At 49.4% G+C, this 219,353-nt stretch overlaps 3 protein-coding genes across 8 annotated transcripts; 1 reads left to right on the top strand and 2 right to left on the bottom strand.

The window, feature by feature from the left end:
- Nucleotides 1-13,005: 13,005 nt before the first annotated feature.
- ISCA2 (iron-sulfur cluster assembly 2) lies at nt 13,006-22,318 on the bottom strand. Of its 5 annotated transcripts, none has more exons than XM_038407799.2 (4): nt 22,082-22,318; nt 16,218-16,392; nt 15,571-15,686; nt 13,006-15,340 (listed from the first exon to the last, which is right to left on the bottom strand). In XM_038407799.2, the coding sequence occupies exons 1-4, from the start codon at nt 22,087-22,089 to the stop codon at nt 15,166-15,168; spliced, it is 474 nt and encodes a 157-aa protein (XP_038263727.1). In that variant the 5' UTR covers nt 22,090-22,318; the 3' UTR covers nt 13,006-15,165. The 5 variants fall into 5 exon arrangements, with proteins under 5 accessions (XP_038263727.1, XP_038263728.1, XP_038263725.1 ...); XM_038407800.2 differs by having other exon boundaries at nt 16,218-16,389; nt 22,082-22,301; XM_038407797.2 differs by lacking the exon at nt 22,082-22,318 and adding an exon at nt 17,307-17,451.
- A 3,928-nt stretch (nt 22,319-26,246) lies between these two features.
- Nucleotides 26,247-37,798, top strand: NPC2 (NPC intracellular cholesterol transporter 2). Its single transcript, XM_038405721.2, has 4 exons — nt 26,247-27,805; nt 35,649-35,756; nt 36,077-36,249; nt 36,979-37,798. The coding sequence occupies exons 1-4, from the start codon at nt 27,727-27,729 to the stop codon at nt 37,063-37,065; spliced, it is 447 nt and encodes a 148-aa protein (XP_038261649.1). The 5' UTR covers nt 26,247-27,726; the 3' UTR covers nt 37,066-37,798.
- A 485-nt stretch (nt 37,799-38,283) lies between these two features.
- LTBP2 (latent transforming growth factor beta binding protein 2) lies at nt 38,284-176,248 on the bottom strand. Of its 2 annotated transcripts, XM_038405718.2 has the most exons (36): nt 175,305-176,248; nt 158,099-158,169; nt 144,078-144,321; nt 112,070-112,248; nt 110,366-110,536; nt 108,499-108,699; nt 106,926-107,191; nt 105,098-105,200; nt 82,235-82,309; nt 73,878-74,000; nt 72,779-72,943; nt 71,479-71,673; nt 70,730-70,749; nt 68,457-68,496; nt 67,680-67,769; nt 65,945-66,070; nt 65,317-65,445; nt 64,346-64,465; nt 63,529-63,648; nt 63,126-63,248; nt 62,701-62,826; nt 61,943-62,068; nt 55,496-55,618; nt 55,064-55,189; nt 54,520-54,642; nt 53,996-54,127; nt 52,243-52,368; nt 51,349-51,492; nt 50,708-50,899; nt 50,490-50,573; nt 44,616-44,744; nt 43,080-43,220; nt 42,451-42,618; nt 41,284-41,571; nt 40,863-41,012; nt 38,284-39,360 (listed from the first exon to the last, which is right to left on the bottom strand). In XM_038405718.2, exons 1-36 carry the CDS (start codon nt 175,826-175,828, stop codon nt 39,194-39,196), a joined length of 5,430 nt encoding a protein of 1,809 aa, XP_038261646.1. In that variant the 5' UTR covers nt 175,829-176,248; the 3' UTR covers nt 38,284-39,193. The 2 variants fall into 2 exon arrangements, with proteins under 2 accessions (XP_038261646.1, XP_043372110.1); XM_043516175.1 differs by lacking the exon at nt 62,701-62,826.
- Between the last annotated feature and the right edge of the window lie 43,105 nt (nt 176,249-219,353).

Genomic DNA, 219,353 nt, shown 5'->3' on the forward strand with positions numbered 1-219,353 from the left:
GGAGAAATGTTTACCCAGTATGGTGCTATGGGGAGGGGTTTCCCTGCACACAGGCAGCTCCAGCAGCCAGGACTTACTAATTCACCTCTCTGATGAGGGAACCCAGCTGACACGAAGGGGGAGTGGGCACTCAAGAGGCCAGGCTTCCTATTAGCAAGTCCCTCCTGCCGGATGCACGTGCAGGCTGAAGTGGAGGCGTTGTGAAGTGCTCATCTCTCATGCAGATGGGGAGCAAGTGCTCCTGTGCCTGCAATAGGCTCCCTGAGCACAGCTGCACTCCAGGCATTAGGTGATTTATCCTCATCTTGCCTCATATTAGCTGAAATGCCAAGTGTCTCTTGGGAAGCTTTAAACGGCCCTTACAGCTACTGGACAGGATCAACAGGCAGCCAACTCCTTGCCAGGGAAACCTGGAGGAAATGTGGAGTCAAAGATGTGTTTGGGCCCAACTAATCCAGAAGCCCCCAGTACTGGTGCAAGCTCCTGCCCATCTGGGCACTGCCTGTCATTCCAAGACTTAGATCTTCCAACGAGGAGGCAGGGGTTGAGCTGGAGAGTGGGTGTGTGTGTGTGTGTAACCCAGTAAGTGTTTTTCCTTGTGTGGGGAAGGGTCTAAGTCCCGTGAGGTCTCAGCAAGGTGGGACTTTGAACCTCCTAATGCTCTGATGGGTTTAGGGGAGTTCTACTGGCCTGGGCCTTTTAAAGACACAGTAAAATAATACTTAAAACCCATTGTTTCATGTTCTCTGTGTGTGTATACAAATCTCCCCACTGTATTTTCCACCGAATGCATCCGATGAAGTGAGCTGTAGCTCACAAAAGCTTATGCTCAAATAAATTTGTTAGTCTCCAAGGTGCCACAAGTACTCCTTTTCTTTTTGCGAATACAGACTAACACGGCTGTTACTCTGAAACCAGTAAATAATAGCCTCTCTGCAAACCATTTGCATCATTATCCCACTCTAACTGAGGGAGCCTCTAGGATGTGCTGAAGAGACAAACTAATCCCTGACCTCCCAACCCTTTCTGATACACACTCCCTCGAAGCTCAGGTTTGTCATCTCTTCACCTAAAATTGGCACATTTTTCAAGGAACAAATTTTGAAATCAGCCAAGGCACTGGGCGCAAGCAGATTGCCACCTGGGTACCGCTCCCAGCCAGCCACACTGCCCTGGGCCACAGAGCCACCTGGGTACCGCTCCCAGCTAGCCACGCTGCCCTTGGACACAGAACCACTCTGGGTACCGTTCCGAGCCAGACATGCTGCCCTGGGCCAAACCACTGTGGGTACCGCTCCCAGCCAGACACAATCCCATGTGCCAAACCACTGTGGTACCACTCACAGAGCGCTGCAGGCATTGTTCAGCCACACCAGTGCATGCTCACCTGTGCCACAGAGGCCTCCCAGATGGCACTAAGCCACGCTTTTCTCCTTTTTGGATGATCAAAGCGTTCCCTACAGAAGTTAGGAATCGTATTGGTGATGCTTTCCATCCAACAGTATCAGGGTGTCAGGGGATGGTAGTCAGGATGTCAGCCACGCTGAGCAACAACCTATCAATTTCTCACTCTCTCTCCTCCAGTGCCCAGGGTTCTGTTGATGATATTCATGGTCATTTCTCCTTAGTTTTTCATCCCAGGGTAAGAGGCTGGCTCTTTCCGCACACACATTCTAGCCTCCACCAGGGGCTATTTATGACAATTGTGCATACCTGGTAGGCGTGTGCAGCAGGAGCATGTCCCACATGTGAAGAAGGCAGAGTAGTAGGACTGGAGTCTTCTGGCGAATGCCATGCGATGAACCAGAAATAAGGAAGATGTAATTTGTCTGTCTCCACCTGTCCTACCCTGAGCAGAGTTTGAGGCCCTGGGGGGTGAATGCTCGAAGGCTGAGAGCTTGGTACCAGTTACTGGCTAGAAGTGGTCCCAGGCCCTTTTCCTTCTAAGTTGCCTGTGACAGGGACTTTGGGAAGCAAAAGGGCTTCCTCTTCCTGTGAGCCAAGCCCCTTCAGAGAATCACCTTCTGCCAGACCTCAGATCCTCCGTCTCTTTCCCCACTTTGTGATGTGCATCAGTTTCTCTTGTGCAAGCATCTCTGAGCAGAAGCTGAGCCGGCAGCTCAAAGGCTTTTCTATGTCACTTTCTTGTCTGAGAATTATCAAAGGCTCCTGCAGATTGTGTGTGTCTAGCAGCTTTAAAGCTGGGCCCAAACATAGGTGAGGAGTTCTCCTCAGATCCCGAGTCTGCCTCTTCCTGTAAGAGCAGTGGAAATCAAAGGACGCTCCCTTAATTGGAGACCTGGTGCCCTCTCTTTGTCTCTGGCTGCCAAGTCCCTGAGGAGCCTTGGCAGAAAGCAGGGGCCTCCTCCATTCCAGGCACTGAATCCAGTTAGTGATGATAGCACAGACCTTCTCTCTGCACATGCTCCTCCCTGCAATTCCAGGAAGCCTGAAGAGAACGTGTCAACCTTTCAATAGCAAAGGCAACAAATCCTAGAGATGCCACATACTAGCTCTATCTTAGGAATTTATGTGGTCCCCACCACCATACGGTCTGAGCACTTCACAATCTATAATGTATTTTTCCTCACAGCACCCCTGTGAGGTGGGGAAACACTATTATCCCAGTTTACAGGTGGGGATCACAGGCCTAGAAAGATTAAGTGACTTGCCCAATGTAACACAGGAAGTCTGTGGTAGAGCAGGGAAGGGAACCCAGGTCTCGAGAGTCCCAGGCTGAGAAGCAGGATGGGGATGAACTAGTGAGTAAACAAATTCCTCTACTCTTTTAACCCCCTTTCCACTTGGGATAGATCCATGCAGAGAAGAGAAGACACTCTGGGAATGTTATCCCTACCCTGATAACAAGTGTTGAATCGCTTGGAACTGAACCCTGGCTCAGAGATCACTCTATTTAAAAAGAGACAGGAAGACAGGCGTTCTGAGCAATGCAGAAACAGCTGGTAAGTCCTGCTAAGATTTGATCCCTGGAGAGGAAAGAGAAAAAAAAAATTTGCTCAATCATTGCTAGCTCAGATATAATTTGAAATGCTAGGACTGCAATAGCTGAGACAAGAGTGCTGAACCGCCGCTCTGTCTGCACAGTCAGAGGCAGAGATGGATGGGCACAAGCGCTGCATCTGGTCTTTGCTAGAAGAGAGGCCTGACCCAGGTTAGTCCAGATTGGGGGAGAAGGCAGGAGCCAGAAAGGGCACAATTTACTGGCTGGGGAGGGAGAAGAAGGAGGAGAGGTTTATCCATGTGTGATGCATGTGTGTGCGCGCATGTAAATAAGGCAGATGTACTTTTGACTCTTAGGATCATACTATGGTGATGGTCACAAATATAAGAACCTGAACAGAAAAGAATGAGAATGGGGAAAAGGGTTAGAAAGCACTTCTTGGGCTGATGGCTCAGCCATGATTTAGCTAGTCTCTTATAATTAACAACTCCAGCTCCGCTAGGAGAGATTCCAGCTGCTTTGTAGCCTGCTCTATCAATTATTCCTTACACAGCTGACACACTCTGAAACCCATTCATGTGGGAAACAGGAATGTATATGCATTAATCAAATGCATCTGAAAAAGGAGGGTCAGGAAGAGTGCAAGCTCCAAGGAACTCAGGGAAAATCCACCAAGCCTGGGGATCATCCTAATTCAGCATTCTCCTCTCTGCCCAAGGAGCCCTGCAGATTCCTCAGGGCAGGAAGGGACTGTTAGCATGGTATGATATTTAATCTACCTTTGTGTCCTGTGCATTGGGTCAGGTGTTCTGCTAGGGTAACTAGTCCTTGCCCTGTACCAAGGCAGGATGTACTTCAGTATGCCTAAATTATCCAGACAGTGCCTAGTCTTACCATGCAGGTCTCCTTTGGCCAGGGGTGGCCAACCTGTGGGTCCGGAGCCACATGCGGCTCTTCAGAAGTTGATATGTGGCTCCTTGTATAGGCACAAACTCCAGGGCTGGAGCTACAGCCCTGTGTACTGTAAAAGTGGCCTCTCCTCACACCAGAAGTGAGTTGCTGGGTACTGTAGGCTCCAAACAGGCTGTTTGTCTTTTTACATATTCTGGAAACTGCAATGTCCACTTATGCTGCTATACAAGTAATAGATCAACCCATGTCCTCTTGGTAATCTCTCTTTCTAGAGCTGCTGTTCCTGGCTCCCCTCACTCTTTCCTCCAGCCCCGCAGGCCTACCTCTGCCCTAAGAAGGAAGGTTATTTTCCAGACATTTTGCTCTACTCTGAACTTTCCCCCTTTGTTTTTCTGTAAACTAGGAGCCCATCCCTGTCCAAGGCAAAGAAAAGCAAGCTGCTTACCTCACGTGTTTCCTATCTGACATTCCTATTACTAGATCTTAATATGGCATTTGTGATAGCATTGTATTGTTGGCTCATTCAATTTACCCTTCATTCTCTCACCTTGAGTCTCCTCTGAGGTCTAGTTTCCCAGCCACTATCTTCTATTTGATTATTTCTTCTTAAATGAATCGCTTGTCTTGTCTTTATTGAAACTAGTCTTTTCTTGTAGCGACACCTGCAATAAGCAGGAATCCTATCTATCTAGGCATTTATACAATTCATCTCCACGGTACCCAAGCATCTCTGTCTGTAACCTCAACATTTGCATCATTACTGTCTCCGACTACTATGAAGAGTGATGCTGCAGGGTAGGAGGGGCTCAACATACACCCTCCTAGATCCTCCGTCCCTTACACCTCTGGGATTTTCTTGCTTTTGGGGGTTTATATCCCTGACTGGTAACCCAGGCCCTGAACGCTTACTGAAGTTCAAACCATCTCTGGCCTTCCCACTGTCTTTTTTTCCTTTGGTAGAACCTCTCTAGACCAGCGGTTCTCAAACTTTAGCAATCAGAGGACCCCCATTTTGATTTAATTTTTTTTTCGCAGACCCCAAGCCCTGCCCCCACTCCACCCCTTCCTGCCCCTGCTCCACCTCTGGCCAACCTCTCTCACCCCCTCTCCTTCCCAGTGCCTCCTGCACGTTGCTGAACAGCTGTTCCTGAGGGTGCAGGAGGCACTGGCAGGGAGGGGGAGGAGTTGATCAGCAGGGCCAGCAGACCCCTGGAGTACCCTTGCAGAACCCCATGGGTCTGCAGAGCCCAGTTTGAGAAAAGCTGCTCTAGACCATTCCATATCCCCTAAGTTCCACTACTGCCCTGGGAAGCATCCATCTGACTGGTTTATACCATATCTTAAGTCACTTTGGGTCTTTGGACTCTTCAGCTCCCACATTCTCATTGTAAGTCATCAAAGGCCTAGCCAGCCAGGTCTCCTTTCAAAGCAACATGGTTCTCTGGAACCAGTCCCTTTTCTTCCCCTACCCAGCCCTTATTTCTCTTCATTTCCCAGCAATGGAGGAGCTCCCTTCAATTTGTAGGTCCACTTTTCTCTCATGTAAGTCTTCTCTGCCCTGTGAATTGGCTTTTCACTGATACTTTCCTGCTCAATTTGGAGAGGATTAGGAAACTTCTTTCACTCTATCAGTCCTATTTCTGGCCTCTGCCTGTTATCTGGGAATATAGGACAGCGGCAGTGGAGGAAGAGTTTTCTTAACAGGCAGAGGAATCTGCTAGGAAGCAGTGGGGCCGCATGTCTCCCTACCATATTGTCACAGGTGCAAGCAGATAAAATTTCTACTAACAATTAGGGCTGTCAATTAATTGCAGTTAACTCATGCGATTAACTCAAAAAAATTAATCACAATTAAAAATATGAATCGAGATTAATTGCACTGTTAAACGATAGAATACCAATTGAAATTTAATATTTTTAGTTTTCTACATTTTCAAATAAATCTATTTCAATTACAACACAGAATATAAAGCGTACAGTGCTCACTTTGTATTTATTACAAATATTTGCACTGCTAAAATGATACACAAAAGAAATAGCAATTGAAATCAATATATTTGAAAATGTAGAAAACACTGAAAAATATTTAAATAAATGGTATTCTATTAACAGCGCGATTAATTTTTTTATTGCTTGACAGCCCTACTAACAATGTCTCCTTGTTACTTCTCCATTTGTCACCAGACAGCTACAGAATTTTCTTTTCCAAATATTATTATTTCTTCCTTGCTTTTCAGCAGGAACTTTCTACACTGAACATAAATCTGCTGGGTTTGACATTTTCAGCAAGTGTGCACGCAACAAGAGGGAGGGAAGTCTACATCTGACCCTTCTAAGCATGAAGAGCAGAGCCACGCACCCCCAGCTACAGCACTGGAAGGCAGTCAGGGCAGTTCATCCCTGCACTGACTCAAAGGCCCTGGCCTAAGAAGCCCTCTACAAGAGCTAGCTATATAACCCACACACACAGGGGACCTGGTGCAAGCACTGCTCTGGACAGGACAGGAGTGGGGGTATGCGGGGAGTTTCCAGGGTTGTCCTGTGCCCCAACAATTCTGCCCCCCTGCAATAGTCTATCAGGCTACAGCAGGGTATAAATCAGGACAGTCCTCAAGTCTGCTCCAGCCTGCAGCAGTGGCCAAACCAGTCCCCGGCAGTCCCTGAACAGGGGAGGCACAAAATTTCTCTCCCTGCCTCGTTCCAGTGCAGTTACTGAAGCAGGTGTGAAAGTGGTCCATTGGCTCACTCGGGCATGTTGTTCCAAGAGCTCTGGAGGACAGTTACTGCTTCACCCTTTGAGAGGAAAAAGCAGGCACTCCTTTTGCACCAAGGCAGCTCGAGACACAAAGGGAAACACACCTCATCTAGACAAGGTAGCAAGGATAGTCAGTGTGTCTGACCTCAGAGCCAAAGAGGAGGCGGCTCCTCAGACCCACATAAGGCTATATAAAATCTTTCCCCAGATGTGTAGCGAAGCCCTTTCTAAGAATCGGACAGGGTGTACCAGGCCTTTGTGGCCCCTTGCTGGAGGTCCCATTGCTCTGCTGCACACTGCCTCGGGAAACAATTCTCTGAGAGGAAAAGAGCAGTGAGTATTAACCTTGCAGGCTTGCCTATAGAAACATCCAGGGAGCAGCGATTTTGGGAACCACTGAGATCTGGTCCTCCAGCAACTAGAAGGGCTGGGAATCAGCAACAGCCAATCTAGGCTCACGAGGCTGAAAAAAGGAGCTGCCTGCTGCTAGCTCTTGGCAAGAGAATTTCTGGCTGGAACCCGTGGAGTAAAGCAGGCTGCTCCCTAGCCCACAGCCAAATGAACCTGGTTGAGCCAGGACCAATTGCTGGCCACAACGGGTGACAGAAGTTCAGGAGGAACTCTGCAAATTTAATTCTGGAGAAGGATTTAAGCCCGAGAAGGGTAATGAACCATTTGATTTACAATTGGTCCTAAAGGGCAAGGAACTTCTTGCAGGGTCAAACAAAGTCAAAATAGAAGGGGTTTGGACTGTGATTCTCACCTGGAGGCCTGAGCCACAGAAGACCTGCAAAGGGGGTGCTGGGCACAGAAGAGAGAAGGGATGCTCACAGAGGTGAATGCAACCTACCACACGCAGCAGCAGAGCACAATCTACCTCAGCCACTGTGCACCCACACAACTAGATGGTTACCCTACTGAAACTCTGAGACTTTCCAAGTCTCATTGCAGTACGTCTGGAAGCCTAGATGGGCAGCATTTTTTATTCTACTGCAAAGTTAGCTCAGAAGTGCACTGAACTTGATGTACGTGTGCTCTTCCTGGTGACATGTCACGTGTCCACACTGATTTTGAAACCAGTGACCTAGAAGTGTCATTGGCACCTTTGCAGATCCTGCTAAGGACAGAGAGCTGCATTTTAGTAGCTTTGTCCTCTTCTCTCTGACAGGACCCAGAAGATAGCAGGGGACAACTGTGCAGTACAACAGTTCTGTTGTCACCCTACTGTTCAACATGTGTGCAAGACCATGAGGGGAGAGGAGTGACTCTCAGCTCTGTCTCTCTATTGCATCAGACTAGGACAGCACAAGGCATAGGATTTATCCCTGAATAACCAAGATTAGGCTTTAGACGAGAAGGAATTGGCTGAAGCTCAAGCTAGATAAGAGTGACAATATGCATACACTAAGGGAACAAAAGGAGGGAGTCTAAGGGTAGAGCAACTTCCTTGAGCTTTTTGTTTCTCAGGTTCATAGACTGGAAAACTTTTGGAACTTGGGCTGCTGCTGAAGGCAGAGACATTAGAAGCAGCTAAGAATGCGTCCCGCCCCCTGCTCCCCTCCCAATTCAGTCTTGGCTAGGAGGTAGGAACCTCTCTTCCACAGAAAGCACACTACACACCTGTTCTCTGTGATCAGCACTGGCTTCCTATTAATTTCTGTGCATAGTTCAGAGCATTGTTTTGGACCTACACAGCTTCAAAGGGTATAAACTCTACTCACCTTAGAGCCTGCCTCTCTCATAGTGTTGTACCTGGCTGTTAGCAAAGGGATGCTCAAGTGTACAGTTCAATCTGCATTCACCCAGAGGGAATGGATTCTCAGGGAGTGCCTTAGACTTCGGAATCTACTCTTTTGTCTCTGACCATTGGTCCAAAAGAGCCTGAATTTATTGACCTGGGGGAGTGGCATGAGATGGAGAGGAGAAGTTTGGAAAGTGTCAGTGCCAACATTGGATCATTCTGAATGTGTCTGTATTTTTGGAAATGGGGAGAAGGAGAAGAAAGGAGTTGGAGATGATACTGTGGTTGCAAGTCTGGCCAAAGGGGTGGTGGCAGCAGCAGTCACAGGTCTCTTGTCGACTGCACTTCTCAAGCACTGAACCAACGTTGATAGCAGAGGAGGGTTCATTTTTTAAAACAGTGGAAGATCAATATCAGCACCCCACCCCCAAGTTCAGAAAATGAGACCCACCGATAAAGCTGAAGATCATGGCAGATTGCCATGGTAATATGCATTTAGTCTGTTTCCATGGCAACTGACAGATATACCATTCTGTTCCTCCGAAGGATGCCAAAGATAAATGAGCACTGATTAAAAACATGGGCAGAAAGACCGAGGCCAGAAACTCGATCACTCCAGAAGGAAATACTAAAAACAAACAAAAACCCCAGATAATTCATGTGTGTGAAGGCCTGAGACTGGAGGCACTGCACACAGACTGCCTCCCTTGACTGAGGAATAACAGCACCACATACTGATCCAGAAGGCTGCTGTGCCTACTCCCAGATGGGCTTGAGGAAGCTACCTTAACACAGCGCTTGCCTCCATGGCTGCACATCTCCCACTGGGATACTCATACCAGCTGTGAACCATTTCTGATAGACTTCATTTACACCTACGATCCCAAACCAAATGCAAACCTGAGCTCAAGTCTATCATCTGCTCAGACCTGATCTCCAAACAAAACTCCACACCACTCCCCTATCCTCAACTTGTCACAAACCCAGACTTGGTCTAATCCTAATTCCAAACACCAACCAAAGTAGATGCTTCCACTTCAGGCCAAAACTCAATCCTACGTCTGATACTACATCTAGTGACTCAGGCCCAGATTTAGGCACCTAACTCCCATTAACTTCAATAGCAGTTAGGCACCTAAACACCTTGAACTGAGACCCAGATCCTCAAATCAAACTAGACTCCCCTTTTTGTATTAACATGTTTTGTGTGAGAAAAAACAGAGGGAGACTTAGGTCATATAAAGGTATTTTCCATTTAGCTCTAAAGAGGTTAGGTCCATGGTCACTTACTTCCTGCAGAGATGAGTTCCACAGTCCATTGCTATGAAAGTTCTGTCTTCTGAACTCATGAGTCTCCACCTTTTGGCTGACAATTACATTGATCCAGTGTAATGAGAGTTTATAGTTGCAGATAGAGCAGCTCTCTCAAGCAGCTAAGGCCAACTTCACAGATATATCTATCAGGACACAGGACCTTATATTGACATTGTACATAAAAAAAACAGCAAGGGAAGAGAGCAGAGCATTGGACAAATGTGTGCACATAACCTGTGTTGCCACGCAGACTGGCTGCTGTGTTTTGCCAATCGAGCCTTCTCAGGGTGCATGGCTTTATTCCTAGATATGAATTGTATAATTGTGCCTGAAGATCAAGAATGAATGGCTCACTATGGCCAGGTCTGCAACTTCTGGCCAGTTGCTCATGATGACTCACTGGGTTGGATCTCAGAGGAAGGACCTGAGCCATTTTAGGGCATGTCCATTTACCCCTGCAGCTCTTTGGAAGTAGGAGAGGAACACTTGGCAATCAGTGGCATCAAACACTGCAGAGAGGTCCAGCAGGATGGTGTGATGCACTTCCTAATCTATGGGAAGGGAAAGGAAAGTGCTTCCACAAGAGCAACAAATGCTATCTGTGCATCATTCCCTGGCCTGAGCCCTGACAGAGAGATCTAGCCTAGTGGCAGTGACTGATTGACGGTCTTAAACAGAGCAATAGCAGAGATGGGAATCTGAGTTACCCAGGAAAGAATTTTCTATATTATCTGGCTGGTGAATCTTGCCCATATGCTCAGGGTTTAGCTGATCGCCATATCTGGGGTCAAGAAGGAATTTTCCTCCAGGGCAGATTGGAAGAGGCCCTGGAGGTTTTTCGCCTTCCTCTGTAGCATGGGGCACAGGTCACTTGAGGGAGGATTCTCTGCTCCTTGAAGTCTTTAAACCACGATTTGAGGACTTCAATAGCTCAGACATAGGTGAGGTTTTTCGTAGGAGTGGGTGGGTGACATTCTGTGGCCTGCGTTGTGCAGGAGGTCGGACTAGATGATCAGAATGGTCCCTTCTGACCTTAGTATCTATGAATTTATGCAGGCATAGGATTTATCTACCATGTCCATTACATTTGCCCTTTCTTGAAATTTTACCTCAGCTTGGCTTCCATAATTACCCTTTTTTTGGTTCTCTTCTCTGGTCATTCCTTCTTTGTCTCTTGAGAGAGTGGGTGGAGTAAGGTGTTCCTCCTAGGTGTGGGAGGCAAAGAAACATGTTCTTCCTCCAATCACTCATTCTCCATGAGCCCCCATGAAGGTCTGTCCTGGTCCCACTTTTCCCTATACACCCTTTCATTAGGTGATCTTAGCTCAGTGCTTCAATCATCATCTTTATGCCAATGACTCCGATCTGCTTTCCCATTCCTGACCTGTCTCACTCCATCCAATCTTCTCCTGGTTATATTATGTTAACAAATGCAACATGGACAAAACTGAACTCCTGAACTAGCCTTTCCACTCTCACCATTCTCCAGAACTGTGAACTGAATCATCTGCCCTGTCCCCAAGGCCAGCAACCCGGGTGTCACCTTTGCCCCAAAGATTCAGATGGTGTCCAAACCTTGCCACTACTTGCTCCAGAGGCTCTAAAACCAAGCTTTTTCTCTATATATACTCAAGACTCACACAGTCAATCCTCATCTCATTTCCATTAATGCAACTTCCTCCTATCTGGCTTTCCAGACACCCGTACTATCCACTTCCTGTCCATTCAAACAACAGTTGCTAGGAACATTTTCCTGGCTTGTCCTCATTGTGTCATCCTCAATCTTTAAAACCCTTTCACCATCTCCCCCTTTTCCATCAGATGGAGTTAAAACTTGATGCCATAACCTTGAAGGCACTTCCCAGCTCTCTCCCTCCCTACTTATGCACTTACACACTCAACCCTGCTCTTTCCACTATGCCACTGGTGCTCACTTCAGACCCATCCCCTTCTCCAAGCAGCATTTGTACATTTTCTTCCATACCCCTACCGCTCTCCACCAATGCCAGCTCCCTCTTTATCCTGGTCCTTCCTCACATTGTGGCACCCAGAGCTTAACAGTTTCATTTAGGCATTCTGACTGTAAGACCTAGCATACACAGCTAAGACTCCAAAGTACTTAGCATACTACCTTCATAATACTATATGAATCAGTGTCATAACAGGTTCTTATTCTAATATTATACTTTAAACTAATAAGTATACCACCCAATGACTGCTCAAGTACCACAATTTGAGAACCGCCAGTTTAGTTATTTAGGTGATGGGCTCCATGGAAGTTCATTGGCCTGATATTTAAAGTGCTGGAGTCAATGGGAGCTGCAGGTCCTCAGCACTTCAGAAAGTCAGGCCCCAAGTGCCCAACTTTCCTCTCTTCTCCTCTTTCCTCCTCTCCATAAGATCAAGAGCTGAGAAGTTCTTAAAGTGTGCTCTTTAAAAGCACTAATGCATTAGACCAAGGCAAATCTCTGGTGCATTTAGTTTTCTTTGCAGGAGGAGGATTCTGGAGGGGACCTGATTCTCCATTTCCATATGGCCTGTTTGCAACAAACCATTGGTGCAAAGCCAACAGATTTAGCCAGCATGGGGAATTTCTCTTTGGTGGGTTAAAGCTATGGTAATAGCTCTATGCCACTCTCCCTTGCAGCTTCCAGCACAGACTGTGTGGCTGAATCATCTCTGAACTCCAGAACAGCCTCGACGCACCACCGACAACCAGACTGTTCTAACTTACACTGGTTTCAAAGTAGCAGCCTTGTTAGTCTGTATCCGCAAAAAGAAAAGGAGTACTTGTGGCACCTTAGAGACTAACAAATGTATTTGAGCATAAGCTTTCGTGGTATGCATCCAATGAAGTGAGCTGTAGCTCACAAAAGCTTATGCTCAAATAAATTTGTTAGTCTCTAAGGTGCCACGAGTACTCCTTACCTTACACTGGGAGCTGAACTAGTCCCCAGCCATCCCTGGAACTGGGAAGCTGCAAAGCCATTTTTGCCCCTTTCCTAGGACCTGAGACAGGCACAGCTCAGCCAGAACCAAAATTCAGGCCCAAAATCTCTGTATGCTGTTGTTCAACATCATGACTCCCAAAGAGTAAGAGTGCCATCTAGTGTAGTTACTGAGATATTGCCAACATTACAGGTGAAGAAAGCTGCATATGTGGGTTTTCCCCAGGATTGTGCAGAAGTGACTAAAGGTAGTACTTAAAGTGTTCTTTAAGTCGCTCAGGAGGCAGCTTCTGCAAAAGGGGGAAAATGGTCTGCGTATAGGGAGTGTTTCCTTACGCAACAGCACTGAACAGAAAATGAGCAAAGACACAGATTTTGAGGAGTGGAACAGAACAGGTACATTCAGTTTAAATTCCATACAACAAACTCATTGATAGAATGTTAAAGTTGTATTGTTAAAGGGACAACTTAAAATCAAGTCCATTTAGAAAAAAAGTTAAGTAATTTCATGCTCTACAGTGTCCCAGAGCCCCCTGCCATTCTTGTATTCTTACAATCACTCATACCTATTTTTCTGTATCGATTAAATGAGGCACAGAAAAGGAATTACCCAAGTTCAAACAGTACTAGAACCTGTTTCTTGGATCAGAGAACAGTGCCTGTGGCTTAGTTACCCTACCTAAAAATCAGGGTTAATAATGATCGGCATCTACACAAGGCTTTAGAGCTTACCTTCTAAGTGCATAAGATTGGAAACACTTTGTCTGAGAAGCACTGTGGTTTGGTAGATAAAACAAGACTCTAGCACAGAGATAAACATACTCTTCCCAGCTGTGTTGCAAGCTTAACCACGGGAGTTTAGGAAAGTCTGTTCTCTGTACCTTCAGCAACCCCATCTACCAAATGGGTTAATGTTAGCCCCACACCTAGGAAGGGCAAATAAGAGACATAACAAAAGAAGGTGTGTCCATTTCAGAAAATTATTAAAGCCACTCAGGGAAGAGGTTGGAGCAGAACTCAGGACCTTCTGGACGTTCCCCTGAAGCCAAAGTTGCAGCAGATCCAGATTCAAAATATTGGGGGCAGGGGGAAAAATCACAGCCATTTAGGAGCAACCACTACAGAGATCAGTAAACACGGGTAACTCAGCAGTGCACACATGCAAAAACCCTTTTTAGATAAGCATTTAACACACTTAATAAAAAAAAACTTACTGCTTGGTATTCAATTTTCAACGGATTAAAATCTGCCCAAATCGCAAGCTGATTCCTTGGGATGCTCCCCATTCCATGGGAAACTGACTCTTTTAAATCCCACAATTTGGCTGTGAGACTATTATAGTAGGTTCTTTTGTAATAATGGGAAAAGCACACAAGTTCTCTATCCCTCTTGTCACCTGAAAACATTTTGGCTCAAATTTACCAAACATTCACCTTCAGGCAGAGACTAAGCATGGAAAACTTCAGCTATAAGAAGGGAGTTCCACAAAGTGATGAGTAACTGAAAATGAAGTTGCATTGGAAGCCCCTAGGCCACACTTCCTACAGCACAGTTGTATCTGGGCACTACCCTACAAAGGGAATGAGAGATGTGTTTCTCTCCTAAAAACAGACACAAAGCTAAAGAGAGATTAGACTAAGAATCAAAATTAGGAAAATGCTTTAGATTATTAAATCAAAGTGATGTGCAGGACAGAGTACAAGGGCTCCTAGATGTGACCACAGGCTCGCCAATCCACCATGCAATTTATACCCTGCTGGCAAAAGTAGAGAGAGTTTGAAAAGCCATTTGCTGATTTGTACCATTTTTTAAAATTGAATCAGGAGGGAAACAAACCAAATTGCTTGCTTTTTTTTTTTTTGGAGCCCTAACCCTAAAGCTTTAATCCTCCCCCCTACACCCACCTCTCTGCTTCACCTACATGTACGAGGTAGACCAGTCTTTCCCCAGCTGCTGGCTGCTCCCTGTAGGCAGGTAGGTCGTCAAGAATAAGGAGATTAGTAGAACAAATTGTCTGGGAAGACCCACAGCCAGCTGTAAAGGGCAGGCATCCCAGGAATCCCACATCCAGTTTAAGGACAAGGGGGAAACAACCATCTCCCTAGAGAGCTGCATTCTAACCACACGTTGAAAAGCATGAAAAATATAAATAAACAATGGAAACTGATATTAAAAAAATAGTCAATACACATGTATAGGCAGCTCCTGAAAGGCAGTTCCATGTGCTGTGTGGCTCAGGGAGATCAGGGTGGCTCATTATATTCAGCAATTCCTGGAGCTTCATAGAGGACAGAAGATGCTTTTGTGTGGGATTTAAAGCCTATTTCAAACCCTTGGAGGGAGAGTCCAATAGGTCTTGGCTGCAGACTCAGTTCAGATAGGCAAATGGGGACATTTGTAGTAATCGTATAACAGATTGAGGAGGAGGATTGGGGAAGCTGAGAAAATACCAAAATGAGAAACCCTTGGAGAGGATGCTGAGGACAGTCTCTGGCTCAATGTCCACCCAAGCAACACCCAAGGAGGAGTCCACTCAGAGTTTGACAGAAAAGGATGTCCCACATGAGCAGCCCTGCTCAGCCTGTGGATTGCTCACCACCTGGAACGAGTTGCGGATCAGCTCCTGGCTGAAATCCACCATTGCACCTTTCACAAAGGCCAGGCTGTCCACATCCACAACAACACGAGCACCACTTTGTTCAAACACCCTAGGAAAGAAGCATATGTGGCTTGTTATAATCCCACAGACATAAAAGGGAAAAGCACACTTCCAGAAGTATAAAGGAATACACTGTGATCACTTCCCTCCCCTTACTGAGCTGTGATCACCCACCTCCTCCCTTCAACATATATTATCACACATACCCTTCTCACCACTTTAGTCCACAGAAGTTTCCCCCGCATCATACACCCACACCCCTTTATCCTCTGTCCTTGCCTGTCATCAGGATTGATAACTGTGTCCAAAGAAAACTTGTACTGGAATCCAGAGCAGCCACCTCCCTCCACTTGCAGCCTGAGAAACTCAGACCCTTCTATAATCTCCAGCAGCCTCTGCAAAGCAGAAAGGGAGGAGCATTAAAAGATCTGCAATATTCACGTGCAAGCAGACAGCATCTGCTTCCAATCCCATATCAAGCCTACAAGATGCCTCAACAGGACAAGGGCCAGAATCAGAGCAATATGGAAGGGGCACCTGTATGACCTTGGGGAGGTACCTCATAAGCAGCCAGGTCTGCAGCATACACTTGTCCACCACAGCCATGTGTGGGGAATCCCTCATGCAGCTCATGTGAGAGATGAGGGGGAAATCACCGATTTCCCAAGACTCAGCTACCATGAAGTCTGCAGTTACCTCAAAGGGGACTGCATGTCTGAAAGGGGTGTGGGGGGGTCATTAGTGAACCCTACAGATGATTACCAAATGCTTTGGAAACCTTTAGGTCAAGTAGCTATAAGTAGCATGATGTTACAGGTATGTCAATAGTAGAGAATTTCATGCTCAGAGTGTGCCAGGCACTGCAACAACCTTTTCAATGACATGCACACAATGACACACCATGAGTGCCTTCTAAAGAATTGTACCTTCACACAGCTGTTGGTGAGGTAGATCTGTCCCTCGCTAGAGTCAGACACTGGTTGCCCTGGCTTAGAAGAGGATGATGCCCACTGCACCCTGATGCTTGGTACATGGTGGACTCCATTCTGAGAAGAACAGGGTGGTGTTCTTACTAGGTGCAGCAAAGTAGGAGAAAGGCTGCTGTGAAAAGATGGGGATGGAAATAAGTCAGCAAGGCAGGTGAAAAGCACAAAGGTTACTAGAGCAGAGCTCCAGAAAGGAGATTTTGGGAATGCGGGGGGGAGGGAGGGGGAAATTCTCATGAGAGAGTAGAAACAACCTAGGACGGATGGGGAGCGTCGAGGAGGAGAAATGCCTAATGGACACTGCTTCAATGTACATACAGCTAGTGAGAGCACAGAGAGATTATAAAAACAGGCTGGTTCACAGCAATGGTCAGGTTAGTCTGGTATCGGGTATGTGACAGCAGCCACTACCAGATGCTTCGGAGGCAGGAGCGAAGAACGCCCCAGACCACCATGCTGGGCGAACCTGCCCACAGAGGGAGTCCCTGGGGAGATGCTTGTGCCCTGAACCAGGAGTGTCCGTGTCCATCACCCCTCCGACACCCTGTCTATTACAGGTACCTTAGCTACAGGCGAGACTATTTTGCTAGCTGCTGCCAACTCTTGGCGGGCACCGGGCACTAGCGAGTCCCTGGAGCACCTGCGCATTGTTCCAAGACGGTTTTCTCCGGCAGGGTCACACCGCGCGGCCTGCGGGTCGGAGCTAACCGCGCCCTCGCCCCGCGGTTCGGAGTGGCCCCGTGTCCCTCTCCAGGGGCGCCACCGGCCCGCACCACATCCCCCGCCCCCCGGGGGAACGGCCGGGTCAGGAGCCGAGCGGGGCCTGGCGCTGCCGCCCGCTCGCGGCACGGCAGGGTCCGGGTGCTCGCGGCGAGGCTGCCCAAGGGCCAGGAGAGGGAGCTGCAGGCGCTCAGCGCCCGGCCGTGCAGCGCCAGCGCGGTGCCCCCCCACACGCGCCAGGGACGGAGCGGGGACCCCGGGCTAATGTCCTGGCTCCGCTCGAGGCCGACGAGAGGGCCGCAGCGCTACCTGCACCGAGCGCCGGGACGCAGAGTCCTCAGACAGCTCAACAGCACCCCTAACGCCGCCATCTTGCACGGGGGGGGGGGCTCTTAGAATGCCCCGCCCCCCTGCAACATCGCTATTGGCGCAGAGCCCGTGGAGCCCCGCCTCTTCCTACGGGCCCGGTGACGTGCGGCCTGTCATGACCGCTGCCGAGGCGGACACGCCAGGAAGGAGGTGCGCAGGCGCGGTAGCGAAGTGGTTTAGGAACGTAGCGTCCTGAGTTTGGTCGCTAAGCAACAGACTGGCTGATGGGGCCGGCTCCGCCGCGTCGCAGCCTCCAAGCACCCAGAGCGTCGGCGCCGTGGAGCAGAATGATTGCTGCTGGGCCTGCAGCCAGGGATGGGGTTGGGAATCCCGTCTTCCCTTTAACTGCTGCGCCGCCTTCAGCGCTCTCTTGCCGACAGGGTGTTCGGGTTGCACTCTGTGTACCGGCTTACCCTGCTGCATGACACATAGGTAGGTGTCTGGCAAACTTCGTTTCTGCAGGACACTTGGCAGGATTGGGGCCTGATTGCCGATACAGAGAAAACTGAAACTGACTCACAGAGGGAGTAAAAACAGGAGGGGAAATCTCATCTCTTTTAGTGTTAGTGATTTTAGATGTTTTTAGGACAGGTTTCAGAGTAGCAGCCGTGTTAGGCTGTATTCGCAAAAAGAAAAGGAGGACTTGTGGCACCTTAGAGACTAACAAATTTATTAGAGCATAAGCTTTCGTGAGCTACAGCTCACTTCATCGGATGCATCCGATGAAGTGAGCTGTAGCTCACGAAAGCTTATGCTCTAATAAATTTGTTAGTCTCTAAGGTGCCACAAGTCCTCCTTTTCTTTTTAGATGTTTTTAGTAACAGTAGTCCTAAAAACGTGACAACATGACTTCTGTTTTTCTGTGTTGCCCAGATTGTAGCTCCCCTGGCAACCAGATGATAAGGTTAATATAGGCTGTGACAGGTTCAGTCACAAAAACCCCCTTGAGGCTGTCTGTCACCTGATGTGGTGGAATTTCCTCCCAGCCCATTTTCCACTGCCAGCTTGGGACTCCAGAACCCTGTCTTTTTGAGTCAGACCTGCTAGTCTGCTGCAACACAGACCTAGGTCTGGTCCACGCCCCCAAAGCTGCAGACTTTAACCCGAAACTCCTCAGCAAGTCACCTATCTCCAGCTCCCAATGGGATCCAACCCCAAATAAATCCATTTTACACTGTATAAAGCTTATATAGGGTAAACTCATAAATTGTTCACCTTCTATAACACTGATAGAGAGAGATGCACAGCTCTTTGCTCTGCCAGGTATTAATCACTTTTTTGTTAATTAATTAAGTATAAAAAGTAGGATTTAAATGGTTTCAAGTAATAACCGACAGAACAAAGTAAGTTACCAAGCAAAACAAAACAAAAAACACACAAGTCTAAGCCTAATACATTTAAGAAACTGAATACAGGTAAATTTCCCCCTCAGAGATGTTCCAATAAGCTTCTTTCACAGACTAGACTCCCTTCTAGTCTGGGCCCAATCCTTTTTCCCTGGTACAGTTCTTGTTAGTTCCAGCTCAGGTGGTAAGTAGGGGTTTTGTCATGATGGCCAGCCTCCTTTGTTCTGTTCCACCCCCTTTTATAGCTTTTGCACAAGGCGGGAATGTTTTGTCTCTCTGGGTCCCCACCCCTGCTTAAACCTGGTGCTTTTCCATTTAGAAGATGGATTCCAGTACCAGGTGACATGATCACATCACTAAGACCTCATTCTCCATTCTTTCAAGGTTGGCCTGCAAGTACCCATGAAGATTTGCAAGTAAACAGAGCCATTCACAACCAATTGTCCTAGTTAATGGGAGCCATCAAGATTTCAAGCTACTATTAATAGCCCACACTTTGCATAATTACAATGACCCCAGAGTTACATTTCATATTCCCAGTTTCAGATACAAGAATGATACATTCATACAAATAGGATGAACACACTCAGTAGATAAGCTTTGTAATGATGCCTTACAAGAGACCTTTTGCATGAAGCATATTCCAGTTACATGATATTTACACTCATTAGCATATTTCCATAAAACATATGAAGTGCAACGTCACTTAGGCCTAGAAAGAAGCAAGGCTGAGCCAGCTGGGCTCATTTTCAACTAATGTCATTAATACTTTGTTAGCAAGACAAACTAGACAGATGTCATTTGAATGTGAACATAGTACTAGCATGGATTCCAGCACATTTTGGCATGCCTGGCAGTGAAATGGCAGAGAAGGAAGCAAAAAAATGCTTTAAAAATGCAGCAATTGATATAAAAAAGAATAAGAAGGAATTTGAAAATTTAGTTAAAAAGGATTTTAAAAGGTAAGCCAGGAATTGTGGACTAAGGAGAAAAGAGGATGAGGATTCTATGAATTATACCCCAAAATAGAGGATAATGTGCTACTGTACACCTTACATACCTTTGGAGAAGTACTCATAGTTAGGCCATTAACTGTTACCGTGGTTTGAATAATAATAATTTATATTTATTGAATAGACATAAAGATGGATTATGTAACATATGGAAGATTAAAGAAATGGTTGCTCACCTGATACGGGACTGCAGGGAGCGTTCCCCAGGAAAGAAAGCCTCTTTATGAAAAATTTATGTTTTTGGGAGACAGAATATACAGTGAGGGTTTAGTGAGAACCTCAGGAAAGTAGGGCAATAGTAAAAAATATCTACTGTGGTTTTTAAGGATATCAAACAGCATAAGAGAGTGTAGTAGCATCAATGTACAAGGAATATATGAAGTGGCAGTTATAGACTCAGTAGGTAAGTGTGCGTTGCCATAAAACATAATGTAACCCCTGTTTGTATTTTTTTCTGGGGAGCCTTGGAATTTCAGGGTCTTGGGTTACTCCTTCCCCAAAGCCTTGTTGGCGTTTCCCTGAAGCTCCCTAATGGCTTGCCGCAATCTCTAAGATACCCTTGCATGATCTGTCTTGTTTTGGCAGTCCAAGGCATAGTGACCATCTCTCCCACAGTTGTAACAGAAACCTTCTCGCCGGCTATCACCCCTCCTGATACTCTTGAGGATGGAAAAGTATGGCCACTTCTCGGGTCAAATCTCTCAGTGCCACTGCCACTGATGGGGCCTCTTCCATCTCTCCAAGCACCGTGGTGGTTTGACTCCCTGCCTTCTTCGGCTGCACTACTGCGTCCATTTGCAACAATCACTCCTCCTCTTCACGTATCTCTTGAATGAGCTTGTAGAATGGGGGTAGGTTTTGGGCCCACTCTCTCAGCTGCAGTCGCCATCGCATCAACCCATCTTGTTGGGTGCCCTGAAGGATCTGGTCCAACCTAGTGGAATCAATGTGCTTGGTGGGGATGCCTTCCTTCCACACTACCTGCCGTAGCAAATCCTCTAGTCTCCTGAGGAAATCCGACAATCATTCATGGGACTCCTGATAGGTGTGGCTGAAACGATAATACAGGTCTTCACTGCTATCAGTAGCACCGTAGACACTCTCAAGAGCAGTTAAATAGTCTTGCACTGTGGCAGCTAGTTGGGAGTCTTTCAGGGCTCAGACAATTTGCATGGCAGATCCCCTCAGACTGTCAAGCACACATTTCTGCTTCTCATATGCCGGCTTCAATGCATCTTTGAGAGCATTTCCCAGCACTTTGGCTCATCCAACCAGGCTGGGTGCTGCGGGTGTTGGAGCCCCTCCTAATGCCAGAATTATTTCCTCTCTTATCCGCTTCTCATCCACCATCAGAGCTTGCAATTTCTGTACTAAAGAATCCACCTCAAGTGACACGGGCACAGTAGTAGGGGACTGCTCTGACCCCAGAATTGTCCAGGGGATACCGCCTCCTTGCACCTCTTTGGGTACTTTATCAAGATCTGCTTCCTTGGAATGAGTACATGGTGCTACCATGCCCTTCACTTTGCCGTTGTAAATACGAGGGTGGACCTTCACTCTCCCCAGTATTTCAGCTGCATCTAGACCCTCCTCAATTTCATTTGGTTCCATCTCTTCTGGGAACCTCGCCACCAGCACAGTTTTGGTTACTGGGATTCGTGCCCCTCGGCACAGGTCTTCTAGTAATCCCTTCTCCATTTTATTTTAGTTATTTTTTAACTAAGTCACTCAGGAGTTTCTTTATGAAGGAGAGTCCAAAGGTGCACAACATAGGTGTGTGCATGTGTGTACTGCAAAATCCTTATATGGGCCACCAGGTGTAACTTTAGCACCCTCATGGCCAAGATGGAGTCTGCTCTGCAGGCAGCTCTGGGCAAGAGAAGGCGCACGCAGGAATGCAACAGGAAAAATCCCTTCCACCCCAGAGGCATCTGTTCCAAACCCCACAGAGTGAACCCACCAGAAAAGTACAATGGATATAAGAAAGGGAAATATTTATTTACAGAGGGATGAGAGGAGAAAAACAACAAGGGGAAATATAGGGGGAGCAGTAAAACATAGGGTTGCATCCAAATCAAGGCTTCACAGGCCTAGTGGTAGCACAGTCTGAAAGGGCAGACCCTAAGCAATGTGTCTGCACACAGAGTTCAGGAGGCCTGAGCAAACTTCCAATCTGGCAGTGAGTCTTGGGTGCTCCTGGTCGTCTTCAATGCCAGTAAACTTTCCCCAACAAACCCCTCCGGTGCCCTCTTCTGCCGCTCTCTGCAAAGCCACACAGAGCGACCATCTCCCCACTTAACTAATTAGCTGCCTCCCTCCTTATTCCCAATGCAGAGTCACAGGCCCCAGTACTCACAGCGCCATGCAGCTCTGGGCAGCAGTGAAACTGGGTCCAGGTCTGGCTTGTCCTTCTTGGGCGATTCCTCCCTGGCACAGTGCTCCTCCTGGCTCCTGTCCTAAGGTGTCCCCGATTGGCCACCCTGTCCTTCCGAGGCTTCAGGCAGGTTTACTTTGCGAGGGCCTACTTGCTGCAGCCCTTCTCTCTCTGGAGCTCTAGAGCCATACCCTACAGTTTCCCTCCTTTCTCTCACTGCTCCCCCTTGCTCCTTAGCAAAATGATTTAAAGGGGCCATGCTCTCTAAACTCCAAAGGGGTTACAATAAGAAGGTGTTGTCATGTATAAGAAATAGACCCCTCAGATATCTGCTAGAAGTAAGTATGACCAGAGTATGCATCCGCCAAAGTGGGTATTCACCCACAAAAGCTTATGCTCCAATACGTCTGTTAGTCTATAACGTGCCACAGGACTCTTTGCCACTTTTACAGATCCAGACTAATACGGCTACCCCTCTGATACTATGACCAGAGATGGGTTCATGCTGTATTTGGGTCTCCTAGTTTATTAGTAGCCATTCCTAAACTAGTCATTAAGCAGTGTACTGCTGTCTCTCTCATCTAGGGTCATGCACAGGATTTTCCCTTCATGGCTTTTCTTTTAATTTTATTTTTTAAAAGTCTTTTATGATTCCTGGTAATGATGATATCTCTTTTCTGCACTCCCTTGTATTTCAGACACTAGAGAGAGAGTGTCTCTGTTCCCTACTCTTCTTTATCACCTTGATTGCTTGCTTAGTTCTATTTTCTGGGGTTGGCCTGTGCTTTGTGTTTCCTTCCCTAGTCTGGTTGTTGGTTCCTTATTGGGTGAACATGTGCTTTAGCTCAGCTCAGTTTCTGCAGTGAGGTCATCTGCTAGTATGAGCTCTGTGGGGACTTGTGGTAGTCTAGCTGTTTTAATTGGTTAATAAAGCACTTTGAGCACATTTCGGCTTTGGGTGGGGTTTGCTCTAATGATTTGGAAGCTGGTTGTAATAAGGTGTAAGGAATGAATACCTATATAATGAGAGGCTCAAACTTTCATTTGAATTTGAGTTTTGATTGTCTAGTGCTTTGTGGTGGAGGGCACATTTATTTGCTGTCCTGGTTAATGTAGCGTGAGAACTTAATTTTTCTTTTTTGGCTGGTGATTAGGATGAGGGAAGTGATCCAGTTCTGCTCTGTGGTGGACTGTTGCTGTGTACATGAAGTGTTTGTCTGTTGGACTGCAAATGTAAGGTTGCTATAGGGATTTTATAGGTATAACTGGCTGTTAAACTAGAGGCCTGGACTTTACTCTCAGTTGGTTGGGTTATATTACTGAACAGCTCTAGCAGTCGTCTTAATGATGGATAGTGTGTCTACCTAGTGACTTCCTCATTCCAAGGGTCTTTATTCAGTGGTTTTGTAAACAGTCTTTTGTTCCCATCTGTGTTTATGATGAGACCATCTGGGTATGCATAAACTAGGGTGTGTTCATTCTCCATGTGTGTAATACAACATTAGTCTGTGTTATCTTGAGGTACTCTAAAATGTCTGTCTGAAGCACTTTTTCTGAGTTGACCAGTAGGCCCTTGTGTTGCAATAACTGTCAGAAGGTGTGAACTATTTTTTGAAATTTTATTCTGTACTTGATGCCTTTATAACAATTCATTTTGTAGCATTTCTAAGAGCCAGTCCTGGTACCAGATTAAACAAATCTTTTATCTCACAATCTATGAAATAAAACAAGAGAAAATGTGCCTTTACTATTACCATGTTTGAGCATCTGATGAAGTAAAGATGTGGTTGGTGGGCAGCTCATCAGGGAGGAGTCCCATTTAATTCTCATGGAGTATGTTGCTGAAGATGACCTATTATCTTGCTTTATTGAGAATGCTACAGAATAGTTTGGGGATATTGCTATTTGAGTTGAGAGTAACTCTGCTCAAAACTCCCGTATATGTGCTGCTAGAGCACAAAGACTGGAGATGGAGAGAAGGAAATTATTTGAGGGCCCTGAGGAAAGAACTCAAGATACACAAATCAAATAAGTTTTTCCAAGCAGCTGGACCAGAAGAGATACTTGACTGGGTTAAAATCTCTGGACATGTGCTTTGAGGGGACAAGCCACTCCCTTAACACTTACTTTGGAAAGGATTATAGTAGGCACTAAGGGATCTTTGTTTACTTGAGACTCTGTAGAGTGAACCATTGATGAACCTCCCAGGAAAATTCCCCCTGACAATGTAAAAAACAAACAAACAAACGTTTCCTGGAGTGATGGAACTTTTTGAAAAAAGGTGGCTGCTGGAGAGTCTTCCACAGTTGTACTAATTCTCTTGCAGTCTTTTCATCAAGAGATTCTTGTCTGGGGGACAGATACTCAGATCAGACGCTGAGTGTGGAGATCACTGACAGGTCTGAAAAGGGAAGGATTGAGGCTGCCTCATCCCTCTCATGCCACATTCCTGCCTCAAGACATGTGTTGGTGTCTTGGCTCTTGTTAGGTCATGCCAATAGCAGATCAAACTATTTCCTACAGCACCAAATTAGTGCAGAGTGACTTTAGTTTAGGGTGCCAGATTAAACCCCTTTTAAAATATTATTGGGAAGCAAGTGAAAATGTATTTGTTGGCATTTTTTTTTTGTAGCCACCTGTTTCTAGTATCCATGGAGTAAATTTGGAGCCCATCATTGAGTGTTACTGGAGGATTATGAAGCAGAACTGACTCATGGTATAGCTGGTGCAGGTCAAAGAGTGCAGCTGCCTTCTCAAAATAACACTTAGCATGTGCCTTGCATGCTGAAATCTTTTACAAAAGTCTGACTAATGAATGAGGCTACAGGTCAGCCTGCTGACATGCTCACTCACTGTTGCTTGAAGGAAAAACATTTCCATTTGCTTTTGTAGGAACTCCTTCTACTGCTCTAGCTAGGATCTGCTCACTTGGGCTGCTCCTCATCTGTTGCATGTGGATGCCCTCATCAACTGTTCCTATCCACTCGCTTAGAAACTGAATTTACCAATCTAGAATTTAGGAATGGGTGGTTTTCCAGTAGAGGCTTTGGGGAGAGGGCCTGGGAGAGGAAGCCCAAGTATAACTGTCCTAGTTCTCTCACTATGGTTCTGCTTCCACTGGATATGCTGTGCAGGTCACCAGCTTCTCTCCCTCTCAAACCAGCTCTTTCCTTGTTGATCTTAGACTTCATCTCCTCTAGGGTGCAGCCTTGCTCACACCTCCACCTGATCTCATTCCATAGGCTCAAATTGGATGTGAGAGATGGAAAAGGACTATAGGCCACTTCTCCTTTGGACCCTCTCTCCAGTCCAGAGGAGTCTAGTTTAAATGTCCCAGGGGATGGGGTTACCACCACTTCTCATGGGAGACCACTCTGCAGCTTAATCCAGCTTGCTGTTGGGATATCCAGCCTGCATTTTCCTTTCCTTTAATTTAATCACATTAGTCCTATGGATCCCTCCATCACTGGATCATCTTCAGAAACTGCTCCAATTTTCCTGTTTTACACCCTTTCAATGCTACAATTGCATAACTTCTTCTCTCCTTAGTCAGCATTTAACCAGGAGTACTTATTCCCAAATAGCAAACTAATTACCTCATTGTCAAGTTTGCTAAATCTAGTGTAAAACACTGCATCCCGGTGAACAACGAAGGTTCTGTAACCTTCCTCTGGCACCCAACACACCACTAGCCAGACAAAAAGGCAGTCAGGTTCTGCCCTGAGGAGTTTCCATTCCAAAGGAGACTGCAGAGGGGATGGGATGACATTAAAAGGGGTGCTCCAGGAAGAGCAAAGGCTGTGGCAGTACAATAACAAGCTGTACATAAGAATGCCATATGGGGAGCAGCTGTAGGTAGATGGGGAAGACACATACCAATCTCTCTCCTCTTCCTGAGCAGTGGGTGGAAGTGCCAGGAGCCTATTTCTCTCTACTGCCCTGATGCAGGTGGAAAAGGATAGCTCCACATGCACACTATGTGGGGAAGAGCGAGGGGAGGAGTTTGGGGCTCAGACTGACAGTATCGCTGACAGTCACTGAGAAAAGCTGCCTGCTGAGCACCTGCCACAGCAGCTCCAACATGGAGGAGACTCTGCAAGGGGGCTGCTTGTGTCTCTCTACAGGCTCGTTATATGTGTGACGGGGTAAGAGGGCAGCAGGAATGAATCCGATACGTGGCCTGATGCTGATCAGTTACAGGAAGGGAGCGTCCCTGACCACTCAGTTAAACTGGCTTCCTGAGTATGCTGGCCAGGGTGATTGTGTAGGGTACCCAGGAACCATGTGGGGAGTCTTTGGGATGGGGTGGGCAGGGCTGGAGGTTCTATCTTAATCTCCATAAACTAGACCAGCAGTTCTCAAAGTGTGGGTTGGGACCCCATTTTAATGGAGTTGCTAGGGCTGGCATTAGACTTACTGGGGCCCGGGGATGAAGCCGAAGCCCTCTGGCTTTGGCTCTGGGCAGCAGGCTTTGGCCCTGGGTGGCTTGGCTCAGGTTACAGGCCCCCCTGCCCAGGGCTGAAGCCCATGGGCTTGGGCTTTGGCCTTCTTGCTCAGGCTAGCGGGGCTTGGGTGGGTTCAGGCTTTGGTCCCCCCTCCTGGGGTCGTGTCATAATTTTTGTTGTCAGAGGATGCAATGAAGTTTGAGAATCCCTGAGCTAGACTGAGTGTGCAAAATTACTGGCTGCTTTACACCCCAGCTGTTCCTTGCCACTTCTGCTCTGGGGTTAGATCTCAGTGAAAGATGGCTCCTGGGTCAGTGCTTTTCAGAAGTGTTAGTCACAAGCTCTGGCATGTCTTCTACAGGGGACAAGTTGGTCCAGCAGCAGAGACCAGCAGTGCTACTGGCTCTTGTGACTTTTAAAATCATGAATCTTGTGATAATGTCTTTCTTAAGCTCCACTCCTGATAGCAAGAGATCACACAAGAACCTCCGCTTCCCATTTTGTAACCAGGGGCAGGGTGGGGGAAGGAGGCGTCTAGCCCTTGGCTTTGTGGGGGGAAGATGGAGAGCCTGAGCCGAGCACCCCTGCCAGGGCAGTCCCTAGGCATACGCAGAATATGCAGCTCCATAGGGCACCAAGAAATTTGGGGCACCAAATAGCCCCAAATTTTATGGTGCCCTAGGCAGCTGCGTGCTGCATACCCAGTAGCACCAGCTCTGGCAACCAGCCCTATCCCGTGGGGGGGGGGGCTGTGTAGGGCACCCCAATGGCAAGGGACGGCCCTGGCCCTTGCAGTCCCAAACCAGCAAGGGACTAAACACTCCCGCATGTAGGTAAAGAAATCCCTTCTCCGGTCTCCGGCGGCCTGACGTGGGGCGTTTGAACGCTTGGGGTTGGCAACGCCCTCTGGCCGGCTCGGCCGGGCCCGGATCTCTGGCCCTGCTGGGCCCACGAAGGTCTGGCCGGGTCACGCTAAAAGCTTCTTGTCGGTGATGTGGCTGGGCCCGGGGGCACCCCCAGACCCCCTTGGCCCGGCCCCGCCTCCCGTGGGGCGGCTCCCTCGCAGTCAGCTGAGCGCAGGGGCGGGGCCAGGGCCGCAGGCTCTCAGGTGACCTGCGGGCGGCTCCGGCTGCGCAGCGCTTCCTGGAGCCTCCTTTCCCCGCTTAGAGGCCGGCCGGGACCATGCTCGCGCTGACCGTGACTCTGCTCCTGGCCCTGGGCCCCGTGGCGCGCGCCGAGCCCCTCAGATTCGTGGACTGCGGTGAGTGGCTCCTGCGGCCCCGGGCCGCGTGCGAGCTGGGTCGGGTGCCGCACAACACCTCCCCCCGCCAGGCTGGGGCGGCTCATCCTCGCGCCTCAGGAGCCCGCGAACCCGGGGAGGGGTGAAAGGGGCGGGGAAGTCTTGGAGAGGGTATTTTCCCTTCCGGCTGGCTCGGTCCTGGAGGGTTTCCTAGCGCCCTCCCCGCCCGCCCGCCCGCCCGGGAGTTGCTGTCAAGGCTCCTCCACCTTTCCCCTACTAAGCATCCGCTGGCCCCCATGGGGAGCACTTAATGTGTCTGTAACCCTCTCCTGCGGTACCTAGCGGAGTCCTTAGCTACGCAGAAAGAACAGGAGGACTTGTGGCACCTTAGAGACTAACACATTTATTAGAGCATAAGCTTTCGTGAGCTACAGCTCACTTCATCGGATGCATTAGCTACGCAGGTTAACCTTGTTGCTCCCTGACAACACTTGTAAGACGCTGCACGCTCCCTCCGTGTTCCTCTTTTAGGTCCTAGGCTACAGACTGGTGGCTGCTATGTCGATGAGAAACCAAGGAGAGACTTTCCCTAGCAGCGGTTCTGTGCTTGTTGAGCTAAGGGTGAATTTAGGGACTGGGCTCCTACAGTGAGGAGATCCATAAAGCACCTGCATTTCTTGCTTCAAGCTTCACTGGCTCTCCAAACCGTTTTGCTGCATGTTAATTGTTTAGGTAGCATTCAGTGAGTGTCCAGATTTGTGCCAGGTGTCATGCAGAGCCAGTCTCTTCTCTGTTAGGCTTGCACTAAATGCAGATAGCAGCCTCTGAATCTCTCTCTTTCCGTGGAGAGCAGCCATGGAAAATTCATGCACATCCCATTGAATAAGTAACTCCTGCAGTTTCCAGCTTAGTTTCCCAGTGCCCCTTTGAGAGCAATGGGAAAACCTCTCTTATTCAGCCTCATGTGCATCCAACTCTCTCCCCATCTAGCCAGCTTTTGTTAGAATTTCAAAATGAATAGCTTAGTGGAGGGCCAGAGATATAATCTCTGTCTGCATTCAACAGTGTTTCCCAATCTTCCTGAAACATTAACTTAAAAGTGGTTTGGAGCTGACACTGTCATGGGACTGAAACCTTCCTGCCACAACACTTGCAAGAAATCAGCAAACACTTACCAAAGTAGGCTGAAGGAGGCAGTTCAAGAAAATCTACACTTACCAATGAGGGAAGTGTGTGTATGTGTATATATATATTATATAAAAACCTATAGCAACTCTCTGGCTGCCATCCTAGAACTGAAAGCTTGTCCGAGTAGGGACCCTAGGCTAGATTCACAAAGTTGATTTAGGAGTTAAGCATTGCAATGCTTAGGTGCCCTGCCACCCAGTTGAATAATTTGCAGCCTCACCTCAGGGGAGATTTAAGGATCTATGTAAGGGATTCTTAGAAGCCAGCGAGCTGAGTGGGGAGTGCTACCTAAGCTAGCCAGGAGTGAAATGCAAGGGAAAGGGGTGGGGATTAAGGCCCAGATCCACAAAGATATTTATTTAAGCAACTAACCCTCATTGATCTGAGCCCTAAGCACCTGACTGACAGGCCAGAGGCTTCTCTCTGTTTGGAATTCTCAGCTATGAACCTTCTCCTGGTATTGGGTGCCTAAACCAGGTCAGCCGGGAGTGTGCCCCACCCCATCACAGCTAATAGCCCAGTGCCTGGGGCCCTCGCTGGGGATGTGGGAAGCCTGAGTTCAAGTCCCTGCTCTGCCTGACTTGGAGCAAGAACTTGAACCAAGGTCTCCTGTGTTCCAGAGGAGTGCCCTAACCGCCAGGCTATGTGGGAAGCTGTTCTGCTTTGTATAGATATTCATTAGGCTGGAGAGGGAGATTGACTCTATAGCAGAGGTGGGCAAACTACAGCCCACATCCGGCCCATGGGACCCTGCTGCCTGGCTCTTGAGCTCCTGGCTGGGGAGGCTAGCCCCCGGCCACTCCCCTGCTGTCCCTCCTCCCCCACAGCTACGCTGCTGTGTGGGTAGCACAGCTTGCGCCCGCCCACCTCCCAGACTTTCCAATAAGCCAGTCCTGCTGCTCTGAGCAGCATGGTAAGGAGACGGGGAGCAGGGCCGTTGGATAGGGGCAGGAGATCTTGGGGGGCAGTCAGGGGACAAGGAGCGGTTGAATGGGGTGGAGGTTCTGGGGGGAGCCGGTCCGGGGATGGAGAAATGGGGACGGGGGGAGGTTGGATAGGCGTAGGAATCCCAGGGGGCCTGTCAGGGGGTGGGGGTGTGGATAGGGGTCGGGGCAGTCAGGGGACAGGGAGCGGGGGGGGTTGGATAGGGGGTCAGGGTCCTGGGGGGCAGTTAGGGGCAGGGTGTGGATAGGAGTCAGGGGACAGGGAGCAGGGGGGTTGGATAGGGAGTGGGGTCCCAGGGCGGGGTGTTAGGAGCAGGGGGTCCTGGGAGCGGGTGATCAGGGGACAAGGAGCAGGGGGTTGGATGGGTCAGGGATTCTGAGGGAGGCAATCAAAGGGTGGGGAGGGAGCCAGGCTGTTTGGGGAAGCACAGTCTTCCCTACCCAGCCCTCCATACCATTTTGCAACCCCGATGTGGCAGTCAGGCCAAAAAGTTTGCCCATCCCTGTTCTATAGCGTGGTGGTCAGTGCGCTCAGCTGGGCTGTGGGAGAATCCAATTCAATTCTCAGCTCCAAATTAGGCAGCATGGGGATTCCAACCCAAGTGTCTCACATCCCAGATGAGTACTGTAACCACAGGGCTAATGGGTATCTGGGACCCATGCCTGCCACCCCCCAAGCTGTCCTTTGTATGAGTTATGTGTAATGTGAGCCTGCCTAATGCATTGGGCCCCATAAGAGGGAGAAGAGAATCCCACTGGGGCTTAGGTATGAGCAAGGGCTCTAAGCACCTTGTTAGTTGTGAGGTGGCATTAGGACTGAGATGGTTTTGTGCATGCCCACTGGCAGAAATATAGGAGTTTAAATCCCTAAAGGTGCCTACAGAGTTAGGCAGCAGCTGAGCAGGGGTTTTGTTAGTGCCAGTGGCACCTAAATGTTGGGCCTAAAGGGCCAGTTAGGCACCTAAGGAGCTAAATTCAGAAAGGGACGTGTCTTGTTTGTTCTGCACCTTGTACTTTATGGCCCTGCTTCTGGTAGAGAGGCTGCTGTAGTGATAACCGCCTCTGAACAATGGGTAATGATAAATGGCAAGATACCAAGTTAGGGGCTGGTATCCACTGGGATTCTGTAAGCTACATTGATCCAGGCACGGCCATCTTGTGGAACAATCTCACTGATCTGAAAGAGGTGCATAAAGAGCATATCAGCAAAGTTGAGCAATAACACTACATTGGGTAGTGTTCAGAGACCAGTCAGGGCAGAGAAATAACACAGAGGCCTACGGAGAATAAAGGCAGGAAGGGGGTGGTTTTTAATGGTATTTAGATGCCTAAAGATTCAGATAGGTTCCTAATGTGAATTCTCCCCTCACCCCCTCCCAGGGTGGAGGAGGGAGAAACCAGTGACCAGTCATGCTGAGAAAGACCTAGGAATCCTAATGGATGATGGCAGAGCTGTTGATAAGCCAACACAAACATTATGTATCGGCTTTTATATGAACCATTGCTCAATATGTAGCTTCTGAGGGGAGGTCACAATGACACAGTGTTTGTTAAAATAAAGACAAGGATGATATGGAGAATAAAGGGATGAAGTGACCTTCCCTCCCTCCAGTCTAACTCACCTCTGGCCTCCATAAACAAGATACGGTGGCCATTGTAAAATGACAGATTGCTTTTTCTCAAAGGCCGAGAAGAGACTGGAAAGCAGGACTTTTTTGGCTAATTAGAAAGATATCTCCAAGGCTGCTTTGTGTTGGTCACATTGAGTTTAGTAATAAACCTTCTTAACTGATATCCCAATAACTAAGTGAAAGCTAAATTTCTCCCCCAATGCAGTGAAGCCAGAGAACTCTAAAGCTTTGTCATAGCATTGTACTCTGCAAGAGACTCGGACTTCCCTGGTATTAATAAATACTCAATGCTGTCTTTGTCTTCCACCGCCTGTCTTTAGGGCCTGCTTAGTGCATGCCCACCCACTGAAAGCACTACAGTTGCTGATGAGGGCCTTTGGGCAGCGGGAAGGTTTAATTGATCTTGTGCTGCACTCCCATGCTCCCAGGTGAAACACTATTTGAAAAATATTACTAAACTTGCCTTGTCCCATTCAGTCTTACAAACAGCAGCAGAGTCTGTCTGTCTGTGTATACCCGGAAGTGGCTGCAGAGAGAGGCCCAGCATGTAGTCTGTTCCCTCCCCTGAAGGACATTTCAGGCATGCGTTGGTATAGACAAGACAAAACTCTTCATAGTCACTAGAACTCAGAGTGAGGACACTTGGCCATTTAAATAGTCCCCCTTCTTCCTCTGTGGACACTACTGTCATGTCTGTCACCAAGCAGAGCCTGGCCTCCTTTCTATCCTACCAAGGCCAGGGTTGACTTATAACTCCCTTCTCTGCTACCAGTGTCCTTTCCTCTCCCCACTGCTCATCCGCTAGTTCGTCCTCTGCTGTTTTCCTGTTGTGACAGTTGCAGATTCCTCCCTCTCCCCTCCATTTCATCCCACGTGATCTTCCTTTCTGGCTATTCTTACCATGTTTCCTCCTCCTTGAATCTCTGCACTGACTTTCCCACTAAACCCCAGCTTCCCCTTCTTGTCTCTGCCCTGCTTACCTAAAGAAGCTGATATTTCCACCTTCCCCTGCAGTCCCTGCACCTCACCCAGTATTTTCTTCTGCCCACTGCCTTGTCCTCAGCTCCATCGCTGGAGGCCAGTGCGCTAGAAGAAGTGGGGAACAATCCTGTGCTAGTACCAGGGAGCTGGATTAGATGGTCCTAATAGTGTCTCTTCCAATCCTAAGTGTTAATTAATCTCCTTCACCAGGCCCATGCTGCCCCCGTGGCTGGCATTGTCTCCCCATGAATGTAGTTAGAGAAAAGGCTTGGAGAGGTACATTGTGCTGCCATCTCCTGAAATCCCACCTGTTACACCCCAGCAGGTCATTCTGCTGCCCTGGCTGCTTCATGCTGCCCTGCACTTGTAACCCACAAACCTCGTGGGTGTGGTGTTCTGTCCCATCTAGTGGCACTCGGACCACTTAGGGATTAATGAGTTTGCTCTACAGCCTTAGCTAATGGCCATATGGCTTTTAGCTCGTGGTAGAGGCTCATGCACTGAGCTCCAGAGGTCCCAGGTTCAATCCCGCCCGCCGACACCCAGGGTCTGTCGCTGTTACACACCCACTCGGATTCCCTCTGTTCCAGAGCAGGGTTTTGCTTTTCTCTATGGACCATTGAAAAGCATCATTTATAGCCCAGTACAAACTGTGGTGCCAATTGGGGAGGGTGGGGGGGAATGGGACATGTCATGTTCCCTCCTCCCCCTCCATCCCCCTCCCCTGTTTTTTGCACTTTGCTGCAGGAGCGGTCCAGAGCATTGCAATGCCACTGAAATTTGACCCAGCCATCCCTCTGTACAGACAGAGACACAGCCGGGCCAAATTTCAGTGAGTGGCATTGTGACCTGATGCATAGGGTTACAATGCCACTCAAACTTGGCCCAGACGTTTCTCTGTCCAGATGGAGGGCTGCCAGGCCAAATGGTTTTGCAACCTGGTGCACAGGGACTGCCAAGAACTCACTTCCAGATAGCGTCGACTCATGCAATGGTGACTTGATTATAGTCTAAAAGTACCTAAGTGGGGAACCAACATTTGATAATGAGCTCTTCAGTCTAGGAGAGAAAATATAACACAGTCCAGTGGCTGGAATTTGAAGCTAGACATATTCAGACTGGAAATAAAGCGTAAATATTACCTCACGCACCTTGACACACTAAATTTTTAACAGTGTAAGTAATTAACCATTGGAACAACCTACCAAGGGCTGTGGTGGGTTCTCACTCTGGCAATTTCTAAAATATATGCTCCAGGCATTATTTTGGCAAAGGTCTATGGCCTGTGTGACAGAAAAGGTCAGACTAGATCAGTGCTTCTCAAACTTTTATACTGGTGACCCCTTTCACATAGCAAGCCTCTGAGTGCGACACGCCTTATAAATGAAAAACACTTTTTAAAAATATGTAACACCATTATAAATGCTGGCAAAGCAGGGTTTGGGGTGGAGGCTGACAGCTCGTGACCCCTCATGTAATAACCTCCTGACCCCCAGTTTGAGAACCCCTGGACTAAATGATCCCAGTGATCCCTTCTGGATTGGTATCTATGAAAAAGAGAGAGGGTCCCTGAAGAGGGTGGGTGGGTGTGAGAGAGAGAGACAGGGGAGTAGAATGGGGTCCCTGATGGAGGAGGGGTGGGGACTGGAATTTGTTTACCCCTCCCAAAAGTTTGACTTGGTGCCACTGAATACAAATAATGCAAAACTCAGAGCTAGAGCTGCTAAAACCCAATTTGCCAGTATGGATCTTGCCCTGGCAAGGTTTATAGTTGTCCCACCTAATAGGACTCCCACTCCTTCCCTAGGGAAACTTTCAAACCTAAGCAATCCACATCTTTGCTTCCCCCTTCCTCTTCACCCCCCAATTTGTCCTACTTCAACCTAATCACAAAGCATCTTCTTTGTGCAGAGAGGGTGAGTCTCCTCATTGTGCAAAGTTCCCAACATCTCTGGGCCATGTAAATTAGAGAGGTCATTTAGTCCATCATCATCCCCATCCCCACTCTCTCTGCTGAGGCAGGGCCAAGTAAACCTAGAGCATCCATAACAGGGGTTTTTGTCCAACCTGTCTTAACCCTCCACAGATGAGGATTCCATTGCCTCCCTAGTTAACCTCTTCCATTGTTTAACTACCCTCATCATTAAGGCTAAGATTTTGTTACGGATATTTTTAGTAAACGTGAGGGACAGGTCACAGGCAATAAAGAAAAGTACACTGAAGCAGTGACCTGTACCTCATGTTTACTAAAAATATGTGACAAAATGGGGATCTGCAGGTCCCCACATGGCCTGCAGTGGGGCTAGAAGCTGAGGGGGCCCCCCACTGTGGGTTGGGTGTGGGGGCCCGCTGCCTGCAGCTGTGGGGTCACCCCACCACCCACAGTGGCCAGGAGCTCCAAAGTACCTCTGCCACCTGCAGCTTGGGCCCACGATGGCCAGGAGCTGTGGGGTACCCTGCCATGTCTGGGAGCTCTGGGGTACCCCCACTGTCTGCAATGGCTTGGAACTCCACGGGACCACCAGAGGCAGTGGGGGTACCCTGCAACTCCCTGCTCCTGCAGAAGGCAGGGAACTCTGCAGCTCCCGACCGCCACAAGCTGAAGTCATGGTTTCTGTGACTTCCAGCGACCTCCGTGACTAAATCGTAGCCTTACTCATGATTAATAAGCTTGTGTCTAATCTAGATCTCCCTTGCTGCAGACTAGGCTGATGACTTCTTGTCCTACATTCAGTGGACATGGAGAACAATTGATCACTGTCCTATTATAATAACCTTTTACATATTTGAAGTTTTATCCGGTCCCTGCTCAGCCTTCTCCTCTTTCGACTAAACAGGAGGAAGGGTTGAAAGAATTGGCCATTGGTCATATTTCTTAAACTTCTCATTTTGGTTGAACTCCTCTGGACTCTCTCCAGTTTGTTCACAAAGTAACTCTAGCTGGAGCCTCATTAGTCTCCAAGACTCTTTGCTTTGAGGGGCGTGTATGTCTTATGCCATGTCTGGCATTGCTGGTATGCTCATGTCATGTACACTAGGACTGGGTGTTACGCTGCTTGGAGGCCTCTGACTATGAGTAACAGGGCCCTCAAATGACCAAGTTCTTGTTTGTTCTTGCAGGCTCCAAAGATGGGAGCATCACAGAAGTGAATGTGAGCCCCTGCCCCACACAGCCCTGCCAGCTCCAGAAAGGGATGTCCTACAGCGTCAATGTCACCTTCTCCAGCAGTAAGAGCAGAACATGCTACTTTAGGGGTTGAGCTTCTGTGGGGGTGGTGGCTTCTCTGCAGCGGTGGGTGGAGATGGGAGGGCAGAAGGGGAGGTAACCACTTTTCATCCCTGGGACTTTCCTGCAGCAGTTGGAGATGTGGGGAAGGATGGCTGGGAAGTGTCTTCACAGCAGGAAAGAAATGAAGAGCATCTATTGGTGACCTCATCCTACATTGCATCCCTATGAGCTGCATGGGGTGGAAATGGTGCCCTGCCCTAATAGCTCCGTAGCTGTGGGCAGCTGCTCATCTCCCTCTCATCCCTTTCCCTGTCTGCAGAGATCGAGAGCCAGGGCAGCAAAGCGAAGGTGTATGGGGAGATGCTCCATGTGGACATACCGTTTCCCATCCCTGAGCCTGATGGATGCAAGTGTGGGATCCAGTGCCCCATTGAGAAAGGCCATTCCTACAGCTACCTGAACAAGCTGCCTGTGAAAAGCGAGTACCCCAGTGTAAGTACCCACAAGCCAGCTCCAGGTCTCAGAGCTACCCAGCCTGGTCAGGGCTCAGCCCCACAGCATGCCTTTCAGCAAGGAGGCCCTTTTACCATTGGGAATAAGGGGTGCATGGGAGGTCACCTGTCAGTCACCTCTGCGCCATGCACCATTCTCTCCAAGACCCATCTCCAATTCCTGATACCATGCCAGGCCAGGCCTGTCAGGGGGAGCAGCTAGGTTGTGACTGCAGGGGTTGGGGAAGGTGTGTACAATGTTTGCAGGCTGCTTTCTGGGCAGTGCTTCCAGATAAGCTCCTTCCAGAGCCTGTGACTCAGTCATGGCCCTGCTCCAGCTCTTCCCTCCTGGCCCTAGTGCCTCATGGTGGTGGGGGAGCTTAATGAAAATTTCAGCTCAAAGGGCCGGGACTTTTCTTAACAGACCCAGTTCAAGGCCCTCCATCACCACAGTAAGGTCAGTATTGACTTGGAGGGTGGAGTCCTAGTCCTTAGATCTCCCAGCCAACCCTGCTTAGCATGCAAGATGTTCCTGGTGTACAGCGTAGCTGGAATTAGCCTGCTGCAGCTCACCTGGCTCCCAGTCTGCTTCCAGAGGTGCAGTTCCTCCCATAATTGGGGGCAGAGGGGTGGGTTTTCTCCTTCCCCACCTCACAAAGAAACTTAGACTGCCTCCATGCCTGAGGACCAGGGCAACTCCCTGCACACTCACATCCTTTGTCTCTTCCAGATTAAACTGATCGTCAAGTGGGAGCTGCTTGATGACCAAAATGAGATGTTATTCTGCTGGAAGATACCTGTCCAGATCACCAGCTAAGGAGCCCTGCTTGCCCTGTTGGTGGCTTTGGGGGAGGGGAGAGTAGAAGTGAAAACATAGGTCAGACTCTTCTTACATAATGAGCATTTCCTGGCATCTGCTTCAAAATTCTGCAGCCTCTAAGCAGCCGGCTCTGTGTTGTCCCAAATCTGAGATACAGTTGCTGCAGGGGCATCAATAGGCAGAGGGCTCAAATCCCTGCAGCTTAAGAGGGGGCAGAGTCTGGCAGCCATTGGTGGCAGTGGATGAGCAGCATGTTGCTGGAGCTCTGTGCGGGTTTCTGTCCCTTGAAATGAGCATCACCAAGGGATCTCTCTCTCTCATACAATGGGGCTGGTGTCAGCTGCTGCCTGTTAACCCTTGAGTGCCTGTCCTGATAGAATGCTGCTGCATCCCTCTGCTTTTCTCCTACTCAGTCATGACCAGAGTGTTCCTGCAACCTGCATCTGCCATCCAGAGCCAATGGAGGCTGAAGAGGGGGGACTGGCCCTGCCACTTGTCTTCCATGAGCATTGGTGTCTCCTTGGCCCAGCGGTGGCCAGCAACTCTACAGCTGGGAGAATGCTTCCTCGGTGCAGGCACAAACCCAAACCGCATGCAGCATCACTGCAGGGATGACTCTTGCTAACCAGTGATTTGCACTGTCTACTAATTCACATGGAGCTGCTGCTGGGGGCTCTTCACCCCAACCTCTTTTTATAACTTTCCTTTTAATAAAGGCTCAATAAAAACTTCCACCTGCCTGTTTTGCCTTGTGTGATGGGGTGGCCAGTGTAAGGTAGTATCTTCAAGCTGGGGCCAGAGGCGCCTCTATCATTATGCGAGAGGAGTGGATGATGGTCCAGCTGAGGATGCAGCCAGCCCCTGCAAGGTGCTGCTATGAGGAAGCAGCTTGAGTCCAGCCTGGCAGTGGGCTGTGACAATATGATCTTCCCCTCAGTTATATGAAAGGAAAAACATAGTAGGAGTTAAGGCTACTCACCAGCTAGTAGTAAAATGTCCCATCTGGGCTGTATACCCTAAATTTAAAAGAGCCACCTCCCCCTAAAGAGAGAGTCTGGGCAAACATTGCCTGAAGACAGTGGCCCTCCACTGGGGAATTAAAGGAAGGTGCTCCTGCTGCACTGTGTGCATCACCATGTATAGACTCTTCTTCCCAGTGGTCGGGCTAGGCAGAGATGAGGCAGGGATAGTCCTGACCAACCCCAGTGTCTGAGCCACAGGGTCCAAAATAAACATTTTATTTAACAATGACAGATGTTCCCTAGCAGATTCCATTAGGAAAAGCCACCAACAGCTTTACAAAGCTGGAACCCCATCCCCCTGCTAGGCGATCGTACAAAGTGCAGGGGTGAAGTCTTGTGCCCAGGGAGAGCAAGGTCCCGAGGCCTTTCAAACCTGCTAGGCTCAACATCCAAGCCACCTCCAGAGGACAGTTGGCATCTGTACAAAGCTGGAGCTGGCCCTCCTCACACTCAAGCTCCCAGGCCTAGGGGTTCATGCACCAGGCTGTGCCTTGGGGCAGGGCAAAGACACCAACAAAAGCAATGAGGGGTAACACTGGAATTATGAAGGCTCAGGACTATAGCTGGGAGTGGGGTGAAGTGTCCTGTGAGCATGATGAATTGCTAACAACCCCTCTGCCAGGCACTGGGGAAGGACTGAGGCTTCTCACCACTCTCCGCTATTTACACCGGTTACTGAAGAGCTGGGGGAAGGTGCTGCCCTTCTGCAGCTTCAGCTGCTAGAGTTCCTTTTTAAGGCCTGTTTAGCCATTTCAATAATGGTGAGCCTCACAGGTCTGCAGTGCAGGGAGTAGGGGGGCCCTGTGGGGTGGTCAGGGAGAGGAGTGGGGGGCCCTGTCGGTCCATGTTGTGGCAGAAGCAGGAGGTTGGTGGTGAGCAGACCAGGCAGGGAGGTGGCTGCAGATGCTTGGCGCTCTCTACCCTGGACTGTGTCCCTATGGGCTCAGCCAGGCGAGGTATGGCAAGAAGGTTGTGCGCTTTGGGGGATGAGCAAAGGGCATCAAAGCTATTGCAGTCCCAGGGGGCCTCTCTCCAGCCGATGGATCCCAGGTACCAGCAGAGTGTCTGAGGGGGGCCACCCTTGCCCCATCAGTCCCCTAAAGCTATGCTGCCTCCGGGCTCTGGGTGGGCGCAGGAGCACAGCGGTGGGGCTCAGCCTGCACCACAAAGCCAGGCGAGCAGTTGCAGCGGTAGGAGCCCTCTGTATTTTCACAGGTGCCGGCCTCACACAGGGGCCCAGGGCCACTCACCTCCTCACACTCATTAATGTCTGAAAGGAGAGGGATGGGGAAAAAAGCTTGAAAGCCATGTTCTGCAGCAAAGCATACCTCCATGCCCCCACACCTAACACCCCCCACTGCAAGGAGCCCTCCAAACCTGCCACACCCAACTCCCCATGCCCAGCAGCCCCAAACCCAGTACCCCCACATTGCAAAGCAACCCCGTGACCCCATGCTGTAGTGCTCCCTCATGCCCAGCAACCTCACAGTGCATAGGGCTCCCCCACACTGAAGAAAACATCCCATGATATAAACTGCCCCCCATACAGATCATCCCAAGAAGAATGCTTTGTGCTCTCTCTCAAGAATGAGATGAGCTAAACAACAAGATTTGGGGGAAAGGGTGATTTTGGTGTTGCAAAATTCCTCTAGCTGATTTGGCAAGGTTGCCGGGAAACAGAGACGAGGGCATCTCTAAGGTAGCCCTGAAAGGGGCCAATTATCACCTCAGGGACAAAAACACAGGCAAGGAACCTTGCACTGAGCAAACAAATTAGCATTTTATTAACCTTACAGCTGTTCCAGAGTGCTGATGGAGGCCTTTTGTCTAGACCAGCTTTTCTGGGGCAGGAGTGCTAGTGTAGTGGAGGCCCAAGAGCCACTGGCTTTTAAACACCATGTTGATTGAGAGCACTGCTATGTGACAGGTGGCCAAAGCACCTGTACCAGGTCTGCACTAGTGCTTAGTGTGCTAGCACCACAGGGAGCCTGCCCAGACTGACTAGAGCGCACACACCTCCAACCCGTTCTGCCCTCACTTTGTTTCCTAGATCCTTTCTCCTTCTCCACTTTTCATTTTCCTGAACTTTTAATTTTCCTATGTTTCTCCCCACAGCTCCCACACACACGCACACAGAGTGAGCAGGGTTCCCCCTCATTCCCCACAGCACCCCCACCTCCAGGACTGAGCAGGCAGGGTTCTCCCTCATTACCCACATCTGCCCCCCATACTGAGTGAGTGTGGCTCCCCCTTGTTCCCCACAATGCTCCCCCAGACTGAGTGAGCGGCGGTCCCCCTTCCCATGACAGACCCAGGGCTTGTGTGAATCTCCCCTCAGCCTCAGTCAGGCTGTATAACCCAGCCGGATGTGCCAGGAAAGTGGCTGATGCCCTGATTACAGTGACAGCCCTGGGTGCTGAGGAAAGGGGTCCCTCCTGGCCGGACCCTGGTTCTCTTCCCTGCAGTTCTGTGATGGGAACACAGTCGGAGTTGGGGTGGGGAGTGGTTTCACAAGCCCTGCTCCTACGGAGCTCCAGAGACAACTGCCATTCCCAGGCAGTGACCCTAGGGGGCAGCAGCAGGTCAGGAATGGCTGAGGGCTGCATGTCCTGAGCTCCACAGCTGAAGTGACTGGGAGCTGCAGAGCCCAGCCAGCACTCCTCAAAACCAGTATCTTAGCACCTATGGGAGCCCAGCTGTGAGGGTGGAGGGCAGCTAGCCCACCCCCTACCCTCTGTGGGGCCATTTCTCTCACTGTTTGGGGCCACTCACCTACACAGGCCATGTGGGTCATGTCCAGCTGGAAGCCGTCAAAGCAGTCGCAGGTGTAGCCCTCCCGCACGCGCACGCAGCGCCCGTTCTCGCAGCCGTTCAGAATGCCACACTCCTCTGCCTGGAGTCCCTCAAAGCTGTCAAAATGCCCTGTGGATACAGAGGGGCCATCAGCCTGCAGGGAACACGCGGCGGGAGGGGAAGGGGAGGTTGTCTGCCCACAGGGGAACAGAAGACCATCAGCCTGGCAGGTGGGTCACATAAAGGGGCCAGAGGCAGCAGATATGGATATTGGTCTGGATAACACAGATGGGGCCCCATCCAGGCTGGCTTTAGGAGAATGGGGAGGCTTTACTTTCTGGGCACAGCCTGAACCTAGAGGAAGCCGCCAGGACACCTCTTGGTCTTCTTCAGTACTCACCAGTTTGGCTGGGCAGGTAGCGGGGCTGGGACTGCTCTGGATGGAGCTGAGGAGTGCGTAGGAATGTGCTGCCACCAACCTCGCTGCTCGGTTCTCTCTGGGCGAAGCTGGCATCAGGGGCTCCATACTCAGAACTCAGGTAATTGTAATAGGGCCCTAAGTCTGGGCTATAGATTCCATAATGAGAGTCTTCTAGGCCTGGTCCATACTCGTATCCAGGCCTTTCTTGGAGTCCAGCCTCCCTTTCAGTCTCTCCCCAGGCCACGTTACACAGGTGAGCAAAGTCCTCTGGAGGTGGAGAGAGAGGGAAGGGGCAGCCTAGCACCATGGCACGAAGGAGGATAAGCCCCTGACTGTCCAAGGATGAGCTAAGTGGAGGTTGCATCAGGGATGGACTCAGGTGGGCCAAAAAAAGGCCAAGCCCAGGAGGAGCAAAGGCCAGGCAGAGCTAGGACACCTGTAAGCAATGGGAAAAGGCTCTGAAGCTGTACTTCTGTGTCCAGCTCTTGTAGGAGGAGGCTTCCCCCTTGGGTCCCAGGGTCCTTATGGGATTTGCAAGGTATGTGGAACCCACGCTCCAAGCCATGACTAAGGGGGCTGGATATCTGCCAGAAAGAGCCCCCTGGGCTGGGTCTGTGTCAGATCTTACCAGCTAAACAGGATTTGGCCTTGTACACTCTTGGAGGGGAACCCCTCCTGCTCCGGAACACCTAGCTGCTGCTGCGAGCAATGAGGGTGACCAAATAGTGGAGACTCCCCTCGGAGTCGGTACTAACTCCAATGCCTCAGTGCAGTACTAGGGGTGCTGTGCCATTAAGTGCCATCATTCAGATACCATCAGCAAAGGACTCACATGCCACCTCTGCCAGTGCACCTCAGCCAGAGGGAACTCCCCTAGGTGTGACAGGAGAATTCATTCCCTGTGGCCCATTCAGTCCTGGGCTGCTAATAAGGGGGCATTTGATAACACATTGCGGGGCTGGTTTATGGGATGTGGACACCTGCTCACTGGGATCTGCTGGGAGAGCCCTCTCTCCATTCACCCACAGCCCACAACGACCTTTCACTCACTGCTGACCATTGCAGGTTTGACTAGCAGGAGCCTAGAGGCCAAAGGCTCCACAGCCCTGTCCTCCTCCCCCAGTTCCTGTGACACTGCATTCTCACCAGAGGCCCTGTGGGGGCAGAGTGCACAGTCCTGGCTCCAGGCCTCGCCATAGCGGCAGCAGCACTCGGTGTACGTGGTCCGTCGCCCCTGCAGTGGCTGGTTGCAGATGTAGTTGGAGACTTTCTGCCAACAGATGTCCAGGTGGATTTCATGTTCATCCAGGTCTTCTGTTAGTGAGATGGGCAAAGAATGCCATGGGGACATCCCTTAGGTCTCCTGGGATCCCTTAAGAAAGCGCCGTGCCCAGTGCCCTGCTCCCAGACTGTGCCCCGCACTCACACCCCGGGCATTGAATTTCAGACCCAGCCAGCACACTGCCCCTCCCACAACATGCCTCATGTACAGCGATCCTCTGGTTCAGCACAGATCCCTGCATGCAACATTCCCCCTTGAGTCTGGCCCTGTACCCCACAGCCCCTGCTCCCCCCAGCTGCAGCAGCACCTTGCCTATGGATACTCCACCACTCTGCACCTTATGTCAATGCTTCCTACTCCAAGGAGGCATGCATGGAGGTCCTGGGGCACAGCCTGCACTACAGGCCCAGGCCAAGATGGTGCAGATCATAGGAGCAAACCCATCTCCCAAGACCCTGCAGCAGCACCCAACCTGCTGGCTGGCCCCACTCACCAGCCCTGTTGGAGACGTTGATGCAGCGGTTGCGAGTCACATCCAGCACCAGGGGGAGGCTGCAGAAGCAGTGGAAGGAGCCTGCTGTGTTCAGACACTCGCCATTCACACAGGACATTTCGTTCTCACACTCGTCTTGATCTGCAGCCACAGGAAGGCAGAGATACCCTTACACTGGCAAACGAGGGCACCACCCCAACCCTTGTCCCAGGGAGTGCCTCTGCCACCCTCTTCCCCCACCTAGGGTTGCCAACTTTGTAAGGTTTAAAAACCGGACACTCCAGCAGGGGTACCAGAACCTCCCCTTCTCCCTGAGGGCCTATCTCTGCCCTGCCTCTTCTGTCGAGGCCCCGCTCCTGCTCTGCCCCTTCCCCCTGAGGCTCCACCCCGGTTCGTTCCTCTTTCCCCCTCCCTCTGTCGCTCACTCCTTTTCCCCCTCCCACCTCCCTGTGTGGGTCAGGAGGGACTCGTCTGCAGAGCCTGAGAGCTGCAGCCACCCAATGCAAGTAGAGGGCGACCCCAGCAGAGTAGGGTCAGGCGCGAGTGATGACTCGGCGCCTCCCTGCCTCCCCCATCACAGTAACAGGACTTTGGGTGTCCGCTCAGTAGATCTGACCAGTAGGGTTGCCAGGCATCCAGTTTTTGACCAGAACGCCCAGTCGAAAAGGGACCCTGTTGGCTTCGGTCAACACCACTGACCAGGCCATTAAAAGTCTGGTTGGCTGCCTGCAGCAGGGCAGGTAGGTGCCTTCTCAGCTCCTGGGAAGCTGCCAGCATCTCCTTCTGGCTCTGGGAACATGGCCAATGGGAGCTACAGGAACGGAGCCTGCAAGCAGGTGCAGCACGCAGAGCCGCATTGCCATGCCTCCACCTATGAGCCAGAGGGAGATGCCAGTAGCTTCCAGGAGCCGCTTGAGGTAAGCGCCACCTGGAGCCCACACTCCTCATGCCCTCCTGTGCCCCAACCTCCTGCCCCCGCCCAGAGCCCCCCTCTGCGCCCCAGCCCCAACATGGTGAAAATGAGTAAGTGAGGGTAGGGGAGAGCGAGCAACAGAGGGAGGGGGAAATGGAGTGAGTGGAGGCAGGGCCTCGGAGAAGGGGGAGGGCAGGGCAAGGGTGTTCGGTTTTCTGCAAATAGAAAGTTGGCTACCCTACTGACCTAAAACTGTCAGGTCCTCTTTTCAACTTTCCAGTTGAAAACCAGACACCTGGTCACCCTACCCCCACCTCACACACACACTGTGCAAGGGCCCCAAGGAGCGCCTCTGCCACCCCCAAACTCCCCCCCCATCCCACACACACACTGTGTAAAGGCCCTGAGGAACGCTTCTGCCAATTCCTACCCAAACGAGGGTCTGGAGGACACTGCTCCATACACTGCTAACCTCACATAACATGGGCATCAGCACTGGCACCACCCACACAGTAAGGGCACTGGTGCCACATAAGGACAGAATGGGCCTGCCTCCCCCAGTGAGGAGCAGAGGCCCAGACAGAGGGAGGGAGGAGCCATCCAGAGGGGAAGGGCCATCTCACCCACACACTCGAGCCGGCTGGAGTCGTAGAGATAGCCAGAGCGGCAGAAGCACTTGTACCCAGGCACCGTGTTCACACAATGCCCGTTCCGGCAGATCTCGGAGCCGAACATCTCACACTCGTCTGCATCTGCCAAGAGAGGGGGCAGCAGAAGCTGCGTTAGTCACAGAGACCATGTGACTTGCGGCCAGCAGCAGGAAGGGAACCTGCTCCTTCCATCCCTGAGGTCAACATGAGCAAAGGCTGGGGAAAACCAGCTCAGCATCTAGGTCCTGAACTCAGACAGAGGGAGAATCACCTGTAGGTAGAACAGGGGCAGGGAATCACCATGGGCAAAGTGGGAATAGGGGGAAGTCATGGGCCCAGAGCTCATTACGGACACTGCACATGCAATTCCCTGAGTCGTGCACACAAACAAGTTGCACAATTATATTTTTAACTGGTTTGAAAATCCATTCCATGAAGCTAAAGGGCCAGAGCCATGGCCAAGTCCACATTCCAAACCCACAAGTTTGGAATCCAGCTTGGCAACCAAGAGGAGAAAGAGCTAAATCTTACAAACGAAGTCTGGTTTATAAACACGCAGAACTCAAAAACGGCTGCATGAATTCTGCTGAAACTTCCCAAAAAGCTTTGCCTCTTGGCTGGAATCAAACCTGAGAAATATCAGCCCAGAAAGAATTAGTTTGCCAGAGTTACTGGCAATGGGAAGAGGGGGCTTCTCATGGAAAGGGCATTTCAGTCTTAATGCTGGGAGTCACTCACACTCCTGCTATATTTGAACAGTCAAAAAAGCCACGTTTGTCAATATTGTCTCAGAACCTCCCACCACTGACTCAGCCGGATTTAGGGTCAGAGAGGACCATCCCAAAGGTGTCCTGGGGAGTTACTCCTCAGTGCAATGCTGTAGAGGAGTGCACTCAGTGCTAGAGCACTTCCTCATGGGTAGGGGTGGCATAGCAAGCTGCTTCCCCATCAGGCACCCCCTGCTGACAGCTGCTCTGGCCCTGTGGTGATAGCTCTTCCTGTAACTTGACCCTCCAGCCAAGTATTGGTTTCAGTCCACTCCTTCCTGGGGAAGGAAATCCCACAAATGACAGTCCAGTAGTTTCATTTGTACTGTAAATGGCATTTCACTAGAAGCGATCTATAGCATGCTTATAGGTATTGTAATGAATGCACTGTAAGTAATTCGTAGTGCCTGGGCTTGTATTAAATCAAATTTTTTAGATTCTGATTTTGATGCTGACCCAAAAGCTTAGCAGCCATAGTCAATAACTGTTCTGATTAAGGCTCTGTATACCATGAGGAGCTTTTTCTTATCCATCCCCCAATTAGTCCCAGCAAGACTTTTAAGCAGATTAATTTTTCCTTTACTACAGTTTATAACACTGGTTCACAAACATATTTGATTGCGCCCCCCTTCTTTGTGTCTGTAGTCATTTACACCTTACTCCCCTCCAGGTACATATACCACCACCCAGCTCTGAAGGCAGAGTGGAGAGCAGCAGCTGCTGCTGGGCGCCCAGCTCTGAAGGCAGAGTGGAGAGCAGCACAGAAGTAAAGGTGGCAATGTGAAAAGTGGTATTTGTCAATATCACTTTTCACAGCAAACTTAGCGCTCCATTGCCACCCTTCTGTGCTGCTGCTGCTGCCACCCCAGGGCTGACAGCTGGAGCCCCGCCGCCTCCAGGTGAGGGATTTGCTGGGAGAGGAGAGCCTGAGCCTGAGCCGCCGCCTGGTGAGGAATTGGGAGGGGTGAGAAGACCCTAAGTCCGGGCTGCCTCCCAGTGGGGGATGGAGGGGCAGGAGGGGCATCCAAGTAGCAGGCTCCAGCTGTCCTCTTTATCCCTGCCTCCCGGGTATGCACGGCCCTTCTGCATGAGCCCCAGCCACCTGGGGCTGGCAGCCGGAGCTCTTTTTTAAAAAGGCACACAGCTCACGCCTCCCTTTCTTGCGCCTCTCTTGGGAGCCCCATCATTTGAGAACGGCTGGTTTATAAGATCTTTCCAAAGTAATTTAGTATCAAAAGTTACCACTAAGAATTTCAACCTTTTAATTCTATGTATTTGTTCTTCATACATATACAGTTTACATTCCTTTGTAACTTTCCTTTTCGTAAAAACCAATGGAAAGCATGAAATCCGTGCTTTTCCCCAGTCAGAGGTCTCTCGTAACTCTTTGCTGATTCCCTTTTCTGCCACCTCAATATGCCTACTTCTAACCCACTGACTACAGTCATCTGTGAATACAGAGTGATGTCTACCTCGGCACTTATCATCCCAATCTTATTTAACAAATAACACTTCCCTGTGGTGTGCCATTTTTAATGTTGTATATATTCAACATAACTTTCCCAACTCTGACCTGCATGGTCCTTTTACTCAAAAATTCTCTAACTCATCCATACATTCTTCCCCTTTTTCCTAGTGCACCTACTTTGTACAACTAGCTGTCCCTCCACAGTATGTCATATGACTTCTCAATATCTAGAAAGGCAGCTATCATAAAACCTTTCTCCCTCGGACTTTTTCATATTTCAGTTCCTAATATAACAATGTAATCAATGGTGCATCTTCCTCTCCTAAAACCACTTTGCACCTTACCTATGATGCCATTGTTTTCCAAATAGGCAACCAATCTTTCATTCACCATTTTCCCCATAATTTTATCCAGACAGGATGTAAAGGCAATCAGTCTACAGATATCCACTTTTGTGAATAGTTTGCCTGGTTTTTGTATTGGAATTACTACTTCATGTTTTCACTCTACCAGAGTAACACCTTTTCCCCCATCTAGTGTTAGATAATTCCAAGAGAACCCACAAACTGCTTTCAGAGAGATATTTAAACATTATGTTAAATACATTAAATTTACCTGGGGAGGTATTTTTGCTGATATCAATAGCTTCCTCAGGTTCCCATACAAAACCATTCATTCAGTACAGTATCTTCATGTTTATCTCAACTACATAATAGATCATGGCTCTCTTCAATGAATTGTCTTTTAATCTGGTGGAAAATTTCACTTTGATTTCCATCATTACTCATCCCTTGGAAAGTTTCTGCTAAAACTTCTGCTTTCTCATGATCAGAGCTTGATTATCTTGTCAGTCCAAATGAGACCTGGGATGTGGCTACTCTTAGGCTATGTCTATACTACAGACCTTGCAGCGGCACAGCTATAAGGTCTCCTGTGTAGCCACTCTATGCCGGCAGGAGAGAGCTCTCCCTCCGGCACAATTAAACCACCCTCAACAAGAGGCAGTAGCTATGTCAGCTGGAGACACTCTCCCACTAACAAAGCACTGTGCACACAGGCTCTTTTGTCTGTGAAACTTATGTCAGTCGGGGGGTGGGGGGATGTTTTTTCACACCCCCAGCCAACAAAAGTTTTGCCGACAAAAGTACTAGTGTAGACAGAGCTTTAGTCTGAATTCCATTCATTCTTCTAATTTGCCTCTGTATTTCTGATGTCTTGGCATCTTTCTTTATCCACCCACAGTACTTCCTTCAACTCTTTCTTTGATTTTATTTTTTATAATTCCTTGTGCTTTTGTCTTACTTCTTTTATATTTCATTCAATCGTCACTAGTCACTGTCGTTTTCAGTTTTTTATAGGCTTTGTTCCTTTCTTTACCTGCCATTTTGCACTCCTCATTCTACCATACAACTGAGTTTTGAGGGTACTTCAATATCTGAAGCATGGCTACAGTAGCTGCTGCTATTAATCCCATTATTATTATTGACATTCTCTGTCATCTCTCACACAATGAAAATTCACAAATTCAGTCCATTTACTTGTAAACAGCTTCCAGTTAGCTTTCTTAAGATTCCAGGTGGGTAATTTTCCATTATCTTCAACCTTACCTTGCCCTTGAAAAATAATAAGTATAGGGAAATGATCACTCCCCATTCCTTCTTCCTTATATATTTCCCAGTTGCATTTAATTGCAATATCTACTGTTATAATTTCCACATCTAAATAGGAAAAACTACCATCTGCTGCATTAAATCTATTTGAGATGTCATCGTTTAAAACCATTACATTGTTTTCATCCATGAACTTTCCTAAGTATGCACCCTTTTTATCAGTTGTCTTACTTCCCCACAATTTATCATCACTATTTAGGCCACCATATATAATATATGGTCATTTAGCATTCTTCACTATTTCTTGTAGCTCCAAACTTTCTAATTTCCCATAAGGGTTGTAGACTTTATAAATCCTTACAGAAATATTTCTCTTCTGCATGAGGATCTCAACAACATTATATTCTAGGCTTACTTCCACATTCTCTACTGCTATGTAGCTTAATCCTTCCCTTATGAAAATACAAACACCTTGTCCTCTTCCTAGTTTTCAGTCTTGCCTAAAGGCACTATACCCTGGAATTTTAAAAGCAAACTTTCCAAGCACCCATGTTCCCTGGATAGATATGAGATCTGGTTTAGTTTTCATTTCCAGGATATTTTCGTTTAGTTCTTGACCATGTACAATCGGACTGTTCAGATTCCAGCAAAAGACTGAGATCTCCATATTAGTCACGCTTCACCATTAACCTCATTCAGAATTGCATGAATATGGTCCACTGCAAATTGCTAACTTATAAGTATTTTTCCTACTGCCCTTGCTACAATATTCATTTTTTTCTGATTTTCCCCCCTGTTGTGATGTACAGTTCATCATTCTTTTTTTCACAACAAGTATATCGTCACCCTATTCCTTCTGCAGTGTTTATCATAGTCTTTATCGAATAAGGCTGTGTCCACAATTCCATTTTTCCTGGGCTGATTGTCTCTTCCTAATACTTTGAGAGTCTCCTTACTGCTACCACATAAGGGATGTTATTAAAAATTTTTGTCTTTTGTCTCTCAGTAGCTTGTCTTGATGCAATACATCCTCTATATGCTGGACTGTGATTACCACTGCAGTTACTACATTTGATTTCTGTCCCCTCATAGGAATGCTCTCCTCCACAGTTACTGCATTTTGTTTTCCCTTGACAAATATTTGTGACATGCCTATGCCACTGGCACTTATAACACCTTAGAGAAGGGGGATATATGACTTTGTTCTGAATATCTGAAATCCTAGAGTTACTTTCTCAGGTAGAGCCATCCCTCAACACTACAGCTGTTGATGGCTTTGCTTTCTCCTCCTGGTTTACTGATTAGTTCCCTACTTACTAACATTTTACCTTCTCCTGTGCTTTTGGTTTTCTCATCACTGGTCAGCTCTAATGGCATGCCGTACATTACCTTCTCGTAACTTATTTTAACTTCCCCTAGCATTTTAGTTTTTATAACAGCTTGTTCTTTGTTTTTACATTCAATTAAAAGATCTCCATCTCACAGCCTCTTGGCTCTTACAATATCCTCTATGCTTTTTTTTAATCCAGTCAGCTACTTTCAAAGGGTTAATGTTACCAAATCTTGTTCTTTGACTAGTGATCTTATAATTGTAGCATTTTGGTTTATTTCCTTCCTCAGCTTTGCTTTTTTTGTTGATATCATCCCCTGCTTCTGCTTCTATTCTTTTCTTTTCCCCCCTCCCACATTGTGTCCATTTTCTCTCTCTCTCTCTCTCTAATAGACTCTTCTTCAGTGACCAGAGGGACTTCATTTGGTGTCAGAAAATCCTCCCTCGCTCCAGCCCAGTTCTCTTCTGTGTCAGATTTCCTGCCTTTATAGCAACCACCAACAGCTTCTTCCAGCTGGGACACCCCTTTAAGTGAGCCTGGCCTACCCTCCAGGTGCAGCCAGTTAACATAATTGGTCTCTCAGACCCACATGAACCCATTCAGAGCCTGTGTGGGGTACCGACGAACATTCTAGTAGCCCAGGCCCCGCAGAGAAGAAAAGGTGCTGGTACCTGTGTATGACGTCTGTCCAAAGAGCAGAGTCCCTTCCACGGGGATATAGCCCTTCCCACTCGGGCAGATTTCGCTGTATTCCACTGGCACACAGGAAGGGAAGGGGACAGAGAAAAAAAAAACCCAGGAATTTGTATTATGATTAGGTTGGGACACAGCGAGCATGCTATTTGCTCTGATCTGCATGAGGAGAGGCGTTCTGGGGCTGGTGTCCTACCTGTGTCCAGGATAGGGCAGGGGTGGGTCTCACAGTTGTCCCCCCAAGCAGCCCCCTCGGTGCAGCAGCACTCCTCCTTGGTGGTGTTTTTGGCCAGGACGCTGTCACATAACTGGACGTCGCTGATGTGATAGTAACACTCCTTCCGCTCCAAGCCAGAGGGACGTGGTGCTATGGGCCGCTCAGGGTCCCCTGAGAGACAACAGAATATAAGAGATGTGCAACGGAAGGGCTCCATGACATGCTGGGCTCTCAGCCCGAGCTCTGGGGCGCTAGGGAAGGTCACCCCACATCCAGAATCTCCCAGGATGAAAACAGGACTGGCAATGTGGCCTCCCTGGCACGACTCTTCAGCCTTCAGAACAGATCCCCACAGGTGAGATCTCACCCACACCCACTCATGGTCAACAATGCCCAGGCAGCACCTGGCTTCCGACCCAGCAAGATCTCACCCATGCCAACTCCTGGCCAGCACTACCCCGAGTACCCAGCTGCTGCCCAGTGAGATCTCACCCATGCTAGCTCGTGGCCGGCACTGCCCTATTAGCACCCAACTCCCGCCCCAGTGAGATTTCACCCATGCCAGCTCGTGGCCAGCACTGCCCTGTTAGCACCCATCTCCCGCCCCAGTGAGATCTCACCCATGCCAGCTCGTGGCCGGCACTCTCCGGTCTCCGTGTTGTACTCCTCATGGTCACTGAGGCACAGGCACAGAAATGATCCCTCCACGTTCTCACAGAGCGCAGTCCCACACACGGCCACCATCAGCTCACACTCGTTCACGTCTGTCACACAAGGCAAAGGAAACGGCTTTAGGGTTCCGCAGTGGGACAGTGCATCCACCTAAGTCCTCAGAGTCACGGATGCTTTTCGCCCCAGAGGGGCGGGTCTCAGTGTGTGTCCGTGGTAGGAGGGAACAAGCCTGTGGACGGGCTGCACAGTGTTGAACACCAAGAGGACTCCCTATCCATGAAATGCAGGAAGCACCTTCACCAGGAGCATTTAAACTTCTGGACACAGCGCTGGGAACAGATCCTGCCCTGGCCCTCTGGAATGGACTAGGTGGGATCTGACAGGGCATTTCCTCTTCCAACTGCTGCGATTCAGGCACACTCCAACGTAAACACCCAATAATTGATCCCTTCACCATTCACCTGCAACCCCCTCCCTGGTGGAAGGTGTTGGCCTTGCCCATTTTTGATCCCGCAAGTGAACTTCTCTGACCTCCAGGGGCCCCTATGTCCATCTGCTTGAAAAGGGCCCATGTCCTGGAGACTCACCTGGTAGCCACTTTCCTCTCTTGCCCTTGCTCATAGCCCCACCCACCTATGAACATCTTCCATTACTAGGGATCCTGAGGGAGCCACAGGGAAAGGATTTTTCCTATCCCCTGCCAGGAAAGGACACCCCCAATGAGATGTGGACAGACTGATCTGTGCAGCACAAAGGGTGCAGGGACCCATGTGCTGGAGAGACAGGCACAGGCACAGAGGCAGCGTGAAGGCGTCGGGCCAGAAGCACTGAGTGACTCTTACCCACGCAATCCTGGCCTGGGGGCAAGTTCTCATAGCCACTGTCACAAAGGCAGCGGAATGAGCCATCCGTGTTGTCACAGAAGGCATGGCTCCCACACAGCGTCTCGTTGGCACATTCGTCTATGTCTGCAGGAAAGAGGAGGGCCCAGGTCATTGCAGAACCTCCCTTCCCCAGGCCATCCCCATCACACTCCCAGAGCCCTCCCACCTGGATCAGCCCCAGAGCGAAAGCTCTCAACACCTGCTGCCGCAGGATCACAGGGCCAGGCCTGCCCAGCTCCCCTCCCTAATTTGCAAGAAGGAAGGGGAACAACTTAGCACAGGGGAAGAGTCACCATAAGGGCAACCTCCAATATAATTCAGTGCTCCAACTGGGTAGAGATGCGATGAAAAATATACAGGGAACATGGGCAGGGCTGGGAAATTAGGGGGAAGGGTAATATGGATGGATAAAGGGAGGTATAGGGGATGAATATGAGAAAGTATAGGAGACGGGGGAGTGCAAATGGGTATGGGGCCATGGGCAGGTATGGAGGTTATTGACAAGGATAGGGGAGTTTGGGTTGATACAGGATAGAATAAGCTGAATATGAGGTGTTTTGGGCTGGTATATAGGGGCCTAGGGGACAATGTGGGAGCATATAGGGGCCATGAACACAGATAGGGACTGTGCTTTCCTGCTCCTGACCTCCTTGCTGATCAGTGGCAGACTTGCACTTTTTCTCCTTCCTCAGTTCCACACCCTAACCCATGGAGAGCTCTGCCTGCAGCTGTGCAGAGCCTGCTCCTCACACACATAGACCCCACAAGCACCCAAACCTTGGCTTTATGGCCTCTCGAGCATAATCGGGGGCTTGCTGGGACCCCTCACCTGTCCATAACTACACCCGCAGATATCTAGGGTGCCCCAAAGCTGGAAGGAGTCAGGATTGCAGGGGTTGGTTCGCCTGGCAGAGGGTGTACCTTTGCAGGAGAAGGCTGCAGGGCTGTACAGTGCACCCTGATACCCCTCCCACTGCTGCATGGGGTGTGAGATTTCCTCACAACAGCCGAGGAAGCTGCATGTTTGAAGCTTGGCATTGTCTGGACATTAAGGAGTGGAAGCTGAGCTCAGATGGCATTAACCTATAATGTTAGCAGCAACACTGGGCCCCAGCTGGCGACAGCTCCCCCTCACAATCTTATGAGAGTTTGGGGGATTCTTTAATGCCACAGTAACCCCTTTGTAGTGTCACCTTTCAATGCTGCCCTTGGCTGGGAACTCTAAATCCAACCCCGGAGCTCTGCAGGGGGGATCTCCATGCATCAACCCCAGAGCCAAGATACCAGCCTCTGTCAGAGCACAGCTCATCCAGCAGCTCCAGGGAGGGAGGCAGGCAGGCAGCTAGACATAGCCAGGAACCCCAGCAGGCAGCTGCCTCTTGGGGGACTCTGTGCTGCAATACAATCCTGGCCCTGGAATGGACTGTAACCTCCCCAGGAATCTCCCTGAGACGAAAAGCTGCACAATGCAGCGTCTGTTACCAAATGCCAAGAAGAGAGAAGTCTAGACACAAACAGCCAGGAAAACAAGCACTCAGCATTATCTACATCGACGCTGGCCAAGCACTTCCTCCTCCTCATTGCTAACCAGGGACAGGACCACATGCACCTCCCTGCTTCTGGCTTGGGCAGCAAGCTTTACCCTCAGGATGCCAGCTGAGCCAGCCATCCCACCCCCATGAGAGAGCACAGATCACGCAGCGGTACCCACCAATGCAGTCACCCAGCGGGGTCTGGTGGAAGCCAGGCTGGCAGCCCATAACGCAGCGGTATGAACCCACGGTGTTCTGGCATCTCCATGTGCCGCACACAGTGTCCCCAAAATCTGCACACTCGTCCACATCTGTCACCCGGTGACAACAGACACAGAAGGAGAAGGGCAAAGAGATGGGACAGTCAACTGGGAACCCCACAACCCCACTGGAGAGCCTTCGTGCAACTAGAGCCCAACCACACTGGGGTCCTGTGGCAACTGCTCCCACAAACCCACGAATGACCTGATACTAGGCCTCCCAACCCACAAACCCACTCTGGGCCCCGGGGCCCTCTGTCATGGCACAGCTAGTGGGAGAACCAATGAAGGGGCAGAGGCCTCATGGCTCTTGAGCAAGAGTGAAGTGATGAGTGTCACTGGTACTTGAAGTAGAGGTGTTCCCTCTGCGTGGGGAAGGAGACCCTCATACATACACCAGCGATCTGGGGAGAGCCCTGTGTTCCCCCAAAACCAGTGCTTACCTACACAGTCATCAGTCTCCTGTGAGTGCCTGAAGCCATTTTCACACAAACATCTGTAGGAGCCCTCCGTATTGAAACACTGGCCTTGCAAACACCGAGATTTGTCTGCACATTCGTCCACGTCTGGAAGAGACGACACGATGAGAATCAGCACAGAGGCTGTCTGACTGGTGTACACTGGTCCCTGCACAATAAATACTATCCACAGTGGACAGGGATCACGGCAGAGGGGACAAGGGAGCACAGCCAGGGAAAGGAGAGAGCATAGTCAAGGGCAGGGGAGAGCCCAGGGAGGTGGGCATGGGGAAAGCCAGGGGGCAGGGGAGAGCCCGGGGGGATAGCTAGGGGACAGAGTCAGGCAGGTAGAGAGCCAGGGGGATGGGCAAGGGGAGAGCCAGGGGGCAGGGGAAAGCCCAGGGGGATAGCTAGGGGGCAGAGTCAGGCAGGGGGAGAGCCAGAGGGTAGTCAGGGGCAAAGGAGAGCCCAGGGCGATAGCCAGGGTCCAAGGCACATTTAGCTACTGCCATTTCTCCCAGTCCCTCACCTTGGCAGCTGACTCCCCCAGCCGCATTTGAGAAGCCAGGAGCACAGATACAGAAATAGGATCCATGGCTGTTCAGACACTCGCCATTGGGGCTGCAGATCTCACTGCCCAGGCACTCGTTCACGTCTGCAGGGGAAATGTGAGTTAGCTCCACACAATCGGCTGTCAGAAGATGGCAGGAGGGCCCCTCCCCTTGTCCGCACAGGGCAGGCCCCGGGAGGGTTTAGGGCCCCATCGCAGGCACAGGGAGTGCATCAGTGGTGACCTCATGTTTGGTTAATGCTCTGGGGCAGCACTCCACAGGCTGATTGTCCCAGGCTGCACTACAATCCCCCCTGCATGGGTAGAAATGGGAATTCCCAGCAGATGCCCCAGACTCCCTGGTGGAGTCCAAAGGGGAACGGAATGGACAGGCCCTGGAGGTGCTTGTACCTTCACACATAGTGCCGTTGAGCAGTTCAAATCCAGGGCGGCAGTGACAGCTGTAGGAGCCCGGTGTGTTCAGGCACTCTCCCCCGACGCAGCTAACAGTGGGGTCTTCACACTCATCAATATCTGCTCAGGCAGAGAGGCACAGAATTAAGAGTCAGGGCCAGTATGAGTGTGCAATGAGCAACTGCTACAAACAAACAGAGGCCAAGGGCAGCAGCCATTCAGGCCTCTGACAGCAGCAGGCAGGTCAGTATTCAGAGACCTTCCTGCCTGCTGAGCGCAGAGCCCCTGGCTGTCAGCCCACAGTGTGATCCTGGGGATACCTACAAAGAGGGATCCCGTCTAGGGGTGCTGAGAGGAGAGGCTCTATACAGCTCTCGAATGCTGCGATTAGAGGAGCTACAGCAGCACCTTTTCCAACACTCCCTCAGACTCTGGTGCCTTTTTATCCAGGGATCCCAGATCTGAGCTAGTCCTGCCTTGGCAAACCAGGACCAACCAAGGAGGTTTAGCTAAACCAAACCCAGGCCCCAGTCTCCTGGGCCCGTCCCCAAGTTAGTTCAGAACTGGGCACCTCAGTGCCACAAACTGGAGGGAAACCAGAGAAGAGCCATGACAAGGGTCAAGCTAACGGCACAAGAGTGTATGTCAGTGAAGTGCCCCAACACCCCCTAAACACCCCATCTGACCCCACTCTCTTGGCTGCCTAACCCTTCCCTGACAGGTGCCCCTCATTCTCTCCCGGTTGTGGAAACTCCCGACCCTCATCCTCCCCAGCCATCCCTTAATCTGTCCTGGCCCGCCCCCAGCAGTCATAAGAGTTTCACTAATAATGAAAGGTTGAAGGAATTAAATCTGTTCCTTTGGGCTAAGACATGGCTGGGGGACAGGCCAACAACCTGCTATTACCTGCAGGGTGTAAGCTCTAAGGAGGGAGGAGAACTCTTCGGGGTGATGGTACGGGGGTGGGGATGTAAGGAGGAGGGATGGGATGACACTAATGTAAGGTTTGAGGCCTTTTTCTGCAGCCACATTAAGACAGCAGCAGCCATGAGCTAAAAAGCAGAAAGTGACATCCTCACATTCTATCTAAATTACATTAAACCAATGAAATATCGGGCTGTTAAGAAGGCGATCCTGTCCTAATAGTACCCACCACTACCAGATAAAGAAACGGATCTTAAGATGTTTAAAGAAAACTTTGTTTGATAGCATTCTGTCTGGCAAGGAATCACTTTTCAACAGTTGTGATTGTGAAAGCTATACTTTATTGTTTTGCCTTTATGGTCCCTATTTCTCTATTGTTTATCTGCATGGTTTCTGTCTGGTTCTTTGATGGTTTCTGTCTGGTCCATAACTAATTTTGCAAGATTTAAATCAACTAAGGTGGTGGGGTATGATTGGCTAAATAATTGTTTCACAATATGTTAGGATTGGTCAAAGAATTATTTTGTAGTTCTTTAGTTTAAAATGATTGTTTAAGACAGTGGTTCTCAACCAGGGGTACATGTATCCCTGGGCGTACTCAGAGGTCTTTCAGGGGGTACTCAACTCATCTAAATCAGTGTTTCTCAATCTGGGGGTTGTAGCCCCCAGGAGGGTCATGGGACGGGTTTAGGGTTTAATGCAAGTGCAGGGGCAGCATTAGGGGGTGGCAAGCAGGGCAATTGCCCAGGGCCCATGCCACAGGGGGCCATACAATGCTAAGTGACATGCTTCAGCCCTGGGTGGTGGGGCTCGGGCTTCAGACCAGGCTCACAAGTGAAAAACAGGCTCAAGTATCACACTGAAATGTAAGTACAATATTTATATTCCAATTGATTTATTTTATCATTATATGGCCAAAATAAGAAAGTAAGCTATTTTTCAGTAAGCGTGCTGAGACATCTTTGTATTTTTATGTCTGATTTTGTAAGCAAGTAGTTTTTCAGTGAGGTGAAACTTGGGGTAAGCTAGACAAATCAGACTCCTGAAAGGGATACAGTAGTCTGGAAAGATTGAGAACCATTGGGTTAAGGTACAGCTAAGGAGGACTCAAGTTTAAGTATATAAACTGGGGTCCAAAAGGAAGTTCTTTGGAACATAACTAGGAACCTAGGACACAGCCCAAGATCAGAGCTGCCAGACCTCAACACCCTGCAATCACACTGTGCAGAAGCTGGAGGAGCCCCGGATGACCTGATCCTGACTGGCCACCAGGAAAAGTTTGTCTGCCTTATTGGAAGCATTGTATGCTTAGCATGTGTATTCTGTTTTGGTAACTGTTAATAAACAGAGGTTAAGAATATTACTGTGTAAGGTTCTTTCACTGGTAAATGGCGCCGCAAGCCCGCAGAAAATTACGCTCTGAGCTGTAGGAGCTGTGTAAAGGAAGTTACCTTTCACCCGGAGCCCTAGAACCTGGGAAAGGGTGGGGGTGCCTAAATTAACTAGGTTACGCCATGAGCCCACGGAAGAGTAAAGGTGGGGTGCCCTAGAGTGTGCAGGTAACACTAAGGGAAATGGGCTTCCATATCCCAGTATGACCATGTCCACTGTAGAAAGCCAGACATAGCCTCGGCCTCACCTGGCTCTGTCACTCTGGACTGTCCCATTCACCTGCCTCTTTTGGAACACAATTCAGTTCAGCTAATGCATGCTGAGGGCAAGGGCAGGAGGCAGCTCTCCACCCTCCCACAGGGCAGTGAAAGCTCCTTACTCCCACCCTTCCACGGGTCCATCCAAGGGAGGTGTGATGCTCCAGGCCGTCAGAAGGAAACAACATTTCTGCTACATTTTCAGTCCCCCCAGCCTACCAGGCAGGGCCCAGTGCCTCCGAGTGCAGCTTTTTTGACTGCGAAAAAGCACATGAGTCTAAGAGGACTGATTCCCTGTCAGTACCAACCTGTGGGCTGCAGAGGGCACCAACAACATTCCCCATCTCCCTTGCTCTGCCTGTTCCCATCACAGAAGTTAGAGATGGAAACATTGAGCCTAAAGCTCCTCAGGGCAGAGCAGGGACCTTGCCTCTGCTAAATGCCAAGCACACGGTATACACAACAGGGCACCATTCATTTATGCCTTGGGGCAAGATTACTCCTACCACACTCAGTTCTAAAACATCCCTAGCTTCCACCAGTTCCCTAGCAGATGATCTATGCCCTAGTTCATTTGTTGTAAGCCATCATAAAACCCTTATTGTTTTTTTTATACACAAAACCCCAAATCCAGAGCCATGGACACCAATCCAGCAAGGGAAAACTGGAACAGTTTCTCCTGGGGTCACTCACCAAACATTTGATAATGTTCCGTCAGTGCTCTCTCCCCGAGTTGCTCTAGCGGTGAGCATGGGGAAGTGACATGCCGGAAAAGACCCATCTAGGGAGGGAGTCACATGACTAGCTCGCATATGGAACAAAATGTGCAATCCTTCCATCCCATCAGGAGCATGGAAACTTTACCTCATTTTCCTGTGTGTGCCTCAGACCCAGCTGTAAACCGAAAGGAAGAAGAAAAGTGGCCAAGACGCCTTCTCCCTCTCTAGGAGGGATCACCAGATGCAGTGTGCCTCTGCCCATGAGTTTTACCCCAAACAAACAGCCTGTTAGTGGGTTTATTTACCATCTGTGTGCTGGTGGTTCCCAAGTGCTCCACTGCCAAGCCATGAGAGAAGCTACAGTTTTCCCTCACTAGCTTTTCATGCCATGCTCATCACCAGGGGGTCTTTATCAAGCACCTTGGACTACATCTGCACTCAGCCCACTGATACATCTCTGAAGGGCCCTTCTCCACCATTCCAGCCATCTGAACTGCTTCACATAACAAACAAAACCTGCCACAAAAATGTTTCCTTCTTTGCCCGCAAATGTGGGATTTCTCTCCAAAAATATCCCTGCCGAAGACCCATGAGAGGCATTAGGCCAGAGACAGATTTAAGGTCCAATATCTCTGATCCGAAAGGTGACCCTGATACCAGCAGAAAGGTGCTGGGGGAGGGTATCCCCAATGGAATGCAGCACACAGTTATGACCATAGCAGGCTGCAGGATATCAGGCATTAGGAGATACAGAAATTCCATTTGAGGTCATTTTCAGGGGGTGGTCTAAACAATATTAGTTCTATTTTTTCTTTTCCTCCGAGGCCTGTACAGGTGGGTGAATAGGAGAAAGGGGAGAAACAAATAACCTTAAACTCTCTCAGTCACACTCCGAAGGCAGTTTTCCTGCAGAATATGTAGCTGATCCAGAACCTATGCTGGTGTAGCTGGGTATAGAGGACCGGCTGGCAGGACTCTCTGCACACCTTACCTGTGGCTCTGCCACTCCTGAGTAACTTAGCAACATAAACTCATGTTCTACACCACAATTTCAGGTACTCGCGACAGAGCACAGCCTTAGAGCTACACTTGAAAAAAAAACCCACACAAGTTACAACAGGGCCTAGGGAACAGAACAATTAACAACCACAAGTTTAGCAGTTACTAGGGAAGGCTGGAGTTCTCTTCCGCAAGGTCTGCTGCAGTCAGACAGATCTCACTGTCTGGGAGTTTCTGCCCAGCATTTGCTTTCTCTTCCCCAATTTCATCCCAGTCCTCCTGCTTCATAGAACCACAAGGCTAGAAGGGACTGCAAGGGTCATCTAGTCTAACCCCCTTATTACTTTTATTATTAATATTGCCCATGACACTGCAAACACTTATCCACATGCTTACCTATCCCTATTTAGCAAAGCGCTCTCAGGGCAGGCCTGCACCTAAAGCTTAAGTAGACCACCAAGCAATGCTGCTCAGGGTGTACTGCTACTGCCCAGCTATTAAAGCAACAGAAACCCACCCGTGCTGCTGTAGCACTTGCAGCATGGATGTACCTTAAGACAGAGAGCGGTGCTGGTGACTTCAATACCACCACTTGCATGCTTTAAGTTAAGTCTGTGCTTCACTGCTTTGTTGAACTGGGGCCTTTATTACTTCATCACCCTTTTGCCAGCTTTCCCTCTTTCATTGGCTTGCCCGTGTCTTTGTTAACCCTCTGCCTATTTTTGTTTTGTTTTGTTTTTAACCCTTGCACCATAGGCCTAGATAATTCCTCTCTGCCTTGGAGTTTATACCCCGCAGACATTTATAAACTCCTCCCAGGTCCCCCGACCCTCAGAGTTGAGGCTTAGCCAAACTAGACAGGTTTTACTCATTTCACACTTCACTACAGCTAACGCTACCATTTTGTCATGGATGTTTTTAGTAAAAGTCATGGACAGGTCATGGGAAAAAAACAAAAATTCACGAAACTGTGACCTGTCCCTGACTTTTACTTAAAGTATCCCTGACAAAATGGGGAGGGGGGAGGGTCCAGCACCCTGTCCCACTGCAGAGGCTGGGAGCTGTGGCTCCCAATCCTTGCCCCGTGGCTGGGAGCTGGGTGGGATCCCCCAGGGCCCTGCAGGGCTGGGAGCTGAGGGTGGGGCCCACCACCCGCGGGGCCTGGGAACTGGGAGGGATCCTTCACAACCGCTGGCAGTTGGGAAGCTGCCAGGGTCCCTCCACCAGTGGCAGCTGGGGAGCTGCAGGGGAATCCCTGTCGCCTGCGGGGGCACGGAGCTGGGGAGGATCCCCTGCCGCCTGCTGGGGATCCTCTTCCACCCGCGGGGGCAGAGAGCTGAGCTGGCTACTGCAGGAAGGCCCCCCGTTGCTGGCGGTGGCTGGGCTGCTATGGTGCCCCAATGCCACAGAGGTTTCTGGAAGTCATGGATTCCGTGACTTCCATGACCTCTGTGACATAATCGTAGCCTTACCTATAGCTTAGCCCTCTGATCACCTTGGTTGGTCTTCTCTGAACTCCCTCTGATTTGCCAATATCTTTCTGATAAAAAGGTGACCACAACAAAATGCACCAGCGCTACACAAAGTAGGACCTGGCTATTCCCCCTGTTCAGATACACAATAGCTCTGCCTGCAGTCTAAATGGGCCCTGTTTGCTTCCACATTGCATCAGAAATTCCTAATTTACTGTCCCATGCCTTTCTGAGACACTCCGGATTCCAAGCCTTCCCCCTCCCACTGACTACCTAGGCTTGGGGTTGTTTTCTCCAGACCTATTAGCCATGTTGTTCTGAACAGAATCCCATTCTGCTATTCCCTGCCTGTGGTTCTGCTCTCTCGAGGCCTCTTTGTATTACGCTGTCCTCGCTGGGGCTTGCAGTTCCCCCTAAATTAGTGTCAGCTGAGAATCTAATTAATGAGCTCTGTACCTGTACCCCTTCCCAGATCTGATCATTTCCCTTCAGATACCCACTGCCCCTCCAAACACGATGTGCTGCCAATGTGCAGAGCTAAGCTGACCTGAGCAGGGGCGTGACCGACTGGGGGTGTGACCCAATGGGCGCAAGACCCCTAGCTTCTTAGTCTGACATTTATTACTGCCTGACTTGCAGCCACAGCTCCCACAGAGGCAGAGAGCAGTCCGGGTGATTTACCTTCACAGGTGAGTCTGTTGGAGGAGAGAATGTAGCCAGCATCGCAGGCTCGGCAGGCAAAGGAACCATCCATGTTGGTGCAGATTCCCAAGGGGCAGGCAGCGGGTGAGCTGCACTCATCGATATCTGGTGAGAGCACAGACTGGAACTCCAGATGGGATAAAGGACAGGGCGTCTACTCTGCTCCCCCGCCCGCCAGGTACTCAAAGCCAGCTGGGGGATTAGCTCTGTGACTCACAGACCCCTTTCCAAAGCTGCAGTGGTCCATCTCTGAACACCTGTCACTCCCAGTGACCTCCCCTCGAAACCCCCTCTAGCTCTCTATTGCACCGCAAAAGCTAAGCTGCTGAAGCAGGTTTCCTAGGCAGGCCCTTTGCTCTCCAAGTGGGTCTCGCTGGGGTTCAGGGGGCTGTTCCCCAGAACCTCTCCTGAGTGCAGGGAGCTCAGCTGGAGCTGCTGCAGGAAGAGTGGCTCAGCTCAGGTCACCAGTGATGCAGATCCAAGGCCAGAGACTCAGCCTTAGGGACACTGATTACAACTGCGGCCTGCAAATGCTGTGCCACAAGCTGGCAGCTTTGCCTCAGCTGGGCTGGGGGATGCCCAGTGACCCGAGTGCCATGCACATTGTGAGATTCTGCAGCCACTGCTGGAAAGCCAGTCCTGGACACCACCAGTGGCCTGCTCCTAACTGCAAGCACGTCCTCCCATGGAATCCAGTCTCCCTGGCACCCACACATCTCACCATCCACAGGAGATACCTTCACACATGCTGCCATCTCTGGACACGGTGTATCCAGCACCACAGGCTGTACAGGAGAAGGAGCCCTCGGTATTTATACAGAGTCCCATGGGGCAGGTGCTGTGGGTTGCACACTCATCGATATCTAAATAAACCCACAAACCAGAGTGAGAGCTGGACAGGGAGGAGGGGCCACGTCTGAGGCCAGGGAGTGGGGGCTTCCTCTCAGATCCAGGTGCGTTGTGGGGAATAGATAAATAATAGATAAGGAGGGAGAGGGGCTAGCCCCACAGGATCTCAGGACCTAGCTATCCTGGTTGGGGCATGGAGGTACAGGCAGCCAGGCCATGCATTCAGGAATGCCCCAGGTTCAATGGAAACAATGCCTCAGACTTCACTAGGAGTTGGACTGGGTCCAAAAGCATCTGGTAGAGGATATGATACCTTGGCAGCTCTTCTCATCTGCTGTCACCTCATAGCCATGGTAGCAGGAACACCTGAAGGAGCCGGCCATGTTGATGCACAGTCCATGAGCACAGGTTCCCACGGCGAAGCACTCGTCGTCATCTGCAAGACACAGCAAAGGGGCCCATCAAACCAGGAACAGGGATGCTCTGAAATCCCCAGGGATCTTCCCACAACCCAATCCTGCAGGGCATGGTACTCAGGATACACAAACTAGCCTCTTCTGCCTGCCATTTCCCACAGCCAGTGTCTGCCCACAAGGCTTGTGTGGCACATTATAGTCCCAGGAGGGATTGGCTAGGACTGGAATTGCTGCCATGCAAGAGGGAGTTTCCACAAGGTGGGGAGGGGCCGGGGGGGGGAACAGTTCTTGCCTCCTTACCAACACATCTTCCATTCATTGGCTGGTAACCGGCTGCACAGCTGAGACACTCATAGGAGCCCAGCGCATTGACACATCTCCCTCTGGGACAGGTGCTGGGGTCAGCACACTCATCAACATCTGCAAAGAGACCCCCTGCTTTCAGACTCCAGGAAAAGAGAGAGATAGACCGAGTCCCATCCAGAACATCCTCGCAGCTGGGACCACAGTCATCTGCATCTCATCTTCTCAGCCAGCTCCGGCCAAAGAAAGAGTGACTGTGACTCCAAGCAGATGGGCTTGATGGTGCATTGAGTTTGGGGCTCAGAAGGACGTTCTCATGAGTCCCACTTGTCATTCATAGTCTCTGTGGCCTGTTCTCCCACCTAGTAGGATGCCCATTTTGATTTTCAATCACTGTGACATGCTGTGTACATGCAGCTGGCTGTAGACGTCATACCTTCAATGTACTTGGCAGCCCAGGGCTCAAACAGGGGCAAGCAATGACAGATGCCAAACCTCCAAAGATAAGCACCAGCCCAAGAACAAAACACATTCCCTTTCCAATCCAGAAGAAGGGGCTCAGGATGGGTCCCACTGGGCCTGAGGGGTGAGTCAGAGCCTGAAGGGGAATGAACTTGGGGAGAGAGCTCCCCTCTCCCGCAGCGGGATGGGGATTCCCCCAGGCAAGCGGGGGCAGACCTGTGTCAGGGGACTGAAGTGACAAAGTGAGAAGGTGCAGGTACCTCAGTGCAGATCTGGAGGGAGGGGATGAGGAGAGCTGAGGTTTGCACAAAATGGCTGGAGATGCTCATGTAGGGGAGGTTAGCAAACTCACCTTCGCACTGTCCTCTGCGGCCCATGATGTAGCCCCTGGCACACTCACAGTGATATGATCCAGGTGTGTTGGTGCACTGCCCCCCCAGGCACATGCTGGGCTGCTCACACTCATTCAGATCTGTTAGTACCCAAGGATAGGTCCCATCAGGGAACTGGGCTCAGCTAAGGGCGCGAGAGGTAGCTCTGCCTGTGTGCAGGACCCTCCCTGTCCCTTTGTCCCAAACCCACGCTGAATGGCCACTCCCCTCCCCTCATTCAAATCCCTCCTGAGAGCCAACCTCTGCCCTCATGCCAATGAGGAGGAAAGGCAGTGCCATGCTGTACTCAGGGCTAGAGTCCCCATGGGCCTCACTCTGCCATGCTTCAGTCCCTCCTTGCTGCTGCTGGTCACCCCCACATGCCAAAGCAGGCTGGAGGCAGTTTGGGCTAGGGACAGGACTTCCTGTTTGCTTGGCAGAGGGCCCAGCTAATGAGCCCAGACCAGCAGCGGAGCAAGGAAAAGGGCTGCTTGCCAGCTACCAGTGGGTGACATTCTGCCGAGCTGCCTCCTGCCTTCTCCAGATGCTCGGAGACGGTGCTTGGGACACAGGACAGGGGATGCAGGGCTAGTTGGGCTCCATGCCACTGGCCTCTGGGTCAGACAGGCCCCAAGCTGAGGGGTTTTCTGGAGGAAAAGCCTTTGCTGACTGACTCTTTTCTGCAGAGTCTTCCCCAGTCTGCACAGTGCACTGCCCCGCCTCAGCAAGAGGCTAGGAGAATGAGCAAGGAGAATGCAATCTCCCCTGCCCCATCATGAGGGGTCCTTCTAGGGAAGGCTTGGGCAGTAGTGGCGGGGGGAAGAGCCCATATAAAGGAGGAGGCTGGAACCTCCATTACCAAGGAAACATGTAGCTGAGGGAGGTCACAGGAACTTTGTGGGCAAGGTGCTCCCTGGGGCTGTAGGCGTGTGCCAGATGGAGTGTCACTTACCCTGACAGGTCTGTGCATCCTGGGAGGCGAGCAGGGTATACCCCGGGTAGCAGAGGCAGGAGTAGGAGCCCACGCTGTTGATGCAGTGACCCCTCCCAGCGCAGGGATCTCTCACACACTCATCATCATCTGGGTCCGGAGCAGAGGAACAGGGTCACTCGGGAAATACCATTAACCCTCCCATTTCCTACAGACACTGCTGGAGATGGGATGAGCAAGGGCCTGAGGGGACCCATCTCCCCAACTCAGTATTTCCCTCCCCAGGGAGCCTGCTAGATGACACATGAGGGCCACCCCCCGTTTATCTGCCATCGACCGCTGGAGGGCAGCATTGCATTCCCACACATGATGGGAGCGGGAGGGTTCTGCCCTACAAATTTCCCCTGGCTACTAAAACTGGGGAAGCAGGACAGAGAGAATGATCCCAAGCCACAGAGTTGTTCTGCTTAGGAAGGCAGCGGGGCTGGTGCCCTGCAAGGGGTCTGGCTCGGCCAGGCTTTGTGCTCAGGAGCCAGCCTCTCTCCACGTGCCCCGTCTCCTGACGTGGGAGTCTCCCCACTGTCCCCTTTAGAAACAGCAGGGAGTCTCCCCACTGTCCCCTTTAGAAACAGCAGAGCTAGGGACATACCAATGCATCGGGGGAGGCCAGGATGTAGCCGATAGCCAGGGCCACACATGCAGCTGTATCTGCCGGGCAGGTTCACACAAGTGCCTGGGCCACACGGATTGGGTACAGAGGAGCATCTATCGATTTCTGAGGGAGACAGACAGGGAGAAGTCACAGGCCTCTGCTCCCCTGTCCCCCAGCACATAGTACAGGGCTTTCCCTATTCCACAGCCTCCCGCCCAGTTAGTAGCACCACCCCCACATCACAGATAGAATGGGAGACGGCTCCGAGTCCCCTGCACCTCAGACAGCTGCCAGAGCTGGGCCTCAGCAGCCTCCAGCCACCACGACAGCGATGGACCCCCAGTGCCCAAGAATGGAGAGGGAGCACTAATGGTCAGCACCTGTGGGTTGGTCTGGGTCAGTGCACCTAGCAGGGTGGAAATGGCTTCCCAGGGCTCCAGAGCCCTGCAGCTAGGCACCGTCTATCATCTCTACTTGTTTCTAGCTGGGCTGAGTGAAAGCAGGAGGCTGGGACACCTTGGCCCAACCCCTGCGCTGGAAAGCGGGGAAAGCCCATGGAGAGCTCAGAAGAAAACAGCAAACCAGCTCTATCTGGCCTGGGCAGGCAAGTGGCTCCCCAGGAGCCAGTGCAGCCCTGTAACTGGCCACTGGGAGCAGGGAGGCAGGGCAGGCACCATCCCCAGGGCTTTAGTGCCAGCTCAGTGTGGGCCATTCACATGCTGCTTCCCTTCCTGCTGCCTCCAGCCTGGTCTCACTAATCCCATGGCAGCCAGAGGAAGCAGCTTAGCAGCATTGAATGCAGGAAGGGCAAGGAGAGGCCAGCAGAGATCCACATACGCCCCAACAGTGAAACAATCCCATCACCAAACCAACACACAAACGCACACAAACAAAAGGCTATTGTGGGAGGCGCATTCCACAGCAAGGTGCCTGTGCCAGGGTTTCTTCTGAGGGTGCTTTTGGCCCCAAGCAGGGGCAGCACTCCCAGACACTTAGACAACCCTAGAATAACAGAACTGCTATTATTCACGCAGTAAACAAGCCTCCCCTGGGAGCCACACACTTCCCGCTCCACCACAATTTCCAGATGACTCAACTCTGACTGCAGCAGGGCTTGGGCCAAAGCCACCAGTAAGAACCTGCCAGTCGCTTTCCTTGGGAGTCACTGCCACCCCCTCTGTGATTTCCCTTCCCCGGGGAGCCCTTCCCTTTCCCCTCTGCTCAGAGACCCTGCTGTTCACAGTGCAGAGATCCAGCTAGCCTCACGTATTCTGCGGACCGCCTCCGTCCCCGTAGCCCTGGGCAAGCACAGCAGACGCAGTGCGCACCAGGAGGAGCTGTATGTCAGGGAAATAACACTGACCTATGCTAAACACATGAATCAAAGTGAGGGCTCTCTTGGGTGACAAGTCTCTGAGCTTGGCTGGGCAGCAATGAAGGGCTGTGTTCATTCATGGCATGAATCCTAAGCTTCCCTTCCACGTGATCCAGACAAGGTCGTGCGTTATACAAATTACACAGTGAAGGGCACTGAAAGCCAAAGCATCTGCTCTTGTACCCATTGGGATCTGCCTGGATCCCTCAGCACACACCCAGGCCTGGTGGGATCTACCAGGGTTTGGCATACCAGGGATCCTTGGGTGGGGAGGGCCCTATGTTCTGACTGGATCACATTTCTCTTTAGGGCCTGCCAGGTGTGGCAGGTAAACCCCATTTAGAGCTGCTGACGAACCTGTGATCTGTGCTGCAGCAGTGCCTTCCCCTGCAGCCTCTGGGCCTGGCTGGGCGGGAGGATGAGGGAATGTCTCCTCCACTACATCCCCTGCAGATGAGAGAGATGTGAGCACCAGCCTGAGATCACAGTCGGACACAGGAGCAAGTGTCAGCCTAAGCCCTGCTCATGAGCCCCCAACCTCAACTTCCCCGCACCTCACAATACTGAGGGATCAGCTGCGGAGCAGCAGGTGTGGGTGCCAAGCCCCAATTCTGAGCCTAGCATCTAGGTTGCTGCATATGTTATACCACATGACATCTTGAGACCAGTTGTCACCTGATCCAGCCTCATTCGTGTTACAGCTGAGAAATTTCACAGCTAGCAACCTTGCTGCTGTATGTTGGGGGTGCAGACCCCTGCAACCTGACCCCACCCCCACCCCGTGGTGCCCATTACAGAGCCCAGCATGCAGAAATCATGAATGTGGGCAGACAATAACAGAGCCCCATCCCTGGGCTGGAGGAACAGCTCTTCCAATACATGAAATGGAGTGTGGCCCTCCCTGCCCTGCATCTCATGGGGCTGCCCTGTTCCTGCAGCGCCTCCAGGTTCTGTGCAGCACAGCGCATTTGGAGCGACACAGAAGGAGATTAGGAGGTGCCTATGAAATAAAGCTGCCTTTCCCTGACCCTAAGGTTATCAGCACAGCCTGAAGCTGCCAGCTGGGCCAACCCTGGTCCTCCTTTCTCTTCTCTATTTGTAGCTTATTCACAAGCCAATTGAGCATTTACGCACCTGGGTGTGTGGCAGGTTCTTGGGTGGCATCAGCAGTGCCCTGTGGGTGAGAAACACAAACACAAAGTTTGGCTCTGCCTAGACCGCCCAGGGATGTATTTAGCCAAGGGGCAAGAGAGAGGTGAGCTTCCTCCTGCCCCATCCTGGCTGCTGGTTCACACTAAGGGTACTGTAATGGCAGGTGAAGCTACTAGCGTGTGGAACGTCTGGAGCCTCCATATGCTGGACCCTATTCAAAGCATTATGCCTAGCCTTTTAGATTTCTGCATTCAGTTCCCTCCAAGTCTCCTTCACAGGCCGACTGCATAGCTACAAACCTCAGGGTCAGGTATCTGCATTACCTAATGCCCCAAATGGGAGCCTGGCTAATCTTGTGAGGCGCTCCAGAACCTGAACTAGGCAGGCAACCCTTTGGCAAAGATTTTCCCAAGGACGATCTCCAAAGTGTCAGTTTTCAGAGTAGCAGCCGTGTTAGTCTGTATTCGCAAAAAGAAAAGGAGTACTTGTGGCACCTTAGAGACTAACAAATTTATTAGAGCATAAGCTTTCGTGAGCTACAGCTCACTTCATCGGATGCATTTGGTGGAAAAAACAGAGGAGAGATTTATATACACACACACAGAGAACATGAAACAATGGGTTTATCATACACACTGTAAGGAGAGTGATCACTTAAGATAAGCCATCACCAACAGCAGGGGGGGGAAGGAGGAAAACCTTTCATGGTGACAAGCAGGTAGGCTAATTCCAGCAGTTAACAAGAATATCAGAGGAACAGTGGGGGGTGGGGTGGGAGGGAGAAATACCCATCACCAACAGCAGGGGGGGGAAGGAGGAAAACCTTTCATGGTGACAAGCAGGTAGGCTAATTCCAGCAGTTAACAAGAATATCAGAGGAACAGTGGGGGGTGGGGTGGGAGGGAGAAATACCCTGGTATTTCTCCCTCCCACCCCACCCCCCACTGTTCCTCTGATATTCTTGTTAACTGCTGGAATTAGCCTACCTGCTTGTCACCATGAAAGGTTTTCCTCCTTCCCCCCCCTGCTGTTGGTGATGGCTTATCTTAAGTGATCACTCTCCTTACAGTGTGTATGATAAACCCATTGTTTCATGTTCTCTGTGTGTGTGTATATAAATCTCTCCTCTGTTTTTTCCACCAAATGCATCCGATGAAGTGAGCTGTAGCTCACGAAAGCTTATGCTCTAATAAATTTGTTAGTCTCTAAGGTGCCACAAGTACTCCTTTTCTTTTTGCAAAGTGTCAGTGTGGTTTCTCCTGGTTTTGCTGGAGAACCTCTGGGAAATCCTGGGGATGCCTGTTGAGAGCTCTGAATCCTCATCTCAAAGGGCAAGAGTACTGACTCTTTTGCAAAAGACTCCTTTATTCAGGATGTTAATTAGTCATTGGCATTAACCAGGCATTAAACACAAACCAAAGCAGTTTCCTATAGTTTGGCTAAACTCCTTCCCCCTCAATAGCTCAACTTTCACTCTTTCTGACTGTCATCATTTCACTAATTCTCCAGTCATCAGAGACTCTTCCTAGCTAGAGAGGAAGGATGACCAGGGGTCTGGGGGCTAGCTCAGGACTGGGGAAACCTGAGTTCAAGTCCCAGCACTACCCCAGAGCCGCTGCATGACCTTGGCCTAGTCACTTCATCTCTCCATTGGTGGGGAATCAGTAAAATGGGACTAACAGCTGTTCCCGATCCCCCCGCAGTGTTGTGAGGCTGAATATATTAAAGATTGTGAGGTGCTCAGATACTATGGCAATGCAAACCATAGGAGTGCACCGGGGAGACAGACTGGACATGAACGTCTGCTGTCAAACTGAAACAACCAAACCAAACCATCCCAAAGAAGCCAACACAACAAAGTCACAAGCCCCTCATTTTTTCCCTTCACTGCTTACTGTTAAGCTTTATTCCTAAAGGTTTAGGGCACAAGGAGGCAAACCCCAAAATCCTATCACAGAGGTAGGGGGGAAGACACCATTCTCTCCCAACCCTCAACAAAGGGGTGTCAGCTGCTCCCAAGCCCAAAGCATCAGCTGGGGCTTGAATGTTGCAGCTGATCTGCAGTAAGTGAAAATGCCTGGCTGTCTGGGTGTTTTCTAACCTCCTCCAGCACCACTTCCCCTCATTACTCCAACTCCAACACATTCAGTGTTTCCCTCTGATTACTTTTTTTAAACGATCCCTTTACCACTAGTGAAGTACAACACAAACATATCCCCACCCCATCATCTGCCAACAGCATGGGCTTGACTCACCTCACTATCTGGAGAGTGACCTGGAAAATTAAACAGCACATGGTGAATTTCAGAACAAGAAGCGTCAGCACCCCACATACCTCAGAGAGCCCAGGCTGCACTAACCTCACTTGCTTCCCTGATGCTGGCTAGGAGTCCCCCATTTCTCCCAGCACAAGATGGGAACTTGTCCTTCCAAACCTAGCACACTGAGTTGCCCCAGTCCTGGCTCCTTCCCCAGCGTCCGCAGGAAACTCACATTCTAATAGACCCTGGTTCCAGTGACAACTGTCACTCCCCTCTCTGGATTTAGATTCCCAGCCTGAGTGCATTGGGATAACCACCCAGGGATACTAGTGCCAGAATTCACACTGAGCCCTAAACTCAGCTGGACCCACAGCCCCACTCAGCAGGGCACATCTGAATCAGACTGCAGCTTCCAAGTATGGAGGCAGCATGCTCATCTGGCAGTAGCGGCACCTGTTAGCACATGAGGATCTGAGGCTGGAATTCAAAGGTTGCCCAGGAGGGCCAGGGAGCTCTGAAAAGGTCATACCCTATGCCATTGGGATACAGGGGCAAGAGAGCCTTGCATAGCTTTGGAGCTGACCCGAGTCCACTTCAGCTGGAACCACAGTCCCTGGGATAGGGACAGCCTGAGGATGAAAGAGGGAATTCATCCAGGGCACTTGTGTGCATAGCCACTACTAATGTTGCATCACATCCCAATCTACCTTGTGCTGCTGAGGTTCCAGCACAGAGGAGCATACCTGTGACTCCACCACTCAGGGCTTCCTGCAGCTGCGGCCTTTTTGCTGCCCAGTTGGGCGTCCGGTCGCTGCTCTCCCCCTGCTCTTCTGAGCTGAATGGCAGCTCTTCTGCCTCCGCCTTTCTCATGGACAGACGGATATCTGAGCTGGAATAGGTGTAGCCATGTCCTGCTGGGCAAATCTCCTTAAAGGCTTCTGCAAGGGAGACACAGGGCAAGGCTGACATGTGGAGGAAAGGGGCAGAAACCAGTTGTGAGCACACGAGGCTGTCCTTCTGGCAAGATCCAATGGAGGAACTGAAGATGCTGTCTTCTGCTACACAGATGAGAATGGCCAGGTGTGTGTTTGTGTGTGGGTACATCCTCCATCCATCAGTCACTGTACGTTAGAGCATGGTGTGAAGGGTGGATGTTTCCAGCAGAGAGAATCTGCTCCCAGCACTGGGTGTGTCTGTAACTGATACCAGTTAGCATTCACAGCTACTGGAGACTGAATCTCTCCGTTGGCTCAAAGCTCCCTGGGGGAGCACCAAGGAAAGCTATCACTTCATCAACAGGAGAGAACCGTATAATGGGCAGAGGGGGCTGCACAGCCTGCCAAGGCTGGATAAGGGACCAGATAAATGGCTACAATGCTGCAAGCCCTGGGGACCTTCTAGTACTTTGGCCCTTTGATGCACATGTCCAAAGATGCCTTCCACCCAGTCCAAAGAGATGTATAGGAATTCCCAGCCCTGTGGGGTTTTGTTTGTGGTCTCTCTAGTACTTAACACACGGGTAAAAGCCTAACCCATCCTTGCTTGGTGCGTTGGGGCACTTGAAGGCTGACACTTTAGGAGAGGAGGAAACTTTAACCTTACGGGAGGCAGAGTGAGATGAAAGGGACTGTCAGGCTAACCCAGGCATGGGAAAGGCTGTGGTCTCCCTCTGGGGCAGTGCTGCATGATGGCTGCCTGGTGAGGAACTTCCCCACCTTCATGCTCAGATGCACTCACTTGTGCTGCAGATCCCACAGGTTTGGAATCTGCTCTGCTTCACTCCAGCCTCCAGAGCGGCAGACCACTCTCAGCTAGTGCACTCTGCCTTCTAGCAAGCAGCCATGCAGACCACAGTCTCTGTGCTGGCCTGTGCCCTTTGCACTCAGTCCCCCATAGACTGTTCACACCCACTTCCCAACACATCAGCAGTGGAAAGGAGCCTGAGCTGGTTCTGGGCCAAGGAGTCGGGAGAAGGTGTAAGGTGAAGGCCAGGCTCCAGGCTTAGAACACTGGGCACAGCTAGGCAGCGAGCACAGCTCTCACCTGACCCGAGCACAGGACACTTCTCACAATTCCTCCCCCATCCTTTGCCAACACGGCTGCAGCAGCAGATCTGTTTGGTGATGCTTTGGGTGAGTGGTAGGGCACAGACACCTCCCGCTGCTGAGCGATAGCACAGCCCCTGCTCCATGGACACAGCCTTATCCGCTGAAACACAAGCCCAGGGTTAGTGTTGGAGGCCAAGCTGTCACCTCTGCCGGGCACAGAGTGTCAAGGAAAAGTGCTGCCTGTCATCGCCTTCAAGGTCCTTCCCAGCTCTGCCTCTCTGTCACCAGCCCCAAGGCCTTATCGCATCCCTCCTCTGCTGCGATACAGCCGCCATCACCCCACTGGTCCACTTCTGCCCCAACAGTCTCCATGCTGTCCCTACAAGTTAGCACCCCCCAATCACAGCACGCGACCTTTGCCCCGGCTGATGAGGACTTTGGTGAAGAGCTGCAGGCCCCTCTCCCGGAAGCTGCGGTTTCCATAGTATATCTCTCCCCAGCCTAAACCTGCTTGGGCATTCAGCCCTAGGACTTCAGTGGAGTGGGCAGATCCAACAGAAGTGGCATGGAAGAGATGGGCTTCCATTTCGATTCCAGATACTCTAGTGCAGGTGCTCTCAATCCCCTTCCCCAGAACTGCACCCCTGGGGAGAGGTCACTGCTTTCACAGCAGCCTCTGCAGAAGCTGGGTGCAGGCTTTCTATCTCCTGCATTCTCTGCCATAGCACTACCGTCATGTCAGCTCAGTTACACACTCAACAACCCAATGTGAACAAGGGAGGGAAGTGAATGAGAATCCCATGGGAGCTGAGCCCAGTGGACCTGTACGAGGGGAGTGCTGGGACACATGGGTACATATCCATCCACACACATCATGCAAGGGCATGAATGCACGCACACAGGATCTGACATCACCCACCCATACACTCTCTCAGGGCATTGGGACACACTGACACGTGATATCTTGTTTCCATCTGGCTCATGATCTGCTGGTTCCTGCTCACAGTTCCAGGGAAGCTTTGGGGGACGTCACTGGGTACCTTGAGCAGCTGCTTCCAAGCGACTATGCAGGGCTTGGTCTCCAGAGCACTTACAGACACAGCGACTGCGGGACGGGTCCAGCATGGTCCCAGGTTTGCAGGTACAGAGGAAGCTACCGCGGGTGTTCACACATTCGGCATCTTTACACAGGCCAAGCATCAGGCATTCGTTGATATCTGCAGGGTGAAAGCAGAGAACAGAATCAGCCACAATGCCCTGGGTCTGCCCATTAACTGGAGTCAGCGACAGCAGCACGTGGCAGGGGGAACTGCGGCAGGCAAGGGAAGGGGCTGCAATTCAACAGGGCAGGGGCTTGTAACGTCCCCTATTGCTATGTAGCAAATCGCTGGCGCTCCCTTCCCATAGCCTGGTTGGTGTAAGCAAAGAGAAGGGCATGGAACAGCCCACTGAACAGCAAATTGACAAATCAAACCATGTGTCCAACAGCCACATGAGCAGCACTTTCTCTCTGAGGCCCTTCCCAGCCCCCCACCCCACAGGCTGATACTGACCCCCATGCAACCAGCTAACTGCAGAAGTCTTTACCTTCTTGCAACACAGCTGGTCTCTCCAACACTGAACCAGTCGAGAGGTGACAGCAGGAGTCACCAGAGTAAATTCCCATGGGGTTTCCCCACATACAGAGCTGGGGAAGGTCTCATGTGAGGGGCTGCTAGGGGTGGGTTGCAGAGTCACTGAGATCAGTGTCTGCCTAGAGTGCCCTGGCTGGAGACCTGCTGTCTCTCACACTGGGAGAAAATAAGATTTAGCAAAAGCCCAGAAACCTAGCAGCATGGGAGAGCTGGGGAGTCTCTCTCTGTAGCTAGACAGGGTAGGAGAATTTTGCAGGTAGCATTTGGCTACCCATGTTCTCACCTAACATTTCTGTCCCTCTGATAATGGAGGTAACATCTGGGTCAGCCACCCACCCCCTGCCATTCCCTGGGGGAGTGCTGCATAAGAGTGAAGGCTGAAAGGGGGATAGGGTCGAATGTGCTCAGCCTTCAGGAGCCTCAGGCAGAAGGGGTGAGGGCAGGGCACTGTTGTGCTACCTGGCCCCCTCCAGAAATTCCTGAGACACTCTGTCCCCTCCTGGATACTGTCAGCTAAGAATGTCCCCTCAGTCCCCTGGCACAGTATTCCACTCCAGGGCCAGCACAGTCCTGCCAGGCTCTCTCATATACTTTCCCATCAACAAGCATTAGGCTTTTAGGGGTGGGGACCCCACATCAGAGTGAGGCCAGGGTCTTGCAGGTCCCCTCAAGGCACTGATTGTGTGGACGGTGCCCTCTGAGATTTTGAATTGTTCCATTTCTGAAACAGTATGAAACAATCTCGACTCTGGCCTGGCTCTTTCTTCAGTCACAGCTTGGAACAGTCAGCTCCAGGCCTGAGGGGCTCATACCTGCCATTGATGACACTGATGCCCAGCTAGTCTATTGGTAGGGACAGTGGCAGTGTCCTGTATTGCAAGGTCACATGACTCCACAAAGTGCTGCTCTCTCAAGCTGATGCTCTCTCTAGGGGCCTGACCTGGCTGGCAGGGACCTCAGCAGGCCATCTAGTCCCCCTCCCACACTGAGGCAGGGTTAAGTACACCTTGTCCCATGGGCCGTGTTAACCTGCAAAAGGGGTGTCAAGAGCAAACAGCCAACCCAAAATGTCTCATTAGCCTCGCCTCTCTTCTTCCCTGCTGCTGATGCTCCAGATTCATCCAGCTGGGTCCAGTCACCATGTGTCATTCAGATGTGGAAGCTGTACAGCATGCCATGGGTTAGGGAGGAATTTGGGAGCCTGCCTTTGCTAGCTGAGCCCCTGGTGGGTACAATAATGTGCCAGGAGATTCCAGACTTTTCAAAAACCTCCTCCCCTCTGTCCCAGAGTCTTGTCTTGCCTGTCTCTTAGCTAGGTTCACCTGCAGTCTGCTTCCTGCCTCCTGTCCTGGCTATGTACCCTTTGTTCCTCTCTGCAGCTGCCTTCAGATTCAATTGCTCTTCAGCTTATTTTGGGGATTTTCGCTAGTGGAAAGGAATGACTGGGAAAGTTACTGGCCCCTCTTCCTGCTCTATCAGATCAGGTTACTGGTACTGTTAGTCTGGCATCTTACTTGCTCAATTGTATCAGGCCTCTAAATCCCTCAAGTCCCATACCCCACCTTTGTCATACAGCATCAGCATACTAGTCTCAGCTAGTCCAGTGTCCCATAGGACACTAGCATTGCATTGCAAACTGCTTCACAGGAACCTTTGTAATGACTGCAATCCCACATCCGCTGTGCACGGCCTGTTAGGTGCAGCTGCATAGATGGCTCAAATGATTGCTCTACTCTGGGATCCTCGTGGACACCAGATGTTGTATCTCACAGGGCTATCCGTGTGAAGTAATTTTTAAAGCTGCCATATTGAAGCTTGGCAGGACTTGATTTATAGCAAGTCTCCTCCTTTCAATCAAATCCCCTGTGTGGCCAGACTGGGGCACTGTCTGCAAAGGATGCATCATCAGGAATCAAAGAGTGCATCAGTGGATGAGTGGTAGGCATGTCTCCAGCTTGTCACTGGTGCTGCTGATTCTGGGGATACACAAGTGAGAGCTAGCAGCTCCCAAGTCCAAGCCATGGCTCTGCCACTGATGTAGTGTGTGATTTCAAGCAAATTCCCTCTCCCCTCTGGGCCATCCATAAGATACTGATGGGGCTGGGAAGGTCAGACAATGATTTAAAACCAACTGGAAGCTCTCAGGAATGCTGGCTAAGTACTTGTTATCACCACCACCTGCGCAGCAGGACGGACAAGTATCATTTCCTTGCTGTTCCCACAGCTCCTCACAGTTCCCATCCAATAGGAACCTAATAACTGAGTAACCTCCCAGGTGGTCACATGGCGCACAGCAGTCAAGAGCAGATTCCCCTGCTGCAGAGAGTCCCCGCTGCAGCCTTCAGACAGACCCAGCATCGCCTTCGCAGCACGGAAGATGCCAGCCAGTGCTTTTCACCCTTTGAACATGGCACACTGAAGCAGAGCCCAGGATTAGCTACGTTGGGCATTATAGTGAAATGGAATAAACCTGGGCTCCAGTGTATGGTACCCGAGTGGACGTGTCTGCAGCAGCAGTTTGCCTCCCCATCTTTGCCACGTGTAATAATTTCTAAATGGGAAAATTCCCCAGGAGTCCCTGTTCAGCCATGTTCAGGGAGGAGGGGGTCACAGGCCAGGGTGTGGGACATTTCACATGGGGTAACTGGAGCACATGCAGCTCTCGTGACTGGAGATACAAGGCATGGATGTACCCATCTGGTGCACGCATCTTAATCAGCACCCTGGATCCTGCATTCCAGCAGAGGATGGAGATGAGGAGTAGCTTTCCCAGGGCTAGATACGACAGTGAGAGTCAAATCTCTGGAGAAAATCCTACAGATCACAAACCACCCTGGCTAGATAGGTGGAGGTACCAAGCAGATTCCTCTCACTGGTGCACCTCACCACAGCAGCGTGCAAAGCACAGCAGGCCCTCTTCCAATGGAAAGCCAGGGCCCTCAGAATAGAAACTAGAACCTCAGAGAGGAACAACCAAGCATGCCGTGGGACAGGAGAGATCCAACCCAAGAGACATTTCCTACTCCTCTGTCCTCAAGTGATCAGAAATGACTTCCCATCCCAGGATGATGGAAAACCTGTGCATATTGCCAGGCACCTGACCCACTGTGCCCATCCTCCCTCTGCCACTCCTGTCCTTCTGCTGGTGAGAGAGATGGCAAGGATAGAGCCCTGCTAAGTAGCACCCTGTTACTGAGTCAGGAACAGAGATTTGTGACATATAGGACCAGAGGCCCGGACTGCAAGCAAGCTGGGAATCCCTGTCCAGGGCAGATGTTTGATGCAGTGGGGACCAAACCCCATCCAGGGCAGAGCTTGGTGTATCTATCCCTTACAAAGGCTACAGGGCTCATCTCTGACATACGCCAGCAGCACATATCTAACTTGTCATCCTGAGGCACTGAATGGATCTGACTTGTCTGGAGTCTGAATGAGCAGAGGGATACAAGGGATTATAGTAACAAGCAGCACAAGTTACATATTCATAAATGATCTGGAAAAAGGGGTAAACAGTGAGGTGGCAAAATTTGCAGATGATAGAAAACTACTCAAGATAGTTAAGGCCAAAGCAGACTGCAAAGAGCTACAAAAGGATCTCACAAATCTGGGTGACTGGGCAACAAAATGGCAGATGAAATTCAATGTTGATAAATGCAAAGAAATGCATGTTGGAAAACATAACCCCAACTATACATGTAAAATGATGGGGTCTAAATTAGCTGTTACCACTCAAGAAAGAGATCTTGGCGTCATTGTGGATAGTTCTCTGAAAACGTCCACTCAATGTGCAGCGGCAGTCAAAAAAGCTAACAGAATGATGGGAATCATTAAGAAAGGGATAGAGAATAAGACAGAAAATATCATATTGCCTCTATATAAATCCATGGAATGCCCACATCTTGAATACTGCAGCCATGTTAGTCTGTATCTGCAAAAAGAAAAGAAGTACTTGTGGCACCTTAGAGACTAACAAATTTATTTGAGCATAAGCTTTCGTGAGTGATGAAGTGATCTGTAGCTCACGAAAGCTTATGCTCAAATAAATTTATTAATCTTGAATACTGTGTGCACATGTGGTCGCCCTATCTCAAAAAAGATATATTGGAATTGGAAAATGTTCAGAAAAGGGCAACAAAAATTATTAGGGGTATGGAACGGCTTCCGTATGAGGAGAGATTAACAAGATTGGGACTTTTCATCTTGGAAAAGCAATAACTTTAAGGGGGGATATGATAGAGGTCTATAAAATCATGGCTGGTGTGGAGAAAGTAAATAAGGAAGTGTTATTTACTCCTTCTCATACCACAAGAACTAGGGGTCACCAGATGAAATTAATAGGCAGCAGGTTTAAAACAAACAAAAGGAAGTATTTCTTCACACAACGCACAGTCAACCTGTGGAACTGTTTTCCTGAGGATGTTGTGAAGGCCAAGATTATAACAGGGTTTAAAAAAGAACTAGAAAAATTTATGGAGGATAGGTCCATCAATGGCTATTAGCCAGGATGGGCAGGGATGGTGTCCCTAGCCACTGTTTGCCAGAGGCTGGGAATGGGCAACAGGGGATGGATCACTTGATGATTATCTGGTCTGTTCATTCCCTCTGGGGCACTTGGCACTGGCCACTGGTCGAGATGGACCACCTTTGGTCTGACTCAGTATGGCTGTTCTTATGTTCTTACTGGCAGTGGGGACTGAGCTTTGTGCATCTAATTTAAACCAGAGGGCTAGATCCCATCCCCTGCTCCAGCCCCCTCATGTTTCTCTGTCAGTGCAGTAAAGTTACCCGAAGTGGGCAGCTGAGGACTCCCACCACATGGGTATCCCCAAGTGACACAGAAGCAGCATTGCCAGCTGTACGCTACCCGTCCTTGCCCACCCCCAGTCAGGGATGAGGCAGGACCCAGGACACAGTGCCTTGGGGGAAGGGGAGCCCACAAACCCAAAACCACAAGCAGCCCAGCCATTTCTTCCATTCTGCACATAGCTGGTTCTTATGCCTATTGGTACTTCTCAGTAATAACCTCAGGTGCACAGGGAAGGTGGAGCACATAGTACAAAGGTACATGAGTTTACCGAGGGGCCAACATGGTCAGTGTCTGAAGAGGAAACCAGACCCGAGTTGCAGATGCTGTGTTCCATGACTCATGCATGTTACAAGGGTGACCAGACATCCCAAGATTAGGGGTTTTGTCTTATATAGGACCCGATTACCTCCCCACCCCCGATTTTTCACATTTGCTGTCTGGTCACCCTACATGTCACACACATTGTCCTCAGTGTATTCTGAAGCAAGATCCTGGCTTTGGCACTGGCACTGACACCTTCACCAGGCTGCTTGGGGTTTCTGAGTCCTAGTGATTACATGTTGCCCAGTCCCCCTGTCCATTTCCAGTTGGCAGCCGCAGGATGCAGCCCAGCTGTGGGAGGGATCCCCATCTTCTTCCCCTACCCAGCATCAGCCACCAGTTTCCATGACAATCTCTGCACCATGCTCAGCAGCTGGCTGCCACTGTCCCTGTTGTTGAATGGCTGGGTGCCGGGAGCATCAGGAGGTGGCCTCTCCAGAACCTGTGCTGTTCTCATTAACAGAAGTGGACCTGAGGCCCCTGGTTTGTCATTCATCAGTGGCAATCAGCAAATCCACTGGAGATGCTGTGGCTCCCAGCTATTAGCTCTGGAAGATTTGTGCTGCATAGCCAAACTCAATTCCAGAGGCACAGCATTTCCTGGGATCGGCTGGATTGCCAGAGTTCATGCCAGTTAGTACTTGAACTTCCAGCCACTCTCAATCTGGCCTCCGTAACAGTGCTGATGTTGCAATGCTGTTCTCTGGTATTTAGTAAGCAAAGGCAAGGAGGCGTCCTTGCAAAGGGAGCCAGGTGGTTTGCTTCTCTGCAGTGGGGGTGCACAAGAGTGACCCATGCTGGCCTACTGGCCAGACAGACAGAGCAGTTGCAGGAGAGCTCCCTGAGGTTCCCGGAACTTCTGCTTGGGCCCTGCTGCCATCTCTCATCAATGCTTTAACAAAATCCGAAGCTCAGTGGATCACTCAGCCTGTTGGCTCCCTCTCAGCTGGGCTCCACTCCTATAGACAAAGGCCTGGAGAACATCCAGGGGCTCTCATCCATCATCCCACTCCCTCTTCCATCTCTGCTGGGAAGGACCCCATGTCACCCATGGGATCCTTCTCCAATGTTCTATTAACCAAATTGCTCTCTTTGCCTTTGAATTCAGGTCCTGGACTAGAACTGGGGTCTGAGACACATGTCCTATGGCCACAGCAAGGACATGGGAATGTAAGTATATGGCACCTCAAGGCACCAAGGCACGTGCAGGACAGTGCATCTCCTGCCAGGCTCAGAAAGGTCCCTGGGGTGGCAGAGCACTTATGGCCACTTCTCTCTCTCTCCCAACATGTCCCCATGCCAGGAGCCACACAGGGGCCCAGCACAAAGCCCTGACACTAGCCCCACACTGATTGTCACAGGGAATTGAGGCCACTGTTCTGGTGACCATTCTCCTCTAGGACACTGTGGGGAAGCTCTCAGGTGACTCATTACTTAACTCAGTGAGATGGAAAGTCCCTGCTAGAGGAGATGAGTCACTGGACTGCATGCCATGAGCTTGCCCAGGCAGGCCCAGACAGCATCCTCTACGGGACACCTCATGGCTTATCAGGAATCATGACAATGTGACCAAGAATTCTAGCTCCCAATCACTGCATGGAAAACTTTACAGTTGGAAAAATGTCAGCTATTCCTCTAACAAGGAACAGGGTAAAAGCCGCCCTCCTGAGGTGGAACAGATGAATGGGACAGACAGGCACCCCTTGCCCTGCCGCCCTGTGTGGGGACTCCTGGGGTGATTGCCCCACACAGACACCCCCCAATGTGGGGCAGAGGAAACTCCAGGGTGAATCGCCCACATAAGATACTCCCCAATGGGGGCAGAGGGGACCCTGGGTTGAATGGCGCAAACACACACCCATTCACCCAATGGAGGCAGAGGGGACTCTGGGTTGAATGCCCCAGACACACACACACACACACACCCAATGTGGGGCAGAAGGGACCCCTTGGGTGAATGCTCCCCCCACCACACCACACCCCAATGTGGGGGCAGAGGGGACCCTGGGGGTGAATGGCCCAGACACACCCTCTACTCCCAATGTGGGGCAGAGGAGACCCCTGGATGAATGGTCCAAACACAGCCACCCCCTGATGTGGGGCAGAGGACACTCTGGGGTTGAAAGGTGCATAGACGGGCCCCACCCTGGAGCAAGGCAGACTCTGAGGAGCCTGGCAGAGTATAAAGTTTATGTACTTGGTGCAGACAGATTTTCAAGCCAACTCACTTTCACCACTCCTCTCGAAAAACCCAAACAAACTCTTCCCCCTTTCCGCCCCGCCACAATCACTGGTAACTTGCAGTTAAAGTTGCTTCAGGCTACAGGAAATATACAGATCTCCTGTTTTTAACACCACTAAGTACATGCTGAATTTAGAGATGTAAATCACTAATGCATGCATATGCTGGGAGAATAGAGGTGGGTCTTGTGGGTTAGAGATAAGGTTGTTATCGGGAAATTTGACTGGTTTTGCTGTGAAACAGCCTGAGCTGTCAAGGACATGCAATTTTTCTATACAGTTAGTGGAATGTAGCTAGTTACTTTCACACTTTAAGGCCCAGGGTTCTTTAACTGTAACATTCCCAGTAGGTTGGTCCCAGGACAGGATGTGAACTCATTTTACACAGGAATGATTGTTACTCTACCTGATAAGGAGTCTGAGAAAGGAATCAGAGTGGCATCCTTACCTTGACAATGGCTCCAATTCAGCCTTTTGTATCCCTGAGGACACTCCACCTGTCTGTTTTCAATCACTGGATGAGCTAGAAGACAGCAAACAGTTTGGAAGCTTAGGGACCAGGGCTAAACTCCACAATCCCATCTTCTCTTTCTCTCTCCTTGACCCCAGTCTCTCCTTTACACCCACCAGCCTGTGATCTTGGTGTACTCCTGTCCCTGCCTTTTCTTCTTCTCCCACCTCTGTCAATAAGTCCCCTGTCACTACCTCCACACCACTGGCTATGGCACCAGGAACTCAGCTCACACTCATGCTACCGAATTGCTCAGCAGTGGTCCCACAATGAAGCAGGAGATGCTCCTGACACACCTCAGAGCCCTCTCTTACACAGCCTCTGTTACTCCACTGGCCTTATCTCCATCCCTACACTCAGTCTCTGCTGCTGGTGCGAGAGCCTTCACCTCTGCAGCTGCTGCCATCTGGAATTGCCTCCTGCACCATCAACTCCACCCTTTTTCAAATCTCTCTTTCAGATGTTTCTATCCCTCGCTTACTACTTTATTTTTTCCTCCCCCACCATTACTGGCTTCGCAACCAGATGTTTCAATTTATTCACTATACGCTGGACTGGATCCTGCAAGCCCTCTGAGCATGTACTGCCAATGACATTAACAGCAATTCTGCAAGTGAAGGGCCTGTAGAATGGTGCCCAGTGCCCTTATTGTCTTTCACTGATGGTATAGTGCTTGGTGTTAAATCTATAAAGCAGTGTAGGCGACACAGTCTATATTAAAGGCACCTATAGCTCACGGTGATCAATGCATCAGGAATACAACACACAGATCAGGACAGATTTTCAAGAGACCTCATGGCCGGACTTCCCACTGCTCAGCACAGAGAATTAGGGCCAGATTTTCATAACAATCTCAGCACCTCCTATTTGTGAGATTTATGATTAGATTTTCCAAAGAATTCAACACGCAATATACTGGGCTCTTTTAAAGATCTGGTGATTTATTTTTGGCCTAAATGGAGACTGCACACTTCCGAAAGCCTGGCCCAAAGAGTCCATAAAACATACCGCACAGGATCAAGTTGGATTGTACCACACTAACCCACCACAGCCAGCCTCCTGGGGTAGGATGGGGAGCAGGATGGAGAATGGAAGTGGCCCAAGAGCAGCAGTTTCAGACACCCACCTTCACCATGTAGTGTTTCCAAGCATTAGCTGATCCCTTCATAAGTTTGTCCTCTAATTGACTGGTTAAACAATTCACATTTAACACCGGCATGCCATGGGCAGAGTTAGGAGTAAGGCTGCAGGTGACAAAAGTCATGGCTTTGAAGTGGTTTTCACAACAAGCCCACAGGTAACATTTTCAAAAGTGCCCGAAGTGGCTTAGGAGCCCAAATCCCATAGACTTTCAATGAAACATAGGTTCCTCAATGCCCAACTCTCCTTTTGAAAATGGGACTTGGACGCTTTTGAAAACATTGCTTCGGTCTTTGTCACCCCAGCCAGTCTGCTGACAATCCAGACCCCCCCAGAAACTTTCCCAAACCAGGCTCTATGTGCAGCATGCTGGAGTCTGGATGGATTTTTACATGGTTTTAAATTATTATGAAATATTATCAGAATTATTTTACAATGTTTATTGTAAAATAAAGAGCAGTCAGTTGACGTTTCTCATACTTTCCCCATGATAAACAGCTTTAACAGTAATTCATATATTCTGGGCCATGCCTTTCCTTTTCAAAAGAAATCCTAACATAAGGACGTTGCCCTTTTCTTATCTCAACAACCAACCAGCCTTAGTTCTGACCTACGCCCTCAGTGTGACATGAGTTTTGCATGGTCTGAGGTAGCTACCTACCTCCATGGTGTCTGGGTATCCCTGTGACCTTGGTCTCAGCCTATCTGGCTATACCTCAGACTTCTATCAATTGGTTTCCAAACCCAAGCAACTGTAAGGGTACCAGGATGCAAATCGGCTCAACTCGCAGGCATGTGCTGGTGCTTTGAGATCCTCAAGGAGGGAGGACGGCAATCTCCCCACTTTGGGGGGAGCATGAATGGTAATTTGATGCTGAGTCCCAAAGGGAAGAGCCCAATCTCTTCACACAGTCACCCCTCTGGTCATCACCCACAAAAAAACACCCCCATCAACATCCCTTCCCTGAAGCAGGACCTGGTTATCACTAATGTCACATGCAAGGCTCTGACTCCTGCTGCTCCCCTAATACCTTCAGAGAGGCACAGGATCCTGTATGAAGAGTCATACATGCCAGGCTCATCCAGAGGGGGCACAAACCAGAGCTATGAACCTGAGCCTGTTGACAACACCTTCCAGTAAAATATGTCAACAATGTCACTCATGTTGGGCAACCACAAGTGAGTGAAAACTGCAAGTCAGAGATTAGACTGGCTAAGAAAATTAACAGAGTGCATACAACTCAATGATTACTCTTCCATCATGCTTTTCGGGGGCTAAGGTCAGAAGAAGGAAGACCCCTACACACTGAGAAGCCTTGTCATCTACTGGGTAGAGCAGTGGGGACTGGGCATCAGGAGTCCACTTCTCTTCCCAGCTGTGTCCCTGAATCACTGTGTGACTTTGCAAAGGTTACTCTCCTTCTCTGATTCAGTTTCCCCATCAGTAACATGGAGATACCGGTAAAGCTATACTGTCAAGTTCTTTGACATCCTTTGATGGAACGCATTATTGGAGTGCAAAGCATCACTGTTCTTATTATAAGGTTCAGGATGCAAGAGACCAGGAAGGAAAAGTCACCGACAGTATCTAGTATCTTCCCTGGACCTCGCAGAGTAAGAAGTGTAAAGAGAGGCACAACACAGACCATGCTGGAGATTAGTGAGGGGCTTAGACCAGTCAGACTCAGGAGACATGCAAAGAACTCTTTTCACTCCTAGGAGCATTCAAGCAGCAGGTTCAGCCATATATGTGCCATCTCCTACAGAGTTGGTCTCCATACAAAGCTGGCCTTTTAAAGTATAGGAGCAGTAGATGCATTTGGGCACCCAGTGTGAATTTCATACGACATGATGAGGGATTACTCCATCCGTCCTGGACACAAACATGCTGCTGATCTCCCAATGATAAACAAATGTTTTTTTCCTTATGAAATAAGTTACTATTGGATCTCAAAGGTCTCAAGTGCGGAGGTGTAAGCTACAGTCCCACCATCATTCACTCCCAATGAATCATAACCTTGGAGCCAGTGATTCATCATGTAAGTATACGGCCTGAGTAGAAACAGGAGGGTGGACAGCCCATCAGGCCTAGGGTTCCCCACACATTTCTATTCTCATGCACATGCCTCTTGCTCCTTATTGGGAAATTTACCTTGAAAACAGCCTCAGTATCCCAAGCAAATGGGTAGCACAATTAACAGGCAGCTCCTAGATACACCAACAACTCTAGTTAAGGAGCCTGCAACTCAGACCTGAGAAGGTGCCTCCAAACTGGCTGTGCTACAGGTCTGAAGATTCTCAGGGCAGAAAAATAGCAAAGAGCACCCAGACCAGGCAGAGAGTGCCTGGATGATGGCCTGGCTGGGCAGATGAATTGCAACATTTTCCAGTTGGTTGCTTCTGCCGTAGACAAGTGCCAGCAAAGCAGCACAGTTACAACTCCTGCAATCAGTCATCTCTCCAACTCTGTGATGTCTCGGGTCCTCTGCTTGGACTGTCCACTGGCACATGACAAGGGAAATGGAAGGAATGACATAAGCCCCAACGAGATGCTGAAATAACAGCTGAGGGGACATTTATTACCTTTTCCCCCTTTTTACAAGGAGTTCTCTGCTCTGGCTGCACATGATTTCCTGACTCACTCACTCTCACTACACAGAATTTTAAATAGTGTCTTAAAATAGTTTTGTGGGTTTAAAAGTGGTCCATAACCTACATAATTAAATCTCTCAAACTTTTTATAGGCGAGTACAATCCAGCCAATAAATTCCAAAGAGGCCCAATTCAGGTACCGTGTTTTGGAGTGAATGAAAGTTAACTTCAGGGAGTGGGAGGAGCTGGGGAGGGAGCCAGGCTGGGGTGGGGAGTGGTTAAAGGGGCACTTTGTCCTGGAAAGAGATCTTTGTGGGGTGACAGGTTTCAGAGTAGCAGCCGTGTTAGTCTGTATTCGCAAAAAGAAAAGGAGTACTTGTGGCACCTTAGAGACTAACAAATTTATTAGAGCATAAGCTTTCGTGAGCTACAGCTCACTTCATCGGATGCATCCGATGAAGTGAGCTGTAGCTCACGAAAGCTTATGCTCTAATAAATTTGTTAGTCTCTAAGGTGCCACAAGTACTCCTTTTCTTTTTGTGGGGTGAGGGATTTTTCCCCACATATTGTGGAATATGTTTTGGAACACGACGTGCGCGCAAGAACTAAATAACCCTATGGCTGTATCCTGACACCCCTCATCTGCCCCGCTTCCTATTCCCCCATCTAGCACTTGTAGCTCTTCCTTGTCGTATCAGGTCTGCAAGTTCTTCATGGCAGGGAACATGTCTGTCCATAGCGCCTGGGAGGCACCTAGCACATCGTGAATGCCAAGAATAAATAAGGGACAAATCTGAGACAACCCATAAGGCAGTGGAGTGGGAAAATGGCCATAAAAGGACCCTACCGTGGGTTAAAAAAAAAAAAAAAAAAAAAAAAAAAAAAAAAAAACACAACAGCAAGTGCTATTCAGGGCTTGGGCAGATGATCATCCTGGGTCCTACCTAACACTCTCTGAGGAAAGCCCTCAACCACCCAGTTAAGGCAGCTTTAAATTATCCCAGGAGACTTATTGCAGGGCAGGACTAAGCCTTTAGGAGGTTGATCCCCACTCCCCTCACTGAAGAGGAATTAGGGAAACTAATGGCAAGAGAACACGAAGCTAATTCACCAGTGGTAGTGACCCAAGTAGTGGAAGACACAATGAAGATGACTGGATGCGGAAGCTGCGGTATGTACATGATCCTGGAGGGGGTACCTGGAAAGCGCTTCGTCTGCTTGAAGTGCAGTCTGATAGAGCTGATGGAAGAAAAGATCAGAGGATTGGAGATGCAGGTGGAAAGTCTGGTTGAGTTTAGAAGGGGATTCGAGCGGATTATGGAGCAAAGACATGAGGTGGCTGAAGGGAAAAGCTCAGACTTGCAGATGGAAGCAGGACCAAAGAACTCTGAGGGGAGACTGCTAGGTGAAGAAAATGGACAGTGGAAGCATGTGACTAAGAGAACCAGGCAGAGGAAAAGATGGGCTAGTGAAGGAGAAATAGAGCTCAAGAACAGGTTTGCAGAGTTGGAAAATGAAGAAGGGGATCAGCAGGTGCTCACTGAAGGTGGAAGGGCAAGGAAGAAAAGAAGAGCGGCTAGTCCTATAGGAAAAGGGGAAGAGTCAATGGAGACTACACCAAATATGAGCCCCAGGAGGATACAGGATGGGTTGAAGAGGATTGCAAGGGAGAATAGGAATGGAAAGAACTTGCAGCCAGAGGGAACAGGGGATAGAGCAGAGAATCATACTGTCACCAGGAAAAGGCAGGTCTACGTGATCGGGGACTCCTTACTGAGAAGAATGGACAGGCCTGTAACTAGAGTTGATCCAGAGAATAGAAGAGAGTGCTGTCTTCCAGGTGCTAAGATACGGGATTTGGACCTGAGGTTGAAGAGGATCCTAACAGATGCAGGAAAGAATCCACTCATCGTCCTTCATGTGGGAACAAATGATATCGGTAGATTTTCTCTGGAACATATCAAGGGAGACTATGCCAGGCTGGGGAAGACGCTTAAGGAAATCGAGGCTCAGGTGTTCTTCAGTGAGATTCTGCCTGTTCCTAGAGAAGGGCAACAAAGGTGTGACAAGATTAGGACTATCAACAGATGGCTCAGGCAGTGGTGCTATAAGGAGGGCTTTGGGATGTATGGCCACTGGGAGGCATTCATGGATAGAGGACAGTTCTGTCGGAATGGACTTCATCTGAGTAGGGAAGGAAATAGACTTCTAGGATGGAGGCTGGCACAACTGATTAAGAAAGCTTTAAACTAGGAATTTGGGGGAGATGGTTGGGAGATGTCCAGGTAATCTCCACCCCGGATTTTAACACTGAGAGGAAGAAAACAAAGTAAGAAAGGATACAGCCGTGGGTAGGAGAATGGACATAAGGAGGAAGGGCAGTATGGATACCAGTCTAACAGTCATACTGGTTGTAGAATGTCCGTGCCTAATTGGGTAAAGAATGTGAGCGAGTCCAAACAGCAAAAATTAAGAGGTTTGTACACCAATGCAAGGAGCCTAGGTAACAAAATGGAGGAACTAGAGCTACTGGTGCAGGAAGTGAAACTAGATATTATAGGGATAACAGAAACATTGTGGAATAGTAGTCATGACTGGACTATAGGTATTGAAGGGTCTGTGCTGTTTAGGAAAGACAGAAATAAAGGTAAAGATGGTGGAGTAGCATTGTATATCAATGATGAGGTAGAATGTAAAGAAATAAGAAGCACTGGAATGGATAAGACAGAGTCCCTCTGGGAAAAAATCATATTGGGGAAGAAAACTACTAGAGCCTCCCCTGTGATAGTGCTTGGGGTGTGCTATAGACCGTCGGGATCTAATTTGGATATGGATAGAGCCCTCTTTAATGTTTTTAATGAAGTAAATACTAATGGAAACTGCGTGATCATGGGAGACTTTAACTTCCCAGAAATAGACTGGAGGACAAGTGCTAGTAATAATAATAGGGCTCAGATTTTCCTAGATGCGATAGCTGATGGATTCCTTCATCAAGTAGTTGCTGAACCGACAAGAGGGATGCCATTTTAGATTTAATTTTGGTGAGTAGTGAGGACCTCAGAGAAGAAATGGTTGTAGGGGACAACCTTGGTTCAAGTGATCATGAGCTAATTCAGTTCAAACTGAATGGAAGGATAAACAAAAATAAATCTGTGACTAGGGTTTTTGATTTCAAAGGGCTGACTTTCAAAAATTAAGGAAATTAGTTAGGGAAGTGGATTGGACTGAAGAATTTATGGATCTAAAGGCAGAGGAAGTCTGGGATTACTTCAAGTCAAAGTTGCAGAAACTATCGGAAGCCTGTATCCCAAGAAAGGGGAAAAAAATCATAGGCAGGAGTTGTAGACCAAGCTGGATGAGCAAGCATCTCAGAAAGAAAAAGTAGAAAGCATACAGGGAGTGGAAGATGGGAGGGATCAGCAAGGAAAGCTACCTTATTGAGGTCAGAACATGTAGAGATAAAGTGAGAAAGGCTAAAAGTCAAGTAGAGTTGGACCTTGCAAAGGGAATTAAAACCAATAGTAAAAGGTTCTTTAGCCATATAAATAAGAAGAAAACAAAGAAAGAAGAAGTGGGACCACTAAACACTGAGGATGGAGGGGAGGTTAAGGATAACTTAGGCATGGCCCAATATCTAAACAAATACTTTGCCTCAGTCTTTTATGAGGCTAATGAGGATCTTAGGGATAATGGTAGCATGACAAATGGGAATGAGGATATGGAGGGGGATATTACCATATCTGAGGTAGAAGCGAAACTCCAACAGCTTCATGGGACTAAATTGGGGGTCCCATATAATCTTCATCCAAGAATATTAAAGGAATTGGCACCTGAAATTGCAAGCCCATTAGCAAGAATTTTTAATGAATCTGTAAACTCAGGGGTTGTACCGTATGACTGGAGAATTGCTAACATAGTTCCTATTTTTAAGAAAGGAAAAAAAAGTGATCTGGGTAACTACAGGCCTGTTAATTTGACATCTGTAGTATGCAAGGTCTCGGAAAAAATTTTGAAGGAGAAAGTAATTAAGGACATTGAGGTCAAAGGTAAATGGGACAAAATACAACATGGTTTTACAAAAGGTAGATCATGCCAAACCAACCTGATCTCCTTCTTTGAGAAAGTAACAGATTGTTTAGACAAAGGAAATGCAGTGGATCTAATTTACCTAAATTTCAGTAAGGCATTTGATACGGTGCCACATGGGGAATTATTAGTGAAATTGGAAAAGATGGGGATCAATATGAAATTGAAAGGTGGATAAGGAATTGCTTAAAGGGGAGACTACAGCAGGTCATACTGAAAGGTGAACTGTCAGGCTGGAGGGAGGTTACCAGTGGAGTTCCTCAGGGATCAGTTTTGGTACCAATCTTATTTAATCTTTTTATTACTGACCTCGGCACAAAAAGTGGTGTGGGGCTAATAAAGTTTGCGGATGATACAAAGCTGGGAGGTATTGCCAATTTAGAGAGAGACTGGGATATCATACAGGAAGATTTGGATGACCTTGTAAACTGGAGTAATAGTAATAGGATGAAATTTAATAGTGAGAAGTGTAAGGTCATGCATTTAGGGATTAACAACAAGAATTTTAGTTATAAGCTGGGGACGCATCAATTAGAAGTAACGGAGGAGGAGAAGGACCTTGGAGTATTGGTTGATCATAGGATGACTATGAGCCGCTAATGTGATATGGCCGTGAAAAAAGCTAATGCGGTCTTGGGATGCATCAGGTGAGGTATTTCCAGCAGAGATAAGGAGGTATTAGTACCGTTATACAAGGCACTGGTGAGACATCATCTGGAATAGTGTGTGCAGTTCTGGTCTCCCATGTTCAAGAAGGATGAATTCAAACTGGAACAGGTAAAGAGAAGTGCTACTAGGATGATCCGAGTAATGGAAAACCTATCTTATGAAAGGAGACTCAAGGAGCTTGGCTTGTTTAGCCTAACCAAAAGAAGGCTAAGGGAAGATATGATTGCTCTCTATAAATATATCAGAGGGATAAATACCGGAGAGGGAGAGGAATTATTTAAGATCAGTATTAATGTGGACACAAGAATGAATGGATATAAACTGGTTATCGGGAAGTTTAGACTTGAAATTAGACAAAGGTTTCTAACCATCAGAGGAGTGAAGTTCTGGAACTGCCTTCCAAGGGAAGCAGTGGGAGCAAAAGACCTATCTGGCTTCAAGATTAAACTCAATAAGTTTATGGAGGAGATGGTATGATGGGATAACGTGAATTTGGCAATTAATTGATCTTTAACTATTCATGGTAAATAGGCCCAATGGCCTGTGATGGGATGTTAGATGGGGTGGGATCTGAGTTACTACAGAGAATTCTTTGCTGGGTGTCTGGCAGGTGAATCGTGCTCAAATGCTCAGGGTTCAGATCGCCATATTTGGGGTAGGGAGGGAATTTTCCTCCAGGGCAGATTGGAAGAGACCCTGGCGGTTTTTCACCTTCCTCTGCAGCATGGGGCATGGGTCACTTGCTGGAGGATTCTCAGCACCTTGAAGTCTTTAAACCATGATTTGAGGACTTCAATAGCTCAGTCATAGGTGAGAGGTTTATTGCAGGAGTGGGTGGGTGAGATTCTGTGGCCTGCATTGTGCAGGAGGTCAGACTAGATGATCAGAATGGTCCCTTCTGACCTTAGTATCTATGAGCCTGTGACAGACACAGGGGAGACAGTAACCTACCTCCCCAGCCACGTGACACAACTGGTAAGGCCAGGGACACCCTTTGGGAGGCAGAGATGCACTCTATGCCAGCAAGTCTGGGCTGCAGCCAGAACTAAAGACTAAGTAGACACTCATCCACCTCCCCACCAGTTCAGCACTAAAAAGTAACCAGAGATGCTCAAAGAATATAAGTGTTAGTGATGCTGGAGGTGTGGCCACTGCAGGATGCTGAGGCTGGGGGTGTGGCATTGAAAGTGTGAGGGTGGGGGCATGGCCATTGAGGTTGAAGTTACAACACTTTAAAAAAATCACTCTCTGCCCCACCCGACCCACTGGGATTGGAATCGTTAAAGAGATTCCAGGCCAGTCCCACTGCCTAGTCCATATGCTGGGGGCTGACTGCAGGACACAATAGTGCCTGGAGAGACATCTGTCAGCCCTGGCACAATTGTGATAGCAAACACACAAATGTCACAGCATTGTAACACGGAAGCACTCCAACAGGGAGCAAGGTGTTCCTGCAATCAGACGATGATGGAACATGAATAGAGAGTGAGGCTCAACTTCTTCTCCAAAAGGCCTTTACAGAGACATAGATCACACCCAGCATCCATCAGCCAGACACGCTGGGGAGAAAGACTTCATTCTGAAGACAATAAATAGGCTAAAAGATATTGAAAGTCATGGAGTCTTGTACTCTCTCAGCACCAGTGTGACTCTTATCTGCAGTTGGCAGATTGCTGTTGTTTGTTAATGAAGCAAGTTAATGGTCAGACTGTAGACCAGTGGTTCCCAAACTTTAACAACCTGTGAACCCCTTTCACTAAAATGTCAAGTCTCACGAATACCCTCCTAAAAATGAATATTTCCAGGGATTTTCTCCTTTCATCACAGAATCATAGAATATCAGGGTTGGAAGAGACCTCAAGAGGTCATCTAGTCCAACCCCATGCTCAAAGCAGAACCAATCCCCAACTAAATAATCCCAGCCAGAGCTTTGTCAAGCCTGACCATAAAAACCACTAAGGAAGAAGATTCCACCATCTTCCTATGTAACCCATTCCAGTGTTTCACCACTCTCCTAGTGAAAAAGTTTTTCCTCATATCCAATCTAAACCTCCCCCACTGCAACTTGAGACCATTACTCCTTGTTCTGTCATCTGCTACCACCGAGAACAGTCTAGATCTATCCTCTTTGGAATCCCCTTTCAGGTAGTTGAAAGCAGCTATCAAATCCCTCCTCATTCTTCTCTTCTGCAGACTAAACAATCCCAGTTCCCTCAGGCTCTCCTCATAAGTCATATGCTTCAGCTCCCTAATCATTTTTGTTGCCCTCCGCTGGACTCTTTCCAATTTTTTCCACATCCTTCTTGTAGTGTGGGGCCCAAAACTGGACACACTACTCCAGATGAGGCCTCACCAATGCCGAATAGAAGGGAATGATCACACCCCTCAATCTGTTGGCAATGCTCCTACTTATACAGCCCGAAGTGCTGTTAGCCTTTTTGGCAACAAGGGCACACTGTTGACTCATATCCAGCTTTTCATCCACTGTAATTCCTAGGTCCTTTTCTGCAGAACTGCTGCCTAGCCATTTGGTCCCTAGTCTGTAGCAGTGCATGGGATTCTTCCGTCCTAAGTGCAGGACTCTGCACTTGTCCTTGTTGAACCTCATCAGATTTCTTTTGGCCCAATCCTCTAATTTGTCTAGGTCCCTCTGTATCCTATCCCTACCCTTCAGCATATCTACCCTCCTCCCAGTTTAGTGTCATCTGCAAACTTGCTGAGGGTGCAGTCCACGCCATCCTCCAGATCGTTAATGAAGATATTGAACAAAACTGGCCCCAGGACCGACCCTTGGGGCACTCTGCTTGATACCGGCTGCCAACTAGACATGGAGCCATTGATCACTTTACCTGAGTATAAATTATAAAAGCAGTGATCTTGGAAATATAATTTTTATGACATGCTTATTACACACTATTTATTATTAATTATTTATCATTAATTATTTATCATTTATCAAGCCAACTCTAAGAGTTCCTCCTACACAAGCATTCAGGTCTTGAACAGCCCAGGCAACCAATGCATGTTACAACAAAGCTTAAACCTGTTCTTCATAATAATTTAAAAACAATACTAGCTGCCTATTTAATTTTAAAAACAGCAACAAATATCCACCTCCCTTTCCATTTCTTATAAAGAGTCTTGAAGTTTAATCTCCTTGGCGTGGTAGATATGCTTGCTTTGATCTGCTTAGCTCTTGAAGTCCAGGGGCTCCAGGCTGCTGGCCCTGTGCTGCCCTGGGTCCCTAGGGACAGTTCTGTCCGCCATTAGGAATTTTTTCCCAAGAACCCCCTGTAACATTTCGCGAAACCCCAGGGGTTCACGAAGCCCAGTTTGGGAACCACTGCTGTAGACTAACAGATTAATTTTGCAAAGTAACCCATGTTCATTGAAAGAGCAACTGTCATGTAACATGAGCAGATCTCTGCACCAAGGGGAATCAAGACACAATGTCTGAAATATTGAGTATGGAGGTGGCTCTCTTTCTGTCAGGATATGGTCATAAAGCAATGAGACCCTATGGCTGCAGGAGGATGTCAACTAACTGCCAGCTTGGACTTGGTTACGGAAGCAGAGGATAATTTCCTTCCTTGAAATATGATGTGAACCAAGACAAGGAAATCAACAAAAGGCCAATCTGGAAAGCCAGCAAAGTAAAGGAGAACTGCATCTAAACTTAACCATCCACTTTTAACCTCCCAGCTCTTGGCAATGGGAGACAGGCCTGGTAGGTTAGTGTTCTGGAATTTAATAGTGGGTAGTGACTGGAAGAAAATAGATCTGGTGCTCAGATTGAACAAAGGCAGTGCTAGGGTCAGCAAAGGCTGCCAGAAGGTCCTGGGCTCCTCTGTGTCTGTGTCTGATTCTTTTCCAGAAGATCAGAGTGAGGCTTAGCCCTGGTCTACGCTTACAATTTACACTGATGTAGCTATGGCGCTCAGCGCTGTGAAAAATTCACACCCCTGAGCAAGGAAGTTAAGCTACCTAGCCCCCAGTGTAGACAGAAGCATTCTTCCTTCAACCTAGTTACCGCTGCTCGGTACACTGACAGAAGCAGCCCTGCCTACAGTGACAGAAGAAGCCCTGCCATCGATGCAGGAAGCGTCTACATGGCAGTGCTGCAGCTGTGCCATTATAGTGCCCATAGTGTAGACATACCCTAGGGACCAGCTGAGCAGCACCTGTTGGGCAGGGAGATTTCAGGCTTGTTTGAAGGCATTGTGGTCTGGCTCCAGATTAAAATGCTCTGCCTGCTGAGCCCTGCCTCCCTGCCAGTTCTGCAGGTAGCAGGCTCTGCATTTAAGAAGCAAGTGCTCTCCAGGTGGCTGTGCAACAGGACTCCTTCTAGACAGGACAGAGAAGAGCCCTTTCCAAAGAGCTCTTCCCCAGCCCCCTGCCAACCAGGCTCACAACTCTGAGCAAGCCTAGTCTCTGTTATAGCTGCAAATGTAGCAGCGTCCCAAGCAAGGCCTGCCTTCCACATCGGCAAAGGGGTACATGCTTTCTCGGTGATCTCATTGGGAGGCAGGTGCCATTAGCTCACAGCCTCCGACAGAGGGAAGTGAGCAGGCTCCACTAACAGCCTTGGATTCCCAGGGCTCACGCAACCGCTTATCTCCTCGGCTGTTAAAATAATCAAGCTTGTCAGCATGAAAAAGGAAACCATCAGCGAGAAGATCGGTCACAAGGGATTTTCAGTCAAACAAGTTGACCTTTAAGCAGCCAGAAAGACTCGAGATACTATTTTCTCTCATCTGCCACCCAATTACAACCATCCCAGGAGAGAAGAATCTAGCACAGGGCCCTGGCTTTCACTGCCTCCCTCCCCTGCGTGTGGCCCTGGGCTCCTGCTGCCCTGTACATCAGGTTAATGATAGAGCTGCTCCCAGCCCAGTGCCAGATACATTATACCACACGGCCCCCTGGGGTACTGACACAGCACATGGGCAATGCTGCCCCAGGCAGGATGGAGAGGGTCCCCAGACTGGCGGTGAATCAAAAATGAGCTGGATTCCTTGGTCACCTTCAGGACACAAAGCCACTTAATGTCAGCCCTTCTGGAGACACTGCACTGGACGGAAACACCATTGGCAAGGTCTCTGCATACTTTGATGAATGTATTTTTGGTTACATCTCTTGTCTAGTGCTCTAGGCACCTTCCAAGACAGCAATGGCAGCTGTGTGTGGAAGGGGAATGAGTTAGTCCCAAGGGTTTACAGAAGCCAGAAGAGACTGAGAGTGATGAATGGCTGGACACCCCGATTTGGTGCAGGCACTGGATGGAGGGTGGGAGTGGGGGGCGGGGTGTTTAACAGAGATTGTTAGGAAGCTCTGTAGGGGAAGGGAGAGCCACTGGGGGAGGGGGTCTTATGAGTCACTGCTGATTATGAGGTGATGGAGCAGAGCCAGGTATAACCATCAGCACACAATGAACCAAGAGTGCAGCAATCAGGAGGCCTCCTGAGAAAAAATGAGGCAGGAGGAGAGTATAGCTCTCATAGGGGCATCAGCAGAGACAGGAAAGGAACCAAGGCTGTGCAATGAGAATGTGCAGCACGGGCCCAAGAAAGCTAGGGATGGCATCAGCATGACAGGCAGTCAATGACTAGTGGGAGCCCAGTGTTCTGCCACCAAGAGACCCTATCTCTAGCATTCAGCCTAGTTTGAGTTTTAGTCAATTGGCCCTCAGTAAACATCCCAGAGATGGAGCCAGCCAGGGAGAAACAGGCTGGAGTGTGCGTGGTTAATCGAAACCAGACTGCAAAATCCTTTCTCCTTGGACTGAGTAAGGCTCCAAGCATGTCACTGAAACCTCAGCCTGTTTAACACACACAGCAGAAAGACCTGCTCCCCAAGTGGAGAAACTCTGACCCAGCTGCTGATACCACTGCCAGCAGAAAAGCAGACAGCTGAGTCTCAGCAATGGACTCCAGAGGGAAAGCACACAAAATGACTGCATCCCTAGGAGCAGGCAGACTGCTAGATACGGGGCGAGGGAATGAGTCCATTTCTTGGAGCCAGAGGACAACGGCAAGGCCCAAGAGACTCTGGGACAGTTGAGAATAGGAATCTCTAAAGCTGTCCAAAGAGTGTTGGGCTAAAGAGTCCTGCTCTCCGGATGTGTTGCTTCCAGATGATCTGTGACAGACAGCTTCCCCATGAGTCACAACGTTCCCCAAGGCCCCAGCAAGGGGTGCTGCGTTGCTGGAGGTGACCAAGATCCCGCCTTGGATTGTTAGCCCTGGTGGCTGGGGTAACTTTCAGCTCAGGTAACTCCACTCTACCTTACTAGCTGTTCCAACTGGATACAAGATTCTTCTGCGTTTAATGTGCTAACCCATTGTGTTGTGTTGCTGTGCACTGTGAACCAGCTGCTGCAGCCCACTCAGCCACCCCTGAGTGATGGGCAAAGGGAGACCTCCAGAGAGCAAGTCAGGAATGTGTCTCAAACCTGTTGGGATCCCTCTGGCCGAGAAGCACTATGAACTGTAATCATGTGTAAGCCTCAGCTCCTTCCCCACTTCCAGCCATGCCCATGTGCACGGTGAGACCGGTGTCCATGGCAGACTGTGCCACTCCAGTAGAACTATGTCCTTCTGGAGGCTTCATCAAATCTTTTAAATCTCTTTTCTCTGCATCATCCCTGGTCTGACTGGGGTGAGGCCAGCCAGAGTTTGATTTCCAAGAGGGTTCCAATTGCTTTTACAATGCCTAAGGGTGCAGCAGGGAGAATGGCATGTGGCTTGCAATACCATTCCATAGATCTAATGACTGTGGCTCCAGCTGGGGGAGCTGCCAGCCATTTGCCAGCTATGCCTAACATGGTGGGAGGTCCATATGGGGAACACTGCAGACGCCAAGCCAGACACTACAGAATCCAACTTTCCAGTACATTCAGATTCTTCTCTAGGACAAAACCTTGAAAAATGTGGGAGAAATACAAATAAAATGATGGCCTTCAAAGAACGGTATCTTAATGAAGTTAAAACCTCCAGCCGGGTGGGGTCAGGGGGGAGAAAGAGAGCAGAAGGAGTGAACCCTACTGGGCAGGGAGTTTGCAGGACTGCCGGATCTGGGCCCATTGCTAGGCTGACCCCTGGCTATCCTGTGGGAGAAGGGAAGGGGCAGAGTCTGAAAGGGGCTGCTTTACTAGTTTACTGCTCCAGCCAGAAACTCTTGAAAGCTTGTTTGGGAGGGGTAGAAGGGAAGTGGTTTCTCCCAGCCATTTAGTCAGTGCAAAAGACAGTACACAACACCTGGACAAATCCAGCAGCACCCCATCCTCGCAGGGATGCTCACTCCCACAGAGCTAACCAGGCTCTGAGGAAAAGTGATGGGTGCTATTTCTATCTTGCTAAGCTTCCCACTCTGTGGCCCCATCCTAGAGAAGGCGAAGCAGTGTTCTGAGCCTCTGCTGGTGGGGACAATGCCTGAAACAGGCAGCACCAAGGGCATTAGGGCAGGGTTTCTGCCAGACTGAGAACGGCCCTGGGAGGCAAAACCCACAGGAAATGCAGTGGAGCTGGGAAAAGAGGTGTGTGTGTGTGCGGGGGGGGGGGGGGGAGTCCATCTGCTTGGAGAAGCTTTCGGGACTTTAATTTCTGTTCTCTTGGAATTTCTATCACCAAGCACTTTGGAGAATTGGCCTCTGTGTTAGTTTCTGCTGTGTCTTATGGTGTAGCAAACACCTTAGCTGTAGGGAAAACCTCTCAATTTCTGTCCTCCTTTATCCCACGGCTTCTGAAGTGGGCAAGGGACACTGCTCTGAGGCCACAGTGGGTTAGTGGCCAAACTCATGCCCTGCCTGGGTTTGCCTCTGTTGGTACTTTAAGAGTAAGATATAACCCTCAACTAAAGCCATCTCCTTCGCCTTGCTTTCTCCTCTTTGCACTCCCTGGTCCTTGTGCCCCACAGAGGCACTCCAACCCCAAGCTGGAAGCTAACCAGGACTCATCTAGACTGGTGAGTCAGCAGAAATAATACTGCATTGCTGTGAATGGTCCTAACACTCCACCTCCTGTCACTGGCCTCTTGACCTCATGCTTGGATGCTGACAACATCACTGTAACTCAGCTTCTTCTCCAACACGACACAAACATCAGCCTGGCTTTCACCCTCTGCACACCTTTCCCCACAGGCGTTGACCTCTTCCCAGCCAAATCCCAGGTCCTCCAATCTAACATCCTCCTCCTCAGCCTCTCAGCTACTTCTGACCCTGCCAGTCACACATCCTGCAGTCTTGCCCTCCCTTGGCTTCCGTGCCTCAGTTCACTCCAGCCTCTCTGGTCATTCCTTCAGCAACTGTTCCAGGGGATCCTCCTTCCCGCCTCCCACTCTGCAAGTGGCTCCCACTGGGCTCCATGCTTGGCCCCATCCTCTGATCCCTTCACACCCTCTCTCTAGATTATCTCATCCACTCACACAGCTTTAATTACCCTCCATACACCAGTGACTCACAGATCTACCTCACCCCTCCTGACATATCTCCCGACCCCGACCCAATCCCATGTTTCAGCCTGTCTCCAACTTCTCTTCCTGGATGTCTTACCACCAACTTAACGTGGGCAAAAGCCGCTCCTTGAACACTCTGCCACACCTCAGCCCTCCTCTTCCAAATCCCTTCTCAAACACACCTGTTCCAGAAGGCATAGAAATCCATGTCTCCCCAACAGAGAGTGGACAAACCTGGCAACTGAAAATCACACATGCAAATGAAAGCTGTGAGGCTAATCCCTGCCTGGAGTAAAATACACCCCACCTGGACACATCCCAGCCCCAGCCTCCACTGATGTAGATGTGGCGTATGAAGTGCCCCTACCACTGCTGGTGCTAGGTGAATGAAGAACAGCAGCAGGGGCTGGTCAGGGCAGGACGGGCGTGGCGGGCGAGTTCAGAGAGCTGTCGGCCTTGGTTCCATCCGATTCTTTGATGTTTCCCACACACTAATGTGTACCTAATATAAAAGCTGCAAGTCAGCAGAGACGTCCGGCTGTCTCCAGACTCAACTAATAATCCAGTGTCTCAGGCAGCAAGTCAATCCAAACAAGTTCTTCATTTGTCTAGCTCTCGCCTGGCTGCCCTGCCATACATTTGTAAGTGTTTACGCTGAGCTAATTTCTGCCATTTCCGTCTCTGGTTGCTGGAATGCTTGAAATTCCAAGAGCTGTCGAGACTGGGTTCTGGTGCACAGCTCCCCAGCACAGGAGGGCTCAGAGGGGAGCTTTCTTGGAAATCCCCAGTGCCAGAGGAAAGCAGTATGTGAGCAGGATGCACCGTTGCTGCGCAAGTGGTTGACCAGGTCAATGAGCTATAGTCCAACAACATGAACAATGTGCAGGGCCCAGATCTGAGTCTGAAAGAAACAGCTGGGCCCTGAACATGGGATGTGGGGTCTCTGCTGGTGGGCACAATGCAGAGCTATATACCCCAAGCATCAGGTTGAAGGCCTCTTTATACCAGCACCTTGGGTGGAGAAAGGAGCATCCATAGATGCTGAGGAGAGGAGGAGCAAAGCTGGGGGTGAAGAGAGGTAATAGCACTTGGTGCCTCCAGGAGAGAGATGAGAATGTGGAAGAGGAACCTGTGCCCCTGACCCATTTCTGTCTGAGCTCTGGCATCAGATACTGAGATCACGTTCCAGGGAAAAGCACATCAGCAATTCAATGGCACTACCCTCATTCAGAGCAGTGCAACCTTCCCTCTGCACCAGCCCCAGCACATGGCAGCTGTCTGGCTGTTCTCACACCGTGTGGTCTCCACCACATAGGGCCATTTAAGGAGCAGCAAAGCAAAAGATGGAATCAACAGAGATAGAGCCTTGCACAGAATTAGAGAGAAAAATGGAAGCTCTGGACTTCCCCAGCTAACCTGAATTTCTGCCAATGTACACAAGGGCCAGTTGGCCTCCAAGGGGAGACTGTAGCCTGCAGCCAGGGACTGAGGCCGGGATTTCCTGGTGGCATGGGAAGGAAGAACATGGAGGATACATTCTTTGCTGTCAACTTTCACGTCCACATGGAATTCATCTGATGAAAGCCAGATAGGCATCCATCTGTCTGAGCTCAATCAACAGACAAACAGCCATCTGAACCAATGTCATGCTCCTCCGAGCCCCAGCTGCTACAGGGATATAGTGTGACAAGCCATGGAATTGGGAGCCACTAGGAGTTAATGGTTATTTCTAACAAGCTAGTGCCCTCCCCAGCTATCTGCTAAGAGACCAGGTGGAGATTTCGTGTTTGCAGGGATGAAGCCTGCTTCCTATGGGATGTCTGTCTGGTCCCTGCTGCCACTGATGGCCAAGATTTCCCATGCAGGGATCTGGGACACTCTGTGCCCTCCTGAGTGAAAAACTCAACACACATTAGTAACCTGGGATTCTCTCACTGACATTCACCTGCCATGCACAGTTGAAGGGCAGCACCCAATCCAGCCGTGAGGGTCCCTTGAAAGTCTATGGAATTTGTGTCCCCCTATCCCATGCAGTTCTCTGAGATCCAGGGGTGTAAATTGGGGGGTGGGGGAGCTGCTGGGTCTCATGCTTGTAGAATTCATTGGTATGGGATTCCCAGTGCCTGGAGAGGGGCAGGGAGGTGGGAAATTCTCACAGCCTTCGGTAGCCCAATGAAGATGCCACGTGCAGCCCTGCTCTCAATAAAGGGAGCAGAGAGAAAGGGGAAATAGAGGATGTGCACAGAGAACATGGGGATGGGAAGTATGTGAAGACAGCAATTATGGAGTGTGACAGGGTCAGGACAGATGGCTACAGAAGAGTGATAGAAGGCAGATATATTAGCCCCAGGTTAAGTAGGTCCCTTTTCCTTGGGTAAGGTAACAGGGAAGGTTCCAGAACAATCAGGAACTTTCTGGAAACAATTAAGGCAGACAGGCTGATTAGAACACCACCAGCCAATCAAGAAGCTTCTAGAGTCAATTAAGACAGGCACGCTAATCAGAGCACCTGCATTTAAAAAGGAGTTCACTTCAATTTGTGGTGCGCGTGCGAGGAGCTGGGAGCAAGAGTTGCAAGAAGCTAAGAGTGAGAAGGCGTACTACTGGAAGACTGAGAAGTACAAGCATTATCAGACATCAGGAGGAAGGTCCTGTTGTGAGAATAAAGAAGGTGTTGGGAGGAGGCCATGGGGAAGTAGCCTAGGGAGTTGTAGCTGTCACGCAGCTGTTACAGGAGCCACTGTAGACAGCTGCAATCCACAGGGCCCCAGGCTGGAACCCAGAGTAGAGGGCGGGCCTGGGTTCCCTCCATCCCCCCAACTCCCTACTTGATACCAGAGAAGTTGACTTGGACTGTGGGTTCCACCAGAAGGGAAGGTCTCTGGCCTGTTCCCCGATCCACTAGGTGGATTAGCAGAGACTGTGCGGATTGTTCTTCTTCCTTTTCCCCATGCTGGCCAGTGATGACACTAACTGAGTGAACGGCAGATTTGGGCCACAAAAGTGGCCAAACTGAGGGCTGCCGTGAACCTCTGAGGTGAGCAAATCTGCCAATAAGCGCAGGACCCACCAAGGCAGAGGAGGAACTTTGTCACAGGAGATAAAAGGTCAGAGGATCACTAGAAACCAAATACAGGGGCTGGGGAGGGGAGAAAGTTTGTGCATAGAATGCCTTTATGGTGTATTTCTTTGTTTGTAGTGAACCCATCAACCATGCGATCCCTCGCATAGTCACGTGCTCATGCTCATCCCTTGGAGCAGACCGGGGGCAGCAGAGAGAAACAGGCAGCAAGAAGCGGGGCCACAGCAGAATCGCACAGGGCAAGGGGGTCACAGCAACTCTGAGCACCTCTTTTTAACATTGGTGCCAAGATGCTGAGGCCCTAGTCCACATTTCAGGGAACACGGCTCCAGCTAGCATGGCCCATGACTGAGGAGAAACCAGTCCAGCATCTCAGACAAATGTCATCCCAGCAACAAGCGGCACAGGGAAGACAAAGATCTAAATGACTACGTACATGCATGCAAGCAGGAGGTGGGCCTGACTCAAGGCACTACCTGAAGGTGCCAATAATCCTGTTCCATGTAACTGTTCCCCTTTACTCCTGTTGTCCAGCTCTCAGGGCTCTATTTCTGCTAGTCCCCATGGTGGAGGAAGGATGGAGCGGAGGTGTAGGTGCTCTGATACTACAGTGCCAAGCATGGACAGACAGACCAGGTGAAGAGAAGGGAGGCAGGCAAGAGCCCCATGTCTGGCTGAGGCGAGCAGGCGTGAGCTCAGAGGCGCCGTGCCCACTGCACTCCGCAGTGGAGCGGGCATAGGACAGAATACCCCGCACTCAAAGGACTATCCCACAGCCAACTCCCCTTTCTCACCAAATACCAGAGAACATCCTTTTCTCCCAGCTCCCCACACTAGGTACCCCAGGGCCGTTCTAGTCTGGCTTCAGCCCTGCCAATAAGCCCACCCCCTCAGCACACCCTCTCTGACCTCAGTTCCACAGCACTCAGGACCGCTCACACCACACTGGCCTGGCCATCTCCACCACCAGGCTTCCATTCCTTTCTCTGTCTGTAGGGCTGATGGTGCCTAGGGGCTGCCTGCTGCAGATCACTGTGATGGGGGGAATGAAGTCTGTCCTGCCCAGAAGCGGGGGGGATCTCTTATGGGGGCTCTGAACAGAGGCTGATCTAATCCTAATAAGGAATCCTAGAGCACAGGCTCCCTGCTCTCGTAAAACCACACTGGGAGAGCTGCAGCCTGACGCATGACATGCTAAGAGCAGGGACTTAGCACCTGTGACTCCAATGCTGGCATTGCACTTCACTGAGCCTGGAGAGAGGATGTCCGTTCCATCCAGCAAGGCTCATGCAGGGCATAGGTGGAGAGGGCTGTAGAGACCCCAGCAGGCCCAGACGATCTCCCCTGGCAAGCTCTCTATCTAACCATGGCTGGGATGGAAGGAGCCTGGGAGGCAGGGGCAGACCCGGCTGGCTGCGCACAGGTTTGAGTGGTTACTGGCAGCAGCTATTTGGTCACATGAGACTCTCCTTTCCAATGCAATAATCCCCTCCCCAGACTGCACGCCGGCTTATGCGTTCACCCTACTATGGGACTGAAAGCTGACCTCCACTCAGGGAGTGCCAGGACCATCTTACTGGCCCTGTACCTACCAAGGGGGATGATACCGGATCCTGTCCTGCCAGTGGGTGGGGAGCACTGGGCCCCATGATGCCAAAAGAGGAGAGGCAAGCCCCAGGCCCTGTCCCACTAAAGATGGGGGTGGGGGACAAACACCAGGCCCCATCCACCATCCTATAAGCAGCATGGGGGCACAACACTAAGCCCGTCTTGCCAAGCTGCGAAGACTACCTGCTGGTAACTCCATGTTCCCACAGAGAGGGGGCTGAAGAGCTCAGCATTTCCTCCAGGGCTAGAAACTATTTCACCCTTACTGGCATCACTCCTCCCATCCGGGAGCACATCCCACCCCACTGGCCTTATCGGGGGCTCATCTTCCTGCCCCATCTCAGACTGGAGCCCACAGATGTGTCTGCCCACAAGGAGGGAAGCAGGGCAGCAGTCCTGAACAGTGCAGGAGTCACCTAGTCCATGGGAAACTCCCTCTCCCTCCCCAGGGTGGGGGGTCCTTCCCAGAAACCATAGCACCCCAAGGAATGAGCCCCACAGTGAGGGCCCAAGGTCCTAGCCAAGTAGCTGAGGATTCCCCTATAGCTGTGCTGGGTCAGTCTGCTCAGTTCTTGGGAGCAGAAAAACCTGAGCTGGATTCTTGTGTCCCTGGAACGGACTCCAAGCACACTCTTGCCAATTGTTTGATGTAGTGTTATTTCCATAGCCCCTGCCAAGCCCGCGCTGGACCTAGAGCAGGCCCGTAACTCTATCAGCTGAGTCTGCAGCCTCCTCGGCTAATCTAGGGCTGCACCTCCTAAAACCTCGGCCTTTGTTTTCCTTTTTCGCCCTCCTAATGCATCTGGCACGCAGCAAGCCACTGGCTGCATTGAACTTTTACAGAGGCGGTTTGTGGGGAAAGTGCTGGGCTCCAAGCCAGCGCTCAAACCAAACTGCTCCTCCCGGCGCATGGGCTGAGGCTGGAGAGGGCAAGCATCACCCAAGACACCACGTTAGATGCACCCTCCTTCCCAGAGGCCTTCAGCAAAGTACACCTACATTCCAAGAGGCCTGAAATGAGAGGAGTCTTGTGCTTCCTCAGCTGATTGGAGCAGCCCTCTGTTCTCTCTGGATCCCCCTACCTTCTGTAGTGTGTGTGGAGAAAGCTCAGCTCTGAGGACTGAGAAGCCATGGACTGTCCCCATTAAAGTTTCCCTTACAGCAGCACTTACCTGGTCTCGGGGGGCATGGGATGCACTGGTTCACCCCCCAGAAGAGCCCTACACTGCCACAGCAATCCTCGAACTTGGCCAGGCCCGCCAGTGGGTTAGCACACTGAAAGGGAGGAGGAGAGGAGGCATCAGGATTCTCAGAGTGGGACTATGCCATACACCATTTCCAGCCCCTCCACCCTTCCAGGGCAGGGGTGTCCAAGGGAGGGAAGTGTGGGAGGCAGTGTAGGATGAGGGGGGCAATGAGGAGGAATAAAGCCCTGGCTCACTGCAGAGGAGCAGAACAAGCACAGGGGATGACTGCCTTGTGCTAGACACTAATACAGCCATCACAGCAAAGCTCCCTGCAGGGACAGAGCAGGGCCAGGGACACAGTTTAAGACAGTAAACAGATTAGCAGACAGAAAAACACGAGCCTCCCTGGGACTGCCCCCTTGGAGGAGCTGGGGGTGCTAGACAGACCAGAGCATGACCCAGAGATGATCACCCAGCAAAGCCCGGGATAAGGCCAGTGCCTGCTCTGAGCCACCCAGGGATTACCCATCGAGATGGGTGCACAGCTCCAGCCCACGTGGGGAGTTTGTGGTAAAATGCTTTTGTTTGCTTAATGATTCTCTTTCCCCCTCTGGATTACAGGCTTCCCCACTAGAGCTGAGATGTCATGGCCCACAGGCCAAATCCGGCCCCCATCCATCTGACACATGGCCACGTGCCCAGCGCTCACATTCCAATCACCTCTGTTTCAGACCCAGACAGAAGAGACAAATGCTTCCTGACTGGGCTCCTTGCCGTCACCCAGGCTGCTCAGCCACAGCTCCAGTTAAACAAGGCATGTTCCCAGCAAGCGTGGCCCCTCTTCCCACTGCAGAGCTCCCCTCCGCAGATTTATGGGTTGCAGGAGAGCACCATCATATCTCTAACGGGTCCTCCTTTAACTTGGCCCCTTGGAGGGAGAGTCCCCTGGGACTGAGGTTGGGTTTAGAGAACTCTCCATCTTCACACAGCTGAATGGGGCTTTTCCAGCCCCGTATTCACATGTCAAATGTTTGGGGCCTGATCTCATTTATTTTTGCTTTAGGAAATTGCTGAGAATTAAATCCAGCTAAAAATGTCTTGGATGGAAAAGAGCAAATGATGGGAAAGGTCTCAGGAATAGATTGAGAGTAAGGGCTGTATTCATAGTGTTGGGGGAGAAGGAAGAGTTCTGGTCCATCAGACGATAGGACTCGCTCAGAGCTCGCCCCTGGAAATTCACAGGTGTTAGACTGGGGGCCAGAAACCTCCAACGGGGAAAGGTAAAATAGTAAAATCCAGGCAGTGCAGGGGAAGGGCTAGGCACTCGCAGGGGCATTTGCTTCCCTAGGTCTGACCAAGATGCACAGGAAGGTACCTGTCCATGAAAATCAGGCTTTCACTTACGGTGTGAGATTGAGGGGAACTTTCCTACATTTCCTACCCAGTAATCAGAATCTTGCTGTAAATGTTTCTGTAAATAGGGCACCTATTCAAAGGAGACTGTATGTGAGAGGTGTCAGGGTTGAGCAACAGAGGCACAGGGCATGACAGGGTCCAGCGGCGACCCCAGGTCCCACTGGCATGCCCTCTTTCTCTGTCTTTGGGTCACATGCATCCACTACATAACTGCAGCTGCACACGCAGCACACGGATGCAGCACATGCACCACTCAAAGGCACTGCACTCTGCACGCACAGCCTGTATACCAGCACGCCGCATATGCACTGTGCCACATGGACTGCTCTCATGTTCACACACACACTCACTGCTCCACACACCCCCTCCCCCAAAGCAGGACAGGTGCAGCCCTTACCTGTCCATGCAGTGTCTCCCGGAAACACCTCCCCATAAGCTCCGGGGGCTGCTGCTGCTGGCCGCTCTCTCTGGTGATGCTGTTGCTGTTCCCATTGCTGTAGCTGTACTGTGGCCCAGTGGGTAGCTGAGACATGAGTACAGCCTCCACACTGTTCTCCTCCGATTGGCCCGAGTCGCCTCTCACCCTGGCCACCTGGTGGATCTGCACAATGGCCTCTGGCGGGTGGTTGATGTGGACGTTCACCAGGGAAGGGTTTAAGGAAGCTGGAAGATAAGTTTAGACCAACACTGACAATTCAGCTACACTTGTCCAGGTCACCTACTTGGCACTGGGAGCAGCTCCTTGTTTGCCAGTGTGTCACTGTGGAGGGGACACTGACTGCTGGGGTCACTCTAGGACGACCACAGGGGGAAATCCAGAGAAAACCTGTGTCATGAAGGAAAACGTCTGCCTAGTCTCCCAGGTGGGCAAACCCCGAAGAGCATTCCTGCACAACCTGAGACAAGCTCGTCAAGAACCCACAGGATGGTGCTTAAGTGCAACACTCTGGGTTAATGCCACGCTACAGTGGGGGTGGGGGTTAAATGCACAAGCCAGGAGAGTCCAGTGTTCCCATGGCAGCCTTCGCGCAGACCACACTTAGAGGCACATGCCCAGCTCCCATTGGCTTCAGCCTTGTGGCTACGCCCATGGCACCATGGGCACCTGAACTCTGATATTCCCTGACAGCCATGCATTGAAATTCCTACCCTGAGCATTGCCTCAACAGAGCAGTGGCGTTTAATTCCTGTGGGTGCTTCTCACAGCGTGGAAAAGGCACAACACTCAGGTCCTGCTGCCTCTGGGTGGCTGAGGCCTTGTACACGTGGGACTTGTTCATCTGCACGCTCTCTCACACAGCCTTGACACCATGTGCTTGCAACAAGCTCCCACACACACATTCGAGTGCTTGCACCCCTTCCCGGGCCCTCCCAAAGAGCCCACGTTCTAATAACTGACTGGTCCGGAGAGAAGAGGGTGAAGCCATTGGAATACCAAGATACCTGGACCTGCTCAGAGGTGTGTTCTTACTCGTGGGCGAGAGAGAGACCTGGAGGGTTTGGCAGCAAGGTGGGGAGGTCATGGGCTTCCTGGGAGGAAACTGGCACCAGGCTTGAGGGAAGGGCAGGCACAATATTTTAATCTAATAACAATCACTCCATCCCATACTTCACATGTGGAATGTGGGGTGAGTATGAGGGAGGGGGCTGTCCAAAATGCACAGAGTGTGTCAGGGTTAAGGGATCCACTGTCACTTGGACCAACCCCTTACCTCCTTCCTCCACTGACTCCAGAGCTAGCCCCACTGCTTCCCCCCCTATTATCTCCCAGACCAGAGCCCTCCCTCCCCCATGAATTCCACACACCCCTGTCCAGAAATGTTCTAGTCTCCAGGGCACAAGCAACCTGGCACTAGCTTTGCAAGCCCATGCTCTGGAGGATAATTGGGCCCAGATACCCAGCCAGGGCTGCTCTCTAAACCACACATGCAGGCAGCCCGAAAGGGTGGGTGGCCCAGGCCTGCACTCACCGAGCTGGTTGGACAGAGGCAGTGTGTACATGGACTGCTTCATGGAGCCACTGGCCAGGGTCTTCAGGACTCTCCCCACTTGTTTTTTTTCCAGCTTTGGAACTGGCAGGTGGCAAAACTTCCCTGTGGAGTTAGATGGGCACCAGCACTCATCCCTGCCTACGCAGCGCCCTCCATTCAGGCAGGGGATCTGGCAGAAATCTGTAAGGCAAAGAGAGACCGGCTTAACAAAGGAGCCTAGCTACTCCCTCTGGTTAGGGAGTGGCCCAGCATCAGCCCTGGGATCCCAGATGAGTGGCCTGGCCTGGCAGCAGCCTTGCAATAACCAAGCAGCAGGTCCAGCACAGCAGCAGGCTCCTCATTTCTTGAAAACAGCCTGGTGGCAGCCTGGGGTTCACCACTGAGGGTCACTCTAAGCAGCAGAGAGCAAGAGGAGAAACCACAGACCCTCCCTTAGCTCAGAATGGAGGAAGTCTCTTTCAGTTAGAGGCTGAGGAAGATCTGCTCTCCCTTGGGCTTTGTCATTGTGGCTGGTGATGGGGGGAGAGAGAGAGAGAGAGAGACACACACACACACCCTTCTGCAAAGCCCCACAGAGCCAGGGTGATACAGTGGAGTCGGAGAGGAGTTAGCATGACCCCTGCCCTCAGCATCAGAGTTTCCAAGAAATCTGGTTTGGTGGGGGTTACTATTCACAAGCCAAGGGGCAGGGAAGCTCAATGGGCATGGAACAGGCAGAGGATTCCGAATTTGAAGCCTCTCTCTGTGCCTGTCCTGTGTCTGCAGAAGCTGATACAGTACTGGGATGGGATGGAGGAATCAGAAGGGAAGCAGGAGCCGTTTGCCTGCACAGCTTCAGGGAAGCATCCGCAAATGATACCCCAAGTGACTCCTTTCAGTCCTCATCACAGGGCAGGATTGAAGCAGATGACCCAGGGTCTATCCTAATAAGAGTTAGGTGCCCCTCAACTCTCTCTCCTGTCTCGATGAGACATTCCTGCCTCAGGTCCCCTGGTGGCCTGTTAAACTTGGGGGTGAAGCTGTGTGCCTCGCAGATGGGCACCCACCATTCTCCAAGAACACCACTTAGAAATCACTCACAAGTCAGGAGATTTTGGGACTACTCAGTCAGCCTTCGGGAGGAGATACCCAGCTGTGTTGGGGCGTTGGGGTAATTCACACAAACCGCCTGCTTGGCTCAGTCCCCACCTCTGCCAGGGCTTCTCTCAAACTCCCCTGGTTTTGGAGGGACTCTTGGGCTTCTGAAACAGCTCATCTCACCATCATGGGATTGCCAAGGCTAGCAAATGAAAAGCCCTATTCCACCACCCAGGGGGCCAGAGCCTGAGTGGATCCCTGGTGTGAAGGGCAGACAGCCTGCCCAACAGACTAGATGGCACAGAAAATTCCAGGGCAGTCCCAGCATCCAGGAAACGAGAGGAAAGATTTCAGCAGCCCTGGTCACTGAAACAACTCACAACCTGAAGCCAGCTCTCCTGGCTACCACATAAGTGAAAGGAGAGGGTGGGATGAAATTAGGTGATGAAAGACAGCCCCAAGACTGGATGCCAATGAAAGCAGCAAGCTGGCCCTGACGGGGAGCGAGACTGTGAGGCCTGTCTGCGGCTCTGACTGAAACCCGTTCTTCCCCCACCCAGAATGGGAGGAGTAGGGTGGAGATGAGGTTCCCCCCTCCCAAGGGAGGAAGTGTGTGGGAGGGTGAGGTCGGCCCCCAGAGAAGCTGAAATAGCTCCTGATTGGGAGTGTGAGACATTCTTCTGAGCACAGGGAGAAGCCATGGCGTGAGTCTGTTGAGACACGAGGAGGAGTCCAGGCAGGGAGGAGGCTGAAGCCCTGGGATACTCACAGATGCGGAAGCCAGACTTAGGGTCATGGTTCTGGCCCCCCTGGCTGTACAGGGTGGTGGTGTCCCCTTTCTCACAGCTGTTGTAGCAGCGGCCGCTCCGGCACGTCTGTTTGCAGATCGTGGGGGTGAAGACAATCTTTATCTTTCGGATTTTCTCTGTCAGGTTGGCCCCTGTGAAGAAAAAAGCCAGTGCAGAATGGAAGCAGCACAGCCAAGCCCCAGGAGCATCTGCATCCTAACTGCAGGACTTGTACATGGCAGGCCAGGCACCAGGGCAGCTGTGGTTGTGCACTGCTGCACACTCTCTCTGATTGGACCATTGCTCTGCTAGAACTGTGGGGAGACGGAATCATTCTCTCCCCAGGTGTCTAAATTTTCTGTGATTCTGGCCATTGCTTCTTGGCCTTTTTCAGATTTAGCTAATGTCACTTTAGAAGCAGTATAAGCTAAACTGGGAAAAGGCCACTCATAATGAAATAAGAGTGTCCCCACAGGAGATCATACCAGTACAGATATAATTATACCAGTAAATTTCCCCATGTAGATAAGCCCTAACTGTGGCATTTCCTGACTTCCAGAGGTTTCACCATGCGCCCTTCTCGTTTTCTTAACAGCATTTCTGTGAAGAATGTCCTAGGTGTTTGTTTTTAAAGATGGAACAAAATAGTTAAACTATTCAAACCAGAAAAAGGAGCAGGCTCTCTCTCCGAGCCTGCCAGGCTCTGCTGGCTGGCAACAAATGGGCAACAGGGCACAGCCAGCCCGCAATCTGAAGCTATTTGGCTAGACGCCACCTGAATACTCTGTACCCCACACCTCTGGAGGCCCACAGGAGAGAGCCCCCATTTAGGAGGTGCAGAGGGCACTTTGAACCCTCCCTAGGTGTGTCAGGTTGGGGTTCTCTCCCGGCAATCTCATACAAGCTGTCTCTAGCAGCTTTGCCCCTCTGCACCTTACAAAGCCTATGGGGGCCAGCCAGAGAAATAACCACCTGTAGGTTACACAAATCAGACATCCACAGCCAAATCAGGGGGCAGAGAATTGCTGCATCCCTGCTCTCTGATTATACTGAGAGAGAATTGACTCAGCCAATGTCCTGAGTGTGAAATTCCCATCCCAAGTTACTATCTCTGGAAGCATTTATCATGTCCCCCAAGCCTTCTCTCTTCCCTACCATCTGCATTTTGCTCCCTTAGTCCATCCCTGTGCAATGGGGCTTCTCCAATCCCTACAGCATTCATACTTTCTTTCTCAAGCTTTCCCTCTCTCTTTAGAGCTGCAACACCATCCCAGGGCGCTGCTGGCTCCAGAGCAGTGTGAGTAGCATTATGCCTTCTCTCAGTTCACACATATGCATGCACCCGTTATTGGTTTTTGTGCTCCTAGGAGCATAGGTTCCATTTGCTGATATCCTGTCACCCAAGCCATCTCCTGCACTTGCTGTTCACCGCAGACTCCTCCTCCACCCCTAGGTTTCTCTCTTACTGCTTACTTCCCTCTCCTTGGGGTTGGACTTTCCACTCACTCACTAGAGCTGAATCCCAGTGTATTGCCTGCAGCCCCTCCACTCTGTGAGGTGCTAGGCAGATAGTCTGTGCCTCCTGTGTATTTGCTACCCCTCTGATTATCATTTTGATGTCATCAGCAAATGCAGCCCCTCTCAAGGAGGCCCTTGAGAGATACTGGCAGCCCAGCAGGTCTTACCCCAGAGAGACAGCATATGCTCTTGATAGGCTGCGTGTGGTCCAGAGCTGCTCTGTTCATGCCCATTCCCATTGGGTAGAGCGTTGGATGTTAGCTGAGTATTACCAGCTGGGTAGCGCCGGACAGTGCGTGAAGACCCAGTGTGCTGGGAGACGGGGGAGCCGATTCTTCCTTGAGTTCTATGGAAAAGAATATTTACTACAGATGACCATGCCACGCTCCTGCAGCTGCGCCCTGTGTGTTCTATACGAACCCGCACTGCTATGCTCGAAATCCCAGCCTCCTGTCTGCCAGTCAGGGTGAGCAGCGCCCGCTCTTCATCCCCTCCAGACCATTGCCCACCTGCCATTTCACCGCAATGTTAGCGACTTCCTGGCACCTCTCCTGATGCATCTCCCACAGGGCTTCCTGGCTCAAATCTCTGCATGTTGTAGCAGCCTATCACCGTCCAGAATAATACAGAGTCCAGTTCTGTCACTAAACAAATGTTTGGATGCTAATTGGACAGGCTGCACTCATCTTCCCTGGGAAATATCTCAGTATAAAGGCACCGAACCCAGGGGGCACAATGGCTTCTTTCCGCACTTCACATGCAGCCCACGGCATGCACTGGGAAAATAGTCTTACGCTCTGAAGAAAGCATGCAGCTGCTGTGAGTACCAGGGGGCTGCAGAGTCCCTGCAGGCCCTGGGCAGGGGTAGCATGGCCCCAGGAGATGAGCAAACGGCAGCGGCACGAGGAAGGCTGCAGCATGGACTGTAGTAGGGCTGAGGTTGCAGACTGAACTGAGCCTGATGGGCTGCAACAGTCACAGAAACCGCCTGCCTGGCCACACAAGCACCCGGGCAATCACACAAAGTCTGTTGCCCACATGGCCATGCTCAGAAGTAACCTCCTTCCCCTCCTGGTGCACTCAGCTTGAATGCCATGAACACAGGGGACACCTGAAGTAGAGATGATGCTGGAACCATTCACCATGCCCCAACATGGTACAGCCAGGTGATGAACCTGCTCAGAGAAATCAAGAAAGCCAGTCTGGGAAACATGCAAGGAGAGGCAACAGCTGTTCCCAGCCTCTTATTCACTTTCCTCTCTGCCTGCAGTGCCAGCCCTATGCAGCTCCTTCTGTCTGCCTGCCTGCCTGTCTGTCCAACGCCCAGCAGAGGAATGGAAGACCATACTACAGCAATCAGATGGGCACCAAACATGAGACCCAGTTCTTCTCATCCCACGTCCTCCAGACAAACAGTTCTCTGGACCTAAGACCTGTGTGCCGGAGCATCTGTGCAGAGGCACAAACAGAGCAGCACTAACTGCTCACTCACAGTAGCAGAGCAAATAAGAAGCAGTCCTGCCTCAGTAGGACTGTTGCAGGGAACAGATTCAGTGCTGTGGGATAATATGGGGTGTACTAGAGTTTAATCCAGCAGCCCAGAAGTTAGTTATCTTTGAATCAGTCACACTTGCACATGCCAGCTCCTACAAACAGACAAAAATGGCACAGTGTTACAACTGATGTTCTAGCTTGCGCCTGTTTTAAATTAATTGCTCTGGAGACAGCTATGCAGAAGAGCAGCCTAAAATCTGCTAGGAAGAAGGGAGCTGCCTCTGGAACTGGTCAGTCTGCTGCTTAGGCCAGCCTGATCTCTCTTCTGTCTTGTAAAAAAGGGAAGCATTCCAATAAGGAACCCAAGTTGGGGCTAATACACAAATGCCTGCATCCACTGGATGAATGGTACAGAGTCAGATGAGGTGGCATCCTGAGGTGTCTGCAGCCTGATCCTTGGAGGGGGTTTGCAGTCATACATACCATTTGTGCAGCCTAGCTGGGTTCATAGAATACCAGGGTTGGAAGGGACCTCAAGAGGTCATCTAGTCTAACCCCCTGCTCAAAGCAGGACCAATGCCCAATTTTTGCCCCAGATCCCAAATGGCCCCCTTAAGGATTGAACTCACAACCCTGGGTTTAGCAGGCTAATGCTCAAACCACTGAGAAATCCCTCCCCGTTATCCCAGTATAAGTCACTCACCCTCTGATAAATCATTCATGTAATAAAGAAATTCTCTCCTAGCATAAGGAAAGCCTTGAGCCTCTGGGAACCAGCTCCATCACTACGGTGGGGGACGCCTATATCAGATGGGACCATGCTGATGGAGGAAAATCCTATAGCTCCTCTTATCTACCCTTTTCACTCCAGACACAAGTGCTCTATGTAAGTTCCTCTCACTATGGGAGCTTTCTTGGGGAACGAGTCCTCAACCCTACCTGAGTCCTGGGCACTGACGAGACCAGAGACTTGGCCTGGGAGGAGCTGGGCCAAGGAAATAAACAAAACACACAGCCCATAAAAGTCATGAATGAGGGAAACTTTACAGGGAACAAACTCCCACTGGTGCATTTACAGCTTTGGGGGGGTTCATGGGTTTAGGCATTTTGCAGAAGCCAAGCAGGGAGAGTACAAAGCTGCTCCCAACTTCCAAGGCCATGCTCCTTACTGCCCATCGCAGAGGCATTCTGGTCCCCAGCACAGAGCTTCTTGCATCCAGCAACTCTTGGGTTAACATCTCCCACTGCTCCTGTCACAACCCTTTGCTGTCATGCTCACTCCTGGCTCCGTTTTGCTGACCAACAGCACCAACCCACCAGGAGCGCGCTGCCTTTGTCAGCATATGACTTTATTACAGCATAGAAGTACCTTCATGGGGAGAAGACTCCAGGTACCAAAGTGTACTTACATTTATTGGAGAGAAGCATAACAAGAACCAATGGCTGGAAGCTGAAGCCAGACAAAGTTAGGAATAATAAGGCACAACATTTTAAACAGTGAGCAAACTGTTGTAAAGAAACTACCAAGGAAGTGGCAGATCCTCCATATTCTGTGATTTCAGATCAAGACTGAATGCCTTTCTGGAAGACATGTTTAGTCCAACATAATTTATTTGGCTCAATATAGGAATATCTTGGTGAAATTTGATGGCCTGTGATGTACAAAAGTCAGACTAGATGATCTAATGGTCCATTATCGACTTAACCTCTATGAATCTATGAAGAAACAGATTTATTATAAAGCCAGAAGTCTGCAGGCCCAGATGGCATTCACCCAAGAGGGTTTTGGGTTTTTTTTTTTTTGCAGGAACTGGAGAATGAAATGACTGAGTTGCTAATGAAAATATGCATTCTTTTGTTAAAATCAGCTTCTATACTGGGAGAGCTGAAGCATAGCAAATGCTGTACAGATGCTTCCCAACTTACGCAATCGTTCCGTTCTGGAACGCTTTGCGTAACTCAATTTTGTGTAAGTCGGAAACGTATACCCGACCATAATGCAAAAAAAACCCAACAACAAAAAAACCCTCCTATTTCTAGCTTATGGAATTTTTTCCATAAGTGCAGATTTGCATAAGTCGGGTCTTGCATAACCCGGGGAGCGTCTCTACTGATCTTTATAAAAATACCACTAGGAGTGATCCAAGGAATTACAAACCAGTGAGCTTTACTTCAGTACTTTGTAAACTGGCTGAGTCGGTAATTAAAAATAGATTTGTAAATTGCAGAGGTGGACATGATAGGGAAAAACGGCAGGGCCTCTATAAAGAAAAAGCATGCCTCTCTAAGCTGCTAGAATCCCATGAGCATGACAGCAAAAGAGTGGCTAACGGAGAGCTGGTTAACACAGGTTATCTGGACTTTCAAAAAGACTTTGACAAAGTTCCTCACAAGAGGCCATTAAACTGAGTAGTCACAAAGTGAGAGGTTAAGTTCTAGCACAGACCAGAAACTGGCTAAGTGACAGAAAACAAAGTCAGAATAATTGGTCAATTTTCAGCATGGCAAAGGCTTAACAGTGGAGTGCCCCGAGGTTCTATACTGGAACTGTTGTTTAAATGTATTTATCATTGATCTGAGAAAGGAAATTAACAAAGAGGCAGCAGCACTTGTAGTTAACTCAGAATTACTTAGGTTACGCAAGACTACAGACGATGGTGAGAAACTCCTCAGAGACCTCATAAAGGTAGGTGAATGGGCAGCACCAGGGCAGATGGGATTCAGTGTTGAGTAATGCAAATTAATGCAGATCTGAAGTAGTCATTTTAATTATTCACACACATTGCTGGGTTCTGAGTTAACTGTAACCACTCAGGAAGGAGACCAGGGCATCGCTATAGCCAAGTCAATGAAAACCTCTGCTCAAAGCGTAGCTGTGGTCAAAAAGGCACTGGGGTACTTTAGGTCACTACCTGTGTAATGGAACCAGCTCCCTCTGGGCTGGTAAAGGCCAGCAGTGAGACAGTGGGCCCTTTGTTCAAGGAGAATGTCAGTGCCAGATGGCCTCTAGGAGGCTCTGGTGAGACCTTAACACAAGAAACCAACTCTTGATGCTAATGATCTTGCCTGCTATTGACAGGTATCTAATCTCCAAAGAAAGATTCTTGAGGATTCTTGTAGCAATATCTGCAATCTTCAGGTTCCCCTGAGATGGTCTGTCTGTGCTTAGATCTGGGTAAGGAACAGAAACAGCACTAGTAGTGTTGGTTGATGATCTCCTCCTGGCTATGGATGAAGGCAGCATGTCTGTGCTTATGCTATGAAGCCTGTGGCTGTGGTTGACAATGAGGTGGTTTTACCAAGGCTGTGGTCCTTAGCAAGAATAGATGGACTTGCTTTGAAGTTGGACCCAAAGCATGATTAGCATTTCAGAAGGACCCAGAGCATGATAAGGAGCAAATGCTCTCTTATTTCTGTGCAAGAGACCACTAGGAGGGTTCAGAAGGAGACATGGGTGACAGCATTCACAATATGAGGAAATATCTAGCTGGGCGTCTCCATTTCAGCCCAATCCCTTGGGGGAAACAGATGACCAAAGCTTTGTCTACTCTAGGTTCCCCTCCCCTTGTGTTAGTAATTTTGGGAACCTCAGTGTTTTAAAAGCACAACATAGTTGACACTGTGGTAAAATGCCAACAGCCCTGAGAGTCTTGTCTACGCTACAGCTGCCAACATTGCTACCACTGGTGGAACTCACCAGAAGTGTCAATAGTGGGAAATTTTAGGGAAAAAGACTAGAAAGAGACAAGGCCATTGCATCTTTCAGGACAGACAAAACCTTTAATGAATTTCTAAGGTAAAAATAAAAAAAATATTTTAACAACACATTTTAGGCCTTTTTCATGAAGCAGCACAAAGGCCCACATCCAGTTTTTATTTCCCTTTAAGTAGTTTAATGTGATTTTTTCAGATCCATGAGGGGCTCCCAGCACTTGGGCTGAGCACTAGGATCTGGTTTTCATAAATCTATGTAAACAAATACAATTTGTTCTTTCCATGAGCGCTGGGTGATAAAATATAAAGCCAAGTTGGGGTCCCACAACATCCAGTCCCAGGATCCAACATCACAGTCAGCACGTCCCTTAACATCCAGTCTAGGCTCGGCTTCTTGCCTCCATCTCATTTCATATGGAGAGCAACAGTGAAGTTGGGAGCCCTATGTGACAGTACAGCGCTCAAGAGAGCTGCAGCCAGCTAGACTCTCCCATAGTGAGGAGCAGCCAGTTGCATACAGACAGTAGAAGACCAGCCAGGACCGAGTCTATATCAAGACACCAACACGCTGGCCCTTCCAAGCAGCGTTTGTTCTTGAAATCTTTCCCTCGGCTTTTTTTTTTTTTTACACATCTGCATAAATATGCATTTTTGCTATTCTTCTAGTGCTCCCCATCAGTCTCTCCAAGCATCTCCCATGAGAAATTCATACAGTCCTACCCAGCCCTGACCTCCCACAGAAGTCATGGCATGGCTAGCCTGCAGATCTCAGACGTTCTGCACACAGCTATGAATGCCACCAATTTGCTAACACAGCCCTTTTAGGAAAAGCCCATCCAATGTTCCCACAGCTCTCATAGGTGTCATTGAGATGAGGCCATGTGTTTCCAATAAGGCCATCTGGGTGACAAGGGAACAGCTGGAAGCCATATAATGGACATAACTTCCTGGGAGCCTCACACACAATGGCAAGTGCCTGGAGGTCTAACAACAGACATCTGCACCTTATTATCACTAAATGTCCTGCTGTGGCCATGTGTGGCCAGAACTCTAAAAGCTTCTGCTGTATATATGGGAGCATCCCAAAAGAAGGGGCGCTCTGAGATCTCACGAAGCAAGCATGATGACACCCACTGCTTTGGTAATAAGTTCATTGTAGAGCAATTTCAGCCCTGGGCAGCAGGGGCTCTCTGGGTAGCAGCACAGAGGAGTAGGCCAGTGATATGAGCTAATAGAAACTACAGCTCCTGTACTTCAAAACATACTGAGCACCTATCATCCTTGAGGGAGGAAGCACATGTGCCACAAGTAGGGGGTGGCCATGCTCTTTCCTCTGTCTGGCATATGACCTCTTCTTTTTGAAGGACAACTCCAGGGATTTTCAGAAACACCAATTTGTGTACGTAAGCAGAGTTAGGATGAGCTCTACCCTGACATCTGGTGGTGAGTTGTGGAAAAGAACTTCAGGAGCTGATCTCATTTGCATAGGCACACACCCCCAGCCTAGATGGTCACTTTGGCTGCTGTGGAATCCCCAGTTTCTCTGTTATTGGGGCAGGAAGTATAAAGTATTATTATCCTGATTATGTGAATCAAGGACAGTGGAACTGTACTTGGCTTTTTGCTATGATGGAGGGACTCACCACCAACTAAGGAGCACTTGCTAGGCAAGGGACATGGGTTCCAAAACGCAACAAAGGGAAAAGGCTGGGGATGGGTATTTGTACTTTGTGCCCCTTCTGAGGGTTTTAAATGGCAATTGTACCTTCTTGTTTCTCTACCGTGTAACAGCAGAGCTAATTTTGATTCTACTAGGAGTCTGGTTACAGATTGCAGAGCTGAATTCATTTTTGGACTAATGGTGTACCAGCACTGGGGCTCCCCTACTATGAGCTGAAATCACTGAGTACTGTGTTAAGTAGTAGAGGGCCTGAAGGTATATTGGTGAGCGGTGGCTACTGGAGGGGGGCGGCTGCTGGTGATGAAGGCTGCAGCAGAAACCCATGGAGAGGAGAGGCAGAAACTGTCAGAGCACGTAGGTAACCCTTTACTCCACTCCCCCCCTGATTTCCACACAGGCTGGGGGGGGGGGTTAAAACTCTGCAGATGAACTTTTGAACTCTGGACTCAACAAGGACAGAGACAGAGACTTTGGGGTTGCTGGACTTTTGGGACTTTGGGTGACTTTTGGGTTGCTGGACTCAAGAACCAAAGGGAAAGGATACAGCCCGATTTGCTTGGGGTGGATTTTTGCTCATGATTTGCGTTATGAATCCTGTTGGTGGTGTTTCCCCAACATAATGCCACATTGTTTCCATCCCACCATCAACCTCAGCCTGGACCAGTCCACACAAGACATCCACTTCCTGGACACTACGGTGCTAATAAGCGATGGTCACAAACACCACCCTATATCGGAAACCTACTGACCGCTATTCCTACCTACATGCCTCTAGCTTTCATCCAGATCATACCACTCGATCCATTGTCTACAGCCAAGCGCTACGATATAACCGCATTTGCTCCAACCCCTCAGACAGAGACAAACACCTACAAGATCTCTATCATGCATTCCTACAACTACAATACCCACCTGCTGAAGTGAAGAAACAGATTGACAGAGCCAGAAGAGTACCCAGAAGTCACCTACTACAGGACAGGCCCAACAAAGAAAACAACAGAACGCCACTAGCCATCACCTTCAGCCCCCAACTAAAACCTCTCCAACGCATCATCAAGGATCTACAACCTATCCTGAAGGACGACCCATCACTCTCACAGATCTTGGGAGACAGACCAGTCCTTGCTTACAAACAGCCCCCCAATCTGAAGCAAATACTCACCAGCAACCACACACCACACAACAGAACCACTAACCCAGGAACCTATCCTTGCAACAAAGCCCGTTGCCAACTCTGTCCACATATCTATTCAGGGGATACCATCATAGGGCCTAATCACATCAGCCACACTATCAGAGGCTCGTTCACCTGCGCATCTACCAATGTGATATATGCCATCATGTGCCAGCAATGCCCCTCTGCCATGTACATTGGCCAAACTGGACAGTCTCTACGTAAAAGAATGAATGGACACAAATCAGACGTCAAGAATTATAACATTCAAAAACCAGTTGGAGAACACTTCAATCTCTCTGGTCACTCGATCACAGACCTAAGAGTGGCTATACTTCAACAAAAAAGCTTCAAAAACAGACTCCAACGAGAGACTGCTGAATTGGAATTAATTTGCAAACTGGATACAATTAACTTAGGCTTGAATAGAGACTGGGAATGGATGAGTCATTACACAAAGTAAAACTATTTCCCCATGGTATTTCTCCCCCCCACCCCACCCCCCACTGTTCCTCTGATATTCTTAAAAAAGAAAAGGAGTACTTGTGGCACCTTAGAGACTAACAAATTTATTAGAGCATAAGCTTTCGTGAGCTACAGCTCACTTCATCGGATACAAGTACTCCTTTTCTTTTTGCGAATACAGACTAACACGGCTGCTACTCTGAAACCTCTGATATTCTTGTTAACTGCTGGAATTAGCCTACCTTGCTTGTCACCATGAAAGGTTTTCCTCCTTCCCCCCCCCCCCCCCCCCCGCTGCTGGTGATGGCTTATCTTAAATGATCACTCTCCTTACAGTGTGTATGATAAACCCATTGTTTCATGTTCTCTGTGTGTGTGTATATAAATCTCTCCTCTGTTTTTTCCACCAAATGCATCCGATGAAGTGAGCTGTAGCTCACGAAAGCTTATGCTCTAATAAATTTGTTAGTCTCTAAGGTGCCACAAGTACTCCTTTTCTTATTGTTTCTCTCTGTTATTAAAAGGCTTTTGCTACACTCATTTTCTGTGCTTGTGAGAGGGGAAGTATTGCCTCTTAGAGGCGCCCAGGAGGTGGGGGTGGTATATGTTTGTTCCAGGTCACTGGGTGGGGGCTCAAGCTGGTTTTTGCATTGTGTTATTGGAATGGAACCCCTAGATACTGAACCCAGCCCTTGTTGCTGCCAACTCTGATGGGCAGAAGGATTACATTAAGTTAAAACATCCATATGAATGGACTTTTCAAAAAAGAGATGAATGTTGCTGTTAGGAATAAAAGTTAGTGAGATGTGCTCATCACATGGGGCCAGCACCTATCCTGCAAAAGGCAAATAAAAATTGAACAAGACAGCCTGCATGAAAAGCGACGGGGAAAAGGCAGCCAGCTAGGATCCTGTTTACAGAGAAGGATCTGTGTCTGTGCATGGCAGGGGGGATGTTGATTTGCTTTGAATTAACTTGTTTATTTGATTCCATTATAGGCAGATGTGTTCCAGGATTTGTACATTAAGCTAGGTAACACGTCCGTCCGCTGCGGGAGTCACAGAAAGCAACTCGCAGGGAGTCTCTTTCCAGCTCTGTTTGCCAGTTCAAATCCAGCCCCGTCAGGCTTACTGGCTGGTTCAGGTTCAAGGTCAGGGAACAGAAAAGAGCTTTTCACCTTTAGAGCTCCAGCTACAATCTAGCCCCAGGTCAGGGGGCTGACTGGCTCAGAGAGGTTGGGGAATGGAACCTTTCATCTGGAGTTCATCTGTTTAAATGCAGCCTGAGTCAGTAGTAGCTAGAAATCATCACCCTCTTGCAGCCACTTGGTGTCCCTGGATACGTGACAGGAGTTGAGTCTCAGACCAGTTCCCAGCGGTCCAAATCGCAAAAACCACATTCCCCCTCGTCCCTTGCTGAATGTCCCAGCAGTGAGACAAAGGGCTGAAAATAGTGACATACCCTCTCACTGCTAGCTGGGGCTGCTTTGGGCCAGAGTAGGGGTTGAGAGGCAATTGCGGAGCTTGTGCAATCACTGTCCGTGCCCACACCTGTTCAAAGGACAGGCCCAGAAGCTTATGAGGATAGGACAGCCCCAGGGATTATGCAGTGAGACAGTGAAAGGCCCAGGGCTTTAGCCTCAGGCAATCCTTCAGAATCCCTCAGCACTCTTGTTCATTTCCACACTTCCAGCCAGGCACATGGCCAGCACAGCTCTTTGCAGCTTGGAGCCTTTGCCTATAGACAATGGTCTCTTCCTTTACAAAATGGGATTGGCTGCCAAGCAGCTGGTTTCCCTGTTCTTCATCTGTCAGGGCTGCTGACAGCACTCTCCATTCAGGCCCAGCACATGTGACAGAAACAGCACATGGGACAGCCTCCTGGGACAGCCTCCCTCCTTCTGAGTTGTTTTAGGGAACCCACCACAGTAATATCTGAGCACCTGGCTAATGTTTGCAGTGTTATTATGGGAAGGCTGGGTCAAAGTGGCAATAGCATTCTGCTCTGAAGGTGCTGATGTTTGTGCTCATCCTGATCTCTCCTGGGATCCAGATCCAATGGCGACTTGCTGACAAAGCTGTGTCTCCTGAACACAGGAGTTTCACTCCTAAGGGTGATGGCTCCACTGCACCACTGGAACGTGACTGCCACTGCAGGAAATAAAAACATAGGGAGAGCTGGTCTCTCAAGTATTCTATAGAGGTTATTCTATCATATCACTGTAGCCTCTGAGCACCTTCCCAGATGAACTGCATTAAGTGAGGTGGCTAACATCTATATGATTGGTGCCCTCTCCCAAAAGGGGAATTGTATATGCTGAAGTGTTTTGTTTTGGTAGGGTTGTGCTGGCGGTCATTTTCCCCCCTTAGGTACATACTGCTCTGTGTTTATGTTAGAGAAAGCAGGTCAAAGAAATGTGCCTTACACTTGGAGAGGAAAGAGGTGAGGTTTGTGATGGTCCTTGGTTCCTGGGGAGTTTGTTCCAGTCTTGCACCAGCCCTGAGAAAGCTCTGTCTCCTGCATAGACAAGGCAACTTGGATCCATCCCATGAAAAACTTTAAGGTTGAGGACTGAACCCCTGAATTTGACCCTGCATTCTGCGGTGAGCTAGAACAGAGAGCGGAGTACGCGGTTGATAGGCTCCTGGAGGCTGGTGCTGCTGAGCAGTCAGGCTGCTGCTTTCTGAACTAATTACAGCTTTTTTAAAGGTCAGCAATTTTATTGCGAGATATAGGGAATTACAAGACCAAGCCTGGACCACAAAGGCTGAGTCTGCATCTGACAGAAGGTGGACTAGTCTTCTCAACAGCTGGAGATAGAAGAGGGCATTTTTCATGACCACAGCTATTTGGGTATCCAGAAGCTGTGAGGAATCCAGGCAGACACCAGGCTGTGGCTTACCTTAATGGTCTGAGGGTAGATGCCATCAGTAGGGTGATGTCGTAGAGGTGGAAAATTCCTCCAAGTGCTTCCCCTCTCCCCACCACATCAGTGTGACACAGGCGTACACAGGTGTCCAACCAGCTTCTTCAATATTTCACCGGCAGGGGTCATGTGCAGCCTCTGCTGAAAGCTAAGAACTAGTTGATTGTCCTGGGTATTGCAAGATATTTGCACAGGAAATAACTATAGAGTTACATAACATGTGGGATATTGGGGTTCAAAACTGTTGAAGCAAAACTTGTCTCCTGAGAGAAGCAGGTCTCAGGGCTAATTCAATCAATGTTGAGAGCGGTGAACATCTGTGGAGACAGCACTTTGTTTTCAGTTTGGGCCTGGTGGAGGCTTGAGGATTTACAGAGACAAAAGAACCCCAAGAAAAGTCTCTGATATAGGGCACCCCCTGGGGCAAGAGACTATATTCTGTAACTATGTAAGAGATGAAGAAAGAGCACAAGTTATTAGCCACTACAGAAGAGAGACTCTGCCAGGGGGTTGCCTCATGAAAGGTGGACTCCAGCTTTTCAAACTGGACAAGCGCTGTAAGAACTAACCACGGGAGAGAAATACCTTATCAGACAGGGAAGTAATTTGTTAACAAGCATAGGCTACAGATTGCATTTTGTTTTTCTTTTACTTGTATTCTTATGTTTTTAAACCCTTATTCTTGTTTTTGTTTGAATCCCTGTCTCAAGCCCTGTTAAGTAAATGTCCAGTTGGTTTTACTATAGACACCTCTAAGAGCCTTGGGGTAAGTAGAGTGTTGAGCTGAGGTGAAACCAGGGAACTGGGGCTCACTGCTTCCCTGGAGGCAGTAGAATGGTGACCATTGCAGATATCCAGAAGATAAGGGACTGGGCACTCAAGTGTAACAAAGTTGGGTGTGTAATTTGCTAGCCTGCATTGGGAAAGAGCGGGGTTTATGGAGCCCAGAATAGAGCACTTGTGTTGCCAGCAGCCAGTAAGTGGAGAGAGCTTCCCTGGGGACATAGACAAGGCTCTCTCACACTGTAAGCAGGTGGCAGTGACTCATCCAAGGCACTGTGGGTAAATGTATCACAATCACCTCCGTCTTTCCTGGATTCAGCTTCCATCCAGCTCTTCATCCACTTGCTGATCTAGGCCAGGCCTTTGGAGAGCTCGTGTGAAGGTTTGTAGAGCCAAGTACCACATAGGTATTGCTGGCATTTTAGTCCATGTTGCCTCACCATCTGCCTAATCAATGCCTAACCAAGAGCAGCTGGCAGAACCAGAAGGAGGTACTGAGCGTGGAGAGAGGTTACTGGACAGCACGGGGAGAAGATATTAACCACACATGGGACCAGCACTGTGCAGTCAGTATGACAATGAGCACTCAACTGGCTCCTTCAGTTCAGATAGATCTGTCGAGGCCAAGGGTCACAGACCCCCACACAAGACCACTGCCTGTGGATGAGCCATGTGGCCTTCCCCACACAGGGCCCCAAAGTAAGGGCTTTCTAATGACACTCTCCACTAATGTGCTGGTAATTCCATCCTGGCTTCTTCAGGTCAGAGTCTGTGCAAACAGCTCCAAGAGAAGAGCTCTGAGCCAGGACAGCAGCTGAGTCACACTCAGCTCCTGACAATCTGCCAGAACAACAGGCAGATTCACCTCTGTCTTATAACACCAACATCCTCCTCAGTATCAGCCCTGTCCATCTGCCCATCCCTTCAGCCAGACACACTCCCAGCTCCACTCTGCACAGGGTGAGCCAGGGAATCACTTACCTCTCTGTAATGCTTCGCATTCTCTGATTTTCCACTAAAGCACCAGAGCAGTACGGACAGCTCGCATCACACCAACGTCCATGTGTACAAGGACCAAAGGCTGCTACGCTTAGAAAGCCTCAAGTGCCCAGAAACTTCCCCTTTGTCAGACTTTGAATCGATCTGGATGCAACAGCAAAAATGAGGCCAGACACTCCTCAGCCTCCCCCCCGGACTCGGCTCGCTCTGAGGGTGCAGAAAGATGGGTAGGGACCTCAGCCTACAAGGTCTCACCCTATCCCATGGGCTCTAGGCTCATTACCAAAATCCCAGGTCTTTTACCTCTGGAAACTGCAGCGTATGGTTTTTCTCAGTATTGGAGCAAACTGGTACCTTGTTAAGATGCTGCCATTACCATGTATGAACAGTGGATCCAGCTGCTGGCCCCAGAGTTCTATTAAGACTTTTACTGACTTTACGGGGCACAAGCGTTCATCTGCACATTCCTTCAATATCACTTAAGCCTCCCTTCTCTTCTCTTCAAGACTCTTAAGTACAGGCACACTGCTCCTGTAGATAGATTCATAGAAATGTAGGGCTGAAAGGGACCTCAAGAAGTCATCAAAACCAACCCCTGCACTGTGGCAGGACCGACTAATCCTAGACCGTCCCTGGTAGGGGTTTGTTCAGCCTGTTTTCAAAAACCTCTGAATCCCCATCACTGGATTCCAAAACCTCCCTTGGAAGTCTATTCCAGAGTTTAAGTACACTTATAAATAGAACGTTTTTTCCTATATCTAACCTAAATGTCCCTTGTTTGTTGTTAGTTTGTTGTTACAAATTAAGTCCGTTACTTCTTGTCCTACCACCAGTAGACATGGAGAACAATGGATCACCATCCTCTTTATAACAGCCCTTAACATATTTGAAGACTTATCAGGTCTTTCCATCAGTCTTCTTTTCTCAAAGCTAAACATGCTCAGTTGTTTGTTTGTTTTTTTAACCTTTCCTCATAGGTCAAGTTTCTAAATCTCTTATTTTGTTGCTCTCCTCTGGACTCTCTCCTATTTGTGTACATCTTTCCTAAAGTGTGGCACCCAGAACTGAACACTGTATTCCAGCTGAGGCCTCACCAGTGCCAAGGAGAGCAAAACAATTACCTCCCACATACAACACTCCTGTTAATGCACCCAGAATGATATTAGTCTTTTTTTCACAACTGCATTATATTGTTGACTCATATTCAATTTGTGATCCACTGTAACCCCCAGATCCCTTTAAGCAGTATGACCACCTAGCTAGTTATTTCCCATTTTTGTAGCTTTGATTTTTCCTTCCTAAGTGAAGTACTTTGCACTTGTCTTTATTGAATTTAATCTTATTGAATTCAGACCAATTCTCCAATTTATCAAGATCATTTTGAATTCTAATCCTGCCCTCTAAAGTGGTTGCAACTCCTCTCAGCTTGGTGTCATTTGCAAATTTCATAAGCACACTCTCCACTCCATCATCCAAGTCATTAATAAATATATGAAATAGACCCAATACTGACCTCTCCCCACCAGACACACCCCACAAGTCTGACAGCAAATCATTGATAACTACTCTTTGAATATAGTCTTTCAACCAGTTGTGCTCCCACCTTATTGTAATTTCATCTGGACCACATTTCCCAAGTTTGCTTATAAGAATGTCATGTGGGACTGTGTCAAAAGTATTATTGAAATCAAGATATATCACATCTACAGCTTCCCTCTCATCCACTAGGGTAGGAACATTGACAAAGAAGTAAATTAGGTTGGTTTGGCATGATTTGTTTTTGACAAATCCATGTTGGCTATTGCTTATCACTGTGTTATCCTCCAGGTGCTTACAACTTGATTGTTTAATAATTTGTTCCAGTATCTTTCCAGGTATCAATGTTAGGCTGACTGATCTATAATTCCCCAGGTCCTCTCTGTTCCTCTTTTTAAAGATCGGTACTATGTTTCCCCTTCTCTAGTCTTCTGGGACCACACCTGTCCTCCAGAAGTTCTCAGAGATAGTTGCTAATGGTTTGAGATTGCTTCAGCTAGTTCCTTAAACACCCTCATATGAATTTCATCAGGCCATGCTGATTTGAATACTTCTAACTTATCTAAATCATCTTTAATGTGTTCCTTCCTGATTTTGGTTTGCTTTCCTTTCCCCTTGTTGTTAATATTAATTGCATTTAGTATCTGGCACCATTAACCTTCTTAGTGAAGACTGAAGCAAAATAGGCATTAAACACCTCAGCATAGCTGTACCGTTATGTTCCATGCCCACTGGTACCCGTCCATGGCTGACAACGGCACCAGCTCACTCACTCTAAAAGCACCAAAGAAGGCAACAACAAATGTCTCCCTAAATAAAATGGCCTCCCTCTCACAGCTGCAGGCCCATGACAAAGTGAGAGAAATGCTGTGTGAGAATGTATTGGGTTTGATGGAAGGCTATTTACTTTGTATATTTTGACATGTGGTGTTGATATTTTGTGTTTTAATGGTTACAAAGCTTTTACTTTTGAAATCAATATCTATTGTCATTAAATAATTATTGTGTGACCTGCTTTGTTGTCTGACCCCACCCCATAATTTCCTGCAACTGTGAAAATTTAAATAGATAAAATAGAAAAAAAAATAGAAATAAACATCCATATTATCTGTTGAAATTATTTTAAAAAAAATCAAATTCTGTCAAGCCTAAAAATAAACAAGCAAACAAAAATCTGCTAATCTACTTATTTCTTCCACAGGCTGAGAAGGAAGAAAGAGAGCCTGTGACTAAGGGTATGTCTACACTGCACAGTTGTCGCCAAAACTTTGGTTTTTCAGGGGTACTTTAAAAAGCCCCCCCCGCAAAAGAAAAAAGTTTTGCTAACGCAAGCGGCAGTGTGAATGCGGCTTTGTCGGTAGGAGCACTCTCCTGCCAACAAAGCTTATGCTGCTCGTGGGGCTGGAAGTACTTTGTTGGCAAAAGTGCTGACAAAAATACCACAAAAGAGCATTCACACATGCTGACTTTTAATGACAAGGCTGTGTCGACACAGCCTTGTCTCTAAAAGCCGCGTAGTGTAGACAAGCCCTAAGTTTCCTTTGTTCTCTGGCTGGCTGGCTGCTCCAGTAGTGAGCAAAAGAGCTGACCCCATAGCAGAAACCCAGCTTCCTCAGTAGGGGAGCAACACTTGCATGGCATGAAGGTGGCACAGGAAGGGGATTCAAGAACATGGCACACAGCTGTTGCTGGCAGGAGGAAGGATTTGCCTTTGTTTCTAACTGGTTCTACTGGATATTGGGGCTGATCCACAAGACTCCCTGAAGACAAAACACAAGGACATCTGAAATCTGCTCGACCCAACAGGCAAAGTGCAGTCCAAATGCTGCTGATGGGTTCACAACACAGTCCTCAGCCATCCTCAGCTCCAGTACAGAGATGGAGCTGGAAGAGACATCAGGCCAGGCTGTTCAGTTACAGGTGAGGAATTGCATGCTGGAACCTGTTGTCCCCATAGGCTGCAGCATTCATTAATAATGAGTTGCTCCAGTTGGCTTCATTTCATGCATATTATGAGCTTATCTACACACACAAGCTGTACTGCTTTAGCAACACCGGCATAGTTAAAGCAGTACAGCCCCCTAGTGTGGACAGTTATACTGATACAAAGGTGTTTTATACCAGTATAGCTATCCCTGTAGGGGAAGGGGAATAATTTATACTGGCATAAGGCACCTTTATACCAATATAACAGCATCCACACAGGAGGTTATGCCCATATAACTACTCTGATAAAAATAAATCACCCCATCTGAAATAGTTATTCTGGTACAAAAACTGTGTAAGCCAGGTCTAAGAGTGGCCCTTGGTTCATGCTTCGATGCCAGCGCAGCTCTTGGATAGGCAAAGCTTGAGCTCCCCTGATATTCCATAAAGATCACTAGGACTAAGCCAAATATGGGCTGCTAGTGCAGCCAGCACTTTAAATTCCCCAAGCCTAGGCATGGCTCTTGACTACGGTTCTGAGCAAGCACGTGCCCTAATGAGAAACTTCACAGTGCAGCACGCAGGAGGGGCCCAACCTGGGAGGCACTGGAGAAAGGAAACAGATTGAGTACAAAGACATGACGGAAGCAAAGCCCGCCTGAACCCAGTGCGCGCAGGCCCTCTGCAGACAAACACAGCAGGCTGAGCATCCCATTCCAGAAACCCCGGCTGCCAGAGTGGGATCAGATGACAGTGGGCTGGGGACCCAATCCCGCTCTGCTGAAAACATACTGCATAGGCAAAGCCTTAACCAGAGGAAATGCTCCTGTTGGGTTCACGGGAGAGGGTCACTCATCTCCATGTCACACAGAGACAAAACAAGCACATTTAGTCACATTTGCATCTTGTTCACTAGTAACACCCATCCCCTCTATTGGGCTCCCCAGCTTCAAAGCACTGAACAAACAGATCAACCAATTCATCTTCACACCCACACACCCCCTCGGGAGGCAGGGAAATAAGTAACATCCTCCCCCATTTACGCTGGGCACAGCTGGGACCGAGAGGGTCTCTCTATTTGCAAACTGCAGGAGGGGCAGAGAGAGGCTGCTGCTCCACAAACACAGGGGTGTGTGTGGGGGAAGTGGCCTCTTTTCTGCCCTGAATCTAGGAAAGTAGAAATCTAGAAAGTAGAAATGCTGGGAAATCTCCCGATCTTCCTAAAAATGCTGCAGATTGAAGAGGACTTTGGGTGTTTTAATTTAAAATGACATTCTTCAATAGAGTTTCATTTGCAGCTTGAAACTCAGAGGGAACCTGGCTTTGGATCTATGAGCTCTGCTTTAATTAGGTTTCCTCTTACTCCCCCTGATGTGCTGTTGCCCCATCCTTGGTTTATGGGCCATTACGGCCATGCTGGGGAATTACACTATGTTCTTCTCAGATCTCCAAGTCTCGGCATTGCTGGGATTCAGGGAACAAGCCTCCTGGGGATTCTGCTCTGTTATCAACACCAGCTCCATCCTTCCAGTCGCTCATTAGTGGAGGGATTAGAGCCAGAGTCCGGGCCAAGAATACGTCCTATCTCTGTTTGCATTCTATCTGATAGCCCCTTGGCTGAAGGAATGGGCAGTTTCTCCAAGGAGAGGATTCCGCATCACAAAGTTGCACTTGCTCCTTTCCCCGCCAGGCCCTCAATATTTATCTCAGGGAGCGCAAGGCTGGGACCAGCATCACCCAGGGTGAAGGGAGCTGAGCCAAGCACTAGGATTGCATCTGTGCTGGCAAAAGTTGGGCATGAAATTTCCCTGCAGTGCAGCTCCAGCAGTGCTAGCTCCAGGGTAGACAGTCTCAGGTGTTTTTATCACCATGCCTTCACACCCTGCTCAGAGCCACCAGAAAGAGTAGTAAAAGTCCCTTCACAATTGGACAATAAGTATGCATCCCTGCCAGGACTAAGGCAATCTAGTGCTCAGTGGTTACTCCCCTCAGCTATTTACAAATGCTTAGTATGTCCCCCCATGCCCTATGGCCATCCCTTAACTCAGCTACACAGTTTTTACGCTATTGATGTTTCCCCATAACTCCCTCCAGCCCCTTGTTCATTTTATTACTCTCTGAATTCCTCCCAAATTGTCAGTATCTTTCTGGTAAGAAGGCACCCAAAACTCAACACAATATTCCATACGCATAGACAGAGGGGTTCTAGGACATTATGTCTCTGACTACAAAGCCCAAAGCTGCTTGGCATTTTATACAGCCACATGACACTGTCATTGCCTGTTCAATTTGCTGACTGCTACCATCCCTCCATCTCCCTCAGGTCTTCCTCCTTCCCAGGTTTCTCCCTCCCACTGAGACTCAGGCTATGGGATTTTTTTTTTTCTCCAGACATAATAGATAACATTTTTCCAGGTTGAATCTCATTCTCTTATTTCCTGCCTATGTTTCTAATCCCTCCGGGTCCCTCATGCACGCTCTACACACAAGCTTGCACCGAAATAACTAAATTGGTTTTAATTCACACTGTTTGTTATTTCAGTGCAAGTCTGCGTGTGGAATAACAAAAGTCGCCCATTTTGATTTGGCTTAAGCAGTTTTTTTATTAAACAAGTTTTTAACCAAAAAGTAGGATATGTAATTAAAGACTGTAGCTAGAGATGTGAGAGTCCTGGGGAAAAAAACTGGAAACTTCCAGGGAAAAAAAAGAAACCTTTGTATTTTCTGTTCTCCCTCACTTGACCCCCACAGCTCAGTAGGGAAAAATTGAAAAGAAATTTTATGTGAAATATTGTCTCTCAGAATGAACTGTGAATGAATCCAGTTTTTCTTCCCTCTTTCTACTTTCCCTCTCTACTCTACCTCTGCTCACCACTTCCCAGTCCCTTCTCTTCCCTTCTGCTTTGACTGTTCCTTACCAAAGCTTACTCAAAGAGGTTTGTGAGCCATACACACGAGAAGGCTGAATTAAGAAAGCACAGACAACCTTCATTCCGCATTTCCTAACTTTTCACTGCTTGACCTTGTGGCCTTAATGTTTTTTTAATATAAGTGTTTTGTCTGTAATTACTATTGAAACTGTGTTGTTATAGATTATGTGTCAAATATTCTATATATAGAATATGCTGTGAACCAGATTTGTTAATACAGCCTCACATAGTATACCCATGCTGCATTTCCAGTGTCACCCTGCTCTGCAATACAGAGTCTAAAATGACAATCTGATAGTTTTTCTTTCAGTTAGAAAAACGAGAATGAAAAAGTGGATTAGGGCTCGTCTACACAGGGACATCCAGGAAAGATAATCCAAATTAATTAAAAGGCATGAATTTGAAGTGGGTTAGTTAAATCCCATTCAATCCCTGTGTGGATGGTGTTAATCAGAATTAAAGTGGTCTTAATTCAGTTTAGTTTAATTCACAAGTGCTGACAGCTTTAAAATGTTAGAAAGCCAAACAATTGTCTATAGTGCCGAAATGGAGTTACATGCCATGTGATTTTAAAACAGTATTTTTATGTAAGAAAAATGACATTTACACTTCTCTTGGGCAGCTCTAGTTTTTCTTATAGGCTTCCCAGCCTGCTTGCCAAAGGCTTTCAACTGTGTCAAAACCAGAGAGGCGCTGAGATCTGAGACTCAAAGTTCTCTTTGCTCCAAGCAGAACTGCTTTTTTCACATAATTACATTTAGACTGGCATTGGCTTTTTAGTTTCATGTTTTTAACAAGGTTTCAAATATCCACTTGCAGATGGCTCTGGATTAAGAAATTTAAATGCTTAGCTGCCTCAGGAAAATTGTTGCTAAAGGAAAGTGCCCTAAAAAGTTGTGAATAAGGGCCAGTTTGCATTAAGGAAATGTCCACTGTAGCTACATTTGTGTTGTGTAAGCCTGTGCATAAGCATGCCACACAGGTGTAAAGTGGGGCTTGGACCCCTATGACTTACCCTTAAATATTACCCTTAATGTTCTGAATATTCTGCTTTGGTTTTGAACCCAGCAATGTGTGAAATCTTCAGTAGAACATGCATGTGAAAAGCATTTGCGTATTGTGGCTTTTTGGCCAAGTTAAGGTCCCATTTTTAGAAGCTAGTTTGGTGTTACTAAACAGTATTTCTCATTAACTTAAACTGAGTGACAGCCTTAAGTTAACAGAACAGCATGAGGCGTGTAGAATATGTACACCATTTGTAAGGCTAAATAAGAAATTCCAGTTGGCACTGTGTGTACTGTATTATTTAACAAATAGTTATGGACACTCAGCAGTGGCAACACCATAGTTAAGGTTGTAAGAAAGCATCCATTCTAATCCTGAATGTGTAAATTCAGGGTTAACTGGACAAAAGCTTTTAGAGATGTTATTTTGAAAAAAATTAGGATTTTACTTTTTCAGAAGGTCTAATTTTCTTTTGGGGTGGCATCTTCTAAAGCCAGCTGGGTCTCAAAACTTGACAGCCATCTTATCTGCTAGTCCTGGACCAGTTGACTCTTTTTAAAAAGGTGGGATTCTAAATTTCTGGTTATTAGAGGCTGCCTTTGAGCCACGGTCTGTAATTTCCATGAGAAATCTGAAGATTGTTGCAGGCTCCCCTCTACCTAATCTAAGTTTTCTTTTCAAATAAGTGTTCTAGCCCTTTGTTCGCCTTCAGAATTGGAACCCATCTCTAGGTTTGTTGTGTTGTTATGGTGAAATTTAACAATTACAGATTATTTCAATTAATTTTTAGAGGGAGAAAAATACACATTCCGCAACCACCAACCCCAGCTGCACTCGCCCTTCTCCCCTCATTTGAGATCCTACCATAAATTTTGCTCCCTGCAGCTGGTATTCCTAACCCAACACAGAGAGCACAAGTAGAGACAGAATGTTCACTTTCCCCTCAGATGTCTTGTGACTGCTGAGGAGAAGGCAGTGCCAAGAAGAGGTGCCACTGAAGTGAGAGTGTTGTGAATAAGTCCTCCTCCAACCTCTAGGTCTGAAACACCAAGCATGCTCCTAACAACCACCTTGTCGAAACAAAGTCCTTCCAGAGGCAGCTCTCTAGTATCCACAGTTCAGCTCCAGCAAGATGTCCATGCAGTGTCTAAGCACCTTAAAACAGAGCTCTTTCCTATTCCCATGCCTGGGCTGCTGGGAAACTGATCTGCAGGTCCCAGTAGCCCTTCCTTGCTTGCTATACAGCCACAGTCCAGCACATAGAAAAGGAGTACTTGTGGCACCTTAGAGACTAACAAATTTATTAGAGCATAAGCTTTCGTGAGCTACAGCTCACTTCATTGGATGCATTTGGTGGAAAAAAAATTTTTTTCCACCAAATGCATCCGATGAAGTGAGCTGTAGCTCACGAAAGCTTATGCTCTAATAAATTTGTTAGTCTCTAAGGTGCCACAAGTACTCCTTTTTTTTTTGCAAATACAGACTAACACGGCTGCTACTCTGAAACCTGTCAGTCCAGCACGTGTCATTTGGGCAGCAGGAGCCCACCAGATAGATTCTGGATACAGATTTATGCACCGCGTTCCCACAGAAGCAACTTCCTGTGGTCCCAGCAATGGGGGCCTCCTCCTCACACACTGGCCTGGAATTAACATGCAGGTGGTTGCAGGGCAGCAGGCCATTCCTGGGGGAGGGGCAGGGGTTATATTCCCTGCAGCTCCTTCTTATCCAAAGAATTCCTGTTTGTTTACTTCAAATGTAGAAAAACTGAACTGTTTCTATTTAGTTTGCCTTCTGAGCCAAAGTGCAGCTCCGCCTGCCCGGTGGATTGTCAGGACCTCCCTTCTCTCTGGGCAGGGATTCAGACTAGTGGGGCGCTGATGATCTGTGGCTAGGCCAGGCCAGAAGGGCAACGCTTCCCAGTCACTGACAAACCCAGAAAACTCCTCTCTAGCACTCAACATGCCAAAGGCTGCCACTCCGATGCCTCCCAGCTCTCACACTGTACAGGACGAGCTCCCTGTGGCTGCCTCCAGCCCACTACCAGCTTTGAACCTCTGCCAAACGTGGCATGTAATAAAGGGGCATGGAAAGTGCCGACTCTTACCCAGTCTGAATTTGGGGAACGGGGGCTCTGGTCCCATCAATCCTGAAAACAGCACAGGAATTCAAAACCCACCTCCTTCTCCCAGAAGCATGTGTCTTCAACTATGGGAACACCAGACATGCAGAAACATGGATGGGATTCTATCCTCCCCTAGCCTCCAGGGGAAGGGAGTACAGTAATAAGCAGTGTGGGGAAGCCAAGGATTCAGTGAAAGCCGTGGAAGATTGTCCTGACAGGGCATGGGATGGGTTCCATTAGGGAACACAGGAGGACACTCAAGGTTGAGGCCAATATGCAACTTCTCCTCTGCAGCAGATGTGGGTAAATGTGATTACCCCGATGTGGACACAATTTTGTCACAGGGATGGGAATTAGGAGATGATTTTACAATTTAACTCCAAACACACTTGATGCCAGTGAGTGTGAAGAGGAGAAAGGCCTTTATCCTAGAGAACATTGCTGTCTCCAGTTCACAACAGGTGGCTTTTGGGAACAACCCCACCTCGGAAGTGTCTGTATGTAAAATAAATTCACTGTTAAAGTCCGGAGCCTTGAGTACGGGGTCATTACAGAGGGCCGTCCGAAGGTCTGTAAATGCCCCCTCTGCTGCATCGGTCCACTTTACCATGTCTGGACCTCGGGCCTTCACCAGGTCCGTTAGGGGACTTGCCCTAATGGCGAAGTGGGGAATAAAACGTCAGTAGTAGCCGACCACGCCTATGAATGCACGGACCTGCTTCTTTCGGGTCGGCTGGGGCCAGTTTTGAATTGCCTCTAGCTTATTCATTTGGGGCTTCACTATGCCCCTTCCCACAATACATCCCAGATACCTAGCCCCTGCTAGCCCTATGGTACATTTAGCGGGGTTAGCAGTGAGGCCAGCTTGCCTTAAGGTGCGCAGTACTGCCTCAACTTTCTCCAAGTGGGTTCCCCAGTCTGGCGTATGGATGATGACATCATCTAGGTATGCAGCTGCATAACTAGTATGGGGGCCCAGCAGCTTATCCATGAGGCACTGGAACGCGGCTGGGGCCCCATGTAGCCCAAAAGGGAGGATGGTGTACTGGAATAGCTCTGATTTCCAGCGGCCTGCCTGCCGCACTTTATAGTTCACCTCTCCCATGGCTTCGATTATTTCGTAGGGTCCCTGCCACTGGGCCAACAGTTTACTTTCTGCTGCGGGCACCAGTACCATCACCCGATCCCCTGGTTGGAACTGTCGAAGCTTCGCTTGGTGGTTATAATGAGTTCGTTGGGTCTCCTGTGCTCTTTCCAAGTGTTCCCGTACAATGGGCATAACTCAGGCTATCCGATCTCTCATCTGCAGTACATGCTCAACTATGTTCCTTCCGGGATTTGGCTCCTTTTCCCAGGCTTCTCTGGCTATATCCAATATGCCCCGAGAGTGGTGCCCATATAGTAGTTCGAATGGAGAGAAACCCGTGGAGGCTTGTGGAACCTCCCGGATGGCGAACATGAGGTAAGGCAATAGGATATCTCAATCTTTCCCAACCTGGCTCACCACTTTCCTGATCATGGCCTTGAGGATCCTATTGAACCTTTCCACAAGGTCATACGTTTCCAGATGGTATACAGAGGTCTGTAGGGTTTGTACATGGAGCAATGAACAGAGATCTTTCATCAACTTGGACATGAAAGGTGTCCCTTGATCAGTCAATATCTCCTTGGGTAGCCCAACCCGGGCAAAGATCTGTACTAGTTCCTTAGCTATTGTCTTGGAAGCTGTGTTGCGCAGGGGAACAGCTTCCGGGTACCGGGTTGCATAGTCCAGTACAACAAGCACATGTTGGTGGCCCCGAGCTGTCTTCTCTAGGGGCCCTACCAGATCCATGGCTATCCGTTCCAAAGGAACCTCTATTATTATTGGAAGAGGTATCAAAGGAGCCCGCAAGTGCAGGCGAGGGCTATGTAACTGACACTCCAGACAAGAGGTGCAGTATCACTGGACATCTTCATGTATTCCTGGCAAGAAGAACCTCCGCAGGATCCGTGCCTGGGTTTTCTCTATCCCTAGGTGTCCTCCAAACAGGTGACCATGGGCGAGACTCAATATGGCTTTTTGATGTTTTTGTGGCAGAATTTGTTGCATCTCTTGCTCCTGCATTTGCACCATGTGGTACAGGAGATCTTTCTTCACTATAAAGTAAGGTCCGGGACCCCGGACCTTCCCATCCACTGGTATCCCATCGATCTCGGCCACCTCTTTCCTGGTGTTATCATATCTGGGGTCCTCCGCCTAGTCCCGCCCAAAAGTCTCTCTCCCGGGACAAACCTGCCCAAGCTCCCAGGGGCCAGCTTCTGCTTCTTCCAACGGCTCGCTGCCGTCATGGCTGGGGACAGCTTCTGGCTCACCTTCTGTGGTGGAAGTTTCTCTGTTGGTTGCTTGCATCCATCTTCCTACTAGGGAGGTCTTCTGGCCATGGGTCAGGATCCGGGTTCCCAAGGCCTTCGTGGCCTTCCTCTCTTTTTTTGTCTTCTGGGTCTTTTGGGGGACTGAGAACAGATCCTGAGCCGTCAGGAACAGTATCCCCGATAATGTCACGGCTAACCTGGTGGCTGAACTTTGTGACTTTGTCCTCACCCATAACTATTTCACATTTGGGGACAATGTATACCTTCAATCAGCGGCACTGCGATGGGTATCCACATGGCCCCACAGTATGCTAACATTTTTATGGCTGACTTAGAACAACGCTTCCTCAGCTCTTGTACCCTAATGCCCCTACTCTACTTGCACTACATTGATGATCTCTTCATCATCTGGACCCATGGAAAAGAAGCCCTTGAGGAATTCCACCATGATTTCAACAATTTCCATCCCACCATCAACCTCAGCCTGGACCAGTCCACACAAGAGATCCACTTCCTGGACACTACAGTGCTAATATGGGATGGTCACATAAACACCACCCTATATCGGAAACCTACTGACCACTACTCCTACCTACATGCCTCTAGCTTTCATCCAGATCATACCACACAATCCATTGTCTACAGCCAAGCTCTACAATATAACCACATTTGCTCCAACCCCTCAGAAAGAGACAAACACCTACAAGATCTCTATCATGCATTCTTACAACTACAATACCCACCTGCTGAAGTGAAGAAACAGATTGACAGAGCCAGAAGAGTACCCAGAAGTCACCTACTACAGGACAGGCCCAACAAAGAAAATAACAGAACGCCACTAGCCATCACCTTCAGCCCCCAACTAAAACCTCTCCAACGCATCATCAAGGATCGACAACCTATTCTGAAGGACGAGCCATCACTCTCACAGATCTTGGGAGACAGGCCAGTCCTTGCTTACAGACAGCCCCTCAACCTGAAGCAAATACTCACCAGCAACCACACACCAGAACCACTAACCCAGGAACCTATCCTTGCAACAAAGCCCGTTGCCAACTCTGTCCACATATCTATTCAGGGGACACCATCATAGGGCCTAATCACATCAGCCACACTATCAGAGGCTCGTTCACCTGCGCATCTACCAATGGATATATGCCATCATGTGCCAGCAATGCCCCTCTGCCATGTACATTGGTCAAACTGGACAGTCTCTACGTAAAAGAATGAATGGACACAAATCAGACGTCAAGAATTATAACATTCAAAAACCAGTCAGAGAACATTTCAATCTCGCCGGTCACTCGATTACAGACCTGAGGGTGGCTATCCTTCAACAAAAAAACTTCAAAAACAGACTCCAACGAGAGACTGCTGAATTGGAATTAATTTGCAAACTGGATACAATTAACTTAGGCTTGAATAAAGACTGGGAGTGGATGAGTCATTACACAAAGTAAAACTATTTCCCCATGTTATTTCTCCCCTCCACCCCACCCCACCCCCCACTGTTCCTCAGATGTTCTTGTTAACTGATGGAAATAGCCTACCTTGCTTGTCACCATGAAAGGTTTTCCTCCCCCCCCGCTAGTGATGGCTCATCTTAAGTGATCATTCTCCTTATAGCGTGTATGATAAAACCCATTGTTTCATGTTCTCCGTGTGTGTATATAAATCTCCCCACTGTATTTTCCACCAAATGCATCCGATGAAGTGAGCTGTAGCTCACGAAAGCTTATGCTCAAATAAATTTGTTAGTCTCTAAGGTGCCACAAGTACTCCTTTTCTTTTTGCGAATACAGACTAACACGGCTGCTAATCTGAAACCTGAGAAATCTCAGCGAACATTGGGAGTTGACATTCCCCCACTGATGAGTCGCTGTCCTCAGGGTCCCCACCTCCCTCCAGCCTCTCCATGGGGGAGTAAATTATCAAACCCTGGATAGTCCCTCCCAATGACTACAGGATATGGAAGTTTAGGAACTACATCACCTCAGTGGGATTTCCCTGAACCTCTATCTCCACTGGGATGGTGGGGTAATGGCTCACGGCCCCATGCACGCACGTCACTGCTACGCATTTGGCTTGTAGCAGCTGACTATTTTTTACCAGCTTACCCGATATGAGGGTGATAGCACTCCCAGAGTCCACAAGCGCTGTAGTCTCTGCTCCATTTATCCTCACTGGCCTGCTGTAATTATGCGGGGCTAATGCGACCCCCACGAGGTGGATAAGGGAGCATGGGACATCCCAATCCCCCAAGTTACATTGCATAGGCTTCTCGGTGCTGGGACACTGTGCTGCTATGTGTCCCCACTCCCCACATGCATAACATCTATAATTGCTTTTAATCATTTCCCTATCCCGGGGCTAGGGGGTTTAGTCCCCGGGTTCCCCTCACTCAGGCCAATCCCTTCCTTCTGGGGTCCCCACTGGTTTTCGGCCCCCCCCTTCTTTCACCTCAGACTCCCCAGGGGTTTGGCTGCCCAACCTTCCAGGGTTGGGGTCAGGTGCTTGCTTCGAAAGAGGCCTTCCTTGGGTACTCGGATCAGTTCCCTGGCTGTCATCCGTCTTTCTACCAGTGTGATCATCTCGTCATACATGGACAGATCGTTCTGACCTACCCATTTGCGGAGATCTGGCGACAGTCCCCGCATGTAATGGTCTATGACCAGGGTTTCCAAAATCTCCTCTGGCCTGCAAACCTCGGGCTGTAACCACTTCCACGCGAGGTGTATGAGGTCAAATAGCTGGGACCTCGGGGGTTTGTTCTCCTGGTATTTCCACTCATGGAACCTCTGGGCTCTTACCGCTGCCATTACCCCAATTGTGCTAGGATCTCTGCCTTCAGATGGGTATAGTCAGTGGTATCTGTGGCAGGCAAGTCAAAGTAGGCCTTCTAGGCCTCTCCACCCAAAAAAGGGGTGAGAATGCTGGCCCACTGCTCCTGGGGCCATGCCTCTCGCTGAGCAGTCCTTTCAAATGAGAGGAGATATGCCTCTACGTTATCTCCTGACGTCATCTTTGGCAGACAACCAGTGGCCCTCAGGGTTCGCATCCTGTCGGACCCCCGGGCCTGGGTGGTGAGGATCTTCAGTTGGTCCACCACCTCTCTCAAGAGGGCACAATCTTGGGTCGCCTGGCTCATCAATAATTGATTGGTTTCCTGCTGTAGCCGTACAGACTCCTGTTGTGCCATTGCCTGAACCCAGGTGGCCTCCTGCTGGTCTGCCGTGGCTTGTACCAGAGCTCTGACCACCTCCTCCATTGTGGTACAAAGCAAACAAACAAACCAAAACAAAAAAAAATCCAAAACCCCAGTGCAATTTTTTTTGTTTAAACCCTCTTTCTCCCACCACGCTGTGAACGAAGTCCCACTCCTGACACCAGTTGTGACAAAGCTCTGTCCTTGCCTCCATGGGTCCCGCGTTTCCTGGTGGATTTTGCTAGCCTGAGAGGCTCACTGTGACCCTCCACGTAACCCTTCTCTCTCTCTAGAGACAAGGGTCCCACTCTACTGAGCCATTTTCATCATAAGCCAGCGAGGGAGGTGAGGAAAAGTTATCCTTCCTTGCACAGTCTCTGTTGTCTCCCAGCCTCAGTGATTAATCAGGGGGCAAAGGGGGGGCAGGCCCCCCTCTACTCTGGGCTCCAGCCCAGGGACCCTAATAGTATCAGCTATGGTAGCTGACCTTTTAGAAACATGATACGTACAATTCCCTGGGCTACTTCCCCCACAGCAGCCCTCACTTCCTCAAGCTCCACTTCACCCTTACCTCAGGCCTCCTTCCTTGTACCTGATATGGTGTGTACTACTCAGCCTCTCCAACAGCACAACTTCCTCCCTGGCTTCTGGAAAGTTCTTAATTGGCTCCAGGTGTCTTAATTGACCTGGAGCAGCTGCCATTTCTCTTATCCTGGTACCAGGGATTTGTTTAGCCGGGATCTAATATATCCATCTCCCACTACTTTTCTCTAGCCATCTGGCCTTGCCCCGTCACAGTTTGTACAGCACCTAACACACTGGGGTCCTGGTCCATGACTGGGGTTCCCAGGCACTACGGTAATACCACTACTAGATACCAATAATCCACCTTAGAGTAGTGGAAACCCTGCAGTGAAAATCGGTCTGAAGATTGGTTTCGTGTCCTGGCATTTCCTGTAGTGAGGATTGGACTTCAAAGTTTACAAACCCCTGCTTTTGCTTGAGCTCCCCTCATTACCAATAACCTTGTGCTGGAAGTTTTGGGGCTGACCGTGTGTTTTGAATCTCAGAGCTGCCTCACAATATCTATGACATGGAACCAGCAGTGACTCCTCACTCCTGACCCTCCTAAGATGTTCTTCCATATCTTCTCTCTGAACCAAGGGTGCTGGCAAGCCAGTTGCTAAGGGATCTGGCTCAACTCACTGGACATGATCAACACCCCACAAGCAGAATTTGGCTTTGCTAAACAAACAACAGTTGATTTATTTGCTTCAGCTTCTCTGGGGTTACAGGCCCAGCCTGGGAAGCTCCACACAGTATTAGAGTCAGTTTTACAGCCTTGGGAAGATGCATCACCATAACAAGCTTTACAGTCACCTGCAATCAGTCATTTACTAGACTTCTGTGAAAGACCCTAGGTTGAAGGACTGAACATCAGTACAGACCATGGCACATGCAAGGACCACATGCCTGTCTGTAGGTAGGCCTGCAGTAGCCTCAACACCTATCTGGCAGAACACAGCTACCAGTACCATTCATATTGCCTAACAGGGAGATGCATTAGGTGGTGGAATAATCTCTCAGGGAAATGGTGGGCGCCTCATCCTGGAGAAAGAACTAGCTGCAGGTAGCAGTCAGCATTGGCCATAGGTGAATCTCCAGCTATTGCAATTGTATAAGATGCATGTATATGAAAGCAATAATAGTGACAAGAATGAAATGCTCTCCTCAAAGTGCTGGGGAAAGGATCATGCTGCAGCCTCCACAGAAACAAACCACTGGAGAGGACACAGGTAGGATGCAGGCATGCTTTCTGGAGCTGGACACAAAGCCAAGCACTTTGCTCAGACGTCCATGAACACTTACAAAAGAACACTGATATGGATCCTGCAAAACCCTCACCCATTATGTTACTCGAGGAGGTATCCCACTCTGCAAATGTACAAAACAACAAAGATACTTTTTTGGAATATTCCCAGTAGTAGCTGGGAAGTGTAACACCACCCTTAGGCTTACAAGAGAAAAAGCCTACACTTACAGTGGGACTTACAAAATATAAGATATGGGATAGATTACGGCTTGGCTTAGAGGGAACTGGGCTGTAGCCAATGAGCTACTTTTAACACACAAGAAACAAAGAAACAACAACCACCTTGAGCCCCTACCACACAGTACTCAATCTAGAAGGGGGTTAGTCTCTCTTAGGCACAGTACCAAATAAACAAAAGCTGCAGAGTTACCTAAGCATAATAATCCTGCACCAGATGCCCATGCACCTACTATATTACACTACTATATATAAGAACTGTATATAGTAGTGTAATATAAGTGTGTAACAGTTACACCAACCATTTGCTCCTAGGAGCTATGATGATAGGCACCTTGGAAACGCAGGCGTACATTTGTGTACTATCCCGAGTACCTGTGCTCTTCTCTGCATATAATAATAGCACAACTCTAACCAATATTCTTACCTGGGGATGTTGCTTGGACACACAAAAAGCCACCAGCCTGTCTTTCTGGCTGAGACCATTAAAGATGCTACTGAACCGGACAAAGGACAACTATTAAACTATACACTATTAAACCTTGGGGAGGCTCTGTCCTGGGATACATTCACCACGAGACCGCCTCCTCCTGGCTGCCCTGAAGATTAGTTCCTTCCAGGTCCAACGCTCCCTTCTGTTGCTCGCTCATACACCCTGCCACCTCTTTCTCTCTCTCTGACTCAGGTAGGGTGACCAGATGTCCCGATAAAATTGGGACTGCCCCAATTTTTAGGTTTTTGTCCCGTGTCCTGACTGATGCACGGTCGGGACACCATTTGTCCCGATATCGCGGCTTTGGCCGCTCCGGCGTGTGTTTTTGCTTTGGAAAGTCCGGCCGCTTTTTTTTTTTTTTGCTTCCCCCACGTGTCCCGAGATTTTGTCCGTTTTATCTGGTCACCTAGACTCAGGGTGCTCTCTCTTCATGGCTTGGCCATCTGGCCGAGTCACTTTGTGCTTTCCCCTCATGGGGGTATCAAAGTCCTACAGGATGAACAGTCGCAGGCAGGCTGCAAATCCACTGCCCTGACTGTGCCACTTCCCCAGTGGCTGGTAGAGGAATCCGGGCCCAGCTTCCAGCTCAGGGACCCTCTAATCAGCAGCCAAGGTCTGCAATGTCCCACCTTGCTGCCACTTCCCTGAGCCTTTTCCTACTCCACCACCCTTCTGGATAAACCCCTTCTTCAGGGCCTCAATCTCCTGAGGTTTCTGCTCTCCCCCCGGCTTGCTTTCCTTCCTTCCCTCCCTCATTAACAACCAGAGTGGCTGGAGGCTCCCTCACTGCAGCCCTTTTTCTGCTGCCAATTTCCTGCTTTATACTAGCCCCACCTGTTCCTTCTCACTGGGCTCCTTCCTCAGTCTGTGACTACTTAGGCTACCCAGTTCCTCTCAGGTGTGGCCTATGTGCTTATCTGGCTCCTTCTCAGTCTCATTAACCCTTCCTAGGCCAGTGTGGGGTGAACACTCCATCACAGGCTCTTCCCCAACAGTCGCACCTGTTCCCAGGAACCAGGAGACGGTGATGGAGACAAACCTAGTTCTGCTTTAGAGTGGATTCAGGGCAATCGCCCCTTTACCAGTACTCTGCAGCTCTAATAGCCCCAAGGAAGAGCCTGTGACTTGGAAAGGAAGCTTGATCTTCTGCATCACAAAGCAGAGCACTATTCCCTAGGGCACTGGCTGGGCCTGGGGAATGAGACCTTGGAGCCTGGAATGGAAGCAGGGCCTGGCTCAGCACAACACAAACCCTGGGGTTAATATTCATTTGTCAAGGGAATCTGGTTCCTGTTGGTAACTGGGGTGACTTACCCAGCTAGTGGTTGCTGCAGGATAGGTGTCTGGGCCCCTCTGGGTGAGCCTTCTCTCTCTGCACTGCCAGCCCTCTTCGGAAGGGAGCCTGCTGGGGGCTGGAGGGCTGCCACAGAGCCAGGAGGATGGTATGCTCGTTCTGGAACGATCTCTTCACATTGGGCACCCTGGAAACCTGAGCGGCAGATGCAGAGTTGGGGTCGGCTGCAGGATCCCTTGTTCTGGCATGGAGGGTCACAGACGGCTGGAGGGACATGGAAAGGAGTGAACAGAGATACATAGCTCCCAGTGCAACAGGCCCATATTGCCCTCTCCATACAGTTGCAGTTTAAGAAGTGGGATAACACAACCTGTCCCACCCCTGACACAAACAATTAAAGGAGGCTTCCCTTCCCCACCACCCCTTGGCTAAATCCCAGCTTCAGGAGAGACCCTTCCCTTCCCTCAGTCAACTCCTAAGGGCAGGTGAACTGCTAAGACTGGGGTGAAGAGGAAGATCAGACTGACATTTCACACAGGTCACATCTTTTTGGGTTGCTACTGCTCTGGGCTAAACTAGAACCAGCACCCTGGAGGTGAAAGTCTCAGTACTGTGATTACCATGGATCACTAATATGATCTACAAGAGAGAGAGCTGAGAGCTGCTACTCATCCCTCCATTGAACAAAAAGGGGCTACTCCTGAATTACTTTGATACAAGTGAGAGCAGAAATGGGCTCAGAAAAGCTTACAATCCAGTGCCTTGATCCCCACATGGAGCTCATTGCAAGAAGAAGGTCTCAATTAAGCTGAGAACAAGAGCTGCAATAGCACAAGGAGGGATTGGAGAAGGGAAGCATGAAGCGGAGGACAATATGGCTCTGGGATCCCTTAGGAGTTGTTGTATTAGGTTTCATTTTATCATATTGCTTTATTATTCTATTTCATGGTTATATTTTATGGATCCCCTCCCCGATCCCTCTGAGCTCTCTTGTCCTCTCTGGAACATTCCTACCCTTCCCCTGCCAGCTAATTCTGAAGTCACCATGCCCAAATTCCTCAGCAGTTACAGGGACTTACAGTTCATTAACTTCATGCCCAAATCATTCTCACAGGCTGTGTGTGTTCCTAATTACAGCACATCAGCTTCAGCTCTGACTCTGGGAGGAAAGTGCCATTAATTACATGCTGGAGGCCCTAATGCTTCCCAAATTAACAGGAGCCAAATTGGGCTTATAATCCAGTCAGTAATAGTCAGGAATCACAGTTCACTTCAGCAGGACCAAGTTAGTCATTCTCCACTGGACAACAGCTACATGGCTCGTGGCTAAAGGAGACCAAATGGAAGCATCTCCTTTAACAGAAAGGAAGCCCCAACCAACAGAAGCCCCTCCGAAGGGTTTGGATTCTAGGTCGAGGGGAACCTGTTTGGATAATGCAAGAACAATTCAACCTTCACCTGCGGCTCAACCAGAGCCGAAAAGGACCCTTTCTGTGGGGGCTGAAATGTGCAGTGAACATTTCTATCACGGTTATTTTAGATAGTGTGGTTCCTCCATGAGCCAAGCAGAAGGGACGGGTGTCTAAGGCATTCATACCAGCCATGTTCTCAAATAGCTACATAGATTTTTAATGCACCTCCCTTTGGTTCAGGTTCCCATGCAACACTCATCACTGGTATCCAAGCGCCTGTTCATCACTAAAGGCACATGGACAAAGAAAACGTTTACAAACCTGACCACACATGCCACCTACTCACCCAGCTTGACTCACTCCCAAATACCTCCTTCCCCAGAATCCAGAACAGAAAGGCCCTACAGTCTTATCAGAGCAGTGGGGATGGGTCCTGTCTGAAAATGACCTGCCACCAGCCCCTTCCCAGGGAGATCACGGGCATGTTGGCTTGGTTACTTAAGTTGACCTCGACTGCTGTGTTACTGTACTGGGAGAGAGGCAGGTCTCAGGAACGGGCAGAACACAAACTACTTAGGGTTGCATAGGCTAAAGCCAACAACTGGAATTACACCCCCTCTGTGAAGTGAATTCGTCATCAGTGCAGATCCCAGAGCACAACAAGGGTCCCAGTCAGGCAAGAATTCCGCCATGTCAGTGAAGTCTGACACTCCGGGGTTCGATGTCATTTAGAATTAAAGGATCATGCACCCTGTGCTTGCAAAGTTCATGACAAGAGTGCAGAGCTGTGCAGGCTCCATGCTTCTGTCAGAGAGGGTGGATAGAGGAAGGACATGCGAGTTTGTGGGGATTTTGAAAAAAAGGTGTGAAATATTATGGGATGCAGAACACTGCATTATGGGAAGTTGACTCCATGCTCCCAGTCACCCCTGCATGACTAGTTTTGGCCCCAATAGGCATCGCAAAAATGTCCCAAAACACCCTGTGCTGGATGGTGGTGAGTTGCACAGTGGGATACCTACCCACAGTGCACTGCATTCTGCATCGATACAAGCACTTCTGGTGAGGATGCACACTGCCAACACAAGGAGGGTAGCGATGGAATAACTGCAACAGTTGTATGCCGATGTAACTTAGGTCAACATAATTTTGTAGGGCAGACCTGGCCACAAACTTTTGAGCCACACAGAGCTCTTTTTAGGTCTGGGAAAAGTACTCCGAGCATCATAGCTAAACACAAGGTGGAACAGATTGTTTAGCATAAGTAGTTAGCACGCATTCTAAGGGACCATTCAAGATAGAGTGGCCCATTAATATCTCTGCAGTCATAGTATAAAAAGGGGGGTTAAGTGCATGGACTGAACGAGACACTGGATTTATGGCTTATTACAACAATCTGTAACCCATTAACCCTCTCTTTTTGTCCTATGTCTGCAGAGGTGTTAACAGGCCACTCTGCCTTGAATGGTCCCTTAAAATGTGTGCTAACTACTTATGCTAAACAATCTGTTCCACCTTGTATTTAGGGGTGATGCTCAGGGTACCTTTCCCAGATCTGAAGAAGAGCTCTTTGTGGCTTGAAAGTTTGTCTCTCTCACCAACAGAAGTTGGGCCAATAAAAGATGTTACCTCACCCATCTTGTCCTCTAATATCCTGGGATGAACACAGCTACAATTACACCACATATAGTATATTCACGTCAGCTTTAAACTCTGGTACTTTATCAGGAGCCCAGCTATCAGAGACTAGCCATTCTACATTTCAGAGTAGCAGCCGTGTTAGTCTGTATCCGCAAAAAGAAAAGGAGTACTTGTGGCACCTTAGAGACTAACAAATTTATTTGAGCATAAGCTTTTGTGAGCTACAGCTCACTTCATCGGATGAATGAATCAGATGAAGTGAGCTGTAGCTCATGAAAGCTTATGCTCAAATAAATTTGTTAGTCTCTAAGATGCCACAAATACTCCTTTTCTTTTAGCCATTCTAGGAATCCCTGAGCTGCTGAGATAAAGCAAGTGAAGGAGGGGAGTGGGGTCATACCCGTTGTCTCTTCAGGCAGTAGGGAAACTGCCATAGCTGAAATATTCCAGCCTTTGGATCTATCCCCTGCCAAGCTGTCCCAGCAGGCTTAGAAAAGAACTTAAAAACCCTCTGAAAACTGTTTTTCACCCACTCCAGATGCACAACAGAGGAAAGAGTGCTGATCATCTGACAGCAGCAGCATTGCCAACCCCCAGAATTTAAAAATCATGAGTCTGGCCCTGAAAAATCACAAGCTTCTCAAAAAAATTATAAATATTGGATTCTTTTTATTTGCCTTCCAGCTCTTAAGTTACACCCAGGTCATGTTTCAAGCTTTTCTCTGCACCATTAGGGCTAGAAACGTACTCTTTTAAAATGAAAACTGAGATTTTCCAGTAATCACTTGTCTCCAGGAGTGGGGCTTTAAGGAAAAACAACAAATATTGCATGACTCACAATAAAATCATGAGAGTTGACAACACTGCAACATAAGCAAAATAATAGTAGGTCTAGCACAGGGGTGGGCAAACTACAGCCCGGGGGCTGCATCTGGTCCTCCAGGCATTTTAATCTGGCTCTTGAGCTCCCACTGAGGAGCAGGGTCTGGGGCTTGCCCCACTCCAGCACTCCAGCTGGGGACTGGGATCAGAGGCTTGCCCCACTCCACGTGGCTCCCAGAAGCAGCGGCATGCCCCCCCCCGGCTCCTATGCATAGGGGTAGCAAGGGGGCCCTGCAGGCTGTCCCCACCCTAAGCGCCACCCCTGCAGTCAATGGGAGCTGCAGGGGTGGCACCTGCGAACAGGGCAGCAGGCAGAGCCACCTGGCCGTGCCTCGGCGTAGGAGCCAGAGGGGGGGATATGCCACTGTTCCTGGGAGCTGCTTGAGGTGCCATCCAGAGCGTGCCCCCCGGCCCTCTCCTGCACCCCAACCCCCTGCCCCAGCCCTGATCCCCCCCTCCTGCCCTCCAAACCCCTCGGCCCCAGCCCGAAGCACCCTCCTGCACCCCCAACACCTCAGCTCACGATGCCCCATGTAATAACCTGGTGACCCCCTGAGGGGTCCTGCCCCCCAGTTTGAGAACCCCTGCCTAATGCGAGCAGCCACACTCCAAAGCCCTGCTTGAGTTACTGGGGCTGCACTTACCCATGTGTATCACTAGGGCTTTTGGGGGCATATCCCATGGTTCTTTGCACGGGAATAAGATGAGCTGCTCTATGATTCTTTTCCAATGAGCTGTGGGAGAACTTCTAGGCCCACAAGGGAAATTGTGGGAAGGCACTGAAGGACTATCAGCATTTGAGTAATTTAGCCTGAGTCCTCATGGCACTGTGGGCAGGTTACCAGCATGAGTGAATGTGGCACCTGCCACGCTCCCAGCCACGCTAGCTGTCCCGGGTTCAAAGGACCACTAACCTTGGGGCAGAGGCATGTGTGCCAGGATGGGATGGGGCAGAGGCGCAAGAAATGAGTCAGAGCCCAGGCTAATTCTGCAGTGAACAAATACCCCTAGTGAGAGAGAGTCCCTGCCCCAAAGAGCACACAGTCTGAGTAGCCAAGGAGTACTTTCTCCCACCGCCCCTTGCATGTCTCCATTTTACAAAGGAAAAACTGAGGCACACAGAGATTAAATCACTTGCCCCAGTTCACACAGAGAGTCTGTGGAAGAACCAGAACCAATCCCAGATCCTCTGAGACTCAGCCCAAGTGCCTCAACCCTAAGCCCAGTCTCACAACATTGCAACCTATAGTTGTTTATTAACCCCCGGAGGCTCAAATTTAAAGTGTGTTTTAGAAATGTAAAAGGCTAAGTTCAGAAGGGAGTCCCTGTCACCCACCCTGTACCTGACCAGCTAGTGTTGTCACCCCATGGAGCGGCAGGGACTTGTTCCTTAAGGTGGAGACAAGGCAGACAATCCCACTTTTTTTCTGTCTTCCTATCGAACTGCCTCCCTCAGTTCCACATCTACATTTGCTGAACACCCTCTCCCCTACTTTGGGCAAGTAGCCCAATTCCCAAAGCTGTTCTGGGGGCTGGTACTGGGGCAGAGGGCACTTCTTGGGAGAGTTCCACAGCTACACTACAGAGAGTCTGTGACAAGGTGGTTGTGGGACAGCGTAACAATTGAGATTGGGTAAAGGTGCCCGTCAGGGGTGGCAAAAGGATTACTCAGCTAGGAATGAGTGGAGGGGAGTGGGGCCATGAGGAGGAAGGAGTCAGAGTGGGTGCTGGGATTGAGCACTGTACAAAGAACTATCCTCATCTTCATTCCCTTGCTGCACTTCACTGAGGACAAGCCCTTAACAGTCCGGTAGCTTAGGATACTCGGCATATAGCTTGGTTTGCTGATCTATCTGGGTAGGAACTAAGGAACATTCCAAGTGGTTGGAAACTTCGTCCCATAACTTAAAACTCGCTCACCCACTATTCCCAATTCTCAGTTTAGCAGGAAGCGTCAAGGTGTTCCAGAATTAGATACTTGCATGTTTCTGCATCTTCCCAGCCTTTGAGTCTCAGGAAATTCCATTTTTTCCCCATTGTATTTCAACCCCCAAGACTGGAAAAAGCCACATGGCCAGAGAATTTTGCCCAAGATCTGGATTCAGTCATATACACTTCACTTTAATGAAGAACGAAAATCCGTGGAAAACTGTGAGCTGGAGAAGGGAGAAAATCACTGTGCTTGGTATAAAGAAAAGGAACCTTGCAACAAAGCCCGTTGCCAACTGTGTCCACATATTCAGGGGACACTGTCATAGGGCCTAATCACATCAGCCAAACTATCAGAGGCTCGTTCACCTGCACATCTACCAGTGTGATATATGCCATCATGTGCCAGCAATGCCCCTCTGCCATGAACATTGGCCAAACTGGACAGTCTCTACGTAAAAGAATAAATCAGACATCAAGAATTATAACATTCAAAAACCAGTCGGAGAACACTTCAATCTCTTTGGTCACTCGATTACAAATCTAAAAGCGACAATTCTTCAACAAAAAAACTTCAAAAACAGACTCCAACGAGAGACTTATGAATTGGAATTAATTTGCAAACTGGATACAATTAACTTAGGCTTGAATAAAGACTGGGAGTGGATGTGTCATTACACAAAGTAAAACTATTTCCCCATGTTTATTCCCTCCCTCCCCCCCCACACACACACTGTTCCTCAGACATTCTTGTTAACTGCTGGAAATGGCCCACCGTGATTATCACTACGAAAGGTTCCCCCCACTCGCTCTCCTGCTGGTAATAGCTCACCTTACCTGATCACTCTGGTTACAGTGTGTATGGTAACACCCATTGTTTCATGTTATCTGTGTATATAAAATCTCCCCACTGTATTTTCCACTGCATGCGTCCGATGAAGTGGGCTGTAGCCCACGAAAGCTTATGCTCAAATAAATTTGTTAGTCTCTAAGGTGCCACAAGTACTCCTTTTCTTTTTGCGAATACAGACTAACACGGCTGCTACTCTGAAACCTGTGCTTGGTATGTTACAGGCATTAGATCCTCAAAGAACAGGGGCAACATTCTGGCCATACCCTCTCTCCTGTCTCAATGCTGAGACCCAACCTATGGCTTTTAGACATAAACAGAAGCTCCTCCCCCCTCCTTTCTCACACGGACATATTGTCTCTGGTTGCATTTCCATCTGGATAGAGCCCCCGATTTGCTCCATGTACAAGATCAGGAGATCAAAAATTAAACAAAAACACATTATGGCTGGGAAATTAATGGGAACAGGATGCCAGAGTCCCCTAGGCAGCTTTAAAAATATCAGCCTGAGTGTCCCCAGCAACCCAGACTCCAGCAGAACAGCATTGGGGAGGGAGGCTGCTGGGGACCAAGCAATGTTTACACAGCAGAACCATTAGTTTAGCTTCAAGAAGAGAAAGGTTTTGCTCTAAGGCCTGCCTGAGATTTACCATCCCGTCAGGCCTCCCCATGTTGACAGTGTCCTTATAATTAATCTTTGCCGACAATGGCCGGGCACTTGAGCAGTCACAGGCAGCCCACATGGGCAGGAGCCCAGCTCCCAGATAGCATTTGTGCTGCTCACAGAAAAGTTCCTAATGAGAGAAAGATGCTGGCCCTCCACTTTGTTTACAGATACTGTCTGGCAGCCCAACGTGCTCTCTACTGTTTGGCTGCTGGTGGGGTGGGGAAGGGAGGCGAGTCAGCCTTTGGCCCCTTGTTCCAGAACAGAAATTATTTGGCTTCTCTGGAATAATTACATTAACGCTCGCAAGATCCCTGCAGTGAACAAAGTGGGGCCTCATTCTCTCACTGTCGACCTGGGCAGGTCCTGTTACCTAGGTGAAGTTACTGGGGTTCTGGGATACTCTGGGCAGATTTCATAGGCTGAACTTTTATTCACAAAGGCTTCCCCTGATGCCCGAGTTTGTTCTAACCGCCTCTGGACACTGACCTGCAATGGAGCGGACCCAACTTGACACAGGATAAAAACATTGGGGCAGGTGCGCTGAGGTGCCCTCTTGCAGCCAGATGGACAGAACAGGTGGGGAGGGGGGTGCCGGGACGGATGGGGAAAGCCACACAGGCAGCACTTAATGCTGGTTACTGGGCTGTCTTGCCTGAAACCTCTTGGGGCCAGCGATGATGCTTAAGCTCCTCTGGTCTGTTTGCTGTTGGCACACTCATGAATTCTAACTGCTACTCAAATGCTTCTGGGAGCCTGAAATGTTCTAAAATAGATACATTAACCTGCTCATCCATAAATCTGAACAGCTACACAAACATGACCAAGCAGCGCGGATTCCTTCCCAGTCCCCCCCCCTCGCCCCGCATGCCTCAGAGCCGCCTAGTACAGCCCCCATCGCCAGTTCCTTCCAATCAGGAAGATTCAGGCACAGCTGTAGCACCTACTCTCCCAGGCCATTGCTCTGACTCCTGCAAATGGCTTTTGCAGAGCAGACGCAGTCTCCGTCTCCATCACACGTCCTGGCACGTTCGGCACAACAGCAGGAACACTTCACGAGCGGAAGGCTTTAATCAGCCAGCACGATGGGAACTCCGAGCTGGGAAGTGACAGCACAGCAAGAGGGCTATAAAAAGACGAGGAGAGGAAGAATCGTACTTCACCACGAGAGGAAGGAGGAGAGATTTCAGAGGCCAGGAGCACCGCTGGCCCAGGGAAACTCAACCCCGAACAGGAAAGAACTCAAGAGTCCTGCATTTTTATGCTAAAGAAAGGAACGTACATGTGTTTACAATGGAAAGAGAACTCTGCTTAGCTGGAGGTGGCTTTGGAACGTGGAGTCAGATGGTGCCAACCCAGAGGGGAGGTTTTCTGGGAACTCTGGTGCACGCTGGCTTCAGACTCACCTACTACAACAGCCTCATGCAGCAAGGGCACAGACAGCTCCTGGACTCAGGCTCCATCGCAATCCACACATCATTTTGTGCCCTGCACACCCCCCTCTGGCAGCAGCAGATACTTTCACTCTGAACTATGCGGAGGGGGTCACTAGAACCAGAGTCAGGCAGGAACAAAGAAGCTGGAAACAGGGGGCCTGGATATTCAGGGATGGGCATGTTAGTAATACCGTTGGTTGTGCTGAGGAGTTCCTGATCTCCTCCAACTCACCCCCCACCTGCACGTTCCACAGGCCCCAAACTAGCTCCCACCTCTGCCCAATCCCCACTTTGTTACAGCTCCTACCACTGCACACACAGCACCCTGCCCCTCCCCCAGGCTCTGTGGCACTAGTGGGGAGCCCACCCAGAGCAAGACAAAATCAAACCCTATTTCTTTCCAGGGCCCCATTCTTGCAGTGGGGACTAGTGTCCAGCAGCAGAACAAGAATGTTTCTTGAAGCCCATGACAAGTGGCTCCCATGTGCATGACAAGCAGCAGATCCCCTCCAGCATCACCACCCAGGGGCTGAGAATGTACTTTGCCATGGAAACAGCTCAAGTCCAGCCCAGCAAGAGACTGAAAGAGGGGGAGCACTTGATACATCAATGTTCAGAGGGCAAATGTCCCTTTGGAAGAGATCCCAGGGGCTGCTCAGACAAGAGCAGAGCTTGTGGAAGGCTGGGTCCGTCTCCTCTCTTCACTTCAGCCAGGCCCAAGATTCACTCTCACTGAAAGGGGGTTGTCACCTGAGAGGGATGCTGGGCCCCAGGGTGGATGGAGGAACCATCTCACTGCACATTTAAGCAAGTTCCCTTTGCCACTATTGAAAATGTCTCTAGTGAGGAGGCTCCCCCCATCCCCACCATTTGCATCCCCCAGCAGAAATGGTTGCCCAAGGTGTGGCTGTGATGTCCCTGTATGGACATGTGTCTTCCTGTCAGGCTCATCTAAAAGGAGACGCGGGGGGGGGGGGGAGGGGGAGATCAGGTCCAGATTTGGCACAAACAGTTTTTGCGAGCAGTGACTTCAGCAGGAACAGGTGGGAAAATTAATGGCAGTTACCCATAGTTCTAACCAGTCTCCCAGTCACAGTGCGCCAGTGCCTCACCCCCTTCACCTGCTGGGTAAGAGCAGGGGAGATTCTCAGCCAGGAATCAAGGACATCAGAGGGTGCTGAGGACGTGGGAAGCACAGTGTGGCAGTGAGAATAACAGAGGGCACGGTACTGCAGTGCCACTGAGCACCTCTTCTTTCTGAAGTGGGGGGCTTCTGCAGGCCTCTCCGCTTTCGACAGGCCTGGTCTCAATTTTCTTTGATTTAAGAATCCGTCAGTTGCAGTTCAGAAAATTGTTTCCAATCTGCATGTTTCATTAGCAGCAAAACAGCAGCAAGATGATGCCAAGAGCTAAATTTAATTAGCACAGATCAACCCAACGTGCAAATGAGCCAGAAGGGGGCAAAGCACTCACATGTGTGACACTCTGCAGGTGAGGAGCCCAAGAAGGACACTAGAGCCTGACCTCAGTGGTTTGGGGAGGAGAGGCACAGACAAACAGAAGAAAGAAACACAGGCACAGAGAGAGAGCTAGAGATGGAGTGTGGGTAGGAAGAGGATTCTGGCCCATCCCTGACTTCCAGGGAGTTCCCCCAAGGGCAGGGCACTTATTCCATCTTTGAGCTGGGGAGAGGATCAAACCCTTGAATGGGCTGAAGGAAACATGCTAAATTCAAGTGGGTTTGCAAGATCCTGAAAGGGGTAAGGAGCCTGGAGGGGGGGACAGGGAAGTAACCCTATTTGGGGCTGTGTGTCCAGCCTCCTTTCAAGCAAGAATAAGGTTAAGCAAGAATTGCTGGGGCAGGAGATGGGAATAGAAAACTTGAAGCTCCTTATTGCAAAGGCCCCAGGGTTAGGACATAGCTGCCTGCAAATGTTAAAGAGGACAACCAAAGCAACAATCAAGGTCCTGGCTGAGCTCTCACTGGCTCAGAGGAAGCCTTGCTCTGAAGATTGGGGAGAGTTGGCCTGTAGTGTGACTCAAGCCGTGGCATCCTCCTAGCCCGGCCAGAAACCAAAGGCCAGTCACCAGATCACGGCTGACAGTGGTTCCTTGTGGACAGAGCACTGGACTGGAACTCAGGTTCTATTCCCAGCTCAGGTCAGATATTGACCTCATTTGTAAAGCGCTTTGAGACCTATCATAACGGCTAGGTACTCCCCCTTCTCTTCTGGGGGCAGTCATCAGCCTCCAGTCCAAGAGATGTGCACAATAGAGAGCTCTTCAAGGCAGGCCACGTTTCTGGGTTTGGGACCTGCAGTCTCCATGGGCTGCCTCTCCATATGAAGTCACAGAATCCAGAGAAGGACAAGATCTAGGTTCTCCATCTAGCTGTCTTGTCCTCTCAGTCAGTCTAATGTTAAACAGGGCTCCCATCCCTTCCCTTGGGAGAAGGTTCCACAGCCTGACCATTTCACCATCAGGCAGTATCTTCCTGATAGTTTGCCTACACTTCCTCAGTCCTTTGCCATTACTCCTCATGACACTCCGGTATAACACATTTCACTAATCTCTCTCCCGACAGATCTTGGCCAGTGTGGGCCTACAGTTGTCACTCATGGCTTGTGTGCACCAGGCTGTCCTGTTGTGTTTAAACAGGGCTCTGAGGAGACCAGACAAGTTTGCGGACACAATGCTGACCCTGAGTGCCTGGGGAGTCTCTCGGGGAAACAAGGAAAACAATCAAGGAAAACAAGGAAAACAAGGAAACAATCAATAAGGATAAGTGCAGGGTCCTGCACTTAGGATGGAAGAATCCAATGCACCGCTACAGACTAGGGACCGAATGGCTCGGCAGCAGTTCTGCGGAAAAGGACCTAGGGGTGACAGTGGACGAGAAGCTGGATATGAGTCAGCAGTGTGCCCTTGTTGCCAAGAAGGCCAATGGCATTTTGGGATGTATAAGTAGGGGCATAGCGAGCAGATCGAGGGACGTGATCGTTCCCCTCTATTCGACACTGGTGAGGCCTCATCTGGAGTACTGTGTCCAGTTTTGGGCCCCACACTACAGGAAGGATGTGGATAAATTGGAAAGAGTACAACGAAGGGCAACGAAAATGATTAGGGGTCTAGAGCACATGACTTATGAGGAGAGGCTGAGGGAGCTGGGATTGTTTAGTCTGCAGAAGAGAAGAATGAGGGGGGATTTGATAGCTGCTTTCAACTACCTGAAAGGGGGTTTCAAAGAGGATGGCTCTAGACTGTTCTCAATGGTAGCAGATGACAGAACGAGGAGTAATGGTCTCAAGTTGCAATGGGGGAGGTTTAGATTGGATATTAGGAAAAACTTTTTCACTAAGAGGGTGGTGAAACACTGGAATGCGTTACCTAGGGAGGTGGTAGAATCTCCTTCCTTAGAGGTTTTTAAGGTCAGGCTTGACAAAGCCCTGGCTGGGATGATTTAACTGGGACTTGGTCCTGCTTTGAGCAGGGGGTTGGACTAGATGACCTTCTGGGGTCCCTTCCAACCCTGATATTCTATGATTCTATGATTCTAAGGACAACTAGCCACTCCTCCGCTTCCCTGTAATGCTACTTATTGCTCAGGAGTCCAGTCTCCTCCAGACTTTCCTTACTCTTACTATTGCTCTCCTTACTTGCTTGTGACAGAGGTTTGATTTACAGGGCTCACAAGAAGAGCAGCTGCAATCTACTCCACTTTATAAACCCCAGATTCAGACCCCGGCTCCACTACAGCATCACAGATGGGTGAAGCAGAATTCCCAGGTGGCCAACTCCAGAAGTTAGGCCCACTGATGACAGGCATGGAAAGGAGAGGGACTGCTGCTTGGATTTACAAATGTTCTCTTCACAGAGTCTCTCTGGGATTATCTGGGCAGCAGGTCAGAGGGGAACAGGCAGATTTCTGCGGGTGGTCCACGAAGTATGGCAGCAGCAAATGCTGGAGCTGAGACCTTTGCAGAATAAACCCCGCTCTTCATTCATTCTGTGGTTTTAGAGGATTTATGTGTTTGGAAACTTGCAAGTCGTGCTGGATCCACAGGTTAAGAAAACTAACCAGCAGCCAGTGAGCTGCCCTGATTTACAATGTAATTAATTGCATCACTGGGGTTCCAGCTCATGTGGTTAATGATGTCACCAAAGCCCCCTCCATGGGACTGTTTCCCTGTAAATCACTGCACTCTGTTTTAGTCCTATGAATGTGTCAAGCAGAGCTGCCCTGCAGGAGGCCCCAGCCCAGAGGGCCCTGCATTTACAGGCAAGAGAGGAGTTCTGAAGTAACAGCCAAGGAGAGGAAGAGGGTTCCCCACACAGAGGGCCCCCTGGGTGCTGTGTCAGAACTGAGGGATGGGGAGAAGGTGTTTGTACTCACACAGCTCCAGTAATTTCTACTTTGGGAAAGCATGAAGAGACACAGCCTCCTTGGGAGAGCAGCTCCCCAGTAATGAGCTGGTCAGGGATTGATTGAGTGTTCAAGCCATTTTCTGTTGTCTCCCTAGTGTGCATACCCCTTTAGAGCAGGCTTCCACACCCAGCCCCTCCCAGGGCAGCCCCTTCGCCAGCCTAGTTAGTTGCTTTTGTAAAAAAACGTTCAGATAATTTGGAACCATGAATTTGGGGGGCAGCAGCTGCCATGTGACCGTATCTCCACTACCCTCCCTCACCACCCCTCCTGCAATTTATCAATCACTTGGGTCTTGTTTCAAATTTATCAGCTCTTAGAAACAGGCCCATGTCTCTAAACGTGCAGTACCCAGCCTAGTGGGGCCCCGATCCTGGTTAATAACAAATTAACAAGGGGAAGGGGGCTGGACTCTGATGCAGTCGATGTTAGCATGGACTATTGACATGGCCAGAAGTGCTGCACCAACAGGGGAAATGCAGCTCATCTCTGGGAACCATATATGTAACAGCACCCATAGTGGCGCTCCATTATCTCTGCCATGGGAAGCACACCATGCCCATAACAGGGGGTGGGGTGAGTCAGACAGAGAAGGGAATTCTCTCCTAGTTTATGTCTCAACCAAACAGTGGAGAAATTCAAAGACATCAGTATAATGACTAAGGGGACTTCAGGGCCAAAGGACTCGGAAGGGGCATTCTCTGGCCCTCCTGCCACACCCATCACTGGGACAGCTGAGTGTCTGCCAGCGATGCATTAAGTGCCATGACTGACATCTCTAATCGATGGTTCTTTCGTACTCACGTTTGATGCATCGGTTTGTGCCAGGAGCAGTTGTCCACCCTGAGCAGCACTGTCCCCCGCAGACGTTCGGCCTAAGCAGTCACAAACAGCAGGATTAGGAAAAGAGAGGCGGTGAGGTCTCCCCATAGCCAGCACCTCCGGAGACACCAACAGAACCACTTCCTACAACATCTGAGCTTTCCTTGCACCCAGACCACTGCAGCCTGAGCTCTCAAGCCAACCCAGGCTGGGCTTGTTAAATGCTTGGAGGGGAAATCCCCTAGGAAGGAACATCCAGGTGCTACGGGAATGGTGAAGGTGACTCAGTAGGGGGTGCTCTCCCTCCTGAATCAGTACTAACCTCAATGCCCTAGCATGGTTGCTAGGGGGTGCTGTGCTGCCAGAGGTGCCATTTTGCTCATGAGTATGTTGGTAAATGCAAAGTAATGCACATTGGAAAACATAATCCCAGCTATACATGTAAAATGATGGGGTCTAAATTAGCTGTGACTACTCAAGAAAGATCTTGGAGTCATTGTGAATAGTTTTCTGAAAACATCCACTCAATGTGCAGCAGCAAACAAAAAAGCGAACAGAATGTTGGGAATCATTAAGAAAGGGATAGAGAATAAGACAGAAAATATCATATTGCCTCTATACAAATCCATGGTATGCCCCCATCTTGAATACTGTATGCAGATGTGGTCGCTCCATCTCAACAAAGATATATTGGACTTGGAAAAGGTTCAGAAAAGGGCAACAAAAATTATTAGGAGTATGGAACTGCTGCCATATGAGGAGAGATTAATAAGACTAGGACTTTTCAGCTTGGAAAAGAGATGACTAAGGGGGGATATGACAGAAGTCTATAAAATCATGACTGGTGTGGAGAAAGTAAATAAGGAGGTGTTATTTACTCCTTCTCATAACACACAAACTAGGGATCACCCAATGAAATTAATAGGCAACAGGTTTAAAATAAACAAAAGGAAATATTTCTTCACACAACCCACAGTCAACCTGTGGAACTTCTTGCCAGAGGATGTTGTGAAGTCCAAAACTATAACAGGGTTCAAAAAAGAACTAGATAAATTCATGGAGAATAGGTCCATCAATGGCTATTAGCCAGGATGCGCAGGGACAGTGTCCCTAGCCTCTATTTGCCAGAAGCTGGGAATGGGCGACAGGGGATGGATCACTTGATGATTACCTGTTCTGTTCATTCCCTCTGGCACTGGCCACTGTTGGAAGACAGGATACTGGGCTACATGGATCTTTGGTCTGACCCAGTATGTCTGTTCTTATGAGTAACTTGAGATCCCGACAATCAGAGGCCATTAAAGATCTCACAGCACGGTTTTCTAGGATTGGGTCTAATCCAGCATTGATAATTATATTTTGCTCCCATAAATCTCCCATGCTGCTTCAAACGGATACAATACTATTCTTCATTTCCTGCTTCAAACTGTTGCGGAGTGTTGTTTCTACATAGCTCACCACAGAACGGGCTGCATTTCACTGTGTGCGCATAGAGGCAGAAAGCGTGATTTCTGTAGCTGAGTAACTTGTTGTAAAGCACTTACCGATCCTTCAGGATCAAGCTCTTATTAATATTCATAGATTTTAAGGCATGCAAGATCGATTATGTCATCTTAGCTAACTTCCTGCATAACACAGGCCATAGAAGGAAATCCTGCATCAAGCCCATATCTAGTCTGCTTACACTTCACCTAGTGTTGGGAACTTTCTAATCGCACAAAACCGAATACCCTTGCCCCTCCTCCTCCTGAGCCCCGCCCCTTCTCTGAGGCCCCACCCCACTCGCTCCATATCTCCTCCTTCTGTCGCTCGCTCTCCCTCACCCTCATTCACTCGCTCGCTCATTTTCACAGGGCTGGGGCAAGGAGTTAGGGTGCAGGAAGGGGTGAGGGCCCTGGTTTGAGGTGCAGGCTCTGGGGTGGGGCCAGAAATGAGGGGTTCAGGGTGCAGGAGTGGGCTCTGGGCTGGGGCAGGGGTGGGCCAGGGATGAGGGGTTTGGGATGCAGGAGGGGGCTCAAGAGGAGGTGCAGGGTGCAGGCTCCAGGAAAGGAGTTTGGGTGTGGGACTGGAGCAGGGGGTTGGGGTGCAGGAAGAGGTGAGGAGTGCAAGCTCTGGACAGCACTTACCTCGGGGGGCTCCCCAAAAGTGGCGACATGTCCCTCAGCTCCTAGGTGGAGGCATGGCCAGGTGGCTCCATGCTGCCTGCGCCTGCAGGCGCCACCCCTGCAGCTCCCATTGGCCATGGTTCCCAGCCAATGGGAGCTATGGAGACAGCACTCAGGGCAGGGGCAACACATGGAGCATCCCTGGCTGCACCTCCGCCTAGGAGCCGAGGGACATGTCGCTGCTTCCAGGGAACCATGCGGGGCCAGGCAGGGAGCCTGCCAGCCCTGCCAACCAAAGTTTTAACAGCTCGGTCAGCAGTGCTGACTGGAGCCGCCAGGGTCCCTTTTCAACTGGGCGTTCCAGTCGAAAACTGGACACCTGGCAACCCTAGCTGCACCCTATCTTTAGATGTCTAAAAACATCCAATCATTATATTGTTGCAGGCCTCCCATTCAATTATTGACCAGACCCAACTCCGCTTTGTTTGTGAGGTGGGACATCACCACAGCTCCCCCCTCCTCCCTAAGGTGGCCTAGATGCACTTTGCAAATCACATTCAGCAGGTTTGTGAAGGAGCATAAACATTTCCTGTTCTTGCCTCAAATTACTGGCACAATCAGAAGGTGGTTTCTGCAGGCAGGAGCAGGCGCCGCCCTCAGAGAAGCTGCTTTGGCCTCAGATCAAGCCAACAATTCCTCATGGAATGAAGTCCAGAATCTTTGTCTAGATCTTGCTCGCTCGCTCACACACACACGCACACACACAGAGAGAACGCCTCTCTGTTGAGAGTTGATCTCTTCCCAGACCATAGGGTGGGTAATACGTTCTGGGGTGCAGAGTGCAAGACTGGAATAGAGAAGGTGGCCCAGTACCTAGCAGGCCCTCCCACTCTCTGAGGGCACCGCATCAACATGCCTGGTTCTTGTGAGCTATCAGGGGGACAGCTGCACCCAAGCACCCTGGGGGCTGATCTGACTCTCCCTTGGAAGGCTGCTGCTGCCAGGCCTGCAGGAGCAGCCAGAGGCCGTGTGGATGAAGCAGAAGCACAAAGAACAAGCACAGAAAGGAGTGAAAGGCCAGGGCTGACTCACTAGGAGTCATGGTTATCTTGGCAGCAGAATCACGTCTGAGGAGCACATGTGAAGCAGTGCATGCAAAAGGGTATGATCACTAGGTGCTTTGTGTCACTCCCCCAGGCCCATCTCCCTCTGGGCTCCTCCTGTTGCTGTTGATCTTCTCAGTGCCTGCCCTAAGGCTCCTCTATACTGCACCTGGTGCTGCCTGTAATGACAGACTCACTGTCACAGCCTTGCTGTGTCCTTCAGGCTCATGGACAATCCTAATCCTTAGCACTTTCTAGACACTATCTCATATCCTCTAAACCCCGAGAGGCAGGTCAGCATCATAAGTACTACATTGCATATGGGGAAACTGAGGCTGGGAAAGGGACTTGCCAAGATCACACAGTGAGTCAGTGACAGAGCTAGGAAAATCTCAACTCCCAAAGTGGTGCCAAACTCACCAGGCCCCAGTGTCGCTCTAGGGTAGTGAGGGTTGATTAGCTAAATATTTGTGAAGCTCTTGGAAGCAGTAAAATGCTAGCGAGGTGCTAAGAGTTATTCTTATCCCAGACTGCATGGGCCGCACTGCGGGGGTCACGTGGGGAATGGAGCAAACTTTTCTCTCACCTCCTGATGAGACGGTGTTAATGGACAGCCAGGTGTGCTGGAGCCTTGGGAGACTGGGAGAAAAGGATGGCTGGGGGCTACGGAGCTGGGCAAAGTGGTCTTTGTTTTTCACTGAGCAGAAACCAGCCCTGGGAGCATCTGGTTACATTTAAAGCATTTACTTGACATTTTCATGGCTTGAATACCATGTGTTTTTTGTTGTCTTATGAAGAATTGCAAATAAACCCCTGCAGGTTTAAGGAGCACGGCGTGTTTACAGCTCAGAGGGATGGTGCTCCAGGGAGTGGCTGGCTTCCTGCAGCTTGGCAGAATAGCAGCCCCCAGGTGCGCGCAGCTCGCTGCACCCCCATGGCCAATGCCTCCCAGCAACCACACAACTCAGAGAGGAGCCTTCTGGTTGCTGACTTCTCCTCTGGCATTTTCCAGCCAAGAGCATTCACATGGAGCAGGAGCTGGGATTCCCTCACCCCCAGCATTGAAGCCCTGAGTTGGGAGCTCACAACTCAGTGCTATGGGAGCAAAGGTCTAGGGTAGGTTGCTCCGGGGCTGCCCCACAACGAGAGGTTCTGTATGTGTTGTGACAAAGCTCTGTCCTTGCCTCCATGGGTCCCATGTTTCTTGGCAGATTTCGCTAGCCTCAGAGGCTCACTGTGACCCTCCACGTAACCCTTCTTTCTCTAGAGACAAGGGTCACAGTCTACGGAGCCATTTTCATCATAAGCCAGTGAGGGAGGTGAGGAGAAGTTATCCTTCCTTGCACAGTCTCTGTTGTCTCCCAGTCTCAGTGATTAATCAGGGGGCAAAGGTGGGGGGGAAGCCCGGGCCCACCCTCTACTCCGGGCTCCAGCCCAGGGACCCTAATAGTGTCAGCTATGGTAGCTGACCTTTTAGAAACATGATATGTACAATTCCCTGGGCTACTTCCCCCACAGCAGCCCTCACTTCCTCAAACACCACTTCACCCTTACCTTAGGAGTGTGTACTACTCAGCCTCTCCAACAGCACAACTTCCTCCCACAGCTCCCGACATGCACCCTCACCTGACTGACTGGGAGGCTTTTAACTAGTTTCAGCCAGCCCCTGATTGGCTTCAGGTGTCCCAATCAACCTAGCCTTCTCCCTGCCTTCTGGAAAGTTCTTAATTGGCCCCAGGTGTCTTAATTGACCTGGAGCAGCTGCCATTTCACTTAACCTGGTACCAGGGATTTGTTTACCCGGGAGCTAATATATCTATCTCCCACTACTCTTCCATAGCCATCTGGCCTTGCCCCGTCACATATCCCCCACATCTGCTCAACACCATAGAGTTGGGCAACTTGGGACGCCAGGCAGTATGCTCCTGATAGACCATCAGTGTTGCCATGGTGACATCCAGCCCTGTGCTGTATGCAGAACTGGAATGATTGGAGGGATAAGAACCACATGGTGACCCTTGCATTCTTTTCCTTATTCCGCTGCATCCACTGGAGGGGTGCATGGTCCGTCACAAGAGTAAATCGCTGGCCTAAGAGGTAATAACGCAGTGTCTCCATAGCCCATTTGACAGCAAGGCATTCTCTCTTGACTACTGCGTATATCTGTTCTCTTGGGAGGAAGCTTTCTGCTTAGGTAGAGGATCGGGCGTTCCTCTTCTCCCACCATTTGCGACAGAACTGCCCCCAACCCCACCTCGGAAGCGTCTGTATGTAAAATAAATTCACTGTTAAAGTCCGGAGCTATGAGTACGGGGTCATTACAGAGGGCCGTCCGAAGGTCTGTAAATGCCCCCTCTGCTGCGTCGGTCCATTTTACTATGTCTGGACCTCGGGCCTTCACCAGGTCCATTAGGGGACTTGCCCTAGTGGCCAAGTGGGGAATAAACCGTCAGTAGTAGCCTACCACGTCTAGAAACACATGGACCTGCTTCTTTCGGGTCGGCTGGGGCCAGTTTTGAATTGCCTCTAGCTTATTCATTTGGGGCTTCACTATGCCCCTTCCCACAATATATCCCAGGTACCTAGCCTCTGCTAGGCCTATGGCGCATTTAGCGGGATTAGCAGTGAGGCCAGCCCATCTTAAGGTGCGCAGTACTGCCTCAACTTTCTCCAAGTGCGTTCCCCAGTCTGGCACGTGGATGATGACATCATCTAGGTATGCAGCTGCATAACTAGTATGGGGACACAGCAGCTTATCCATGAGGCGCTGGAATGTGGCTGGGGCCCCATGTAGCCCAAAAGGGAGGATGGTGTACTGGAATAGGCCATCCGGGGTGGAGAATGCTGTCTTTTCTTTAGCTTCTTTGGTCAGAGGGATCTGCCAGCACCCTTTTGTCAGATCCAGTGTAGTCAAGAATCGGGCACTACCCAGTCGGTCAACCAGTTCGTCAATGCGTGGTATGGGGTACGCATCAAATTGGGATATTTCATTCAGTCAGCGAAAGTCATTACAGAATCTCATGGTACCATCAGGTTTAGGCACTAGAACAATTGGACTGGACCACTGACTGTCAGATTCTTCAATAACCCCTAATTCTAACATTTTCTTTACTTCGGCCTTGATTTCCACTCTTTTGGCTGCTGGGATTCGGTAGGGTCTCAATGTTACCTTGGCTCCGGAGATCGTGTGGATATGGTGATAGGTCTCAGTCGTCCGTCCTGGTTTTGTGGAGAACACATCGCTGTTGCGATTAATCTTGTCGGCTGCCTCGATCTTTTGGATCGGCATCAAGTCGGATGATATCCTCACTTGCTCGTATAAGTTATCCTCCTGGGGAAGGGTCTCCTGCATGACTAAGCATGCCTCTTGATCATGCCAAGGTTTTAGAAGATTGATGTGGTAAATTTGCTCCGATTTCCGGCGGCCTGGCTGCCGCACCTTATAGTTCACCACTCCCACGGCTTCGATTATTTCGTAGGGTCCCTGCCACTGGGCCAACAGTTTACTTTCTGCTGCGGGCACCAGTACCATCACCTGATCCCCTGGTTGGAACCGTCAAAGCTTCGCTTGGTGGTTATAATGGGTTCGTTGGGTCTCCTGTGCTCTCTCCAAGTGTTCCCGTACAATGGGCGTAACTCGGGCTACCCAATCTCTCATCTGCAGTACATGCTCAACTATGTTCCTTCCGGGATTTGGCTCCTCTGGCTATATCCAATATGCCCTGAGGATGGTGCCCATATAGTAGTTTGAATGGAGAGAAACCCGTGGAGGCTTGCGGAACCTCCTGGATGCCAAACATGAGGTAAGGCAATAGGATATCCCAATCTTTCCCATCCTGGTTCACCTCTTTCCTGATCATGGCCTTGAGGGTCCTACTGAACCTTTCCACAAGTCTATCTGTTTGCGGGTGGTATACAGAGGTCTGTAGGGCTTGTACATGGAGCAATGAACAGAGATCTTTCATCAACTCGGACATGAAAGGTATCCCTTGATCAGTCAATATCTCCTTCGGTAGCCCAACCCGAGCAAAGATCTGTACTAGTTCCTTAGCTATTGTCTTGGAAGCTGTGTTGTGCAGGGGAACAGCTTCCGGGTACCGGGTTGCATAGTCCAGTACAACAAGCACATGTTGGTGACCCCGAGCTGTCTTCTCTAGGGGCCCTACCAGATCCACGGCTATCCATTCAAAAGGAACCTCTATTATTGGAAGAGGTATCAAAGGAGCCCGCAAGTGCGGGCGAGGGCTATGTAACTGACACTCCGGATAAGAGCTGCAGTATCGCCGGACATCTTCACGTACTCCTGGCCAGAAGAACCTCTGCAGGATCGGTGCCTGGGTTTTCTCTACCCCTAGGTGTCCCCCAAACAGGTGACTGTGCACGAGACTCAATATGGCTTTTTGATGTTTTTGTGGCACCAGAAGTTGTTACCTGGTCCCGCCCAAAAGTCTCTCTCCCGGGACTAACCTGCCCAAGCTCCCAGGGGCCAGCTTCTGCTTTTTCCAACGGCTCGCCGCCGTCATGGCTGGGGGCAGCTTCTGGCTCACCTTCTGTGGTGGAAGTTTCTCTGTTGGCTGCTTGCGTCCATCTGCCTACTAGGGAGGTCTTCTGGCCATGGGTCAGGATCCGGGTTCCCAAGGCCTTCGCAGCCTTCCTCTCCTTTTTTGTCTTCCAGGTCTTTCGGGGGGCTGAGAACAGATCCTGAGAAATCTCAGCGAACATCAGGGGTTGACATTCTCCCAGTGACAAGTCGCTGTCCTCAGGGTCCCCACCTCCCTCCAGCCTCTCCGGGGGGAGTAAATTATCAAACCCTGGATAGTCCCTCCCAATGACTACAGGATATGGGAGTTTAGGAACTACGCCCACGGTCACCTCAATGGGGTTTCTCTGAACCTCTATCTCCACTGGGATGGTGGGGTAATGGCTCACGGCCCCATGCACGCACGTCACTGCTACGCATTTGGTTTATAGCAGCTGACTACTTTTTACCAGCTTACCCGATATGAGGGTGATAGCACTCCCAGAGTCCACAAGCGCTGTAGTCTCTGCTCCATTTATCCTCACTGGCCTGGTGTAATTATGCGGGGCTAATGCAACCCCCACGAGGTGGATAAGGGAGCATGGGACATCCCAACCCCCCAAGTTACATTGCATAGGCTCCTCGGTGCTGGGACACTGTGCTGCTATGTGTCCCCACTCCCCACATGCATAACATCTATAATTGCTTTTAATCATTTCCCTATCCCGGGGACTAGGGGGTTTAGTCCCAGGGTTCCCCCCACTCAGGCCAATCCCTTCCTTCTGGGGTCCCCACTGGTTTTCGGCCCCCCCCTTCTTTCACCTCAGACTCCCCAGGGGTTTGGCTGCCCAACCTTCCAGGGTTGGGGTCAGGTGCTTGCTTCGAAAGAGGCCTTCCTTGGGTAGTCAGATCAGTTCTCTGGCTGTCATCCGTCTTTCTACCAGTGTGATCATCTCGTCATACATGGACAGATCGTTCTGACCTACCCATTTGCGGAGATCTGGCGACAGTCCCCGCATGCAATCGTCTATGACCAGGGTTTCCAAAATCTCCTCCGGCCTGCACACCTCAGTCTGTAACCACTTCCGTGGGAGGTGTATGAGGTCGAATAGCTGGGACCTCGGGGGTTTGTTCTCCTGGTATTTCCACTCATGGAACCTCTGGGCCCTTACCGCTGCCGTTACCCCTGCTTGTGCTAGGATCTCTGCCTTCAGATGGGTATAGTCAGTGGCATCCGTGGCAGGCAAGTCAAAGTAGGCCTTCTGGGCCTCTCCACACAAAAAAGGGGCAAGGATGGTGGCCCACTGCTCCTGGGGCCATGCCTCACGCTGAGCAGTCCTTTCAAATGAGAGGAGATATGCCTCTACGTCATCTCTTGACGTCATCTTTGGCAGACAACCAGTGGTCCTCAGGGTTTGCATCCCGTCAGACCCCCGGGCCTGGGTGGTGAGGATCTTCAGCTGCTCCACCACCTCTCTCAAGAGAGCACAATCTTGGGTCGCCTGGCTCATCAGTAATTGATTGGTTTCCTGCTATAGCCGCATAGACTCCTGTTGTGCCATTGCCTGAACCCAGGTGGCCTCCTGCTGGTCTGCCGTGGCTTGTACCAGAGCTCTTACCACCTCCTCCATTGTGGTACAAAGCAGACAAACAAACAAAAATCCAAACCCCAGTGCACTTTTTTTTAAACTCTCTTTCTTCCGCCATGCTGTGAATGAAATCCCATACCTGACACCAGTTGTGACAAAGCTCTTTCCTTGCCTCCGTCGGTCCCGCGTTTCCTGGCGGATTTCGCTAGCCTCAGAGGTTCACTGTGACCCTCCACATAGTCCTTCTTTCTCTAGAGACAAGGGTCACAATCTACTGAGCCATTTTCATCATAAGCCAGTGAGGGAGGTGAGGAGAAGTTATCCTTCCTTGTACAGTTTCTGTTGTCTCCCAGTCTCACTGATTAATCAGGGGGCAAAGATAGGGGGGGAGCCCTAGCCCACCCTCTACTCCGGGCTCCAGCCCAGGGACCCTAATAATATCAGCTATGGTAGCTGACCTTTTAGAAACATGACATGTACAATTCCCTGGGCTACTTCCCCCACAGCAGCCCTCACTTCCTCAAGCTCCACTTCAGCCTTACCTCAGGGCCTCTTTCCTTGTGCCTGTTACGGTGTGTACTACTCAGCCTCTCCAACAGCGCAACTTCTTCCCACAGCTCCTGACATACACACCCACCTGACTGACTGGGAGGCTTTTAACTAGTTTCAGCCAGCCCCTGATTGGCTTCAGGTGTCCCAATCAACCTAGCCTTCTCCCTGCCTTCTGGAAAGTTCTTAATTGGTCCCAGGTGTCTTAATTGACCTGGAGCAGCTGCCATTTCATTTATCCTGGTACCAGGGATTTGTTTAGCCTGAAGCTAATATATCTATCTCCCACTACTCTTCCATAGCCATCTGGCCTTGCCCCGTCACAGTGTGAAAAGTTAACCGCTATGCAGGTGATGGGGCCTCTGAACTGAGGCAAAGGCAGCAGGTCAGAAGTGGCTGCATGGAGTGACATGGGTCCATGCTGGGCTCTGTGCAGCACTGAGCCCCCCAGTACTCTGTGAAAAACACCAGCCAGAGCTAAACACACAGCCTGCATGACAGGCACCCACCCACCCTGCAATCTCAAATATGGTGTCCTGCCAGGCTGCCCAGTGCTTCCCGCCCAGAAACCTGAGGGCACAGGCAAGAGTGCCCAGCCATGGGGCCAGCCCAGGCCACCACACATCAGCCAATCCCCAGAGCCTGGATGGGGACTAGCTCTGTGTCATTAGCCCTCTGAACCCTATAGCCTAGACACAGTGCCTTTCTGGGACTGCCCTGAGCCACCTGCCTTTGAACCCATGAGTCCTGTTGGAAGACTGCCCCATGCCACTGTCCTCTGTACTGCAAGTCACCACGCATGTATGGCCCACTATGGCAGCATGGGCACAGTGGGTTGGCCACGTGTAATCCATGCTCCCTGTGCCCTGCTGAAGGGAAGCAAACTAGAATGGCATTTCCAGCTGTGTGCACAATATTAAGCAGAGACCAGGAGTCCCATGCTCTGCACTGAGCAGCAGGGAGGGAATTAAGTCCTGGAGAAAGGCAGTGACTGGTGCCCATTCTGTTGCATGCAGGTCTAGCGGGGGTGAGAGGCGCACAGATAATATAACACAGATGGCAGGTACACAGCCTGGCCATTCTGTAGCAGGAATACTCAGCAGTTCCCAGTATCACCACCAGGTGGTACCAAGCTCAACACAGCCCAAAAGGCCCAGAGTAAAAGACATTTCCACAAGCAGGTCTCCCTGCCCAAGCCCTATCAGGTCAGCCACAGCAGGTACTTGTGCGAATGGCAGAAATGCGCATGGGGTTGGGCCTCAGGAGGGCCCATGCTCTAATCCTGGCTCTGCCACTGAGTGCCAAGGGGGTCTTTGCTAAGTCACCTCATTTCAGTCTCCATTTCCCCACCAGTAACACAGAGCTGCAATACTTATGTACCTGCAGGGCTGTGGGGAATGGGGATGAGTTTGTTAGGGTACAGCTCTCACCTGAGGTGCTAGATGTGCTCTGTGATCTCCGTACTCTGTGATCTCCAAACACAGTCTGGAGATAGCAGCCCCAAATTGCACTCAAACTGAGCACAAGAGAAGCTGCCCCTTCCTCACTCAACAGGGTTGCCAGGTGCTCTAAGAAACAAGTAGCATCTGGGGCAATAAGGGGGAAGATAGTTCCCTTTTTCGTGACAGAGCCATTCCTGCCCTGATCTTGCCGAGAGATCTCTAGGGCTCTGCGCAGAGGCAGAGGTCCACCCATGTGGTTCTCTTTCCAGGCTCAGGGCCTTAGTCATTGTCTTTCCTCCAGATGCCATTTCCCTGGTCCACAAGTGTTGGGAGACAGAAAGACAGAAGCCGTGTCTTGTTTCTCCGGAGTTCCTGTGACAGCCTCATCTCCAAAGTTAGCGGGTAACTTCCTAAGTGTCCACAGTGAAAACAAACCTTCAAGAATGCACAGTCTGCATGGCAAAGCCCCCTCTGCCCCCGACATCAGGAAATGCCACAGCCACGGCTGAATGTGCAACATTAACTCTGCCCTCTTAGCTTATTACAATACAGTCTTCCTTATTAATTATTAGTACTGCAGGAGCACATAGTGGCCTCAGTCAGGATCAGGGCCTCACTGCACCGTGTGCTCCACACACACTTAAGACAACACAAGCCTTGAAGACTCTGTAGTCTTATTGGACACCAGATTCAAGCAAGTGTAACAAACACTAGGGGGGAGGAGGACAAGAGAAGCAGCAATAAGATCACGGAGTTGCACACATTAATGGTGTGCATAGCTCCCCTATGTGATCACATGCTTTCCCAAATATTACAATAGTATACATTTTTTTACAACCTTCTAGGCATCATCCTGTAGTACAGGGCACTGCGCAATGTATTACTAATACATAGGCTCCATTAAAGTCATTCATAGATTTAAAGCCAGAAGGGACCATTAAATCATCAGGGTTTGACCTCCTGTATAGCACAGGCCAGAGAATTTCATCCAACTTTATATGAGAAGTTCACCATAAACCCTTCTTACACAACACAGAGTGAGAGTGAAAAACTGCTGGCATAGACAAGTCTCTGAAAATATGCATCCGAGTTAGCATCATTAACTGCCTGAGCTCCTGAGCAGCCTTTGCATGTTAACTACATTATTAAGGAACACATGCTGGAGAGAGAACACACCATATACGCTGTCTGAATAAACAGATTCTGTAGACTAAAGAACAAAGACATCAATGTGAACAAAAAAGATTAAGCAGCAGTTTCTTGTATATTGAAAGTGGCCTAAGATTGTAGGGGCACTGTATGACATGGTATTGTATTATTCCGAAAAAGGCACATGACTATGTGACTGAAGATCGTATTGGAATGAGGCAGCCATGTTAGGGGTAGAGTTAAGGCTGCCCGTGTAAGCCTAACTGGGGTGTTTCCCAACTTCTGAAAGCTTTGCCCTGCAAACCTTCATGTCTCTGTTCCTGTCTTTTCTATGTCACATTTGCTAGAGGAGGAGGGAGCCATGGTGGGGGTGACAGGGGAGAGATGGGCATAAACTGCATCAACCAAAGCATGGTACAGGGTGAGTCCTATGGCGTTGATAGGGGAGGCAGGAGCAACATGCGTCAGGGCAGGAGCATCCAAGCACTGTTGAGGGATACATGCAATGTGCCAGTCTCATGCCTGTGCATGCATGTATGCAAGGATTGCTAACTTCCACTCTTCATGTCCTAACCAATCTCCACTAACCTACTGCTCCCACTGCCAGGAGTGGGGGGAAGGAGGGGCTCACAGTACAACAGCCCCGGGGGAGGCTCATGAAGATGCTGTTCTCCATTTGGAAAGCACTGAGCACCCCGCGGGCACTAATAATAGGAGCTGTGTGATTAGGTTTGAACTCAGGAGCCAGCTGGCTGTTGGGAGGGGGGAGCTGAGAGAGTAGGGAGCACAGGCTCCGCAGTTTTAGAGCCGACACTCTCAGCAGCTTGTGCAATGGGAAAGCACCCAGCTACACTGTAACACATCTGCCTTGAGTTGGGAGCTGGCCAGCTTTTGCTCACAATACACCCAGCTCTGTGGCATATTTACACCTTGGGTGCATCTGAGACATTTCAATGGCTCAGAGGCTCCCAACTCTGGGACATTAAGGCCCAGGGTGGGAACCTACCAAAAGCCCAAGGACTACAACAAAAGATGTACAAACATTTTAAAATCAAAGTGAACACACCCAACCTGAACATGGGCTGATCCTTGGCAGTAGGCAGGAATGCTGTGTGTATGGATACCAGTCAGGAAGGGTCGGTTCTAAGCAAAGCTCCACAAAGCAACTGCAGCTTTCAGGATAATTCTGTTTCCCTTATTCTAATAAAGCTCCTTGTTCAGGGTTAGAAAAAAGCAGCTTCTGTGATTCTTTGCTACCGACGCAGGACATGGTGTCAGAAGTTGACTCATTCCAAGCCAGCAAAACACAATACCAAAATTCAGCTCTCCCTAAGACTCAGTTGGCTTCGCTCAATTGCCTGGGTGGAAGGAGCCCTTCCCCAGCTTTCACACTGCAGCCACAGTGATCACAAAGCATGGTCTAGGCCCCAGGATATGTCACGGCATTCACTTTTACCACAGGGAGTGAAGCTAAACACACATCTGGATCATCGTTGTCCCAGAGGAAAGATGAAACAGCTATGCCATCCTTCCGAGGAAGTATGAGGGTGAGCATTTTATTGCAGAAAGGAATGGGGCGTTTCTGACAAAGGGTGCAGAGTCACAGCACGAGGGCACGTCTACACTGGAGCTAGAGATGTCATTCCCAGGTTGGGCAGATGTATCCATGCTAGCTCTGATCAAGCTAGCACACAAAATATAGCAGTGTAGCTCTGGCAGCGCAAGCGGCGGGATGGGCAAGCCACCCCAGGTTCCACCCATCTGAAACCCTTGGCACCTAGCTGGGGCGGTTAGACCTTCACGACGTTCACACTGCTGCAATTACACTTCTATAGTTAGTGCTGATAGAGCTAGCTCAGGTATGTCTGCCCAAGCTGGAAATTAAACCTCAGGGTATGTCTCCACTGGAGCCAAAGTGTGGTGGGCCTGTATTAGGGCCCTATATGGAGAATCAGAGCACTGAAACTCAACAATAAGAAAAAACAAATAAGACACTATCTAGAAATTGGGGTTTTAAACAAGGAACTTTCAGAATTATAATAATTAGTGTCTGAGCTACTGTGGAATGGCTGGTTCATCTTGCCTGATCATCTGAATGAGTGAAAATGAAAGGCACTCTGCAGGAAAGGGGTGCAAGTGTGATGCAGGTAGAAAACACCATAAAATAGAGCCTCTTCAAATCACAGAGTTTCCTGGGCAGAAACACGATGGATTTAACAAAGGTAAAAATCAGATAGATGAGATGGAATCATGAGAGTCTTGTAGAATGACCAGAAAGCCAAAACTCAAAGACACTTTCCTACCCAGAACATTATATCCAATAGGCTTCGGAAAAGAATATCACTAGGCTTGTGTTAGGAAAACAAACATATTGGTAGCCACTGACTATTCTAGTTAGGCAAAAATTCTCCACCTCACTAGATACCTGTCCCTACCCCCAAAGTGAGCAGGTCAGAGAAAAGTTAACAAAGGCAACTCATTTTGTCCTGGCATCTGGGCAAAATAAATAGTCGCTGACAATGATCCACGATATGCCAGCTCCATGTTCCAAGCTTTTTGAATGCAGTGTGATTTCAAGGATTTTACTTCCAGCCCTCATCACCCGTAAGTGAATAGACTGGTGGAGGGAGCAGTTCAGATTGCTAAGAGAATGCTACAACAAAAATTTACCTATTAGCTCTTCTGAGCTATACGGCTTCCCCACATCAGTCATGAGAGTAAACTAAACTCAGCTGCCTGTGGGACAACACTGCCAACCTCACAGGAAAATCTTCATCCTAAGTGATCCTGTTCAAAGAATGAGAGCTGCTACCTCTAAGAGGTCTCAGGTTTTATTCTTTAGTCATCCGACTGCAGCCTGACCCACCACCTAACCTTAAAGCAAGCCACCCACTCCTGATAAAACTGGACATCAGCTGTTGTCCCTAAGTAGCTGCAGCCCAAGAACATGATTGAGCCTGATCTGGGTACTCATTACAGAGTAAGCAAGCAGCATCTCCAGCTGATTCCCCAAGCCCAGCTGAATTGCCATGTGATCCCAAGAGCAATGATGCTTACACCACAACCTTAGTGGAGGGTGAATCATTCTGCTAAGAAGTGTCCTGAACTGACTGAATGGGATTTGATAATCCAAGTGAATCCACTGGACAAGCCCCTCCTCAGGGCCACAAGGTGAGCAGAGCTGGATGAATGAGGAAGCCATAGGCTCGTCCAGAGCTATAGTTTGTTCTTAACTATTGTTAAACATGTTTATAGAGTAATGGGGGTGTTGGGGGAGGGGAAGAGATGTAGGCTGTGCCTGCTGCTACTTTAAGTCTGTTGCAGGAAGCCGGTAGGATGGGGCAGAGGAAAGCTCTAGGCAGAAACTCTGCAGTGAGGCTGGGAGAGGGAAGCTTTAGGAATAGTGCTGCTTTTCTTACTCTAGTCAAGTTTCTTGTTCAGTGTTGGAAGAAAGCGTTTCTGTGAGTCTGCACTAAGCTCACGTCAGAGGGCACTTGAGCAATCAGCCCACAGGCAGCCCTCTCTGCTATTATCCTGTGACTATGCTGACAGGATGGCTATGGGTGGCAATTTGGGTGTTCCTAACTGATTAGAGAGGGTGGCTTCATAATCACCACTACATCAGTAGAGCAGGCTGAGAGGTGCACCCTGGGCAGGGGAGCATGGAGGGGAATGGCAGGAGAGGGAGGAAGCACAGGGCCAAGGGCTCTTCTGCAGAGTCTCTAGGCACGCCACATGTCCCCTTCCCCCGCCTCCACATTACCATGCCAGGGACTGGAACTGGAGGCAGCTCTGCCGGGCAAGTTAGAGGAAGCCTCCTCCAGCTGAGCCAGCAGGAGCTGTGCGAAGGTGGAAGCTACTGCACGCAGAACTTACAAGGGGCCCATTCCAGGTGTAATGCACCAAGAGGCCAGTACCTACAGTCAGTGGCCATGGCAACCCGGCTACATTCCCCAAAGCCAAGCAAGGGCCACAACAGCCCACCCCACTGCACTGCCCCATGGACACACACTGCACAGCAACTCAACAACCTTCTGAACTCCCTGCAAGGCTACACACAAAACACCCATACGAGCAGAGCAACAAAAGCCACAGCCTGCAATGCAACTCAGTTGTGTGACCCACAGCAACCCTGCTGTGCCGCAAACCACGCAAGAAGGGCATCACAACCAGCACGTTCCAAGGTAACACACCCAGGTGAAATGACGCAGACAACACATCAAGCGCATGCTCTCACACACGCTCTCTGTGCTGAGACGGAGCACAAACTCCTCCTGCACGTGGGGGACATACACACATTGTTACAGCAAGTAACTGAGCTGACTCCTAAGCTGCTTTGGGGCCTGGGCTGCGTGCCAGGGGCAGGCGAGGGTCAGCACAGCTGAAGCTGAGCACAGACTGGCCCTTATTACTGCACATCGGACAGAAAGTGGGTAAGTGACCTAGGGGGAAAGAAACAAGTGGAGCTCTGCCTCCTAGGAATTGCATAGGTGCAGTGGCAGTGGGCACAAATGGTTTGGTTAGTGAGCAAATAGCGGGTGGATATGGGACCCACACCAGAGGTCCCTCCTGTGGCTGGAGCTTTGGGGCTGGAGTCTCCACCTACTGAGGTCCCCTGAAGATGGAACCTTTCTGTCCCTTTTGCTCCCAGCTCAGACCTCTTAGTCGGTGCAAAAGAAGGAGTCACGTTATGCACCTAGTCCTGCAGTGAGACCCCTTTGGCTGCACTTACCCCGTGAGTCGGCCTCTGGCATTCTGCACCTTTGCCCTGGGAACTGTCCGAGCTTTGAGCCCATTTCTTTGCCGCTGGCGTGAGGAGTCAGTCTTCTGCCTCTGCACAGGGGTCTGAAGGAGGGTCCCATCTGGAGAGTCTGCAGCTGCCCTCAGGTTGCTGGCTTGGCCTCGGGCGCTCTGGGGAGCAGGTAGTTTGTGATCTGGAGGAATAGACAGCTGCTCCTTGTTGTCCCCTCCTGTCAAGCTCCTCATCCAGGTTGGGCGATCCACTGGAGAGGCTGCTGGGAGGTGCTCCGAGGCAGAAGGAGGGCTGTGCACCTGGAACAGGCTGTACACCTTGCCCGTGGGTCCCAAGTTACTGCCCGGGTTCCGCAGCCTTAGCCGACTTGTGCCCCTACTCCCAGCTTCGGTTCGGAATGAAGAACTTGAATCAAATCTTCCAGCAAAGTCTCTCTGAGAATCCCCAAGCCCCAGGAAAAGAGCTAAAGTGAGAGGGAGAAAACTGCACCAGGAGCCCCTCATGGTGCCTGCCTGAGAGGAAAGGCCAGTCTTGAAGGGAACAGAGAGCACTCAGCGTGTGGCTGATAGCCCCATGAAGCCAAGTATCCAACAGGAGTTTGTGGGAAGGAGTCTAGGCAAAGTTCCTTGAGCAAGTCCCCTGAAATAGCCTTCCAAGTCCTTCACTTTGCCATGTGCTGAGGCGTGGAGGTGCGGGGGGCACTTAATCAGTACCTGCTGCCTGCAGGAGCAGGAGAGCCTGGGGCGAAGGTAACACAGCAAACCCAACAGCGTGGGCTGCACAGAGCGGCTGCAGCCGTCCCTCCTACCACTGAAAGGAGAACTCCCAATCCCTCCTCTCCCCTGGCTGTCAGAGCCTGCGCTCTCTGCAGACAGCTCCAAGCACCTTCTCGCCTGCCTCTGGCACTGGCAGAGTCTGGAGGGGATGGAGGGTTTTATTTTTGGAAACCTCCCCCTTTTGTGTCTTTTTGATGCTGACATCGCCCCTCTGCAGAGGACACAGCTCGGCCCCCTCCTTACCAGAGGAGACATTCCAGCAACACCCACTTTGGCAAAGGGAAACAAACTACAACAGAGAAACATTAACCCATGAGCGACCGGGGAGGGCGGCCCCTTCCACCGCCTGCTCAGAGAGTTTGTGTTCAGCCTCCCTGCTGCTGAACAAGCCTGTGGCTCAGCTTCCCCAGCTCACAGCAAGTGTTAGAATTTCACAACAGCTGTAAGCGTTCAGCGAAGGTGGGCAGGGAGGGGTACCTGGGGAAGCCCCGGAGACAGAATATACCCCAGGCCACGGCCCTTCACCCCTATGTCACAGGGGCTAGGATCTTCTGAATGAACTCCAACACATTTAGCCTGCACACCCGGAGAAGGCAGGAGGGCTGTTAGTCCCATTTCCCAGCAGGCGAACCTGAAGCCCAGAGAGGGGAAGTTTGCCTTGCTGAAGGTCACACAGTGGACCAGCCTCTTAGCTAGATCTCCCAAGTCCCAGCTCCGTGTTTCATGGTATTCATCTCTTCACATCCATTGTGCCAGGCCAAAAAAAGACTAGCCAAAGCTCTAGGTCCTTCAGCTACGAGACCAGCCTTTTTACCAGGAGATAAGGCCAGGGAAAGTACCAAGCAAGATGGAGAAGAGAAGCACTAGCCTCCTCCTCATCTGCCTCCAACGTGAGCAGCTGGTGTTTTCAGTTAGGCAGTGATTGAAAAGACCACCTCTAGTGCCAAGAGATGGAACTGATCTAGCGGGAAAACAGAACCAAGGGTCCTGATCTCAGCTCTACCAACTGACCGCGTCCACGCCAGGTCGCCTCCCCACTCTTCTGCTCACTGTGGTCATCTCTCAACTGAGACAAGGACAGACTTTCCTCCCAGGAGGGTCTGAAGCTGAACTCAGTTCCCTGGTGATCCAGTGGTGGAGGGGGCTCCGGCGGCACACAGTATTAGCGGTGGTGTGACTTCTCTCCTCACTTACGGGCACAAGCTTGATAAATGCATACTGGGATCTCGTAGTATCTCAGCGCACAAGGAGGACAGGCAGGAGAGTGGCATGTGCCCATGAGGAGAGGGGCGTTGTTTGGTACGTGCTGCTGGGAGGGACCTGCTGAGGGTGTTTGCCAGTTAGAATATCTGGGGCAGACCCCACTGCAGCTCCAGGGTGGTCAGTATCTCAACAAATCCCAGCAGGTCACCTGACCACCTGTATATCCACTTTGTTCCTACATGACTCACCAGTGAGAAAAACTACCCCACTGGACCCCAGGACTAGATCCTGCCAGCCCATGCCAGAGTCTGACTCACCCTGCCCTGAATGGATCACCTGCTTCTGATGGCCCGGCAGGTCTGTGACCTCTGCACTACTGGCAGATCCAGGGGAGCTGCATCCAGACCCTTCCCCTTTCCATCACCAGCCTTACCAACACAAGGCCCTCTCCCCATACAACAGCTCACCTCAACTGGCCCCTCTCATTCGCCCACTCCTGTCCTCTCTGCACCCTCCTTCCCTCAGTGTTTCAGCAACAGGGGGCTGCCTCTCACCTCACCCAGATCCAACTGCTTCCAGACAGACTAGAAGCAGGGGCTCTGCTCCATACAGGTGAGCAGGGAACCTCTCCTCCCACCCGCTCCCCATGCTGCCTGGACCCTCCAGAATGCTGGGGCAGCTCTCAGTACCACCACTCTCCTGGGTAACTCCTGATGGAAGCTGAGGTCCCAGCTGTCTCCTTCCCTGCTTCCGATGTAAGTGCTCTGTTCTCCCTGCCAGTGGTTGTCTCAACGCTGGCACTAAGGGCCACCTGCAGGCAGGGCTTAGGTGAGCCTAGTCTGAAGTAGTAGCAAATCCAACAAGTGACATTTCTACAACTGAGCCTGGTCTCTGCAGGGCCACATTTCAGCCCTGCCCAGGTGCCCATAGCTCAGGGCAGTTGTGCTCCTCCCTCCCCCTAGAGTGAGCAACAGGGATGGATCCTCTGCTCCTCCTCTCTCCCTCCTGCAGAACCCAACTTTGCTGCAGCCCTCAGGGGTAGTGGAAAGGGGTGTGAAAAATCCCTGGAGCTGCACCAGGAGCAGAGGTAGGGCTGGGGGAACAGATGTGGGGACTGGAGGAGGCAGAGGGACAGGCACATGGGATGTCACTTTCATTGCTGTAGAGAATAATGGACCCCCCCACACACACACTCCACTTTAAGCATTGCCCTCCCCTGCTCTTTACTCTCTCAGAACTCCTCAGTCAGGGCCAGAACTTTGCCCCTAAGGCCAGAAGCTTCAAGTCATCCTAGTCCTTGAACATCCATCTCCTCCTATGCAGACAAAGCTAATTACTAGCTCCCTCAAGCCAGGAAGTGGGGCCAGGTTACCGCCCCACACAGCCCCTGCAGACCCTCCATCAACCACTGTTGCCGCCCACCCAGCTCTACAGCCAATTCTAATGCAGGCTCCTCATTTTCAGAACTCTCCTGACTCCACTTTACCTTTCTGCTCTTAAACCTACCTCCACCACTGCCTTCCTAGCCACCTGTTCTGCTGCCAGCTCTCACCACTTTCCTGCGCTTAGTGTCCTTCCTGCCCCTTCCCTGCCTCTCTCTATGGTGTGGGCAAGGGAGGATGAACCAGACAAAGAAGGGAGGAAAACCGCTTGCTCACTTGTGCTGCTCTCTGTAACTGGTGCTCTCTTTCTACTCACCTACCCACTCCCTACAGGCCCTTGAGTCACATCCTCTCTTCAAATCTTATCTTAAAGCTAGGCCAGAGAAAACCAGAGTGCTCTGTGCAGGATGTTATCTAGTCATCCAGCCACTACAGGGTTAATGAGCTGGCCGTGAAAACACATGGGCTAAGCTGGAGTCCATAGGAGCTTCTCTTTTCTTTTTGGCCCAAACTACCAGGGAGAGAAACTAAGTGATGTGCTATTACAGCTGATGTTACAGCACTTACCTGTGTCTACCCAAGTCTGTGAGGAGCAAAGGGAGCTGGCTGGACTGGCATTTGACCCTGCTGGCAGTTGTTGGTTTATCAGTGAAGCCATTTGTTGACGAAATCCAAGGGGTGCTTTGGGATTTTCCAATGCGCAATCAACCCCTCCCTCTCTGTAGCTGAGGCTGAGTCTCTGCCCAGGAAGCAGTTTGCGATAGCATGTATGTAGCTATTGGATCCAGAGAGCACAGCCTGATAAAAGCCATTGCTGGTTTCTTTGTTCTAAGGGAGAACCTCCTCTCCATCTTCACCTAATTACTTTCTTATGCAGCAGTGGAAAAAATGCTTAGTGTCTAAACCTGACACTAAAGAATTATCAGTGCCATAAACAAGGCTTAGAAAACAAAGAGCTGGAGCTCAAGGCTTTGCTCAAAACTAGATTCTGCTGAAACAACTGCAGACATTCTTCTAGCTCCTGCCATGTTGGGGCATGAGCACAGGAGGTGCTGTCACTGCTGCTCCCATTTGTATCAAAGAATAAATTTGCTCTTTACCCAACTGATTAAACCTCTCTGGGTCCAGCACCAGCCCAGAGCCACCAATGGGCCAGGGAGAGTTAAGGGGGGTGAGGGGATCAGTTTCCTTTCTGAGAAGGTGAAGGAGAGAGAAGTATAAAACAAGCAAAGCAATTAATGGTCCCATCCCTCCAACATCTCATACAGGCTGCTTTGCCTCCTGTGGAGCCAGGCCCAGGGAGCTTGCATAATTTTTAAAATCATTTTTACTCCCTATTTACAATAATTCCTCAACAGTTGGACATTAAACTCTTTCCATTGTTAAATGTGTAAACACTAGCTTGTTATTGTAGGGATGCTCTGTAGCCACGCACCCCCATTTCTGATTTAGAGTTGCTCATGAGTGTGGGACATGAAGCTCTTTGTTCCTGCTTTGTTATTGCGGGTTGCTTTTGGGCACCCTGGGCTAGCGGCGGGGGTGCTTGGGAGCATGAGGCTGAGCCCCCTGGCTTGTTATTGCCATTTTGCTTAGGCAAGCTGTTCCTCTCTACACATCTCCAGCACAGGTGCTATGCAAACACCTGAAGCCTTGATTACAGCCATAGCGGTTGGTAGGTGTGGGTCGAGAGGCAGTGTTGTTTCAGCCCATGCTGCAGGCTAACATTCAGCGCAGGGCTCCTCTGTCCTCTGGGCATTGGCACTTCTCTGGCTGCAGTGACTCATTTCATACTCATCCTGTCTGTCAGAAATGGGGAAGCACAGAGTCCGTGGGGAATTGCAACAGGAGTTGGATTTCAATGTGCTGTTCAGCAGACAAACATGAAATAGCTTGGTTCTCAGGAACTCCCCGGACAGCAGAGCTTGGACAGTTCAGGGCAATGCACCTACAAGATCAAACCCTTGCCAAGATTTGCTTTCTCATCATCGCTCCACTGTTAGATAACAACCCTGAATTTGACAGATGATCTCTGGTGACTGGGCCATCTGGCCATTTGCTGCTGGGAACAGAGGGCTTTTCTAGGAAGTTAAGGCAGATTAAGTAAAGATGTGAATTTTGTGTGTTAGATAAAACACATTAAACCCCTGTGTGGATGCTCTCATACAGATGTAAAGCAGCCTTAGTTCATTTCAGCTTAATTCACTTTTTCACTTTAAATTCACACCTTTAGTTATTTGTTTTAATTTTCCATGTAGTCAAACACTTAGGTAGTAGTGCTTGGCATCAGCTCAGCTTAGCTGCAAAGATCAACAGCTCCTAGACCCAGAAAGGCAGTGTCTAAAGAAAGAACAAGCTCAGAGGCTGACCTAAATGGTTACCCTCCTCCCCCCCCCCATCACATGCTTTCCAAGTCCCAGCTGATGTGCTGCCAAGAAACAGATGACAAGACTGACCATGGAGACACCACTGGATGAGTGCATTCTTCAGAGCAGCATAGGGGACAGATGAAGCAGAGTGTAGCTGAGCTGGTGCTGCGATTCTCCTTTTCCTACAGGTGAGGAGGTTGCTCAAGGGGCAGAGTTAAGGCCACTGCTAGAACAGAGTGATGTAGGTGCATGAAGTGTTAGGGAACTCAAGACAGGAAGAACATGGAGGCTGGATTCACCTCCCAGCTGAGGAGGGCAAGATCCAATCCTGAACTTCAATTTTCCCTAGAGGGATTAGCATGAAGAATCAATTCTCTTTTAGCTCTCAGGCCTGTGGGAGGGAGGCCCTTCAGGGCAGAGATGGTGGAGGCCAGGGTCCATTTAGCCCTGGATTCAGACATACAGAGTTTATATGTTTCAGTGCCACTGCATTCTTGTCCTTTGTGACTCCATCACCCCTGTAATTTGACTGTAAAGCTATATAGCACCTGGGATTCCCACTCCCAGGGACAGTTGGATCCCAGATGTGGCTCCTAGTGCCACATTCTTTAGATTAATTAGCTCCTTTTCATTCTCTGCAGAAAGGTTCAGAACCCACATGTGCTTATTCCTCCACTGCTGAGCACATCCATAACACGCTGCAGATGGGATGCATTCCACAGATTCGGGAGCTGGCTGCTGAGAGGAAAAGGGGAATGTTTTACTATGTACAGGGCTGGACAAAGGGTATGGGGGCCCTGAGTCACAGCCTGCACTCCATCTGGTGGAACCCCCCCACGCTGGCACTGTTGGTAGGGAGTGGAATCAGCCTTTTGACACATCTCACGAGGTTTTATCCCTCTGCAAATGGAGACGCTCAAACCTTCTTTAGGATGCGGTAGGTAACACACCATTAGAAAAAAGAACAAGGAGTACTTGTGGCACCTTAGAGACTAACACATTTATTTGAGCATAAGCTCTCATGGGCTAAAATCCACTTCATCGGATACATGCAGTGGAAAATACAGTAGGAAGAGATATACATATATACACAGAGAACATGAAAAAATGGGTGTTGCCATGCAAGCTATAATGAGAGCGATCAATTAAGATGAGCTATTATCAGCAGGAGAAAAAAACCTTTTGTAGTGATAATCAGGATGGCCCATTTCCAACAGCTGACAAGAAGGTGAGCTTGTATCCTACTGATAACAGCTCACCTTAATTGATCAGTCTCATTAGAGCGTGCATGGCAAGACCCATTTTTTCATGTTCTCTGTGTGTATATATCTTCCTACTGTATTTTCCACTGCATGCATCTGATGAAGCGGGTTTTAGCCCACAAAAACTTATGCTCAAATAAACGTGTTAGTCTTCAAAGTGCCACAAGGACTCCTCGTTCTTTTTGCTGATACAGACTAACACGGCTACCACTCTGAAACCATACACCATTAGAGGCATTCAAGATGTTATGGGACCATTCAGAGAACAGATGTCTCACACAGAGACAGGAGATGCAACCTCAGGGGAGCTGGCCAGGGCCATGGCCATGGCAATCAGACAAAAGTACAAAATGAAGAAAGCCCAAGAGCCAGTTGGACAGGACCCTGCAGAGAGGACATCACCAAGCAGCAGAGACAGCTTCAGGACTCAATAAAGCATCCAGAAAAGCCTCCAAGAATAGAACTCCAGCCCCTTGACTTTGCCATGAAACACATAGCTCAGCGTGTTTGGATTACGGGACACTGTTCCACTAGAAACACGACATTCCCACTAGGCAGGTGGGCTACTGAGCAATAGGGGAATAGCTCCACACAGAGAGAGTGCAGCCATATCCGCCAGCTCTCTGAGAGCCCCAGAGCACACTCCAGCCTGGGGAAGAGCTCAGCAGACAGACTAGCCATGTGTGTCAGTGATGGGCTGCTGTCAGGAAACAGAGGAGAGAAGCTGTCCAGCAGCTACTAGTCATGAGCTGGGTTTGTTGGCTTTAGCGTTCCTTCTGCTTTCACTTAAACAGAACCAGCCCCAAGAGGGAGGAAGGAATGAGGCATAGGCCAACCATTTGGGTGTCCCATGGCCAGGCACTTTGGGGATACTGTTGTCTAAACATGTGTGTTCACATTAATACTGGCTCAGACCACACACAGTGAAGGAGGTTAGAACACAAGAAAATATACATAAACATGTCTATACAAAGGAGGGAGAAACCTGGGCAGCAGGAATAGATGAGACACCCCTAGGGACAAGAGTGAAGAGCAAGTCAGATAGGAGCTTGCCATGTGATATGGCTAGAGAAAGACACTGGTGAGGCTGCTCTTTGAAATCCAGTGGGCTCCTTGTTTAATGATCACATTGATGTTTATTTCGAGCCTCTTTGCTCCATCACTGACTATTCCCACCAGCAGCTGGAATGTGACTCGAATATAACCAATGCAGTATAGAGAGAACATGCCTGAAACAATAGCTCCAAGAGAGGGGTGTGCTCCCCATTTTCTAGCAGGGTATGTATATAGAGAGGTCAAAGAATGGACAGCAGCACATCTCTGTCTCTGCACTGCCTGTAAGAGGACCATGAAAAGGACAGAAAGAATTTGTTTTTTCTGCATCTCGGTAGGGTGCTAACTCTGATGGCTGCCTCAAGAGGACAGTTGAAGCATCAATATTCATTGCACAGGTGGAGGGAAGAGAGGGGGAAATGAGCCTTAACTCTCAAGAGGCCTGAGAACAGGAGACCAACTTTAGGATATGCAGTGACCCAGACAGCCTGTGTTAGTGGAAGCCTGGCCCCTTTGATCTTCCCCATCTGTTTTTTGAGGAGCAGCTCTCCAAGGCAACAAGAACACAGCAGAAGAGAACAGACCTAAGGACTTCAAGCAAGATGGACAAATATCAGTGACAGAGAAGAAACGGGAGGAAAGTCAGGGCTCAGGTGGAAAGTCTTCTTCTGTTTCACTATATTAAACTTTTCTAAAAAAAAACATTGAATTTCTTCAGTACCATCTTAAGTATTATTAAAAACAAGAACAAAACCACCATTCACCACATTTTGAACTCGTGCTTCAGATTAAAGCTGTTTCATTCCTTTTCTCTTTTACCAAACAAGGAGTGACGGCTTTCCAGTTCCCTTAAAGTAAAACACTCAGCTTGGCTCTCCACCAGTTTTGGTTTAGTTTGGGAATCTCGTAAGTCACCACCATGGAAGTTCAGGTTAAAAGAAAAGCTGGTTGTTGACAAGGTGGATTTTCAGCAGGTTGATTCTAACCACAGTTTTTTTAGTTTGTTTGTGCACTCTGCCAGCCTGGGACTATCAGTCACCCCCACTGCAGAATCCTAACTGATCTGCCGATTTGGGAGCTGAACCAGCAGAATGAAAGGTCAGTATCTCAGCTGACAATTAATGGCAGAGTGATTTGAGTCACTACTAAGAGCTCATTAATAAATTAATACTGGGGATGAGCAAACAACAACATTGCTATTGGCTGGTGGATTTGTGACGTCAGAGGTAAGGAAGTCAGTTGTCATGCAATTAGGGAATTTGTAGTTCATTTGCATATTACAATCCCATTGGATAAAAGGTGGAGGCACCAGGCTGGGTTTCCAGTTTCCCAGCTGTGACTTCACAGGCTGGGGATCCAGCTCCCCAGCGACATCACACTAATGCAAAAGGACTCTCTTCCTAGCAACCAAAGGGTTCTGCTGTTGCCCTTTGTATATCCGTGTGTGTGTGGCACACACCTGCAGGGCCTGAAATAAGGTCCAGTGACTGTTATGGTTTATCCATGGATTAATCTTCATGCACAGTTAATTGGACTTAGCATGAAAGATCCAGAAATGGGAAGTTACATGGCAAACATGGGCAGCTGCCATGTGAGCTGCAAAGCCGCTTTGCACTTCTGCACAGGGTCTGGTCACCAGACACTGCAAAGGACTAGAAGCTGCAGAGAGGCAGCACCCATTTCCCATGTAGATGGGAGCCGCCTCCCCACCCCTCACCCTGGCTCAGATGACTGAATAACTGGACAACAGGGATATGAGGTGGAATCAGGGATATTCATACCACAGCTCTGAATTGCACCTAGTGGCCTAGAATGTTTTCTGGTCATTACGCCAGCCTTCTCCTGGGCTCGGACACTTTCAGCCCATCCATTTCACAGTTTTCTTTCCTTTCCTCCTCCCTCTTCCCACTCTCTTTCAGTCCAGCTGACTAGGCAGTTTTCCACAGCCAAGTGCACACAAGCAATACTAATAGCCCAGGTGACTGTGTGAAATCCCGAGAGACTGGCAAGCCCAGCACAGTAGGGAATGGTGCCAGAACTAGGGCTAGCAGTCAAGAGGGCAGCACAAGCCGGGAGGATAGGGGACATTCCCTCCCCACCTTCCTTGTAACACCCCTCCCCACAACATACCCAACTCTAAGGCCCTGGATTGCATAGTGGAGCAAACCCCAGAGGTAGCAGAGCACAGGGAGGTGGGGGGAGCTATCAGGACACAACTGGGGACATCCCTGTTAATGCACATCAATGCAAAGCCAGAGCACTGGACTCCAATGCAGCCTGAACTAGGTTAATCCCCAGACAGCTATTGCTACACTTGAATGAGTGGGGCAGCTTCTGTCCTGTATCAGCCTGGGGGAAGGGCACTCACAGAAGCCAGGGACACAGCCTGGGGAGATCAAAGCACTCACCCCATGGAATGGCACCAAAAGGCAGCTTGTCTTGGGTTGATCAGAAGGAATGAGAGCAGCACCTCAAAGCCCCAACTGTGCGGAGGTCACATCTAGGGGCTTCCAGTGGGTGGGGGTACAGTGCTGTCACTTTGGCTCAGTCCCTTCCCAGCCCCAATTTAATGTCCCTTTCATCTCCTCCGTGGGCAGGACTAGAGGCATTGACATGACTCTACATTTCTTAATTCCTCCACATCTGCTTTCCTAAATGTTAATGGTGTAGTGCACTCCTCGAGACTTACCATGCAGCATCTAAGGGCTCCAGGGGCACAGCTGCAAATCGCCCTATTATTCTCAGTCAGTCCTCGCCTCCCACCACTAACTCAGCTCTCTCCTTTCTGGATATGGAGGTGGCTGTGGAATGTATGAGCATCACTGCCAGTGCCTGGCTGGCTACATTTGTCACCCAATGGTGTATCGGGAGTTAAAATCCACCCAAGAGTGCAGGATCTTGGGGCATTGTGGGAGATGGTCTGGGAAGCATGCTTTCTCCTCTCCAGTCCTCTGGGGCTGCAGCTTTTTGTTGTTTTGTTCCTTGCATCCTAGCTCATATGTGTCAAACAGGAGCTGGTTAGCAACACAAGCACTTCCCACCTGTCACTTGATCACACTGCAGCATGGCTGTCATTCCTTCCAACAGAGGGCAGTAATACTTATACACCCACCATTGCCTTCCCAGGAGCTCATCTGCCAATCCATATTCTACATCTCACTCTCTCCCTGGGACTGGACTCTGCTCCTCCCCAGAACAGTGCAGACCTTAGGGATCCAGACCCAGCAGGAGAGCATGCCAAGTCAAGGAATCTGATGGAGGTCCACTTCATTCAGCATCTGAGTTCCAACTGATCAGCATTGTGTAACACGAGACTGTGCATAACAATAAAACGGGTTCCAACTAGCCCTTGCCCAAGCCTCTTAAAGGTACAGTTCCTCACAGAGGACCCAAGCTCAGGCATTTCCCTCCTCCACATCCCAGTTCCCAGATTTCCAGGACAGGGCATGCCAGGGTTGGGGACATTGGAATAAATTGACTCACTTTAGCATACATCTTCTTGCAGCAGCAGAGTTGGAGTTGATGGTGATTCAGAGCTGGTGAGAAACAACAGGGAGCAGATCTGAGACATAGGATCTCTTCCCAAACCCCACAGCCACTGGAGGTATCAGAATCACACCCATATAGAATACCACTTACCACCAAGGATGCTGGCCAAATCTAGCTCTGTGCTCCATCCATGAGAGTGATAGGGCCCTCCTAACCAAATGTACCCAGGGACATCACTGTGCTGCCCTAGCAACCAGAGCAAAGAGCCTTCAGGGGGCGCTCTGACCCCAAATTAGAGCAAGGTGCTTTGGAGCTATGGATTTTTCTGTCCTGCGTATTCCAGTCCTCAATCTTCCTACAAACCAAATCTGTGTTGATCTTAACTGTTATTGGCATGCAAACACCTAACATGCTTTACACTCCCAGCAAATCTCTCCTACGCTGCATGGTTGGGAAGGCACCAGGCCCTGAGCTCCTATGTGGTTTGATGACCCCGCTGGCTTTGGAGCTGCTGCTAGAGTTATTACTGAACACCTGTTCTTCAGAAGAGAATTCACAGACAGGGCTCACACATCTGGTTTGTAAAACAGATGTTTGGAAGTTTATCACAATGTTTTCAAACAGTCTGGACATGGCAGTGAATTAGTCTCAGTTCTGCAGTGGAGGAAGCAGCAGGGCTGGAAGGATGGTCAGTGCCTTTCTTACACCCCAGCAAGCTGGGCTGGGCTTCACATACAGGGAACCCCCAGAGATAAGATGGCCTGTTCAAGTCACTTCCTGACACCAATCCCACTGCAACCCATCAGTTAGGCTTTTTCAGCAAAGTGGGGTCTCCCAGGCCCCCAGCTCCAACAGCATTCACTGATAGGAGAAGCCACATCCAGAAGAGCTGATTCAGCAGCACCACTCATAGCAAAACAACTGTGGGAAATGAAATGGGTGAGGATTGTAAACAAATCAGCCGTGCGGGGTGTGTTTGGGGAGATGGGCCTGGTCTGCCTGATCATTTACATGCAGCATTCAACCTCCAAAGAGCCATGGTCTGGGCTCTGACTCACAGTAACCTATTACCAGAGACAGTGTCAAACTGGAGCTAAGGGCTGTTGGCTCTGACAGGAATTGCATCTAATTATTCTCGTTACTGCAGGATTGCAAGGCACACCTGCTCCAGTTTCCTTCTCAAACACAAAACTTTAATTCAGTGTTGAAACTTCAATGAGATTTGAGAGCAAGACACAGTATGGCATCCTGGAGCTCTCCCCAGCAGCACAGCCCCTCCCCTTTCAGTAGCATCTCAGAAGTCACAACATGTGCAGTCACACTCACGCTAATCAGACACAGGTGCAAGCTAGAACACTAGTTGTAACACTTTTGGATTTCCTCCCTTTCCAGGCATTTCTAGCTATAGAAACAGCTGATAGCTGATGTTTTAATTATCATACACATGACAAACTCAAAGACCCACTAGTTGCTGAAGTAAAATATAGCCAGGACCCACAACATACTGTGTATCTACAGGCTACTGATTTGTACCCTTCCCCTAGTGCCTTCGGCTAGACCCAAGGTGTGCACCAGCAGCATACTCATTCACCCTCCCCATACACGGGGTAACTAGAAGCACAGTGCCACTGTAACAGGGCACACATGACCTTCATACCAGGTCTGAGAACATGGCAAGTGCAGTGAGGATGGAGACTCTGGAAGTCCAGCTCTTCATTCCCAGCTATAGCAATGCCAGCCTGGCTCCTATCTACTCCCTGCCAGAACCAGCTACCGCACACATTAGAAGTCATTCCTTATCCATCCCCCACCCCACCTCACCTCACTTCATCCTGACTGGATGGAGGCAATTTCTCCTCTCACCCTCTCCCTTCTCTGCTCACTCAGGAGGTGAAGATAATGTCTGTAGACTGAAGCACTGTGCACGCCAGGCTGCCATTCCAGGGGATTAGCCTTGGAAATAATCTGGAATTGCCTCCCCATTTCTCTATAACCCATCAGACTATAAATGGGTCCCACCATATTTACTTTGAGACGCTCCAGAGATGCATATTTGGCCTTGTTTTTAAGTGCATCTTGTGGAGATCTGGGCTCTAGCTTCAGCTCTGCCATCGGCACTGTGCAATACTAAGTACATCACTGGCCACCTCTGGGCTTCAGCTTGCCAATAATTCCAAACTACCTCACTGGAGAGTTGAGAGGATTAACTTGTTTGTAAAGTGCTTTGAGATCCTCTAAAGGAAGGTGTTGGAGAAGCTGAGACCTGAAGGTCATGGGCCGTATAAAAGCTTCAACAAGCCCAGCACTCAGCAACATGCAGCAACAGAAAAAGGTGCATGCACATCACTCCGGTGCCCTGTGGCTGACACCAGTTCCTCATTCCTTACTGGATCTGCTTTAGGGTCCTGGTGCTAATCTTTAAAGCTCCCCATGGGTTGACCCCAGCTCTCACAGAGCTGCCTCACTGTGTGAGACTTATCTTGAGTGCTGTGATCACTGAAGGAAGCTGACAGAACTCAGGGGAAACACACACAGGAGCAGGGGTGAGGAAATTGTTCCTCATCTGAGTCTAGTGATGAGAACTCATGCACTGGCGATCTGGTGAGCCTGCCTCCCAGGACATGGTGGACATTCACCTCTTTGCACAGGTCTCCCCACAATACAGACAAGCAGGGTTCTAGGCCACCCTCTCTCTCATACAAACCCTTTCCAGAAACTCACTTCTGCCACCATTCCTACAAGAAAAAAGCTTTACATGTTAATGAAACAAATAATGAAAAATAAGCCTGAGTCACTCCACGCTGTAGGTCTCCCAGTGGGTCCCATCTTCTAGGTCTCTCCTTTAGGTTCAGACAGCTTCCAGGCAGGAACTGGCTTCTACGTTATGTATGCTGTGTAGTACTAAGCACTGTCAACACAACACAAATAAGCACAGAATGGACTGTGGCGGGGCTTCCCTGCAGAAACTAATGAGAAAGAGGAGCTCCACTTAAGGGAATGCCAAAGTCAGAGGTGCAACAAAGAGCCTGGGCCAAGCCAAGCTGCTACTTTCTAAATAGCACCTCTGGCACCTAGATCCCATGGAGATGGAGGGTGGCCCCATGGTAAGGCACTGGACACGCCTCCTCTCTGTGCCTCAGGGCCCCGTTTACAGAATGGCAATAACATCACTTCTTTTCTCCTCCCCAGTGTCTGCACAATGGGGCCTTGGGATCTTCGCTGGCACCTCTAGGCACTACCATAACACAACCTATAGTAAAGGAGAGGTGTGTTACAGAGGAGGACAATTGTGCTACTGCGCACATAGGTCCCACATGCCTTGCTGCTAGTTGCTTAGGAGAAATGAAGATGTTGAGCTGCACGTTACACTGGGCCAGTATGTGTTTGCTTAATGGATATGGTTGGGCCAAGTTTGCTAGAGGTGCAGTGAACTGGACTAGACATAGCACAGGAGCTTCCACGGGGCCTGGAGAATCTGTGGAGAAGTTAGTATTGGTTCAGACAGAGTGGCTGGAACAGGAGACAACCCTAAAAAAGGGAACTGGGTTTCAGATACAGAGGAAAGAAGGGACCTTCAAAGCATCATTCTGATCTGCTCCTATCCAGCAAGTTTGCTTCTCCTTTGGACAGAGGCACAATCTGACTGATCCTAGGCAGCTTATTCTTGCTAATGGGGGAGGGGAGGTGGCTTTGTGCTATTTTATAAATTGAGTTGGGTCCTCTTTGCTTGCTGGTCACTGGGCCTTTTGTCTCTTCACTGTCACTGAGGGTGAAGCTGACCCACCCTCCCATCCATCATTCTCTGAGGCAGGGTCAGGCCCCCTGCTCCCTACAGGCAGAACTTTGTTTAAGGGCTGAATCAAAACTTCCTACCCAGGGAAAGCATATCTTGGAGGGGACAAAGGTCAAGTGTGTCCTTCCCAAAGCTGAGGACTCATGCACTGTACCACTTAACAGGGCAGAGATTTCTGAGCCTCTCCTGGGGTTGGGAATGCAGGAAAGGCACTTCCCTTACAGAGATAGAGCTGCCACAACGGGCTACAGGAAAGAAATGGGGAGTGGGGTCAGGGGAGAGAGACAGACAGCATTAGCCTTACCCTGAAGCAGGGGCAAGGCAAGAGAGAAGGGAAACGCTTCCAAAGGTGAGAATGATTAGACAGTGGAACAACTCTCCCCACCACCAGGTTGTAAGGTTCCAGCCGTGGAGACAGCCACAATTTAAAAAACAAAACAAAAAAAAAAAAAAAACACCTACACAAGGGATATTGTCTAAAACCAACAAATTCAGCTCCACCACCACTTTACCTAAGGGCCTAACTCCATTAAGGCTATTTGCAGCACTGTAGCTTTAAGACTTCCTTTGAGCAGGTCTGATTAATGCAGAGTTCCAGCTGGCTTAGAACAGCACTCCAATGCTCCCAAGGGTGCTCACACTCACACCAGCATCAACTCTGGCCATTGATATGAGAGAGCACTCACATGGGGAGTGTGAGATTAGGAAGTCCCTGACAGCCTTTCTATCAGATTCGTTTCATGACACCCCCTTTCATTCTTCCAACCCAAGCCAGGTGAGATGCATTAGTTAGACCACAAAGCAAATACCACCATGACATAACTGCCCCCACATATCTCATGAAGCCACCATCATCACAGCCACTGGGGCACCAACTTCAGGAGCAAAATGCTCAGGGTCTCCAAGAACAGTGTTCTTACCAGGTAGGGAAGAGGGTTCCTAGGGGTCTCTTCAAAGGGTCCTCAAATCATTGACTTCAATGGAACTCAGAGGCTTCAAATTAGACATGTGCTTGTTTGCAGGATTAAGGCCAAAGACTGTAATTTTTCTGGAGCTAGGAGCATTTTTTCCTAAGTGTCTGTACAGCCCCCCAACAGGTTGGCCAGTTCAATATTTATATACGGCAATTAGTAATAATCAGGCAATGTAGAAGTTCCCAGAATCCAGTCAGAGACCCAGTCCTGGTCCCAAAGAACTAACAGTCCCGCTCAGACAATTCCTGGGAACACAGATCAGATGCAAAATTAGCAACAAGTTACCCACTGTCAATAACAATATTTTCCCGAGGCGTCATGCAGTTAACTTTACTAGACACATCCCTGGGCCAGGGCTGGAATGTGGCAGCTCTTTGAAGGGGCAAATTTTACCCCCACCAATGTCCACAGCACAAAGGGTCCTGCCTGCCTGCCTGGAAACCCATGCAGCTTCCTGAGAGGAGGCCAGAACCCTTTGCAGGGATAGATATGCCCTCTGAGTCCTGGAGCCCAGGGATGCGGGTGCTGGCGTTGTGTATTGGAGCAGGGCAGGGCTGGTGGATCCCTGACTGCACAGTTCCACTGGCCTTTCCCCACAGAGGTGGAGAGGCACAACCAGAGCAAAGCTATCACACCTGTATGCTCCCCTCGCAGTCTCCCTTTCCCCCAGGCTTTACCTTGATCCTATGCTCCGTCCAGACTGCAGACATGAGACCATGCCAGGCAGTGGGGACTGTGCAGTGATATTCTCCCCTCCCCCCACAAGTCACATTCCATTCAGGGAGCTGTCCACACTCACCAAACCCTTTTGTGCAGAGCTGGGACTCACCCCGGAGACCCCTGCTCCAGCTGCCAGCCCTCCTCCATTTGATCCTTTGACTTTCATTAGCTCCCTCTGTGTCTGAGTCCATCTGCAGCAGCCGGGATTGTTCCAGCTGCAGGATGGGGAGCAGGGAGGGCAGCGACTGGACAGTGAGCTCCAGGGAGTTGGAGCCAGACACTCCAGGTCCTTTCATGCCTCTCTCCTTCTAGAGACAAGGCCAAAGGGCAGGGCAGTCCCTGCAGCTGAAGTGGAGGTTGTTCCATCTCCTATTGTCCTTTCCTGGGGCCAGTGTCAGAGGACAAGCTGCTCAAATAAAGCCTGGTGAGCCTGCAGTCAGGAAGGCTGGATACAGCCATCAGTCCTTCCAAGTCAGACAAGTTTCATTCCCACATGCCTACCCTCTGCCAGGAGATTTCTGACACCCTACAAACTGCTTAATGCTCATGGAGCAGGCTACCCCCACTCACAGACTTCAGGAAGAAGTGGGGGGCAGGCCCCCCACTGCAACAGGCTCCTGCACTCCAATAGACCTGAGAGCAGGCAGGGAGCTGAATGCAGTAATGGTTGAAAGTGTCTGGAGAGCCTCAGAAGGAAGACGCTAGAAACTCAGTCCCTATTGTGACTCCAGAATTAACTCCTTTCCAAGGAGAAAAATATAGGCCAGAGAATCCTTATTGGGCCAAGCTCAGCCCTGCTGTAAATGGATGCATCTCTACTGGACTTCATTGGGAGTTGTGGACCTTATGTTGGGGCTAGATCTGATTCAATTTGACCTAGGAGGTCTGAGCTGAGTCCTGAGTGTGCCTCTGGTGCCATTAGTGACCTGTCTGGAATGACAGCATGGTGACATCACACTTCATTAGACCAGGGGACAGCCACGAGATGGGGCTGGTGTCCAATGAGTGTCACTACAGGCCTGGGGGAACCACTGAGGGAAGTGATGCCACCATTTAGATTTTGTCAATAAAGAAAGGGCTTCCCATTGGCTCCAGCCTCTGCTTTCCCCAGCAGGTGGCCAGTATGAACCTTGCCCCTTGTGCTTATGGTGCGAAGAATTTTGGGATGAGAGTGCCTCATTGTGGCTCCTCTCAGTGCCCACTCTAGCTGAGTGCGGCTCCCTTTCAGTTGTTGAATTTGCATTTTTACCAGGTCTACATTTGGTCCAAGGAACACAGAGTCCAAAGGAACATACTATATGAATCCCATACATTACTACTGAGTTGGGTAGCAGTGAACTACAAGATAAAGAACAAATAATAAAGGCAGTGGGCAAAGCCCCAGCACTACAGGGGGAGAGAGAGAGCAATTCCTGCACCATCTATAGAGGAGTGCAAGGATATTACAGACAAGAGGGACTTTAACTACTCAGGCATCTGCTGGGAAACGCACAAATAAACAGACTGTCAAGGTGGTCCCTCAGTTATGCAGAGGGCAAATCCATGATCCGGTGGCGAGACATGACCTAATGCACAATTCTGGGCACCCAGAAAGGTCAGCAAAACAATTAGCAAATGGGTTAGATTTATTTAGGAGAATGGTTGAAGAATGCTCTCAGTATGCCCTGGTTAAGCAATGCCTCAGGGAGCAGCCTACTAACCCTTGGATGGTGTGAACACCCAGGGGGGAGGGATGTGATTGGATCCAACAGCAAATGAAGAGGGTAAATACCAGAAAACTCTGCTGGTGAAAGCTATTATATTTTGGAATCATCTCCTCCCTTGAGCCATTTAAAAGCACAAGTACATGTACTGCAGGGCACCATCTTGCCCTGTCCCCTGGGAATGGACTAACGACCTAAATGGTCTTGTCCATCTCATTGCCTTTGATTTACACGCAGCATGGGCTCTTCCACCAGCCTGTCACTGTTTGAGCTAGAAATGCCCATTTTCAGATTTTTGCAGTCCTGCTCCCTGGGAGGAGGGGCCTCAAGGCATTCTGTCCTTGAGGCATGGAGAGGAATACAGAAGTGGATGGGGGAGCACCAACAAGACAATGGAAAGAGTAGGGGGACAGGTCCCTTCTCTGTGGACAGAGCAGTTTTAACCTCTTGGAAACTCATTGTATTGGGAAGCTGCCTGTCTACCAGGGACGTTGCTGGAAACAATCCACCCCTGAGAGGCTGGCAGAGGAATGCAGGGATCCCAGGCTGGGAGCTTTTGTGAGGATTCTTTTCTACACACAATTCTCTGGGTGGCCCTGGGAGCAGCTCCTCTCTCAGCTCCCAGAGAGGCCCTGTCTCATGCTGCAGCTGAGAAAGGGGAGGCCATGTTCAGTACAATAGAATCCAGCACAATGTGCACGCACCAAAGCTCCCTTTCATGCGCACACACACCACAACTTGACCCTAACAACAAGCAGCAGCAACCTGGGAAACCAACATCTCAAGCCACTCAGTCAGGAACCCTCATGCAAAGATATTCTGGTCTGCAAGGAACTGGAGCCACATTTAGGAATTTAACTCTTCGCATTCCAGGCTCACTCCAGCCTCAGCAGGGCTTTTACTAGGACTCCCCTGTAATTTAGAATTGTGATGCCCAGAGCATGGAAACCTGGTGACATTAAACACACACACACAAAAAGGAGTTCTTGTGGCACCTTAGAGACCAACAAATTTATTTGAGCATAAGCTTTTGTGAGCTACAGCTCACTTCATTGGATGCTTATGCTCAAATAAATTTGTTAGTTTCTAAGGTGCCACAAGTACTCCTTTTCTTTTTGCAAATACAGACTAACACGGCTGCTACTCTGAAAACTAAACACACAGAGTCAGATGAAGAGATGGAGGGAGAAAAGGAGTTTGCTTGTCTTGAGGCTCAGGGACTAAACTGCACTGCTGCATTTCTGGCAGGAGCTGAGCATGCTACTCCTCACAGCCCTACCACACCAGTGCCTCTCAATCCTGACCGGCCATGCCCTGACCTATTCCAGGCCTGTGCGCACCACCTCTGCTGAATCTCCTCGGTTCCACCCTTTAGAGTCCATTCCTCAGTCCCCACAGCACGCAGACCTGCTAACTCACCTTAGTCTTACCCAAAAGCCAGTTACTCCAGGCCTGAGCACCCCCACTCCTGTGCTCGACTAAAACACCCCAGTCGCATCTACAGTGAATGCTACCACTAATGTCCAGGTATGGTGCTTTACCTATGCAGATGAACTGAGGCCAGGGGCCAGGTCCAGAGTCGGAGGAGTCTCCCACACCTGCTTGGCTGAGCATAGGAATGGAGCAATTGGACCCTTAGTGGTTTTTATTGTTTCCTGATGTAAGGAGCCAAAGGTCCATGTGGAGGGAGGGGCCTTCACTGGGCATGAGGACATTATTCCTTTAGGCTCAGCTGCCTCTGAGATTCAACAGAAGCAATCCTCCCAATCCCCTCAAAAACCAAACACCCCAGTCTCGCATGAACACTTTGGACCCCCACTGTCCCCAATGGCAGCTCAGAGACATTGCACTCTCCCAGGCAGGCCCAGAGTTTCTCTGTGCCATTTCACTTCCTGACGTTTCTCTGGTTCTAATTATCTCTGAAGAGCCGATGACACAGACATATCATCTCCCTGGTGATTCCTTCCCAGATCAGGTTCTGGCATTTTAAATCTGATTTATGAGATGCAGCCATGGATGTGCTAAGCACCTGCATTTGTCTCTCACCTGTTAACACTCTGTCAGTCTGAAAACCTGGGATGTCCCATTCCCTTGAGCTTGTGAAAACCCACGGGGAGCCCAAGCAAGCAGGACACTCACAACAGCCAGGGCCACTGCCCCTCCTCCCAGATGTGGGAGCATTTGCAGGGCATCTCCATTGCTGGTAACATTATTTCCTGGTCATTAATCACTGCAGCTCCTTTCAAAAGCAGAACTTTCCCAGCTAATCTAAACCTGCCACAGTGCCGAGCACAGTAGGGTTCTGGACCTTGACTAAGGCTTTTAGGCACTATGGTAATACAAATAATGATAAAGGATGGGTCCAGGGCCAGATGCTGAACAAGAACGAACTCTATGAGTGATCAACAGGAAACGCTAACAAGAATCCTAATGGTCACTAGCCCATTCCACCCAACGAGCAAAAAGGGCTTCAAAAACCCAGCTTCCTGGCTCAAGCTTAGTGGCATTGTCAGGGTTCCCTCCCCACTCTGAACTTTAGGGTACAGATGTGGGGATCCGCATGGAAGACCCCCTAAGCTTATTTCTACTAGCTTAGGTTAAAACTTCCCCAAGGCACAAATTCTCCCTTGTACCTTGGATTAGGTAAATGCTGCCACCAAGTGATTTAACAAAGAATCAGGGAAAGGACCACTTGGAGTTCTAATCCCACAAAATATCCCCCCAAGCCCTACACCCCCCTTTTCTGGAGAGGCTTGAGAATAAACAAGATGAGCACAGACCAGCCTTGGGTTTTTTAGGACATTAAAAAATCCAACCAGATTCTTAAAAAAAAAAAAAAAAAAAACAGAACTTTATTAGAAAGAAAAAAGATAAAAGCACCTCTGTGAAATTAGAATGGGAGATAATCTCACAGGGCAATTAGATTCAAAACACAGAGAATTTCCCTCTAGGCAAAACCTTAAAGTTACATAAAGAAAAACCAGGAACATACCTTCCTCTCAGCACAGAGAAAAATCACAAGCCAAAACAAAACAATAATGCATTTCCTTGCTAAATACTTACTAAGAAGTTGGAGTGTTTGCTTTCTTGTTCCGTTACCGGCAAAAGCCACATGGAACAGACAAAGCCTCCCCCAGATTTGATACATCCAAAGATCATCTTGTCCCCTTATTGGTCCTTTTGGTCAGGTGCCAGCCAGGTTACTTGAGCTTCTTAACCCTTTACAGGTAAGAGGTTTTTGTGCCTCTGGCCAGGAGGGATTTTATAGTACTGTAAACAGACAGGTGGTTACCCTTCCCTTTATTTTTATGACACGCCCCCCCAAATCACAGATAGTGCTGGACAGCCGGTTCCACACTGGCTGTGATTTCTTCCTGGAGCTTTAGGAGAAAACAGAGTTAATAAGACACACGTACCTTTAGATATACTACTGACTATATAAAAACTAACAATACTTCCCACATTTCAAGGATGATTTTAACCAGTTGATTTTGGGAAACTTTCACGGGAGAGTGCCTCAGCCACTTTGTTAGAAGCTCCCAAAATGTGTTTTATTTCAAAAACAAAATCTTGGAGAGCTAAACTCCACCAAAGAAGTTTTTTGTTTTTGTCCTTGACGGTGTGAAGCCACTTCAGCGCAGCATGGTCAGTTTGTAGTTGGAAACGCCGTCCCCAAACATATGGGCATAGCTTTTCCAGCGCATACACAATGGCGTAGCATTCCTTTTCACTGATTGACCAATGACTTTCCCTCACAGACAGTTTCTTGCTGAGAAACATGACAGGATGGAATTCTTGATCCGATCCTTCCTGCATTAAAACTGCTCCACGCTCGGACGCATCTGTGGTTACTAGGAACAGTTTGCCAAAGTCTGGGGCCCTTAGCACAGGGTCAGACATGAGAGTCACTTTAAGCTGGTTAAAGGCCTTTTGACACTTTTTAGTCCACTGAACTGCATTTGGCTGGGTTTTTTTGGTTAGGTCTATCAGTGGGGTGACGATTTTGCTGTAGTGCGGTACAACCACCTGTAATATCCGGCCAAGCCTAAGAAGGATTGGACCCGTTTCCTTGACTTTGGGGGACAGGCCACTTTTGGATAGCATCCACTTTGGCCTGTAGGGCGTTGATAGTTCCTTGACCCATCTGGTGCCCAAGGTAAGTCACTCTGTTTAGGCCTATTTGACACTTCTTAGCCTTAACAGTTAGTCCTGCCTCCCTGATGCGCTTAAAGACTTTTTGTAGATGCTCCAGGTGTTCTGCCCATGAATCAGAAAAAATGGCCACATCGTCAAGGTAGGCGACTGCATATTTTCCCAATCCTGCTAGGAGACCATGTACAAGTTTTTGGAAGGTGGCGGGTACATTTCGCAGCCCATAAGGGAGCACATTAAATTCATACAGCCCTATATGGGTGTTGAAGGCTGACCTTTCCTGGGCAGATTCATCCAGCGGTACTTGCCAGTACACCTTAGTTAAGTCTAAGGTAGGGATGAACTGGGCATGTCCCAGTTTCTCCAATAGTTCATCTCTGCGTGGCACTGGATAGTTGTCTGGGCGAGTTACAACATTTAGCTTACAGTAGTCCACGCAAAAACGTAACTCCCAATCTGTTTTGGGAACTAGAACCACTGGAGATGCCCATGCACTGCCAGAGGGGCAGATTACATCCATCTGTAGCATATCCTGCATCTCCCATTCTATAGCAGTTTTTGCTTGAGGAGACACCCATTGAGGTTGGGCTCTAATTGGGTGAGCATTACCTGTGTCAATGGAGTGGTATGCCCGTTCGGTTCATCTTGGGGTGGCTGAGAACATCGGCACAAAGCTGGTGCACAGCTCCTGGATCTGCTGTCGCTGCATACATCCAAAGATCATGAAGAGGTTCACCTCTTCCAAGCCACCGTCACTTTTTCCTTCATAGTAGACACCTTCAGGCCACTCAGCGTCATCTCCTCCCTGGGCTGTAAAGTGACAAACCTTTAATTCTCTGGAATAAAAGGGCTTTAGGTTTGAGGTGAGGGATGCTTTGAGATAGTTAACAGCTCCCAGGCGCTCTTAGATTGTGAATGGCCCTTCCCATGATGCTTCCATCTTATGGGCCTGAAGCACCTTCAAGACCATGACCTGGTCCCCTACTTTGAAGGAACGCTCTCTGGCATGTTTATCATACCAGGCTTTTTGCTCTTTTTGAGCATCTTTTAGGTTTTCTCTAGCAAGTGCTAAAGTGGTTCAGAGGGTGTTTTGTAGGTTGGTTACAAAGTCCAGAATATTAGTTCCTGAGAAGGCGTAAACCCCTCACATGGCTGCTTCACCAACTGTAATGGCCCCTTAACCTTGCGGCCATACACAAGTTCAAATGGTGAAAACCCTAAACTGGGATGTGGTACAGCTCTGTAGGCAAAGAGCAACTGCTGCAACACTAGGTCCCAATCACTGGAGTGCTCATTTACGTATCATGGCCCCCAAAATTCTATTAAATTTCTCCACCAAGCCATTCGTTTGATGGTGGTAAGGGGTTGCAACCAAGTGATTCACACCATGAGCTTCCCAAAGGCTTTCCATGGTTCCTGCCAGGAAATTAAGTTCCCGAATCTGTCAGGAAGTCAGAGGGCCATCCTACCCTGGCAAAAATATCTGTTAATGCCTGGCACACACTTTTAGCCCTGGTGTTGCTTAGAGCTACTGCTTCTGGCCATTGGGTGGCAAAATCAATGAAAGTCAGTATGTACTGCTTTCCTCTGGGTGTCTTTTTCGGAAAAGGACCCAGAATATCCACAGCTACTTGCTGAAATGGAATGTCAATTATGGGGAGTAGCTGGAGAGGGGCTTTGACCTGGTCTTGGGTTTTCCCGCTCTTTGGCACACCTCACAAGACCAGACATAGGTAGAAACATCCTTGCCCATTCCCTCCCAGTGGAAGGACTTCCCCAAATGGTCTTTGGTTCTGTTCACCCCAGCATGGCCACTAGGATGATTGTGGGCTAAGCTCAAGAGCTTTTCCCGGTACTTAGTTGGAACTACCAACTGTCTCTGATGATGCCAGTCTTCCTAGTGCCCACCAGAAAGAGTTTCCTTATATAAAAGTCCTCTTTCTACAACAAACCGGGATTGATTAGAAGACTTGTGAGGCGGTGGGTTGCTCCATGCTGCTGTCCAAGCTCCCTGGAGGCTTTCATCTGCTTCCTGCTCGGCCTGGAATGTTCCCTTGATGCTGGAGACATCAGTTCCTCACTGGATCGTGGACTTGGGCTTGGTCCCTCTGGAAGCGATACAGGTGATGGGGTTGTTTCCATGGACTGTGAACCGCTCTCCACTGGTGCACTATGTTGGGGTTCAGGCTCCGGCTGAGCCTCTTGCGTAGGTTTAGCGGCTGCAGCCAGGGCAGGCTCAGTGGTGCCCTATGGTGTTGGGGTTGCAAGCGCTAGATTCAGTGCTGGCAATGGTTCTGGTGCTGGTTGCTCCACCAGTTCCGGGACTGGCTCTGGCAGGGTCTCTGTGACTGGATCCACTACGACTGTTGCAGACATTGGCATGGGGTCTGGTTCCATCACCTCCATCTGGGTTTCTGGTAACACAGACAGGGCCCTGGTAGAAGTTTCCAGAACAGAGCTAGGTGTGACAGCTTGCTTAGCCTGGCTGCGGGTGACCATTTCCATCCTCTTGGCTAGCTTCACATGGTGGGCCAAGTCTTCCCCCAGCAGCATGGGAATGGGGTAATCATCATGGACTGCAAAAGTCCACATTCTTGACCAGCCCTTGTACTGGATGGGCAACTTGGCTGTAGGCAAGTCAAAAGAGTTTGACTTGAAGGGTTGAATCATCACTTGGACCTCTGGGTTGATTAAGTTGAGGTCCACTAAGGATTGGTGGATAGCCGACACTTGTGCTCCAGTGTCCCTCCACACTGTAACCTTCTTCCCACCCACATTCACAGTTTCCCTTCGCTCTGAGGGTATCTGGGAGGCATCTGGGCCTGAGGACCTTTAGTGTGACTCCGGTGCAATGAACTGTAATCTGTTGGGGTTCTTGGGGCAGTTGGCCTGTACATGTCCCAGCTCGTTACATTTAAAACATCGTCCAGCTGACTGGTCACTGGGGCAAGGTGGGTTGCTGGAGAATTGTGTGGTGGGACAATAAGGTGTCTGGGGTTTTCCTTGGGATGTAGGTGGGGCCTTGGGTTGCCCCCCGGGATAGGGTTTTGTTTCGGGTTGCCCCTTCTGATATTCGCTCCAACTGCTACTAGTTTTTTTCTTTTCTGCCTCCTCCACCCATTTGGCTCCAATCTCCCCTGCCTCAATTACAGTTTGGGACTTCCCATCTAGGATGTTCCTTTCTATTTCCTCAGGAACACCCTCTAAGAACTGCCCCATTTGCATTAGGAAGGGCAACTCTTCCGGAGATTTAACACTTGCTCCTGATATCCAGGTATCCCAATGTTTCACAATGTAGTAGGCGTGTCGGGTAAATGACACGTCTGTTTTCCACCTTAGGGCTCTGAACTGCCGACAGCCCTTCTTGGGTGTTAGCCTCATTTAAATTCTGGCCTTGTTTTTAAGAAGTTTGTAGCTATTCATGTATTCCTTAGGCATTTCAGCCGCCACCTCTGCTAAGGGTCCACTGAGCTGCGGCCTCAGCTCTACCACGTACTGGTCTGTAGAGATGCTGTACACTGAATGCATCCGATTAAGTGAGCTGTAGCTCACGAAAGCTTATGCTTAAATAAATTTGTTAGTCTCTAAGGTGCCACAAGTACTCCTTTTCTTTTTGTACCAAGGCAGGCCCTTTTGAAATTTTCTAAGAAGGCCTCAGTATCATCGCCTGCCTTGTAGTTGGGGAACTTTCTGGGATGGGAAGCGGTACCTAGAGAAGGATTGCTAGGGTTGTCTGGTATATTCTGCTTATCCCTTGCCATCTCTAACTCCAGTGCATGCATGCTTCCTCATTCTTTTTCCTCCATCTCTTTTTCATTCTCCTCCACAGCTCTCTTGTGGTCAGCTTCCTCTGCCTCCACCCTGGCTTTTTCTGCCTCCATCTCCAAGTGTTCTAAGGCTATCTGTCATATTCTTTTTGTTTCTCTTCAGCTTCAAATCTGGCTAATTCTAGTTTCTGTTGCACATTGCTTTTTGTCATCCTAGCTCCTGCTTGCTTAGTTTACCCAAGAGCTAGAAAGTGGGGGGGGGGGGAAACTGCTTGTAATTTCCTGGCTGTAACTTAACACCTCTGCCTCCAGAAAAAGAGAAAAACTCCTCAGGTCTGTGCTTTTGGTTCAAAATGATCTCTGGTTCAAAATGATCCCACCCCTCTGCCACCATGTCAAGGTTCCCTCCCCACTCTGAGCTTTAGGATACAGATGTGGGGACCCACATGGAAGACCCCCTAAGCTTATTTCTACTAGCTTAGGTTAAAACTTCCCCAAGGCACAAATTCTCCCCTGTACCTTGGATTAGGTAAACACTGCCACCACCAAGTGATTTAACAAAGAATCAGGGAAAGGACCATTTGGAGTCCTATTCCCCCAAAATATCCCCCCAAGCCCTACAGGCTTGTATTAGCAGAGTTGGGGTTTACTCAGCCATGTTGCTGCTAGAAGACAATGCTCCTGGGTTACCCTGCTCCAATCCTGCTCTCTCTAGAAACTGGCTCAAAAATGTGCTGGGTGTGGGGTTTGAGTAGCACCTCATGCTTATCGCTCACTGTCACTGCCAGTAAATCCACATACCTTGGGGCATGAAACACACTTCACTTACAAACACACACACACACATCTGAATGCAAACACCTTCCTGGGGGGATTAAGACACAACAATTACAATAATACTCAGAACATCACAACTGCTTCCCCTACCTCCAAGCCAGACAAATGAGACAAAGTCCTTCAAAGGGTGGGCCAACTCACTACATGATACTAGAGGTTTGAACTGCGGGCAGCATTTAACATCTAGGGGCTCTGCTCTGAAGTGGCCAATGGGCATGCCTGTAGGACAGTCTTTCCCTATCTATATCCTACCATCCAACTAAAGGACTAAGACCCCAATTACTTGTGTCAGGAAGCTCTAGCACCCTAGAACTCTGGGTTCAGTTCCTGGCTCTTCTACAGATCGGATGTGTGTCCTTGGATAAATCACTTAATCTCACTGTGCCTCAGCTCCCCATCCGTAAAATGGGGATGAAACAAACAGGGAAGGTAAGAAAGTATATTTAGACTGTAAGCTCTTTGGGGCAGGGAGTGTCTCTTGCTACACATTTGTATAGCACTTAGCTCAATGGGGCCCTGATCTGAGTTGGGCCAAACTGCTGCTATGTTACATTATTGTATTGCACCAGCATGCAGGGACATGTCCATCTCACATCTAAATTATACCACTGCCCTTAAATGGTGATGAACTGAGTCCATTATGACTGCCATATCTGGATATCCAGAGTTCCCTCTTAGAGGCCTTCTCACTGTTCACATTCAGGCAGGCCTGCAGAGGACAAGGTTTGAACAAGGTCAACTGGATCGGCGCCTTGCATTCTAGTCAGGCCTTTGTGTCCCGGCCACAGCATCCATATCTGAAACGGCTAACAAATGAGGTGAAGGAAAAGTCTGGAATTCTAACCCAGTCTCCTCGTGGTTTGAGTTCTGATTCCAAAGCAGCTGATGAGGCCTGGTGGGTGATATACAGCCCAGCTGTCCAACCCACCCCCCACCCCAAACACCCTCACTGAGCTGAAACTTCTTCACCAGCAAGCCAAACTCCTGTCTTCCCACAGCCCCCAGAATTGCTTCAGAACATATCCGAAGTAAAGAGATGATGACCCTTCCCAGCGACAGCCATTCTGAGCATGGCACCTGATGGGAGCCAAACCCTGCAGTTGTTCTAACAGGTCATTGAAAGACCTTTCCTGGTGGTGGAGAGCATCTGCCCCAGGCTCTTAGGCTACAGGGCCCTGTTGCTGTTACTGGGAACACAAGTGCTGTGCTCCTCTCTTCATTGGGGGGCCTCCTTGCAGTGCTGATGCCCTTTTCTTACTTAGGCTGCATAGCTGGGGCAGGCTCTCCTCCAGCTGGATTCCTTCCAAAGTTTCAGCCCAAGCTCAGGATAGAGGAATAAATAGTACTTGGAGAGGGGGAGGAAGGGATGTGTGGGGATGAGAGCCCCACAGGAAAAGACATAGTGGATAGATGGTACCACAAGGACCACACTTCTGTAGGTGTCAGAGCCAGAGGCACTACTGGGTCAGGATCTCTCTTTACTACAAATTCAATCACTTCTTTCTCAAACAGCCTTCCCCACCCACAGCTGGGGTGACTGCCACAGCAAGGGGGCTGCAGGTCTCCCTCAGGCCAAGACCAATCAGTTGCATGGAGCCCGCTCAGATCACCGCAGCAGTTGTGACCACTCTAAACACCAGGTGGCAGATGGAGAGAACCTGCCATAAAGCACTTTAATGGAGATGGGAAAGGAAGCTGTGCCTGTCCTGTTAAGCTCTGCCTAAATCAGAAGGGTCTCCAGACCATGCGACTCCCTTCTGAACTGTGCAGTGCACCCAGAGAGCACAGAGGTAGCTGGGGCCGGCCCCTAACTATCTGCACTGGCCTGGAGGTTTATTCTGAGTGACTAACACTCTGCAGCTGGACAAGAGAGTGAATTAACATGGTGTTTAAGCCCTCCATCCAGGTTCTGAATAAACAGAGGCAGCTAGGGGTGACTCTCTCCCCTCATGGGGCCTGGTCCTTCTGGTTTGAAGACAGTTCCTCAAGGAACTTCCCAACATGGACCATGAAGGACCAGCAGCTCCTTTGCCTGTCACATAGCCAAAAATATGCTCCTTCCTCAGCTCACCTGGACCAGCTCTAGTCTTTTCAGCCCTGTAGAGCTCCAAATTGGCCTGTTGGGTACTTACTTAGCTGCCTCTTCATTTATGGTCTTCTGTTACTAAATCCAGTACTGTAATTGGTGCAAGGAGCTTCAGCTGGTGGGGAGGGCTCTCACAGAGCTGAACACAGCAGCAACTCAGGCATGGGACAGGACTGAATGGACATCTATCCTCCTAAATCTTTATTCCCCGTGGGCACATGGAAATGCACTGAATACTCCCCCGTGTCTGTCAGTGAGGCCAGTGCTTCATGTTCAGACAGGCGGTGCCCTTACTCCTGCTCCCAAAAATTTCAAAAAGAAAAGGAGTACTTGTGGCACCTTAGAGACTAACAAATTTATTAGAGCATAAGCTTTCGTGAGCTACAGCTCACTTCATTGGATGCATTTGGTGGAAAAAATAGAGGAGAGATTTATATACACACACACAGAGAACATGAAACAATGGGTTTATCATACACACTGTAAGGAGAGTGATCACTTAAGATAAGCCATCACCAACAGCAGGAGGGGGAAAGGAGGAAAACCTTCCATGGTGACAAGCAGGTAGGCTAATTCCAGCAGTTAACAAGAATATCAGAGGAACAGTGGGGGGTGGGGTGGGGGGGAGAAATGCCATGGGGAAGTAGTTTTACTTTGTGTAATGACTCATCCATTCCCAGTCTCTATTCAAGCCTAAGTTAATTGTATCCAGTTTGCAAATTAATTCCAATTCAGCAGTCTCTCGTTGGAGTCTGTTTTTGAAGCTTTTTTGTTGAAGTATAGCCACTCTTAGGTCTGTGATCGAGTGACCAGAGAGATTGAAGTGTTCTCCAACTGGTTTTTGAACGTTATAATTCTTGACGTCTGATTTGTGTCCATTCATTCTTTTATGTAGAGACTGTCCAGTTTGGCCAATGTACATGGCAGAGGGGCATTGCTGGCACATGATGGCAGCAATAATAATTTTAATTTAATTAATAATAAATTTAATTTCTAATAAATTTGTTAGTCTCTAAGGTGCCACAAGTACTCCTTTTCTTTTTGCGAATACAGACTAACACGGCTGCTACTCTGAAACCTGTGATTATGCAAGGCACTGAATTTAGCCGTATAGAGTGGAAATCTGTCAACTTCATGAAAAAACTCGCACAGATACAGACAGACATCATCTTCCTCTCCAAATGCAAACAGATGGACATCATACCGAAAGGACTGAAGGTAAAAAATCCATTACAATCTACATACCACACAGATTATGCTGACAGCTTGTGCCACACACTCTCAAGGAAACTGCGGAACCACCTGATCAACATCCTCTACAGCAAACAGGGAAAGATTAAGAATGAGCTCTCAAAACTGGATACTCTCATAAAGAACCAACCTTCCACACAAACTTCCTCGTGGCTGGACTTTACAAAAACTAGACAAGCCATTTACAAAACACACTTTGATTCTCTACAAAAGAAAAAGGACACTAAGCTATCTAAACTACTATATGCCACAAGGGGCCACAACAATGGTTCCCGTAACCCACCCAGCAATATTGTTAATCTATCCAACTATACTCTTAGCCCAGCGGAAGAATCTGTCCTATCTCGAGGCCTCTCCTTTTGCCCCTCCACCCCCACGAACATGATACAGTTCTGTGGTGACCTAGAATCCTATTTTCGACGTCTCAGACTCAAGGAATATTTCCAACACACCTCTGACCAACATATTAACCCACAGAGACCTTCCTGCCAACACTACAAAAAGAAGGATTCTGGGTGGACTCCTCCTGAAGGTCGAAACAGCAGCCTGGATTTCTACATAGACTGCTTCCGCCGACGTGCACGAGCTGAAATTGTGGAAAAGCAGCATCGCTTACCCCATAACCTCAGCCATGCAGAACACAGTGCCATCCACAGCCTCAGAAACAACTCTGACATCATAATCAAAAAGGCTGACAAAGGAGGTGCTGTCGTCATCATGAATAGTTCGGAGTATGAACAAGAGGCTACTAGGCAGCTCTCCAACACCACTTTCTACAAGCCATTACCCTCTGATCCCACTGAGAGTTACCAAAAGAAACTACAGCATTTGCTCAAGAAACTCCCTGAAAAAGCACAAGAACAAATCCGCACAGACACACCCCTGGAGCCCCGACCTGGGGTATTCTATCTGCTACCCAAGATCCATAAACCTGGAAATCCTGGACGCCCCATCATCTCAGGCATTGGCACCCTGACAGCAGGATTGTCTGGCTATGTAGACTCCCTCCTCAGGCCCTTCGTTACCAGCACTCCCAGCTATCTTCGAGACACCACCGATTTCCTGAGGAAACTACAGTCCATTGGTGATCTTCCTAAAAACACCATCCTAGCCACTATGGATGTAGAAGCCCTCTACACCAACATTCCACACAAAGATGGACTACAAGCCGTCAGGAACAGTATCCCCGATACTGTCACGGCTAACCTGGTGGCAGAACTTTGTGACTTTGTCCTGACCCATAACTATTTCACATTTGGTGACAATGTATACCTTCAAATCAGCGGCACTGCGATGGGTACCCGCATGGCCCCACAGTATGCCAACATTTTTATGGCTGACTTAGAACAACGCTTCCTCAGCTCTCGTCCCCTAATGCCCCTACTCTACTTGCGCTACATTGATGACATCTTCATCATCTGGACCCATGGAAAAGAAGCTCTTGAGGAATTCCACCATGATTTCAACAATTTCCATCCCACCATCAACCTCAGCCTGGACCAGTCCACACAAGAGATCCACTTCCTGGACACTACGGTGCTAATAAGCGATGGTCACAAACACCACCCTATATCGGAAACCTACTGACCGCTATTCCTACCTACATGCCTCTAGCTTTCATCCAGATCATACCACTCGATCCATTGTCTACAGCCAAGCGCTACGATATAACCGCATTTGCTCCAACCCCTCAGACAGAGACAAACACCTACAAGATCTCTATCATGCATTCCTACAACTACAATACCCACCTGCTGAAGTGAAGAAACAGATTGACAGAGCCAGAAGAGTACCCAGAAGTCACCTACTACAGGACAGGCCCAACAAAGAAAACAACAGAACGCCACTAGCCATCACCTTCAGCCCCCAACTAAAACCTCTCCAACGCATCATCAAGGATCTACAACCTATCCTGAAGGACGACCCATCACTCTCACAGATCTTGGGAGACAGACCAGTCCTTGCTTACAGACAGCCCCCCAATCTGAAGCAAATACTCACCAGCAACCACACACCACACAACAGAACCACTAACCCAGGAACCTATCCTTGCAACAAAGCCCGTTGCCAACTCTGTCCACATATCTATTCAGGGGATACCATCATAGGGCCTAATCACATCAGCCACACTATCAGAGGCTCGTACACCTGCGCATCTACCAATGTGATATATGCCATCATGTGCCAGCAATGCCCCTCTGCCATGTACATTGGCCAAACTGGACAGTCTCTACGTAAAAGAATGAATGGACACAAATCAGACGTCAAGAATTATAACATTCAAAAACCAGTTGGAGAACACTTCAATCTCTCTGGTCACTCGATCACAGACCTAAGAGTGGCTATCCTTCAACAAAAAAGCTTCAAAAACAGACTCCAACGAGAGACTGCTGAATTGGAATTAATTTGCAAACTGGATACAATTAACTTAGGCTTGAATAGAGACTGGGAATGGATGAGTCATTACACAAAGTAAAACTATTTCCCCATGGTATTTCGCCCCCCCACCCCCCACTGTTCCTCTGATATTCTTGTTAACTGCTGGAATTAGCCTACCTGCTTGTCACCATGGAAGGTTTTCCTCCTTTCCCCCCCCTGCTGTAGGTGATGGCTTATCTTAAGTGATCACTCTCCTTACAGTAAAAAGAAAAGGAGTACTTGTGGCACCTTAGAGACTAACAAATTTATTAGAGCATAAGCTTTCGTGAGCTACAGCTCTGTGCTCACGAAAGCTTATGCTCTAATAAATTTGTTAGTCTCTAAGGTGCCACAAGTACTCCTTTTCTTTTTGCGAATACAGACTAACACGGCTGCTACTCTGAAACCTCTCCTTACAGTGTGTATGATAAACCCGTTGTTTCATGTTCTGTGTGTGTGTGTATATAAATCTCTCCTCTGTTTTTTCCACCAAATGCATCCGATGAAGTGAGCTGTAGCTCACGAAAGCTTATGCTCTAATAAATTTGTTAGTCTCTAAGGTGCCACAAGTCCTCCTTTTCTTTTTGCGAATACAGACTAACACGGCTGCTACTCTGAAACCAAAAATTTCAGAGTCAGATGAAGTAGCAGAGACTCACTTCACACTCAGCCTGCAGCTGGACAAAGACAGGTCCTAGTATGCAGCCTCCTCGGCTTTCAGCAAGCTCCAGCTTCATCCTCCCAGCCAGCAGAAAGAGACCAGTCTCCTCAGTCCTGCAGCCCAGCTCTGGGGAGCAGCTTGTTAGGGCATGTCCCCTCTAGTCTCTATCACGCATGTTATTTTGTTTTATGTGATGGATTATTTCACTACCCGATCTCCCTCCTGTTTGCACTGGAGGCTTCTGGAAATCAATCTGCCTTTCATGCTGCTTGCTACTCCCCACTCCTTCCCTGACTGGGGCTCCTACTGAGATATCACAAGTATCACTTGCTGTACAGAAACATATAGAAGCCTCCTGATCAATGAGCATGCAAGCAGATTGGTGCCCTGGCCTAGGGATGTGGTCAGGTGGGCACACTGCACCTTGGCCACTCTCACACCAACTGTGTGAGATTCAGGTTTATGCACAGCCAGAGAGGTCACGGGAAATAAGGCTCCAGTATTTTCACACTCCTCGTCATCCACATCCTGCCTCCTCCCTGGCTAGAATGGAGGCAGTAGAGTGCTGTAGAGACCTTTCATGGGGAGGTGGGGGGTGAGAAGGGTGAGGCAGAACCATTCCAGAGCTCCTGGGACTAACACAATCTGTTCCTCAGCCTTTGGAAATCTGGCCCCCTGGCTTTTCCAGGTTGGGGGAGGGGTCCCTACGAATCTGTCTGTGCTGTTCCTCCTAATGGGTGTTGTGTAACACAGAGGGAAGTGACTGCAATAGGGACCCCGGCTGAGAACAGAGACTTTAATCCTGTGGCCCAGAGGGAATTTGGAAAAAATACCTACATCTGTTGTATTGAATTAGGCTCATGGCTCTGAGGCTGACAGCTGACCCTGGCTGTTCGTGATGCCAAGACAGAGTCCCTGCCAAACAGTGCCAGGGTGAATTACCATGAGTGATTGGAGAGGGGAAAGGCAGCCAGGAAGAGCTGGAGAAGGAGCACACTCTGCCAAGCACCCTGGAGAATAGAGAAAGTCAAACCTTAGACAATCTCAGAGCAGCCACGGTTAGCGCTTTGCACTCTGCCATGTCAGACCCAGCTCCATCCCCACCACAGCCAAACATAAAGAACTCTGACCTCTGTGCAGCCATGCTGGCAGGAGAGAGAAAGGTGAAGAAAAAGTGAGGACACTAGTTGAAGGGATGGGGATGCAGGTGAATAGCGTGGGAGAGGAAAGGAGAGGGAGCAGGTGTTTTGGGCAGCAGTAACCAGTGAGCTGTGAACCCATGCTCCAGGGGCCCCCTTGAAAAAAAATCACTGTGGAGTATGGGACACAGACAACAAAGAAAGTGAAAATGGTGAAGAGACAGAGAAGAAAGTGATAAGAGGGGCTCCCCACCGGGTATACCATAGAGGAAATTTAGAGGGGGGGGCTCCTTACCTTTCCAAGCCTATGAGACACATTTCTACACTGCACATCCTGCAGGTCAATGGGGGATGATGTCTGCTGACCCTAACTGCAGCAACCCCTCCCCAGAGGGGGACACAGATGGCAAGGCACTTTTAGAATGATAAACTCTTACCCTTCCATGTGCCTTTCATCCCGAAGGATTGCAAAGCACTTTACAAACCATACATACAGGGATTATTCACTCACCACTGAAATACAGCCTCTTCTGGGGTGTGGTGTGGCAGCTGTTTCACAGCACATAGCAACACTACACAAAAGGCAGGTTGTGAAGGCAAACATCATGTCCAATAGAAACTGCAGGGGGGACAGAATGAAACTTCCCAAATTTGGCCAAGACTCAGCTTAATACCTAGACACTTTGGAAATGTGCCAAGGATTCCTGAATGACCACAGTCAGGATCTACATTTAGTCACTCATTCAAAAGACAGCACCTCCAGCAGCACACAGGGAATCAGCCTGGGACAGTAGGTCAGAGGGGAGTGCTTGCTATTGTGTTGCCCACACATCTTTCAGCATAGCACCCCTTATCATAGCATTGGGGTACTGGGGTCAGTACTTTCTCAGAGAGGAGAGTGCTCCTTACTGAGTCACCAGCACCATTTCCTGAAGCACCTAGATGTTTCTTAGCAGTGTTAAACTGGCCCAACCCTGATTAGCATGAGAGATCTGATGGGATCGAAGTACAAGGTGGCCAGATTTGACTTTCTTCTTTCTACCTAAGAACACGGGAATTCCTATACCAGCCCAGCCCAGCACACCTCTAGCCTAATATCCTGTATCTGACAGTGGCCAGTATCAGATGCTTTACAGATTCACAGAGTTTAAGGCCAGAAGGGACCGTTAGATGATCAGATCTAACCTTCTGTATAGCATAGGCCACTCATTACATTTCACCCAGACATACCTCTGTTGAGCCCAATGACTTTAGTCTAAGGTATTTCAGTAGAAGGTGAAAGAAAATGGCAGAGGAAGTTTCATCCTCCCATCAGAAAGGCTGGCCTATGCTGTGAAGCAGGAGGGGTTTTTTTTGAATCCTATTTAATTTAACTGTAGCTGTTGTCATTATCCATGTAAATGTCACACCTTTTTAATCCTGCTAAGCTCTTGGCCTCCGTGCTGTTAGACTGTGGAACTCATTGCTACAGGCTCATTGTGGAAAAGGGTATTTTCCTTGGATCAGGTTTAAACTTGCTGCCTGTCTAATTTATTGTCCTCTTGCATCACAGACAGGGGCACCTGATTTACCTTCTTTGTAGTGTTACTATTTTGCATACTTCTATCCTATCCCTGTCTCTTTGTCTCTTCTCTAAATAGCAACAACCTCTCCTCAGATTAAAATCTTTCCAGGCCTGCACCTATTCTTGTTACCTATTTTAGAAGCTCCACCCCTCTATGTTTGCTATAATCCTTATAAAATGACCAGGGTTGAGAATGCACCGCTGGGTCTCAGCAAGGGCAATAATAAGAGAAACACGCAACTGAAAATTGAACAACCAAACTCCTTCCAGCCTGCACACTGTTGCCCCCTGGTTTTGTGAGGAGCTCCTGGGTCAAAAATTACTGTTCCCACTGTAACCTGTCACCTCCCACTAGCTGGTGTTAGCTGTCTGAGCTGGTGTCTCTCCCTCTGTTTTTTAGATTGTCTAAGACCAGATCTGTCAAGGTCAGAGCCCTGGGCCTGTGGACAGCATGGCAGCACCAAGTGATTTACACCTCACTAATATTCCTGGTATGCAGCTCCACTGAAAATCTGTCACTTCTCACTTAAATCACAACTGCTCTCAGCCCAGGAAGAGGACAATTAGAAAGGGCTCAGGAATATCGGGGCCCACTCAGACACACATACTTTGGAAGCTATCTTCTTCCAAAGTTTGGGGACACTGAAGTTACTTACAGTAAATGTGCTGGATCAGACAGGTCACACCTTTTGTATTCGAGGAAGCTGTAGCATGCGAGGGCAGGAAGGGTTAGACACCACCAGAGTTGGTATACTAGCTGCTTCAGAACAACAGGTCTGTGGTTGGCAGCAGGGCAGAATGGGATCAGGTCCAACTTTGGCTATGGTGAGGAGGCATCCTCTGGTGCCCAGTTCCCTATGCTTGGCTCCTTACAATTCCTTGACCTGCAATGCTCAAATAGCCTCTTCTGTGGCTCCAAAATCAAATGCCTTCAGTCCTTATTGTCTTCTAAAATGCTGACACTGTCTTGTGTTGGTGGAATATTTCACCTCCTATGCACCTAATCAGTTGAGCTTTCCTGGCTGATTGGATTAAATTCTTTCTTCCTCCCCAAACTAGTGACCAGTCTGTGCCTTGAAGCCTGAGGGATCGTTTTCATCTGGTTAGAATTACTGCGGATACTATTTATTTACATGACATTCTAAATTTTTAAAAATAATTACTAAAGCTATTTTCCTTCAGCAAAATGGGGCAAAATTTTCCACAGGTTAACTGTATATTGTGTAAAGATAATTTCCTTTTGATGCATTTTAAATTTGTTCAGCTAGAAACAGAGGGGTTTATGTAAAAGGGGACTGTGCTGGAATAGGGTGTACTTCTGCTAGAGTCACTCTTCTCTAGATTGGGGGTAAGAAACAGAGCACGAATGTCTACCAATTCAAGAACTCTATTAAAAGAGAAATAGCCAATTTCCTTCCAAACGAATGAACTACACCATCTCAAGTCAATCACAGGTGGCCCTCTGGTGGTCAAGCTGCTGCAATGGGTGCCTCTCCTTGAAATGTGAAATGATATGCTATGATCCTGTAGGGCGGGGTGGGCACACTTTTTGGCCCGAGGGCTACATCTGGGTATGGAAATTGTATGGCAGGCCATGAATGCTCACAAAAATTGGGGTTGGGGTTCAGGATGGGGGAGGGCTCTAGTTGGGGGTGTGGGCTCCAGGATGGGGCCAGAAATGAGGAATTCAGAGTGCAAGAGGTGGCTCCAGGCTGCAGTGGGGGGGGAGGGGGAGTGTGCGTGCGCGCAAGAGGGTTCCAGCTGGGGGTGCAGGCTCTGCGTTGGGGCTGGGAATGATGGGTTTGGGGTGCAAGAGGGTGCTCTAGGCTGGGATTAAGGGGTTCAGACGGCAGGAAGGGGATCAGGGCTGGGGCAGGGGGTTTGGGCACGGGGCAGGGGCACAGGGAAGTGGCTCAGGGGTGTGGGCTCCAGGTGGCGCTTACCTCAAGTGGCTCCCGGAAGCAGCAGCATGTCCCCACTCTGGCTCCTACACGGAGGTGGAGCCAGGTGGCTCTTCTGCTTGCTGCCCCGTCCGCAGGTGCTGCCTGTGGTGCAGAGCCCCCTGGCTAGCCCTATGCATAGGAGCTGGAGAGGGAAAATGCCGCTGCTTCCAGGAGCTGCATGGAGCGGCCCATGTCCCTGCTCCCCAGCTGGAGCGCCAGAGTGGGGCGAGCCTCACACCTCCTCCCCAGCGGGAGCTTGAGGGCCGGATTAAAATGGCCGGTGGGTCGTAGTTTGCCCACCCCTGCTTTAGGGGATATTACTACCACTCCTTTCTTGCATCCCCTTTTGGCCATCTTTCTGCTCACTGCTGCATTCCTTCTTGAGGCAGCATAGCTTAATAACATCAGCTGCAAAAATCTCAAATTCAGGACTGTTATAAACAGGATGGTGATTAATTGCTCTCTATTTCCACTGAAATTAGGACAAGAAGTAATCAGCTTAATCTGCAGCCAGGGAGATTTAAATTAAATATTAGGAAATTTTTCTAACTATAAGGATAGTTAAATACTGGAATAGGTTATAGGGGAGGCTGTAGAATCCTCATCATTCACGGTGTTTAGGAACAGGTTAGACTAACACCAGACCGGTATGGTCCAGGTATGGGTCCTCAGCACAGGGGAATAGAGCTCTTAATTTGGTAGACATTCGTGCTCGGTGTCCTACATTTCTAGGATTCTATTGTGCTGTCAGGGAAGGAAGTGTGTCAAAGTGGAGAAGTTAGAGTACCAAGGCACAAACTTCCCACTGCTGCGCTAAAAGTCACTTTAGAAGAGGTTGAATCATTACTAAGAGAATCTCTCATTGTCCCTGTCCCCTAAGTTTTAATAGCATCTTCAATTCAGCTCTTGCATGTTAATACTATTATGACCTGTACTAACTAAAGGCCCCAAAATTATGAATTACCACTATTCAAGAATTATCCAGGCATCAAGGTTTTTTAGATGAGATAGGACAGAGAGCTGAGAGAATAAAAATTCAAAGTCTAATGGCAAAGTTTTGCCACATTTTCCAAAGTTTGCTTAACTGAGGTTTGTATTATACCTTATCTTTTCAACATCCCGCAAAGCCTCAGAGACCAGGACCCCATTGGGCTAGACACTCTACAAACAGAATAAGAAGATGGTCCCTGCCCCAAAGTGCTTACACTCTTAAGACTAAAGCAAGCTACAAAGAGAGAGGTGGATTAGGGATTTGTGGGGTCCTGGGCCTGAGCAAGAGAGGACCCCTCCCCACTCCTGCCTGCAGTCACTCCTGCCGAGGAACAGGGTCAGGGTGCTTGCCTGGCTCTGCCCACCTGGTGCTCCTGCCGGAGAGCGGGGGAAGCCCCCATGCCTCAACTCCACTCCCCAACAGGAGTGCCGAGCATGTGGGGGAAGCCTCCGCACCCTGACCCTGCTCCCCAGCATGAGCACCAGGTGGGCGAGCAGAGCAGGTTGGGGTGCCAGGGCACCCATTTTTCCAGGGGCACCTGGGCACGGGCCCCATTGGCCCATCCACCACTGATAGGTACAGACAGATAATTGGGGGAGTACAAGGAAACATGAAACTATACTGGTCACCATGAGAAGCTGCAGTCCCAGTATACCAGCAATCTAACCATAGATATGGGTTCTGTAGGCATCATGGCAAAGGAGGGTTTTGAAGGAGGATAATGAGATAGCTTTGAGGATGTTTATGGAGAGCTCCTCCCAAGCATGAGTGGCAGTATGGGAGAAAGCACTATGGTCCTTGTCTGAAAATGTAACAAGTAGGAGATGGAGGTTGGTATCATGGGTCAGCTGGAGGTGGGAGTCAAGGTTTCAATACTGACAGATGACAGGTAAGGTGGGGATAGGTCACAAAGGGGCTTGGAAAATGATGACAAGTAGCTTACATTTGATGCAGTAGAGAAGGGGAACCAATGGAGGGATGCAAAGAGTCAGGTGACATGGTGAAAGCAAAGGAATGGGAAAGTGATCTTAGTAGCAGCATTCTAAATGGAAATGAGTGGGGCAAGACTGCAATTGTCAGGGCCAGAGAAAAGGATGTTGCAGTAATCAGGACACATGATGAGAATCTGGACAAATTTCAGTTCTGTGGATGGACAAGAAACGCTGCATCTTAGAGAGATGTTCTTCTTCCATCAAAGCTGTCACCAAGTCTCACTGCTTCTCCGTTTAACGCTAGTGACTAGCAAACGGTGGTCCATATGGCATAAGGTCCATGAGGGTCCAGAGAGCTGGCTGAGAACAAAGGGAGCTCATAAAATCACATTTAAAGGTCCTAAAAAATTAAATATTTTCCTAATATTAATTTCTAATCTAGACAATTGCTATTATTGTCACAGGGCCATAAAGTATCTAGATAGAAGAGACTGAGAATGGGAAGGGATGTGAGGTCAGGCAATGGTGGACTGGAGGGGACGTTGGTATGGGGGTAGGAAGGGGTCTGCTGATCACTTCAATCACACCTGCTGAGGGTAGCAGGCCACCAGGTTTTCACAAAGTAAATGACAGGAAGGAGTCAGGGCCTTTGATGGGGAGGGTTGTGAGGACAGGGGCTTCCATAGATTTGAATAAGTACCTGAACATTAGGCTTCTGCTCTAAACAAACTCCAAGCTTCTCACATTTGGGGTTTTCCCATTGCTTGTTTTACAGCCATTTAATTACTCCTGGGGGCATTCTGCACCACAAAATTAAAAATTCTGTGCACAATATTTTAAAATTCTGCAAGTTTTATTTGTCAATAAATAAATGCAGAGGCTCCAGAATGGCAGTGGGGAGCACAGGCCACTGGGTACACAAAAGTGGGAGATCACCCTACAGCCTCCCCACCCCACAGGAACTCAGTGGTGAGGCTGCATCCGACCCTGATACAGCACAAAACCTAAGCCTGCCCCAGAAACACCTTGGGGCCCTGCCCCTCTGCGCCAAGCACACCAGGTTTGGGGCAGGCAGGCTCAACCAGGCAGGATCCATGTGTGGAAGGGGCTCAGTGTGGGGGGATCCCGGTGTGGGGTGGGAGGACTCTGTGTGGGACAATCTGGGTGCAGGCAGCTCAGTGCGGTGTGTGTGTGGATGATCTGGATGCACTGACTTGTTGGGGGTGTTTTTTTCCAGGTGCAGAGGCAATGGTACTCTGCAGGGACTTCCAGCTGAAAGTGGTTGGGGCTCAGTGGAGGGGTTTGGGTGTGGGGGGCTCAGCAGGGAGGTCTGGGTGCTGGGGGAGTGGGCTGTCTGGGTGCAGCTAGTTGGGGGTCAGTGGTGTGGGGGACTCAGGGTGGTGCAGGGGGATGGGGCTCATCAGGGTGGGGGTTTAAGTGCAGGGAGCCTCTAGATGCAAGGATTGAGGTTCAGTGGGGTGTAGTTTGGGTATGGAGGACTAGAGCGGTCCTGGGTGTACGGGGTGAGGCTTGGCGGGGTGTCTGGATATGGGAGGTCCAAATGCATGGGGTTTCAGCGGATTGGAGAGCAGCTCCCCGTACAGTGACTTCTCCCCCCACAGCTGAGGAGTGATGGGGGCAGGAAGCAGGGGAGGATACTGAGCTTGCTGCAGCTGTGGGAGGTTTCTGGGGGTGGGTCTGACACAGCCCCAGCCACTCCTTGTAGGGGAAGAGGAAGTCCCATCCTTTCCTGCCCCCAGCCCAGCCAGGACTAGCAGCTGATCTCAGCTCAAGGTAGGAGCCACTGACTGGGGTGTCCCCAGCCCTGTGGTAATCTACCTCTCCGCCGGCTCCTCCGGGTGCCTGAAATGATGTACCTGCGCAGCTTGGGAGTGGTGCATGACTGCTCTTGCAGCTTCCCTTTACTTCCCTGTCAGAAAGTCATTTTTCTGCGGAGAAGCAAAGAAATCTGCAGGGGACATGAATTCTGCACATGCGCAGTGGAACAAAATTCCCCCAGGAGTAGCATTTCCTCAAAGTGACTGTAGGAGTTTCTATAGCTCTTCTGTGTATTTTTCATCATTGTGACAAATGGCATGACCCACTGACGCATCATCACAATTCAGTCAGTGGAGCACAGGATGACCCAACTGATAGCTATTTAGTCCACAAGGTCTTTAAGACCAGTCTAAAAAAAAATATCAGTTTTGAGGTCTCCGTAAAATAAAAAATGTTAGTATGACAGAACCTGAAATTCACTGAACAGCTGCACCACCCTCCAGTTTATTTGGAGAGTCTCTGGAATGGGGAGGGAGAGAGAAGTCAGGTGGTGGCCACCAAAGATACAGCCAGAGATTCTCCTCCAAAGAACTGCCTCCATCTCATCCTGGCTTCTACTGACACCTAAGAAAACTCTTCTGAGCAACATTAGGCCAATTCTAGCTTCTCGTTGAGTTCAAGGACTCAGATTTCTTTGTTCACATTGTTTGACGCCTTACAAAAGAAGCAAAAGGCTGCCAAAGCTTTCTCCCTTGAGTCTGGATCCGGTGTACAGTACCCCAAGACTCAGGCAATGGCATACTCCAAAGTTCCTAGCGGGTCCAGCACCTGGAAAATTCTAAGACCAGCTTCAGCTACCTTTTTTTAAAATGGAGATTGGTAATCAGTTACGTCTGAAACGAGTAACACAATCAGTATGGTGACCCTTCCAATCTTACAATAAGATTGTAAACTCTTCAGAGCAGAGATAATGGCTTCTCATGTAACTGCACAGCACATCAGGGCCCAGAACCAATGGAGGAGGGGAAGGGGATAAATTAAAAAAAATTAAGTTTCTAATGGAAAACTCAGATTCTGGCACAGAATTCTGCAGCAAAGGGTGGATTCCATGGCAAATTGAGCAGAATCTACCAGACTCTGCTTTCTAGTCTAAGGGGTTTCCTTCTACAGGCACCATAATCACATGCTGTCATAAAAATAAAGGGAAGGGTAACCACCTTTCTATATACAGTGCTATAAAATCCCTCCTGGCCAGAGGCAAAACCCTTTCACCTGTAAAGGGTTAAGAAGCTAAAATAAACTCACTGGCACCTGACCAAAATGACCAATAAGGAGACCAGATACTTTCAAATGGGGCGGCGGGGGGGAGGGAAAATGAGTTCGTCTGTCTGTGTGATGTTTTTGCCAGGAACAGATCAGGAATGCAGTCTCATAACTTCTGTTAGTTAGTAAGTAATCTAGCTAGAAATGTGTTAGATTTCCTTTTGTTTAATGACTAGTAAAATAAGCTGTGCAGGATGGAATGTATATTCCTGTTTTTGAGTCTTTTTGTAACTTAAAGTTTTGCCTAGAGGGATTCTCTGTGTTTTGAATCTGATTACCCTGTAAGGTATTTACCATCCTGATTTTACAGAGGTGATTCTTTTACCTTTTCTTTAATTAAAATTCTTCTTTTAAGAACCTGATTGATTTTTCATTGTTCTTAAGATGCAAGTGTTTGGGTCTGTGTTCACCTATACCACTTGGTGAGGATTATTATCAAGCCTTCTCCAGGAAAGGGGGTTTAG

The sequence above is a fragment of the Dermochelys coriacea genome, chromosome 6, assembly GCF_009764565.3.
Source record: "Dermochelys coriacea isolate rDerCor1 chromosome 6, rDerCor1.pri.v4, whole genome shotgun sequence".
NCBI classification, from domain to species: domain Eukaryota; kingdom Metazoa; phylum Chordata; order Testudines; family Dermochelyidae; genus Dermochelys; species Dermochelys coriacea.

What these genes read in the sequence shown, in the direction of transcription:
- ISCA2 (XM_038407797.2), bottom strand. Translation starts at nt 17,368, where the DNA reads ATGGCGGCGTTAGGGGTGCTGTTGAGCTGTCTGAGGACTCTGCGTCCC. An exon ending in TCACCAACAGCTGTGTGAAG is followed by an intron (nt 15,687 to 16,217) that starts GTACAATTCTTT and finishes TCTGCTTTGCAG; the next exon opens with AGGCTGCTGGAGATTATAGA. An exon ending in GTTATCAATCCTGATGACAG is followed by an intron (nt 15,341 to 15,570) that starts GCAAGGACAGAG and finishes CTTCTTTCCTAG; the next exon opens with GGTGTTTGAACAAAGTGGTG.
- NPC2 (XM_038405721.2), top strand. Translation starts at nt 27,727, where the DNA reads ATGCTCGCGCTGACCGTGACTCTGCTCCTGGCCCTGGGCCCCGTGGCG. An exon ending in CAATGTCACCTTCTCCAGCA is followed by an intron (nt 35,757 to 36,076) that starts GTAAGAGCAGAA and finishes CCCTGTCTGCAG; the next exon opens with AGATCGAGAGCCAGGGCAGC. An exon ending in TGAAAAGCGAGTACCCCAGT is followed by an intron (nt 36,250 to 36,978) that starts GTAAGTACCCAC and finishes TGTCTCTTCCAG; the next exon opens with ATTAAACTGATCGTCAAGTG.
- LTBP2 (XM_038405718.2), bottom strand. Translation starts at nt 175,828, where the DNA reads ATGAGGGGCTCCTGGTGCAGTTTTCTCCCTCTCACTTTAGCTCTTTTC. An exon ending in GCCAGAGGCCGACTCACGGG is followed by an intron (nt 158,170 to 175,304) that starts GTAAGTGCAGCC and finishes GTGACTGCTTAG; the next exon opens with GCCGAACGTCTGCGGGGGAC. An exon ending in AGATGGCAGCATGTGTGAAG is followed by an intron (nt 62,069 to 62,700) that starts GTATCTCCTGTG and finishes TGCTCTCACCAG; the next exon opens with ATATCGATGAGTGCAGCTCA.